Source organism: Rhamphochromis longiceps, linkage group LG19 (assembly GCF_057381845.1).
Source record: "Rhamphochromis longiceps isolate RC_006_pf linkage group LG19, R_longiceps_female_GT1.1, whole genome shotgun sequence".
Taxonomy (NCBI): Eukaryota; Metazoa; Chordata; class Actinopteri; order Cichliformes; family Cichlidae; genus Rhamphochromis; species Rhamphochromis longiceps.
The window spans coordinates 7879416-8115813 of NC_140575.1; the positions used below are offsets into that span (position 1 = coordinate 7879416).

Below are 236398 nucleotides of genomic sequence, written 5' to 3' on the forward strand. Positions count from 1 at the left end.
TTTTGAGGTTGCTGCGGGTTGGTGGGCGTTTCAGACGTTATCCAACAGAAAAACACCTCAACAGCATGTCTGCTGCATGCTGTTGCACAATGTTATGCAAACATGTCATTAAGATAGAAACTTTATACTGTTTTCAGGTCTGAACACGACCTGGGTTTTTACTCCAGCCACCTTTAGTTGTTGCTCTTTGTGGATCTGTCTGCCTTCAGGTTTGACTGCAGTGAGTTAAAGGCATGCATGCTGTATGTTTTGGGTCATTCATTTGAACAATGAAGCTCTCACTGTTTCTGAAGTTTAGAGATCACTTTATTCATAGCATCAATAAATACTGGAAATGAAAGCACGCAGATCACAGTTATTCTATGTTTGGCAGATGATGTGGTGTACTGTGGATCATGAACTACTCCTTCATCACACGTTGGTGCAAGTTCATTTTGATTTCATCTGTCCAAAGAAGCTTGTTCCATCATTGCACAAGACTCTTTTAAAATGTATTTTCTAGCAGTCTTATCTTTCTGGAGATCAGATTTTTGCATCTTGAGGTAAGCCGTGTTTTGTGGACATTCAAAACATTTGCTTCACTTCAACTGTATGTACTGTATGCATATGTTCTCACAAACATTTATTAATTTCAACGCAAATTTTTGGATTATACCATAGAGTTTTATTTCCTAAGTTTGTCATGAAATAATGACAAAATTACAAACACATTTTTCCATGAATGTGTTCATCAAACATTAGTCCAGATACGTTTGAGCCTGTGAAAACCAGCTCTAATTTTAAGTGGTTAGTGAAATATTTTGTTCATTCCTTTAATTTAAAAGGCTGAAAGACAAATCCATTGTAGTGTAGAAAGGCAAAATGACAAAAATAATGACTGTATTATGGAGGGAACACAGTGGACTCAAAGAACATCTCAGGACAGAAACAGCAGATGCGATGTGGAGAAAGCATTTACATCGTCACTTGACATTTCTCAAAAACCAGACAAAAAAACAAAACAAAAAACATTTTTGGATACATTTAGTGCATTTTTACTGCAGCAGTAAAGGTACACAACATTAGGCAGATGTAACATGAAGACTCAGCAGCAGCAGCAATCAGTCAGGGTGAACCAGGATGCATCATTACATACTGTTATGTGGATACAGTGAAAAGGCCACAGTCTGCTTCACTCATCATTTCAACACAAAATTCATTAAAAAAAAAAACAAAAAAAAACAGACGTCACTCTGGCTGAACTCCCTTATTCATTTGGAAAATATAATCTTGCAGAAATACCTCTGTAGTCTGCAACAGGAATAAGGAATACAAGGAAAATCAGATGATACCATCTCATGCGTTAATTATAGATAACCAAATAAATCAATAAATAATTAAGACAAGTACAAACCAAATCGACAGCAAAATCAAAACAAATCCAAATATTGTATTCCTTTAACCAACTCCATTTTAAATTAAAATGACATCCTTACTCGCACATAACCCATAACCTAGCTCAAACATATTGAAGGCAACGTGTATGTAATACTGGGTTTAAGCAGACAGCACGCGTCTGTCTGCTAAATCGATAAGGCATTCAGAAAACCGATGTTAGCTGGCAAATACTGATGATTGATCTCACGCTACCTGCTTGTTTTTCCAAGGATGCTATAGTTGAGAGGAAGTGACGCGCGGTCAAGTGTTAAGAATTCAAAGTGTAGCTTTAAGCAGACTAGGTTATGCAGTGATCCGTTTATTTTTGCTGTGTTATAACATCTGAGGGACTCATTTGTGAACATTCATCCATTCAACATCACCGCTGCTTTGGTATTTGCAGGTCAGGAGAAACACACTTTTCAAACTGGGCTCAGTTTAGGTAAAGTAGTTACAACTTTTTATAACGGGTCTACATTCACGACTGTTGTTCCAGCAGCATTTAAAGTTACCACCAAACACCTCAAGATTAACTCAGAGGTTTGATGCCCATATCCTGACAGGTAGAGTGGTTTTGGTAGGCCCTGGAAGTTAGTGGTTTAATGCTCTGACTGGTCTTTACAATGCATTCAAGCGTAGACTAGCTGTCCTTCTACTGCAGTTAATGTATCCACGAATCTGTTCACTGTACTATCAGCCGAACTGACTGAAGTCAAGGACGTCCAGTTTCACTGTCAGGCAAAACAAGCAAGCAAGTGCTGGCAAGTGTCTACCAGCTTACAAATCAGAAGAACCTTTTGACTTCATTGATTCATTTGATTCATTTACAAGTTGCTGCAGGTCCTCTGCTTTAGCCCAAATATCTAAGCCAGTTCTTACTGGAAGCACAACCCTTGATTGCGCAGTGTGAGCACTACAGTCTGCCAGTGTCCTGCACTGATAAATACATATGCACCACTCACTTCCACCTAACCATCTCTGGTAGCATTCAGTAAGTATGTCTTCCCAGGTCAGTCCAGCTGGGACACCAAATGGAATGAGGAGCTTAATTATTATTTATTCGCACACATTTATTCCTGATGGGAATTTCCCATTCAGCTCGCCATTACAGCTTCCACCATCTGTAGCTGCAGCCACTTAGTGTCCCGTAGTAAACATTTGATTCTTTTGGGAATTCAAAACTGTCCACACTAGTTGAGGATAGCAACCGAGAGGGACTGCCGCTAGAATCCATCGTCGTAATCTCCGTCACAGCCGTAATCTGGAGGGTGGGGGAGAAATAGAGGGTTTAGATACACTGAATGAAGAATGATGACTTGGTGTTGAAATCTGCGGTACGCACTCTGAAAATCACATAAAATGTGTCAGTGGAGACAAGTTGGTAAGATTTTAATGAAGACGTATAAAGGAACTTTATTTGGACCGTATATTTTGCATAACAACAGGGAATCCTTCCCTTCCTTTCTTATCCTAATGGCCTGGAGCCAAAATGGATTTCTGAGATGCAAGTAAATAAAATGTTCTCAGATCTCTGGGAAACTGCAGTCAGCTGGTGGTATCTCTAGTCAGAATGAAATGATTGAACTTCTGCAGCAGCCTCCGAGATGCATGCTCATCCATAAAGACTTCCTGGTGTGTGCCGAAACTCTGCGAACAGCCAAGTTTTAATTTCTTCTACTGCTAATGCTACTCTTCCGGCAACACTGCTCTGGCAAAAATACAACTTTTATGACAGTTTGAACTTTAACACTGAGGTTGCAACCTCATTTTTTGTCCAACCCATTCAGATTAGAGACATAAGTTTCAGCGTAAAAAGGTAAGTGGAAGTAAAAGATCAAGAAAAAGTTTGGTAACAAAAATTGCAGTTCCTCTAATGACCACTTGAGGCTGGCTCTAAAAGAAGGCATTCTCTAGTGACTTCTACATCAAAATGTAAAAATCAACATTAGGGCTGCTCAATTAATCGAATTTTAATCACGATTACGATCTGGGCTTTCAACGATCATTAAAAATGACTGAGCCGATTATCCGCGACACCTTAAAGGCCGGTCCGTGAAAATATTGTCGGGCATAAACCGGTCGTGGCGCAAAAAAGGTTGGAGACCGCTGATTAAGAGGGCCCGAGGGAAGCTCGGAAAGCTAAGCAGAAGTTATTTGGAGAGGAGAGTGACTGCCGTTGGTTGAAAAGAGAGGTTAAAAAAAAAAAACTTCAGTGGTGTTGCACACTATTTTATATTATTTTTTAAAGTCATTGTTAACCCTTTAAAGCCGGTCAGAGCAGCATGCTCCGTTTTGTGTAACTATTTTTAAATCCCTGTAGAACCGGAACCGCGTAAGCTAGCGCAATAATTTGTTTTGCATATGAAACCGGAGGAGTTGTACTTACATCTGATGCCATCAGCTTGTCCTCGGTCACGGTTTCCTTCCACAAAAAGCTTTGCAAAAATTGCATAAAAAGCGCTTGCAGGAACAAAAGCATAATATTCCAGAAACACGCTTCGCCGATCAGCTGTTCTTAACACTTCCCACCGTGAAACAGACGTCAGCGCGAACTATCACATGTCCGCCATTTCCTGGCCGAAACCGGAAGTGACGTCATTTTCGCGGAAATGTAGTTTTTTACTTGTAGGCCTTAAAAGCCTATACTGGTCATGTTTGACTTTTCTGAATAGTTTCTGGGATGCTTAGAACTCGAATTGCACTGCTGGAAATAGTTTATTTTGATGCTGTTTTCTTTGCAATTTGCATCATAGGATTGTTTTTTTGTTTTTCCTGCAGTATATAAAAATTGGTGTATCTCCAAAATAAAACTATGAACACACTCAAAATAAATTTCCTGTTGTAAACTATTTTTTGCAACTTTTTTGTATTTAAAGTTTTGAGGGATAAACCTCTTAAATTTCTCCAAGTAATATATGTAAAAAAACAAACAAAAACTATTTTAAAATTTTTTTTGTAGTTTATTGCACTTTTTTGCAATTAATGTAGTTACTATGGACTTAATGCATACATATTATTAAAATATGGGCTATAACAGTTGTATAGCAACTTGAAATGCTCCCATAAATGGCACTACAACATGTAAAAAAATAATATAAGCTCTGGCGGACTTGGTTCTATAGTAGGTCTTAAAGGGTTAAATAAATATCGTCAAATAATCGAGATCTCAATTTCAGTGAAAATAATCGTGATTATCATTTTTGCCATAATCGAGCAGCCCTAATCAACATGTTTGAAGCCTGGAACGAAACCATTTTGGTTTCTGGTGTCATCTTCAGTGCATTCATTTGGCTCAACGTCCCCACGTTGAGCCCCCAGCCTCGTCCAGCTTCAGAGGCTGGACAAGGCTGACCCTGACCTTCTGGCCAAGAATAAACAAAGAGCCCCCCTACAGGAATCAATTAAACAGCTCTGGACTTTTTTTACTGCAGCAGAGTCAGACCTTAAAGTTTAACAGCCTGAGACATAAAGCGAAGAAATGTAATCTTACCGAGGGCTCATTAAAACGTGCCGGGAGTCCGAGCAGAAAGAGAGCCAAGACCCAGAGAGACAGATTCATTAAAAGAAAGAAAAAAACGATTCCAACTGTTTCACAGTCCAGACACATTTAGTCTTACTGAGAAGTGACAAAGCAGTCTGCCACTCAAAGTGTCAACTAGAGTCAAACGTTAAGATGAGAAATTGCACTGAGGAATTCTCACTTCCATCAGCATTTCATCATTTCCCTCCATGTTTACAGAGCCGCCTGGCTCCTGACTTTAATTCGCTTTTTATCAGTTCAGTGTGATTTCTCATTAAGTTATTCTCAACAATTAACCAAAAACATTTTTAATGTGAAAGTTATTGTTAGCATAGATGCAGCAGAGCAAACTACACAAAGTGGTTAGAGGCATGCATCTTTATTGTGACGATGTGTTGACTTAAAGCTAAAAAGCTGCAAAAAGTTACTCAGACGTAGTAAATGGAGACAACAGTAACTGAGTCATTTACTCAGACAATAGTTTTATGTGATTATAATCACTATTTCATGCCTGTGAGGTAACCAGACCTCCTTACTCCAGCCACCTGGGGTCTCCTCCCGGCTGGACGTGACTGAAACACTTCCTCTAGGAAGCATCCAGGAGGCCCAAAGCACCTTAAATGCCTGCTTTGATGCAGAGGAGTGCCAGCTCTACTCTGAGACCCTCTCGAGTGACCAAGCTCCTCCACCTATTGTTAAGGCCGAACCCCGACGGCCCGTGGGGAAAGCTCATTTCTGCCCTTTGTATTGACGATCTCATCATTCTGTCACTACCCAGCTCAGGCTATCGCCGAGGTTTTTCACTCACACCGCTTTACCTCAAAGTCCAGCAACAGCCTGTAAATCTCCGGCTCGTTTCTTCTGTCACTTGTGAATAAAACCCAGAGATACCTGAGCTCCTTAACATACTCAACGAACATATACTTAGACAAAAGCGATGTGGTACAGCATGGATTTGCTTTCATCAAGAAGCCAAATGAAATCATACTAATGCTCAAAAGATGAAACTGTTCAACCAGAAAGGTGTGCATGAAAATAAAATGTAGTTGGATTTGTTACTTTTGGATATTAAATAGGTTGTTTATGCAGAAAGCTGTAGCCTCAGTCAGCCTACACATTTCAGTCAGAAGATAGCAGACAGGTTAAACCCACCATTGCTGCCCAGCATCTCCAAGGCACTGACACAAGTCTCGTCCTCCTCATCCTCTTCCTCATCACCGGGGACGTCGTCATACACAACTGGCCCGCTCTCCACCACCACCCCGCTGGCAGGGGCTTCAACGGGCAGCGGCAGGGGGTTGGAGCTGCCGATCTGTACAAACAGGAAATATTGTTGCTTGTGAGCAGACATGCATCGTTGAGTATTTTTAATATTTTCCTCGGCAGGACACAAGTTCGCCCTCGGGAAATCTAAGCCAGATCTGATCTCGTATGCCCCACTTCCTTTAAAAATGAAAAAATAACAAACAGCGTAGTATCTGTGATGGTGTGGAGGTGTGGAGCTGCAGGGCAGGTGGAGGGTACGCGCCGTGGTGAGAGGTTTCATTTGCCGCACTTCTCCACATATGACTAAATACAGCATCGGAGCGCGACCACAACCTTATCTTACAACAAGTTATTACCTCATTTTAGATTCTGCCTTTTTTTTTTTTTTTTTAAATCTGCATAGTCTACACTGCACTCGGTATCATATGAAAGGATGAGAGATTAATCAGAGCCTCGGGGTAAAAACACCCTTCAAAGTTCATAAAAAAACAGAAGCCTGTGAAATTAAAAGTGAAGGGCTAAGGGTGAGCATGAGGGACAAAAATGTAATTAGAGTGCCCTTTCTTTTTTTTTCCACTGCTTTTCACATTGTCTGGGTTGAGCTGTCACATGTTTTGTGCATAGATGTGATAAATTCCCCTCGAGGGCAACTGCAGGTGACTCTGAACCGGCGGAGTCTTTCCAGTCGCACGCTGGGAGACAAAAACAGAGTTGTTTTTGATCAGAAATCAACCCACCTGAAACTGCAGGAAATGTAGGCAGCGTGACGGCAGCAGCAGGAGAAAGTAAACAAGTGGTATAGGTGGGGAAAAAAAGGACTCGGTGGAAGGAAAGGACTCTGAGGGGACCATTTTCCAGGTGTGGAATCGATGATGAAACAAATGTCAGCAGTACAAATGTAGAGCTGTCTGCCTTCATGACCCATCAAGCAACCCCACTCAAAAAAAGGAAAACAAATCAAACCAGAGATTAAATATGTATAAACTGTAAACTGCACTCAGCACTCCCTGACAGCAGCAGTCTCCTCCAGCAGAACAAACACTACTCAAGGTTAACCCAAGTAACACTGGGAAAAAGCCACCAGATCCTACTTCCAAGCATTCGTGGAATGCTCTAGAATAGCGGTGTCAAACCTAAGGTCTGTGGGCCAAAATTGCCCCTAAAAGGGTTCCAATATGGCCCACTGGATGTCTTTGAACAATGTGAAAGTGGGCACATTTTGGACTTCTAAGTTTGTTGTCATGTAAAATGAATTTGACATTCCTGCTCAAGATCAAGTCCCCACCTCTCAATGCAAAGGAGCCATTCTGCTGCCAACATTGTCCTGCTATACTGGGATGCAGACACGCCCAGAGGTATGACAGGGAGCTGCACAGTGTTAGGCAGGTAATGGTTGATCAGTGCATTTATGGAGAATGGCTGTTATTGATTTTTGCTTTTTGTGCATGAGGCAAGAGTTAAAAAACAACTTTTTAAGCTTCCTGTTGTAGCTGGATAAGCAGAACTGCAGTTTATGGTGGCTTTTCAAGCTTCAACAAGCAGCACTTGCAAACAGATGAAACTCAAGCAAAACCAACCAAACTGAAAACAAAGCTGCAGCATTTAGGAAAATAAGAAAAGTTACGAGCAGAAAACACAACTGGATATTAAAACGTGCTGACCACGGTCCAGCAGGGGAACCTCTGCTTCGTCCATCCATACCTAATAAGCCACCAACCACTGGAAGTTAAGTGATGACTTGGTCCAGATGTTTGGTATACAGCTTCATGTCGCTGATGTCAGTGTGTCAAAATGACCCTACGGTAGTAGAAACAAATTAAACTCCGGTACCCATACTACGCTCCGTGTCGATATATTCAACCCTGTAAGACAAAGAAAATTTCCCCTTGGAAAACACTGGAGTACCTCCAGTCTCATTCTGAACAATCACATCTTCACTCCAATCTGAGTTTTATTTATTTTGCTTAGTGATGAAAAGTACAGATATCAAACAGACTATTGCACCAGGGAGGCCAGATGTGCATGGGTATTATATTTTTTTCTGCTTTCCAGCCTGCCATAACCTAGACAATAATACAACGTCTAAACTCAAGTCTCGCTTTTTTGCTGCAAATGTCTTTAAAATAAAAAAAATGTTGTTTAGAGGGAACTCATGCAGTTGTATAACTGCAGCTACAAGGGAACCTACACATTATTGCCTTCCTTTGAGCCAGGGCTAATTATAAAGCTGGAGCAGAGGCCGGTGGAGGGTCCACAGTGTGACGGAGAGATATTTCTTTTCTCCTCGGCTAAAACCTGTAGGAGTTCCTGCTGGGCCTTTCATTCCTGCCTTCTTTCTCCCCCTTCAATTTTCATTTCCTCCTCCATCCTTCCTTGCTTTCCTCCCACCTTTCTTTTATTTCACATCTCGTCTGTTTTGCTTCATTTAAAATAATAATAATAATAATTCTACCCACATCCTTTCTCGCTTTTTCCATCTCTCCGATTGTTCCTTTATGCACTGCTTCTTCTCTTGGCTTAGACTTGTGCTTTTTCCATCCTCAGATTTGGATAAATACCAAATGATTGTACAATAAATTAAAAAATAAATAAATCCAGTGCAAAAACATTCTGCTATCCCTTCCTTTCCCTTCTCTGCTTCTCTTTTGTTTCCTCTTATTCCTCACAGTGGAAACCAGCTGGCTTTAACCTCACCAGCTCATTAGCTGCCGCTGAACAGCAGTCATAATGTGGGGGAAATAAAAAAATAATTAAAAAGAAAACATAACGACATAAAAACGGTGCTCCAGACTAATTAGGAGGTGAGAGCTGTTAAATGGGTCAGGATGAGAGGAGAGGAAGCTGTGGCGAGGGACAGACACGAAGTTTCTTTGTGTTGGTGTGAACTATTCAGCACTGCTGCTCATAATTACACAGAGATAATGTTCCACTACAAATATCATGTTGCATGTTCAAAGCAAGCTCTCCAGCGGTCGAATATCTACTATTTTAGCTTACTTTAAGCTTCAGCCCTCTAACAAGGGAATTGGTTGTTAGGAGCGAGAAAGCAACCGGGGAATTCGAGCGCTCAGAAGGTTTTATTGGTGTGAAGATGTAGACATCTGATAGCCTGGAGTTACTCATGCACAAGACAGCAGGAAAAAAAAGAGTTAAAGGGAACAAACCACAGTGTGGAATAAGAGTTCTGGATAATGCCAGCCACTACATCTACATCCCCGTTTCCAAAATAGTAGCGAAGCTTTCGAAAAAGTAACCAAAAATCAATTCCATGACTTGCAAATTCTGTAACTGAATTTAATCAAGTTGCAGACATTTAGTCAGAGCTATTTAATTATTTTTAGAAAAATGGACACATTTCAAAGTTGGGCCGGGACCACAAAGAAAGAAAGAGAAGGAAAAAGCTGAGAACAGATGGAGAAAACATGGAACATCTTACGAATAATTCCACCAATTAGTAACATGCTTGAATTTAAAAAGAGCGTTTGAGACACGCTCAGTTGTTCTGAAGTAAAGAAGGTGTTAAGGTTCAAAATTGAGGAGGGAGAGTACAAACCACTCTTGGTCCAGAAGCTCTTTGGTCAAACAATGATTTTAATGAACACACGTGTGGGAAGACACTCTGTACGCAGACAGCCAGTAGTCCTCGACTTAATCAAAGCATGAACAGATATTTTATAGCATCAGGGTTTGTTTACTGACGCCCCTTCATGCGTCACCGGTACATTTTATACATAGATCAGATCAACATCATCATGACTTTTCACCCAGAAAATCATCTTCTATTTTCATGGCTTGGTACTTTCCGTTCTTATCTTAAAATGAATTGTTCCTCTTTCTTGCCGAGACAACAAGGACGGTTCCTCTAAATAAATTTAACTAATGTGTGTGTATGTGTTGACCTCACATGCTCTTTGTGTCACCTCTTCACCTACTGTCTGTGTCTCGTCCTCAAATGCTCCTCAAAATAACCTGCACTTAGACTCTGCTTTCCGTTTCAGTTCTGCAAAAGGCACACTCTGCAAACCTGCAACTTCCTGTCAGCCTGCAACTTAGTCTCTCTGAAAGACACACACTGTTTAAACATCTGAATGCAATATAAACTCCAGATTATATTATTAATGCAATGGTAATGATGACAATTATTTAACAATAGCAGTAAAATAATTTCCCTGCTCCACAAAGGGCAGGAGTTTACCGCTCCTTGATGAACTGCATGTGCAGATTCTTCAGATTATTATTGTACAATCAATTTGCAGATTTCATCATTAACAGATTCCGAGATTCTAGAGAAATTCATGTATGCAAGGGACAAAACAAAAAAACATTCCTTGGTCCAGCCATGGACAATGGATACAATCATGACTTTGTAGTGGAAATCACTTCATGTGTGGAGTGGACTGAGGTCTATAAAAATGTGAAACTTTTAACGATACTTAGTTCAAAAGTTACCTCGTATTAATGCTTGTTTTTGTGTAAAGGTGCATTAGTGCACATGGCATGGAGAATGTGTAACACTACACTGATCAGGCCTAACATTATGACCAGCTGCCTAATAATCTGTTGGTCCTGGTCTGCAGCTATGCAGCCCCACATACAACAAACTGCAATCCACTCTGTATTCTGACGACTTCCTGTCACTACCAGCATTAACATTATTGGTAATTTGAGCTACAGTGGCTCATCAGCTGGATCGGATCACACAGCAAGATCCTACAAACAATCAGTCGCTCAACAATCAAAACTTTATAATTGTTTGTTAGACTGAGAGTATCCAGGTTAATGACATTTAATAGACCACTTAAATTTGTTTGCATTATTAGCATCCATGTGTGTGGGTGGGTAAAGGAAGGGTAAATGGACGGATACTTTTATAGTCCTATTTACTCTGAGCACTTAAAGCTCTTTTTACTACAAGTCTCATTCACCCAATCAAATTGGGGTTCACTATCATGCCCAACGATACTTCAACACACAGACTGAAGTAACCATTGATCTTCTCATTGGTAGACAGCTCGCTCTGAGCCACAACCATGCCGATCAAGCAGAGGTTTTGCATATTTTCATCTTTCTGCATCAATTTTATCACAGTAAAGGTGTTTTCCTGGGGTGAGGGAGCAGGTCGCTGTGTTTCTGCAGGATGAGCTAAAATTGGTGCACATCATGAACTTTATCGCTGTCCGGAAAGCTTCATTGAGAATACTTCAAATACATTCGGCCATCACTTGCCAAAATTATTGCTTGCATAAGCAGGCTATATCTGCAACACCAGCGAGGCTGTGCACAGCTCAAAGCCCTTCCTCCTGTGACCTCATCACCCTTTTGAGATTTCTAAGCTTCTTTGAAAATCCCCACATCTCTTAACTGCGCTGCCTTCTGCCTCCTCCAGCCTGATGCTCAGCCTAAACATGAGTAGACAAATAGGGGAAAGGGCAGAGAAGAACAGCTGCGCCAGTTTCAAGTTCTCTGTAGTAAACTGATCATTTCCTCCCTCGACTGGCTTTAAAAAAAGGAAAAACTGTACAGACTAATTGCTGGGTCGCTGGAGAGGGTGATGGAAATTGGTTACTGTAAGGCAACGAACAGAAACAGAACAGGTTGGCAAGTAGAGCTCAAAGAACACATCGCTTTTCAATCTGGCCCTGTTGCTGGAATCAAATGCCAACATTACATAACATGAGCTGCGAGCTATGAGCAGCCGCAGCCAATGGCGACGGCCGTTTGCTTCCAGTTCCCAAGGGAAGGTGAGGGGGGGTTGCTAAGTAACAAGCCTTGTTGACCCAGCCCCTTGTGGCAATGTTTTCTTCCTAGCTGACAGAGCCTGAGCTCCCTGAGCTACTCTATTCAGGGCTGCCAGCAGCACATGATGGCGAGGGAGACAAAGGCTGTGAGGAGGAGAGGAGAGGGGGGAGACGAAGGGATTGGAAGGAATGTGGAGGAAAGAGAGGAAATATGAAAAGAAGAGCGATGGGAAAAAAGAGGACAGCAGCAGAGTGAGGCAATAACGGGAAGAGATGAGGAAAGAGAAAGCAGGCAGAGATTTGCAGGACTTGGGGGGGAAAAGAAAAGTTGGGAGATTTTAAAAAGCAGATGATTCGCTGGCATGTTTTTCACCAAGTTTTAACGGCAACTTACAGTTTCAGTGATATCGTTAATTCCCCTCAACTTAGTTGTTTTTAACATCATTAACACCACAAGAGCCACAAATATGACAAATTCACTCAAAAGCTTTTTGGGTTGTTTTTTCCCCCACATTAAATAACTTCACTTTATTTCTATAAAGTCTTCAAATATGGGACACAAACCAGCATGCACTCTCTCAACAGCATGTGTGACTGTGTTTACTGCTGGTTTCTTAACAGAAGTGTTTTATTTAACATCAATCTCAATAACATGTTTGCTAAATAATCTTAAAAGTTGGACAAAAATAATAATAGTGTTTCTTTTTTTTCAGCCAAAAATATTACAGAGCTTTTTATACAGTTACAAGTATTTGACCCCCTGCTGAATTTATAAGTTTGCTCACTTCCAAACAAATGAACAGTTTCTAGCTTTGATTGTAGTTTTATGTTAATGGACACAGAATATCAACCAAAAAATAAATTAAAAAATACAAAACACACATTACATAAAAGTTACAAAGTGATTTGCGTGACTTTGAGTGAAATACGTGAATACCAGGAAGAATTCTGACACTACCATGTGACGACTACCATCTATCAATTAATGCAACGAGCAACGAGCTGAGATCAGGAGTACCTGATCTCAGCTCGTTGCATGTATAAAGCACACTTGTCCAAAGAAACAGTTTATCCATCCCAGTTCCATCCCAAAAGGACGTCAGGGACAAGATCGTCGGCCTGAACGATGCCTGAACGGCATGGAAATGGAAGAAATATAAAAATGACCATCAGCCCCCCTCGCTCTGGAGCTCCATGCATGATCTTGATGTGAGGATGATCATGAGAAAGGTGGTGGATCAGCACAGAACTACACGGTTGGAGCTTGTTAATGACCTGAAGGCAGTTGGGACCACAGTCACTAAGAACACCACTGGTAACACACACTGCTAAGTGTACAGGATGGCTGCACCGCATAGATTGGCCAAGGCGCGGGGCCACGTACCATAAAGTCTTGAACGAGAGCCACCTTCCCTCAGCCAGAACACTGAAGATGGGTCATGGACGGGTCTTCCAGCATGATGATGACCCAAAATATAATGCAAAGGCAAAAAAGAAGTGGCTAAAGAAGCACATTAAGGTTATGGAGTGGCCTAGCATGTCTCCAGACTCGGTACTATACAGTGGGGCAAAAAAGTATTTAGTCAGCCACCGATTGTGCAAGTTCCCCCACCTAAAATGATGACAGAGGTCAGTAATTTGCACCAGAGGTACACTTCAACTGTGAGAGACAGAATGTGAAAAAAAAATCCATGATTCCACATGGTAGGATTTGTAAAGAATTTATTCGTAAATTAGGGTGGAAAATAAGTATTTGGTCACCTCAAACAAGGAAAATCTCTGGCTCTCACAGACCTGTAACGTCTTCTGTAAGAAGCTTTTCTGTCCCCCACTCGTTACCTGTATGAATGGCACCTGTTTGAACTCATCATCTGTATAAAAGACACCTGTCCACAGCCTCAAACAGTCAGACTCCAAACTCCGCCATGGCCAAGACCAAAGAGCTTTCGAAGGACACCAGGAAAAGTATTGTAGACCTGCACCAGACTGGGAAGAGTGAATCTACAATAGGCAAGCAGCTTGGTGTGAAAAAATCAACTGTGGGAGCAATCATCAGAAAATGGAAGACATACAAGACCACTGATAATCTCCCTCGATCTGGGGCTCCACGCAAGACCTCATCCCGTGGGGTCAAAATGATCATGAGAACGGTGAGCAAAGATCCCAGAACCACACGGGGGGACCTGGTGAATGACCTGCAGAGAGCTGGGACCAAAGTAACAAAGGTCACCATCAGTAACACACTACAACGGCAGGGAATCAAATCCCGCAGTGCCAGACGTGTTCCGCTGCTGAAGCCAGTGCATGTCCAGGCCCGTCTGAAGTTTGCCAGAGAGCACATGGATGATACAGCAGAGGATTGGGAGAATGTCATGTGGTCAGATGAAACCAAAGTAGAACTTTTTGGTATAAACTCAACTTGTCGTGTTTGGAGGAAGAAGAATACTGAGTTGCATCCCAAGAACACCATACCTACTGTGAAGCATGGGGGTGGAAACATCATGCTATGGGGCTGTTTTTCTGCCAAGGGGACAGGACGACTGATCCGTGTTAAGGACAGAATGAATGGGGCCATGTATCGTGAGATTTTGAGCCAAAACCTCCTTCCATCAGTGAGAACTTTGAAGATGAAACGAGGCTGGGTCTTCCAACATGACAATGATCCAAAACACACCGCCCGGGCAACAAAGGAGTGGCTCCGTAAGAAGCATTTGAAAGTCCTGGAGTGGCCTAGCCAGTCTCCAGACCTCAACCCCATAGAAAATCTGTGGCGGGAGTTGAAAGTCCGTGTTGCTCGGCGACAGCCCCAAAACATCACTGCTCTCGAGAAGATCTGCATGGAGGAATGGGCCAAAATACCAGCTACTGTGTGTGCAAACCTGGTAAAGACCTATAGTAAACGTTTGACCTCTGTTATTGCCAACAAAGGTTATGTTACAAAGTATTGAGTTGTATTTTTGTTATTGACCAAATACTTATTTTCCACCCTGATTTACGAATGAATTCTTTACAAATCCTACCATGTGGATTCATGGATTTTTTTTCCACATTCTGTCTCTCACAGTTGAAGTGTACCTCTGGTGCAAATTACTGACCTCTGTCATCATTTTAGGTGGGGGAACTTGTACAATCGGTGGCTGACTAAATACTTTTTTGCCCCACTGTAGATAATCTGTGGAGGGAGCTGAAACTTTGATGTGGCTAGCAGCAGCCAAGAAGCTTAAAGGACAGAGTTTCAGTAAAGAGGAGACGACCAAAATCTCTCCTGAGATGTTTGCAAACCTGGTGATCAACAACAAGAAAGCTCCTACCGCTGTGCTTGCAAACAAGGGTTTCTCCAACAAGTACCAAGTCAGTTCCTATGAGCTCATTAACTCACTACTTAAATTCTGATGTGGGTCAGTCTTTGGTGTTAAATCCCAACAACACTGTGGATCTTCTAACCCGGGATATTCCTCGGTAATTACCAATCATCAACAGTTCTGCTACTCGCAGGCCACAGCAAGGAGTGAGGAGATGGAACTGCCAGGAGCCGAGACGCGCTGCTCTAAAACCAGGTATTTTCTAATGGAGGAGCTCACATTTTATACTTATGATTCCACTGACAGAATTTCTCATCCACATAATCCTGTAAATGGTCCGACTGTCAGTCAGCTGATCTCAACTATAAAAAAAAAAAAAAAACTGACATTTTTACTTCCCAAACCCTGCACGTCAAGTCAAACTCCTGCTGCTTCTCTACAGAGTGGTTAAAAAAGAGAAACACGGAAAAAGCTGTGAAAAGAGAGAAATAAATTATATAAGAAATGAGAATGACAAGGGATTAAAAGACTGTTAGGGAAGTGTAAAATGAGATATGGAAAAAAGTAAGGAAGAAGAAGTCAAGAAAGCTACATTTAAGACTTTGAAACTAGTAACACTACCCTCGACTGAAATGAAGTCCAATTTAAATCAAATTAAAAATCAAAGCAGAAGAGACTGCCCCATTTCTGAATGGAAAGCTATGAAGCTATAAATGGTCAGAACGAGGACATTTGGAAACTAACTGTTCAAAGCCAAGAAGTCTAACTAGGTTTAGTAAAGGAGATAAGACACATTAGCGAAAGTAAACTCCTTCTGTGTAGACTGATTGGAAACTGGCCAACAAAAGCCTACTGTATCACTGCAGTGTGATAAAAAAAACCAAAAAAAAAAAACCCTGAAGCTGCTGTTTAAGACATTTTTATGTTCAAGTTTAAGGCTATATTTATTTTAAGAGTCTGTCAAAAAAATTTTTTAGAAGCAGTCAATGCCCGGGAGAAAGAAAGAGTGAAGGAGGAGTAATATAGCAAGGCCAAACAAAGACACAGAGCGGTTCACCTCTCACACGGCCCGAGAGGAGATTTATTTATTGCTGCCTGCTCTGCAGAAATCAGCAATCAGCTTTTATTGGCTGAGCAGGAGAGCTTGACACAGACTTACAATAAGTCTGCTACAGTCAAAGGTTCATGGTAGTTTGGTTATTGTCAAACAAACATAAAAAGACCAAAATCAACAATAAATGTATCCAACCAACAACAACTGCGTGGCTATGTGAAGCCTAATTTATATCACTCCTCTGATTAATTCGGGCTCTCTGCAGATTTACATCGTATTCTGTGTCACAGTGCATCTGCATCTTAATATGCACTGCTCAAACAAAAGCCAAAAAGAACAAGAACCAGATATCTATACTGATATGAACCGGGTAATGTGTTAGGAACACAAGGACGCCATGTCGTTTGATGGAAATGAAAACGATAAACCCACAGAGGACTGATTTCAAAATAAACTAGTCAAGCTAGTCCATTTTGACGATATAGTACTCGATATTCTGCTTGGCTCCCACATGCTTGTATGCATGGCTGACAACATCGGGGCATCCTCCTAATGACATGATGAGTCCAGAGCATCACTGAGCTCCTGGACACTCTGAGGGGTAACCTGGCAGCATCGGATGGAGCAAAACATAATGTCTATTGGGTTGAGTTGCGTTTCTATTGGTCAGGTGACTACCTAATGGCAGTCAGGGTTCTGTTGCCTAGTTTATAGAGGTTATGTGCCCCCTTAGCTATGGCTTCTTCAGACCCCTTCACATGTCTGTCACATGTTTAGGGTGAACTTGCTGTCACCTGTTAAAGAACAGATGGTAGACCTGCCAGTTCTGGTATTCTATGGCAAATGCAAATCAGGCACCGCGGTGCTGAGCAGTGAGCACAGGGCCAACTAGAGCAGGGGTCTCCAACTCAGTCCTTGAGCGCTACGGTCCTACAGCTTTTAGATGCACCCCCACTCCAACACAGCTGAATCAAATGAAAAGCATCTCTCGAGGACTGGAGTTGGAGACCCCTGCACTAGAGGTTGTACCGCTGGGCCCTCAGGCCACCTTCATGAAGTCTGTTCCCGATTGTTTGGTCAGAGACACTCACACCAGTGACCTGCTAGAGGTACTTTTGTAGCTCCCAGTGCTGATGCAAGCTGCTGATGGGTTAAAGGCCTTCTATGGCCCTGTCCAGCTGTCCTAGAGTAACTGCCTGTCTCCTGGCATCTAAGCCATGCTCTTCAGACTGTTCTGGGAGACAGAGTAAAACTTCTGAAAATGTCACTTATTAATGTGCCGTCATGGAGAAGTTGGACTACCTGTGGAACCTCTGTAAGGTCCAGGTATTGTCTAATGTTACCAGCAGTGACACTGACTCGAGCCAAATGCAAAACAAGTGAAAACAGTCAGAAAAGATCAGGAAGGGAAAATGTCAGTGGCCTCCACCCTTAAAACCATTCCTGTTTCGGGTTTGTCTCTTCGTTGCTCCTCTAGTGCACCTGCTGTTAATGTCATTAAAACTAAAGCAGTTAAAACCAATCAACAACCCCCTCTGCTACTTAAATGACCAGATTTTTTCACCCTCACAAGCTATGGTGATCACCTTGAATACACAAATAAGGACCAGACCTTCTGCTTCACTGAGGTTAGTGACACATTTATAAATAATCACTTATCATTATATGTAATAGGAAATTCAATTGAGAAACCAATTATGACAAACCATGTGAAAGAAGCAGGATAAATCCAGGTACTTTCTCATTCTACATCACAAATTCAATTTGTTGTCCCCCATAAACCCCCCACCAGAGCGGCCAAAGGTTCGCCATCGAGCCCCACCCTCAACAGAGCAATCGAAGTCACATTGCCCAGCCTCGCCCCCCTTAGTTCCTCTTCATGCCCTGTCTCCGCAGTCTGATGCGTGATGTGTGAAGGGTCCGGGCTGTGAGGATTATGGCAGTGATGACTTTTCCCAGGAGAAGCTGGGACCCTGTTTACTAGAAGGTTTTAAAATTTCTGTACTTTTAGGTGACAGGAGACATGTGGCCTGGTCAAAACACAGAGAGCTGCACTCTAAAAGATCTTTAAACATACCTTGTGTGCCACAGACTGCTCCCAAACACGAGGGGACAAGTAATACCTCTAAAACACTTAAGTTGGCTTTATTAAACATTAGATCTCTAGCTGGGAAAACATTTTTAATTAATGATTTAATCACTGAGCACAGCCTTGATTTTATGTTTTTAACTGAAACTTGGTTGGACCAAAGTAACAGTGGAGCTGTTCTCATCGAGACGACCCCTCCTAACTACAGTTTTATCAGTGAGGTCAGGGCGAGCAGGAGAGGAGGAGGGGTTGCTGTCTTATTTAATGAATCATTTCAATGTAAGCAGCTATCTCCTGGAAGTTTTCAGTCTTTTGAATATGTGGCTTTACAGCTGAAGGCCCCATCCAAAGTTGTGTTTCTTAATGTTTACAGGCCTCCCAAATACTGCACAGACTTTTTTAATGACCTCAGTGAACTGCTGTCTGTGATCTGTGTTGATTTTGACTGTGTAATTATTGCTGGGGATTTTAACATTCATGTGGACAACCCTCAGGACAAAGGGACTAAAGACCTGAGTAACACTCTGGGCAACTTTGGGCTGACTCAGCATGTAACAGAGGCCACACATAATAGAGGACACACTCTTGACCTACTGATCTCCAAGGGCCTGAGCATTTCAAAGGTTACTGTGTCTGATGTGGGCCTGTCTGATCATTACTGTGTTTTCTTTGAAAGTAAAATCTCAGCCCACACAAATATATCAACAACAGTGATCACAAAACGGTGTATAACTGAACACAGTAGTGCAATTTTTAACCAGGTCTTCCCATTAACACCTGACCTGCCCAGAGGGTCAGTCAATGAGCTCGTCAATAGCTTCAATGCTAACATGTTAAATGTAATGGACACTATTGCTCCCATTAAGGTGAAGGTTATCTCTGGAAGGAAAAAGTCTCCATGGAGAAACTCCACACTGGTGAAAAATGAAAAAAGAGAGTGTAGGAAAGCTGAGCGCAGATGGAGAAAAACAAACCTCCAGGTTCATTATGACATTTATAAAGAGAAACTTCACAATTATAATTTACAACTGAGGAATGCAAGGAGGTCCTACTTCTCTGACATCATCACTAAAAACAGCCATAATGCTCGGGTCTTATTTTCTACAGTTGACAGGCTAACAAACCCTCCTGTGTCAGTGGCAGCTGAACTTCATTCGACCATGGCCTGCAATGACTTTGCCAAATTCTTCACTGAAAAAATCCAAAAAATTAGACAAGCAGTTGGTACATCAACAGCAGATCCAGGATATGTACTGTGTCCACCAAAAAACTGTTTAAACACCATGAAACAGTTTCAACCTATTAACAGCAAAGACCTGGAGGACATCTTAGGTCAACTGAACTCCTCCTCTTGCTGTTTAGATGTCCTGCCAACAAGTTTTTTCAAAAAGGTCTCAAAGACTTTAGAGTCAGACCTGTTACAGATCGTCAACTTTTCTTTATTATCAGGTGTGTTTCCAGAATCACTAAAAACTGCTGTAATCAAACCTATACTGAAAAAGGACAATCTTGACAAGACACAAATGAACAACTACAGGCCGATCTCAAATCTCCCGTTTTTAAGTAAGATCATTGAAAAAGCAGTTTCTCAACAGCTCAGTTACTTCTTAAAACAGAATAATTGCTACGATGCCTTCCAGTCAGGTTTTAGACAGAACCACAGCACTGAAACCGCTCTGACCAAAGTGTTTAATGACATATGTCTGAATACAGACAGTGGAAAAATGTCAGTCCTAGTTTTACTGGATCTCAGTGCAGCATTTGATACAGTTGACCACAACATATTACTCAAACGACTGGAGAACTGGACAGGTCTTTCAGGAACTGTACTAAACTGGTTCAAAACATACGTAGAAAACAGGAAATACTTTGTATCAATAGGTAACTTCACATCTGAGCAGACAAGTATCACATGTGGAGTTCCCCAAGGTTCCATCTTGGGACCCCTTCTGTTTAACATCTACATGCTCCCACTGGCACAGATTATAAACAACAACAAAATAAACTATCACAGCTATGCAGATGACACACAAATATATATCACAATGTCACCAGGAGACCGAGGCCCTGTACAGGCTCTTGGTAAATGCATCGAGGAAATTAATGACTGGTTGTGCCACAATTTTCTCCAGCTAAACAAAAACAAAACTGAGGTAATAGTCTTTGGCGCCAAAGAAAAACGATTACAGGTCACCAGAGAACTTCAATCTATACATCTAAAAACCACAAACCAGGCGAGAAATTTGGGTGTAGTGATGGATGCAGACCTAAACTTAGAAAAACACATTAAGACAATAACAAAGTCAGCTTACTATCACCTCAAGAATATATCAAGGATAAAAGATCTGATGTCTCAACAGGACCTGGAAAAACTAGTCCATGCATTCATTTTTAGTAGGCTTGATTACTGTAACAGCATCTTTACAGGTCTACCTAAAAAATCAGTCAGACAACTACAGCTCATTCAGAACTCTGCTGCTCGAGTCCTCACTAAGACCAAAAAAGTGGACCACATCAGTCCAGCTCTGAGGTCCTTACACTGGCTGCCTGTCCGTCAGAGGATAGACTTTAAAGTTCTGATGCTGGCCTATAAAGCTCTGAATGGTTTAGGACCAAAATACATCAATGACCTCCTGACCCAGTATGAACCTTCCAGATCCCTCAGGTCATCTGGATCCGGTCTTTTATCAGTTCCCAGAGTCAGAACCAGACACGGAGAAGCTGCATTCAGCTTTTATGCTCCTTATATCTGGAACAAACTCCCAGAAAGCCTCAGATCAGCTGAAACACTCAGTTTATTTAAATCCAGGTTGAAGACTCACCTGTTCTCAGCTGCATTTGAATAAAGCACCAAATCCACACTTTAAGCTTAAATTTCAAAACTTACATTAACTACTGATTTTATCTACTGTTCTGATTTTATCTGTTTTGATTTTATATACTGTTGTTTGTTTGTTTGTTTGTTAATTAGTTAGTTAGTTTATTTGCTTGTTTTATTCAATTTTAAATCATGCTTTTTATTTGTTCTTGTTTCTAATGTCTCTGTAAAGCACTTTGAATCACCTTGTTGTTGAATTGTGCTATACAAATAAACTTGCCTTGCCTTGCCTTATAAAGCTTTCCTGCTCACTGATTTGCAGCATCACCCACAGTGCAGTACAACTCAGAGGTATTCATTTGGCAGCAGTGGTTGTCGTCCCCCCCCACCCTGTGAAAAAATGTTAAAAATTGCTCAATGTTAAGTTGCAAGCCTTATTATTGCCTAACCCGCTTCCCTGTTGGTTCACATAGACTTCACAGGAAAAGCCTTTTTTTATGAAGTAAAGCAGTGATGACAAGACTGGACCATCAATCTGGTTACTTTATCACTTTCACTGTAAGGAATATCAAGGCTGCTCTTCCCCTTGAAAATACTCTTATTCACACAGCACAGTCAAAATACAGTGAAGCAAAGGAAGACTGAACCTGAGTGAGTGTGTTAAAGTAAACGTGAGAAGTTAACCGACTGATCGACATGGTGACTGAGGTGTCGTGCATTTTAGGAGCAGCGGGGCAGCGAGTGTTGTAGTGCACAAGAGTGTCGGAGAGGAAGAGCAGATGCAGTGAAGATGAATGGAAGCTTACCTGCTCCGTGGCCAGCTTTTTGTTGGGCTGTCCGCTGATGAATGGCTGTAGCCTGCAACACAGACAGCAACATCATCACACTTAGCCTTCTTTATTTTCTTTAGCTCATTTGTTTTATTACTGTTTAACATAAGTCCTACTAATCATAGTGAGGCAGAGGAGCTAGCTTGTATTTGACACATTGCTAACATCAAACTCAAACATGAAACATTTTCTATGTATTCTAGGTTCTTTTGTGAATAAAATCGGGTTAATGATATTTGCGGTTTCACAGCATCCCAGCTTCTTTTGGAACTGGGTTGTAAACGTGCTTCTTAAGTGGAATCATTGACTCTATCTCCTTGGTGTTGTAACTAGATTATTTGATGTTATATGGCACCCCATAAACAGCAGCTTCCACAACAACCAAACCAACACATCTGGACTTCGTTCACACAGTCTGTGTGTGCAACCAGCAATATTCATCAGTACTGGACAAACACTGTCCCTGTAGGTCTTTACCTTACAATATAAAGTGCCTTAAGGTGACTGTTGTTGCGATTTAGTGCTTTATAAATAAAACTGAAATGAACTGAACAGCACAGCAGTCCTACAGTGAAGCAAACACATTGCCTACAAAGGTTACAGACTAATGGGCTCCCCTTTGTTTTAACAGTGCTGAACAGCAAACACTGAAATGACATAAAATACTTAAAATTAACCTTGATTTTTAACAGCGGCTGGGCTTTATGACCTTGAAGTTGCACGACTGTAGAAAATGAGTTCCATTACTCAAACTGAAGCACAATCTGAAATGCCAGTGAGTCTACAAGAGGATTAAATGTGCGGATTTTATGAACCCCTAAAAGCCTGAAAGTAAGATATTCATTATTTTTCCAGACATTAGAAGATAATAAAATCTTCTATTCTGAGGCCAGTTCAGATTACATTTCACTGTTAACCTCAGCAGCGAGGACACCGCCTGCCTGCTTCTGCTCAGCTTCGTTTCTTTCTTCCACCGCATTCGTGTCCTCTCTCTTTGTCCCTGATTGGCTAACAGATTCACATACCCGTTTCTCTTCAGTAAGCTCATGTTAGCAAGGTGTTACCTAAACATACCCAGTATAGTAACATTTTCCCACAAGTACAAGCTAGTGGTGAAGGGATTCGGTGTTGTTGTTGTTATTGACATTTTACAGTTTAAGCCAATGTGCTGGAGAGCATGTAAAAGCACACTGCTAGCATGACTAATAATAAAGGACCTCCTTTGTGCTCCACTAAATAATCAGGACTTTTACAGTCAATTTAAGCAGAACAGGAACAAGGGAAATCGAGCTATCACAGCAGCCTTCTGGGGATGAAATAATGGCTGATATAATCATTAATAAAAATTGTAATGACAATAGCTCCTGCTGATACCAGTTCCTGCTCATTGTTGCCATTTGGACAGATGGGACAGCAGAACATTGCTGTATGTCGGATGGCTCTTTGCAACCACTCTTACAGAAAAAAAAGCACATTTTATTTGTACTTGACGCTGATGCAGCATTTAACTCTTGACACAACACAGGTAGAGCATTGTATTATCTTAGTGCAGCTGGTCTCTGTTGGCTTCAGGGCGACTAGCTCACATTTCTAGGCAACTGCGATTAAAAAAAAGGAAAAGGAAAAAAAATGGTGTGAATGAGAAATGAGCCCAAACTGTGAGTGACAGGCAGAGCGACTGTCTGTCTCTGTGAGTGCAATCTCTTCCTAGACAGTCGCGGAGATAATCAGCAATGAACGCACCACTGGCAGTAATTCCTAAGCAGCCGTCCCACCACCCCACTGGCTGGAATTAGCATTGTTCCCGAGGCTCCCCACCCCCATTTTCTGCCCACCCGGCCCGGCGCTGAGCTCTCCCTAGAGGCTTACAGTAAAGTGCTCAAATCTCACTGATAAGACGCAGAGCGCGAGTGAGCTTTTAATTAATCTGCTTTAACCGGGGGGAAAGGGGAGGAGGGGTAAAAGTGAATGTGGCATCTTCACCCCCCAACATCATCATTCCCCCCACCTCCTCCTTTCTCAAAGCTCATTATAAAATCCCAGCCAGGCCGGCGAAATGCTCCCCGCTGAGAGAACTATTTAGGGCCCCGTATATGTGCTAGACAAGACTGGCTCCCATGAGCCCTGACCTGGACACTGTGGAAAGAGGGAGGGACGGTGGAACCATGAGAGGAAGTGATGTCGTTAGGCAACAGGCAGTGGAAGGGGGCAAAAGGGTGAGAAGAAGAAGAAGGGATAGAGGGCAAAACAGCACGGGAGCGAATGAGGAAAAAGATTGGGTGAGGGCATGGGGAGGCATGGAGGGGGAACGCGGGGGAAGCCTGAAGAGAAGGAAGGTGCTTGGATTAAGAGAACAAAGGAAAACAATATTAAAGAATAAGATCAGCTAATAGCAGAAAGAGAAAAGCAGAAAGGAAGAAAAGAGCGCACAGAAATATCAGAATGGGAAGAAGAAGAAAAAACTGAGACTCAGGAGTGTTGACTGATTATTCCAAGGTTGTTCCTCACAGAACTAAGGCAGTAGTTCCTCCAGATAAACAGTCTTAATTAGCTAACCTTTGTTGTGTTGTGCTGCTAAGTGAAACCAAACACAAATTAGCTGAATCAGCTGCAACAGTTCTACATAATGGAGTTTAATTCTACGTAGCAGCCAGTCGTGGTGCATTCGTAGCTAGTGTGCCAGCTGTTTGAAGACGAGTGTGTCGTTCTTTTCAGCAGGTTTCTCAGTCGCTCATAATCACATTTGGAAGATATGCCGTGCATACTGATAGGAAAAAGAAAAAGGAGTGAAAGGTGTGAACATTTTACCTTTGGTAATAAATTTGTAAACTAAGACAATGACAAATGTTTCCCTGATTTAAAGCCATTGTGAGTGAGTGAATGAATAAGCCAGGGTGTTAACGGGGTAACACCCTGGGGATGTTTGTCAGTGTTTTGACACTTTACATAACACATGGAATACCTTTTCATGAGCTTGATATTTTTGTAAATAGGAAAAAAAATCTAATTTTAAATCGGTGCTCTGGCTGACATCAAACCACTTCCTGTAATTGCAACAGTTAGAGCGACTGATAGCGAGTGGGGTCAAAGGTTAGAGTCACAGGGCTATGAGAACACCAATGCTCCTCGAATGAACAGATAAAGACAATTTAACTGAGGTCAATGAAGGTTAAAAGAGTCGAGTAAGTGCTGTGGAAACAGCAGTTTTAACCTCTCCAGTGCTGATACCGCTCTCAGCTCTTCCACCACTTTGACTGAGACTAAAATATCTTGTCAGTGGTTGATAGACCACCATGAAATTTATAAAGAAAACCATGTTACCCCAAGAGGCTGTCAACTTGAAACATCTCCACAGCGTTAAGACTGATTGTCACAACATGTGCTGTCAAAAAACCCCAAAGACAACACAAAGACCAAAAGCAAGATTCCCCATCAGCTGTACTTAGACTTAGTGTTTGATAATCGCCAAATGATAGAACATCCAAATATTAAACTAGGATCCCAGGAAAAAAAACAGATGTGACACTGCATCTCTGATGTAGTTTTGCATACAACTCATTTAAAATTAACACTCCAAAAACCAGAGGCTTTGATTTTGGAGCTGTAAAAATAAGTCAGTATGATAATAACTTGTGTGTTATGTAGAGTAAATATTATGTTATCAGAAATAAAAGTATGTATATTGTTCTTAATGTTTATATCAATGAAGAATCTGGATAAATATTAACTGATACGTTATGGAGAAGGAGTGGACTAAAAGTAAGTGGGCAGTTCTTTCCACTCATTTTAGACACGTAGGCTGTCTCAGGACAGGGTTAGTGAAATTGGAGTGTAGTTTTCTGTATTTTTTATAGCAGTTTTATCATTTTTCCCTAAATGACTTTGCATGCTACCTGCATAAGCAAAATAAATTTGTCCAGGTCACTTTTTTGAGTTATGACATTATTTATTTCAGCATTATGGCCTCACTTATTTCTTAAAATAGCTTATTTTAATGATCATGTATTTGTCTTTTTTAGGATATAATAAAACACATTTTGGAAATGATACCTCTGCCTGTATGTCTTTGGGTACATTTAAAAAGTAGTACTGTGCAATACTACAAGTTCTACTATTGATTTGTGCGACTGATAACAATACTTGCTAATGTAGGGGAGAGCAGTGTGTCATGACTTTGCAAATTCTGAACACATTTTAATAAAATACATTTATAATATAGTTTATAATCAGTGTTGGGCAAGTTACTTTGAAAAAGTAATTAGTTATAGTTACTAGTTACTTCTTCAAAAAAGTAACTGAGTTAATATTCTAAAAGTAATTAATTACTCAAAAAGTAACCATTGTGTTACTTTAAAAAAAGTTTAACCCTCTGGGGTCCAGGGTATAATTGGCAATTTTTAACTACTTTTGATGTTTCCTCTACATTTCACCTTTAAAAACTATTTACTTTGCCTTGTTTGGTATCATCCTTTTCAGCACAACCTCACGTGTCTGAATTTACAGTTATGTTTTCATTTTGACATACTGTATTAACACAATTGATCTAAAATCAGACAAAAAACATAAAATCAGAGTAGAAAAAGTTATATTTTTCACTGTAACAACCACTAAACATGTTTAATGAATCATATTTCATAACTTTAAATGCAAATATAAATTGTCAATTTTAAAGTCCTATGCACAAGTTTTGCAAAAAACAAACTTATTTGCATCCATTTACCTTTTACCTTGATTTTTTTAAATAACCATTTCAAACTATTTACAGAACAATCTGTTCTGCATTCAATAAGATGCCACACAAATTATTTGTGCCACTCCAAATATTTCTGTCCACTATAAAGGAGAACATCACAGCCTGATACCTGCAGGTCTGACAGCAGCAGGTGCATCACTCCTGTTTCTACCTGGAGACAGCAGTCGCCTCATTGTTCTGACACACAACATAAAACTATCCAAACTACACACTAACTACACAAGACAACATGAACTACACACTCCAAACACGCCAAACGTCACAAATCTCTCACATCTCAAAACTCTCTTTTTCTGCTGTCTCTCTCTTGCCTTCACTCCTAAAACTTCTGTTTTTGTTTGGGGTTTTTTTTGCTCATAAGCAGAGAGTGCTCGCTGCGCTGTCCTTAGACAGTAAACGTGACGAAACTATTGAGGAAAAAACGGCGCGTATATATTGTTTATCATGACTCTGGTTTTACGTGGCCTATCAACACAATTTAAAAACTGGTAAATATCACCTTGTTGCTTTATCTTTAAGTGGTCATGTGATTGGCTTACCACGACTACTTTATTCTCCCTCAGTCAAACAGCAGCACTCATGTGATTGTTTTGCCCCCTTAGCTCCAGGTGTTGTGCTAGACAGTGATCGTGATTGCCGTCCACGGGAGCGCGCAGCTGCTTAAAGCTGTAGCGTCCAGATTACTTACAGCTACTTCCGTGCAACTGATATAAGATGAGGCTGAACACAGCTTCAACTGTCTGTTTATTGAAAAATAAATGGTTCGATTACTGGCTCCTCCAGTCTGCATGCCAAATATCCTTGGGCAAGATACTAACCCCAAATTGCCCTCCGATGCGTTCATCGGAGTGTGAATGTGTGTGAATGTTTATTAGTTGCACTTGTGTTTAGCAGTGCTTGTATGAGTGTGTGTGAATGGGTGAATGAGGCATGTTGTATAGAGCGCTTTGAGTACTCCGGGAGAGTAGAAAAGCGCTATATAAGAATCATTTACCATTAGTTGTAACGATAGGAATAGTAATTAGTTCGATTACTCGTTACTGAAAAAAGTAACGCCGTTATTCCCATCACTGTTCATCAGCTTTTCATTTATTTTGAAACTTTTTTTTTTAGACCTGGAACATAAACGTGTCTGTCTCTGAAGCACTGAGGGGCAACTTCTGTTGCTTAAATGTGAAATAAAGCTATAAATAAAATAGACGTGACAGTCAACACAAATGGTTCAGGTTTTTCAGAATGCGTGTGTCACATATCCTTTTTATTTTAAGAAAACTAACTTTTAACACAATTCAGGGTTAAAAGTTACAACCACAGCATTGGTATCAATAGTATCAATATTCAGATTGATCCACCGATCTCTATCAAAAAGTAATCTATGTGGAGTGATGTGCTGGAGTGCATGTCAATGACCATGACATACACTTCATCTGACACTTTAAGCACTTGCTATTGTAACTATGCAGATAACTTCTATAACTTCTGTTGCATGTCATAATTTTTGGATTAGTAAGTTTGACGTAGTGACTGATTTTTTGTTGTTGTTGTCACAAACACTGATTATTCATGAACAGCTTTTAGTGAAAGTTTTGTCATGTATGTCGGGAGAAAATCGGACAAACTGGTCCTTTAAAAACCTTCAAATTTGCAACCGCACATGAGCTAAATAAAACTGTGCGGTTGAATTGAATCTGATTCTTCCTCTTGTACACTATTACAAATGTTTTCATTTCAAATTCATACAGAGAGTCTCAGGAGTGCCTTACACTGAGTCAGATTTCCTAATGAAACCCGTTGCTGCGAGTGTAAGATAAGATAAGATAAGATAGAACTTTATTAATCCCTCGGGTGGGTTCCTCTGGGAAATTCGACTTCCAAAAAAAGCACAGCAACGACCGAAGTTACAGTTACAGAATTGTTATATATATATATATATATATATATATATATATATATATATATATATATATATATATATATATATATATATATATATATATATATATACATACACACACACACACACACCACACACACACACACACACACACATATATATAAATACAGAGACAAATATAAATAAAATATACGAAGGGGATAAATAGAATAAATAGGAATAAAAAATAAAAATACAAGTGAATTGCACATTTCAAGTATTGAGTCTATTGCACTGTTGACTATTTACAAAAAGTATTGCACAAAAGGTATTGCACAGTGAGGTGAAGAGGCACTACAGCTTAGTTGTTCCCCCCTCCTTTGTCCTCCTGTTTCCCCTCCCTCTCCCCTCCAGAGAGGAGTTAAACAGTCTGATGGCGTGTGGGACAAAGGAGTTTTTAAGTCTGTTAGTTCTTGTCTTGGGGAGAAGCAACCTGTCACTGAACAGACTCTTCTGATTGTTTATGGTGTGTATAAAGTCAAAATACACACTCGCTCCATTACCACATTTGCTTCCCCCATGATTTCATTTTGCAATAACTCTGCTCGTCATTAGAGCTTCTAATCATTCTGCAGTATGTCGTCTCTCTTCTCGTTTCCATTGTGCGCCGGCGTTCGCGGGACATTTGTTGTTGTTTTGCTCGTTAGCATCGAGGAGGGATGTTTCTACGAGCCTCTGCTTTTTAAATCGAGATGATTGCACCTGTTTGTTTTTTTGCGTTCGGATCAACTTCCATTTCTCCGCAAATGAACTGAGGCAAAACCAATATAAGGGAATAATTTCACTATTCGTACAATAATCCAATCAATAAGATAACAAAGAGGAAGGATGGAGGCGAGGAGGGGAGATAATCTGCAAACTGGGGGTTGAATAAAATTAGTTCTGCGATGAGCGCGGATGTAAATAAAAGATGATAATAATCTGAGCTTCCAACTCGATTTTCCAGCTGGGGACTAGATCCTTGGAGACGCGCGCGCACACACACGCACACACACACACACACACGCGCACACACACACACACACACACACACACTCCTTCAGCTCTTCGGCACAATTAAATCAGGCATAATCACCCACACATATACACACACAAGAAACTGCAGTGCCCACTCATACTTTCCCAGACACACAAATACAGACGCACAATACAGCCTCACACACACTCCCCCACAAAGAGTGTGTGCCTGTGATTCGTGTCCATTCAGGCTGCAGTGCATTGTGGGCCGGTGTGCAGCTTGGCAAGAGGAGACACAGACTCAGCCAAAAGAACTGATTGTGTTTTCTTCTCTGGCCAGTCCATCCAGCACTAACCCCATTACACACACACACACACACACACACACACACACACACACACACACACACACACACACACACACACACACACACACACACACACACACACACAGTACCTGGTACTGCAGATTCAAAAGGGTGAAGGGTTATATAGATGGCTGTTTATATGCAAAGACACGAAGGAAGAAGCACAATACAATCCTGAAAATCTGCATACCGTCAAACACACAATCAGCCGCTGTAACACACAACTGCAGAATCTGTACTTCTGTACAAACAGCAGTGTGAAGTAACTCAGATATTTTCCATCAAATGTGACAAAATTGTATTTTTCCTGGAGGGCATACGAACACCAGGACCGGGTAACTGGTCTGATCTACCCTAAACTTAGGTTTAATACAGCACGTGTTTCTCTGTCTGCAAACACACTTAAGGGTCATTTACTTTGCTACAAGTTATGGATGTAACATGGTTAAACCGGACAATATGATCCACAGGAAGATACCACAGAACTATATGTTCAGAGGTCCAGTCGATACTTTCTAACTCTTCTAACGCTACTAACTCTTTCACCCATAAAACAGACATTTGACAACCTCTGCTGTGCCACTGATAATGAGTTTTGACACCTCAATATATCAACAAAGATTTGGTTTGACAAATAGAATAATTTTATGCGGGTTTTTCCAAGGGTAGCTGCTTAGGCAAAGACCACCCTCGCTAACATACCCTCGCTAACATCTGATGCACACCCAGTCACTGTCCCAATAGCAGGCCTGAAACATGAAAGAAACCGCTCAGTTCAGAAAAGAGTTTTAAGGGTCATTCTAGGCTTCAATCAGACATTCAGCTGAACTCTCTTCAGGCACAATAACGAGGAGTGCTGTAAAAGATGATCTCGCCCACAATGAGATCTGATCTCATCTTCAAGGAATCGGTCCAGGATTACAGAGGACAGTGAGGTAACCTTAGCTCTGTCCAAATATCAAACAGATCTGTAGCTCGTGAACATTACAGGCTCTAATTGAATAACGAACCATCTTGTGTGCTATCCTTCGTTCCTGCTGGTGGTTCCTTCAATCGCTCGCCTCAAAGTTGGGATTAGTTTAACTTGGGCTGAATAACAGTTGATACTGCAGGTGATAAGATACCATGTTCTGATCCTTAAATCTACAGACAAACTGTAGGAAATTCTCCAAGTTTTCAAGAACACGCTTCCAAACGACCTCAAAATTCTCAGCCAACCACTGCTGATGAAAGGCAAAGTGGGCTCATTCCACAGTAATGAGATTTTTCTTAATAACTTCATGAAGTTAATCATATGTAGGACCTAGTAATGACATTACTTTCTTCATTTCACTTTTACAATCTGACACGCTGCTGCAGCTATGTTAGATGAAACAAAGTAAAAATGTGATTGCATTTGTAAAAACATCATCAGTAACTTGGTCTATGAAACTGAAAATACTGACTTTTCAGTCTTGGTATGGTTCAAACTCCCCAAAAACACTGGACCTTTCCCATTTTATTTCCCAACATTGCTCATCTTTAACAAATGGTTGCACATCATGTCATAATTAACTTGGGAAATTAAGTTGTGCGACTGCTTTCACAACTTTGAGCCTTCTGCAAGTGAGACCTTTGATGCAAGTTTACTTTGGCTGGCTAAAGTAAAGACAAGACTATAAATGATGCAACAAAAAAAACAAACAGGCACATGAGGTCCGTACTGAAGTCTGTCATGTCAAATAACAAGCAAGGTTCAGAAGGAGCTCAACGCTTAACAGCAAGAAACAGATGAAGAACATCGTCACAGACTTTTTCGTTTGTATTGTGCATTGCAACAATGCTGCGTGGATGTTCCTGGTGAAATTAGCGCCTTCATTTTTGGGGGATTTCCATCAGTTTCTTAATGCACTTGTGAAAGCTGGTACGCACACACACAGAAACATGCACACACAGGGCCGCATTTAATAACCCACTAACCCATCCGTGGCCATTTGATGAGAGCTGTGACATTTCTCCAGATGGATGGGATTTCTGGGTCAGTTAGCACCCAGCTGCTTACTGTGGCGCTGGGCTCTTCCTTTGCAGATATTCTGGGGGAGCATGACCAGTCTTGTGAACAGAGATTAGAGATTCAGCGAGACGGGTGGCTGTTAACGGCTGTGGGCTAAACGCACACACACATATTAATGAGAGTTGTGTGACAAGAAAGCCATGCAGCCCAGCTTTTGGTGGAGGAACAAGGAAGGAGTGCGAGTAATTTTGAGTTGGCCTTTTAATGAGAATGTATTTTGATTTTCAGGCTCATGATAAATAAGTTTAAGTTTGATATTTTAGTTTGGTTTTCTTTTAAAATTATTTGCACCACAAATGTTTAATTCACACATAAAAATTAATTAAATTTTTTTATGTCGATTTTAAATTTCAACAGAAATGTAGAAAAACGTGGAAAAGTTGTATGTAGTTTTTTAATTTCTTTATTTAACCAGATAAAGGATTAAGAAAACCTCCTATATTATACCAACCTGACCACATAAACAATAGAGGTTAGACCTCAGCCAGAAACAGAAACATCTGCTCTTTTTATTGAAGTGCTCTTGAGCAATAGTTCTCCAGGCTCTTACACTCATTTTCAGTCAGTACTTAAACCTGACCATTTTCGTTTGTAAGGCCACTTAGCACTGACCTATGAATGATTCGAGCATAAATCACAAGAAGATGGGCCTCCAGTGCTGAGAAGTGAAATTTGGGTATTTTATTAGCACAAATCACATCATCACAGTAAATGGACCCAGCTTGCTAATAAATTTTGACAGCTTCACCAAGTTGTTTCTTAGCAAAACAAACAGCAGACAATGAACTTCACCAATCATACAAACAAGCTGCATACGAATGCAGGTCATCGATTAGACTTCAGACTAAAACTATGAGTTAGAATATTAAAATATTACTACTTTTGTTAACAAAATGAACTTGGAGTGTACCGTGAGGTGTCACGGTGTTATGAAGCAGGGACACTGAGTGCGTGCTTCTTCAAAGGCTGCTAGTTTGACCAGAGGGAGGATCACAGTCTTCCACGCCACTAATCACACAAATGGGGAGGATCACAAGCTATTAACCCCCATCTACTCAAACAGATCAGTCATAAGTCTGAAAGATCAAAGAGTTAACAGCAGCAACACACTCAAAGCCAGACCTTGTGGCGACAAAGTCACGCTCGTTTTCTAAAGTAAACTCTAGATGATTTTTATCCCGTGCACACTTTGGTACTTAAATTACATGATTTGACATGATGCTTAAATTACATTTCTCGCCTCACAGTCATTTCTCACGTGACTGCCGACTCTCCTGTGTGACGGTGCAGCTCGAGCAGTGAAAATGCCCTTTCACCTCCAACAGAAGAGTTCTCACTCAGATCTAAAAGATTACAGTGCAAATAAAATAAAGTCAAATCTCCAAGCCAGAAAAGCCTCTGCATAGAAAACAGATTATACCCAACTCTGCTGCACAACGTGTCATTACGTCAGCTCGGAAGTCAACTACGGTCTGTTAGAAGAAAGAAAGTATAGTGAAAGAAAACAAACAAGTGAAAGGTAGCCGAACTAATTGCAGGCTTTGATGCATCCAACTTCACAGGACGTAATTAGGGGAAAGTTGTCTAAACACTTTTCTGTTCTCTTTGAACTACAGCACAGCGCAGCTCTTTATACCACAGAAATAATGCCATGAATGTCTTTGAAAGTAAACTAAACAAACAGAGGAACCTTGATGGGATGAAACTAACTAAACTCATAAATGAAGGATGAAACTAATAAGAAACCAAAGGCAAACACAGAATATAGAGAAGATTCAAAACCGACATAAAATATTCTTAATGAAAACTGATGTAGATATATTTCCAATATTAAATATGGACAAACATCAGTGTTCTTTCACATCTATGTAGTGTTTGTGGTCGCCTCTATAAAGGATTGGCCTTCACAGATCAGTGGAGAACAACTTGACTAGCCTTGACCCCATCGACCCACCTTTGGCCGGCTTAACTGCCTGAGGTATCCCCGCAGAGGTGTGGACTCGAGTCACATGACTTGGACTCGAGTCAGACTCGAGTCATTAATTTTATGACTTTAGACTTGACTTGAAAAAATGTTCTAAGACTTGACTTGGACTTTTACACCAATGACTTGGGACTTGAATTGGACTTGAACCGGTTTACTTGAAAAGACTTGATATTTTACCCCAAATATAAAATTTAACATGCATATTATATAGAGATTGAAAATGTGACGTCATTCACGGGTAGAACCGCAAAGGATTCTGGGAACTCGTGGCAAGCGGTACTAGCGCACGCAGGCTTTCAATTAAAATCAGTTATACAGCGATAAAAAGAAACACAAAAATGTCAAGAAGCTGTTGTATTATTAACTGCAATAGCCGGTCGCATGACAGCCACGGGAAGCCGATGGGTAAAGAGATCGGTTGTTATCGGATTACGTCGCTGAGGAGAAATTGTTCGAGCCATGTTTCCGAAGTAACAAAGAGGCGACTGGATTGCAGCCATTCAAAGATCAAATATAACGTCCCAGAACACTCCAGCTCACAGGTTAGTCTGCTCCAAGCATTTACACAAAGGTCAGTCTGCTGTTGTAGTTAATGCGTCATTTTTCTTAACATAATTGGTGATATAGGTTACAAGCAAGTCTGGCGCTGAACAGAAATTGTCGCGCTATGCTCCTTTATTTATTGTGCATAAATAGTGAATTGTCCTGACACAATATTGCGTTTCGCTTCTGTTATTATGGTACATTGGCAAAAACATATAATTTTATTCACAGGATAAAACAGTTGTTTTGTATCACTAATTGTCCAGTACGATTACAGCATACAGTATTATTGTCACTGCTACATTTCTGTGATGCTACCAGAAATTATTTCCACTACTAATTAATTACCATTGAGCTCAAAGGTCCTATTAATAAACGGTTAACGAATGTGTATTTATGACGACGATTTGTGAGACTGGTAAACTTATGATACGTACGATGGTCTTTACTTTCTACACGGTGCGTTTCAAGGTCCTGCACCCATCCGTCGGTAAACTGTACCTGGGCTTGTTGCAGTGACCTGAAGTTACTAAACTTAATGAGTGTATGCACTCACTCCAAGAACCGTATGATTATAAATATGCATATAAATATGCTACGATGAGATGGCTGACTTCATCTAACTAGCAAATGTTTTCCAGGCTACGTTGGTGATGCAGTTTTTTTTTTAAATGATATTTTAAAAAAATATCATTTATTTATGTATGATATTTTTGTCATGCGATTTTAAAGCCAGTCCTACAACCGCATCCAAGAATAACATGCAGCTTATCTCAGAACTGTCGGTGAAAATTATTCTTGGAGCTAGGTTTAATTGAGCTGCATTTTAAAGAGGTGCAATTTCACAATTTGTGTATATTTTCTAAGTTCACTATTTTGTCATGTGTTGAGAAAAACACAGATTTTAAAATTACATGGTCTAATATTTACATTTAGCATATAACTGCAACATTATTTTTTCATTTTTTTTTTTAAAGACTCGAAAGGACTTGAAATTCAAAGTTTCAGACTTGTGACTTGACTCGGACTTTTACACCAGTGACTTGAGACTCGACTCTGACTTGCCTGACATTACTTGAGACTTGACTTGAGACTTGAGGATAAAGACTTGAGACTTACTTGAGACTTGCAAAACAATGACTTGGTCCCACCTCTGTATCCCCGGGGAAAAAATGTCTTGCTGGTCCCATCAATTATACCTGTCAGTTTCATCAATTCCCCGCACGCCCAGAAAGTACATGATCTGAAACGATTAAGTCTATCAATAGGTCAGCTGATCGATAAAAAAAACTGTAAAGGTACAAGCTTCTCAAATGGGATTATGACAGTTTCCAAGGTTTCAGCGACATCATCGGGATTCTGATTTACAGTTTCACTACTGTTTACGTTTACTGCCGCCAATTTGGGGTTGTTAGCATGCTACTACTTTCAGAGTAGAAAATCTGAGTTGAGGGGGCACTTAATCTTGAACACACAATTAACACCAACCATGTAGGACAATCTTACCTTTTTTCTTCTACTAATACTAAGTCAGGAAGCAGTGGTCTTAATGTAAGCTGTTCTGGGCTCTACCTCAGGTTCTCCTGGGGTATTTGATGAAACGCCCAAAAAACTAAAAATAGCTCTGTGATTCTAATCTGTGCTCGTCATCCAGTCTTTAATCTACCCACCCATGCAGAGTAAATGAACTTCAATCACTTGTATCTGCAGACTCATTCTTTCAGTCACTACCCAGAGCTCGACGTGGTCAGACTGTATACTGCATTGTCTTTCAGGTCATTCACAGACTGGTCCTAGTGTCGAACCTCTGAGTGCAAATTATAAATCTCACAGCAAGACAACAACCAAACAGATCAAATCTTCAACTCAGTTCAGACTCCTTAATCTCGAGCATCACACGTGTCCAACAAGAAGGTGAGGGGATCATCAATTATCACTTCCCCCAATCTAACTGGTTCTCGGTGGTGGGCTGGCATAGCAACAGTGGTAACAGTAGCGTGGCTCTTCCCACAAGCATCTGTTAAGTGAAGCTGCTAAAAAGAAAGTGGTAAACATCTTTTCGGGAGGCATGGAAACAAAGTGACCCTTTGGGAAAGTCAAACGAGCTGCTGTTTTCAGAGCAGCCGCATCCACATAACCAGTGCTGCGGTCATTTTGATGAGATACTTTTTTTAGTTTTTGTCTTTTGACAGCGATGTGTCCATGTTCGTTAACTAATAAGCAAATTTTAGGGCTGGTCTGAAATCACCTCCTCCTCCCAATATCATAGACAATAAATATGTTACCCATTCATAAATATTTAATTTCATTAATGAAGTTCAAATAAAGTGCTCCAGTCCCTTTCTCCACCAGTGTGTCTGTGTTTAACCTTTTCTCAGAATTTTGGAGAAATAATTGAAAGAAAACAGCAAAGTTGTCCACGGAATCGACTGCTGCATCCTGCACAGACGGGGGATTTACTGACATTTCGTTCGGAAAAACTTTTCTGAATTAGTATGCAGAAATGCCTCAACTTTATCTGAAGGAAGTGAGCATTTAAAAGTTATAATCCCTCCCTGTGGAACCAGCTTCCCACCGTCAGCAGGAAATCATATCATCTCAGTATTCAAGGACATGCTCGAGACTTTGCTTCCCTTTCTATTTCAGACCTTCGTTTTCTCTACTTTACACGCCTGCGGTCTTTTATTCGTGGATTTTCAGTTTGGGTTCCACCTGGTGCTCTCAGACACGATCGCAGGTGTGTTTACCTCTTTTTGTTTGGTCCTTCCACTAAAGTTCAGCACTTCAGTCCTGTTTCTTAGGAATAACCTTTTGTTAACATGGCGAAGGTGTAAATGATTTCCTCCAATAGCAGTTGACCTTCTCTTATTTGCTATCGCTCAGGTTACCTCTTTACCTCGATCGCAGGGCACCTGAGACTTTTCACAGCAGTGAATGTAAAGAAAAAAATGTTGGATTGCAATTGAAGTTCGTGTCAAGTTGCTGAACTACATTACAGATAAAATGTTGTACTTTATACTAAACAGGCAGCTTTAGATATAGGTTACTTTATATGTTAATATTCTTGTGGTAAAGTAGCAAAAAAAGGACTTAAGTAGAAGTCAAGACAAAATTATTAGTAACATGGGTTTGAAGCCACGTTCAAGCAAAGTTCCATCATTTTAAATGTGAGACTTTGGTGTTTGCTTTCAGCTTATGTGAATAATTAGTTTGTAAAATTTTAAATAATTAAAGATTGACTGTCAGAGGGGGTGAAAAAGAGAAGAAGAGATCTTGGTAGATGCAATTTTTCAGCAGATGAGAACGTTTCAGGATTTTGTAAATATTTCCGCTAAATTTCACGTCAATTACGTACGTCAATATCTAACATCATCTAACGTCATGATTTAATTTTCAACTTTATTGGGTTACATTATGTGGCACTTCAGGCAGTGTGCAAATCTGTGTGCAGCACAAGATATTTTAAATTCTACCGGCGGCAGAGTTTTGATTGGACGAATCAATGCTGCGATTGTGTGATGTTCAATTGCAGTTTGTTAACCCGAATGTGTGAAGTACTTGGAAACCATGCTGCTACTTCAGGGTCACAGCTAATGATAACCTTCACTACTTTTCTCTATTAGCTTATTGATTACCTTACTAAGCTGTAAGATCCCAATGGCAGCGAGGATGACACTGTTTAAATGTCTAATTTTTAAAAAAATAGAATAGAACAGAATAGCCATTTATTGTCATTGTACATGCACAATGACAATAAAGTCAATACTGTATCACGGTTTTTGTTTTTTAGGTTTGGCAGTTTAATTCTCTGGAAAATGTTCTTTATGCCAGAATGAGTAAATGTGGGGAAAATAGCTAAATGATGAATAAATGTAATAAAAGAGAAAGTTGCTGTTTTACTTTCCTCACACATCAAAAACAGAAAAAATACTTTGGTGATGACAGCGTGTAAATTTTAAATCACATGTGTTCCCAGAGGAGCTATTTACATTTTGGAGGTATGAGGTTTCTGTGTGACAGCGGCTATTAATCTGAGCTCACTGCACTCGCTTGTGGGGGTCAGAGGTCAAACGGCCATCAATAAGAGTTGGTGGCTGCGTGTGGCGATAGACTTTTCGGCAGCTCTCCTTTGCCATGGCGACCCTTTACAGCAGCGGGGAGTGGCTCCTGACACCTAGTCAGGCTTTACCGTGACAGACAGCGTGCACTTATAAATCACTCTGCCCCCCCGAGGATCACAGCGAGGCCATACGCAACGCTCTCATGGACAACCATCCGTATCCCAAAAACACAATACACAGCATATAACTGCAGCCACTGACACCTACTGTCCAAAGATCAATCGAAGACTCCATTAAAACACTCTGCAGTAGTGTAGGAATATCTGCTATAATTTGAATTATAACGCTCACAGTTTTCAGCTAATTTCCTGAGAGCAGCTCTTAAAATTCCCTTAAAATGAGTTCACATTAAGCTGAAAATTACAAAGACATTTAACGGACAAAGTCGCCATAGTTTGGCACTTATAACATTTTGATTATGAAGCACCTGTCACTGCTGAAACTAGATTCATAAAGTACTGAAACTCACTGCTTGCTAATCTGTAAATATCTGCGTAATAATGCTTGATCACAAGTTTTGGTTGAATTGCACTTCAAATGCTGAGTTTTATTTTATTGGCTCAACTGACATGATGATTAACATATGAATGTAACAAAAATTTCAGTTACTTGGATACATTTGTATCCATTTTCTACATAATTAGAAAATATTTGTATCTACAAAAAAATATATGAAATCAAACAAGCCTAAGAAGTATGCAGTGAAGCATCCTGGTCTTTTCTTTTAAACCATTACAGTTTACATTTTTTGCAGAAATGTGTTCCACCAGAAATTCCCAGATCAACCGGCCAGAGTCTGCAACTGGCTGATTTCCAGAGTTGTCGGTCCGGACGGGTGACCAGAGAGTCAGAATTACATGTGTGATCACAATCACAAGAACAAAGAAGACAAAACAAGATGAATTAACCTTCCACTGTGCTCACATACAACACCAACAGTCGTGTGAAAAGGTTTCCACCGATCTCTGAACTCTGAAAAACTAAGTAGATGATTGAACAGTGTGTACAATCCCCTTTACCTGCAGTAACTTCAATAACTGTTTTCTTTAGAACTTTATTAGTCTGCCACACTGCTTCATCTTATAGAGGTTTCTGGATATCTGTTTATGCACAGTTCTCTTAAGGCCATTTCATTCAGGTTGAGGTCTGGACACTTCAACACCTTGATTCTTTCTTTTCAGCCAGTCTGTTGTACATTTGTTGATGTGCTTGGGATCTTTGTCCTGTTGCATGAAGCAATCTAAGCCAAGCTTTGCCTCTCGGAAGACAGTGGCATCGTGTGCACTACTGTACAAACACAACAAGCAACAACCCTCAAGCAACAACAAGCACAGGCTCAGAATAAAATGAGAGTAGGGCGCATGCTGACCCCAGTCAAGCAGCCAGGATTGATTTTTCAACAGGAAACAAAAGCAGAGATGAGCAGTCAGGTTTGTACCTGTGTCTACAGGAGACTCTGGCTAGAACTGTTTATTTTAGCTGGCTGTCCAACTTTATATGGAACTGTAATTTAAGGTTTTCTAATGTTTACTGGTAATTATGTGAAAAAATATTAAAAAATTTCTATAAGTAGTAAGTGATATTGTGCAGTTTTTTTTAAAGTAACAGATAATGTAGGACACTTTTAAAGAACAATGCTGCAAAAACCTAACTGATGCCTCCAGCTTTATGTAGAGTTCAGGAGTGGATGCATGCATGGATGGAGATGCTAATGCCATACAGGACAATTCCTGTATGGCATTAGCGTCTCCATCCATGCCAATAAATGACTACAATAACTGTCATTTATATAGGATATGCCTATAACCTGTTTGTAGGGTGACTTTCTAACATATGTTCAGAGACTTCACATGACACATTCTGGGCTTTGTCCTGATAATTCTTCCCTTACAAGGGAATAAGGGAATGAATAGTTCATTTAAACAAACTATAAATATTTTTGTAACAATTACAAGACTAACAGTGGAACCCAGGAAAAAAGTGCAAATTCATTTTCTCAAAAACCAATTTACTCGATTACAGCGAGACGAGTTTTCAGTGTACCATCTGTCTCTGGAAAAAAGCAAAAATCTTCCACTGTAGGCGAGAAGCTCATTTCTTCAAAAGGAACCTCGTGTACTGAACATCCTCTTCTTGTGCTGAATCACATCTCCTCCTCCTCCTGTATTTGTTCTAATCTGCTCTTCAAGTGAGTCTGTAAATCCTCCCTGCCTCCTCAACACCTCTTTTTTCTTCCTAATAACTCATCATAATAAAAACAGGTAAATCTAGTTTTACATAATCATTGTTATACCGCTGCAGCTTGTCCTTTTAACCCCTAAATTATCCCATTTGAACAATATAAAGAGCAAGAAACAACCGCCTCATCTCGTGTCTTCGCCTGGCTTTTTCCTTTGCTTCGTCACATCCGCTCAACATGCTTCCTACTCGGCTCTTCTCCTCTTTAAACCATCTTCAAACCCATGGACCTAAAACATGCCACCATCAACATAGTCGCACCAGACCACTGCTGTATGACCCGTGAAGCTGCTGTGATGTTATCATCTGAACATAAGTAGTTTTTTCACACATTAACCGCTCACGGAGTAGCAATATTACACATGGATACTTTTTTGTATCAGGTATTCATGCTTCTGTTAGCTGTGCTACCAACCTGCAAAGGGAAATATGGGCCTGCTAGAGCTCCGCTGTGCTCACCAGCTTGCCTCTACCTCCATGTGTCTGCTGCGTCTTGCTGAGCTTGCCTCAGCCACAAGGCTTTTTTTTTTTTTAAGAGCTTTTCAACTGAAAACAGCTGCTCATTGCTGCCGCACAAAGAAATAATGAGCTGAAACTCACTGTAATGCTCGACAAGCTGCAGATTAAGATAGCTTCCTGCCTCTGAAGCACCAGCGCACTGTTTTCACATTGTCATTTAAGGGACAGATGTCCGCAGATCAATATGCATGCCCATCCACGGTCCAGTTCCCTTTTCAGTTTTAGACTGAAAACGTCTAACATAATTTATGGTATTTTTTTTTTTTAAAGCTGCGTCTTCTGCTTTGATATATTCTCCATTATGTGACCGATTGTTTCTCCAAATCTACACCAATAGAAGTGAAGAGTGCTAAGTTAACATTAACGCTAAAAACACGATAAATCCATATGGAAAGTGGACACTTAACTGACTCACTCCTTGCTCCATTTTGTTCTAAGCTTTGCTTTAATGCTTCTTTAAAGAACCTAAATGCATTGTCGTTAAGCAGAAGCATAACACATTACACCATCGTGATGTAAACTGAGAAGGAGGAGGTCAAGCTACATCATCAACAAGCGGTTTGGGGGTATTTCAATTTGTATTTTTCCTGTAAGCTCTTGAAAAGGTCAGCTTCTTCTCTCTGTGCTCTTTTCAAATAAGAGGTCACAGCTCTCCTGTTTGTCTTTGTAAACTGCAAACCGGCAACACTGCTCGTTTCTTTCTACCTGCTTCAACTTTAATCGGTCAAGGTCTCAACTGCTGCTTTGCCTCTGACACCACTTCACTTAAACGTCTAGTCTGTTTATCCATTTATCAACTTCTGCTGCTTCACTGGGATCATATGTGCTCACGGGACACTTCATTAGGTACACCCTGCAGTGACCACTCCTGCAGCTAAGAACAGGAAACTGAGTCTATACTTAGCACGGGACCAAAACTGGACAATAGGAAAACGTTTCCTGGTCAGACAAGTGTAAACAACATGAAAGCATGGATCCATCCTGCCTTATATCAAATGTTGAGGCTGCTGGTGTCAATGGTGTGTGTGATATTTTTTGGCACACTTACCAACTGAGCATTAGTTAGATGCCTTAATGCACCGTAATTCTCTAAGGTAACTCAATGCTATGAAGAATTGAGTCGTTCTAAAGGGAAAAGACTTCACATGTTTCGTGTTCAGAGATGCTCAAATGCTCAGATCAATGCTGGCTCTTCTATACAAGGTCAAACTAGCAGCTTCTCCTTCACCCTTTCTCTCTTTTTCCTCAAATGTATTCTGCAGTTTCATACAGACGTTCAAAATACAGCACGGCACAAACCCTTATGTTGCATATCTCGCCCTCCCTTCACCCTCCTCTGTCTCACTTTCTATCCCTTGACTAGCTTTCTCCCTCTTGTCTCACCCTCCTCCCCTCCCTCGCTCATCCACTCTGCAGCGACTCTCTGTTAGGCTATCACTCTCTGCCGGGCTTAGCGGCTCGTTTCTAATCAGCTTACTGCCAATGAGACTAAGCTTGAACTGAAAAGGCGATTGAGGGAGGCCGTTTAGCCACTGGCTGACAACTGGCAATAGCTGGAGGGGATGGTGTCAATAAAACTTAGCAAGTAAAAGTAATAAAATATTAAACAGAAAATAATAAATTACATTGGGTTTTAAGACAGTGAGGACCAAGTTGTGAGTGAAGATAAAGAGGGACAAAAGAAAAAGTACTTCAGTGTTAAAGTGTCCCTTCACCCTGCGCCGAGGGGGACAAGTCTTCAGTTGCTAAGCTGTGCTGTGGCCCCGTGAGGCCATGAACTACCACAATAGCATCAACTCTTATAGTGTCAACATTTTCGGTTGCTGGCTGGGCTGTTTTTTCTTTATTCTGTGGCTAAGCTGTGGATAAAAACTGGGATGTTTTCCAAATGGCCCAGTTTTAGAGCTCCCCTCAAAATTCCAGCCCTGGCTGTCCCATTAGTTACAGTGCGAGCCACGCTGGAGAACAAAGGTTTGGCCGTTGAAAGCTGTTTGGATGGAAGAGGCTGTGCAGGGAAAGCTGCTGTCGCCGCTGTGAGTAGAGCCGGATGTCCAGAATCAAAGGGATGCTCTCATTTCTTCGTGCTTCATTGAGAAATGGGTTCGTCTGCGCAGGGTGGGGAGGGGGTGCAAGGGATTAAATATCTTAACATCTCTCTGCATGAGTGTGGAAGCTAAAGACCTCAGCGTAAATGTATGTGGAATGAGCTTAATTTATCATGCAGCCAGCAGTAAACCCTTTCCACAGGCCTGTTAGCCCCTGGGATGTACTTTCATGTGTGGAATAGCACGTCATGGCATCACTAGCCTGATTATGAGGCAAACTACAATGAGTAATAGAGGGCTCATGATCAGTTTACACTTTTATCTCATCGAGCCATAACATTATGTACAACAACTGCACAGATATAAACGTCCCATTTGGCTGGAGTGACATTTTCTTCCTTAAATTTAGAAGCTGAGCTAAAGCAATTAGTGCATAATCAACGAAACAATATACAGCTCATCTTTTAACTTTTAAGCTTCACAAATAAACCGTTCTGCTGTTTTTTCTTCTGATTGAACATAACACATTTGAATCATATTGATATTTATGTGTGTAATTCCTGATCGCTCTATGATTTGGTATTTCTATTAGCCGATTAGCAATAAATATAGTAGTTTTTCTTCATCACTGGAAAAAGAAAACGACATTAAGCCATGAACAGAATGATTGAAAAGTGGTGAAATCGGCTTATTTCACATGCATCAGATGGAAAGCAACATGGTCCTTATTTTGGAGTTATCTGTGTGCAAACCTGTGAAATTCAAATCCAATATTATTTTTTCTTTAAGCTCAACTTTTGCTCTCCATCAGTTACTGAGTATCTGCCTCCTAGGCTGCAGCTATAGTTTGATTATAATTAGATAGGGGTTGCTAACTACTAGCAGCCTCAACAGTAATTTTATGCAACAATACAAAACCGGGCATCAATATCTGAATCTTAAAAGTATAGCTGGCTGTCTTTGTTCATGTAATCCCTCCCCGGTGTTATGCTAAATGCTGATCAATGTTTATTTATTTTCAAATTTGAATGAACCTCATTTTATAGTGTATTTGGAAAGTTTGCCGCACATTAGTTTTTCACATTTTCTGTTTTAGCTTCAACTTGAACTTTTCTGAGATTTTTGCAACTAAAAGAAAAAACCATAAGTAGGAAATCAGGTCTACAATGCACCGTCAACAGAAGCAGCAGCAACACGTTTTCTTGGGAATGACCTCAAAGCCTGGCACACTTGTCTTCTGACAGCTTCCTCATTCTTCAGAATAAATTAAACTCCACTGGTTAGATGAGGGAACATTAGTACAGGTCTCTTTAAAGGTGCTAGAAAGCCTTCAGGTCCTGAAACCACTCTTTTTTTTTAGTTGTGTGCTTCAGGTTTTCACCTAGAACTGCTCTATATTTTCTTCATCCACCTGTCCCTCTATGCTAACTAGTCTTCATGTCACAGTCAGAAAAACATCTGCACAGCATGATTCTACCACCACCGTGTTTGACTGCAGGGATGGTATTAATGAGGTGATTCTCAGTGCCTAGTTTCCTCTGTACATGTTTTTGGAAATAGTGGGCAGACAGTTCGATTTTTGTCTCCTCAGACCAAAAAAAGTCTCGCATCCCGTGGTCTGAAAGCCTTTTGGATGCCTTTTGGTTAACTCCAAGCAGTCATATGCCTTTTAAACAAGGAAAGCTCTTCACCACTCCATAACGGTGTGACTGGTGGAGTGCTCCAACCACGGCAGTCATATGCCTTTTAAACAAGGAAAGCTCTTCACCACTCCATAACGGTGTGACTGGTGGAGTGCTCCAACCACGGCTGTCCTTTAAAGGTCTCAACTCCAGAAAGAAACACTGGATCTAATTTACAGTGCCCACTGGGTTTATGGTTACTAGTCTGACAACCAGGGAAACCAGATCTAGGAAAACAGTTGCTCCATTTTAGGATTATGCTGGCTGCTGTTAGAGACTTTCAACACTGTGGAGATGTTCTTTTATCCCCAGATCTCACCTTGACACAGTCCTGTCTTATAGCTCTCCTCTTCATGGGCTTTTCACCGAGATATAGCTGTGAGACCTCATGGAGGCAGGTATGTGACTTTCCTAATTACATCGACTAGATTTAATTAGAGAACAGGTGCACTCTAATCAAGAAGCAGAAGTAGCTCAAGGACCACTGATATAATAAAGATGCCCTGAGTTTAATTATTTAAACAGGGTCAACTACTTCGCCCAACGGTATACTCCCCTATTCTGTTTTGAAGTCAACAACATGCTTTTTCTTTGTCACTGAAAAGTAATGTGTGTAGGTCAATGAGGAAAAAGCCAAATCGATTCAAAGATGAGTCTGAAGCACACCAAATGTGGAAAACCTAAAAGGCTGTGAAAGAACAACACTATAAATCTACCAACTGATGCCCTTAAATTTTGGAAAAGCCTCAAATTTTGCGTAAACAACCTTTTAATCTCATCGGCAGTACGTGCCACCCACATGACATGGCTTCTGGAGAGTCCCTGCGTGTACATGTGGTAGTAGTGGGGGATGTTGGGCGGACGGGGGTCTGCAAACCTCCACCAGCACCCAATAGTAATTGGTTACAGTTTGCAGGGGGGAGAGCAGGGAGATCAAATGCTTCCAGGGAGGTGCTGCAAACCACAGACAAATTATACACCCTCCCCTAACGCAGCTGGTCACTTAAGTAGGAAAACATCCTCTTCGATCGGGTGTGCTCTGCAGGAAACTATGGAAACTTTACAAATGGTAAAGTTCAGCCCGCTCTTTTCCTCTTCTCTGCGGGAGAAGATTTAACTGGAGCTGCTCCTCCTTTGTCAGCGTTTCCTGTTTCTGTTCAGTTCTTTAAATGTACTCTAGATTTTCTCACGACACCTGCTCCAGCAAGTCTCAAACCCAAAATTGGAAAGCATTTCCTTCCCCCTTGGCTGTTTCTGTCCCTCGCAGAAGCGGTGGCAGCGGCAACATCTGGCCAGAAACCTGCTGAGATTTCTAGTTTTTCTCAAGCACTGGCTAAGTCTGTGGGTCAGATTTACATTTCTGGAAAACCAACACAGACCAAAATGGTTGTCCTGGCTGCCCTCTGTGTGAGGGGGAAAAAATGCAGTGAGGAATTTATTTTCCCCCGTCTCTTTCTTTTCTTTTTCCCAAAAAAAACTTTGGAATCAGACAAGCTCTCTAAAAAGAGAAGAGAGGGAAAAAAACAACTTTGAATGCGGAAAGAACAGATGAAGGAGCAAAGAAGTGTAAAGAGCGACAGAAGAGGGAAAAAAAATATCACTGGAGGGCAATTATCTTGGCTATTTCTGGAAGACTGCTTTTCCATCCTCCAGTCGGGATGGAGGGAACAGGGAGGGTCTGTTTGGCAGCTGGCTGAAAGAGGTGGAGGGCGAAGATACAGAAGGAGGGAAGGGGAGGGAAGAGAAAGAAGGAGAAGTGAAAGAGTGCATGGTACATTTAAACCTAAAGACTGTCCAGTACACTGAGTACAGCAGGGGCCTGCTGTCCCTGAAGGGCTGAGTTAGTAGGAACACAAAGCAAGAGAAAACAAGTGGGTGGGAGTGAAGAGGGAGGAGTAAGGGGGGGGGGGGGGGGGGGGATGGGGTGACGCAAAGACAAAGACAAGATAACAGCAGGCAAGAAGCCAAGAGAGAGAGAAAAAGAGAAATCAGGCCCAACACCGCAGAGACAAGAAGTCTGTGGTGGTCATGTGAGCATCTGAATTAGTTTGTAGGCAATCGTTTGAGTAAAATAAAACCGGCACAGGATACTTCAGACTAATGTGAATTTCTGATATCTTGAGTTCACAAAGCTGCTCTGCCAGAAAAAGCTGCTCAAATTTCTGCTTCTCGAGGTCTGAAATATAAACGGTCCTATGGATTAAGTCACTCCAGCAGAGGCGAGCCAAAAGTGTTGCGGTCAAACCTTTCCAATGATTATGATTTTATGGGAAGAAGAAAAACAAAGACTGTCTTGAGCTGCATCTTTTCTGTATGTTAGGTGTAAATGCGCCGAGGTGGACCCCCAACACATTACAATATAAACCCATCAGCCATAACATTGTGAGCACTGACAGGTAAAGCAAATAACACTGATTATCTCTTCAACATGGCATCTGTTAGTGTGTCGGGGAGCATGTGAACATTTTATCCTCAAAGTTGATGTGTTGGAAGCAGGAAAATGGGCAAGAGTACGGTGTGATGGCTAGACGAGTGGATCACACCCAAACTGCATCTCTTGTGGGTTGTTCCCGTTCTGCAGTGGTCAGCATGATCAAAAGTGGTCCAAGGAAGGCACAGTGATGAACCAGACAGAAAGTTGTCATTGCAGTTTGATGCTACATAACCACAGACCAGCCAGGGTGTCTTTGATGACCCCTGTCCACAGCTGAAAGCGCCAGAAGATGGCCTAGTGTAATGAATCATGTTTTTTTATTTAGATCATGTTGATGACCAGGTGTGTCAATCACCCGGGGAACACCTGGGACCAGGATGCACTATAGGAAGGCAAGCCGGCATGCTTTGGGCAATGTTCTGCTGAAAAACCTTGGGTCCTGTCATCCATGTGAATCTTACTTTCACACATCCCACCTGTTTAAGCATTGCTCCTTTGATGGAAACAGTATTCCCTGATGGCCGTGGTCTCTTTCTGCAAGATAATGCGTCCTGCCACAAAGCAAAATGGTTCAGGAATGGTTTATGGAGCACAACAACGAGTTTGAGGAGTTTATTTGCTGTCCAAAATTCCCCAGATCTCAATCCAATCATGCATCTGTGGGATGTGCTGAACAAACGGTCCAATCTCAACTTACAGGACTTAAAGGATCTGTTGTTAACATCTTGGCATCAGATACCACAGCACACCTTCAGGGGACCAGTGGACTCCAATATGTCAGAACGGGACCCACCCAAAATGAGGCAGGTGGTCATAAAGTTATGCCTGATCGGTGTATGTGTCCTTTGAAATGCCGAACCAGAATTCTTCAGGCCTCTAAAGTTTAGAATAAGTAGTTTACAGGAAAACACAGTCTGTCAGACTGAGCACCAACAGATAATAATACAAGCATGACAGAAAAACCCCATCAGTTCATTTGACCACAAAAAATAAACTAAATAAATCGAGAAAGATGTCAACAGAGCCTCAAACCTACAACTTTGTTTACTCAAAGTGGCCTCATTAGACTCTGTCATTGCCCCACTTCCACATCTTGTTTTCATGTCGAACCATCCAGCTTGTCTGAGTGCAGTGAGGCAAATTTACACATTTTGTAAAGTGCAAACACTTCTGATCAAGAGCGAAGATGAAAGGATATAAAAAAAAAAAAAAAAAAAAAAAAAAGAGCTGAAAGAAAGACAAAGAACTCGTTAGCGAGTTGTGAGAGCCCAAAGCTAGAGAAGACCTGATGGTGTAGAGTGATTCGACAGGCCTGTAGCTGCTGCTGAGGGCTTTTAACTGCTAGCAATTCAAAAAGTAGGTGAGAGAACAGAGTGCAGGAGGAAGAAGGAGAAGCAGGTCGAGAGAGGAGAGAAAATGGATAAAAAGGGGGATGAAGTAGACAAAGTTGGAGAGGCAGAATAAAATGGGGAAGAAAGTAAGAGGAAATGGATGGGAAAGAACCAGAGAGCAATAAGGAGATGCTGAATGGAGCAGGTGAAGGAGGAGGGAAACGAGAAGGAAGGTAGAATGGAAAAAGAGGGAGGAAAGAAAGTGAGAGGTAGCTAGTAAAAGCCTTTTCTTAGAGTAGATGTGATGATGGCAACATGGTGAAGAAAATGGGTCCTTTTTGGGAGACAGAATCAGTGAAACTTTAAGCTAGAGACAGAGCTGAAGAGTCCTGAAGCTTACAGAGATAAAATACTTCTATCAGCGTACACAAATTTTATTCCGTCTCAGCAACAATTAAGACTGATTAACGTCCTGATTGTGGCATGTTGTGTACATAAGACATGAGCATATTTAACCAATCGTCATTATTCAGCACTCCAAACTCTAACTTGAGCACTGCAAACTCTGCAGAAACCCGATGACCTGGATTAACCTCACAAATAATTAGCATCCCTGAGCCTGGTCCCAGGGAGAGAGCACTTCCTGTTAAAAGGGTGTTCTTCCTTCACACTGTCACCATGAGCTTGCAGAGAGGGTCTTTACAGAGTATAATTGCCTTGAGAGACCTGCTGTATGAAGTGGTGCTAAATAAATAAATCACATTGGATTAAACTGGCTGAAGTGCCACTAGTCATCGCAGTTCCCAGTGAGGCAGCAGAGCTCTTCAAACCCTCATGATGATCTGTTTTGTCTAATTGTTAATTTTCAAAAGAGCTTAATCACATTAAAATGCTGTTTACACATGCATGGATGGATGCCCAAACAGCATTTTAATTATAATTCCTAATAGTAAGCAAAGAATGCACAAGAATCTTTAGTGAACCTGTCACCAATGACAGAGAAAGTGTCATGTGCTCCAGGGCAGGATGCCAGCGCTCATTTGCACCACATTTTGTCTGATTTGAGGACCTAGAGATGACTCTTTAATCTTTATTTTGGTCTTTGGATTCAATAAAACAGAACATAACACACAGAATATAAAATAGAGGCACGTCAAAATGAAACAAAATATAGCAAAAGAAAGAATTTATGAACAAACTACAAATAACATGTTAAATATTAGCTCAGTATCAGTATCTATGATGCAGTTCATGCATTTCGGTGGATATCAGAGCAGCTAGACAGACCTGCAAAAAGCCACAAATGATGAAAATAACATAAAGACAGAAGGAAATGAGGAAAACTCCAGGACGACACAGAGCAAGGACCTAAATCTGAGAGCAGCCCCTTCAGCGGAGCTCTGAGAGCAGCCAGGAACATGTAGGAGGAACCAGGAGAGGGAGGGGAGGCCACGGTAGCACAATGCCTCAGTGTAGCCCCTCAGCGCGGCCTCCAAACAGGGCACAATGACTGCACTGTCAGCAGGCCGTCTCCTGCACTTTCATAGGTCTCCCTGACACCAGGCCCCTCTCCTTTTTCAATAACCAGCACAACAACCTTTTCACGGGCCGAGGCAACGGTTTGCTCCTCGACCGCCGAGCTGAAAGAGACCATTCTGCGCTCAACGGCCGCTGGCTGAGATTGTTTTTTTGTCTCTGCCATTTTTTTCATTCCACGACTAACATGCTATGAGAGAATGGGAGATTATCACCATTTTGCTGCTCGCCAGCCCTCGGGGCATTTTCTCGGTGCTAATGGCTTATGGATAGAGCTACAGAAAGCCGGAAAACCGCGGGGGTTGAAAACATTATTGTGCATTCAAGGCAACAAAGTGCAGAGTTCAGCAATTTCTGCATAAATGGACGGAGCCAGCATCCATTCAGGAAAATAAAAGAAAGAAGCAAGTGTGGGATGAATGATTCAAACCAGCGATTCCGCATCAATGATTCATTGATAGCACGGGAATGTGTTTTTAAAAATTCAAACAGGTCGAACACTTTAGAAAGAAGGCATCCATTCTTAAACACACAAAGACGGGGCTTGTGCCGGTGATGCCCTCCTTCAAGGAGATCAAAGCCAAAACATGAAACTGGAGATGGGCTTTCATTCATGGAGCATGTCGGCTTTCCAAGGAAGAGATTTGCCATTCTGGCTGCAGCCATTAGCCAACTGGAGCAGCTCAGATCCAGCACTGTTGCAGCCTACTGTTGTTACTGGTTTGGTGTAACCATAGCTGCTGCTTGCAAACTTCAGTCATTGATAAATACTAGGCGTGGGGGTCAAATATGATCAGCAGCAGTGCTGTGCAGTGGATCAAAAACCATGGCTGCTCAATCTGAAATGGAAATATTACATTTCATACATTTTATTTAAAAGCAGGGTTTGTTTGTTTTTTTTATAGCTGTGTCAATGTTTTCACCAGCGCTCATTCAGTTGGGCATAGGTCAGTTTGTTTGAAGTCTGAGGTTCTGCCCGGCACAGAAACTAAAACAGTGCTGTGAACACATTAGCGGCAAACTGTGGAAGCTTGTTTCCTCCAATGGAAAAACAAATTGTGATCCATAACTCGAAATCTGGAATTATGCAACTTAAATTTCGAGAAAACAACTTGAAATGTCAAATTAATAAGTCACAATCTCGAGAAAATGCGGAAGGCACCAGCTGCCCAACAGCTCATCGTGAACAGATTGAGTCCAGACCTCTTATGTTGTTATCGTTGGCTCGAAGGCATTCAAAGCTGAAAAACCTGTGATTTTGCCATTTTGGTATTGAATTAGTTCAGGTCAAAACTAACAGACTAAAGTGACAAAAAGTAGCATCGTATAGTCACAAAACTCTGTTCCCTGACAGGTAAAAATCAGTGTTTCTACAGTGACCCTGAGAGGTCAAACCCACTGAAACTTAAGGAAGTGACAGCGAATAGAAAAATGCTGCTAAAGCTCACAGAACACAACCAAAGTCAAATAAAACAACACGTTTGCTATTCGCTGTTTACTGTTAGCTTGTTATTTTCTCCACAAAACACTTCTGTTGTGTTTTAGGGGGTTTTTTGTGTGTTTTTTTTCTATTTCCATAGTGTTTTATTCAGCTTCCACTGTGTTTTGTGTGGTTTTGCAGCATTTCTCTATATACTGATGTTTTGCAAGTTGCACTGCGTTTGACCTCTCAGGGCCACCAGTTTTCAGCAGTCATTCTTTGAAAAGAGCGATTGCTTGCCTTGGTGTATCATGTCCACAAAGCAACAAGCTTTGCTTTTCTTCTCACACATGCTATTACTACCAACTTAAAGTGTTCCTTCAACCTTGAGTGATTGTGGGGTATATGCCGTCTCACACTCCACTCTGGAGGAGAACTTTCAAAGTGATCTTCAGGTGCAAGCAAGTTGTTTGTTGAGGCACAACAACAAACTACACTGATACAAATTATAGGACTTTTTTTCTTCTGAGGTGTTATTAATATGCTCTTAAACATGAAAACATGATCCGGCCTTTATAAGCACCTTTTAGTTTGACTGAAACTGTTTACCTGACCCGGCATGACTCCAGGATATATGATGCACAGGAATGAATAGAAAAAAAAAGATCATTTCATTGTTCATTGTAACTGAAGACCCAATTCAAAAAACCTGTTTTCATTTCATCGTTCAGAGTTACTCTGTCCTTGAGCATTGTCTTTAGGATGAATGAGATACAGTGAAGTGTCCGTGTGCGTGAAGAGGCTGAAGTGTCCTCGAGCAAGACACTGAATCACTGGCAGCTTCACCATCCTGACCTCTGACCTCCCCGTGGAGGGTTGTGAGCACAAAAGCAATTTCCCCACAATGATCACTAATGCATCACATTACCATCCTATAAATGGGAAAAGCTATAATGTGTCATAATTTGTGTCATCCATCATGTTGTCAGTGAGGGAGTGGTTGCTGTTTCTGCCAGAGAGAGTGGCTGTCTATTGATTTAATCAACAACTGGAGGCTTATGTTGAGTTTTTCCTTTTTCTACTTTGTATTAAACTGTAACCTCACATTGTTATTTTCTGTCACTTTCTTTTTTTTTATTTTTATTAACCAATTGTGCTTTTTTTCCCTCCATCTATGGCTCAGGTAGTAGAGCGGGACATCTACTAATCAGAAGGTCATCGATCCTCGACTTCCCCGGTCCACATGCCGAATTATCCTCAGGTATGATACTGAAACTCAAGTTGCCCCCAATGCATTCATTGGAGAGTGTGTGTAGAAAGTGCTTAGGCATAGATAAATGTGTTTGTTTACCTGAAGCCTAACCTTGGCCAAAGTTCCACATAATTAGATCAGTGCATGTATGAGTAATCTTAACCTTCAGATCCGTTTGAGACAGTCGTCTCGACTCGGTCATTTGTAATGATGACAGCACGAGCACATATCTCTAATGTGGTCATGTCAGACAAGCAGCACTGACTGCGAGCACCGAATTCATCCGACTGATTTCAAAACCTTCTGTTTGCGTGTGCAGCCAATTAGAGGAAAGCTGTTTAGAAGGGAGGAGGAGCCAAAAAAGCACGAGCATCATTTTGAAGTGCACATCGTTCAAAGCTACACAAGTTTAATAAGAATCAGAGATGAGCATATTAGGTTCATCTTCATGTTTTTATATTTTATTTCAGTTTCATTTTTTAGTCTCTTTACATCAGATTTCAGTGTAGTTTATTCCTTATTTGCATTTTTTAATTTGTATTTTATGCTTCAGTTTTTGTCCATTATTGATGTATTCATTTATTTATTTATGCGTGTTCTGGGTTAATCCTCCGATTGTTAATAGTCAAACACGCTGCACAGAAACACATGATCGCAAAATAAAGAATAAAGTATTAAAGACAGAAGAAACCCAGGGAAATACTCCCATCTCCATATCTGCCTCCAGATTATGCTGCTGCTGCTGTTGTTGTTGTTTCCATGACCCGCTTTCCACTCGCAGGCTTTGGCCTCAAATCTTAAGAGACTGTAATGTTTTTCTTCCCCTGTTTTCATGTGTGTTTACATCCCCTGTCACTCTGTAGAGAGCAAAGTGACAAACCCATTTTGTTAAGCAGTCTTTTATAAATATATTTTATTTGACTTAAAAAAGAAACGGGCTCTGAAAGGCTCCCGACTGCAATAACCGGCATACTTATCTGAACTCCTCTGTGGGTCTGAGACCAAATGCAGCGCATTATCGCAGAGCCCAGAACAGGCTTTACCAACGCCTAGCAAACTGCAACCAGATGACTTGAGCTCACCTAACCACAGAACCTGGGAGGGGGTGACCTGTGGGGGGGTTACATCCCCTTAATCACCAAACAGCTGCCTCTATAGGAGAGCTATAAAGCTTCAAGATGGCACCTAAAACCAACATTAACTGAAAGAGTTTTAAAAACAGAGCCATAGGAAACCAATTTCCCCCACTACCAAACAAAGTGGGGGGGAAAAGCCCCTCAGCTTTTCTCCCTGTTGCAGAAAACCCATTAAATTCGTCTGAAAGGATCAGTGTGGATCAGTCCCGTGAATGCATGTCACGAAAGGAGTGGGGGGTGGTGAGCAACCGCTAAGGGACAAATCCTGGCAGACAAGGTGCATCGCTGAAGGAAAAAAAAAAAGAAAGAAAGAAATACGGTAAATCCCACAGGAGTCGAGGGGAAAAGAAAAAAAAAGGATAACAGAAGACTGAACATCTGTCCTCCTGTCGCAGGTGATTATTTTGGGGCGAGCGGAGTCGGGATGAGGCAGTTTCTCCTCCTTGTTCCAGGAAAACAAAAAGCCGAGTCTGACCTCGGTGGCAGACGAGGAGCGGCTGGTGCCGATCAGACCTGAGCAAACACTCTCCCATCCATCTCGCCTTGATTCAATCGAGCATCTGTTGTTTGCATTCCAGATTATTTAATGGTGCGAGGGAGTGAAAGAGGAGGCTGAGCAGATCCAAACAAAAGTAAATATGGATCCATGTTCTTTAGCCGTTATGACAGGTGAGAGCGTTAACGCGAGCAGGTAAAATTACAATTAATTCACTATCCACACAATGTTTTTGGAAAAGAGCCTCCCACAGATGACATAGTGGCTGGCACAACAGCTGTTCTCATCAAGAGATCTTTTTTTAGCTGCTTAATATGCTTACAAGATAATAGACACAAACACTCAAAAAAAGTAGGAATCTTATGTAAATCATTGAGAGTTCTGGGAAACGTACGACGAGCATGAAACGTGTCACTGATATGTATCAATATCATTTTTTTAAAAGACCATAATGTAGAAAAAGATGCCGGTGTAATGGTGCAGTTGTGTATTGCGTCCACGACAATGGTTCCAGCTCCAGTGTTTACACATGCACACTGCAGCACATGTAGCAGAGAAGCATCACAGCTGAGCCGGCTTTCAGAGGGACCTCTGTGGTTGGCAAACGCAGTCGTCAGAGCCTGTAAATGGCTGTTTACTGCCAGGAATCAGTGTGGTCTGTGGGCACCACATGAATCTTTTTTTTTTCAGGCAGAATCGAGTCATAGCTGGAGCATAACTGAGCGACCAAATCAGTAACCCAATCGTTTTAATCTTCACTGTGATTCTAGCATATTGGGGAAACATGAAAATGCTTTGTTACTCTGATTCTACGTGAATAAATACTCAACCATTCTACAAATGTTTGGTAAATCTGTGGGATGGATTTGTGTCATATAAAAAGGAGTCTTGTAACAGGTCGACAGAGGTCGGATCTAAACTTTCTGGAGTCAGCCTGGGAAAAGGTGAAGCAAGAGAAGACACTGACAAGCTGTAAATCTACAGAAGCAGACCTGTAGTGAGTTTTTCAAAGGCTGCCAAATCCCTTGAGAAAGAAACAGTACTGCTTAAAAGGCAAAGAGCGGGCACTATATATTAATTTGATTTAAGTTCCCTCTATGTGCACTCTGCTTTAAAAGCCAGAATCTCAGAGGTCCATTAAGAAGTGGGCAGTTTGCTGATAGGCTTCAGGAATCTTTGTTTTAATGTTTTTTGCTCACTATTAGAAACCAGGTTTTCCACCAACCTTTTTCCCAGAGTACTGAGAGGCGTGCTGAGGCTGAGCTGAGTTTGGGCGGGTCTTCGGTTGCGTCCGGCCAGCTTGGCGGCTGGCCTTTCCTTCTTTGGGGACTCAGCGTTGCGAGCTGGGCTGGCGCAGGGCTTGACGTTGAGGTCCTTAAGGACGTCGTAGTTGATCTTGGAGGAGATCCTCTTCTGCTCCAGCATCTTTTCAATGGCCTCGTCAGCCGTGTTAGCTCGGATCGGGGCGTGTTTCCTATTGGGGCCCCTTGGCTGTCGGGATTTCAAACAAAACTAAAGCTTAACATCGCCTCTCATAAAACAAGGACACTTTATAATCTGCAAAACATCTGGAAAACACATTACAGCAAAACAAAGTATTTGCTTCCAGATTAACCAGGTATGTGTGGGCTGTAATTTGGCTTAGCTACATGCTTATATGAGCAAAGTAAGACACTTATCTTATGCAGATTTAGGTTTAGCAGGAATTACTGTAATGTATTAGTATGCAAACATTGACCTGTACACACCGGACAAATAATATTTGTGTGAATATTTCGCGCATTAAAAATAACGGTGTTCAGGGGTGATAAATAATATAAAGGATGTACAAAATGTCGTCATGGTTACCAGTCAAATTGTTGTTTGATTTCCAATTAGTGCACAGGAGTGAACCAACATCGTCACCCCTAGACCTGTACTGCTGGGGTGAAAAATTCAAAGCTACAGGTTGTTGCTTAAAGGGCTCATTAGTCGTTACTCCCTCAGCAGAAACGACTTTTCCTGGAGGCCCAAATTAAAGTTTTGTCCTGGCTAGGACCGCATACATTCAAAACAAGTCCTGATCAATCAGTTCTTTGAACCAGACAAAGCTCAAATGTTATCTGAAAACAGTTTGTCTTTATATTAAAGCATTTGGGTCCCATGGAGGATTTGCCCTCTAAAGGTAAGACTAAAGAACAGCTTTTCAGGCAAATATAAAACCCAACGTGTTTCTGTACAAATGCAGTTTATCTCAATTATTGAGGTTATCACCCAGCTTCAGTTACTCTGCATTAACCTTGACCCCCTCTCTAAATTATGACATAGATCAGCAGAGATTTCCTTAAAACTTTTAAAAACACACTTTTAAACAAGTTTCTTTACACACTTGATGTGATCAGTTGAAAGCCCCTCTTCCCTATTCAGCAGCTAATCAACACAGAATATTAACGGTTACCAAATGAGAAACAAAGGATGCTCAAATCCTTTGTGCATCAACACGATGTTCTTCCTGTTGTTTATTCAGCCACTTATTTGTCAGTGATGTGACAGTTTGCTGCTGGTTGGATAAGAGCTGTCGGGAGGCTGCGTGTCTCATTAGATCTGTTCCACTGCAGTTAATCCAGCTAGTTAAAACCAGTGAACAGATGTTGGGTCTAACAAAGGGCCTGTGCTGAGCCAAAACCAGTAATGGCAAATGAGAAGAAACCAGTTCCACAGGACTTACTGCCCGTCTGTCTGTGTTTAGTCTCAGTCTGGCTCACAGTACCGCTCACTGTCCATCTCACTTTGCAGTTTTTAATGCATCGACTCTACTTCAGTCATTTATCGCTAAAGACTGACAGGTTTAAGCTCTTCACTGCTCAGAATGTGATGCTTTTGACTGGTTTAAGCACTGAAAAATTGGCTTTTGGAGTATTGGTCAGACTCTAGTGATACTTAATTACATTACCTCGGGCAGTAATATATCCCCCTTTTCTCAACTTTTGCATCTTAATGTATTTTTATTCACTGTTCCTCTTACAAGTAAAACCTACAGAAAATAATTCACAGACAAACTGCAGCTCCAGCGATATTCTTTTGAATAAATTACTGCCTGAATGATTATCTGCCTGCACAGAATCATTAAACCTGATGGGCAGGTTTAACGACTGCATGCAGATTACACACAGTACTGAGGTACTGACATATATATACACACACACACACACATATTTTATATATATATATATATATATATATATATATATATATATATATAGCTGAATCTGCAAACTTACTACACATGGGGTAAGTTTGCAGGGGTCCATCCAACTGTTTACATCTTTATCTGATCATTTCAGCGTGGCATGCAGTTGGGCATTTAGGCCTGAGAGTTTGAGGCACTTATTACAAGCCTGCAGGAGTTCTCCTGAGGTATGTGGGACACGCATTACTAAAACTTTATAGGAGACCACTTTCCTTATTTCCAGCCACACAACTTTACTACTTTTATTCCTCAACTTTACTAGAGTTTGTTTGCATGATTCACAGTTCAAAATAATCTGTATATTAATCTATAATACTCTATATAATAATCTATATAATAATAATAATAATCTGTATTTACCTTATTCTGAAAGGATAAAAGCTTCCTTCCCCCTCGATTTAAATCCCATTTTGTTCTGATTGGCTGTCCCTTGTAAACAAGCTTTATGAGGGGCAGCCAATCAGTGGGTGGGGCTTCTCAGAGCCAGAGTGTGCATATTTTGGCTAACCGTGTTCAGTGACACCACACAGATCAACAAGCCCCCTTTTTGCCTTCAGAACAACTCAACAAACCCCTACACCACCAGCAGCATGAACTGTTAATAGAAGGCAGGATGGATCTGTACTTTCATGTTGTTTAACTCTGACCAGGAAACATTTTCCTGCTGCTCATTTTTGGTTCTGTGCCAGCTGTGGACTCAGTTTCCTGTTCTCAGCTGACAGGTGTGGCACACTGCGTGCTCTTCTGCCATTGCTGCCCATCTGCTCTTCTGCATACCTTTGTTTCTGTCAGCTCAATGCAGTCTGGCCAGTCTCCTCTGACCTCTGGCATCAGCAAGAAAACTGCTGCTCACAGGATAGTTTCTCTTTTTCAACCATTGCCTGTGACCTCTGCCTGAAATACTCTGAGCAGTCTGTGTGGCATCAACAATTATGCTGCTTTTAATCGCTTTTGCTCCTAATCCGGTTGTTCAGTCTGACGTCACTAGCCGTGTCTGGGTCTAAACTCCGCTGCAGGTCCATATATCAAACGATCACTATGGCATTACTGAGAGTTGAAAAACTGTCTAAAGTCTTTCATCTTTAATAAAATGATCAGCGTTCTCCTCTACCAGGTGTAACAATTGAGTTTAACATCCAGACATCCATGAAAACGGAATTTATGACATTTAACGGAGTTAGAAGTTAGCAGGGAGTTAGCTCGCTAGCTTCTATCTAAATATAATATAGCATGTCCTGACTGCGGGGTTTTGGAAACAAATTAAAACGTACAGCTCTGTTATCACTTCCAACATAAATGAAGACAGAAAACTAAACAGCAGTGACGTTTGTAGGGTTACTGAAGTTTGGCTAGCTGGTATATAATGATGTGCTACGTGACCGCTAGCGACACAGCTATGTTAGCATAATATAAACAAGCTAACTTTTTTTCCACTCGATAAAAGTTAACGTGAGTGTTCTCGGTGGTCAGGAACAAATGTAATCACATGGCAGGATGCTGTAAAAGGACCAAACTTCAGCCAGGAGAACAACTGAGATAATCCATCCACAATACGAGGTTAGTCATTCATATACTGCTGCATGGGCTGGGCTGTAGTTACATCCTAAGGTTTTAAAAACTGAGCTTAAATAAATGATTAGCGGGAATAAAAGCCGAGGGAGGTCAACAGTGATCACTGACTGTTTTAGGAGCTTTTTGAGATCAAATAGAAGAAAATACATAACATTAAACATGTTAATAACACAAAAGCCATATTAAACGCAGACTACTTTAGGCCCGGAATTAGGATTCGTCGTGTCATCACTGAACAACCGGATCGTGATCCTGAAGTTTGAACTCCAGCAGGTCCTCTTCACCTTCCCTACATGCCAAACTGCACTGAGTTGCTTCCATATTATTGGCTTATTAGATATTTGTACTGTCAGCTGAACAGGTATACCTAATAAAGTGACCTGTGAATATGTGTGACAGGGAATATGGGTGCTTTAATGATGTTCGTTAAACAGATCCTTCTGCAAAACGAGTCAGCCAAACTAATATCTGTGGTACTTTTCAGGTGTTTTTTTCTTCTTTCGGGTCTGAAACATTTTGTCAAAAGAACAATCTGAGACATTTCAGGCACAATGAGTCTAGCGCACAGACCGATAGCCGAAGCAGAAGAATGAGCGGCTTTTTGACAGGATTGTGTAGGGTGCAGATTTCAAGTAGATAAGCGGTCAAAGTTGAGGCAGCCGCTGGTTGGACAGCTGGGAGATATGAACAGATCATGCGGCATCAGATGTGACCGGTGCTTTTACGGCTGACAAATTGTGTTACGGCCCATTTGGCCATTTTCTGTCTGACTGATCAACTCTCACCCTGCCTGACCACAAAAAAAAACAACAAATAAATAATGCTGCCTGACCATTTACCGCCTCAGACAAACTTTCTGTCATCCTGGCGAGCTCAAACAAAAATGCCCGCCCTTATCTCACAGTTTTTCAGACCGTCTGCTGTTACCTTTCTCTCTTTGTAGATCCCGAGCGCCTTCTCCTTCGCTATCTTGGCTTCCTTCTCTGAAAGAAAATAAAAGAAACAGTCTGAGCATACAAACTTATAGATAGTGCACATAAATATGACACAACCTGAACGCTCAGGTTCATTTGGAGGTTTAGCTCTGTTTGGCTGATAGAGGACTAAAAGTAGGAGGTAGATTCTGGGACAAACCAACCAATGAGCATTAACTTCACCACTGAAACACTAAGATCGTGTTGCATACTCAAAGGTACCTTTCTGCTCTTTGAGGTAGGTGGAGTTTTCTGCCATCCAGAGTGCCGTCTTGATTTTGACTTCTTTGTCACTCAGCAGATACTGCAGAGGAGCACAGGGAGAGGCAGGAGTTCACTTTACAGGGAGTTTCCCAGTTTTTTAAGGTAAAACAGCCTGCTGCTAACCTCTGCGCTTAATCATCAGTTAACCAACCTGGTTTTTACATATTTTATCAGAAAGAAGAAAGCAACATACTGAACGTTAAAAAAAAACAACACAGTTTGAGTCAAACTTCTCTTTAACGATGTGCTTCCATGTTCCCACATCCCAGCAAATAACCCTGTGAATCCAATGTTATCGTACACAACACATTAGAGCTTGCACTCTATTGACTGAGATAAACACATTACACAGCGAGGCTCACGCTTTTATTTATGTTTTTATTCATTTTGAGGCCTATTTTGTCTTCATTTTAGAAGGATTCCTATTTTCTATATAAAGAGGAAAGTTGCTGTTTGCAGGTCATTGACGTGTAGTCGAGTTTCCTACATGTGATTGAAATGTGCACGGCTGTTATAGACGTGATAAGCTTTGTAAAAATATAAATTGCAATAAGTTGCTTTTCTGGCCTCCAATCCAGCTTGTCTATTTTGCATTTAAGCAGCCAGTCAAAAACAAGCAGAGGCGGGACTTAGAAAGACAACAGCACTAACAAACAGGTTAATTCAACATTAGAGTCAGTTGTTTTTGCAACAAAAGAAGCCGTAGACGAGCACGCACAATTTGATTATGATTATTATTGATGAGTGAAGAGATAATCTGTCCAATGCAAAGATTTGTCTTGTATTTCTTGTCCCTGTAGCTGCCTTACAGTTTTAAGATTTTGTTTTTTAAAATTCTGAAAATGAACCATGTCCAAGTTTTTAGCTATTTTTTACCAAGCTAACATGCTACATGCTAACAGTTCTGCAATAGCAGAAAACATTTGATGAGATTTTAACTCTTCTACAGGAAAAGCTAACAGAATTTTCTACATTGAGAAAGATTTCAGGGCATTGAAGGCACATCGCATGTGTGAATCTGTAGTGTGTACGGCGTGACTGGAGCTGCATACGCAGCAGGTACGTACCAGCTCTATCTCACTGTCATTTATCCCACTCAAGTCGAGCTCCCCGCTGTCAGCAGCACCATCTGTCACAGAGACACACACCAGAATGGACACTCTTAGATTTGCTGTAACACACGTTTTTACTCCAGCCGTCCCATCCCAAAGGGCTGAAACAGGAAACGGCAGCTTGCAAAAACAAATAAATAAATAAATAAAATCTCTTCCTTGTGGAAGATCTGTGAAGCATCTTCTATCAGGAGGAAATCGCTAAATTAAAAAAAAGAAATAGAAAAATGCACTGTGACTTCTAATAAGACGCTAACAGGCTTAACTCACTTTAAGCCGATCTACCTTCACACGCATTCTTTTCAATTACGATACGCTTTCTAGATTTCAGCACGCTTTATTTTGAAACACTGGGATGCTGAAACAGCGATTTGCATTTTTCATAAGATGGCCGAGACACGCTCCCGCTCCTACCTGTGAAGGATGTGTCGATGAAGGAAAGCGGTATCTCAAATCTTCCGGTTGCACAAAGTCCAATTTTGGAAAAGAAATTTCAAAGAAAATCTGATTGGCTTTGATAAAAGGAAACAAAAGATGACTTTTTTCTTTCTTTGGAAGAAGCGGGAGCGTGTGCCGGCTTTGACAGGAGAAGGAAACCATCAATGGAAATTCAACAGCTTTCACTCCAAAAGATTCTCCACCTTGATTAGCTGTTTTGCAACAAAGTGCAGTGTTTCTCTGGCTGCCTGCAGACATCAGACAGGCAAAGACTGAAAGGCTCGATCTGAAGAAGCAGCAAGCAAAAGGTTTATGGGAGTCATTTAACTTCTGTCAGGCTTTCTGTGTTTGACATGTTCACAGGGGCCCTTCTTTCCTGAAGTTCAAACTCCCAGTCGGCGGCAACTTCAAAGAAGAGCCACCTGAGTCCACGGGCAGCTTCATTAAGGAGAGACAGGTGCACAGACAGGCAGGGAGCAGGCAGAGAAGAAGAAATACATTCATCCTCAGACAGTAAAGGGTGTGTTTGCTGCACCAGTGGAGAGGTTGGGGGGGGGCTAATTCTAGTCAGCTTTTTTTTTTAGTTCAGTTAGCAGATTGCAGCTTCCTTAAAAAAGAAACCGCTCCAGAGGAAGAGACAGGTCAGTCGCTATCTGTCGGGCCCAGCCCTCTAAGAACTTCCTCCCCATGAAGTGCGGGGCCGAGATAAGACAGAGACAAGCCCTGGGAGAGATCGGCAGCTCCGGGAGGCAGAGAGGCAGCGACACTGAGAGCTGATAACACCAGTCCAACCCCGCAGAGAGCAGGGGGGAGGGAGCAATTACTGAGTTATTATTCAGCCGCTGCTTTGATATATCGACACTTGCTAATTTTAATCAAACCCATAAAATTGTTCTTGGTGAGAGTGCAGGAGAATCTGTGGACCGCAGGTTGACAATTTGCCTCGGTATATCAGGAAGGTAAAGCTGAAATAAGAGACATCGGGCTCTTCGATTTCACCTTCCTGCCTATTCGTCTTTTTAATGAAGATGTGAAGGGTGCAGAGCCAACAGGCAGGGATGTCACGTGAAGTCGAGGACCAATATATAACTTTATTGCTTCCAACAAGGAGATGCACGTCTCCTCAGGTACGAGTAATCGGGACTCAGCCTGATGATAAATGCAGCATCTACAGCTAACTTCACAGTGAAGGACTACACACATACAGAGAAGACTCAAAGCACTGAGGAACTTTTAACATTCAGATTTCATCCAACTGAATATCTATTACACCCCCACTTTCATTATGGCACAAGAGTGAGCCTAAACATGTGACGTTTGAAAAAACAAAGCTGTTTACACTGTGTCGATGGTGTTAAATAATCGGTTAAGTGAGGACCTGAGGTGAAATTCTAGGTATTAGAGGAAGTCTAATAATCTGGACATACAGAGAAAGAAAACTAATAGGAGCAGGTCACTAAAGCTTTTTTGGAAAGTACTATTTTGTTGTACGAGACCACAGAACATGCACCAGCTTCTCAGATATATAATTTAAGGTCTCCTCTCTCTGGCACAAAAAGCTATGACCTGTTGAGGTACAGATACAGAACGTCAGTGTCCTGTTGGGCAGGCTGGCATTTAGACATAGGCAGTAGTTTATGCAAGTTTAGCTTCCTGGAGCCGGGGTGCACCGTCCTGCAGGAGGTGGTGCCTGAATCTAAAAACCAAGTAATGTGCAATTAATAGATTATGAACAAGGTTTTACTACCCAAATATCACAACCCACTCTGTTCAGAGTAAGCTAACAATCTTTTTATTTGGATGATGCTGCTGACTTCAGAGAAACAACAAACAAAATCCTCTTTTAAGAAACCTTGAAGCATTATGAATTTGTTCCTGGTTTCAATCGTACAACCGACTAGCTGAACTTGTCATTCAGTGTTTATTTGTGAAAACAGATCAACACTTTTTCATACAAGATAAAAATCTGATAAAACCTGAAGAATCTCAAAATGACTGAAGGAAAAAACAAAACATGTGCTTTATGTTACTTCGAAGGTCTAATGATGAATTTAGAATAAGTAGTAGGATACCATAAACGCATGATGGTCAGGCTGGGCTAAATAAGCACTAAATCCAAGCCCCTTTAATGAGATTATCTCATTATTACACAGAAGACAAAATAATTTAAGCCATCTGGCCCTCATCAGTGGAAATTCAGTGGAAACTGCTGAAGGCCAGAAACATTTTGTGTCACTATGAATAAGAAGTGGTGGATTACATCACCTCATTAGAGAGTGTGTGTGTGTGTGTGTGTGTGTGTGTGTGTGGGGGGGGGGGGGGGGGGGGGGGGGGGGGAGAGGACGACTCGCAGCACATTCACAAAACTTCCAAATCCTAAAAGAAAACAGAAATCACCTCCCTGATGACCTTGTGCATGCAGAGAAACTACTTTTCTCTTCCTGTCCAGGCTGACAGAAGCCTGAGGTCTTTTTGCAGCAGCTCAGTAGCTCAGAGATGCAGCTCTGCCTGCACATCAGTGCTGAGGAGGAAAAAGAACCAAAAAAGAAAACACACACACACACACACACACACACACACACACACACACACACACACACACACACACACACACACACACACACAATTTCCCAAACAAACCCTACTCTTGACAATGTGGTAATAAATTCTTTTAAATGGTAAAATGGTAAATGGCCTGTATTTGTATAGCGCTTTACTTAGTCCTTAAGGACCCCAAAGCGCTTTACACGTTCAGTCACCCACCCATTCACACACACATTCACACACTTTTAAGACAAAGGGGAAGCACTAATGGAGGGAAAAGCAGGGAAACAGGCAGTCATGGCTAAAATCATTCTGAGATCTGGACTTTCAGTGGCTTATATAATATTTTTATTATATAATATTTTTATATAATATTTTTTATTTGTATTTGTAACACACAGCTTACAGTGAATTGTGTCGGTATTTAAAGCAGAAAAAAAGTCAGCCCGTGAAACTAACCGCGCCTCTGAGTGCTGTTTGAGGATTGAGCTCAAACACTATTTTGACCGGTTTAGTGCTACGTAATGTCAGAGAGAACCCCACCCAGCTGCCCTTTCAACTTCTGTTTGCTAGAAGCAGCCAATCACATGAAGGTTGGCTTAAAGGGCGGGCCTTTATTTGATCAATGGATATAGACACTGTGACATCACCAGTTTTTGGATTCTGTAGCCTCATCTGGTCTTTAAGTGATTACGTTTCAAGCCCCGAAAAAAAGGCAGTGACCAGTGTCGGCCTCTCTCGGTTTTAATTACCGCTATTCATTTTAAAGCTCAGAAAAAAAGGTTAGCATTCATCCTCCAGGTTCACTGTGTTTATATTATGCTAACCATAGCTGTGTAGCTATCCACCACGTAGCACATCATTATATACCAGCTAGCCCACCTTCAGTAACCCTACAAACGTCACTGCCGTTTAGTTTTCATTTATGTTGGAAGTGATAGCAGAGCTGTACGTTTTAATTACATCACAAATCTCTCAGTCATTACATCATCTTTAGATTATATCATCTTTAGATGGAAACTAGCAAGCTAACTCCCTGCTAACTAAAATTTAAAAATTGTGTTTTCATGGATGCCTGGATGTTAAACTTAATTGTTACACCTGGTAGAGCAGCCACACTGATCATTTTAATGAAGATGAAAGAATTTAGACAGTTTTTAACTCTCAGTGATGCCGCAGTGTTTGTTTGACTTTGGCACCTGAAGCAAAGTTTGAACCTGGAACCGGCTAATGATGTCAGACTTAAAGACCGGGTACAGCCTCAGCATTTTAGCTGCAACACCCAGAGAGTTAAGTTCCAAGTTATCAGCTAAAATCAACAAGCTCGTTTAGCAAGTTGCATCCGTGAACTTGCACACATACAGAAACACAATCTGCTAATTAGTGCTAAGCTAAACGCTAACTAGACACACTGTAACGTAGAGTAGGCCCGAGAGCCATCGTTGAGAGGTCCAGACAACACCACGTGAGGATACAATCAGACCAGTGTCAACTCTGAGGTGAGTAAACTGAAGCAACTACCAGCTTCAGCAAAGGATACTGTTGATCGACATATGACATGATAAAGACACAAGAGGGTTAACTAGACATCTGGAACTTTTAAAGCCCCCTAGCAACCAACTACCATCTACAAGGCAAAGTCCTTTTATCTGGATGGATAGATGGATGGGCTTTAGTCATTCAGGTCCCAACAGTCATGCGACCTTGATAGGTGACTCCAGAACAAGAGCAGGAATGCCTCGTCTTGGCATTAAATTTCACTTCAGTATTCACTGTGCATGAACACGAGGGATGGCTCATCCCTCCATAAACAATGTGATTTAACTGGCTCCAGCCCACATATGATATATTTTACTCGCTAAGCTCCTTTATCTGGCATCACAGTAAGGACACTTATTTGCTCACAGCTGCAGGTTCGACAGCTGTCTGAGAAGATGCCAAATTCAATTTCTTTTCAGGCATACGGCTGGCCTGAAGAAAAATCAAGGAGAAAGCAAAAATCACTCACAGGAAGGTGGTGTTCAACCAGCCTAATCCACCGCAAGCTGTTAACCCTATCACCCTGTTCTCTCGTGGCCCTCACAGCCAGGTAACCTGACCCAACGTATACTCCTCAACCCCTCTCTTACTGCTTCAGAATTACCCCCTAATACTATCCCCTTCTTGGCCGTCTCCCACATATCACAGTGTCCCGGGTGGCAGCAGGCCTGTCTGATGTGGTCAGGAGAAAAAGATGCTTCACCGCAGAGGACCTCTAATACGAAAGACGAGAGAATAAAAGAACACAAAGAAACTGAGAAAATGTGCCCCGCAGGAGCGAACGCTAACAGGTGAAGTAGACAGCCTTTTGAAGATGGTGAAGGAGGCAGAGAACAAGAGATTTAAAGGGGGGTGGGGGGGGCTGGTGAGTGAGCCAAGCAGAAAAAGTAAGACATAATGCGGCCGCTGAGGATCCTTATTTTTCTTAGTGTCCACAAATCCCAGAAAAAGACCAGAACCAACAACGTGTTTAGGCTGTCTCTCAATGCTTCCTGCCTCCCTGTGCTCCCACCTCCAAAACCGCTGGATCCCACTGAAGACATAAAGCTTTAAAAACACCTCGCACATATAGAGTTTCATTTGTAAACATGCTTTACAATTTCCTGAACAAGTTAGCCCCTGTAGTTTTAGGCTAAAATAGGAGGCAATGTGCATTTACTGGGGCACATATGAAGTAAATGGAACCTGTTCCAGCTGCATCGGTTAGTAAAAACCAGCTTTTATTAATTACAGCCACTGAAATCCCACAAACGTTAAACTGAGGATTGGTTTTCAGCGTTTAACTCAATTTATAATCAATTAAAACTCGATGACTCAGTTCTGTAGCTGTGGCCACTAAAACTCGTGGCCTTCCTCCAGCTCCACACTGAGTAGAAATGTTACCTGTACATGCTAATTTGAGAGTTCCCACTGTGCGGGTGTCTTCAGGCAGGAATAATGCAGTCCCAGCCTGGTACTGAGCAGAGTTAAGCTAGATTTATGCCTGAACTGCGTGTCAGATAGCTTTGGAAACTCCCTTCCTCCACAGCTTTTAGATGTTGGATATGGCGTATCAGTGTCGCTCCTTTTATCTGCAACTTTCTGAAAGAGATGATCCCACATCCAACGCTCTGCTACTTTTCCTCCAGAGCTCTCGTTTCTTTGTTGCTCAGCCATTCGTAGCACAAATACAACCCAAACAACCCTTTGAGTTTGACCCCAGAACCAGATGAGGGAAAAAAAAGTGTGTGCATGCATCTTTCAACAATATTGTGTATCCCTCCTCCTCCTCTGCACTTCTTCATGACTTTTACCAAACACATTTGATTTCTGACCGGGCTGATCAGCATGTTTAAAGGAAAATTACCTCAGTCTGCTCTGTCCATGCCTCAGCTTATCTTCGGAAAGCACATTAACATTCAAATATTTATTTTAGCTTGTCCTCCTGTTACTTACTGAACCTATAATCTGGCACAAGTGACATTTGTCATCCCAAGCGATCAAAGCAATAATCAGGCCAGGCTCAAAAAGACAAATGCTGCGCTTTGGTCTTTGCAATTTTTTGCAATAGGGGGAGGGGTGGTGAAAAGTTTGAGATGTATTCCAAACAGGAAACCGATTAGATTGCAGCCCTACCCTTCAACACCGCGGCTCGTTCGTGATTTTAACGGGTTTTTTGGCCAATGATGAAATTACATTGTGCAGAAGTGAAAAACAAAAACAGTGGCTAACTTGAGGAATCTTTCAAATGATCAGATGTTTAACTTTTAGTTTTCCACTGTTAGAGCCAAGGGATTCCCAAAAAGTTGGGATGTTCTGTAAAAATCAAATAAAAAACAGAAAACAGTGATCTCCAAATCTGTTGTTTATAAGACATTTTCTCATCGTCGTGCTGGCTGAAAATTAAACGCAGCTTTATAACGCTTTAAATCAGGCTTGGCCAACTCCAGGCCCTAAGGGCCGGTGTCCTGGAGGTTTTAGATCTCAACCTGGGTCTACACACCTGAATCACATGATTAGTTCATTACCAGGCCTCTGGAGAACTTCAGGACACATTGAGGAAGTCATTTAGCCATTTAAATAGCCGTCCTGGATCAAGACCACATCTAAAACCTGCAGAACACCAGCCCTCGAGGCCTGGAGTTGGACACCCCTGCTTCAAACCCACGTCTTTTTCCTTCTGATGACCAGCAGGGGGCAGCAACTTTGGTCTTGCGGTATATAAATTCTACTGCAAAGTACTTTGTTTCCCTTAATTCATGACCTCAGTAAGCACTTTCCTGATGTGCTCACAGTCACACTCTTAAACTTCAACTCCTACATCGAACAGCACGTTTACTTTGTACATTATGATCTCATCGGTGTCTAGAAAAACAATAAAGAGGGTCTGCTTTTGGGTGGGGCCTACTTGTGGTTGAGAAATCAAACATTCCCCGTATTTGTGATGTCTCGTTTCAGAAAGCTAAGGTGGCAAGACCCACAAAGTCAGCGCAAGTCCTCACAAACCACTTTGTCCACATTGTCTACAAAAGACAGCAATCAGTCTGTGCTTCTGTCTCCGGTTTGGCAGCATGTGGTCGAAAGTACATTTCTCTACAAGTAGAATAAAGCATATCTAACTGACAGGTGAAGGAGTTATCGGCCCCCGTGGGGTAGAAAAATAAGTCAAATCTGGCTTTGGATAAGCATACTTGTTAGTAGGAACATCTAAATGTTGGTGTTGATTTCTGTATAGTGAGTCCAAATCATGACTCACGCACAACCATATAGTTCATTTTTCTTAAGAAAGTCAAACTATACTGATCCTAATGGAAATTTTGACAGCAGGACATTTTGGTTGATAACATTTGTTGACATTAAGAGAAACGGAAAACCCCCAGCCTTACTCTCACAAAGACATGATAAACAGCAGATGGAAAGGCCAAAGACAGCAAGAGACACTGAAGTCGTAACAAGGGGAGAAAAATGAGAAAAGCAGGGAGATAAAGACAAAAAGAGGCAGAGCAGGGGAGATTAAGAGAGAAAGAATGAGCTAGGTAGGACACAGAGACAAACAGACTGATGGAGAAAAGGCAGCAGGAGGGAGGACGAGGAGGAATGAGAGGACAGCAGCTGGGAGACCAGGCAGAGAGAAAAGACTGAAGACAGTAAAATATGAGTTAAGACGGAAAGAAAAGTTAGGATAGAGAGACAGAGAAAAGGGAGGCTTAAGAGGAGTTCAGTGATCTTTCTCTAATCCTGAGCTGTATTTCATTTAGGCCTGATCTGACAGAAATGACACAGACAGAGAAGACGAAGGGAGAGCGGGGATAAAAATGGAGGGAAAAAAAGCCACGCTGGCTGAATTAAAAGGAAGCACCAGTCTGCTGACTCCTCCACACCTCATGTCCTCTCCCCCTCCCCCCTCTACCTCCTTCCCCTTCTGGAAAAAAAAAAAAAAAAGACAAAAAAACAAAAAACAAAGACTGAGTGTGTGTGATCTAAGGGATGAATGGGGCTGTGTAGCCTCGGTGCTGCAGGATCACCCATCATCCACACTTCAAACGCAGCCCACATTATCCAGACTCTCAGCTCTTGATGTCAGCAACAATCCTGATCCACTCCTACATACCCAAACCCTTCGACCTGCGCCCAGCTCGGCCACGGGGGCCGCAGGGAGGAGACACGTGAAGGGAGATGTTTTCATTTGTCAGGTTTTCTGCTTTGAGATTAGACGGTGGCTGTTAGAGGTGAAGTGAATGAAACTGCTGCACAAAGAACGCAACCAAGCGATACTTCTACGCACTGGCTCTGGTGTGCACTGAAAAACCAGCTTAAATAATTACTCAAGCAGGAACGATCTGCTCTAAGGAGAAACTTTAGCTAGTAATCTTCTGTCCTTGTTGATTAAGACAGTACACCTTACTGCCCACTGGGGGCAGTACAGCTTTTGACAGCCCATTTGTGGCATCTAGCCAAGTTTTTAAGCATCCACCTTGACCCAGTACAACCAGCGGTCTTATTATCTGCGGTTTACATTCAGCAACCAGGTTTCTCTCGGAAACAGCGTTTCTATTCAGCAGACAGGTACCATGTTTGCACGGAGTGATGATTGCATTTAGAAACAAAGTATGACTATGACAAAGTGAGGAGGACTGCAATGATAACGTATGATAAAATCCAACAGCACAGCTGCAAACTACTGATCCCAGTCGGCGCTGGGCATGTTTTCAGCACATCCAATAGAATTGTGAGTGTAGCAGCTGAGAGGGATTTCTGGATTCAACGCTCGGATGCTTTTAGTTTAAAGAATTATTAGTTTAATAGTCCAAGCTAACAGAACTGTACGGCCAGTCATAAAAGTCTACAGCTCTTGAGATTCTGTAAATGAAACACAGGAACGAATGTCTGACAAACTATTGTTTGGATCACAGGCCACAGCAACCGGTCTGACGCAGTAATGCTGTTGTGACGATGCAGTCTTCTTCCCTGCATGTAGCATAAATCATTTGTGTGAATGCGCTTTGATTGCTAGCTGCAGTGCAGAGATGCAATTACAGAGCTTGAAATACACATTTAATAAAATGAGGAATATGATAACAGACGGGGTTTAATGTGATCGAAGTAAAGAAAAGTGCAGAGAGCAAAGCAGATTATTGATTTTTTTGAATATTTTCTTTGCAAAGAGGGCTACTTCATATGTTGCCAGTCATATTATTTATATAGAACGTCACAGATAAAAATTGCCTTTGTTTGAATTTTTTTTCTGCAAGCTGGACACTACTGCATATTTACTCTTTGCTTCTACTCATGTTAAAGCATGCCTGGACCAGACTGTTGGCTAAATGCCTCGTATGTAAAAAAAAAAAAAAGGCAGCTCTGGTGTAAAAGTCCTTCTCTGCAGTGCTATGAGGTAATAAGGCTCGATGCCAGTGCTGCCCTGAAGAAATAACCAGCCGGCCGAGGCAATAAATAGAGTGAGAGATTCTCGCTGACACGGGTGGGCTGGGCAAGCCCATTAAAACGTGACCTCCACTGACCTTGGAGGAGCTGAGGCTGAGCATACGCCCACTCAACCACCTGCTTCTTCTCCTCCTCCCCCAGACACAAAAATGGGTGTGAGTGAGTGAGTGGGGGGGGGGGGGGGGGGGGGGGGGGGAAATACCCCAGAAAGCAAAATGAAGCCAACTTGTTTATATTTGAAAAGTTTCCTCATAAATGTGGACTTTAAATTATATTTTGTTTCATTTCATCATTTTGCACAAACTCCATTAAAATCCCAAAACTATAATTAACAAAACCATAACTGATCATAATTAATAATAATGTAAAAATGAATGAGTGCACACTGCAATGTCTTTTTATTCTGTGGCACAAATTTCCCAAATACTCACTCTGGTGGCCATATGGGTCTTAATCTGCTGCTAAAAATAGTCCCTAACGAAGGTTTGATGCCTCTGGTTTGAGCGTGCATGTAGAAAAACTATAGAGTCTGACTTTTTAAAGAAATGTGTGTGCAAGAGAGCAATGTCTGAATGAACTGCTGGTCTCAGTGCTGCAGGCTCGAAAGCTTTTTTGTTGCTTTCATGACTTTTTTTTGGCAGCAACAAAAAAAACATATGATATAATAAAGTCTCTGGCGATCAAGGTATGATGGATTTATTTTTCTAATATTTATTTAAGTTTATTTATTCATTTGTTTGTTTAAATGGCCCTTTTTTATTTCAACTATAACACAAACCAGATCTGCTCCAGATCCCAATTATGTGATGTAACTTTGCAATAAATGCCACTCAAGACTCCACAGACCTTTAGCCACATGCACTAACCCTCTGAGCTCTGTCAGCTGCTGTGCTTCCATCCAAATGAGCAAATGATCAAGTGACATTCTACAAAGTCTGTCAAATAAAAATGCTAATTTTCCTTTTTATCGGCTACTGTTATGGAGATGTACTCAGCAGGACGTGACGAAATGAGATGATTAAACGGGTATCAGCAAATGCGCTTGCTGCCTCACACCTGCATTAAAAGATATTTAAAGAACGACTTTGTCATCGCTGTTCAAACACTAGCATTTGAATTTGGCAGAGTGACATTCAAATAATGTCTCTGCTGGATTCCTCAGGCCACACTGCTATTGGTCCTCATCCACAGGGGCACAAGCTGGACAAAGCTGCTCTTTTTCTAAGTCAAAACTTGATCTGGTTTTGAAAAGGAGACAGCAAAATAGGTTTCGAGGGCTTCGCTCTCAGACTGTGGGCTCCGAGAGTTTCTGAAAGTGGAGTGGGAGGAAGCTATCAGGCCCCTCTCCTGTGGAAGCAGGCTTCAATTTGGATTCAGGAGACAGACGCCCTCTCTAGTTTAGGATTAGGCTTTGAACTTTCCTTTTTGATAAGGCTTATACTTCGAGCTGGATGGTGTAACCATGGATCCTCCCTTAGTGTATCACAGGAGGTCCTGCAGGAGTCTGAGCCGCTTGCAGTAAAACTGAGTGTGTTCGCCTTTCTCTCCCCCAGAATCCACAAACAAGCACAAGAAAAACACTTTTTATAACTCAAAGAATGCAAAAAGGAGTAAAAATCATCTCATTTCAGACAGATGATGAAAAATTTATGCAGGCTCGCTCTCTTTTTTTCCTTTCATAAGAGTTGGATCTGATGCCTGGACTGGACAACAAAGCGCCTGTCACGATTTGAAGCATTCGACCAAACAACAAATGATCTGCTAAGGACTGCATGTAATAAATGCTGTAGCGTGTGTGCTCCCCTTCTCCAGAACAGAACATTATCTTTATTGATACTGGTGCCAGTAAAGATTTATTCAAACCAAAACAGTCATCTAGTAGAAATCTCCTAAACAGTAGCAAGCAAACAGGCCTAAACACCGGACCAGCCGACACTGCGTCACTTTTGTTTCCACTGTTATGAACAATCTCAAACGGTCCGTGATGTTTAGCGTCCGCCTCCCTCTGCCTACACTGTGCTCTCTCATAAACACAACAGATGTTCGCATTGAAAGCGACGGGCCCTTTCAACAGTGCGCGCGCCATGTTTTCCATATTTTGAATAAATATCTTTGATCAAAGAGATGTTCTGTCAATTTTGACCCCGCTTCGATATTTTCCAAAACAGTCTGCAATTTTACATCACAAGAGCAGGATGAATAAATCATCCACACTGAGTGAATCCACACTGTCAGAATATCCCCACATGAACTGCGCGACTCTTTGATGGATGAGGAGGAGCGCGCTCGTGGCCGGCCGCGGCTGTCTCAGCAGCACAGCTGAGGAGAAAAAGAAAGAAGTAAAATATTGGAGAATGTATGTTAGAAACTGAGCGATGCTTCGTGTGCGTATTGGTTTGGATGAGTATCAAACATCCTAAATGTCAGATTACAGCCACTGGAATGTTTAGCCAAGTGTTGCTGTTGCCACACCGATGAATCAGCCTTCTGTGTTTTACATGTACCCAAACCGTCTGCTCATCTGGTGGGAAACATTTATAAACTTTCTATGGATGTAATCAGAGACCGAGACACCAAATCAAAGGTGGGGCTGGTGGGGAATCCCTGCTCGGATCCCTTTCTGCTTTTGTGCGTCGTCAGTCTGAGATGTTCAAAGAACTTTAACTTCTGACATGCAGTTCAGCTTCTTGTTTTCATGTTCTGTGAGGAAAAATTTCAATCGCATCCCCGATTCAGAACAACAATGAAAACTCTTACGGCTGAAACACGTTGGGATTTGTTATCAGGAACTCCTGTTTTCTTAGAGATGATGCCCTTTTTTCTGCACATCTGTGAACGCTCCAAACTCACACCCACAGTCAGCTTAACCTGTTTATTATGAACACAAAGATCTTCGGGTTGACTTTTCTTGCTTCTGTATTACAGGTTTGTGTGCTTACTGTTAACAGAACACATCCAACTGCAGTGATGTTTAAAAATAAACAGCAGGACTGCAGGTGGTGTTAATGAGGCTGTAGTTTGGGTTGAAGATATGGAACCAAGCAGCTAGAAATGCTTTGGCTTTGCTCCAATTTAAGGCTCATATGTGAAGCTTCATGAGGACATCACTGCATCTAAAAGAGATTATGTGAAAACAACTGAGAGAAAACAAGAAGACACACTGTTTTAGCACTAAGCACCTATACCAACCCTAAAAAATGTAATTGAAGAGGAATTAAAGGTAGAAACTTTAATTCTGACAGCCTTCAATTCCATACTCCCATCTGTTGAGGACGATCATGTTACATTTTCCAAAAAACCTGTGAAGAACGGACATTTGTGAACGCAGAGCTGCAGAAACAGCAACCTCCGAGCTGCTGGCCTGCTCCTCTAAGAAACAATCCTTCCATCTGCTGCCTCCAGCAAGGGGGAAACACCTCATCTGCACCTCGTCTTGACAACATTAGAACATTACCTTTGATTTAGACACCAGAGCCGCCGCTCCGCTCTTTCCACTTTGACTCAAGACTTTGCCAGAAATGCAATTTGAATTGACCCAAGACTGAGGAAGTCTGTTGCTTTTGAGAAATTATATCAAAGTAAATCATATTTATTGTAAAAGTGACCTGGAAGGCAAGTCCCAGGGTTTGGTCTTTTGCAATGACTGTTTAGTTGGTTTAGTTATTCAATGAAAAGTTAAATTCCACAGTCTCATAAGAGTAATTCTTAGTTGGATTTGAAGGTGATGGTGTTAATTAATCAAGGCCTCAGACTAAAGTAGCACCTAAAATGTTATTTAATGAATGTCAGTGCCACAAGAACCTGATGAATAACAGTAAAACGCAGTTGTTTTGCTTGGTGTTTTTCCCCTGGTGTTGTTATTCTCTGTTATTGTGTCTATGGCGTATACTCTCATTTTTTTTTTTATTAAAGTCAGCATCTGTTTTGTACAAGAGACAAAGATTTTGTGTAAGATGATCTGTATGCCCATCACTACATCAAAACCTCTTCCCTAAAACGTTGAAATGCTCACATATTTAAAGCATTATCTTCAAACTGCATTTCAAATCATGGAATTGTGATTACCAGAAACAAAAACTGTGCGTGTGGTGTCAGTTCCAGACACGCCTGGTCTGGGTGGGACTCTTGCTAAAACTCCAGTGACACAGCATTAAAGGTCGAGGAAGGGAGGAGGTTGAGACAGTGAAATGACGTAACAGCCAGAGGCGAGCACCACGTTCTGCCTTTGCCTGCCTGCTAAACGGTAGCTGTCATCTCCTGTCAGGCTGGCGGCGGCAGACGAGACGGCTTCCCTTTGCCTCCTCGGGCCAGAAGACGCACATCATCTCCGATCACAGCTGGCTGCTGTGACGGGCTGCTGCCGCAGCCATCTCACCAGAGAGACTGACTGCTAACTGCTGCTGCTCACACACGCACACGCGCTGCCTGATTTCATATTCTGCACCACACTGCTGCTGCTGAGGTAGCTTAGCTTGTACTGACTCACCGAAAGCATATGATGGGCTGTCCACGGAGAACACTGAGGGCCTGAAATAAACATTACACTGTTTGCTTCGTCCTCTTGTGCCTCTGTGTTTCACTGATGCCCGTCTCCCTGCACTGCCATCGCCTGTCTGTCTGTCTGTCTGTCTGCCAGCCATCCAATTGTGTCCTCCCCTCCTCTGAGGGCCTGTGTCCATCCAGCCATATGTCCGTCAAGCTCTACTGTACCGCCCCAGGCACTGCAAACACTCAGGCCTGACTAGCTGTCATGGCAGCAGAGAGGAAAACGTTCACAGTGAGCCAATGGGACGAGTTTGTGAATGGATTATCTGCATATATTAGCAATAAGCCATCATTAATTAAAGGGACAACTCGCTTCATTCTTGCTGATCAGCAGCAGATGATGGCCACAGGTTTGCACTGCTGCTGACTGAACAATAGCCTTCCATTAAATATATTCAGCAGGTGCTGAGATTAAAATACTCCACCTCATCTCCCCTCCTACACTTTATATGGAAGACCCACATGTTAAAGCCATTTAACATTTTTGTTAAATGATGCAATCAGACTGTGTGCTGACATCATCTATAACAAAGTGAGGTTTTAAATTCCTACTTCTGTTCATCCAGATGTTAATATTGCCACTTTGTTTTGTGCAACTTCACACACACATCAACTCTTTAACTAAACAACTGACGCTGTGGCTTGTTTGCAGGGGAACATTATCTGCACTTATCTGCCTACTTTCTGTAATTAGATTGGTCTCTCCATTGATCCCCCCCCCATGTTGTGCTTTTTAATAGGTGATCACAGCAGTGCTGCATTTAGGTTTTTGTTGATTATCAGCAGTCATATTAAGCCCTGGCTTGGAATACCTGATTCAAATTTCCCTGCAGGGCTAACTCTTTTTTTCTATTGATCACTGAGCACCGTCTATCTACCATTGCGATACTGTGATATCGGCCATGATTTTGGACTTTGCATGTCTTTTTGTTGGTTGTTTTCTGGAGGAGGGGGGGAACTTGTTCAGACTACGTTTGGTCAAGAGTATGGCTAGCAACCTTCAATGAAAGAATGCACAGGTGCAAGAAACTACATCCCTGCTAATTAGTGTTAGGTAACAAACTAATAAAATAAAAATCTAGCAAACTATAAAACGACTAATGTGCCTGAGCTTTTGTGCAGTTCTTTGTTTCTCAGCTGTAACTGTTGTTTTTACCTGCTCAGTGATGAATGGTACAAGCAAGTAACCAGTATCGACTGATAGGGTATCCAGGCAGACTGGTAATTGGGGCTCATACTAAATAGTAGGGCTGCACGATTTCGCATAAAATGAGAATCACGATTTTTTTGGCTTAGAATTGAGATCACGATTCTCTCACGATTTTCTTTTCCAGTATAAATATTTATTGCACTTATTAACTGCACATCAACTTCGTAACAGTTGAGACTGAACATAAAAACAATAAATAAACATAAAAACAACAAATGTCTCACGTTTTGTTGTCGCCGCTAAATGTTGTACTGCTTGAAATTCCGTCTCCACCGTTGCTCGACACTGCGTGTATAGAGCAGGTAGTGCAACAATAGAAAAATAGTTGCGGGACGGCACTGTGTAGCGTTTGTCTAGGGTGTTGATCATTTTCCTAAATCCCTCGTTTTGCACAGTGTTGATGGGAGCCATATCTTTGGTCAGGTGATAAGTGATAGCCTCCGTAATTTCTTTGTGCCTGCGGGAGTTCGACGGGTATAGGGAAGCGCTGTATAAGGTTCCCGTTATTGATGTTTGGGTGGTTGACCGGAACGGATTTTCTCCTGTCACTTTCTCGTCATCCCTGACGTGCTCTCCGTTGTTTTTTCCCTGCTAATGTTAGCATCACACGGCACAGCTTCTGTATCACGTGGTATAAAGCTCCGCCCTTGTCATTTGTTGAGCAGGAAGAGTGAGCGCTTGTTTTCATGCAGAATACGTCCCGGATCAAAATGCGGTACAATCGTCGTCGTCTTTTTTTTTTTTTTAAATCGTTGTCATTTGGAAATGAGATCGCACATAAGTATGAATCGAGATCGCGATTTTCTAACGATTAATCGTGCAGCCCTACTAAATAGCCAGACTCACTCTTACTCTGTTTGTCATACCTCTCTATCTGAGAAAAGAAAAAAAAAACAGTGCTGTCATGTTTTAATTGTGAGATAAATCAATCATTACTTGGGTTGTTAGAAGGTCGTGTGTGTGTGTGTGTGTGTGTGTGTGTGTGTGTGTGTGTGTGTGTGTGTGTGTGTGTGTGTGTGTGTGTGTGTGTGTCAGCTTTTCCAACAACTCGCTTTAACTACTGAGATCTGTCCTTCACAAGACATTTGGTCACAGATTCATCTTTCCACACTTTGTCTTCTTTCAAAGTTTGACCCATTTTCAGCAAATGTGGTGCGAATCCTTCCAGTATCCAAACGCAGTTTCCTTTGTTTCGCAAATTCTGGTTTCAAAATCTTTGATAATACAGAAAAGGTGCATAAATGTTTTTAGGAAATGTTCTTTTCATTCCTAACCAGAAACAGTTAGAGGGAAAAACACTTAAGATGAAGCTCTCTCGATCGACGTTGGGAACACTTGTAGCTGCTGGGATCAAACCGGCGACCTCGTGGTTTGAAGGGCTGCCTCTCTGCTCATTAGCACAGCAACAACACAACACAAAGGAGCTTGCAGAGCTTTTTTCCACTTTACCACCTCAGCAGTCAGATGTGAAAGCATGGTGATGCTGAAACTGATGAGACTTTGCATTTCCTTTCATCCCTGAACAACTCCTCTGTGGACGGGGAAGAGATGAGACAGATGCTGCTCATTTAAAAGACTGTAATTGACTCAGCAGAGCTGCTGTCAGAGCAGAGATCTGTCGGAGAGCTTCGACTGCGCCCTGGAGTGCTCAGAGCCACGATTTACTGCAGCGATTGCTATTAGTGCAGACGATGGATGCAAGAAAATGTTTCAGGAGAACAAGTTCTTATCTGGGGAGCGATGTTGGTTTCCTTAAACAGCCTAACATCCCAAAAATGGGCTGTGAAATAAAGTTAGGTCTTTGAAATGAAATGGATTCTTAAAAGTGCAAAAGGCCCTGCTAAAATCTAGAGTTTCGCTCACTTCAAACAGCTCTCTCCCCAGACGTTTGCAGGCAATAAAAACAGCAGAGTGGTTTGACAAGAGCTGTTCTCACCGAGGTAGTTAAGGTCAGGGCACACGTCATTGATTGAACTAAGTGCTCCGCTGAAAACAGTGTGCCTCAATCAATGCTGCCTCTAATGGTGCAGGTCAGAGTTCCCCGAAGACCTCGACTACGGGCGAATGTGACAAAGTCATCGGGGGGTGCTGGAGTCACGTTCCTTCTTCCGGCGCATTTGCTGGTCAGCCAGGCTGCTCTCGGGCTCACTTTGTCCTCTGATAGCACAAGTTAATGAAAATGCCATAACTCCGACAGGCTGTCAGTGACGGAGAGGAGTGAAACGAGGAGAGGCAGAATGGAGTTTAACTAGGAAGGCTGCCACCTCCCTTTCAGTAACACAAATGGATGGAGCACTCATACTCTCTCAGAAGGAAAGTCTTCTGTTGTTTGCACGAGCTCATGATTGCACATGGTTAATGAGAACTTTTACATCAGGGAGTTTAAACATACTTCTATAGTGAATCTTTTTACTTTTACTTGAGTAACGGGCCCAAACACTTGTTTCATCGCTTTGAAAAACAGTTATTCCACACAAACCCATTTGCAGGCTCTTGTGCTGTGCTACTGTTCATGTAATAAAGTACATCAGTAAGGCACAGCGCCAATTTTCCACACAATTCATTTCTGCCAATTATTATGATGTCCTGCTGTTCCCGCTGCCAAACCACTGAAAGAAAAAGTCCTGGAAACTCCCCTGAGGTCAGGCACTCGTAAGGTTCTTTAGGAGAGGCTCCGACTTTGTCCTTTATTCTCACCCCCCCGGAGAGCTCTACCGCACTGGCCTGTAGGTTAAATACCCAATAATAAGAATTGTAGCCTGTATTGTATTTGTGTGGATAGATCAGAGCAAGACAGTTTAGCCAGCTGAAGATTTATTTTTCTACTTTTTCATTCTTTGAGATGTCTGGGAAAAGCTTAAAAACCTCAGATTTCTTTCTTAGGGTTTGACAAAACTCTGAATAAATTTTCTCTGTAAGTAGGCTGGCTTTTTTGCTATTTTTTTAAAAGTGACCTATGATGATAACTTCCAGCTCTCCGTTTTCATGGTACGGTTTTTACAAGAGTAGTTTTACAAAATAATCCTATAATAAGACAGATTATCTCAAAAAAAAAAAAAAAAAAAAAAAAGCCATTTCAGCTTCTCTCTCCCTTTAAGCCATTTTTCTTTTGACTGGCCGCCACGCCAAACACAAACGGTAGGTGGGCGGGGCTTCTGTGCCAACAGCCAGAGCTGTATGGCTGAGATGACCCCTCTGACATCATACAGTAGCAGAATATTTAGAGCCTCAGCTTTTGGTTTATGCTGTGAGTTACACACTGTCAATATACTGAATCACTGACAACCAAAGTGGGATTCTAAAAACTAACAAGGAAAAAAAAAAAAAATGCCAATGCGGGTAAGTACACAATCAAACCCAAGTGTGCTCTGTATCTCCATCTACCTTAAAACTAAAAAGATCAACTGGTGACTTTGTTCCAGACCATCTGCGTTTTCTTTTTACTTCGTTTCCTTTGCCGTTTCCCTTTTCCCGAGTGAATCCAAAATTACACCCTTTCACTTCCTCCAGTGCCCTGCCCTCCACTAACAATGTCCACAAAACCTACACACATACACACTGGAGTGTGCAGATGAAAGGCTCGGTCCTAATGACAAGGTACCCTGTCCACTTAATACTTCAAAGATTGAGGTTCTGCAGCAGAGGGAGGGGGAAGGGGGTCCACAACGCTCATGCAGCCCCTCCTGTATCCACCCCAATTAGCCAAAGCCTCAGATGAACCAGGACCAGCCTGCATTCACTAAACCTCTGTGTGTGTCCACCTCCAAGTAACAGGCCTCCAAACAAAAAACAAAGAGCTACATGATGGAGAGCTTTCGGCTAACACAGTAATTACGTCACATTTGTGTATGTAAGTCTACACGCAGCAGTCACACATACATCTACACCGTGTCAAACATTGGCAAACACCCGAAACCCAGAAATCAGGATGTTTTTTCCCCTCCCTTTCGCTGTATCTCAATGGCATCACAAAATTATACTAATTAGACTAATTACAGAGTAAAAGCATGACAGGTCGCTTTCAGGCAGTATTTTTAAATCCAACAGCAGCACAGTAAACATGGTGGAGGTTAAGTTTATTTTGTTTTTGCAAATCACGTGATTAAATAAGGTCAACTGTGGAAGCAGAAACGGGGACAGAAAACGCACAAACAGCACAGATTTTGGTGTGGATCTTGTGTAAGAGTCAAATCAAGTCTGAAAACCACTGCCACAAATGACGGTTTGTAACACTGTTAAAGTATTTAAACCTCCAGAGTAACCCGAAAGAAGGACACAGACCCCAGGGACTGAACGCCTCCCCTGTAATCACACAGCTCCCCGCTGCCAACTCCACCACTCCCACCAGCCAACCATTAAACCCTTCAATCATGCCCCATTTTTCATTTTTAATGGCAACTTTGTCATTCATGGCCACATCCGATGAGCCTCGCGACAATAATCGAGTAAGATGACTCAAACTAACGTCACTCCATAACAAAGCCAATAAAGACGGAGACACATTTACAATTAACATAAGCGCTTATGATTCAGAGCGCTGTAATTCACTGCAGTTGTGGCTTTTCTCACTCTGAACCTCACCACGGTCGCAGATTTCCCCACGATAGGATGACATCAGTGGGATTATTGGGGACGTCTTCATCAGGTTAATGGCTGGTTTGACCCAAGCTATGGAGACCTTCTCATGGACCACAAATATTCAGATTGTGTTCATGTGTTTAAGGTGATAATCTTCATGTATCACAGCCACAGGCACTTCATTTACATTTTAGACATGTAGTGGAGTCTTCTCCACATTTCTGAAAATGGGCCATGTTTCACAAAAGCTTGTGGAACCAACCGTGGACGAAATTCTTAGAAAATGTTCATCTTTTTGTTAATTAATCTTCTCCATTAACCATGAAAAAGCCTGAACCATGAAATAGCTGCCAGAAAATTATATTTTCATGATAATAGAGTTCATGCCCTGAACCTTCTGAAAAGTCACAAGAATTAAATATATTTTTCTTACATGAACTTTAATTTGTAACATATTTGCTACCATCAAGCATTCTTCCACTTTTTTGCAATTTATTGCTTAAAGAATGTATTGTGAAATAATAAAAATGGAGAATCTTACTGATGTAGAAGTCTCAAAACAGGGTAATGAAAAGTGTTGACATTATTTTGTTCAAGCTGAGATATTAGCTCTCTAAAGTTACTTATATCTACCAACACAGAGAACTGCTGACTGTACAATAAGCCTACTCTTCAGTCTAACAGTACAGATGGTGTTGATGCTCCGTCAATGCTCCAATTAAGCCCAGATGGAAAAACATCTGAAAAACATGAGTTTTGTGCAGATGTTCATCCGTCAGATATCTCAAACTTCCGACCTGAATGCTATCGTGGTAGCATGATTAGCTTTTAAAGTGGCAGACGTGCGATCTTCATGAATCTTGCACGTTAACTTGCATCCTGTGATTTAATGGCTACTTAAGTGGAGTTTGCACTGAATAAAAATGTAACACGTTCCAAATCATTATTCATGAATAATCATAATTATTCAGTTCATTTGTCCAAGATGAGTGTGTCCTAAGAGAGAGGAAGACAGTGTTACTGACAGACTAAGAGATAAGCACATCCACCATGAAATTGGTTCTAAATGCAGCATTTTGCGCTTTAGCCACCACGTTAGTTTCACTGGAGGCAGAATTAATCAAATTTGGTTGAGTGTAGAGTGCTAACTTATCTGCTAATGCTAGCAACCTTGCTCTTCAATCCACTTTCTCACTCAGTATGTGTTAACAGACCTCTCTGCACTGAATCGTACTTGTTATTAATCTCTGGCTCTCTTCCACAGCATGTCTTTTATCCTGTCTTCCTTCTCTCACCCCAACCGGTCGGAGCAGATGGCCCCGCCCCTCCCTGAGCCTGGTTCTGCTGGAGGTTTCTTCCTGTTAAAAGGGAGTTTTTCCTTCCCACTCTTGCCAAAGTGCTTGCTCATAGGGGGTCATATGATTGTTCGGTTTTTCTCTGTGTTTATTATTGTAGGGCCTACCTTACAATATAAAACGCCTGACACTCACATTTGTAAATTAGTGCTAAAACTTAAAATAAAAGAATTCACTACCCAAAACTGGAGTGCAAAGTTCGATACAAGAATAATTCAAGAAGATATTTCTAACCTATAGCACACACATGTCAGAGGTCCAGTTCAGTGACTCCAGAGTTGCAGTGGCAGCCAGCTCAATGTACATGTACAACTAAATTATCCAGTAACCAGATGATGATTTATAAAAAGTAAATCATGTTCTGCATGGTTATTAATGGTTGTTATGACACAAGAAACTATCCATAGAGGCCAACCAACTCTTCAGAGCTGTAAAGTTGGGTATTTTAACTCTAAGGACTGACTGTCTCAAGTGTGAGTTAGTGGAGCTGCAGTTTTTGGCACTTCATTTGTTCGGCCGTGGAGGTTCCCACTTGGTGTTCCCATCTTTACAATCTAAAACTGTATTTGCCCTGCTGACTTTAATGTTTCATTTAAAAGGAAAGTCCACTGTGAAATTTAACACTCCCTTTTGCCCGAGAAGCTTTTTATCCAGCTAGATTGTTTCGTGCCGAGTTGTCCAGTTTTGGAGAAAAGCACAACAAGCCTCTCTCATGCCGATTGTAGTTTGGTAGTAAGAAACTACACAAAAATACACAAGGTTTATGGATTTTTCCCCAACAGGGTTGAAATTTCTGGAAAGACTTATAGTGCTTCTGAGTTCTTAGTGCCTCAAGGCAAAGACCATTTAGTTTCATTATATTTGAGAGAAGATCGACATGTCATTATCTCCCAAACCAGCAAAAAACAGTCTAGATGGACAATTTGGGCCAAGTAGTTCAAGTCAAGTAAGTTTTGTTTTGTTTCTTTTTTAAGAGCAGTATCTGATTCCCTTAACTATTATATTAAGTATTATAGCCAACCGCATTCTTTTTTACCGTTTTGAGTTTTCACAGTACTTTTGGCTGCTCCTTTAATTCCTCCTCATCAGGATGGATCTGTTGATTGGGTACAGATTTTACACTGGATGGCATTCCTAATGTAACCCTCCCATTTATCCAGGCCAGACAGATACTAGGAGTGCAATAGTTTGTGATTCATGAGGCTGGGTTTGTGTCCCGTCCCACTCTTGAATCGGGGCTCTGTTACACCCAAGGTGAATTTACCTGCTACTCCATCACTGAGCCAAGTTTTAAGTTTTCAAAATAAAACATAATTTACACATTTATTTTGCTTTTCCTACTATATCAAGCCACTGTTCCAAAACAGAGGTGAATATAAAGCCATGATTTTTTAATGTGTTACAACCCTTTGGTCAATCCCTATTCTTAACAATATGAATCACAGACAGTTGGCTATCCTCTTTGGCCCCACCAAAACTTGACATTTAAAGGGTACTTGGTCTTAAGTGCTGTTCAGGGAAATAAATGTAAAAATTTAAGAGCATTTGTCGAGAAAAAGTCTCAGAAATGACTTTTAAAGGGGACCTAGGTCAATATTTATGGTCACAAAAAAGCTTCTGCTGAGATTCAAACCTTCTGACCTTTAAGGTGCATGATGTTCTCTGAACATAAAGCCACATCATAACCTCTCCTACCCCCCCAATCAATCAAAACACTTCACCTTCCACTCTTAGCCTCTCATGACTCCCCCGTCCTCCCATTCAGAGCTGTAAAAACAGGCTTTTACATCAGAACAGATGCAGCATCATGGCACCATTACACTGCATCCATCAACACCTCTGTGCACCCAGCTAAGAAGGGGTGGGGGTGCAGTGCATCCTGCTCGTGTAATTAAGTAATTACACACAATGTATGATGGATTCCTGTAATGGTTTATTTTTGAAACTGTTAATAAGTCAAATTGACTGAGGGTGTAATCAGATGTATGATCTGTTGGCTCTTTTTTCATGAATACTGGAGAACACTCGAGTAGTTTAGTTTTAATTCTATTTAATTTTATTTATATAGCATTAGATCACAACAACAGTTGCAACAAGGTTTATATTGTAAAATAAAGACGCTGCAATGATCGAGAGAAAAACCCCAGCAATCAAATGATCCTCTTTGAAGAAGCACTTTGGCAAGAGTGGGAAGGAAAAACTCCCTTTTAACAGGAAGAGACCTCCAGCAGAACCAGGCTTTTACATGTGAAAGACTTTATAACACAGACAAGTTTTATAAAGACTTTATAATTTCTAAACAGAAGCTGCAAAAATAAACTGGCTGAAATTATTTCAGCAACAGATTCAAGTATTCATGCTGAACTAAAGGTGGAAAAGTGTTCGTGTCACCGACAAAAAGTTCAGTTTGGAGTACACATGCTTCATTTTTATGTCCTTTAGGTTTTCTACGTTCATTTCTATTATGCCTAGGTTGCCATTATAATTCTTTGTTATTAGATCCCCCTTGTGTATTCAACCCCTGTGTTAAGTCTCCCTCACCTTCATGTGTTTCATGTCTGCGTGTCTTGTGTTGTCAAGTTCTTGTTGTCATGTCATTATGTTTCCTGTTTTATTTTGAAGAGGTCTTGTGTTCCTTTGTTCAGCGTGTTTGGTTTTACTCCCCCCCCCCGGTGGCGTCGTTATGTTCATTCTTATCAGCCGTTTCCCCGGGTGTTTCCACTTCCTCTGATCACCTCATGTTTGCATTTAGTCTGTGTGTTTCCAGTCATTCGTGTTCAGGTCGTCTGCTAAGTTCACGTCATGTTTCCAGGTATTCACGTATTCTTGTCAGGTTTTCCATTCTTCCAGGTTTCCTCCCAGTTTAGGGTTTAGTTTAGCGTTATCATTGATTTTGTCTTTTGTTTTGTACTTATTCATCATCCACTATAAATATATCGCTTTCTGTTAAAAGTTATCGCTTTGCGTGTCTGCACTTGGGTCCCCTTCCTCACTCCATACAGTCTGCCTCAGCCAGACTGTGACAATGCAGATGATGACTAGAAGTGTCAGAAAAGACCAGGAGACTAACTTGGCTCAATATCACTTCTAAAAAAAATAAACAAATAAGAAAAAAAAATAAAAATAACAGGCACGGCTCAAAAATGAAAATCGGGAGTGCAAAATTATCCAAATAAACATGTTTAAATGTCGTTTCTGGAGAGAAATGGTTCAAAGTCCCTCAAATAAACAAAACACTACAACAACATGAACATTTTTGATCTCCAGTGTCCTCGAGGGTTCAGACATATAGCAAACACATCCTCCCACACATTCGAAAAGAAAAGGTAACGCAGAACAGGAGACATTTCAAACACAGCACTGCCTATTTCATTCATAGAGCCCAGTTAATTACTGCAATTAAACCTGAGAGAGCATCCTTTAACATGATTATGGATTATTATGGTGATACTGAACGTACGAGACACAGTCAAGGATGAATGATATCACTGCAGCACTCTGAATCAGATCATTCTCAAGGGTACACCTGCTTTTATAAAGACGTTTGCTGAGGCAGACGATATAATGCCTGACGTCTCGTCTTAAACGCACCGCCGTCTTCAAATTGCTTTTTAAACTACTGTTTGCACAGTCAGGGTTTATTAAGCTTCTACTTGTCTTGGATCATTTTTATGGCACATTAAATGCAGTGTAACAAGGCAGGAACAAATAAGGTTAAAGAAAATAAATCTAAAATGTTGGTCGCATACGAAACTTGACACGACAAACAAATGAGATTATAACAGAAATCAGCAATAATCTCATGTCCGATGTTGCAAATAAATAAAGAAAAAGGATGGAGCTATTCCAAGATGATAAATAACTTGTACTTACCGTTCTCCTTCTCGTCTGTGACACAGCTGCTGATGGACTCTGAGAGGCCCAGTGTGGCTGATGAGGGCATCGATCCCAGGAGGAACGCCAGCGATGGGGCTTTTCTCTGTGGGAAGTCCCCGTCGTCCTCTTGCTCCTGGTTCCCCTCCTCGTCTTCTGGTCTCTTCTGCTCCAGTTTTATCAGAGCCTCCAGTGTGAGCTCGTTAAGGTCTTTGCCAAAGTGCTTGGCCACAGCTCGAAGCTCATCTTCGTCTTCTGGTTCCTCGTCGTCCACCAGCTTCGATGACATGGAGAGAATGTTGTTTTTGTCATCATTTTCCAAATCTGTGGAGCAGGACAAACGTGGGGATGTGTCATTCATTTACCACTTTGTGTGCAAAGTCTTTATGCTAAGCTATTTAGATAATTGGACCATAAACAACACGCTGAAAGCTTTTAACTTTTGTCACCATGTTTATTAAAATGTAAACACACAAACGTGTCTGGACAAGGCGACTGAAACAACCATTCATGTGTGTCAGCTTAACAGCATATAGGGATGCAGTTATAATGCTATAATAACCGGCAGGTGACTTGTTTAATTCTCAGACTCACAATAAAATAAAATAAAACATCTGTCCTTGAAAAAATTCCCACTTTTACTTTGCTTCATTTTATGTAGTTCGTAACTCCTGAGTATTCCCTGAAGATTAATAAGACTGCATAATTGTACACCATAGTTAGAGTTTTCAAATTAAACATAATTTAGTGGAAAAAAACAAACCCACATTTTCCAGCACACTGAAAGCAGCCACAGCAGTTAAAGGGTCAAGATACTGATCTAAAATCCCACAAGTGCAGGGAATTTATTCGGCTTCCCGAGTCGCAGAAAATGGAATGGTGATAAATATTCATATTCTGACAAAGTAATTGGGATCATAGTTGTGGCTGTCCTGCTACCTAATTAAAATGTGTCCTTTAATCAGCCATAATTAAAATGTCCCCTCACAGGCTCGAGACCTCAAATCGGGAAATCAACTCGGTCTGAGAAGAAACGAACTGCTGCCGGATTTGAAAGCGTCACGGCAGCTGGAAGAACAACATGCCTGAAATCAGTGACAGACCTGCGACCCCCCCCACTGCGTAGAAACAGAGGGATACCGGGGCTTGTTTGTGTGCGAGGAAGAAAGACAGACTGAGGCTGAGATAAAGAGCCAAAGGTAGAAAGAGATAAAGGGTGAGAGCAACAGGGAGTGCAGTCTGCTGTGTCTTATTTTTCCTGGGTGGGCCTGTGTGGGCCTTTCACAAACAGCAGCTCAGAGTTCTCGTCCTGCCCGAGTGAGCGACAGAAAGACAAATAAAAGCGTCATCCCGCATTAACGCAGCGGTGTTTCCCCTCTGATATCTGGATTTGGGCGTCCCACTCAACCTAATCAGCAGCAGCTTCTATTATTGCTGCTGCATTCACTCGCTGACACGTCGGCTCGGTGTTCAGAATTCACGCTACGAGATGTTCGCTTGCAAATCGGTAGCCGCACTAGCAGCTAAACGCTCAAACACTGTTTAACAGACAAAATGCCGAGAGACAGCTTTTCTATCCTTAGCTCCAGACCGGTCATGGTGCCATTTTTAAATGGTTATTTTATTATAATCCAAGGTCAATGGTTTTATCTTCAATACAGAATGTAGTGCCTTCATAGTTGGCTTTTCAGGCCTGCGTCACTCAAATATCACGTTTAACCTTAATACTGCACCACAAACTCAACTCATGCACCTTAAACATGAGTTTAAGGTCTATACAAAGAATATAATATGAATAAATAAATAAATAAATAAAACCCTCTTTAACTAGGGCCCCTGGCAATAAATCCACTGTGGTCTGCTCACCATCATACAACAATGAGACGCCAATAAAGAACTAAATAAACTTATAGAATGGTAACAAGTTATGAGTGGGAACATAAATATAAATAAACGTAGCACAGAAAGAAAAGACATTTGTGTCTGCTCAGTTATTTCTTTGTTGTAACAATGCTACACTCACAGCTGCTGACCAGTATGATCAGGTGGTACCAGGCTGCTGTGGCAGTGTACGGTTCCTCCACATGCTACTGAGGTCCCAGCTTGTTAAACGCCCGTATGTCTCGTTTCTTCGGACTTCAATCATCCAATCCAACAAACAAACCCAACAAATAGCAGAATAAACTGTTTGGCAAGTGTTTCATGGTCACAACCCACATACTCAACCTTGCTGAACAATGGATTTTACTTACAAATGTGGCACCGTTTAAGGCTTTCCAGCAGTATAAGATATTATTTCCTATTAAGATATTTCCTTAGAGGTCAAATTCAAACTGTCCCTGTGAAAATTGGGATTTGCATTTTTTACCACAGAGCCAAAGCTCCAGAGCAAACCTGTCTCCTGACATACCAGAGTACAACCTCGGAAGAATATGGACAGCAAATCAGACTTTAGTTGGTCACACTGTCTGGATTCTCAGGCTTTTAAAAAACACTCCATACATACAGTGCTGCTGCAAAAAAAATATGCATTAGCCAACATAAGCAAGCAGCAGTGTTCAGTCACTGAAAGGTCCACCACTAAAAACCTCCCAAACCTCCAGAAAACCCTGCGTGGAGCAGAGCAAGGTCTTGTTTACCCCAGCACATAAACAGCTGAGGACATGAGAAGGGTTTCTGAAATCACTCACCTCCCTTAGCATAGGCAGCGTACACTCCTCTTAGTTTGGGTCTGCTGCTCTCCAGCTCTGCATCTATTTCTTCCTGGTATTCCTGAATTTCACCTGTTGAAGGTGTAAAAAAATGTCAAAGGAACTCTTCCATAAAGACTTAGATTGCGTGATTCTCTAGGGCTTTCTAGGCTAACCCATTCAATTATATTTCTCATAGTCCCATAATTACAGCACAATATGTTAGCAGTGTAACATAATGCAAGGTTAATTACAAGTTGTACGGAGCCTAAATCATGTCCTCTATTTATGTTTTCTTTGCTTTAACCACATCCAACACTGATCTGCTTTTAGTCGAGGTCAACAAACACCAACAAGAAAACAACAACAACATGTAACCAAATGTCCATCTTTAACACACAAACTTTTCTGAAAACTTAACAAAATAAAAGAAACTTGAGCCAGGACTTTGTGTCTGTGGTGGCAAACAGACAGCGACGAGACATTCATACCTTCGACGTCATCCATTTTTTTCTTGATCTCAATCTCCAGCTACAGCGAGGGAGAGAAAAGAGAGGGTTTGGATGAGACAATGAAAGTAGCTTCCTCTCTAATAGTGGCTACAGGGTGAAACGATCGCTGAATAAAACCTCTTAGAATAAAAGAAGGTTATAACACGAGGGCTCTGGGGTGGTTGACGGCAGCACCCTTTGCTCTCAGAGTGCTTTTTCCTCCCCGGTGTATAACGTGCGTGAGTTTGATTTGATGTTGCTGGTGTGAGACTCGACTAAAGAACAGCACTCTGTGAGTACTTTCACAAAGCTTTTACATTAACTCCAATGTTTCCTCTTTTTTACATTATGGCATGAGAAAGGTCAGCTCATTACTGGGCAAAAGCTCCACCAGTAAAGTCAGATCAGTAAAAAAAAATTACCACTTTTTAACTTTTGGCCACATCTCACAGCTTTTGTTTGTTAAAGCCGGGTGAAAAACAAGTACGCTCCGACTCTCTGAAGCCCATCTGTCAGTTTCCACAAAGAAAAACCCAAGATCTTGAGAATTTGCTGCTGTCAGGCTACAGTTTACAGTTTTTGTGGCCAAGAATGAACAAACTGCTGTAAACGTCTCCAGAAAGCAACGACTCTTTTTAATGATACCTAATTTTTAACAGAAATCGCCACCGCATTCATCAAACATCAACAATATTGATATGGAGAATACTCAGATTTCATTTTTCAAATCATGATTATGATAAATCCTAGTACGAAGTGTCACCTGAACCTGGGTTAATGCAGTAACAGCCTTTCAAGTAATAAAGCCTTTTTCATCTCTGATTAACGAGCTGGTCGTCTTCAATCATGAGCCCAATACGACACCTTCACATGTTAACTTCATTTCATCGGCCTTTTTTAAAGTAACATTTTCCAGCCTTACAATCACATTGTATTTAATTAAATGGCAGGCTGGCCAGACGTCACGCTGTGGAAATGTCCCAAGAGTGAGGTGATTCCTCTTGAAGGCTGGCATTAGACAGAAAAATGAAGACGTTAACCTCTGCAATGAGTAATCATCACGCCATGTATGATGAATGGGAGTCGCATGCAGTTAGCTCAAGTTTCATTAGCTCTGCTTGCAGGTCAGTCCATTTTTTGTTGTGCAAAATCCCTTTAGAATACTAGAAGGAATAAAGCAAAGTAAAACTTCTATTGTGAAATACTTTTTACTCAAATAATGGTGAGTGGGGAAAAAAGGACTTTTAAACCCCCAAAACCACTGAAGTACAGAAGCTATATGGAATTTAAGACCTGAAAATTAGGCACCAGATATATTCTACACGCACTCACCCCTAAATCATCAGGCATGTCTCCTGTTATCTGTTAAAGCAACAAGTATGTGGGACAATGCCTTAAAAAGAGCACGATGGCCTTTTACAGAGCCCACAAAGTGTGAGGACACCGACAACACTGATGCTGTTAGTTTAGAGGTTAATACCCTTCATCCATTATTGGGGAAAGCCTGAGGGCTGTATGTCACCATCAAGATAATAAAGGATGAAATTTTAATATTCCCTGTGGAGGGATGAATGGGTCATTTCATGAGTAATTGAGTTGACCAGAATTGATGCGCATGTGCGTTTCTAATGCTATGGCACATTAATTGGGGTGAATTGAAGGCTGAGGTTTGTGTGGAAAAACACCTGCTGGGCTTTCTTCTTCTTTAGTCCGGCTGTGTAGCAGGGCGGGTCACACTCTTGGTCCAGATCCACCTTCATGAACTCCTCGATGGTGAGCTGGCTGGTCGGCGTGTCCTCAAACTCTGTCAGTCTAACGCAAAGTGGCGTTACAAGGCAAAAGATAAGTTAGGTAATTAAGATCCAACTAAACATCTGGGCTGATCATCTGGACCAGCAGAACTTTTAAAGAAGGAACTTCTGCTGCTCATTTTGGCAAAAACAGACAAATCCCATAAACTTCGAGCCTCCACAGCCAGGATTTTCTACCAAATCACAAACTTTGATCGCCCACCTTTTTCTCAGCGTGGATTCGCACACTTTGACGATGTTGACTATTTCTTTGACAGTGCGCCGAAAGTCATGTAGTCGAGCAGCTACAAGAAGGGCTGGAAACAAACAAGCAAACACACACAGGGATGAGATTTAACCAGAATCTGCACAGAAGCAATAACAAAACGTGTGTCCGTGTATGATTAGAGAAAAGGCCGAGATGTGACTAAACACTAAAAAAAAAAAAAGTTATGCGCTTATGGTTTTAGGCACTTTTAGATGTGCACCTTAAACAGTGAAGAGGAGCCAACAAGACGGGGGCACCTCAGAGCCAACAAATCCACCCCCACATTAAAAAAAAGGAGAAACAACAACGCTAATATTATGCAATGAATTGCAGTGTGAGCCTTGAAGGGGAACAGTTATGTAACTGTCATTAGACTTGCCTCGCTCAAGAGCCTGTTAAAAGATAGATGCGTGCTTCCACTTCCACATGCACACTTCTAACAGCCTTGAGGAGTGAAGTGGTGGCTTTTTAGCTCCGCTGAGGACTTTCTCAAACATTTTTCATCGCCATTACCTTAAAAACCACACGACTTCAGATTTGCAAGTTTTCCTTGCTGAATACATTCGTCGCTTCGCATTCACAAGCTCTTTGCCCTTGAAATCACAAGAAGCAACTTATAAACTCGTCTCTCCTGGCACAAACTTTTTTTTGCATATGTTTAAAACCGTCAACAGTGATATTTGCATCATATTTAGGAACAAACTTTTCCTTCTTCCATTTGAGTGTTTCCTTCTCAAAGATTTATGATGAGTAATTAAATATTAAGGTAATCCAGCAGAGTAACAGAGAAAGATGAAAACTGAAACCATGGGAGTAAACATGCAGGGAGCAGCAGAAGGCGGCGATTCGATTTCAGGACGTCTTAGCAGGTAATGCACAAAGCCTCAATGTACTGGGCTTTGTAGCAATCACAACACAATAAGGAAGGAAGGCCTTTGAGTTCAGCTGTTTAATATAAACTGCACCACCAAAGTCCCGTAAAGACGATGACGTACCTGGTGGGAAACCAAAACCTCACACGCTGCAGCCAGCTTAGACAGGTGCTGGCAGGATCGGCTTTCCCACAGGTTTCACTGGCAGGTGACCAAAAGATCCACAGTAGGAACACTCAGCAAGGCTGCAAACACTGCGAGAGGTGCAGCTGACTGTTAGCGTGCAGCACCCGTGAATAAACGATGCTCGTCTTTGGTTAATATAATCTAATGTTCTCATTTTATAAGACTGCACCTATGGTGTCAATCTGAAAATCATCGGTGACTTTGCACTTGAGTCATTGCAATCAACTCCAGAAGCTTCTCAGATAAGGCGTGAAACATCTTCATGAACTTAAAGAGGTTCAGTCGCTTTTCTTTTCAAGCTCCATTGAAAACTTAGAGTTTTCAGAAAACCTGACCTCTAACCTTGACCTTGAGGTCAGGGTCACCAAGACTCGACCAAGTTATCGTGTCCACACCCGGCGGGGTGATTACACTACCCCCATCAGCATTTAGAGCTGAAAGATAAAAACTGGACTTTTAAAAACTTAAAACTAACTGAAATGACTTTGTGAACTTAGAAAAGTAACTGAATCATGTATCATTTATTAACTGTCCAGCACCGTTCTGATATTTGGACCAGGTATCAGTCCAATAGTGCCTCAAAAGCTAGATGGGGTATCCAGAGCGGATCGACGCACTTCAGGTCTACATTGCTCTGTGTACTGTGCTGCATGTCAGCAGGAGTGCAGCAGCTGCTAAGGGGAGAAGTAGACTAGCGCAGAGTTAGCCAACAGCAAAGACTCAGAAGTTGGAGGCATTTCCCTCCTGCTACAACAACACGTTCTTCATGCTTCAGGCAACAGAGCTCCAACAACAGAGCTCTCTTTATCTCCCACTTTTCGTCTGTACTGTTGGAGCTCACACTTGTTTGGAAGTTTTCATCCCAGTGCACTAACACAACTGTTATCCTTTGTCACCAGCGTCAAATCTCCTCCACTACTCACGTGTGACGAGTACACCGACAGTAAAATCAAGAGCAGAGAGAGGAGAAACCAGCTCGAACGCAAACGACAGCAAAGACTCTCACATTAAGCTGAAATGAAACAAGTGCAAATAAAACAAGAAGCGGTCAGAGAGCACAAACCTGCACTAACTCTCTGGGCAGTATTTACTTTTAAGGGAAGACTATTGTAATTTGTATATATTCATTTATTTTTCTTTGTTTTTTAAAAACATACCTTAAGAAGTTTGTAGTGCAGTAAAAATCAGATAAAGGCAACATGACAGATTTACTTTTCATGGGTAATAGCTATTGATTTGTAAATAACTAGACATGAATAACCTTATTAGATAATATTATACTACAGTATATTAATAACTATACAGGCAGCTCATTCTGCTTCTCTTAACAATACTTTATAGATATAAAACATTTTGGGATCGAATTTAAAAAGGTTGACCTGGAAGATGTTGGTGGATGTGAGCCAAATGTTAATGGGTTGGTAACATGACCCCACTCTACACCCCTACAAAGCTTTATGAGAATTCATTCAAAACCTTTTGAGTTATCGTGTTAGACACTACCAAAAATCTTCTAATATGTTAAAAGCGCTGTGGGAAGATTTGACACTTTCCAAACACATCACTCTGGACAGGTTTTACAGCTCTCTTTGGAGAGTTAACAGACAGGTATCACATTTGCAACCAAAAATCTTCATGTAGTTGGAAGAGTGGGATGCTAAGACATAAAGCTTATACAGAGACGTTCTCAGCATTTAGAAAAACATGCTGAAAACCACTAAAACTGGCAGGAAGACAAGTTTCTATGAAACAACTCGTGCTGACAGGCATCTTTCAGCTCAGGCTGCCTAACCTGGGAATCATGTCGTGATAACACGATAACCCAGACAGCGGGAGAAATAAACTGTTTGTGTGTGAGTCTCCAAGCATCAAAGGCCTCCTGGCCTTTGATGCTTGGAGGCTTAAGTGCTTAAGTGCACTTAAGTGCACGGAACAAATCTCATGGTAAAAATTAGTCATAATTAGTAGTGTAAGCATGCACAGTGTGAACCTGGGAACCACTGCTTTCTGTCAAAATATAGCAGTCAGATACATCCTTGTGTTAGAGCTCTGAAGGTGCATGCAGCCCTTCTTACACTGATCTATAGCTGCCCCATGAGTGCATCTGCTTACATTCACTTCCTTATCACACTGATCAAGTCACCAGGAAAATGTGGCAAAATTAAAATTTCTTTTATTATTCCCTGTCAGAGAGAATGAGCCTCTTGTACTGCACTAAAACATGTAACAAAGCGTTCCGGTCACTGATCGGCTCTCTGAGAAACTGAGGTTAAAGCATCTTGATTAAGGGCACCTTGACTTTCCAGCAGAGAGCATTAATCACTTTCTTTCCTCAGATTTTCAGTCCCGCTGCTCAGAGCCTCGGGGCTGCTACCAGCACCCCTCCTGCGAATTGAAGAAGATACCCAGTGCTGCTTCAGCTTGTAGTTACCTGCTCCACAGAGTCCCGACGGCCTTCGCCCCGTGTGCATCCAGTCCCTCTTCATCCTCTGCACCAGACGCAGCGCCGTCATGGAGACCTCGCGGGTCTTATCGCCAAATTCCAGCATTTGGGCAAAACGGGGAATATAAAGGCACGGGTCTGGTGGCAAAAGGAAAGTTTTTTTTTTTCCCCCAAGTTAATCACAAGGACAGCCTTAAAAATGTACAACAATGCCTCTGTACTCCCCCCACTGTACTTTTCTTTGGTACAGCCGAGTTCTCAAAGTCAACATAATAATGCAACACTGTGGACGCTATACATCCACAGTTCATAGTATAGCATCAAGGAACCATTCAGGTTTTCTATGCCCTCATCTCCATTCATAATATGCCAAAGTAAAAACATAGATAAACAATTAAAATGACAAAGTTCTTGTTTCTACTATAATTTCTGATTTTTACAGTGAAACAAAAAACGATATTCTGTTAGTGAACAAAACGTTTCCTTTTTGTGATTCATTTTGTTTATACACCACATTCATTCATTATTTATAATCTCTGACTCTGTTCCACAGTGTGTCTCTCGTCCTGTCTCCCTCCCCCCTCAGACGGTCATGGCAGATGGCCGCCCCTCCCTGCGCCTGGTTCTCCTGGAGGCTTATTCCTGTTAGAAGGGAGTTTTTCCTTCTCACTGTCGCCAAGTGCTTGTTCATAAGGTGTCATCTGATTGGTGGGATTTTCTCTATATTATGCAGGGAGGTTACCTTACAACACAGCTAACAGTAAAACTTTACATTCAGACATTTATTTTAAATTCATTTCAAGCTTCTGTGTGCACCACTTTAAAAATATATAACCGTTTGAAAAAGATTCTTTTTGATACGGCCTTTATAAAGCCCCTTGAGGTGATTTTTGCTGTGATTTGAAGCTATATTAATAAAACTAAAATTGAACTGAAGTGAATATTTTAGATGAGCCTAATCTGAAGCTGTAGGCCAATCAAAGAGAAGACTTTTTCTCACACTGGGTGGAACGCACAAAAGACTTCAGGGTTGTTTGACTGTTTGACGTCAAGGAGCTAATTTTGAAGGTTGTGAACTAAATGTGCTCATGCCTGATGATCATGCGCAGCTCTGTGAGGAGATGCCACCATCCTGTTTCATGCTTCATCGTCATCTATGATGCCCTTCACCTTTGCCTCCTAACCGGACATCATTGTTGTTGTTGATACCTCAGCTGCTATTTTTCAAAGGTGATTTGATGATACTGCCCATCACCTTTCTGAGGAATGAGCAGCTCCTGTATGTAATCTAAAGCAACTGCAGCACGCTACACAGTTTATGAGTGTAAGTATCCTATTTAACATTTGTTTCGTGTTTGACTGATTGGAGAAGATAAACTGCGGGAAAGTCAAGGCCACTGTGCTCAAGTTTAATTCAGCTTCTCTCCAACCATGGAGCCAGAGGCCTCTCCTGATGGCACTTTAGCCAGAGCTCTGTCCAATAAACTGCTGCTCGCGTGCCCATGGATTTTTGTTTACAAGCCCTGGTTTGTGTGAACAGTAAACAGACCAAAATGCCAGAGCGAGTACACTTTTCCTCTCTTAGGCCAAAAGAAAAAAAAAGAAAAGGGAAAAAAAATGACCAAAATCCAGCCTGAAACACATCCAGATCTCAACTTACTACCACCTGTGAGCTTCCCACTAAAACCAGTTTCTGACTGCTGGCTGCTAATTAGCTCCACTGGAGGACTGGAGGATTAGCATTTAGCTTGAGTGCACCTCGAAGCAGCCTGTTTCTCATTCAGCGACTCCATCCACATTTTCTCAGCTGGCGAAAGGATTTGGATGGGCAATCATCCAATCGCAAGCTCACTCCTTAAACTTTCTGCTCGCTTCTTCTGTCTCTGAGAGACTTGTACAGTTTTGTATGTCATAAACTTTATGCGAAATACTTTTTAAAAACATCACGACCACCTGCTTTTACCATGAAACTGCCTGGCAGGTGGCCCGTTTGCCTTTAGTCGCTTTTTATTGTGAAAAATGATTTTACCATGCTCTGAAATCCAGTTTAAAACTCAAATGAGGAGGAATCCGGTTCCCACTGTAGCCTGAAGACTAAAAGTCGAGTTTTGTGCCCCGACTGTGTCAAATACCTTTTGAAGTCAGAGGCTCTGTTTAAAGAGCAGCCCAGTGGAAAGCTGGTAGAGCCAGCTGGTAATAAGATCCAGGCTGATCCCTTCCCCCCTCTGCACCGTGTAATGATACGTGTGCAGAGCTGGCCATCACTGCTCCAACTTTTTACTCGGTGTCTGTAAACTCAAAACCAGGCTGTTAAAATAGGTTGTTTAAGAAAGAAAAAAAAAAAACAGCCCAAATCCTCTTTCACCGTTGAATATAATCAATCTGTGATGCTCAAACAGCCCAGGAGTCTTTCTGTGATGGAGTGCTGTAGTTTACCTTTTTCGTGTAGCCACTTTACCTCAACCTGCCTCGCCTCTATTCCCCCAAATTACTTCGACCACCCCCAGAGAAGGGCCGCGAACTTGCTCCTTTCAATCAAATGTGGGAGCAGGGCTTCATGAATAGCATTAAAGTGTTATCATTCAGTCATGGGGAAGCTGCACCCTTCCCTCAACCCCCAAAACTGCAATGGCTCTCTATTCTAGTTTGTGTTACTCTGGGTACAGGACTCCGTCTCTCTAATAAATCCTTCTGTGTGTGATTGATGAACGGCAGTACAAGACGGCAGCACTACAGTGCGACCTAAAGCCTAATAAAATTTCATAAATCATTTTCTGGTCTTCAACTCCACTGAAGCTAAATCGCCGTACATGATATCGTGCTGTTGGTTTGATCACTTACTTCACAAATGACCAGAATTAGACGTCAAGCAGCTTTTAGGAATTTACAATGTAGCAAACAAACAGAAAGTTTTGCTAATACTGTTACATTTATACTAGTTTGTTAGACACTTTATATTGATATACTGCAAGGCACTGTTAATTTTGATTTTGTTGCAGGCATAATTTAGGCATCTAATTTTTTTGTTTTAGTTGACTATAGTAGACTAAAACTAAAGTTGAGTCAGTTAAATAATATAAAGTGTTAAAGTTTTTTCCTTGAAATCAAATGTGAAACGTGTGCATCGTTCTTTTCCTCTGAAACGCTGACATTTTGCTTCATTTTCATGAGAAACGGGGAGGATGGAAGCTAATTGTACCGTTTCCCGGGGGCCAGATCAAATGTGCGTGACTAACCTTACTGCACAAGGTTATTACTTCTGATTGGAACACTTCCAAACCCATCCCGCCTACCTACACAACTTCATTAGTTCTAATTAGATCTCATCTACAATATTTTCATCTCGTTTCCTTTTGTTGACGAATGTTTAAATCCATTTCATCATCGTTGTTGCCCTCGTGCATTAGTTTTTAATTACTTACTGCTTGATTTTGTCAGAAAAGGATAACTGAATAAACACTGATGCAGGGTAAGTAATGGTTTTATTTATCACTGTACTTACAATGTTATTAATGTAACTAAACAGAATTAATTAAGCAATTACTAAAAAAAGAAATACAGATAATACAGTCACTGTTATCACTGTCAGTTTGACAGGCATAAAAATAGTATTTTTGCACCAACAAGGTGTTTCCCAAAGAGCTGTTAGCCAAAAACGTGCCATATCTGGCATATGTAGAATAGTTTGAAGTGTATCCTTAAAAATTTGGAAGAAATTGAACAACGAGGACAAAAGTGTTTGTAAAATGAACAATAGGTGAATGATGGGGGTATCAATAGCATTGATAGCAAGGCTGTATTGGTATCAGATCATTACCAGCGAGGTAGGATCGATACCTTGTTTCTATCCTCTGAGTTCAGTGTGTAGCCCACTGAATTGTGTAAAATAAATATTTTTTAGAAATGAAAATTTAACTAAATGTACTACTGTACTACATTCTGACACTCTACGGATTCAGCGGTCATTAAAATGTGTTCAGAATTTGCCAATTGATGATGATTCATCTTATTAATCATGACACGCCGCTCTCCCCTACATAAACTGCCTTTATGAGTTAAAAGTATCAGCAATACTGGCCCTGCATTTACTCTGTATAGGATAAACACCAAAATCTGCAGTACTGCACAACACTCAAGCAAGTTAATCTAAAATGTGACCACTGTCCTATGAGGAGCAATTCTTGTTAACTGTGCAGAGGAACAAACAACTTGTCAGCCTACAGGTTTAATGCATGATCTTCAGACAAAAAATGACCACAGAGAGAAAACAACCAAAGAAATATAAAATGAAATCAACACTGGCAAATGGGACGCACAAAAAAAATTTAAAACTATAAATATATACAAAATGTCTAATAAAAGATGTTTTAAAAATGACCAAAGACTTATACAAATGGGATGCAAAACTGACAAAAAAAAGCGCACAAAGACAAAAGTCCCAGGACTGCCACAGAGTGACTCCAATGGCATCAAACAAATTTTAAGTCACTTATTAACCACACGGGAACACAAAGACACATCTGTAGGGGTCGTCCTAAACAGAAGTGTGTGTCTGCATAGGTGGGGGGTTGGGGGGGGGTTACTTATGTTGTCCCCCTGGTGTGTATTGTCTTTCACTCCAGCCCTGCTCCTCCTCTGAGGAGGAGAGATCAGAGCGTCTGTCCTGTGACGCACTCTGCGGAGCTAGTGAGGGAGGGGCCTCTTTGGCCTCACGTCAGCGCGGTGAGTGATTGTTATTGGTCCTCGGCGGGCCCTGGGCGTTCATGGAGAGTCGACCAAAAATAAGGAGGAGGGGGAGGCGGGGAGGAGTAAAAAAAAAAAAAATGAGAGAGGGGGGGGCGAAAAAACCGAGCGGAGCTTAAAAACTCCCGACAAATGATTATTTACCTCGGCAGCAGCGGAACATCGTAGCTGGCTTCGTGTCGGTCTACAGCCGATTCGGAGAAAAAGGGGGAAAACAAATCGGGAGAGAAATGTGCGTGAGGATTAACGCAGAGGCGGGGTGGGAATAAAATAGGCTGGATTTGACTACCAGCTGCGACTATCCGGATTACCCACTCGCTGGAAAAGGGAGAAAACAAGCGAAGCTTCGCGGACATTTGTGCGCTCGGAGAGGATGAGCTGACCGCCGAGGAACGGGGAAAAAAAACAAGTGTTTGAGGTCGAAAGTTGCGAGTGGATGTGGAAACGGACAGCAGTGGGCCTGGGGGGATATTTAGATGCTGTCGCGTAAACTTCGCTGTCGGTGCCGTTTGAAACCGGCGTTGTAGGAACCGGACCGCACAGGAAAGAGAAAAAAAGAAAAATACTCAATCCACCGCAGCGACAAGCTTCATGTCGAGCCCGACAGCAGTTTATTGCACCGGGTATTAAAGAGACAGCGAGAGAGAGAGGGAGGAGGAAAAAACCCAGAAGATCGGCTGCTCGTGCAGATGCCAACGGCAGACTGCAGGTTGCTCCATCATGGCCGGATCATGAGGTGTTTGACTTATTTGCTGCTACTTCCAGAAACACTGAAAAAGTCCAAGAAGGTAACCAAGCTGCCGGGCCGGCTGCCGCTATGTTATGAGATCCTGACTCTGTCCCTGTCGAGCAAGAAAAAGCAGCAGGAGAAGAAGATGGCTGCGGAGTTGTACCCCGCTAACAACACCAACAACACCAACCTGGCCAACGGCACTACGGTGGCTGACGCGGAGAAGACCAAGGAGCTGCAGGTGTGCCAGGCCAGCGGGAGCAGCGCCGGCGGCGGAGGGAGCGCGGCGACCACCCCGACCACCCAGCAAAACATCAACAACAACAACGTAGACCCACCCAGCTGGCAGTGCAGCCACCCCACGCTCCGAGAGAGGTAACTCCAGAAACACAGAGGACAATTATCCGCCTGATCTGTGCGCAAAAAGCCCGATCGCAGTGCGAAAGAGTCGCTGTCAGAGTAATGACAGCCGCTTTGACTCGGTGTATTAACACGGAAGCTGGCAGCAGCAAAGTGCACGAAAATCTCTGCTGTGAGAATCGCTCATGCTCGCTTTACTTTTACTTTGGAGCACACTTTGACAAGTTTCTAGAAAACTGATTTACTGTTGGAGCGTCTATCTAAACCAACATGAGCTTTTGTTTGTTTTACTTATTTGCTCCTACCGTTCTTTAATCTCTTTAATTTATTCTGGCAGTAAACAAATCCCACTTGAGTTTGAACTGTTGATCTGCCAAAACAAGACATTTTAAAAATGTCACCAAGCACTCTGGGGAACTTTCCATAGATCCCAATGAGCTGACATTTTCGAGGCTGAGGGATAAAGTGAGAAAACAACAAGAGGGTAGTCCTCTTTTTTCCCCTGCATCCTCCCTAAATCTATGAAAATAACCAGTGTCTCTAGGCAAAAGCAGTGTGGGAGGACTTGATGTTATACAATAGTTGAGGCTTACTTGTGAAACCTGCTCTGTTTTTAGGAACGCCTTGATGTTTAACAATGAGCTGATGGCTGATGTCCACTTCATTGTCGGGCCCTTGGGGGCCTCGCAGAAGCTTCCCGCACACAAGGTAAGGAGCGCATCTCGGAAAAATCGCTGCAAACCAGAGAAAGACGGGAAGCTTACGCACTAACTTAACTAATGTTGATATTTGAGCTTTAAATTTAAATACGAGCTCCGAGGACAATGCAAGGTAATATATCGGCTCTAGTGTTGAACTTGTGAAAGACGAGCTCCTCTGGTTTCTCTGACGCATCCGTCTCCTCCCCTCCCAGTACGTGCTGGCCGTGGGAAGCTCCGTCTTCTGTGCCATGTTTTACAGCGATCTGGCGGAGGAGGAGTCTGAGATCCATATTCCAGATGTGGAACCTGCTGCTTTTCTAATTCTGCTGAAGTAAGCCACTCACCATCCCTTCGCACAGCCAACCAGAAGCTGAGATGACAAGCACAGTCAGTGTCACTTCAAAGCCTATTATTACTCATCCAAAGCTAAGCAGAGGCGAATGCCAAAATGCTGGGAGCACCAGAGAGCCGTGGCAGCGGCGCGGTGCTCTGTAATTGCTGGTTTTCTCAGTGCTCTTTGTTCGACTGGCAACATTCCCCCCCCTTCTTTTCCTCATCCTGACAGTTTGCCTTTATGCACACTAGTAGTTATAAATAACATGCCTTTGTTGCTCATTCAGTAGCGCTGGCTAAAAGCGTAGCACAGATTGTTGCTCTGCAGACTTTCTGGAAAACGGTAGGATTATGTATAATGGTGTTATATAATCTTCTTTGGGAAGGAAAAGAATTCCCTTTTTTGTTTGCCGAGTCTCTTGATACAGTAGGAAGAAGAAGAAACGTGGAGCCAGAGTCACTTAAATGTGTTCATCGCTGTATCTTCTTAGTCAGCATATCATCTGTCAGCCAGTCTGATTTCTGTACATTTAAGGCTCTTTTCTTTCTCCCAGGTACTTGTACAGCGATGAGATCGACCTGGAGGCAGACACGGTGCTGGCCACCCTGTATGCTGCCAAAAAGTACATCGTCCCTGCACTGGCCAAGGCCTGCGTCACCTTCCTGGAGACCAGCCTGGAGGCCAAGAATGCCTGTGTGCTGCTCTCTCAGAGCCGCCTGTTTGAGGAGCCCGAGCTGACGCAGCGCTGCTGGGAAGTAATCGACGCGCAGGCCGAGCTCGCGCTGTGCTCGGAGGGCTTCTGTGAGATCGACCTGCAGACGCTGGACATCATCTTGCGGCGGGAGACCCTCAACACCAAAGAAGTGGTGGTGTTTGAGGCGGTCATGAACTGGGCCACGGCAGAATGCAAGAGACAGGGTTTGGGGCCAACCACTCGCAACAAAAGAGAGGTACTGGGTAAGGCGCTGTTCTTGGTGCGCATCCCCACCATGAGCCTGGACGAATTTGCAAACGGTGCTGCGCAGTCGGACATCCTGACACTGGAGGAGACGCACAATGTCTTCCTGTGGTACACTGCGGCTAAAAAGCCCCAACTAGACTTCCCTCTGAATCCCAGGAAGGGCTTGGCTCCTCAGAGGTGCCACCGCTTCCAGTCCTCGGCCTACCGGAGCAACCAGTGGCGCTACCGCGGCCGGTGCGACAGCATCCAGTTTGCTGTGGACAAGCGGATCTTTATTGCCGGTTTGGGCCTGTACGGGTCGAGCGGCGGCAAAGCCGAGTACAGCGTCAAAATCGAGCTTAAGAGACAGGGGGTGATCCTGGCGCAGAACCTGACAAAGTTTGTGTCGGACGGCTCGAGCAGCACGTTCCCGGTGTGGTTCGAGCATCCCGTTCAGGTGGAGCAGGACGCGTTCTACACAGTGAGCGCCGTCCTGGACGGGAATGAGCTGAGCTACTTCGGCCAGGAGGGCATGACGGAGGTGCAGTGCGGGAAGGTCACGTTTCAGTTCCAGTGCTCCTCCGACAGCACCAACGGGACTGGAGTACAGGGAGGACAGATCCCCGAGCTTGTGTTCTATGCATAAGCTGCTCTGGACTGCTGATGGGAAATTGGGTCTATCGCTGCCTCCCAACCTTCAAAGTAATGTAGCATTAAAAGACACTTGAGTAATGTCACACTAAATGGCCTGGTTAGTTCTATAAGAGACTATTTTAAAAGCGACGGAGCTGTTTTATCTTATTTAATTTAATGTTATTTTTTTATTTAAATGCTGATTTAACGTTATTTGCTCAGAAGCTTGTGTTTTTCAAGGGCTGCGGCTGCTGTAGGAACAACATTAATACAGTGACCTGTGGTTATGTAATCAAGCTGAGCTCCAGAACTGGAACAAGTAGGGTCTGCTTCAAATTGTGTAATTGCAAGTCTATATACAATGTTGTTACTATAGTCCAGGCAGCAATATCACCTGAGGAGCAAACTTTATGTAGTGTTCGATTCTAATGCAGAAAAAAAAAAAAAAAGTAGAAATCGTGTCAAGAACAGAGTCGTTTTGCACTTCAGAGGACGGCCTCAGAAACGTTGTGTCTTTTTGTAAAATACAATTTATCTGTTAACAGCTTGATGCTGTTGATGAGCAGATGTGTTCTGTACAAGAATGCTTATACACCTGCCGAAATATAAAGGTTATAATGTGAGAAAGCCGCACATGTGACATCTTATGGGATCTGGGTGAGGGAGTGGGGGATTTGAGGGGCAGCAGCGCCCTCTGGTAACTAAAGTGGGAACTACACATTAGGTTTCTACCTCACTTGCATGGAGTCTGGCAGGCACAGATTTGAGGACTGATAAGGGTTCTGCCTCTTTTTCCAAGTGAGGATTTGGATTCATTTCCTACTAAATAAACTGCACAGTGCATTTAACAGACAGCACAGTTACATTAACGCTGGCAAAACACTATAATGGAAATGCAAAGCTATGCACGAGGAAAGCAAAGCCTAAACCAGTGATTTTCTTTGACAGTTTCCCAAAATATTTCGTACATTATAGTTAATATTAATGCACTTCTGCTTTGGCAGGACGGCTCGTCGTGTTCAATTTAAGGACATCAGAGCTCATAATCTTCCAGGTAGCTGCAGACCAGACCAGCCTTACAAAAATCAAAGGTGGTCACATTTGAGTTTTTGTAAATGTAGAAAAGTCAAACTCTTGAGTTTAATAGGCTAATAATATGCCGTACTTCACAAAAAGTACAGGCTGCTCTCAGAAACAATAACAAGGACCATTTTTATTTATTAGATAATTTGAACAAAGTGCAGAGAACAGAAAAATTAGAATAAAACATTTTGGTGTGACTGCCCTCCACCTCGTCACAGTTTTTCCCCAGTTCTGGAAGTTTCAATCTCTGGAGGAGCTTTCAACAGTGTGAAGAAATAACTCACTCTTATGGCCACTTGACAAATAATATTTTTACAGAAAGGTGTAATATACACTCGCCACTTTATCTTCTAGTTCTGGGCTGGACCCTCTCCATGCATGTCTGCAAAGATTCAACAAAGTTGGTGCAAACATTCCTCACAGAGCTTGGTCCATATTGAGCAGTTGTTGTCATGCAGTTGCTGTCAGCTCCACACCCATGAGGATAACCTCTCATTACATTACACCACTGCCAGCCTGATCCGCTGATACAAATCAGTCCCCGCTTTCATGTTCTTTATACCAAATTCCGACTCTACCATCCAAATGTCGCAGCACAAATCAAACCTGAGCAGACTGGGCCGTTTTCCTGACCTTCTATGGTCTAATTTTGTTGAGCCTGTGTGAATTACAGCCTCAGTTTCCAGTTCTTAACCCACAGATGTGACACCTGGTGTGGTCTGCTGCTGTGAAGTCCATATGCTACAAGGTTTGACATGTTGTACTCCAGAGATGCTCTTCCCTGGCTGTAATGAGTGGTTATTTGAGTTTCTGTTGCCCTTCTATCAGCGTGAAGAAGTCTAGCTGTCCTTTTTGACATCAACGAGGCATTTTTGCCCAGAGATCTGCTGCTATCTAGACATTTTCCTACGTTTGGACCATTCTGTGAATCTGAGCTGCCTAACATAAATGCAGCGAGTTGCTGTTATATGATTGGCTATGATTGCCATGCGCTACAGAGAAGTTCAACAGGTATACTGCATGAAGGGATAAATGAGTGTATACAGCTTTTCATTTGAGGGGATTTAAACTTCTTTAATAATTTACCAGCAGACATCCTCCAGCTTCTTTTCCCTGTTATTAAATCTATAGTGAACATTTCTGGTTTTTACAATATGTGAAAGGTATGACACACCTGATTCAGCATTTTTATAACACGGCTCACAGTAAACAGAGTAAAGTGGAGCTCAAATACCTATAGCAGGAGCGTTGATGCAAAGTTCTCTGGCCAGAACGAGAAACGTTCTTCCCAACACGTAGACGTTCACCTGTGGATGAGACAACCCAGGATGAGTAAACGATGTTATTCAGCAGACGTAAAGTACCTCGCACTGCCAGGAAAAGTGTATCTATTGAGTCCAGGAGCCATTAAATCCATTCAAAGCCACTTAAAGAATTATAGTAGAGTGCGATTAAGCACACTATCAGGATATGAAATAAGGCCGTTGCATCACCGGCGGGACAAGTGTTCTGGTTACATAATTGACCTGAAGGTTGCAGAACATCACGCTTCAATATGTCTGTGATTTGGAACTGTAGACTCATCTCTAATGAAAACACCTGCAGCTGCACTCGCTGTGCCCGCATGTTTTGGTTTCTCTGCTCGGTCCGGACAGTCCTGACTTTTCCTCACTCTGAACAGCCCAGAAAATAGTGGCGCTTTAGCTTGTTGTGATGAACTCATCGAATTTTAAAAGCAACTTAAATATCTTCGTCACTGATGATTAAGAAAGCCCCTTAGAGACTTCTAGATTTACAAATAAAGCACAACAACTGAATAATCTGACTGGTTCATGTTAAAGTGAAGGCAACTGCTGGTAGCAGACTTGTTTTAGCTTCTCAAATGTGACGATTTGCTGTTCATCTTTGTTTTAAATGACAGTAAATTGACCATCTTTGGCATCTGAACTGATTGGCAGCCAAAATAAATCATGTGAAGATAAAAATTTTACCTTTTTTTGCATCAAAACTGACACGATTCCATAAATAATTTGTATAAACCCTAATCTAGTGAATTTTGTAATTTTATTCTGGCCAACTTTTATTTTTTAAGGCTGCATCACTTGTGTCACTTTGAAAAGTTGTGTTTGCATGTTTCTCTGCAGCACTGTGTGAAAGCAGACCTGCGTAGATGAGCACAAGCATACGATGCAGAACTTAGAGTGTGCGTATAAGTACTTTAACATGATTCGCAGCAGTGGAGGACAACACAACACAAAGTCCGACCAGTCATTTCCCGTCCCCAAACAATTCTCACGAGACAACAGTTGCCTCACAATGCTGTGTATTGTAAGGTAGAAACCCGATAACACAGCAAAAACACCAACAAACAACCTCTGTGAGCAAGCAGTTGGTGACAGTGGGAAGGAAAAACTCCCTTTCAATAGGAAGAAACATCCTGCAGAACCAGGCTCAGGCTGGAGTGTCTGCTGCAACCAGTTGTGGGTGAGGGGAGGAAAACTCCAGGGATTTGTGTCTCCTCCTGGGATCTTTACACATTCACCTAACAAGTGAAAGTCATAAAATATGAAGTATATCTTACTTGTTAAAACCATACAACTAGTTTTGTGTCAATTGCGTTCTACGTTATTGAATAAGTAAACTTGCCGGTCACTGGACTGCAAAAATCAGTGCTTGATGCTTGATAAACTGGGGCTGATGCATTTTCCTATTCAAACTTTCTGGAAGAGGATCTGATAAGAAATCCCTTGTGCGGTTAAAACTAGGCTGAGCAGCAAACTAGAAACCAGGTTTGTCAAAGGAAGAGAGGTAACAGGAGGTGAATGGTGCTGTGTGTCATCAGGGTTATCTCACAGGAACCTCCCATCACAGATGTTTCATTGTGTTTGACCCCACAACATCTCCAGAAGGCTCAGCAGTTAAAAAAAAAGGGGGTTGGGGGTGCCCCCACCCACCCCCTACTTTATCTGAAAGGATCTGATGATGGATACTGTTGCATAACAAAGCCACGAGGCTGCACATCTATCATCTCTTAACGAATTAACAGCACTGCAGCCTGGAATTAAATTCTGCTCTGGCTGAAATTTGAAGGAGGCGGCAGTGAAAGCTGCAGGATCAGGTCGTGAACTCGGGTCACTTCTCTGTCATTCCTTCAGACCAACTCTCCCGAGAACACGGGGAGGGGGGAGTAAAACGAGGAGGTTTTAGGAACAGACAGACGGACTCTTGCTCAAGGCCTCCCCTGGTGTCGAGCAGGGGCAGATGCTGCTTTGCTATTCTGGGAAGTTGATTCCAGCGAGGAATTTCTACATGAAAGCAGAAATAGAGGAGCAGGAGGAAGTGGAACAAGTGCAGTCACCACTGTGTGACTGATAAAACGCCATCTTCGCCATCATTAATACTACGATATACAGAGTCACACCGACTCCTCAGAGTAATCTGCACAAGAATATGAAACAGTAAGGAGCCAACCTCATTTCAATGATGACATAAACAGCACAAAAACACAGTGTGCTTGATCTGCCCAGCACCAAACACCAATCAGAGTTAGAGAAGAGCTGGTGAAGCTTTAGCACCTTAAGAACAGGCGTTTTTCTCCGGAGCTGGAAAACATTAAAACCGGAGCTAACAGAGTGTCAATATAAGGATGTATCTTCATCAAATATTGTTTTTCTACTGGATACAGAAAAACTACAAATAACCAGCTGTTTGCAAGCTCAATACATCATTGCTATTTCTTGTTGTGATTGACAAAAGCTCACAAGTTTATATTTTATATCTGGGTCCTGTTTTTGTGCATGTAATAACACCGTGCCGAACAGGTCATTTTTAGAAGCAAAAATGGAAACTCGTGACCCAAACTGCCCGCTGTACACATCTATCACAGTTTTCAGACCCCCGTCCCCTGATTGGAGCTGTGCACCGTGTTCCTGTGCAGAGAGATTTATTACCGGAGGCACTCTCAATTTCAGCTGGACTCATAAAGTAGTTTGTTTTTGCCTATTTATACTTGCTTGCTGGATTTGCCACTTTATTAAAACTTTTAATTAATCAGAAGTCTCGAGGTGGCTGAAAAGCACACAATTATTTTTACAATGTGTACACGCTGCACTGTAAGACAGGAACCGAGAGTCACACTGTTTCTATAATCTGTTGAAGAATGAAAAAGAACGAAGAGATTGCAAACATTTCACGCAATTTTGGAAACTTTGTTCTGTATGATGCACAAGATGCAGATATATCCTAAAAATAAGTGTTAGAACTGTCAATCGTCTATTACGCAGAACATCGTGATGTAAACAGTCATCACAGACAAGTGACATTCACTCATGTGGTCTGAACGTTACATTCGAGTCACGCCTGAGACTTTAAAGTTCAGCAGTGGCTGAACCTGAGAACCTGAGGAGTAAACAATCTCCTCTCCATCGAAGCGTTAAATCAAACTTTCCACGGTCAAAGTTCAACCCCCAGCACCCCACAATCAAAACTACTGCGTGGTTACCTGATACGTCACAGTTCAACAGGTGGACACAGTGATTGGGGCTTTAGAGGGGAACAGCTTTCAATTAAAGAGCTCCTGATGTGGTTCGTATGACTGAAGGCAGCTCCTCTGACAAGCCTGAGGATAAACAGCTCTTTGATAAAGTTGAAAGCTACAAAGGCAAACAGCTGCTGTCAGCAGGTCTGCATGTCTTTATACCACAAACAATGGAACTGGGCAAATGGCAAGTTTGCTTAATGATCCCAAACCGATTGTTAACCAGGATCCCAGACTGAAATCTTAGCACAAAGTTTAGCAGCTGAAACCAATCAAACATAACATTTTGAGCACTCACAGGTAAAGTGAATAACACGGATTATCTCTTCATTATGCCACCTGTTAGTCAGTGGGATATATTAGGGGGGGAGTTAGTCCTCAGAAGCAGGAAAAATAGGGAAGCGTAAGGATTTAAGCGAGTTTGACGAGGCGGCTGGGTCAGAGCATCTCAAAAACTGCAGCTGGGGGTTCCCAGTCTGCAGAGGTCAGTATCTATCAATAAGCGATCCAAGGAAGGAACAGTGGTGACCCTGGACATGTGAGGCTCGCACCTTCAGGGGTCCAGTGGAGTCCATGTCTTGATGGTTCAGGACTGTTTTGGCAGCAAAATGTGGGCCAACATAATATTACGCAAGTGTACAGAATGTTCTGCCTGATTGGTCTATAAGACAATAAATATATGACAACCCACAGCATCCTAAAAAGCACTCAAAGGATCATCTTTGTCTGCGTCCCTGTAGCCCTGAGGGCCAAAAGCCAGACTAGCAACTCAAATGCATTTGTTCATGAAGAACAACACTCACTGGGATCAGGAATGATTCAATTTCATGTTACCACCAACTGGCAAACATCTGGTGTGGTGACACTCCCCCAAAGACTGACGAAGCATCCAAATAGTGCGGAGGTCACCACCCAAAGCACCTGTTGCACAAAACTCTGCATGTGTGCAAAGATATAGCTCTCACATGAAAGAAACATCTGAACCACTCAATTAATGACCAACATGCTAAACTGCCATAACGTCAGCTGGATGCAAAGGCAGCTGGTATCGATCCGACCCTCAGCAATGGAGTCTCTCCGTTTAAGCAGCTTTGAGAAAACAGCCTAAGACAGACAAAGCTGACCATTCACCCAAACAATGCTAGGAAGACCAAGTGGTCTGGGTGTGGATCCATAAAAAGTGATTGGTAGAGTAGAACACACCCCACCGCCCCAGCAGCAGCAGCTACAGCCACATTTCTCAGCATTAATAACCCCACAACCCCACCCACCTAAAATCCAATACAAATCCATTCCCAACCCCCAAATGCCAGGGTGGTGCTGGTGGTGGGGGAGGGGTGGACGGCTCCTCCAGGACAGCTGGGTGTATAAAAATAAAAGCCCCCGACCAGCTGTGACTGTGAGAAATGTCCCATCCTCACCAACACCACACCCCTGACTCACTGTGAATTAAATACGCAGACAAATGGAGGGCTTACTAAATTTATACACATGCAGACGAGAAAGATTTAATCACACGAGGGAAAGCGTGAGTGCAGGAGCAGCTAGGGAGACCTGCACTATGGGAGGAGTGGTAGAAGGTAGTGTGTTTAATTGGTTTGCTTGAACAGGGTTGGGCCTTAAGACGCATCAAAGTGAGAAAGACATTTTTATCCAAGTTATTTCATTCTAACAGTTTTTAATAGGGATTTACAGCAGATTTCATGAAAGAATACAAGAAATATGGTCTAATATAAACAGTCTAATCAACTCAGAGTTTAAATCGAACTGATGTGGACATTTTTACCCTATTTTGTTCTAAAGACCAAAGAATTCACTGATAATATGAAAAAAAACAAAAACAAATCAATCAATCATCCAATATAGACGTAGTAAAACTTACCTGCAGAATATCACTGAGGTCCAAGAGCATGTCTGAGAAAAACCAGGTCAAGGACACTAAATGTTCAGGTCATGATTTGTATTTTTCCAAACAGTCAAACAGAAGAAGAGCCAGGCTGTCATCGTTTTTAGGTGATCTTGAACAACAGTTCTCCAGGTTCTCTGAAGGTCTTTACTTTTGACGTCGGCTGTTTTTCCCACTCATTTTCACTCAAGTCCTTGTACATTACATTTCAAAATGTTTGTTAAGCAACTTAAAAGATTGACCTCTGAGTCATTCAAGCATAAAACAAACAAACAAAAAGTTATGTACTCAGTGGATGAGCCAGAGTTTTATCTACATATAACAGCATATTTAGCAAAGAGCTGAGGTTAAATGACACTTTGTTACTGTTTCTTTGGTAAACACCAACATGTTAGTATTTTCTGCAGTCCTAAAAATCTCTTTAGGGCAGATAAACAGTATTTGAAATCATGTCATATCCTGACAGATGCATTTGGCCTTTCAGTTGATTCATCTACCGTTTGCTGAAGCCTCATCAGAAAGGGTCTCAGTAAAAGGATGGCTGTCAAAGTAATTCGTAAAGAAAGAAATGAAGCAATCAAAATTACACAAGAACTGGAATGAAAATCTGTGGCAAAAATGTCCAATTTGTGATGAACAAAAATGAGATGTTTTGCTTCAAATTAACTTCAATATACATGAAGGAAAGAGACAGGACAGCCATCAGCAGGCTACAGCCATCTGTAAAACACGGTAGAAGCTCTGTCATGGTTTGGGTCTATATTTCAGTCTGGTGCTGGAGCTCATGACAAAACTTCTGTAATTATTAATGCAGAAGAGATCCATCAGATACCATCTAATAGCATCTGAATGACAACTTTGTTTTTCAGGATGACAATGATCCCAAACCAGTGCTAATGCACTGAAAGCCAACCTGGATAGAACAAAATAACACAGCAAAACTCACCAGAGCCCAGAGCCCAACATCACTGTGGCAGTGTGGAATCATTTTAATAGAACAAATAAAAAGGTAGCCAGCACCCTCTAGGAAGCCCGAAGAACCATTTTCATGATTTTCAAGCTTGTCTGAATTACAGAAACTCTATTTTTGTCTTATAAATGTGTATTTTTGAGCTTTTTAACTACACCTAGTCCCCATCCTCCTGAAATGTAAAGAAATGATGGGTGGTTCAAGAGTTTTGCACAGTACTATGAATATAAAGACAGTTTTATAGATCCCCCCCCCTACCCACCCACGAAACTAAGCGCAGGTAGATTTCCTGATTGTATGACTTTGCACATGCTCAGAGGGCACCAGCATAACCTTAACGACCAAATTAAAATTCAGTGAACACAAATCAAATGACACCTAAGTGTCACTTTTAACCAGGCGACTCTTCAACAACAATAATAAGGGATTGCATTTATATAGCGCTTTTCGAGACCCTTAAAGCACTTTTACAATTTCACTATTCATTCATTCATTCACACACTGGTGGATGCAGCTACAGTTGTAGCCACAGCTGCCCTGGGGCAGACTGACAGAGGCGAGGCTGCCATATCGCGCCATCGGCCCCTCTGGCCATCACCAGTAGGCGGTAGGTGAAGTGTCAACGACCGAGACTGTCCAAGCCGGGGCTCGACCTGCCAACCTTCTGATTACAAGACGAACTGCCAACTCTTGAGCCACGATCGCCCAATAGGCCTGACAAAAAGACACAACATGCCTGACCAGGGTCTGGATAGCTTGTCCTCCCAGTGCCCGACCAGCTTGAACACACTGGTCTCTATGGCGACAGGTGCACCTGTCTCCAGGCTGCCTATGTGGATTAGCGGGGCTCCTCTGAAAAAGACCGCACAATGGAATTAGCAGCAGTGCAGATGAAATGCAAAAAGATAATCCCGGCACATCCCGTCTGGAAAGTGCAGATGATTCCATTAATCAGGAAAATAAAGAGCAGCAGGTCCTTCAACACATCTGGACCGTGGGGTGAGGGGGCTACTTAGATCTTATACAACAGCAGGAGATATTTAATCCTCTGATCTCCCCCCTCCTCCCCCGTTACACATCTTAGTGGCTCTTATAATATTTCACATCAGTCACAAGTCCGTACTTATATTAAACAGCATTTGATTGCAGCAGCCATTCCTGTTAATGCTGGTCAATAATTCTTCTTAATGCATTTTGCCTCTAAATTTGCAGCCCTCAGACCTGATGTTTAACTATGAAATTGAGAAGTTGAGATACCTTGGGTTGGGGTGGGGGACATAAACCCTGGCCGATCAATTCAGTGTTATTTTTAAACTCAACAACGACACCAAAGCTTAAAGACAGGTCCATAAAGAAAAGATTTTCCCACTTTGCCCTGACCTCAATCAATCAGCACCTTTGGGATGAACTGGAGCACAAGCTGTGAGTCAGACCTCATCAGCCAACATCACTGTTGGACCCCATTATTGCCCCTGTGGCTGAATGGGAGCAAATCTCAGCTACAAAAACCTGCTGAAAGCCTGAAACACCAAGAGAGTGGAGGAGCAACAGATTAATGCGCGTGGTTTGGACATGAGATGCCCTGCAAAACCAAAAGAACTGAGTAGACTGCTGTGCAAAATAAAACAGGTAAAGGCTGTTGTTGTTGTTTCACACCAGACGCTTTATGGAAATGACCGCCCGTTTGTGTGTCTCTAACTGTAATTATCTGGCAAAAAAATGATCACACCAGGTACCATTTCCAAAAATAACAGTCCGAGCAGTTTTGAGGACAGACCGCCTTAAAAGAGGTAAAAAGACCCAAAGTTTCTGGAGCAAGATCAGAGAGGCGGTGTGATGCAGCCAGGAGGCGGCTGTGGCTGCAGAGTAATTGCCCTACTTTCTGAGTGTGGCCACTCTCAGAAGGACACACTCAGAGGTCCATCAACATGTAAGAAGAGACTGTATTCAGCTGCAGTGAAAGAAGTTAATGATGGTAAAAGGCTTAAATAAATTCTGTATAATTTTATCATTTAAAACCTTGTTTTTGTTTTATTTCAGTAAAAACCTGGTCCTTAGTGCAAGACTCCAGTTCATCCACCGTCAGAAGCAAGCCATTTTAATGCCAACCGTATGTAAGGCCATCCTCCCTTAAAGTAGCTTTCTTCTACTCGCAGATCGCTCTGTTAGGCACGTCCCTTCTCAGTGACATCATACAGAACCAAGAGACAAGGCTAAAGATCCAAGGTCAAGATGGATTGGACACATGCAGAGGAGGGACAGTGGATATAACTGGACAAAAGATGTCAAAGATGGATCTTACAGGCAGGAGGAAAAGTAGAAGACAGAGAAGGGTCATGGATATACTGAGAGCACAACAGGATGCTAAGCATAGGATGAGATGGAGGCAGATGATTCACCACAGTGAAGAAGAAGCATAACATAAACAAGAAGTTTATGGGAAACTACAGAATTATGAGACAGCAGGAAAACTGAAAATAGAAAGAATGTATTGAAGGAAGATCAGAAAGACAAATAGAAAATTCACAACACATGAACGATCGGTGAGCGTCTGAAAATGGATGAATGATCCCAACAGTGTGGCCGCTCCTCGTAAATTAAACCCCAGGTTTGACGGATGTTTCCCTTTTTTACCCCACTCTCCTTCTCCTTCCGTCTTTGTCCTCATCCTCCCCTGCGACAACATTACAGAATCACCCAGCTGTGGAAAAGGAAGCGAGCGGAGCTATTTTTACCCCAGTGACACTCTTCAAAACATGCACAAACAGACAGGCCTGCGCCAACACGCGCGCACACACACAAACACAAAAGCCCAGCAAACAATGCAGCAGGAATGCATTACACCCTGCTCGCCTCTTTTCATTAGGCAAACCTATCGCGGCCGTTCTGTGCAGCAGTTACATAACGCAATCACCCTCGGAGGTGAAGTGAGTCAGGAGTGAACCCACACTGAGAGCAGAAAATAAATAAATAAAGAGCTTCTGTGCTTATGAAAAAAGGATGAACCAAAAAGTCCCATTATCCCGATGATGACACATCACTCTCGACTTCAATAAGCTGCCGTTAGCGCTGTATGAAACATTTAGAAAGGCGGTGACAGGCGGCCCGGCCTCCGCAGGCTCACATCAAAAGCAACCTGCTGGCTTTATTGTGCCACCCTCCATCGGTATAAAAGGCGGGTTTGCAAATTTAACTTGCAACTTTGTCTCAGCTAATACTGAACATCTGCTCAACCGCTGCAGGAGGAGCGCAATAGAAAGGAAAGGGTTCCCTGGTGCATGCAGGAAAAGCAGCTCGGTTATGGAGGAAACTTCTTTGATCAGGCTTCCCCTCAGAGAGCATTCTTCATTACATTCATTTAAACCAACACACACAGGCAGATGGCTAACTTGCCAGCTTGACACACTTCAAATTTATCATTCTAGTTCAACTCAGCCTGATGTAGTTCCCATTAATCTCTCAATTTTGGCTCTCGGAGTCATGCTAATTTGCATTCCTTGACCCTACACATCAGACAGACACACTTACAGTCTAGAAAGTCAGCTAGCAAACAAAACTACAAAGCTGATGTTTAAGGCAGATGGTGTATTGAGTGGTGAGACCGAGAACTATTTTCTGTTGCGAAAGAGGGACACATATCTGTTTGCCATGAGACAATCGCTTAAAAGATGCCAGATATATGGCACCGCGGACACGTAACACAAGCAGTAAGAGGCATGCAGAACAATATGTTTTGTGTGTTTCTTCTAAGAAGGGACAGAGCTGTGAAGGCAAGCTTCATCCATAAAACAGGATGAAGCACAGCATCGCCATGGTAGGCCATTCAGAGGGTGACTTTCATATAAACACGGGCAAAGACCTTCAATTTGCTGATACTTAATCATTATTTTGCTCTTATATCCAGATGTATTTTCTTTGCAAATGCTCCATAAAAACATTTAGACAAGTGAAATAATGCAGTCGAGCAGGATATGTAAAAGGAACCTATGCTGGACATTTTATCTTATTATTCTGAGCAGAAAGGATACGCGGCGTTCCCTCGGTTCGGCAGACCATGTAGATGCAGGCGGCGATGACGTGGGAGGCTTTGCGGCCACGGGTCAGGTGTTTGATGAGTGCCATCTTGTAGAAGTTCAAAGCTGTGTCCATATGGTGCTGGTTCATCTGTAGCTGGTTCCCCACGATGTTGATGTGCTGTTTCGCTGGGGACACAAACAGACAGACATCAGCTCACAGAAACAAAGAAAAGTACAAGAGTTCTGCAACCTGCAGACTTTTAGGATCGATACAGAAAAGAAGAAAAACAAGTTTCAGGGGAGAGCTCAGCGTGTGACTGCAAGGTTTGTCTCCTGCCTGCATGAGTGCGCCCAGAAGCTGTCATGGAAAATAATTCTTGCATATTGGAAGCTTTGACCTGATGATGACGACATGTGATTCAATAAATTTACAGGGAGAATTTCATGGAAGTCCAAGTGATTTTTTCCAAAGAAATCTGACATATATCATCTATGACTATCCAAGAAGATTTAGTTGAAATGTAAGTGAGAGATGGACACGTGGAGAGTTAGTTTCTTTTCTGTGGATGTGTTTAAGAAGCAAACCATCACATCCAAAGAAAAACATGCCCTCCATACTCGCCTCATTTTAGGTTTATTATGACAGCAAAAATCGCTTCGGCGTCTTCTGGAAAAAAAATTCAGAAAGCTGTTACAATTAAGGGCATCATCCAAAAACAGTAACACACTCCAGCATCCATTCAACCAAAAACAATAAAGTATACCAATCAGACCCAGTTTAAAGTCGGATATAACTCCCAGATCTAAAAAGTAAAGACAACAATGGTGCCCAAACCTTCCATTCTTTTACAGGAGACTATGGGCAAAAAGTCCATCGGCTCCATTCCTGATGATTTTAAAGGCTCACTCACTCATTTAATCATATTTAACAGAACATTATGTTCATTTTTTTACATTTTGGTCATTCTAAAGTGGCGTACACACAGAAAGCTATTCATCTGTCATGCATCATTCTGTGGCTGATGCTCATACCAAGCTCCTATTGCCTCAGTACCTCTCTAATGAATATACCATGCTGGAATATGTCAATCAGTGATACACTGAGCCCATAAACCCTTCAGTCACTTGCCTCAACAACTAGAAAAGTTTAATTCAGAATTTACCCACTGTGCATCACCAGGAGTTATTTTGCCCACAGTTGCTTAAGCTCAGCAACTGTCATCAACTTTCTCTAGCAACTCAACATGGGCCTGAATTCCATGGTCATTTGGGCTTTTCATGATTTCTCTGGACTTTTATTTTACCAGGATGGAATAATTGCACGACATACATCTTTGATGCCTTTAAATATATACTGTACATACATTCACTTAAATATTTTAAGCGGTGTTCAAGGTTCTACGGTTTCTTATCTTAATGAGGCTCAGTGTTAACTTTGTGTTACCTTTTGATCATAATTGTGATTGTAATTGACAACAACTGGTAGTTTATCTTCACCAGAATGAATCAGATTTGTTTGACAGCATTCACTGGACCAATGCAGGGAACAATGAAAAAGTCCAAGGAACTCAATCAAGATCTAAGAAAGCGAACTGTAGATTTACACAAAGATCTCTCGAGCCATTTCTAAACAACTTCAGATTCCTAGATCAGTTTAAACAACTGTATATAAGTGCAAGTTACTCAGATGTGTCACCACTTTGCCAACGTCTGGATGAACCCAAACTGCCAGCCTCAGATTAGAGGAAGTTGTTTATAATGTTCAGGGAAAAACCCAGAAATTCCATGGACTGAAAGTGCCGGCCAAGAAAGAAGCTCCAAAATCAACTCTTTCAAACTCGACCTAAATTTGCAGCTGTCCATATGGACGACCTTTGCGACAAGCATTTTAAGGACATCCAGGATATAAAAAAAATTTTTTTTTTGAAAAACATGGCAAGAGAAAAAATGCTCAGCTCAAGGCTCCATAACAGGACTTTGCAAATCAATGGGTGACGTCACAGACGCTAGATCCATCCACTATACCGTATATGATAAATCCAAGCAGAACCCTATATGGCAATAATAATCCTTTAGGGAACAGCCTCCCCCAGTAGTACAAGGTGTTGTTTGTTCCGTCTTCCTCACATCAGCCCCAAGCGCTTGGGGCAGATGGCTGACCTGAGCCTGGCTCTGATGAAGGTTTCTTCCTGTTTTAATCCTACTGTCGCCAAGTTCTTGCTCAAAGGGGATCATCTGATTCTCTCTATTATTGTAGCGTTTTTTAAGTTTAAAGCATCTTGAGATGACTGTTATGATTTGGTGCTATATAAATAAAATTGAATTGAATTGAATTACCTCCTATAGGAAAACTAAACAACCCATCAGACAGTAAAACAACAGTCCATGTTCAGAGCAATAAAAAAAGCATTCTGTTAGCAGTTTGCTACATCAGTATGGTGGTAATTACACAAGCATCACTTTATGCCCAGCATCATCTACAAGCATGTCGGGGCACACACACCTGTAGAGAGGCAGACGGATTTCATTATACACACGTGTGCAAATGTAAATGGGCACACAAAGACCTGCATAACCACATCTTTACACGCAAATAACAGAAAAAACACGTTTTCCACAGCTCACTGCACGGACCAGTACAGGTGTAGCCACAGGTGGAGGCTCCAGAGAGACTTTATAATTACAGTGCTGCAATGCATTTCTGTGAGTTCGTGACCTTAGATAAACTCCACATGTCAAACATTCTCATGCACGCAACCAGATGTGTGTAACCTACTAAACTGAGTTGGGTGTCTGGGAATGTGAGAGACTCGGCTCATCGTGTCTCATCGTACTGCTCCAGCCTATGTCAACACGAGCTCGTCAGACATACGCATACCCCATCGCCGTCAGCCTAAACCACGTCTGGATGAGTGTTTGTGGTCTTGATCTCTTGCGTCACCAGCTCTAATAAAACTGTACGTGCTAGTTTGGCAGCAGAGAATTTTATGCACAAAATTGATTGTTGTGGCCTTAGTAAATCCGGTAGAATGAATAATCCTGGGTTATACGTCTTCTCCTATTATTTGACTAATCCTCCTACAATTCATGTGCAATAAATGCAGTATGTTTGTCTCTATGTGAGCTCCTGGATTAAGACGCTCACATGTAACTGCAACAGCTCTGCTTAGAGGCCTGACAGAGACGTTTGTTTCATTTCATTACAGTGTTATAGAACTGTGGCGGGAAAAAGGGTCAAATTTTGATCACCAAGTTTCTTATTTTACATAATTAAATGATGTTTAAATGTTTACTTTACAACATGGAGAGAACTGTAACGTTACTGTCAGGACAAAGTTTTCTACAAGATAAATGCGACAGCCGGGGTGGGAGGAAGTCTTTTACTACATCGCCAAAGCACCATCCTATTGTTAAGATGCCAATTGTTGTCCACAGAATAGATAATCGGGTGTAGGTAGCTGCTCTCTAAAGCTGTGTTTGCACAGATGTGGAGAGCCCTGTTTATTCACAGATAGAGGGCAAGTATGAGGAGAAAGGTTAGACCAACCGCTGAGCGCTGAGTCACAGTTAACCGTGTTCACATACAGGAACGGATGATTAACGCCACAGTAAGTAATTAGTGGACATAAGTGGACAGACAGCCAAAACAGGTAAAACAGCTTCTCCGACTATGATGGTTCATTTTACATCTAATTAAAGGTAACAGTAGAGTTATAGGATAGTTAGCCTAAGTTATTTAACAGTGAAAAAAGTACTCAAAAATATACAGTGATTAGTGCAATTACACATCAATTTGTTGGAAGACAAATTCACACATTCTCATGAACTTCGAAATAATCGAGTGAGCACCAGTTTGTGAAAGTCACCATGTTGCCCCGACATACATAAAACATGTTACATATGTGGTTAGAAACAAATCACAGTCACAAATCGCTCTTTCAAACTGTGACCATTTAACATTTGCCGTTTTCTCTCCTCTCTCAGTTGCACCTCTTCCTCCTGACCTAAAGCCTCACCTCCTGAACTTGTCAGGGCTCTAACACAAGTTCAAGTGGCAGGTTGCCCTGCAGTGGAATGAACCTGCCCCCCCGACCATATACACACACACACACACACACACACACACACACACACACACACAACACAGACATCACATGGGGATACAAGTCAGAGAACGGTTGCATTACAGAAAAAAAAAACACTGAAATGTACACTACAATGGGAAAGTGCAAGAGGAAAAAAAGAGACCTCTGCTCATGCTGGGCTATAGAGGACAGCATGAGAACAGGAAACAAAAACTCTGCACAGAAAGCAGATAAATGTCCACAGTACAACATTATGTTTACACCTGAAAACATGCATAAACATGTTTATTTATTCCTGATATTGTCGCAATCACTTATCATCAGCAGATCAGACATGCAATCCTCCAGTCTCTGGACACCTGAAAAGCAACAACAGCAGCTTGTTATTAGCTAACATTAGGCCCGAGTGTCCTCAAAATCCCACAATCCCTGTGATAAACAGTTTGGAACCAAAATATTTTTAAAATGGGGGCTGCCCCCCAATACAAGGTTTTAAAAAAGGGAAGAATAAGGCACTGAAGTTGTTGCATCCTTTGCGAAAATGTTCACTGCCATCCTCTCCAACCAAGTTTGCGTCACAGATAAGTAGGACAGAGTCTCAGGATGCAGCTTTAATTAGAGCTCTTCCTCACAGGTTAAAGTTAGATTACTGGCCTTTACCTCACTCTTCAGCTCAAACCCCCAAACACTCCGTAATCGGAGGCTCTAAATAAAAAAAATAAACACCACCTTATAACATTCACACCGACACAAACTGGGACACCCTGAAGGAGAGTGGCATTTACACATACATCTGATGGAACCATCCAGGGAGCTATAAATGCACTCCAGTCTGTTTTTCTTTTTAAAGAGGTAAGATAAGGACAGCAAAGACGAACATGTACACCGCTCAACAAAGTGAAGGAGATATAGGCCAGTTAAATCTTTCAGTGTCTCACTGACAGCCGTATTAAACCAAACACGGTGTTTGCAGTAAAGGAAGAAGAAGGCAGAAAATGTGACTGGACGTGCGATGCTGAAGTACAGACAGTCTGAATGAATGAAGAGTTCATTAATGGCAGATTGACTTTTTTAGAACTGGCCTGCATCGTTGTTACAATCAGACACGAAAGGTTCAAGAATATAACAACAAGGGATCTGATCCATCTAATCGCCCTTTTCTAGTTTTCTAAATCTCTTTTTTTGCTAGTTTTTCTCCTGTTGATTGGCTGTATGGAGGTTTCTCACGTGACACCATCCTCACATTGCTCAAGAGTTGTGAAGTGATACAACTACCAGTTGCACAAGGAAAATGTATTCCCACACATGCTGGTCAGTGGTTACTGGCTGTCATTGGAGGAAATTGGTTCCAAAGAGGGTGCTGCACCAAAAACCTTCTTGTGATTGCTTTTTGTTGCTAGCAGATTAGCGCTGCCACATGTAGTTTGCATGGAAGGCACCACTCAGTAACTACAAGCTAACTAGTGGAAAAAAGTGACGAGGTGTGACTCAAACTGGAAATAAAGAATATTCACATAAAAGCCAACTTGGTGTGCTGAAGCCAAAACATGAAAACAAACCCAAACACACTTGCAACACAGTAAAAGAGTATTTACATAGAAAAACACACATTTGGAACACTATCACTATCAGCCTCCGCAGTGTGGGAACATCTTGACAGCGAACAAAACAAAAGGCAGCCAACATCCAAAGAAGAGCTCTGAATTCCTTCAAGAAGCCTGACAGCTGAAGACTACTCAGAAAAATATCAAGCTGCTGTAGAGAGCTCAGAATGTGCTGAAGAATAAAGGTGATCATCCCAACTAATGTCCACACTATGTCTTTGTCCCGTCTTCCTTCCCTAACAGTCACAGCAGATGGCCCCGCCCCTCCTAGAGCCTAGTTCTGCCGGAGGTTTCTTCCTGTTAAAAGGGTGTTCTTCCTTCCCACTGTCATCAAGTGCTGCTAACAGGGGGTCATCTGATTGTTGGGGTTTTCAGTTTCTCTATATTATGGCAGGGTCTTCACCTTATAATATAAAGGACTCTAAATAACTTAAAATCAAACATATATAGATAATTGACCAATATCATATTTCTTAAACCATTAATCATTAGTATTATCTTATAAACCCTATAACTATTGAGCTTTCCTATATAATGTATTTCCATGCTTTTCTAAATGTTTCAACAAATCACTGTACCCATTTCTCATTTTCTTGGTAAAATAAAAAGAAATGAAGGATGGCTCAAGACTTAGTACAGCATTGTATTGCTACATCATAACTTCATATTGAGCTCAAGCGTGTTTTCACACTAAAATTTTCGCCTGAAGCGGTCTTTAAATCTACATTCCAGTCATCACGCCTACACTGCGGCACACCGTGGACCAATACACGAGGGGCTGGTGATACATTATTGCCCAACACAAATACAGGAGGAGGTGGGGTCTCCGCTGCCAGACATGATTCAGTCGGTGGGGAGACAGCGAAGGCGCAGACGGCCACTGGGGAGCCTTTCCAGAAGAAAGTAGGAGGAAGAGAAAGAAAGAAGAAGAGTTGTTTCTCTCTCAGAGACGCCTGCACACTCAAACAGCCACAGACGCCCATAAATCTGCCCACACGTGTATACACCATCACCAGCTCACTGCTACTGGCAAACACAAGCCACCAACACAACACAGCATCCCACACACAAAACCAGTGCTCAGCTACTAGGAAATATTTAAGAAGATCAATGTTACTCTCAACCCTGCATAGTAGAACTGAAGCATGCACAAGCATGGTTAGCGTAGCATACAGACTAAAGACAAAAACTTGATCTACTGGCATTACTAATAACCAATACACGAGGACAACACCGTCCCTCACTTGTTTCTTTTTAAGTCATTTTCCATTATTTCAGCATATAAACCTGTGAAAAAAAAGTTGGAAGCACAGTCGCTGTATAAAAAGATGGACAGCATGACAGCTCCGCAAAAAAGAAGCCAGAACGTCTCGACCATCCCCTGGTGGTCAGCTGCAGTACAGGTCATAAATCCTGTTGCCCTCCAAATGCTAATTTTTGCTGCTCCCTTATAGGCCAGCAACTGCATTTGTGTGCGTATGCATTTCCCTTTGGACAGCCTACCACTGCAAACATGCTCGTATGCATTCCTCCAATACCTCAAATGTATGTTATGGATGTGGAGGATGCTGTGCATCAGTCAAACCTGATTGGTTGACAAGGGAACTGAAATAGGTAAGCGTGCGAGAGGGGAGTTCTCCGGGACTAAGAGAACCCCCCACCCCTCCCCCAAAAAAGACTAAAAAATACACAATGAAAAACAGCTCTTCAGCTCTTTGTATACTTCTCTGGTCCACACACCAACAACCGCACAAGCAAGAAAGCCCACTGAGTAGTTGTACCACATATTCATTGACAACAGATGCTGTGTGTTCCCCTGAATAACCCAGAGGAGGTGGCTGAGGAGAGGGAGGTCTGGGCCATGGTGTTTTTATGTTTGTCTCATATCAATATAATGATTAATATTAGCATTAGAACTGAATTGTGAATAGGAAAATAAATCAATAGTTTTCATTAACAAGGTTAATTTAAAATACAACACCAGTATTTAAAGAGCCTCGAGTATCTTAAGAATAAACATCACATTCATTTACTACATGGTGTGAAATATGGAGGTCTGAGAGGCTGACTAAACACTGTTTAGCATCCTGTGGAATAATTTAACCCACTGTTGGAGATTTCAACAGGAGTTTGGTTTGACTCTCCCAAAATTGATCCTGGCATGTATGATTTGTTTTACTTTAAATACATAAATAATATAAATAGTTGCAGTAAAATTGAAAACTTCACTGGGAACTAAGGACATCAAATGTCATACATTAAAAATCATCCCCTTCATGACTCAAATTAAACTTGGACTCATTATTTTACTTAAAATAACTGATATTACGGCTATTATGGCTTGCTCTATCAACAAAGTTTATACGTGGAGGTGAGTGAAACTCTAGGATATCTTTTCATTCATTTTCAACATTCAACCATTCACACAGAAAGTCATGCAAGTACTTTTTCCTACATTTAACTGCTTTTAATCCAACAATCTCATACGCAAGCAACGTGGCATCTTTGGCTATCTGCCTGTTCATGAATGAATGTGCACGACTTCCATGCAAAGGGTTTATTATTATATAAACATCATTAGTTAAAGCCTTGATTATACTTCACTGTGGACACACACACACACACACACACACACACACACACACACACACACACACACACACACACACACACACACACACACACACACACACAGCTGGAAATCTGATGACCAAGTAGTCATTCCTGCTATACTTCCAAGTCCACTTGAAGTCTTCCACCATGTGTAGTTGGTGCACTGTGGACCACATGGTCTGCACGGTCACCAACATGAGGACAGGTACTATTTTGACATGCACTCTCGCACTCACTGTGATGATCAAATGAACGTGATTCATACCGAGCGGACCTCAGTGGACTCGCACAGTGAGGTCACTCAGTAATCAAGGCTTTATGTATGAAAACTAATCTTGACCTCAGCTGGGGACCGGGCAGCTCCTGCTTCCTCTCCACCACATGATGATGTTCAGTGTAAAAACATGGACGAGGCTGCCCTCCGTAGCGTCAGGGTATTTAATGTAAACCCAAGTTGTTTGACAACAGAGCGAGGTGTTTTTATACTCTTATGTTGTTCCCAGTTATATCCACACTGTATCTCCTTGCTGATGAGCATGTATAAGCTGCAAACTTATCCTTTCCTAAAAGTTCAAACCATCCTTCAGACTCCATGTGACAGCAGAATAAAGCCCCCCACACATACACAAACAGCATGGTAGAAATATCCTACATACAAGCCTCCATCCTCACCCAGTTACAAAACACACACGCAGCATTTAACAGCAGTATTCCTCAATCCACACCCTCCTATCGCTCCCTGCTAATCCCCTGCATCCATGCGCACACTGCCGTTACTCAGCGCCTGCTGCAGTCTGACAGCCCTGTGACTCCGTGGCTCTGTCGCATTAAACATCATCAGCTGAGCAGACGGTCGTCGCTGCGGTAACCAGCTGCTGGCAGTCGACGTCTGGGCTCTCTGTCCGGCTGCCAGCAGCCAAGCGGTTGCTCGTTTGTGTCTGCAAGTTGTTGATGCGTTTTTAGACTAAAGTCCCGTGTCAGCAAGAGCTCCAGGGACACCCACCAAGACCCCTCGAGGTTCCCACAGGGGCCCCCAGCACTTCAATTTAGAGCATGACAGGTTGATAATATCAGCTGACAGCAGCTTATCCTACACACAAAGAAAATCCAAAAGAGGAAAAAGAAAAAAAAAAATCCATTCTGGGAGGACACTGGAGTCAAAGTGAATACTGATTTTCCCATTTGGAACAACTCTCACACCACCTCGGATGAAGAGAGCATGCTCAAATGTACTAGAAACACTCTGCTTTCAGAAAGGTGAGCTTTTACGTCACTTGGTTAAGTGACAGAAAATGTGCAGCTCCTCAAAGCTTTACAGCACATGATGGTGACTTTAAATTCACTGTTAAGACTGTTTTGGCTCACCATTGCTGCTCTCTCAGTGGTGTTTTCACCACAACACTCAGCTGTTTTCACAGAAAACACTAAAACAAAAATCTTGCTGGGTACTACCAAAAAAGGCATAACACCAAAACAGTAAGCACACACAAAAACTAGAAGTTGGGGTGCTTTCACAGCTGTGGCGTTTAGTCTTTTTAATCCCAGCTGTGGTTCTTTCTTCCACCCCGACACATCTGGCCAATAAGGGGACTGAACATCCTCACGTGGTTTGTAGTGATGCCGTTTGGTTTAATTGGATTTTTCTCTGTGTGAAAACAAACCAAGCTACAAAACAAAAGCTACAAGTTTACAAACTCACCAACTGATTCGGACCAGAATAAACGAACTACAAGTGAAAAAACGCCTTTAAAATACTAGCAAATTTAGCAGCTGAAGAGTCAGGCTTCCCCTCACCCACAGCTGATGGCAGCCCCTCCCTGAGCCTGCTTCTGCTTGAAGTTTCTTGCTGTTAAAACTTTATTTGCCTCAATACATTTTTATGTAAAATGACCTTTTAAAACACTTCTAACCCAACATTAGCTGGGATAGCTCCAGCCCCCTCCCACAACCTCATATTGGATAGATGAGGATTTTCAACTAAATAAAAGCAGCTTCCGTACAGAAATAACCGTCACTTACACCAAGCCTGACAACACACAATCACATGAGCATGCATGTGCTGGTCTAAATGACAAGCTGAGGTTGAGTCACACGATGTGGTACGACATATCATAGATGGATACAAGTGATTGATAAAAACCCACACTGGAGTCTGCAAACAGAGCCTCACAGTTTTCCCTTAAAAGGCAAAAACTCCATAAGAGACTTGTTCTAAATGACAGTTTATTATTATTCACAACTTTTACAAACTTAAAGCTTTATCACGTAAAAAGCTTGACCACACACACTGCTTATTGGGACTATCTTTTGGGGTTTACAGTGTTCTTGTGAACTCTCCTGGTACATAACCCTGCTGAGTGCTGGGTGTAATGAACAAACACTATAATAGTTTCATACTGTTATAGATCGAAAGCAAGCTGCTGCTGTGGCTCAAAGCTGCACTTCCGAGAGGAGGGCTTTGAGCAAACAGCATAAAATGATTCAAAGTAAACCTCCTCTGAAAATATAAAGACTTTAATCACTCGAGTGAAGTCAAAGACACCAACGTGTTGCAACGGAGCTGCTTTCAGAGGAGAAGTTTACACTCGACATGAAATAAGATTAAATGAATTATTGATGCCCGTGCAAAAGACCTAAAGTCGTCTCCTCCTTCATTTATTGCCCAAGCTGCATTTTGCATGAACACACAAAAACGCAACCTCGGATCACGTGTTGAAGGGTGATCCCGACACTAAAGAAGCAAATGAAGAAAACAAAGTTTGCAGTATGCAGCAATACCACGTGCAATGTAAATACAAACAGAATGCATTGACTTGCAAATCTCAAACCTATATTTCATAAACAATAGAGCATACAGATGTTTCAACAACTATTTAAAGCGCCTCCGTACTATCACAGATGCAGGCTTTTGAACTGAGGGCTGATTTAAATTCAGCTTCCATTTTCCTCAGTCGTGAACTTTGGCCCAGAGAAGGCAGCGTGTGCACATGTGGCCTCTTCGCTGCATGACAGAACTTCAATCTGCATTTATGGTTGGCACGGGGATTTGTGTTTGAGTTCTTGAGACAATCCGCTGATTTGCATGAGAGAATTATGCGTGTTATTAAAGCAGTCCCACAAGCACACAACATCCAATCCATCTAATACACAGATTTCTCCAGCATCTCTCAGTCTTTGCATGATATTATGAGACATGACAATTTTACACTAAGGAACATTATTTTGAAATTGCTCTACTATTTGTAAATGTGTGAATGTGGAGGTCCTCTGTCTCTGTAAGATGCTATTTTTATGTCCAGTCATGTTACTGATTTGCTGCCAGCGCACAATGCTCCAGCTCTTTCTTTGGAGTGCCTACGTTTTCAGCTTTTTGTTGTTAAGTAGTAAAGTCTCAGTTTTCTGTGTTCTATTGTAAAATTAAATGTGTGTTTATGAGATCTGCAAACAAACCATTATGTTTTTATTTATATTTCACACAGCATCGCAACTGCTTTTGACTTGAGGTTACACCATGCACCTTAAACTCCCGTAGGCTTTTAAGGTGGAGTGTGGTGCCATCTAATGGCCACTCACCTCTCTGCAGCGTCTGAGCTCGGGATGCCTTGCCCATCCCTGAGAAGTGCCCGTCACCAAAGGATGGATGTCTGGCTCCATCTGAAGGACAGAAGATGCACAGAAACAGATTTTCAGCAAAACACTCAAAAAGTGTTTCTCTCTTCTTTTTTCTTTATTTAGTTATTTAGAAACAAGAACTTTGCCGTTATTCCTGGAAATAGATGGCCAAATTTCCTGTCTTAGCATTATCATCTTCATTGTTTGATATTTAAAAATGTATACAATGTCCCACCAAGCACAGAGTTTACTCAGACATTTCATTAACTAACATGAAAAAATAAAGCAGAAAGCTTCCATGTTTCACAGTCACACACAAAGGCAGAAAACCACAATCATCTATAATCAAAACAGCTTTTGCAGTCCATTTTTAGCTCGCTGCTGCAGCTTTAAAACAAAAAGTAAATCCTACAGTTTCATTTCTTTACACTTAAGAAGCCATCGCCAGATCCTCCTATAACCAGGGCCATCACAGGTGACCCTCTGCACCCGCCCGCCGCCTGTTTGACCCGCTGCCCTCTGGTCAGCGCCTCAGGTCAATCAGGTCCCACACCTCGACACTCACAAACAGCTTGTCCCCCCAACCAAAAGTAAACACTCCGTTATAGCTTATTTTACTCCAGTGTAACCATATTTTAAAAATTAAACATCACATTGTATTAAATAAGACACAAACCCAGCAATTAAGACCATAAGCTCATTGGGAAAGTTTACTGAGGACATACAGAGTGAGAGTGAACAGTAAGGCTCTTTCTTTCTCACACTTTCATTTGACCAAATCTCTTGTGGAAACCACAGAGATCGCCATCTACTGGCCATGAAAAAGAATGTAGGTTCTGATGCCACTTTTCAGACCTTGGTAGCAAAGTCCATCTTTTTTTATGCAGTCTATGCTTCTTTGATGTCAGCAGTTGAATTTGTCCAGTTTTCTTGTAGTCAGACTGTGTAAACAGTAAAATCATTAGACACAAACCCAAAGCCATCAGTATTTTATTTATACCAGCAGTGGAGCATTTTGATCCACATGATCACCTTCAGCCACAAGCAGCATTTAGAACAGAGATTTCATTTGGCACTAATTGCACACTCTTTGTTACTCTTTAGTCCAAAGTGACAATGCTGCAGATTAGAGCTTTTAGAGTGCATTTTGGTCTGACATTGTTCCATTATAAATGTTATCATGTTTCTTTTTAGCCAAATCAGGCAATTCTGCCTCCTGGTAGCTAGCAGGAGGCAGAATTGCAAATATACAGGACAGCGACGAGCACCTGGGTATCCCACAGGCCCATGGCAACCATAATAACGATGCACAAAAGTCAGCCACAGCCAGTTTCTATGCAACTTTCCTATGCTCATTCGGGGGGTTTCCCCCCATGCTTCCCCATTTAGAAAAAATGTTTTTTGTTTCTAAAGCTAAAACTCTTTTATGAGAACTGAGTGTAATTCGTCTAAACAACTCTTATAGTGGTGTCAACTATGCATCTTGGGACGAGAACCAGCACACCAAAGCTTCCAGTCCAGCCCTCTATACAACTTTGCAAAATAGATGCAGTTAAGTCTCAAATTTCTCTCCATCACTGCAGCTGTCACATTTTACAGTTGTTTTTTTTAACCAACGAAGCCAATACATACCTGAAGTAATTACATTTTTATTGTTAATATTCCATGAAATAACAGAAAAGTTCCAGTTTTTCACTCATTTATAAGAGAATTGTTTATTTACTTTTTATTGACAACAGGTGCACAGTAAAGTTCGGGTGAAAGGTGAGTGCTGACTAGGCTGCGCTCTGCTTTAGCTTTGTTAAATCGAGTAACTGAACTGAACATCGTGAGCATGTGTGTGCTGTTGGTGCCTTGGAGCTCTAAATCACTGTCTGGTTGAACCGATCACAACTTTCAGACATGTGTACAGCATGTGAGGAGGTGTCTAATCTTTGCGCCCAATCTGTAAGCAAATGATGACTCTGGGCACTTTTTCTTTTTGAGCTTGCATTTACTTTACATGGCTGTGTCTTTTGTCCCATCTCCTTCCCCTCAACCCCAACAGTCTTGGCAGATGGCTGCCCCTCCCTGAGCCTGGCTCTATCACACATTTCTTCCAGTTAAAAGAGAGTTTTTGCTTCCCACTGCAGCCAAGTGTTTGCTCATACAGGGTCATCTGATTGTTGGGGGTTTCTCTTGATTATTGTAGCCTCTTTACCTTACAATATAAAAGCACCTTGAGGCCCTTTAAGAGCGCAGTTCTTCTTTCTGATTGGCTGACGCTGGTAAACAAAGCTTATAGTAGTGAGAAGGCTGAGCTTTCAGCTCTCGGGAATTATTTGCACACATTTTGACTTATGTACAGTGGATATATAATTCGAGTACACATGTACACAATAGAAAACCCTATTTTCATGCAAACTGTCCAGTCAGTGAGTCCACTAGTCTGTCCTTCATGTATTGGTTCAGCTCAAACCCACACAGGAAAGAAATCCACAGTAGATCTAGAGAAACAGCAGAGCAACAGGCAGCAAATGTCCTGTCTTTCTCACCTTCTGCAGAGACAAACTGTCCAACAGCCAGCGACCCTCCACCTCCCGTCTCCACAAACTCCACTTCAGACACAATGATGTTGTCCTCCAGCACAGAGCCGCAGCCCATGCATACCGCATCGCCGCGTGCATGGTCGACATCAATGTCCGAACTGCCACAGTTCTTACACACCTTGGAGCTCATGGTGTCGTTCCTCAAGTCTCAAAGCCTGATGGGAAAAGATAAGGCCAGTAAATACAGGAAGTAGCTTAAGTACATAACTGGCTCCCTACATAGAAAGAGGAAAGGAGCCACCTTGTGTCTCTGTAGTCGGTATGCGTTTCATTGTGGTCTACTGACATCTTTTGTTTTTTGTACCTTTGATTATACATGTGTGCAGTTATGCTGCCTCTCTTTTTGGGCAGTTTGCAAAATTTTATAATCACTTTGGGTCTTTGGATTTACATTCTGTTAAGAAATGTTACCAGTTATGTCACAGGGACCATGTGATTAGCACTGTCTACTGTAGTGTAATAGGGATCTGGACGAGCATGTAACAAACTAGCTGTGTTTAGGCACTTCCAGGATGAGGTTTGCTTTCTTAAAATCACCACGTATAATAACTGACGAGTCCAAGTTTGTCTGCTTTGCACACAGTATCGGATCATCAAGTGTATGCATGTTTTGATGCTAAAACTTATATTATATTACACTTTCAAATTCCCGGAGCTCCTCCCTGTTCAGTAATCCAAGCATGAGGTCAGCAGGGCGCAACACAACACAGGTGGTCTCTAACTTGTGGCCCCCTGGGAGGGTAATCCCTCGAATACCGGAGGCTATTGCATGTAAAAGAGAATTGTACCCCGCCGTATCAGTACTTTTACTCGGATTACAGAGGTCTATAGGGTAGTGCTTCTCCCACTGGCAGTCCATCTTGTTGGTTTCATGATGCAGCCTCCTGCAGCGGTTGTGAACAACTTGCTCGCGGCTCTCCTCCCATTAGCCGGCCAGCTACGTGGCACTGGTCAGCAGCCGCCGGCTAACTCGGGTTTTTCTAACTTTTCTTGCCTAAAAGCGAGACCTATTCAATGCACAAGCTGACTCACTAGTCCCTGAATTGTCTCGCCTCTTTGTGTCCTTTTGATTAGATTAATTGATACTGTTGTTAGCCGAATGAGCAGCACACTGTTCACATGGGGCTGTTAACAACAAGGAACGAGAAGCTAGCCCAGCGCTGCTACCGGCAAACTCGCTGCAACGATCACTCATGCTAATACCAACACGAAGTCATGCGTATCCGAAATAAAGAAGCGTCACGAAAGGCTACACAAACACACACATATAATGTGTGCTGACAGCATTCATACCTCTAGTCTGGTGAAGTCAGCGGCAGCATGCAGCCACGAGTCAGCCTCCTCGGCTCTAGTGTTTTCGACAGACGCTGATTTGAAAGTATTTCTCATTGACTGTGGTGCTTCACTGTTTGTAACTGTAGTCTCTGGAGAGCAAACAGAAGCGTGACAACAAACAGATATTTCAGAAATGCTGTTAATGCTGGAACAATCCTTAACACAACACACCCGACGTGAAAACATGTGCGTTTGATGCCCAGGGAACTCGGGCGAGACCAACTCTGCCGTGAGGGGTGTTACTATGTCAACATTATGGTAAATGGTAAATGGCCTGTATTTATATAGCGCTTAACATTATATTTATTTCAAATCATGGTCGCGCAGAGGATTAAGTTTTAGAACCTTTTTGATATTCATTTTGAGTGAACTATATGTTGTGTGACGAAAGATTATCAGTAATTGAAATATATTTCATACAAAAAGTTTATACCATAGATATGATCACCGAGGTTATTTGTATTATGGTACGTCCCCTGTCGCCGGTTTCCAAACTAACAGGAAATATAATAAAATAAAAGTGTCCCATATCCGTTTCGTTTTTCCTTCATGTGTTTTTTTTTTTCACATCAAACTTTTCTGTTGCATTTGGGCGTACTTAAAAATCTTAAACCCACAATTAGGCTAAACAATAGCAACAGCCTATGTGTATTTAAAAAAAGAGCAATAAGCTAAATTTATTGTTATATAGGGTGGATAGAATATTTTCATTATCCAATGAGCAATCGAAAAGTTTAAATTAGTGTAAATTAAAGTTTATAGACTAGACTGGAACCAGAACGAGAGAATTTTTAACAATACAAATATTAAGATTTGGTAATAGATGTGAACGTAAATCTCAATATGAAAATGTGAAAATGAATAAATATATAAATATGACAAAATGTGGTCATTAAAAAAATATAAGAAACATTTCATTAGGTGTTAGGGGTTCGTATTTTCTTTAACCCACGTAATTAAACATTTTAGTTACATAAAACATGTGAATTTTTATTTTATGTACTGTATACTGTAATAAATAAGTATTTAGTCCAACAAGTATAACATCCAGAAAGCTACACAACATGAGGTGGTTCATGTCTAACCTCAGTTTCTGACAGTATTCATCCTTGCTGAGGCTCCACTGGACCACAGCTGTGCACATACAGATGTACTGTATCTGTAAACTTCAATAATGTGGTCAGGATATTCTCTGAATGTTCCAAGAACCAGTAAACACAAAATATAAAAAGTTTGAATTGTCCCTCATCTTCCAAGGTGGAGTGGCACATTCCCTCTTGACATCTGATTTCCCTGCAACCATGACCGTTTCCTTTTGGCTGGTTAAACCCTTAACATTGCTACATGGATATGAATGCACAATGTAAGGAACATACAAGCAGGACTAAGTAGATACAATTTTCATATGAAAAACATTGGGCCTCACTCAGTATGTGTATGGAAACATTCTTATCTCGTGTAAAAAACAAAACAAAAAAACAAATGCACACACAAAAATACAGAAAACCTGTACAAATTTAGTTTTTGTGTTTGTTAGTGGATCTGAATCATCCATATACTGCCATGCCTCTACTTCTCTTTGATTTGGTTCACATTGTTGAAATGTTTCTGTTCATAGTTTTTTAACAGAACTTCTACGTGCATACATTGATGTGAAAAAGTGTTTCAGATCATTAAACAAATTTAAATATTAGACAAAGATAAAAAAAAAAAAAAAAAAGTAAACACAAAATGCAGTTTCTCAATCAAAGTGTTTATTATTTATGTTAAGGTGCGTGGTGAGAATGGGGCCCAAATGCAGGACTTTCCAATCCTGCAGGATTGTGCTGGTGGTCCAGGTGTGACAGGAAAACAACTCCAACACTCGACATTTACAAACACTTCGCTCCTGTGACACACAAGACAAGGTACAGAGATCAGAGCGGTGAACTCAGAGAAACACACGTACAGACTATTTCCACTCAGAGCTGGGACTTCACTTACTTGGTAACTCAACAATCCAGCGTTGACTGAAGCTCAGTCAAACAGTTAAGTAGTGGCCAATCTAGACGGCAGACAGGTGTGGCGGCTTCAACACGGGAAACACCTTCCGGCCTGATGGCGCCCATAAACTGGCACGCTAGAATACACACACACACTTAAAGGAAGAAGCAGGGGACTGGGAGGGGAGCCAAAACAAAACATAAACAAACATACATACAGGCAGGTCGAACATAGGAGACTCCCAGACCATCACAATTTAGCAGGGAAAACTCAAACCTACATCATATTTAGAGAAAATAAAGTAAAATGAATATTTTAGAGAGAGGGACTGAGAGAGACACAGAGAGAGAGAAATAAAACCCTTTTGCAGCACTTATGTCACAGTAAGGCAGATATAAAAGGTACAAGACCAGTTCTAGGTTTGCAGCTAAGAAGGTCACACTTAACCCTCCACAGTTCAAGATAGTTTTAGTTAAACAAACTTTGTTCCAAATTACAAACCTAGATTATTCTTTAAGATTTACTTCTTAATTTAGGAATCAGATTTAATCTAAAACCTTCAGTTTCAGATTCTACTTATTTAAGAGAATCAAAGAGTCTAAGACCGATCTGTTCTGTGCAGGGCTGATAAAGCCAACGTAGTGCTATGAGCTCATTTAACTTTAATCCCTCTGAGCAGTTTGTGTCTTTCCTTGCATGAGAAAAAAAACTCTTATCAAAACTCAATTTGGTGCATTGAGCCTTTAACACAGAGTTCCTATAGAAATTTAGTTTGACTCAAAACAAGAAAATAACATCAGCATATAAAATCACTCAATAGTCAGGGAGGATAAATCACAGGTTCTGACTCCAGCTTATTGGTCAGAAGAACAATCTGTCACCTATAAAATTCCATTTCTCCTCGTTATAGTTGTTTCTACTTTCAGATCAAAAATGCAGATGAAGAGAAAAGATGGGTTTTAGCTGTTAAAATGAAGTCGATTTGATTTAGTTATTAAATATAAATCAAACCAAAAGCAATAATGTATTCAATACAGTTAATATCTGAATGGGCCCTGGGGCACTTTGTAGTGGAAAAGTTGGGGCCTGAGGTCAAAAGAAGGTTAAGAACCCCTGCTTTAAACCACTGCATCTGACGCGTTGCATTGCACTGGACGCAGCTGCTCAGCCATGGAAACTCGGTCCTTGAAGCGCTCTGTTCTTGATCTGTTATTTGCCTCAGCTTATGCTATAACCTCGTCGTGTGATTTTATAAAACCTACCGCTTCTTGGCTGTTGCTGTCATTCCCATTTGCTTCTACCACTCACAGTTGAGTTTGGAATATTTAGTAGGTAAGACATTTCATGACTGGACTTGTTGCACAGATGGTCAACCTATCATGGTACCAAGCTGGAATTCACTGAGCTCCCATTCTTTCACAAATGTTTGTAGAAGTCTGCATGCCTAGGTGCTTGGTTTTATACACCTGTGGCCATGGAAGTGATTGGAACACCTGAATTCAATGTTTCAGATGGGTGAGCGAATACTTCTGGCAATGCAGCATTAACGGAGGAAAAATAATAATCCCAGTATCTACCTCCAGGGATTAAGCAGGTAAACCAAACGTATGAATTTTACGAAGATTGGAAACTATTTTGAATGTTGGGTCAATGTAGAATGATGGCCTTGAAATCTTCTACCAGGTCAGCATTTCTTCGCCTCATACAGGAATCCCATTTTCAAATAACAACAGCACAGCAGATTTAAAAACACTGGACTTTATTAAAAGAAAAATCCATCGAAGGGATGCAGTTTAGCATTTTGAGCAAAATAAAAGATTTGATAGGGAAAAAGTGGCCATAAAGTGCAGATACAAACACTGGCTGACTTGGTGATTTTAAATGTAGTGCGAACTTAAAATAAAATCATTACATTTTAAAAGAAAGAGCTGCACACTGAGCCAACGATACAAAAGTCTGTATTTGCGTTTGTTTTCAACTGATTAAACTTGAACCAATTAGTTTCAGTTCAGAGTGTTACTGAGATTTAAAAAAAATAAAATAAAATTAACACAGGAGTAAAAATAATATCCCATTAGTGTGCAACATGCGGTACTGGGGGGGGAATGCATGACTAAAGATCATTTTTGTTGTAGACTGTGCAGTCATTAACACCCGTTTTCATCACCAGCAACTGTTGAATGGGAAAACTTTACACCCTGTCAATGTACAACAATACTTCAAAGCAGGAACACACAAATGTCTCAAACAAACACTTCACTATCGTCTCTTCGAAGAACATGAAACCAAATAACAGCAACATTAATTCTCAGGTGAGTATAAAAATAACCTTTGTCACAAAGGGGTGTGTGTTGGGGTGGAGAACATTTTTTTTCACTGCGATTTTCACAAGCGGTAAAGTGGGGGGGGGAGTCAGACATTTCACCAAATGTTAGCCCGTTCTGTGCTCTATTAAACCATTAATTTCTTTCCTCAAGCTTGGGGAAAAAGGAAGACACGCAGATGCCTGTAAAACTGCACCAAACTGTACTACAACATTAACAGCTGACGAGCTGCTGTGCGTTTAACGGACACGTTAACTCAGATGTAGAATGAAGTACACAGTTTATTTAAAAAAAGAGAACCTAAAAGTTAATTTTACTGACTATTTCCAGGGTTTTCCTCCTGACAGGAAGTTCATTTATTTGCCATCCAGTATATACGCCGCCTACAGTATGACGACCTGTTATTATTATATGCTCAAAGTTTGACAGTAAGTATCTGCCGCTGTGCTGAAGACCATGACATACACCTGAAAATGTGACTTTGTGTCACAATGCTCACGCTTATTACTTAATAAATGTTTTTAAGACAATGATTTTTATACAGCTTCATCCAAAGTTCCCCAAACTACCCCCATTTTAAACTGTTTTAACAGTAAAAACTGGGCTTCTATGAACACTAAAGCCACATACTAAACAGCCTTTAGTTTCACCTTCTTTCAGTTTCTTCTTCTTTAAAAATAGAGTACTTTAGCATATAAATTTGTCTGCAAAGCAAATGAAAATTATAGTTTTCTTGTGCTCAACACTTTAACCATCATGTCTTTGATTAGAATAACTAAGTAACAACCTGCTAACTGAAAGACCCGTCAATTCAACATGGCTGATGGATAGCTGAGATCTGACATCCTGTTTGTTGGTCTGCACAATAATGACAAAAATAAAGATTAAAAAAAATGTTTGGGGGCTTTAGAGTAATGGCAAAAAGGAATATACAAGTATTACAAAAACTAGAGTCATATGTTCAGCTTTAAAAATTATGCAAATACATACACAGCTTGTGCTAAAGTAGGAGTATTCAGCAATATATTTTGTACAAAACTTTAATGCATGAAACTATATTTAAAGCATTTATGTATTTGTGTGTATACTTCACTAGAATCAGTGAAAAGTTGAAGTTTTTAGACAAAAAGGCCTAAAGATGTACGACTGTGAATATTTGAAGCAGCTAATAACTGAAAAAGAAGATTTCACCTAAACTTTCAACATTTAAACGGAACTGTCACTGAAGGAAAAATCCACCATGTAATGTTACTTTCATATAAATTGGATGCAAGTCTGTGATGTTATTGGCATTTCAGGAACAACTGTGTTTGTTCACACCTTTTCTTATTATGAGATTACCAGAAATGCAGCACAGCTGAATCCTGAAGTGCCGGTAGCATCACAGAAAGCTGCTTTTCTGTCTGCGATAAAGGATTTCAGGGTGGATTTGTCCTTCAAACTACTTGTGATGACGCTCTGTGTGGAAGATCTGGCTACTGCGGACAGTTCAATGACCAAGTCCCTGCTTGGCTCTGTTAAGGTGACCTAGTAAACCTGCAAGGACACACTTCATCACTTCTCCTGTAGCAGCATAACAAAGTTATAATGTCACCATAATTCAACCATGGAAGGTGGTTTATAAAAAAGGTGCGATGCCTCATTTTGTGACATGTTTAATGTTTTAAAAAATTAAATTAAAATCTAATGAATTCTATAAATAATTTTAAATTGGCAAAAAAGAACAAACCTTCTTCTTCTTGTTATATTTTTTGAGTCGAAACATTAATGCTGCATGCCCTGATTTATGAATTAAAACAAAAGAGGATTAAATGAAGTCAACGTCAAATAAATTCTTTTAAAAAAAAAATTAAAGTTTAAAAATAGGTCCAAGCAGCGTACTTGTGGTAAACATTATGTACAAAGTACTGGTTATAGAGGTAATAAAAGTCATTTTTCATACAAACATTTGCAAAAATTACCATGAATGGAACTGGTATCAAGAACCAATGAGGAATCGGACAGATAAGCAGAAGAGGAAGTGGCGTTAATAATATCCAAAGGGTACCAAACCCGACCGAGATGGGTACAAAACACTTGGGTGTGTGCTGCCTGGAGCTTCGCTTCTGGTCCTCACTGGTCTCGAGCTTCGTACAGCAGTTTGGCTGCCTGTTGGAAAGAACAGGCAGAGAAAAAGTTAGTTTCATAGTTTTGGAAATAAAAACGCTCTTGATTTCTTATTGCTTTGTCTCAACAAGCACGCTACAGACCACATTCAGCTACAGTGCTGTGTGAGACTGATGGCTTTTTTAGCCAAAAAATAAAATAAAATGTAAAAACATGTAAAATAAATAAAAGTGCAAGCTCTGGCCTGATGGGGGCGCCACTGGACAGGTTATGATACTACATCCACCTTTCCAGACTTTGCTCCACAGCACTATAATCAGCCTGAGCTGTCCTTTGTTCTGCCTTTTGATCTGTTATTTAGCACGCCACCATGTTTTTATCAAATGTTTGCAATAAGGCTGACTGACCATATTAATGAGAAGCATTTCAATGACACCATGAAACAGAAAAACATCAAGAAAACATGAAGAGGTGCTTATTCAGAGCCATATTATTCTCTGCAACCCAAAAATGTAGAAAAATGTGTAACTAATTAAACTCATAGCTGAATATTAGATGCAGAAACTTCTCTGCATGACTGACAAACCAAAACATTCAGCTTACAGTAATACATTCAAAACTTCACTTCTGATAAGCTTACATTTGAGGCGATTATCTGTGGGACTACAACTTGATGCATGAATCAAAACTCTGTTTTGATTGTTTTACTTATTATTTAGATGGTAAATGGCCTGTATTTGTATAGCGCTTTACTAGTCCTTAAGGACCCCAAAGCGCTTTAGACATTCAGTCATCCACCCATTCACACACTGGTGATGGCAAGGACCAGTGTGTGAATAAAGGACATAAAGCAGTGTCTGTTGTAGGGAGGGACTCTTTTGTGTCCCTGACCTGATTTTATGCTAGCACAATTCTTTATTTCCAGCATAATAAATCATTTTCACTCCTCTCCAACCATTTTTAGGCACTTTAAGTGGGCTGGGCAACTGTTACCTATCTGCACTGCATGGACCGTCTTAGGTGTGCTGCTTATTTTTTTACCTTGTGCATTGCAGACAACCATAATGAAGCCACCTTCTTATCATCTGCTGCCTCCATGCGGAGCTGCTGGACATCCTGAGAGCCCATCGGCTTGTAATGGAGTAGCATTCCACTGGCTCTCGACCCTCCTACACACACGCACGCACACACACACACATATATATATACACACACACACACACATATATATACACACACACACACACACACACACATATATACACACACACACACACACACACACACATATACATACACACACACACACACACACACACACACACACATACATACACACACACACACACACACACACACACATATACACACACATATATATATTTATTTAAAAAAAATGACTGAAAGACATCCTCTGTCTGTTAAGTAAACTGTATTCTTTGAGTCAAACAACAAAAAAAGCAACTTTAAAAAAGGTCATTTTAGTTTTTTTCATGCAAACATCAAGTTGTACACATAGTCTGACACACAAATTAAGTCACTACATATCCCTTTTCCCCATGAAATCACAGTTCTACTGAGCCTTGGACCCTTTCAAATGAGATTTAACATATGTCAGAAACTAGAAGAGTGTAAACTCAGGACAGAAACAGACGACGGTTTTAAAACAATATAAGGCAAACACTAATGGAAATGCACGTGACGACACTGATGATGAAATGATTTCATGTCAGGAAACATGCAACAGTCGAGGTTCAGTGTCCCAAAAGCATCGAACTCATCTCTCTAATGGAAATCATGTTTATGAGCATTGTAGCATTCATCAACTCATTCAGCTGAGGGGATTTTTCTATTAATGAGTGAAAACTCAAATTCTCTGGGTGCTTTCATAGTATGTTTTGGGCTGCTGTGCACCTGTTCTGTTAAGAGCTGTTAGGACACCAAGTCAAGCTATACACTTCCTATACCTCACAGGCCTTTATCAATGCATTTTTACAGTCTTTCTAATTGGCTTGCACCTTCTGCTGAAACTTTGCCCACATGATTTGTCCTTGTAATACACTTGAATCCTGACATGCCCATTGACCATTTGATGGAGCATTATGCAAAAGTTTCTTTACCATGGAAACGATCCTGTGATCATTCGCCGCTCACCAGTGTGTGGATTTGTTTTGCAGCATGAAATCAACTCGGAAGCTTTTCCTGCCCAGTTTGTAAAGAAATGATAAAGAAATAGCCCACATGTATCCCTGAAAGACCTTCAGAGTGAACCGTCTGATTATTTTGGCGACTGATGAATGACTACTCATCAACTGAATTTCTGCCAAATGAATCGGTTAATCAGGCTGCTTAGGATATTAATCATGATCAGAGTAACAAACTGAAATGTTTGGCATTTCAGTTTCCTCTGAGATGCTTCGGGGACCCAGTGATAAAAAAAAGGAACCGCAGATGTATCAGACGCTCCATTTTCAGGCAGCTTCCTTGAAAAGAAAGAAAGCTGATGTGGGAAACATGCAGAAATGCAGCGACATCGATGAGGAACTGTTGACAGACGGACACTGTAAAGCAAATGAAAGCTAACCTTCAGAGATAAAGTGACTGTCCAGTAGACTGGTGTAAGTGTGAATGTCATTCTCTGAGCCCGGAGGAAGAAGCACCGGGCGGCCAAAGCAGCAGAGAAAAGAACTTTTGTTAGTTTAGAAAAAACAGAAATTTATCAGTTAGTGACAACATCTCGAGGAGGAAACGGGAGAAAGAAACAGAGAGAAAGGTGCTCAAAAAATTAAACACACACACGCATATATATGCTTACTTGTAACACAATTTTATTTCACACACTCACCTCCTGGACTTGTCCCATCTGTCAAAATCTGCATGCTGGAGATCCGAGACAGCTCAACCTCAAAGTGGCTTTCACCATCGAGGAACAGATATCTGACGTTCAGGTCAGAGACAGACAGCTTACCAAAAACTGGTGCAAATAAAACTGTTTGTTTTTTTTAATATTAATTATAAGTATTCTCGTTATTTTATGAGCTAATGTAAGATCTGAATCTATGCTATCCACTCTTCTTTATAACAAAAACATTCAAATGCATTCCCCTTTCCCCCCCTCGAGGACAACTGTTAAAACTGAAGTACTTATTTGTTGTGTACAGATTAGAGATGGACCGATCCGATATTACGTATCAGTATCGGTCCGATACTGACCTAAATTACTGGATCGGATATCGGAGAAAAATAAAAAATGTAATCCGATCCATTAAATATCACGAAAGCACCTCACAAAACTTGCAACACGCCGTAACTCGCCTCAGAACGTTAGCACGTCGGAGCAGTATGCATCACGTGATAGAGCGGCTGTGGCATGCGGGACCTGTCGGTGGTCTGGATAGCATGTGGAGCTTCGCTAGCAACCTGGCATTTCATCTCCGACAAAGTTATCCCCGAGAGAAGTAAAGCAAGTGTGTAAGTCCATCTCTGAATGTTTGTAAAGCATTCCCACGTTAAGCTTAACGAGTGACTGCCTCTTCTCGCTGCTACTTCAATCGTGAAACTGCTTAATGATCAGCTGATCGGCTTTTCTGTCGCGAGTCTGTCTGTCTTGTTTGTTTTTGGCCCACTTTGCACCAGAAAGAGCAAACCAGCGGCTGAACAACAGCAGCAAGTTTAAGCTTGATCAGCTGTTGTTAGAATTTATTTAATATTACTTTCTACACCAGGATCTTTTTCTACGTAGCTGACGCTGGTAACTGTGCAGGGGCGGATCTAGCAAAGTTTAGCCAGGGGGGCCGATAGGGCATTAACTGGGAAAAGGGGGCACAAAGACATACTTTTCTTTCTTATTCTCATTTAAAATGTTGAGCTTTTAATAAATAATTATTTGACACCCAAAGTTTTAATTTGATGTAAAATGAATAGAAGTCAATTACTGTATATAGTGACTATTAAGTCTAATATATATACCCTAGTAAGCTATAGTACTTTTTACTTTGGGAAGGTACCATCTGTGCAGTCTGCAATTTTGTTGAAGAAAGATGTTGAATCTATTTAATATTTCTTGAAAAATAATTGATTTCTGTGCATTTTTTTCACACTGCATCAAATTAAGGTTGATTACGTCGATTAAGCATCATGAGGTGGAGCGTGAGGGGTGGTTCCCTATTTTTTATTTATTTATTTTTGTTGTTGCTGGGAGTTGGAACCCTATTAGTTAGGTTGCTTAATATTTATGCTAAGTACTCTTTAAAATACCAGAATAGTGAGGATGGTGTAGGTTTAAGTTTATTAGATTGATCAGTATTGCTGAACTATGAAATATTTTTTTTGTATACAGGTATAACAGAATAGCTTTAGTGTAGTTGTTGTTTTAAACTTGAGTATGAACTTGCAGACTTGCAAAATGCAGCAAGATATTTTAAAAAACAGTTTTGTTGATTAAAAAACACTATATCGGATTCATATCGGTATCGGCAGATATCCAAATTTATGATATCGGTATCGGTATCGGACATAAAAAAGTGGTATCGTGCCATCTCTAGTACAGATGTTATTTATGTTTCCTAAGACTGCAGCGGACATATTTGATCCTGTTCAGCTGGCAGCCTAATTTGCAGACGGAGACATTTCATAGAAGGGAAAAAAACAACATGGCCAGATGTGACAGGTAGCTTTTTGTAATTCAGGTAAAGTAAATATTTGGTATGTCAAGTATGTGCGGACTTAAAGAAGAGCTAACCTGTGATTGTTGGAGAGGCGACACGTCATGGTTTCAGACTTCTCCGACGTTCCCAAAGTGACAACAAAGGTGCCTCCTGTTACGGCGGACATAAACACATTTCAGACACTAACAAAGGCATCACGAGAGTGGAGAGTGAAAACCTGAGGACTGTTTCCAAGTCAGTGGCTCATTTGTCAAACAGGAGGAGAAAACAAAGTATGGCAGTGTTTGCTGCTCGAGCTCTTCATCTTTATTTCTTTCTTTCCTTCATACTGAGCCTTTGATACAAACACACAAACTCCAAACGTGCAGCCGGCTGTTCCTCTACACTCCAGGCTGCTGATGGATTCTTGATAAGGAGCCACACTGTTGCTGTGTATTTATAGCTGCACACTGTCCCACAATCAACAGGATTACCAGGAAGGGACTGATAAGATTAATTCAGAAATTACTTTGATCATATTCCGGCTTTCTGCATGGAGTCAATGTGTCGAAGCATGATTACAGGAAAACAAAACCCAGGCAGACGCTCTGGATCTAAGCCTTTTTTAAAAGTATGAGAGTCCTCACCTCCCAGAAGCACTTTGAGCTGCTTGTCGTAAAACTCCATCTCTTTCTGGGAGACCAGGCTGCACTCGGCGCACTGCCGCACCGGATCAACAAAACACATGCGTTGCAGCGGCACTTTCTTACTGCAGCATTTATCACAGAAACACCGGCCGCACCGCCGGCAGTGGTGCTGTGGGAGACAACACAAGACAGTCTGATTGCCTGGCCGATTGTCAGGGTTAGGATGTCTGTGTTAGGCACTTCAGACGTTCTCAGGAAATCTCAAAACAATCTGGCTGAGATACAGCACCGTTTCCAACCAATCAGAACTCCTATTACACCCCCAACTGTGTGCCTGACTCACTCTCAGTCACAGTATGTCCTACAGCTTACAGTAGAGTATACAATTTAAACAAAACAAGTAGATATGATTTCATTTCTGATGAGGACACAGCACTTCTCCTACTTTTTTATATGGAAACAAAAGACATTATCTGCAAATTACTAAACATGATAATAGGGACAACTTCTTTTATGTAACGTTAAACAACTATGGAGGATATCCTTATACTCTAAAGTTTTTAGCATAAAATGTGTTTAAGGGTTTCAAATAACAGTTTCTAAACAATATAGAAGAGTCCACTTTCCTTGTTTTATTCCAGTTTGACTGCAGTCGAACACATTCGCTCCTGTATTAATTTGTACGGTAACAGATCCCACTACTAATTAATAAAGTTTATTATAACATGTATAATGGATATTGTGCAGACTTTGGAGGTACAAAGTTGTTACGTCTATTTTTTTCTATTATCAGAGCAATTTCCAGTAAATTTCCACATCACTGATTTTGGTGAGTCATGAGTTACATTAGTTCCCAAATTTTTTGGCTTGCCTACATCGAATGTTGAGACCTCTGAGGCCTGGATAACAAATAAATAGAAGCCCTTGATTTCCTGGGGGATCCACCTCTGTGCTGGTGGGTTTCTGTTGCACTCTGATTGAGTAAGTGTGTCAGTTTTGGACAGAATGTGTTTTTTTAATCAGAGACTTTGAGCTGATGAAGAAACACTTCTCAACAAGAGTACAAGAGACTGAGGCAAAGCAAAACCACATCTGCTTCACTGCACTTTTAAAGAATCGGGAAGCTTAAAAATATCAAAACTGTGCTAAAACCTCAAGATAACCAAGACGTGAGGGATGCCGAGTACAGGACGTGTGTAATTCAACACCTAGAAACTGACTTCAGTCAGCAGTCTAGAGCTGGCTCTGATAATGGCAAAAGAGGCAAATATTGAAGACACTTGTAAGGGTGATTATTTTAACTCGACAGATGTAAAATGAAATGGTGGCAGGAGGCTTACAGCGTTATGTCGGTGGACACTGGCAGGAAATATCAACACACGGCTCTGACTAAATGATCCAAGAAGGAGTAACTCATCCAAGCATTCGCAACACAAACGAAAGCCTCACATTTTTTAACAAAACATTTATACTAAACGCTGGTTTGTCCACCATATGTTTGTCCAGTCTGACAGGAAGTCGAGATTTTCTGCAGAGTTCGCATTGTCAGAAACAAAACAGACCTTTCTTTTGATGAAGTCGAACTTGGTGTCGCACTGCATACATCTGGGGCACTGAAAGACAGGAAGAGTGGAAAAAACAGGACGTTACACAACATGCTGAGCTGGACAGCTTTCAGTTAAAGTACTGCTTTAAAGTTTTGCACAAGTATCAGCAGCTAGCCAAGCCACAATAGATCTGCAGCTGTATGTGTAAATAATAACGGTATAAAAATAGTATGTGTCAATGGCTCTTGTGTCTTATGGTCATTACTGACAAGTGGTAACTGTTCATTAAACCATCAAACTTATGATTTATCACTGGCAGATCAGAAGATATGGGTTTGTAATTAGTGCCAGGCTTGTTTTTAATTCCTGCTCCTCTTATTAAAGAACTGAAGGCTGAGGTCAGCAAATAGTAAATGATTAACTTTGCCAGTCTGGTCAAAGTGTCCCTGTGTGCAGCCAGAGTTTACATTTTCACAGCCAGACAGTCTTTGTGTGTCCTGCTGTAGTTTTACTGCACTGTAAAACTACAGCCTTCGAGGCACGAAGGGCTAGCTCCTACTGCTGGTTAGCTAACCTACGTGCTGGTAGTCAAACACGCACACAACCAGAGGGGTCTCGTCATTGTGACGCGGACAAACGCTACAATTAAGTTTGCCGCTAGTTGTAGCTGTTAACTAGCTAACAAGCTCCGTTTGCTGCCAGGCTGGCCGTGACAGCCTGCAACGCCCAGTCCAGCGGCCAACTGCGATGTCCGGAGCGCCGTCAAGCTCGCCGCAGTCAGCAGGATGTAAGCCGGATGTAGAGCCGTTTCACTACAAAAAATAAAAGCCTATCACAGCGCACGACCGAAAGACTAGAGTTTGAATTTAGAGTCGAGCTGTAGTTTTTAGGTGTGATAGTATAACCCACCCAGTCACGACTTTTAAACCAAACAATTAACCAATGGCTGAGCAAAGAAACATTTAGAAATATTACAGCAACAGATAAGAAGATGTGTTGTTTTTAATAATTTAATAGACATATTTAGTAGGGGTGCAACGATATTCGTATCGATATTGAACCGTTCGATACAGTGCTTTCGGTTCGGTACGCATATGTATCGAACAATACAACATTTGTAATTTATTTTATCAATTTTCCTTCTGACGATGCTGTCTGTGTGGAGCGCTCAGTGAATCTGTGTTCGACTACTCCGCCTAGGCTGCACTGTCGAGCGCAGATCCACTGAGCGCTCCACGCAGACAGCATAGTCAGGAGGAAGAGCGCAGGGCAAGCTAGCGAGACAGAAGTTAAGCTCTCCTTGCAACAGGCAAATTGACCCTCATTCAGATCTGGCGTTTGGAATTATTTTGGTTTTCATGTGACGTATGACCCTGAAGGTAAGCGAGTCATGGACTAAAGTAAAACAGTATGTTGGATGTGCCATGCAATGCTCAATTACATTGGTGTGAACTAGTGTGTTAGCGCAGTTAGCTCGTTAACGTGTTGGCCGTCTAGCCCCATGCACGGAGCGATCGGCGGTAGCTCGTTAATGGAGATTTGCCGTGTTGTGGCGCTAACGTCATTTCAACGAGATTAACCCGAAAGCACTAGTGGGAACACAACGAATATGACTGCACATTTACACCGACATCATCCTAGTGCAAAGACAAAAACAACAAGCATGCTACTAACTTTAGCCGAGTCATTTAGACAGCTGTTAGCACATGATTCTCCTTATGCTGCTGAGAATATAGCCCAGAAGAAGCGGATAGTATAGCTTTTATTTTGGAAAGAGACATTTCTCTGTAATAAACTCTCTTTTCCAAAGATGAGTGATTCCTCAATCAGATACAGGGCTTGCAATATCGCTAGCCCGACGTCCCGGAGCTAGCGATTTTTTCAGTCGGGCTACCAAAATCTATCTCTGCCCTGCCCGTCGGGCTATTGTAGGAAAAATATATGTCAATGCTTTTGCATTCTTTCAGAAATGTAGCTGGGTAATTATGTCATTGGCATCGGTGAGCCACTGTCAATATGTGACATATTGAAGTCGCGTTTGAATTTGCGCTTGTTTTTTTGCTTTCACTTTGCAATCGTGCGAACTGTGTATAGAGAGCGACAGCACTGATCTGTGAGTGATGATAATTTGTGCACCAATTCCTCTGACATCGTCTTATTAATCGTTAGCTTACTATGCAAACATGACAAGTGAAATCTCCCGCAGCAAGCTTAAACATGTGAGAGGTTGATCGCGCAGAGAATCGCTGAGCTTATGTGAGTGCCTGTGTAAAAGCAGCAGGAGAAGTTATGACAAATGAGACTATAAGGCAAAAAGAAAGTGCAGCTTTATGGTTTCATGGACAAAATAATTTCTGTGGCTGCAATATGATGAGCTAAATAACCAGGGCTGCACATAAGTGGTCCGCAGGTGCGCATTCGCTGTCAAAATAAAAAACACGCACAAGGGTTAGGGTTAAATTTAAAAACTGTACTTTTGAGTTAAAATATATATTTATAATTTTAATAAATGACAAATTAAAAATGCATGAACATTTTTTTTGTATCGAAAAAATATCGAACCGTGACACCAAAGTATCAAACCGAACCGAACCGTGAATTTTGTGTATCGTTGCACCCCTAATATTTAGACCTACTGTTCTAAAAACTGACTTATTAAAGTTAACAACATTAAAGGATCGGATAGATGCATCTTAGATTATTATCATCAACTGTGCATTTATTATTTTTAAATATTTCTATTTTGAATCTGTCATTATACTGTTACTGTATTTTTCAAGATGGATAGGATCATCATATAGTGACCATCTGTACTGAATGTACTCAGAATAAATACGCAAATTAATCTGAAAAGCACTGATTGTATGAAATAACAATAAAAAACAAATTAAAAAGAAATATTTACTACGCCCACACGCTTTGATAAATATATCTGGTCCTTGAACTATCGTTCAAATAAAAGCAGCTATTTAAACACCATGTGATTATCACTGATAAGTTGAAACAGGGTCTTACATTTTAAAGGCCCAAACAATCACTATTCTAATGTAAAATGTAAACATTTGTTAATTTTGAATGTTTCCTTGTATTTTCCTTTTGAAAATAGTCCAGTGACTTTTGCTGTCAGGATTATAAAAACAAAAAACAGCGCACAAATTTTTTTTTCTCAAGTTGTACTACAATGAATAAAATACAACATCATCAAAACTACAGCTAAAGCTACCACTAGACTCTTACTTTACAATTTTATTCCCACTAGTTTAACAGAGAGGTGATTTTATTTTGGAAACTACAACCGGAAAGCCTTAGTTAAGCTTCTCGTGTTTGCACGGCTGTGATCGCTTGTCGCTGTCAAACCAAATCCGACGCTTGTCTCACCTCTTTGTCCGGGACCCACTGCGGCTCGTCCAGCGAGAAAGGACTGCTAAAGGCGCCGTTTTCCGGAACCATGCGAAGGCCGCTGGGACTACGGATGAGTTTCTTCCCGTCAGGAACTGAAGACATTTTCCTTCAGCGTGTGTTTCTCCTCTGTGTTCAGCGGAGTCTCCTTCGACCACAAAACTCTCATCTGGACACACCTTTCAGGATGATTGACAGGCTGTTTAGCGAATCAGAGCACAGATATGAGATCACGTGTTTCTCGGCAAAGTTGAGTGTTTTGGTTTCTGCAGCCCCTCCCATTAAAAATAAAGTAAACACATTAGCTGGTCATGGAAGAAGAAGTAAACATGCGGGGTTGTTAAAACTAGCACTAAATTTAGTACATGAAAGGTAGATAATGATTTGTGAAAAAAATTATAGATATGTATAGTTTACTTTGGACAACCATAATTTGAGCGGACATAAAAGACGATCTGGCAGATCTAAAAAGTAAAAAACACCAACAGGTTTCTGCATAACTTGGTGAGCTGTGCTGAACAACAGTACCCGTTCCCTCATCAGTTTCTGTTCTGTTACACATTATTACTCTCTAACGATACTGTAATTAAGATGATTACCAGCTTAGCAGAAGACTACAGGTAAGCTTTGGTTACAGGAGCATTTACTTTATACAGAAGACACAGAGCACAGTAGTTTTTCAAATTAAACAACGACCTGGGCAGAGTTTACAGAGCTATTATGTGTGCTTAAAATAATTTCATGCTCCATTTAAAAACATGTGTTTTTAAGTCTTGTGATTTAGAAAAGGGACTACACTTTGGATGCACTTTGTTGTGGACTGGTGCAGGAAGATGGGGCTACATCCATTATATCACCGACATTATTTAGCTCACGCTGTGTCAATGTACAAGCGATGTGCACACTTTCCTCCCTCAGTTTATGTTTAAGTAGTCTTAAAATATATTAGTCCTTACTTGTGTTTTCACAGCAGTCCTTTCTCTAGCAGTTGTCCGTTTTTCTCCCCAAACTCCCTGTTCTTGATCACAGTTTTCAGTTACTTCACTCTGGGCAAAGTCATCTACCTAAAACAAGCCGCCATGACTCTTCTACTGATTGGCTGCCCCTTGCAAATAGAAGGTTTGAACAGCAGGTGGGTGGGGCTCCTGTGCTCACAGCGAGATATCGCTCTTATACTACACCAAGCGAAGAGTGGGGGCTGGCCTCATTATATGAACCTTTTGCTTGATGTTTAATATTAGCATCCACTATTATAACTGTATGTTACCAAATAAGGTTTCAGTTTCCTATACTGACATTTTAATATGAACTCAAAGAAATGATCAAATGATGATATAAAATTTTAAGTTGCTTGAATTTAAAGTAATTTTGAAAATAAAACCACATCTTGCACAAAGCTTAATGCCCGACTTTTAACGAAAGTGACTTGATTGCACAACAAATTCCAGTGGGTTGATCTTTACTGTTTTAATTGAGCATAGCCAAAGTATAATAAAAAATCAGGTCGCATTTATTTTTAAATTGCTGAATTTAAAATGTTAAAATATTAAAATAAGTCAAATAATTTCAATAACTCCACATTCTGAGATTTTCACAATTATTGTATTTAGTTCAAGTTATTCTTGAACCTCTGTATTCAACATCTTTGCATTGTATCTGTGTACACTCCATTCAAAACGTTTTTCTTTGTGTTGCATATTTCATCAAAACCACTGAAGATTCATTTGGGAAATTGGAACAAATAATTAAAAAAAAAAAAGGCAAATACAGTATAATGGTTTGAGACACCTTCATGTGAATGAATTCGTCAGGTGTCGATTTTTATTGAAGTTAAAGGTCTGATCTGTGAGATGTAAAGAGGGCTTCCCCCCCAACAAATTAGAGAAATGAAAACAGAACCATATTGCACAACCCTGCCAAAAAAAAAAAAAGTAAGATTCAGGAAACACAACAGAGACAACGCACAATGCAGCAAATGCATGAGTCACACATCAGTACAATAATCAATGCAGCTTAAGGTGGGAGATCATCATTATTACTTTACGTCAGTCTGATGCTTCCAGTGCAAATCCTTCTCAACTAGATGTTCATGCCAAAGATTTACAAATGTGCTAGGGTTGTTTGGAGATGGACGGTTAAACCCGATTATGGTTGATCTGTGGAGACTTCTCTATCATTAGTGCATTTATTAAACAGACCACTGTGGTCATTCCTAGGCTGATATGGAGGCTTTATTCTATTTTTTTGTGCTGTTTCATCTGTTTGAGCTTTTCTCATCAATCCTTTGTGTGCGCATCTTTGTATATATGTTACTGTAACGCCTTCGTCTAGATCACATTGTACTGAATTTGTCCAATGTGAAGTTCATTGTGTTTAATTTAATCTTAAATGTTAATGTTAAAAGCTGGCTCAGGATCTCTCACCAAATTTCTAATCTTCTAATCTAGTCTGTATAATCTTTGCTCGAATCTAATTTAAAGACTTTAAATTCAAAGACATGCACACAAAGGTCGTGCAGTTGGTAAGGCTGTTTAGGTGCGTTTAGACAAAATTCTAACATTTCAGAACAGGCTTCTGTGTTCCTGTGAAAATATACATCTATAATGTATCTATATGCCTGAGGCAGTATAAACAAAAGGACTCAGCTGCAGACTACCATTGCATGTGCACTCTAATAATTTTTGATTTTCATTATTTCTATAACTTCAATCTATATAGAAAATATATTTTGTAGCAGCGTACTTCTCCATAAATGGACATCATGTGCATTCATGTGTGTCTGAAATGAAAAGAAATGTAAATACACAGCCCAGCTCAAACAGAAGAAACTCTCCACACAAAATATCCCATCTCTGGGATTTCTTAAACAAGGCACCTCATCATCATTTAACCTGTTGTATGTTCTTTCAGTTCAAGCTTGCCACCAGTAAAGGACATTAAATATGTTAAATATTATGTAGCTTCCTTTTAAAGAAGTGAGCATGTACACATAGTTACCTTCATTTAACATAAAGTTATCAAAAGGGCAGTAAAAGGAAAAGTTTAATCTCGAGATGAACTCTTAGAACAATCACAAATCAACTCGTACATTTAGAAACAGAAATTGTTTAAATGTTTTTTAATGATAAGTCCTTTAGTATTCATACCAGGATTATGTTGGATATCTCTAGATTTAACTGGAAATTTAAACCACTTCAAAAAATGTACATTAAAAATCGTTAAAAACTTTTCCACTTTTTGGTTCAACTTCACTCACATGGCAAAGTTTTGTCTCGTCATTGAAAGTCCTGCAAACATTTCTCGTCATTACTTAAAAAGTCTGGAGTGACATTAAGTTTGTAGTCAGTGTGGAAGTACAGCCTCAGTCCTGAGAGTGTGCGGGCCAGCCTTCGTGTGCTAGTCAATTCACGGATCCTGCTCTCAAGGCTTATTACAGAACGATATAAAAAGAAACAGCGCAAAGACAGAAACAAATAAAAACATAATTTACAAACCCCAAATCATGTAAACATGGAACTTCATACATCAAAAGCTAAATATTCAATCAATCAACACAGGACGGATCATTTTTAGGAAGAGGCAGCTGAAAGATCCCTGGACAGGTTTCCATGTTTTTGTGAACTACAGCTGCTGAGATTCATACACATCAGGAGATTTTCTCAACTAATCTACACCCTGTGCACAACTTCATTTGGAAATCTGCAGAACAAAGAGTGAAGAGTCTTAGGAAGTAGAACTGTTCTTATTGGCAGAGTTAGAATTCAGCACACAACCAAATATAAAGAAAATGGTGTCAAATCATCAACACTGGCCAAAAACTGTGATTCATGAGCTAAATCGTAGCTCTTTGTCGTTTTAATGATCGGTACCAGTGAAGACAAACATGGTTTCTTTAGTCATGTTTCAGCAGAGCAGCAAATTAATGAAGCATCTGAAAGCTTTTAGCAAAATAAAGTGAAATTCAGTGCAGCTTTATCTAAAAGATGAACATAGCGATAGTGATTTAAACGACTGGTTTGCTGACTATGGCTGTGAAGCCTCGGGTTCAGCATTCTGTCCTTCACAATCTTCTATTTTCCTTTTTCAAAACATACTTGGATGAAAAACGGCACACCTGGAAAATGATCAGATAAAGCTAGAGAGCTGGCTAGTGGTCACTTCAAAAGAGATGCTAGCAAAAACAGGCTCAAACAAAACAACTTTAAATAAGATTCAATTGTATCCACTTTTAAATCTTTTTGGGGTTTTTTTTTGCTATGCATAGGTTTAAAGCTTAGAAAGAGTGAACAGGTAACTTTTATATATATAGAAAACATGCACTCTTTGAAGCTGCATGCAGATAGAGATGATCTATAAAGACCAAAACACGCTTGTCTCTGCTGTGAAGCTGGGCTTTTCATAAAATGGGTGGTTATGGAGATTTACTTGATTTGGATGATGAATTGTGGGTTTTTGGTCCCTCACTGACCCTTTCCAGGTCCAGAGGTTGCAGTTTACTCCTACCATAGCAGCAAATTTAGCAGTAGCGATATTTAAATCACTGTTATAGTTATTGTTAGGGTATAGCTAAAGAATGACTGAGCTCCTCTCTGTCATTTAAGACTGCCTACTGGCTTCATCCACTGCAGTTTTTAGCCTCACATTAGAAGTGATTTTAAAATTAAAACTCCACTCTGCGCCTGCTTTTACCACCACTAGTATAGGAAAAACCAAAAAAAATTAAACTGTAATCTGAGAGAGTAGCCACTCACAACAGCACACACTTACATACAGTACATGCACATAGAATTAGACTGGAACAAGGAAACATACAGCAGCCCACCCCCTCCTGATATGTACTGATATAATTACATACCACAAATTACCATCTGAGATCATAAACCTTCAAGAGTGCAATGAAAGACTAAAATCTGTATAGTTAGCACATGATGGGATGATGCTGAAGTAGAATACGGGAGATGTCAAGCTTTCACAAACAGCTATTTACATCGAGGATGGTCAGAAGTTCAGTTCAGTTCTCTGTGACCTTTCACCTCCTCAGAGTGAAAAACCTTCAACGCGCCAGGTTAGTGTGGCTGGCACTCAGGTCACGGCTTTTTCTCAGACAATTATTTCGTTCCTAGAGGAAATTAAACAAGCAGAAATCAGATGGAGAACACAGGAAAGTGAATGTTTTCCATTATAGTTAGAGCAAAAAATTGGGTCCCGTACATTTTTTTTTTTTTTGATATAATCAAAAACTTTCAGAAATACATAAAGCTTTCAACAGATCATAAAACAACAAGAGTTATTATCTGAAATTATAATAGGGCAAGGCTGTACTTTCTTATGATACTAAGTAATTAAAAACACATTCCTTCTTACAATTGCAGTCTAAAGGAAATTATGGATACAATGTACCACTTTTTCACTGTTAAAATAAAGAATTGAAGTTGTAAAAACAATGTGTAAAAAAATAACAAACTTACTAAAAATTTGATTGAACATCAAACACTGTTAGTGAAACAGACAATGATGTTAGCCATGTCAGATTTATCACTATTTACAGTGAATGATAAGAGCCTTGGGGAGGGTTTGATAATAACAGTTTATAAAGACATGACAAATCAGAATATGAAATAAAAGACTTGAGTCAAAAAGTATCTGCCAATGGTTCTGATCATTTAAGAGACTGGTTTTTCCTACAACATAATAACATAAATCTGTGGTCACATCTTTGGATATTTGTTCATTTACTGTCATCTGTGGGCTTATTTTGTCTTGAAATAGTAATGCACAATTTCCAAATGAGGGAAGATTGATGAAATTTTAAAAAGTCAAATATGTATTAAAATTACTCCCTGGAAGACCGAAAGCAGATTAACCGAACCCAGATTAACTGTTTTCTAAAGAAAAAGCCTCCTTGAGATATTTCTTATCATTTCTAAGAATTTGTTTAGGGATCCAGCTGCAGTCCTTTGATTGCGGTTTTGCCCCTGGCCTGCAGCAGGACTAAAAACCCTCTGCAGATACTTTTGCACTCGTGTCTTGTTGCTTACTTGGTAGTGGTCATTCGCAGCCTTGTCCGCCACGTTAAGTATCCCCATAGAGCTGGCTCGCTTCATGCTGCACCCACATGCAGGGAGGTGGGGTTAAGGGTCAGAAGTGAGGGGGAGGGGGTGGAGATTCAGTTGTGAGGATTTGAGCTCAGTGTATGTGTTGGTTAATGACATTTGTAGTATTTTCACACTCTGATTAGTTTCACAGAAACGTTCATGTCACATGTATTGTGTTTTCTCTTCCCGTTCATGAATGTTAGAAGGCTGAGTGTAAAATCTGTTACCACTTTCTCCAAAGTTCACCTGAGTAATGTTACAGCTAATTTGCTGTTCATTTGTTACAGTAATAGTAATTAGTAACATTCTTAAATGTTATTGCATGCTTTATCGAAATATAACTTATTTATTAACTTTAATTTATGCTTCAACCTCAACTTAAAAATACATTATGAAGTTTGATGGCTGGATAAACTCTGCTGTCAGAGAAGTCTTTAAATCTGGCAACTGAAACTTAAATTCAATATTTCTTTATATGTGATCTACACCGTACAAATTCTTTAGACAGCCTTCCCCTATAAGAAACTGGTAACATATTTTAAGGATATAGTCTAACAGTCTTTTAATTGATGAGTGGTGTAGACTGAAATTTACACTCAATAAAGTCCGTGCACACACACACACACACACACACAAACAACCTGGTTTCAGTACAGTGACACTGCAGAAAAGAATCCATCCTGATGAGAAATGTAATAAGATCAGCACATGGTTGATCATAAAACAGTGAGATACTGGATCCATAAACTAGTTAATGGGAATTTATGGGAAATGGAAGGCGGGAAATAAAAAATTTAGTCAGCGCAGAAGCTTTTAAATAAGTAAAATTGCCAGAACACTAAAACAAGCTCAGACAAAGTGTGTGTAAAGTGTGGGTTGTTGTGTGTGCGTACGTGTGCCAGTGGGTGCTGAATGTATTTTGCCTATTATTTCTATGCAATATCCTTAACTCACCAGTATGAGCTCCTTCACTTTGTTGCCAGTCATACCAATTTCTCCCACCCCTTGTTTCCGGTCTTTATTTAAGCTGCCATTGTCAAAACTTCGTTTAGGTCAAAATACACAAAATGTGTTACTCTCAAGATCTTCTACACCTCTACAGTAGGACTGGCAGAGAGAAAACTTCACTTTTATGAGAAATATACTGGGAATGAACAGAATACTGGTCAAAGCATCTATGAAGCACTTGAGTTCTGATAACCTTCATTTTGTCTGAATACACTGATGATGTGCATTTAATGCTAATACATCTGTTTTCTGACTGTATGCTAGTGCTGGTTGTGAGCACAGCTGTACCTGCTTTGCCTGACTGACTGGAGCTCGCTGTGTTGCAGGGTGACGGTGCTGCAGAAACGCTCGGCTGTAAGTCTGTCTGAATTTGCAACACTTCTATGACAGATGTGTAACAGCTGGAATTGTGAGAACCAAAGCACAGCCATAACTACTGCTGCAGTGTAACATGTGTCATCTCAAGTCAGCAGTCATTGTATGTTTCAACAGATAGCTATACATCTAGTCTAGTCTAGCTTTCCTGCACTAGTATGGACAGAGCCCGAGGAGCAGCTGACCTTCATAAAGATATGACCAGCTGCAGGCATAACACATTATACTGTTTCTCAAGGTTTCCCTATGCAAGGTAGCAAGTCATAGCACAACAGAAAATACCCCACTGTGAACCTGCAGATACTCTCTCGATGAATATCATGAAATTGCAACATCCTCAGTTTTGTCTTTTGCTCCATTTTTTTGTACAAACTAAAAACTTGCAATTGTTTTTAAATAATTTAGTTAAACACTGTACAGCAGTTAGCATGGACATTTCTGCAGTGATTTACTGAGAACCTATCAGTCATAGTGATGATGGACATGACGGTTGTCATGTCCATCATCCTCATGAGCCACAGAGAAGAGCAGCACCAAAAGAAAAAAAAGGAAAAAAGAGCACACAGATGAAGCATGCAAGTAGGCATTTGAATGGAAGGAAAAAACATTTATTCATAAATAAAATAAAATCAACATGGTACTCTACACAGGAAGAGCCATGCAGACAGGTTGCTTTTCAAAATAAAATTCAAAGAAAGTGAAGAAAATAAAATTCCAAAGCTACATGAAACTCAAACGTATTTCAGTTGAGAAAAAAAAGAAAACAATCCAGAGCCACAAAATGCAATAAATAGGTGTAACTATTAGTGGTTAAAACAAACAAACAAACAAACAAACAAACAAACAAACAAATCCCACCAGCAAAACAAGCATAAAGGCAGTTCAAAAGCAGACATTAGTAGTTTCATTGCAAATGCTCTTTCACATGTCCTGTCATAGCATGTGAATGCCAGTATTATTTTCCCATTTCATCAGTTAGTTCCCTTTGGTTCTCTCGTTTAACAAAGTTCAGGTTTGGTCAGGACAACAGAGGTGTTCTAAAAGCATCATTCAGAGATTCAAATTCAGAAAGAAAAAGTGCAACTTTTATACTCTGTTATACATTCGACATTTAAATGTCTGAAGTTATTCATGTCATCACCTTGTTGTTCTGAATGCAGTAATAAAATATACGTAAACCCATTCTGACCTTCACCTCCAGTCGCTTTCAAATTCCACATAATTTTGAAGTTTCCTGTCACGTGAAGTAAACAGACCGTAAACTCCACTTTTCAGTGGGGGAGTAAATAAGCGGTGGTGGTTTTTGCAAGCTAGTGTTGAACTAAGTTGATGTTTGAAAGTAAAATCACTTCCTGACAGTGGAAGTCGTTCAGATGAAGAACTGTTTATGTGAAGGTTTAACAGAATACATTTTAACCCCAGCAGCAAGTACACATGTGAATAACTGTGGTCCACAGCCAGACTTTAGACTCCACTGTGCCAGACAACAGTCAGGTGTGTGTATTCCAACTCCTTCCGCCAAAAATGGAAGCCGTTGTTTACACCTGTGCAAGTACGCAAATATTCAGTTGTCATGAAGCCTGCGTGAGATGTCAGGCACAAATCACCAATGTAAATGTTTGGCTGGATTGTATTTGGACATGTGGCGAGTATAAAAACATGTATGTTGTTGTAACTATTTGTTGTAAATATTAGACCATTTTATGACATAAATTTTTTTCTTAACATATTAATACTTTTCCTGTATCTCTTAACGCAGAACATTAAAACTTTTTTTTTTATAAAAATACATTTTTCACAAGATATATTTTTTCCTCTTAATATTAAATTTTTTTTTTAAATACATACCTTTTCCGTAATTTGGATTTCTCCCCATGAAATAACACTTGTGTTTTAAAATTTTAAAAATATAAATCATACACTTACTATAATTCTGCATTTTCTTAAAATACTGTCTCTTTTTTATGTAATATTTCCTTACATAAAGGAAACAAAGCGCCTACTGTTGCCAATGACCAAACCATGAACTAAAGAAAAGGTTGAATGCATCGCAGTGCAAACAAATGCAATGGGAAAAAAAGCTGATGCGTATGTGCCAGAAAAAGCTCCTCCATCGCTCCATGTGCAAACACAGCTTTCCACCACTTCACCACCAGCAAAGTACAGTGAATCCCTTCTTTGTTTTTGGTTAGTACACCAACTGCCGTGCTGCATGATGGAGGGCCGGCTTGATCCTCCAGGCCTCCAGTGCAAAGGGTGAGTCAACCTGTAGCGGGGTGGGGCAGGTGTCTGGGTGGAGTTGATAGTTACCCGGGGTTTTTGGGCTCGCTGTCTCGGGACGAGCCGCCGCCTTTCAGCTTGCGAACGAGTTTCTCGCTGCTGCGGCGGATTGACGCTCGTAGTTTACTGAAGGATCCGCTCCTCTTCAGAGAGCCGGAGCCATCCTGGTGGGACACGTCACAGAGTCACTCATACACACCACTATCCAACATATTTAGAAGAGTGCAGACACAGAATGTAGATTAGCATCAAACCAGCGTACACTCTCATTACTGCTTCAAACACATTTTCTGCTACTGTGCTTTAATCGAGAGAAGTCTGTGCATCTTACTACTGACATGACTTAATAATTAAAACTGTCCAAATCTAGGCTACACATACTCACACCCTATCTGCACACTGGTATATGCTAATATATTCACACAAACACTCAGTAGATCACTGTGTGATTTAAAGGAGTCCAATAGAACAGCTCTGCTACATTTAGTTTTACACACCTTGTAATCATTAGTCTGTTTGTATTACAATTAGCATCTTGAGCTGCTGTACTGGACTGCATTTGCTTGTCTCGTGCAAAATTTCATGTGCTTACATGATGCAGTAAAGCAGCACACTCATTACAAACCAGCAGAGATGCTTAATGCGTCATGTGTGGCTTGTACTTCAAAAATAATGCTCCGTGCACTAAACAAGACTGTATTTATTTTGTTACACTGCATCTCATTCTGAGAGACTTCTACCCCTAAACTGTGGCACCATCAGCTGGTGTATTCTGTTATACATTATTCTCATCTTTTCAAATGTGAAAGGCTACACAGAGTGGCTCTGGAGAAGTCACACTGCATAATTTAGTGGCACCATTTTTAAGGTGTCAGCTATATGCCTATAGATGGCCCCAAAATCAAAAATGACATTACATGAAGAGCTCTTTAGTGTGAGAAATATAACACCTCTGACATTTCATCTTCATTTAGTCCAGGGGTGGGCAAGTCCAGGCCTCGAGGGCCAGTGGCCTGCAGGTTTTAGATCTCACCTTGGGTCAACACACCTGAATCACATGATTAGTTTGTTACCAGGCCTCTGGAGAACTTCAGGACATGTTGAGGAGCTAATTTAGCCATTTAAATCAGCTGTTGGATCAAGGACACATCTAAAACCTGCAGGGACACCGGCCCTCGAGGCCTGGACTTGCCCACCCCTGATTTAGTCTCAGCACAGCTTTGATCTCTGACTGTTAAACTCGATGCACTTTATTGGACCTGCTAGTTTCTCACCTGCACCACTTCCTTTCAACATGTGTTGTTGAATAATAATAATAATAATAATGAATCAGAAGTTTGACTGAGGAATAGGGCAGCGTCTTGTGTGGGAGAGAGCGACTCAAAAGGCTATACATAGATTTTTAAAAAAAACATAATTTCATATTTTTTCCAACTTGGATGCCTTAAATGTTTCCATTAACCATTGTCATCATATCCAGCAACATGGTAGGATCAGAGTGGTGAAGCCAAAATAGGTCAGTTACTTCCTAGTCCTGGCAGAACTCCATTTATTTTTGTAAAAATGTAGAAATAAATTACAATAATAATTGAAAAACTGATCCAAAATATGAATTAACTAGTTCCAATGATTTTTAATGTTTGCTTAAACTTTTGATCGGTTGTTTTTTTTTTTATTAAAGAAAAGTATGTCAAAGTTTAAAAGCTGTTACTGCCATGAGTTGTCAAAGTAGTCATGGAGAACCAATTCATACTCTAAATAAACTGAATTTTTCACATCAACGTGACTTTTACCTTTAAAAACTAGAGCACACCTAAAAGATGGGGGGAAAAAGTTGATCTGTAACTAGCTAGAGAGACAGTTAAGCATCACCCAAACATACCTCAGAAATCAAATGAAGAATATAATATGCTATTGATTTCTGACATAAACCTACCCTCTGAGCTTCTGGGAGATTAAATTTAAATATGCATTTTTTCAGAATTGAGTTTTCAAATCTGCAGAACATCCATTATCTGATTTAAACAGTGACATAAAAGATTCAATTTACTGGACTGCGGATATGGTGATTGTTCTTCCTTCCACTGCTGCTGTATCTGAGCAGGACAGGTTTAGAGCTCACTCAGTTATGATGACACACACACGGAAAAGAGAAGGAACACACAAAGAGGCGACAGGCACAGGTTCAGGTGAGCAAAGAGTTTAAGTTTTATTAGAAGTTAAGAAAGATGCACAAACAGGACAGCACACGCAGAAGATTAGTAGCAGGAGGTGAGATCAGACTGAAAAGGAGACTAATTAAATTCCTAAACTTTCAGCAAATGCAACAATAATGCTTTTATACAGCAAATTCTCTGTAACCCCCCCCCCACACCAAACCCTGACAACTATATACACAGATATACAGAAGGTAAACAGAGAGAACACACAAGGTTTAGGCTCTGTATCGGCCAAAAGCTTCACTTTTTTCAAGACCCAACCTGACAAGTGGAAAACTTGAACTGTTGCAGCGTTTCTCCCCGAGACTTAACCATGTAAGCCCACTGCACATTAACTCCAATCACCTTTATGTGTCCTCTTATTGACATCACAACATGTTTTTGTCTGATATCAGTGCAAATGATGAGACAGCAGAGTGACACAGCAAAGACTAAACTCTAAACAGGAGCACAAACCTACAGAGCCACAATCAGCGGTGCTCCTGATCATGCTGACGAGTAAAGTCGATGTTTTTTACAGCGTGTTACGTGACTACCACATGAGACGTTTTCAGTTATCACTACGGATTCTAAAAGCTAATGTTGAATTAAATTGCACGGATGATAAAAGAGAGATGAGAAGCTTCTAACCTCTACAGAGGGAGAGAGAGAGAGGAGGAAGGAGGCTTTAACATGGACCTCAAGCCTTCTCAGACCTTTTTTGTTGTTGTTTTTGGCTCATCTGACCACGACATCAACAAAATGTCATCACTTTTGCTCCTGTGAATGCCTTTGCCAGTATTGTAGTGCTGAAATGTTTTAATTTTTTTAGCCTAATGAAGTTTGAGGTTTAAATCAATCATTTGCACCTGGGTTGAACACAGGATGTCATGTTCACACAGCAGGAAGTTGTTGTTTTTCCTGTGTTTTTTAAACCACAATCTGTCATTTTTAGACCTCAAACACAGTTTACAATTTGTTGCACAGCGGCACTGCTACTGCTTTTTCCCCTGTTTTGCTGTTTAGTTTGGTTCACTGTTTAAGATAAAGATCCACTGGATACAAACACGCACATTCTTGTTGCATTTTGCAGTCATTCTGCGTGACCCTGGCCTTTAAAATCGATGGACCTGTTCAGCAACACTTCATTGATCTCTTTTTAATCACAAAGAAAAGTTCTGACCAAAATTTTGCTCCACTTTAAAACTAAATATAGCACATATTTGGTCATCTCTTTTGGTCATCCACTTTTTGCTTTGATTTTAATGACATGAAATTTTAATGATGAAACTTTAATTGATCTTGTGGTCAGATTTGTACCAAATAAGAAAGTTCATAATTTTAGTTAAAGAAGAGTTCAGTTCAGGAACTTTGTGTCAAACACCCCTCAAAATTCCTCCAAAAACAAGTCTACAAGCAAAACGAAAGCATATTTTAAAGATAGGAGAGTGACAGAAAGAGAGGAAGCAGAGGAGCAGAGTTAAAGGACAAGGAGAAATATCAAGGTATGAAGCACAAGTTTACTGTTGCCATAAAGAAAAATCACCCCAGTCCTCTCCCACCCGCAGCAGATACACATTCTAGCGCAGTGCTTTAGCACAAGTAGAAAGCAGAGGGTTGGATTCGGACACACAAGCTGTCTCCGTATTTCTGCCAGAACCATTTTCACACAGTTCCTGTTCCCAAAAACAACTGAGATTGGGGTGTAAAAGCAACATTATCGCTGTGGTTGAACCCGGTGTGAAGAATCCCGCCACAGAAAAGAGCTGAAGGAAAACTGCAAAGCTGAAGGGGCTGAGGCGAGGTGAGGCGAGGCATCCGTCATGCAGAAGACAATTTTTAGAACCACTACAAGGCATCTGGAGTTACGCCTGCCGGTCAGACAGAGCAGATTGAAGAGAGAAAGACGCAAATGCAAACAGTAAAAGAGAGGGGAAAAGACAGTAAGATGAGATATGGATACAGAGGAGCAATTAAAGAAGGGTGAAGAAAGGAGGGAAGCATACAGGACAAAGACTGAGAGGTTAACAGACAAACCAGACACAGCGTCTCTCCACCCGCCAGTGCAACACATGGAAGACAGAGATCAATAAATGATTATACAACAAAACCCAACACTGTACTGGACAGCCAACACAGTATGGGTGGGCTTTAAGTTACAGTCATTACAGTGACATAATTTGATCAGAAGCAATTATTTTAATATTCTGATTTGGGAAAAGAGCTCAAAAAACCTGTTAAAAACATCTTCAGGAGATCTGTGTCTCACATGAGCGTGATTGGTAACCACTAGTGTTTGCGTCACTAACCTCTGTGTTATAGAGATTCTCATAAAAGCAGCAATAAAAAAAATTTTATGTGCAGTTTTATTTTCACAACAATCCAACTTTACATGGGGAAATCCTGGGAAACCCTGGATGTTGTCTATTGCTCTAAGTAGCTATTTTCAAATGAAATCTGTTCTTTCCAAATCACAGGACTCACAGCAGGAGATAAAAATTAAGAGATAAATAATAATACTTCTGTATTTTCACAAATATGAGGTAGGATAAGATCATTTTAACAGAATAATGGTTGTGCAGTCGGGGGACTGAACTACAATAACACTTCTGTTCCAGCCTCCTCTAGTTTGTGGGAGAACAAAACCATCCAGACCGCATTATATTCCTTCTCCAAGACCATCAGCCATTTTCCACAGCTTGTTCCAGATGGCCTCGGGTCTCGTCCACTCTCAGGCCCAAACCTCTAAAACTCAACAAACTAAACTAAATTAAGGCAGCAGACAGATAATGTCAGGGTGGACTCTTAAATGCCTGAATGCTCTGTGTGGTTATTAGGATGATTTATAATTTTACCATGAAATTACCTGTTTGTAAATGTAACTCACAACTGTGTAACCATTTGGTAGCGACCCTGGCCTTTTCTTTTGGCAGCTATTTTGAAGAATTATGTAAATTAACTTTAATGTCAGCAGTCACATGGCATAAAAAAAAAAAAAAAAAAACTACATTTATAAGACAGGAATATTCACACGTCTGGTTTCAGGAGGTGAGCTGCAGAGGCCACACCACCAGGTTCAATTATATTTTTAATTAAAAAATTATATGCGCTAAAGGCAGGCTGAAACATCGAGCTTGTGCGAGAATCTGAAGAAAAGAAAAAAAAGAAAGCAGAGAGGCCAAGCTTCAAACTTTCTAAGGTTTGTGTTTTGTGTGAATTTACACGAAGAAACAAACAAACAAAAACACGGTTGTGGAATCATATCTCATGTATTCCAGAAGTATTATGAATGGACACCTAAACCTATCACAGCTGTGAGAGTGCAGGACAACTGGCAGGCTCTGCCACTAGGTGGAGCACTTACACAGCTCAATCAGGTGGAGAGAGACGCTGTGTCTGGAACATAGCTCATCAATACATATCAGTAAAGTTAAACCTTGTTAGGTGACCACAAAATAAACAGAGGGGTGCAGGTAAAGAGACATGTGAGAGTAGCCAGAAAGATCAACTTTTTTGTAACAGAACTAAATGTTTAGTTTTGTGTTTTTTATCTTCATCCCAGAAAATGAACTAAAATAGCTGGGAGCAGCAACACAAGTCAACTTAATGATAATCAGAATTGATCATTTATTCGGTCTGAACTCTCCCATCTTCTCTGGCAGCTAACAAGGAACAAATGGAAAAGAACAAAAGGCTGGGAAAGTCACACTTTACATTCTCTGGCAGCAGATCACCACACGTATGCAACGATCAGAAACATAAACAAGTACACACATGCAGATCACCAACATCAACAAAGAAGGAGTACAGTACAGAGCCCATGTTGAGTCAGAACAGACTGATGAGTCACAGACTCATTTGTATTAAGTGAGAAGAGAGAGGTTTTCACAGCTGCCTGTGGAGAGAGCTGAAGTGGGAGTGATGATTTGTTTGACAGGATGAAAAACAAAATGTACTCTGACAACTGCAGGGAAGCAGTGGAGGATAAACATCCCCAGACATATCTGTTTTTATCCATCTAATATTAGAAATATGAGCCAATTGCAACTGATAGTATACAAGTGCAATACAAAATTACAGAATTTTAAAGATTGATATTTTCAGTATGCTGCAGAATGATGTTGCTATTGTAGAGATTTGAAAAGAAGATAAGTGCATGCTAATAATACACAAATAGTGTATGAAAATAACTGGATACACCCAGTATTTCCAAAATAATACTTCTACTGGAATCTTGCATAGTGCTTTTGCAAATTCTAGTTCTTTATATATTTAAGTTCCATTTACTTTTGTAAATCCTCTCTAACTCGTAGGCTGTGGAATTGTGCTGGTGTAGAAGCTGTGAAAGCTCCCTCTTGGGATCAATAAAGTGTGTCTTCAAATCCAATTAAAGGCCGATAGTTGATTGATTGATTGATCGTTGTATTTATACTGACTTCATTTACTGTTTGATCAAAGAAGATTTAAGGACAAAACAAAAGCTCCTTGTCAGATTTTCCTTCCAGCTAAAGTTCTTTCCAGATGAGTCCGGCTCCTTTCCTGATATAAATAGGTCCAGAGATCTGCAGGCGATCGTCTGCTGTGTGCTAATAATCCATTGACAGGCTACAGTTTATAGGCACAGCTATGTGTCACACCATACCGCCTGCAAGGACTACAACTAGAGGTGCAATAGGAGATGCTGATTGGTTGTTCTGGGCTCTATGACTACTGTTGCTATGCGAGCAGGCCAGCTCTAAGCAACAGCAGGAGCAGCATTTTAGAAATAAGGTGGTGAGCAGCCTACAGCGACCCTATAACTACATATTCTGCCATTGCAGTGAGGACAGGCTGAGAAAATTCTGCATATTCTGAAATGTACCAGCTGATTGAGAACAGTCGGTCTGCAGCTGAGGCAGCGAGGTGGCATCAATGTGTGTGACCAGAGGGGTTTTTAAAGCTTTTTAGACATTAGTTGGAAAAGCTGTACAATAAAAGAGAGTTTAGTGAAAAATACTATACTATACTAAACTATACAAAGAGCTACGACTCAACGACTGCCAACGACTTAAGCTCCAGCCAAGTGAATGCTCCAGCAGAGCATTTTTTCACTTGATCTCATTAATCAAAGTCAGGGTAACAGCGACGCACAAGCAGGAAGAAGAAGCGGGAGAGCAGAGTAACTGCGACTGTCAGTCAGGATTATCAGTGTAGCATTGTACAGTTTGATCCTTTTGAGCTAGTCGGACAAGATTTAAGTCCTCATTCAAACATTTTAGTCATAGATGAAGAAACAACCTCACTGTATCTTTCATGACCGAAGCCACTAATTGAAGAGATAATCCCCTCACTGGCCTCCAGTGGCCCCTCATTCTCACTATAACTTTATAGGGAACCATCAGTTGGCTTGATTGACAGCAAATAAAATAATCCAATCCAAGCCAGCTCAATGTGACCAAACTTTAGCATTTACATTAACAACTGTGTTTATTATAGTTTCTGTGCTGAGGAAACTTTAACAAGTAAAATGACTTTGTGGATGACGTCAGTCCAGAAAGATAGAGGAGTTATTTCAAGTCGACATGTCTGTGTCCCTGGTTTGAGAACTCTCAGTAATGTGCCGAGGGCTGTGTACTGTACTTACCCCGTTCCATTCCACGCTCATACTCACTTCCTCGCCGCCGTCTGGCCCGCTCTCATACTTCACCGTGTCAGAATTCAGGCTCTCGCGGCTTCGCTGCTTCTCTCGGGCCTCCGGCTCGCTCAGCACCTCAGCCACGCGCTGCTTGTGCACATTGTCCAGACCCTGATGTGTGCACACAACAATAAATAAATGCCAGTTCAACAAATCCAATTAAGCATAAGCTAAACCCATGTACTAGTCGGACCTCCAGCACAGCCTCACCTACACAGATACACTGTACAGCTGTCAGCAACAAGTGCTAATTCATCCAATCCAATTAATACTAAATCTATAGACTTCTACTGCCTGCTGCTCTAAACCCAGCACCTGGGATTTGCTGATTAGCAGTCAGAATAAACCTGGCAGAGGACAGAAAATGAAAAAAAAAATCCAACTAATTATTGGTAAATTAGCTTGCTGACCACTAGAAATTCAGTTAAACCATTTTTGAAAAAGCACACTTTCAATATGGAGCTAGAGGAAAGCACCTACCTAAGAAGTCACTGCCCATTCTGAAATCTCAGAATGTCATTTTTGACTATCTTTACTGCTGTTTTGATATTTACAGAAATCTTAAAGACTTTAAACGTTCAGTTTGGTGGAAAAAACAATTTTGCAACCATGTGATTAAAAGAACATACATGTAAGCATCTAATATAGTGAAACTTGAACAGCAAACCCATGGTGCCAGTGCAGCTAAATTAGCTTTTCTGTTAGCTGGTGACTTCCAGTGCTACCTTGCGTAATTAAAGCTGGCCAACAATACGGTTACACCACAGTACAAAGTACTTTCTGTGACTCTGCCTGAGCGTTTAATTATTCAAGGAGGGAAAAACAAACACGGGACGTTACACTGCCAAACAATCATGCTGGCAGAGTCTGGTCGCTTATTTTATTTCTACTAAAACCTTCTCCACTTGTATTATCTAAATGCTGATTAAAGGTTACATTCATATCGGGATCGAATCTTTCCTCAAGCAAAAAATGACAACGCTCCAAATATATCAAAGGAAGTTTGTGGTGTTAAAACGAGGCCCCAAAGCAGATCCGACTAGTTATAATGGAATTATTGTAATAATTACCAAAATGTTATTTTAGTTTCTACAGCTGTAATTTCAGCAAGACAATGGGGAATTTTATCTTAATAACATGTGTGTCTGTTACTGAATAACTCAATGTTTACATGTTGATGGAAAACCTAATTCAGGATAAAAGCTGCAGGACTTAGACTCCATTAAGTCTCATAAGTAACACCATCAGGGGCAGCTAAAAACAACACCAAAGAAACCAAACTACGCTCCAGGATTCTGAGTGCATTGCATTTTTCCAATTTCACAGCAGCTCACACATTTTCTGCCTTTTAATGTGACGCAAATGCTCAACGGACCCGTTTCATCTGAGCACCGATAACAAGTCATCTGCTTCTATATCTACAGTCCTGTGTTGTTAGTCACATTATCCAGAGGCCACACCTGCTTTCTGGAACGCATCGCAGCTTCCTCCAGGGTCCCAGCTGCCTCTAGCTTGCCCTGCCGCCTGTAGAGGGCACCAAGGTTTTTCAGGGTGGTGGTAACTGTGGGGCTGAAACGACAACCGGTGGAAATTTAATGTCACAGAAAATCGTTTTGGCGAAAGACAATAAAACAACAAGAACAACACGACTGTCTTATAGATGGTTGGCCACAGCTGGTTTAATTGCTTACTACATTTTGTTATGTGTAAACATTTATATATATATATATATATATATATATATATATATATATATATATATATATATATATATATATATATATATATATATATCATGTATCAGTTTGCTTCCTGTGCTGAGAGTATCACCCATATTTACTCCGTGGAAAAACACTGACCTGTCGACTTTACAGGCTTTGTACCAGCCTCCATACTCTCCAAATGGTGAACCGTCTTTCTGCTTCCCCTGTGAAACACCAATTTGGTTTAGATTTAAGAAATCTGCATATATGATATAATAAATCAGACATTTAAGGATGGAAACCAACCCGCTTACATTGTATGTAGTCAGTTTACATGGAGAAGTGTTAGCAGTGGGATTATAATTGGATCAGTACTTCTTCCCCAGAACATCTAAACCTATTAAACCATGAAATGAACTCTTAGATGGGAGAGTGAAGGACTCGGACCATCATCATCAGTTTTTACTGAGACTTAATATCCTAATCCAATCTTTGTAAAGTCAGTCTTTCTTATTTCCATGTTAAATAAGGTAAAAGAATTCAGAGAAGTTTAATGCAGAAGGTTTTTTTTTTTAAACTTGGTGTGTTTTGATCCTGTGCAATTATAAGGTTTTGTCTTTAACACTGAAACCCAAAATTAAGAAAGCACAACAGAAATTACAATTATACTTGTATATATGTTTCAGGCTCTCACCTTGCTTTGCTCCTCTCTCTCCTCAGCATGCATCCAGATTGGTTTGTTCTCATCTGCAAAGAAACATACACACAATCAGTCCTGACAAACTCAGATAAGCAGCTAGAGACACCTTTGAAAAGTCACTCTGACTCTGAAGTGCTGTTTTCTGTTTCTTTTCGGCTCCATCCTTCACTAAAATAACAGCAGCCTGAACATATTAACCTTTACTTCAAAGGAGAGACTTATAAAGTTGTTCATGCATGCAAGTTACTCTAAGTTTAAGCTACTATCTGCAATGTCTGAAATATAAAAAGTGTGTGAGCACTTTGTACCATCAACAGAGCCAAACTCCCGTTCATGAGCGCGGGTTAGGATTTCTTTATACAGGGTCTCTGCCTGCTTGAACTTGCCCTGCTTCAGGTAACAGGATGCCTGAAAAACACAAACAATAAGAACAACATGACACTGCGAATGAGCAAAGTCAGAGCTCGCTCTTCAGCAGTTAGCAGTAAGGTCCAGCAATGGGATGTCAGCAACATACAAGAAGCTTCACAGGACTGGGAGAAGCTGAATTAGTTTTTTCTTCTTCCTTTTTTTTTTTTTTTTTAAAATAAAATTTAAAAAGAGTTGTCATTTTCATGCCACTTGTCATCTGCAGATATTGATTTTTATTCCGCAAATTGACAAATACTTCCATCCTTCTCACCAAGTTGTTCTTGGTCTTGGCCACGTTGGGGTCATCTGGGCCCAGTTTGGTCTGGTAGATCTCCAGGGCTCTCATGTAGTAGTACTCCACCTCCTCATACTTGCCCTGGTTCTGACACAGCAGGGCCAGGTTGTTTAGTTGCTTGGCCACATCTGGGTGGTCCTTGCCCAACACCTGGGACAAAAGAGGAAGAGATATGAACTTTAAACAACCCATTTCTGCCATGTGCTATTTGGTCAGTAACACTTAGCCAACATGAGAAATGCTGGTCAGACGGATTTAGCGCCTTCTACTGAGTTTCACTAGTGTAAACATTCAAATGTGCAACCTAGTTTAAATCCTCAGGTCCAATGTTGTAAATTTGGATTTCCAGGAAGACCGGAAGGGTGTTTGTCAATACGTTGGAAATGTTTGTTTCATCTCCTGCCAAGCTGCTTTGACTTGCTGCACTCTGTTTGTAGTGCCGCTGATTACACTACACGTATGTTTGGAGCAGTGTGCACAGAAGATGTCACATGTGTAAATTTGGTCTAGAGTACTGGGGATCAAGCCTGTAGCCTTTGCTACATACAGTACATGCCTCCGTAGGAATTTTGGCCTTTTGTGGATTAATAGGCTACTAACCTGCTTTAATAAATAAAAAAATAAATAAAGCTGTAAAACAAAACAAAAACAACACCCAAACCCCCCCCCCCCAAAAAAAAACCCACTTCTGGATTAAGAAACAGCCTTTAAGCACTGCAACCTCTTCCTGTGAGCTAAGAAGAGTAAAGGTCATTAGAGTAGAGTGCAGCAAGACTAAAAGACATGTATTGGGGCTAGATGCTAAATGACCCCCCCCCCCCCCTCTCTCTCACTCACACACACACACACACACACACACACACACACACACACACACACACACACACACACACACACACACACACACACACACACACACACACACACACACACACACACACACACACACACACACACACACACACACACACACACGCAATAATATTTTTTCTTATTATATGATTCTAACTGCCCAGTAAAGATGTAGCAATCATAGGTGGATGAAAGGAAAGAAAACAGAGAAGAAAATGAAAAGGATGTGCACGGGTGGAATCAGTGAACACACATGGGTGGCTGGTGTTGTTGGGAAAGGGATCTGATCAGTTAAAAAGAAACCACCCTGAGTGTCACGTTTATGGTTGTAAATGAAAACAAGTGAACAATTAGTTTGTTTTGATTTCTAGTTTCAGTTTACTGCTCGGTAAGTTTGTGTGAGGTCTTAGAACTGCAGGATGATCCCCCCCTCCCTCCCTCCCCCCCCGCTGGAGACCGACAGCGTCTTTGATCCACAGGATGGTGCAGAGCTGTGTGAGCGGAGATACCTACAGTATTCACTCAGGCCTGGCCTCAATCGCCTCCTCCTGCACCACATAACACATCTGAACGCTTTCCTGTAAACAGCATTAGCTAGAAAACAGATTGCCATCAGCACCACAAAACTGCTGAGGATCTGATCATGCCTACTGATGCCTTCAACCACCAAATGTTCTGCAAAAATTCTGTGGCTTATTGAAAGCTTTCAGGCAAAGTAAACACACTACATACATGTTCTGGTCGCCCTTTTCTAATTAAAAATTAGTTACTTAAACCTTGGAATTTGAACCTTAAAATTCTGGTTTGGTACTGAAAATGTCAGATATGAGGAAAAGAGGAAAGGCTGCAAGTTCTTGCAGGTAGCAGATCTGCTAAGTTATCTATAATTGCAGATATTCGAGTACTGGAGTAACTATAGCATAGACTAAATGTTTGAAAAAACACAATCAAGCAAAAAAGATTTCATCACTGTTTTCATTTTTGCAATCACCGTCTTTGTGTTTTGAAACCAGATGTGATGTATGCATGACTGAGAAACCAACACACTGCGTGCTCATGTGGTAGCAACTAGGTGATTACAAGGCAGACCCAGCCTAAAGCATATCCTCCTTTATACTTGTTGTTTTACCATAATGGGGACCAATTTTCAAAATGAATATAATGGTATATACACTAAAATTGAAACTAGTGATCAGCTTATAAACTTGTCAGGTAAAGTGTTTCCTTACTCACTTATGAAGGAGGCCAAGGACACTTTTCTCATAGACTAGAATTTTTTATGCAACCAGAGGATTCATACTGCTGACCATTACAAAGACAACATATTTAAGACACTTGTATACTGGCTTCACTTTACATAGCAGACCCTACATCCATTGTTTAAATGCAGTCTGTCATCTGCAAGTTTCTATTATCTTGAATCTTTTACAAGAATAACGCTGCTGGCATTCCACATTTTTGCTGTTGCCATGAACTCAAATAATTCTAAAGGCTAAAAGCAAGAAGTATTAACACTTTCTCAATACTTCACAAGGGAAACTTTAAGATGAGTCATATTTCCTTTTTCTCAACAACTTTCTTCAACAGATACAGACTGCAATTTACTTTGCCCTGACAGATTAGTGAGGGCAAAGTGAAAAGGATATGACACACACACACACACACACACACACACACACACACACACACACACACACACACACTGAATTTTCCAGAGTTTCTACAAAAAGGCGGAATGACGAGAGGGGGAAAAAAACATCCTTCTGATTCAGCAGTTCTGCTGCAGTCACTTTGCAATGCCCTGGATGTGCAAAACCACTCCGGCTTAAGCAAGTGCATTATCATCTCAGTTTAAGAAGCATGAAGAAAAAAAAAAAAAAAAAAAAAAATTAAATGCCTCGGCTTAACCAAAGCTGACGTTGCATTCTCAAGGAGACGAAGGAGAAGTGGGTTTGTTCAAAGGCAAGAGCTGAGCATAAACAACAGAAAGTGTCTCCTGCGGCTCGTTTATAAGTATCAAATTAATACAGGCAAAACAGTAGCGTTCGCTCAGGATAAAGAGCCTGCCCTGTGACGAAGGCTGAATACTGATAAAAAAAAGAAAAGAAAAAAAAAAAAAAAGAGGAGAAATTACATAAAGGAGGTTGACTACAGTTTATTTCTTATGCAAGCAGTGAGGAAAAAACAAAACAAAAAAAAAACAGACTTTATGAGTTTTATGTAGTTTTTGTAGATGTGTGAATGTGTGTGTGAATGGGTGGATGACTGAATGTAGTGTGAAGCGCTTTGGGGTCCTTAGGGACTAGAAAAGCGCTATACAAATGCAGGCCATTTACCATTTACCATGTACTTTCTAATATATATATATATATTAAAACACTTTTTGGAAAGAACAAAGACTCACTGCTGCTTTTCTTTTTTTAATTCCAGATTTTGGCCAACTGCTGTTTTACTCTGAGGCCTCAGTCGTTGGTGATACCCCAACCTGAAATCTATTATATCACAACATATCAATTTTGTTTTTTTTAATCCTTCTTAACAAGTATAGTTGACTTTTTTTTTTGGGGGGGGGGGGGGGGGGGACACACATGCCAACTCAAACAGCCGTAGCCGATCACTGTGTGCAAGGCCCGACTTCTGCCAGCTACAGCTGAACTACAAATTAGCTGTCCAAGAAGTTTATGTTCAGTTTTATATGAGTATAATCAAGTATTTATTGCACTCATCAAGCAAGTTATCTGTGTATGTTAAACACGGTTAAATGCAGCTTGCTAACCAAGCTTGCTAGTGTTAGCTAATAACATAAATGGTAAATGGCCTGTATTTGTATAGCGCTTTACTTAGTCCCTAAGGACCCCAAAGCGCTTTACACTACATTCAGTCATTCACCCATTCACACACACATTCACACACTTAGCACTTCACCATCTCATAAACATGGTCACCACCCCCAAATAAAACACAGTGGTATCTAAAAACTAATGATGAGGCCTCGAAATGTGTCACATAGTGTCCATAGTTTGTTAAATCCAACAATAAACACAAGTGACTGCCACTAGACATGAAAAGCTAATACTGTTGTTAATTATGTGCAAAACTTAAAATTTAGATATTCTAAACAAGTTAATCTGTTGCAGTTATAGTAAATATCTGCTGTGTTGAAATGAAAAGCTGAAGGGACAAGTGGTCAGTTGCTGAGTGCTGTCTGAATATTTTAATTCCTACTATTCATTCTGCTGCCTCCAAATGAAATATTCTGAGTGAAGTCTGAAGTGTTTCAGTACAGGGGCACAAAGTCTGTCTATAAGTGAAAGTACTCGCTAGTGCATCGACTCATCACAGTGTTTGATGACCTCGTACCCACCTTTTCTCTGATCTCCAGCGCTCTCTTGCACAGAGGCTCTGCTTCCTTGTACTTCCCTCTCTTCCCATACAGGACAGCCAGGTTATTGAGAGTTGCAGCAACCTGATAGGGACACAAACACATTTATTATCCCACAATGCTCTATTCTTCCTGGCCTCATAGACATGTTCACTCATTTGCACAATGTGTGGAACCGCAAGAGTCTACAACAGCAGAGTGGTGTCATTGGTCTGATGAGTGAGAAATTGACAAGGAATAAGAGGATGTGGGGAAACAGGAAGTGATTATGCCGGGCTGTAATTTGATCCAAATCAGCTGAGTGATGAATCTCCAACATGTGCACACAGGACGAGTGAGGGGAGAGGGGAGCTGAGGTGAGCACTGATCTCTGATTCACACCAAGTTCTGGCAGCCATGTGAGCAGAGTGGGAGGAAACGAGAGGAAGGGCAGAGGGTTGAAGTGATGGGAGGAACGGGAGCTTATTCAGGAAGATGGGAGGAAGAGAGGGACAAAACTCCTACAGTTTGAGAACACTTTTTTCTGCTCTTTAAGACTTAATTTGTCCTCATGTCACAATCTCAAAAATGGTGAAAATATAAAAAAGAACATTTAGAGAACTTTTTTTTTTTTAAAGCAAAGGAGCTACAGATTATATAGTCTGATCACAAACCTGTCGATGATTAACCTAAAGCCTTCAAATCTTACAGACAAATTCACAGTTTCACATCCATGTTTTTTAAATCTTGTGTTTGTATTAAGAGTCATAAAGTCAGACACATACTTACATAATTATTTTAATTATAATTAGATTCAGAAAGCATTACGACACACAGACTTGACGACTAAATTTAGCATTATATCCACAGAAAGCAGAACACTACTGCGATTCAGATCATAGTGCTCATGTCTCCTGAACATCCCTGTCAGACTCAGCCAGATCCATGTAGAGCCAAAGTAGCAGCGTCAACGGGAATCTCAGGGACTGGACACTTCAGTTGGTGGGGTTTTGACCTCAAAATCAAGGTGTTTGTGTCTCTTTACAGTCGAAACCACAACTCCGCCTTTTTCAATTACCTCAGCAGATTGTCGCCTTTCTTTTTAGTGGCAAACCAAGAGCCAGTTTTCATAGTCCAAGTCCACTTTGACCTATGTATGTGTGTCGGTACATGATTTACCCAGAAGTTCACGACTGATTAGGAAAGAGAACATGACCTCAACATATTGTTTGCCCGTCAGGCTAAAGTTAGAAGTGGCTTACAATACCGCACATTGAAAACAGAAAGAAGAGAAAAGAAATTCTATAAAAATGATATGATTAAGAGGAAGAAAAATCACTATACTTAATCACATATCAGGTAATGTGTCAGATTTCGTCTGGGTGATGGATCACTGGGGTGAAAAAAATAAATTAAAAAAAAATCACTTTCTTCTTTGGAAAAAAGGGGAAGACGTGGAGAGGGCTAACCTCTGTTTCACACAGTGAAGAGAGACGAAGGTCCGAACAGTGGAGACACAGGCCTGCTGGGGTTAACCTGCTGCATGCGTACAGTCACGTTGACAGAGAGAGGTTAAAGAATCTGAGAACAGGCCGGGGTAAATTATTAATGACACCCACGCTGCTTGTCACAGCCTTGGACAAACACATGCTACGGTATCATTTTAAATGTATGAGGTAGGTTGCTATGCTTTTTGTGAGATATTTGTGTGATATGAAGTAAACAGATGTGCTCTACAATAAATAATATAAAGACTGTAATAAAGTGCACTGGGCCAACCATATTTTCTATGAACCAGAAAAACGGTCTGAAGCTCCACAGTATAGTAGTTAACATATTCACCTAACGCAAAAAAAATCTTGGTTTAAGACTGTGAGGATACACAGCTTCTTGGGTTTCATCAGGAAGGGCCTCCAGGATTTATGGCTGCATGTGCTGAAGGGAAACTCATCAACTGGCCCAGATCACATTAAAGTACTGCAATAGAATAAACTCTATAGTGCTGTTTATATATTTTCCCCCAAATGCAAGTAAAATGTCTGCAAAGTTACAAAACCTGAAATCCATAGGGAGTTTTTCTCTCCAACAGAAAGTAATGCTCCTGAACTGCCCACAGTCCTGTGACTCATCTGTCACAATGTAACATTTGCATAATTGTTCCAAGCACCTAGTCTGGCACATACTCAAAATTTTCAGAAGATATTTTTATAGCTAGAGCTAAAGCAGCTTCTCTGAGCTAAGCTAAGTGCAAAGACGAGAGTATTCCTGAATTCTGAAGAACCAAAGACCTAGCAAATTTGTCTTGTTGTTGACAGCAACCACTTACTTGGTGGAGAACTTGATGGTCCTAAGCCGTTTCAGAAATGATAATGCCATTGCATGAAAGCACTGAGCTCTTTCTACAGCAGAGAATGCTACCCTGTGTGGTTTTCCAACCTGTTGGTCCAATTACCTTTCACTCATGGTGCTAAGCTCTCAAAGAAGGGAAATCAATACATCCAACTATACCTACAATACTGTTGATGTGGCCTGAATGTCTTAACAAATGACTATATTTGTCTTCATGTTTCACCACCGCTGACTGTAAGAACAACCTCCATTTGGAAATAATTCATGCTGTGAAACAGTGCAACACATCTATCCCCATTAATATCAACGGGATTACACCGAAACAACAAAGAACATCATTCACCTGTCTAAAGCAAGAAATACAGAGCACAACAGAAGACCTACATGCAATGTATCAACAAATACACTCACAGCTGGATGGTCCCTGCCAAGTGTCTTCTCCCTGATGGCCAGAGCGTCATTCAGCAGGTTGGCGGCCTCCTTATATTTGTTCTGATCCCTGAGAGACCAAAGCAGACAGAGTTAGACTGAAATACAGACACAGAGATGGGCAGAATAACAGACAAGCACACATGAACACAAACATAAACTATGCTGACAAGTTCAACTAATGGGCCACCATCTTCAGTGGTTCCCACAGCCAGTGCACAAGAGTACTGACAACAAGTCACCCCAGACTCTCATTGTTTTAGGTAACTAAATCAAAAGCCCAAGCTGATTGTTCAGTGGCTTAGATTTATGTAAATGGAAAAACATGGCAACAATCCTGTGCGACATTTGTCCAGGTTTTAGGCGTCATTCCTTTGCTCCTGTCTAGTTGGGCTGGAAAATTAACTTCCGTTACTGTCCTATAAATCTTTGTCAGGCTACGTTTGGCTTGTTCTGACAAAAGCATCCAGCTCTGATTAAGAAGCCAGTCACACAACACTTAAAGAATCCCTGCCAAAGGTTTCAAGAGACATGTCACAGTGTTGTGAGGGTGACAAAGTGTGCTGTTATTATCTCAATGTTAAAATCTTAGCTTTTTATGATATCTTCCAAACACAAGAATTCATTAAAAGCTGTTTAAGTCTAAGAGGATTTTGGAGTTTATGAAACAATGCAGACTACAAACAAAACTTTTTTTGAGCATGAAATTCATTCATTATATAGACCACCTCGCTTCAGTTAGCAACATGATCTCTTTAAAAACAGGACATCACCGGCTTTCATTAGAAAAAGATAAATACATAAAAATGCATGTGCATATTATTAGATGTTGCAGGAGTTTACCTGTAAACAAGGGCTAAGATATTAAGCATTGTGGCCACATCTGGGTGGTCGTGTCCTGAAGTCTTTTCCAGGTCTTCCAGAGCCTGTTTGCAGAGAGGCACAGCCACCTCATACCTGCCCTGAGACGCATACTGGATCACCAGGTTGTGGAGGGTCCTCAGTCGAGCAGGAATCTCGTATCCTCCCTGCTGAGCAGCAGCTGCTGCAGCGCTGCTGTGGGCTGGCTGGACTACAGACAAAAAAATACGAAAGTAAATGAATTATTAATTAGGAAAAACCCATCACTGCACTGTATAGAAAATGATTGTTAAGTACAACCTGGTATTTTGTATCTGACCTATTTAGAGTAATGTGATATACTGTACACGGGGCTGTGAAAAGGTATGGAAAAAAAAGTTGAACACATTTTCCTCTTTCCTGATTTCTTATTATTTTACATATTTGTCACACTTTCATGTTTCAGATCAAACAACAACAAAAAAATTGTCCCATCCTGTTAAATCATGAATGAATTATTTTTAACCCTGTTTTTCAGAAAGCTGAATCGAATTTCAGCAACCACACCGAGCCCTGATTACTGCCACACCTGTAATCACTTAACAGAACCTGTGTGACAAAGTTATCTCAAAAAGCAACACGTCACACCACAATCTAAAGAAATACCTGAGAAACAAAGTCACTGACATCTATCAGTTTGAAAAGTATTACAAAGCCCATATTCATCAATAAAACAAAAAAAGTCTGAGCAAAAAAGCCATCCATGGGAGAGTTCTGACTCCTGACCAAAAAAAAACACCACAAAGACTCGTCTCACATTAGCCAAAAAAATATCCTGATGATCCCCAAGACTTGGGGAAAATATCCTGTGGGCTGACGAGACAAAAGGTGAACTTTTTGGAAGGTGCGAGTCCTGTTACATCTGGCATAAAACTAACATCAGTTTGCACCCAAGCTTAAGTGTTCTTTGGTTATGCAGCAGGACAATGATCCAAAACACACTAGCAAGTCCACCTCTAAAGGGCTATATATATTGATATTTATTATTCAAGTTGTGCTGATTCAGTAAAAGGATGTTACAGATGTTACAATCCCTGATAATGAATTGCTTCAAATGAAAAGAAACTCTATTCCAACCAGCTGAGCAGCAAAAGGCTTTGTGAGCTGTTTTGTAAAAATAAACAGTGTCGATCAGACCTCACCAGCCGCTAATAGACACTTCGGCTAGTCACAGAGAGACAGATAACCATTCTCGCATTCACGACCAATTTAGAGTCACCAATTAAACTAACCCCACTCACCCCATGTCTGTAGACTGTGGGAGGAAGCCGAAGTTCCCGGAGAGAACCCACACAGACACGTGGAGATCATGCAAATTCCACACAGAAGGCCAGATGGCAATTGTGTAATTTTGTGAAACTGCTTTTTCCAGTTCACAACATTACACAATTAGGCAAATTTGATATCCCATCACATGGAATAAAATAAATATTAATCATTCATAAATAGCAATACTGTAAACTGCAGTTCATTCATTTCATTAATATGGCTCAGATGGCTGAATCTTTATAACCTGAATGAGTCTGTGACTATGGATGACAGAAGAACAAAGGTTTATTAATAACAGGAGTTTAATAGAAGTTTTCTATAGGAGATGACGTGTGAAAAGAAAGCTGATAGGCTGGTTATGTGACAGTTTTCCTCTAAAATGAAAGAAGTATTTGAAACCAGTGGGTGTCTAAGATGATATAAAAGGGTCAATGCTGACTAGAGCAAACACAAACTGGCTGCCTTTTAACATATGTGCAACACAAACAAGCTTATTCACCCATAAACAATGTCCTCTTTTTCCCCATTACGCACAGCTCAAGTACCAGCTCCTGAGTGCTACATTTAACTGGGCCAGAAGGACATGACTGGAATGTCTCTTGTGATAAATAGTCTGTTTGTCTGTCTTTCTGTCTCTATATGCGAGTGTCTAAGAATGCATGAATGTGTGAGAGGTCAGGAAACCACTTGATGGGGTTTCTTATTAAAGGCAAGCAGTTCTGTATTTACTCTGAAGGAAAGCCAGTAAGGTTTTGAGTAGGAGCCGCCCACTGCAGTAATAACAATGACCACAGAGAAATGTCCGGGCACGAAGTGATTCCAGGTGTTCTGAAGTGCTGGCAAACCACAGCCTGCCTTTGCTGCTGTTCACAGGAAAGTAACGCAGTGACAGCAGAACAGAAACGGACAAAAACAGCAGGTATGTAGTCAACTCACACATCTTCACTATGAGTCAACTGATGTCTACAAATAAACGCATCAAATCCTCAAAACTTAGAAACTGGAACCAGCCAACGTCTGAATAATGACCGAAAACACAACTTCATCATCAAAACACGACAAACCCTTGCTGGAAGAAGGAAGCAGAAGCGAGACTCCATCAATGTAAATGATTCTCAGCTACAAGTGAAGCGTGAGCAGTGAATTGTGTTACATGTGGACGTGTTACTGTTGACCCAGTTTGTTGGTATTCTTTACCGATTCTGACTTTGATTTTAAGATTTATTATTCACATGATTTTTGTGCACTTCTGTAAATATGTGGATGATGCTTAGCGCTTTGATTGACAAGGCAGTCATTTTCCATGCTTGTTAAGAGTACTCCCACCCGATTTACATAACCCCTAGCACTGTGTTGGAGAGTACTTGTTACCAAAGGGGGGAAAAAAAAAGTCACTGTGTCGCACTATGAAAAGTGCAGGATGCTCTATTTTTGGAGCCGGACCTCTGCTTTGCATGATTCTAGTTAAAATCTGCCCCAAACATTCACAAATATGCTGGAATATGTTTCAGGCTGTGACACTCATTTAGTGTCAACGCTAAGTGAGTTAAATGTAAATATTAGCACAGAAAAACATTGCATAAGACCCTGAGTGGTTTAAAAAAAAAGCAGGAATGTCATCACCATTGTCTTCTTCCTGCTGACAGCAATTTACCAAAACCCCACAAGCTTTTCAGGCAGTCTGAATCAGCTTGGAAAGGAAAGACATCTAATCTACTCCAGCACTAACCCAGTATCCACTGAGCTCATGCAGAGCCTCAGGCAGCTCAGTTTCATACAGAGAGAGGATTAATGCCAGTGCAAAAGGCATTCGATGAAGCACTGCGTCTCTGCGAGTTCAGTTCTGTCTCAGTCCTTTACCAGCTCACACCTGAAAGACTCTGGTTACTTCTTAAGAGTATTGTCTAGTCTTCATTTGATTCGATACAGTATGGGAGGTCATTTCTTTTCTGTAGCAGTTAAAGCTGCTGCTTCTCTAAGCTCCAGTCTTCTGCACATCTGGCACTTCATTTTCTCTTCATTTTAAATGTATATACATTGTCATCAAATGTAGCTACCTGACAGTATTTACTGTAAGCACTGATGTGGGCAGAAGCAGGAATTTGTGTATGTGTGGGTGTGTATACACAACATTTATGTGTTGACATGTGAATGGGTGCAGGTGTACTGCAATAACTGCATGCTCCTTGACCAACTCAATATAGACCCTTTACAGTGTCATTTGTATCTCACCATCTCCAAAGAGAAACACATTATTTAATAATTATGGAGTATTGATCTCAACATACATTTTTATTAAGCTTTATGATGCATAAAGTCTGTCTGGTATTACCCTTGTCCTTGTTCTCCAACCAATTTCTCGCTCACAGCTACATGCCATTAAACTCTCCTGTCTCATCATAATTCATTTAGTGGTGCTCACAGCAAGTGCTCTATCACCACCCTCCCAAGGGCAATACGCAAAACCACAATAATGAAGTGAGCGATCCATGTAAAGGAAATGCTTTTACTGTAAAAGATTTCATTAAATTAAATAGAATATGAATGCAGCGTAAATATCTGTAGTCTAGCTTAAGCGGTGGATTACAGCAGTTACACAGCACAAGAGGCAAACCGTTTACAGCCCAGTCTGTCAGCAAATTAGACTGGCTGATAAACTGATACCACACAGGATGAGGCAAATGGGGCAATAAAGGGGAAAAAAAATGGAAAATAAAACCTTTGGGAGCAAAAAACAAATGTTTTTCATTAATCTTAAAACTGTCCCTGAAGTGGGGTCTCTTTAACCAGTGTTTTGGAAACTGTGCATTCAAATGCATTTTTTGGAGATCATCTCATTAATATTAATAAAAAAATTTGAGTCAGTACAGCAATTTAGGCAATATGACATGTAGGGATAGGAGTGGAGAACCAGTTCCTGTCAGTCTAATTTCTTGGAATTGTCACTCTCGTTTATCGGTTCCATTTGCACCCACACTAGCTGATTTCAGTTCATGTGCAGGAGGAGGAAAATACTGGCTCTGAATCCAGGACAGAAACAGCTGCATAATGCTGCTAACATAACTTCGGCTCTTTGCAAGCATCTGCAGAGGCAGCATGCTAACACTAAGCTTGCCAAGAAGCCAGAGTGATGCTGAAGCTGAGTGAATGCCGACCTCAGCCCAGGTAACAAAGTGATGAGCAATCAGGCTGTATCCTCCAATTCCACCTGTTCATGTTTCTACAGTAGAATCACAGTGGCGATAATTTTAAAGTCGTTTTGAAGTCATCTTTACTTTGTGTTGTTGGCTTTGTCTTCTACTGAGAGAGGCTTTGTGTAATGCTAAGTATTCTGTGTGTCATTATTAGGATAGAGATTTGTGTTGGTGTGTTGGCTACAGGTTTATATTTTTAAAGGGTAATTACTAAAAGATCCCTTTCAGGTCATTTTACAGAAGAACATGAAAGTGACATAATGAGTAGTACAACAAATTTCTTTCTCCCAGGAGTAATTAAGTAATGTAGTGCATCACTTTTAAGAAAAGTGTTCTTTGTGAAAATTACTTCTTTGAGTAACGAGAACATCCACAAACGTCAGAGTCACTAAATTCTTATCAATTCCCATTCCTATTTTTTTTAACTACCTCTTGACATTTATTTAGTCCAAATAATTAATCTGGAAAATAACTATCCATCCATCTTCTGCTTATCCAGTTCAGGGTTGCTGAAGCCTATCACTAGCCCCGGACAGAGAGCAGAGCTAACACAGACAATGACTTTCACCTCACATTCACACTTATGACCCATTTAGAATTACCAGTTAAAATTGCCAACACAATCATCCCAGTAACTACTTATCTTTGGACTGTGGGCGGAAGCCGGAGTACCTAGAGACATCCTACACAGACACAGGGACAACATGCAAACTCCACATGAAAGGCTCTGGCCAGATAATGGATTCAAACCTCTTGCTCTGAGGCAACATTGCTAAGCACTGCGCCACCAAACTCCCCTGGAAATTGACTATAATAATGTAATATAAGATACATAACATGTTACCAAATAATGGATGAGAAGTTCTTATGGGTTCCTCTTTTTACCATGATATAACAAACATTTACATTTTAAGTCCTTTCTTGATATCCAGAGCCACAACTTCACTGGCTCAACTAGGTCCTGACTAATGGGGCTTTACAGCCATAAAGCTTTGTGGTCTTACATCATGAGCTACTGAAAAGACCAGCCCATCTAACAGTGAGCAAAAGGCTGGTAACAAACAATGGCAGCAATAAAAAACTGGCGCATACATGTTTGAAAGAGAGTGGTACTTGGACACACAAACATGCTCACCACCAGAACTTGTCATCATGTATTACACAATTTATCTGACTCTGGAAACATCCACTGATTCAGCTTCAGTAAATTACAAGACAGCTGCTGATGCAAAGCTCTGTTCCCATGGCGATCTTAATTTTACAGCGGTAAAACTGTAGAGTCTATCAGGGATTAAAAAACTAAAACTACATGTCACAGCATTCAGATGCCACTTTTTAATATGGTGGAAACAGTAGTTTACTTACAGCTCTCACAGCTCTCTCTTTCTATAGTTGCAAAAGTATTTAGGAGTTAATAAAGAGTGTGCCACTGAAATCTACATCCCAAGCCCAAAAACTATATTTCATATTTGGGTCCAAGGACAAGAAATTGAGTGAAAGTCTCTCAAAGCAGAAAGAGGATGAAGAAGTACAGCACTTACTGCCTGGGGCTTGATCATCCTGATCATCTGGGAAGAGATCATCCAAAGTCTCTTTGGTAGAGTCTGAATCCTTTTCTTCCTGAAAGGGGAGAGAGGAAGAGAGCAAGCAGGATGATCAGTGAAGGGAGAGAGGACCAAAAGCAAAAAGGAGGAGATATTGCTCATGAAATAGCTGAATGTTTCTAAATGACGAGAGAAACACTGCCAATCTATTAGCAGATAGAGTCATTTTGTAGTTTGGGTCTAGATCACACATACTTAAAACATGTGAGATGGTGTATACTGACATCTTTTGATTGTATCTGCTTTTGATAAGGTGCTTGGGGGGAAAACCCCCCAAAATATTGGTTCCAATGATAAGATGGTCACGCATATTTTAGATAAAAGCATCGCAACACATTCTTAAGCCCTGAGCACTCACAGAGGGGGACAAGTCCTCGTCGTACTTCTTCAGCTGGTTCATAAACTCCAAGTGCTTCTTTTCCTCCTCCAGCTGAGCCACGCTCTGCTCGCTCTTCTGCAGTTTCTGCTGTGTCCCGGCCAGCTCGTCCCTTAGCCACTGGTTCTCCTGGCAGAGTCGCCGTACCTGTACCCTCAGCTTCTGCTTCTCAGACTCAACTGAGCTCAGGTGGTTTGAAAGCGCCATCATCACCTGCAAAGAGGTGGCGGTTATGTTGCAATGTCTGCAATCATACAGACCCTTTTGTATTTACAGTTGGGTTTATCCTCTCATAACAACATTTACACTAATATATGTAGTAGAAGGTTGTCTACTAAAACAATTCCACCAAAGCCATGTGGATGGTAGATAGTAAAGCTATCTAGGGGTAAGTGTGCACTTGCCATCACAACTACATGTGTGTCCACTAATGTTAGAGTGAGGCACTTTGGGTAAAAGCATACAGTCTAAGGTGAAAGGCTCGGAGGGCTGTAATTAGATGAGGGGTGTTTGAGCAGGAAAATTACACTTTACCACAACTCCAAGCAAAAATGCTGGAGGTAGAAAATTCAGTCTGTGGGGTGTGTGCACGGTGTATTGTATATTTATTAGACAAAGCTTGCTGGGAGATGGCGATGAAAGGCTAAAGCATCAACAATGAATCAGCGCTGACTCATTCACTGCTTGTGAAATGAAATGTGAAGTGAAATGACGAGAGCAAATATTCTGCATAATTTCAAGGCTTTAAAGCTTCTATATGTTCTTTTCCCCAATCGACCAAACAAAAAGTAGAATTACAAGCTAGAGAGAAACACTCCCGTGTCAAGAGAATTCTAATGATCTAATCCACTATGGACTTGAATATATTTTTACCTTTTACTGTGTCTATTGCAAGGAAAGATGGTGTTCAGTAAAGGCAAGATTCTTGCTGTTTTCACTGAACTTGTGATATTAATTATCCAGGTGAAAACCACCTGCTGTCCTCTGCTGTCCTTTCTACACAGTAGAAAGTAGAAAGAAGAGAACCTACTATCCTTAAACTTAAAAAGGGAAGATTTAAATGTGTAACCACTCACAAACAGCTTGCCTTCTTATTATGTTTTGTTAAAAGACATGTAGATTAAATTGCTTGTTGCCTGAATCTCCTGCCCAGACCAACCTAAATGAATAACAGAACAGTCTAACATCCATAGTGATATTAACCAATCACTGAAGCTCTACACACATACTTGAGCCTCGCTGAGCCCAAGTTCCAGCATCTCCAGGGACTTGCGGATCATGTGCGATTTTTCCTCCACGAGAACGCCCTCCTCATCCTGCTTCAGGCAGCGCAACGTGCCCAGAAGGCCCTCCAGGATGGAGTGGTGCTCTTGCTTCAGGGCCTCCAATCCTTGAATCACCTGCTTGGTCCGGGAAATGATCTCATCCTGGGACAGCTTCTCCCCAGGATCCTCCTCCTCCTTCACACACACCATGGTGGACATGTCCTCACGCATCCTGCAGAGAAAGCGAATAAATTAACATAACAGGAAAAAAGGTTGCATTAAAATATTTTGTCTTGGAAGTCCTCATAACACAAGATTCCTTACAGGCTCTAATGAGGGAGGGAAAGGAATTTTCTACGGACACTAAAAACAGCGTGTTGTCATGTAAAGATGGTATCCACTTGTCTTATGACTGTCACAGATGTTTAACATGGTAAAAAACTAACAGCAGACCATGAAAACAGGATTCAGCAGAAATGTGACATAGTGGTTAAAGGACAAACAGGTAACCTTTTTCTTCAAAGTCACAATCCTCTGACCTTTTCTTGTCTCATGGCCAAATAAACAGCCTTTCATGACGATGACTCATCTCATAAAATCAATTATGCTGCAAGTGAGAAACGGCTCTGGTTTATGAAAAGGTCAGACAATGTGTTTCTGACTGGACGGCTACTGGGACAGGGGTGTAGGAAGCTCACTTTGAGGGAATTGGTAGGAAAAGTCTGTGCTTCTTCAGCTCTACACACAAAGGTGCCTTGAAAAGAGGCCCTGACTGAAGCACCTGTTTTGAAAAGCTCGTGAAAGCAGCATCAGCAGAGGTTTGTAGTAGAAGACGGAGCATGATTGAAGATTACCACTTGTAAAGTGTTCTAAAAACAAAACAAAAAAACAAACTTAAGAATCACCATTTAAGATTGTTTAATAAAAAGCAGGTCTTAGGTTCAGCTGTCATTAAAAGTTTAAACCAAACCAAAGAAGTTAAATGTTGTGCCTGTTTGACAGTAAAACCCGGATCTGAGGTTTGTGGTCTGTGAGTGGTTTACAGATAACAGATTAGAGGGGACAGACAGGAAAACTCAGAGGAACTTGTAGACATTTTCTGCTGCACAACAAACTCACTTTGACCACTTTAAACAAATGTTGGCCGTCACATTTTCTTTTATGATAGTCATCTATTAACTGCACTCGTATCTAGTCAGCTGACAATCTACTATGATCCAAGTTCAGAAAAATCTACTATAAAATGTAAACAACTATTATTCCCAGAAGCTGCAAAATACAGTCATACAGACCCCAGACTCATTCATGAGTCGCCCATAACAATAGTGCTGCTATTGCCTCTCTCAACACACTATGCACTCCTTCCTGACTTTATCTGCTATATATTCATCTCACACACACACACACACACACACACACACACATAAGAGGATTATGACTGAGCGCTTTGGCAGCAGTTGTAGCGAGCTGCCTAATAAATCTCTGCAAGCACACACGACTGAAACGGCACGGTCTCAGCTGAATAATTACAGAAACACTGAATAAAGTTACATTTTAAAGTATGTTCCATTGAAAAATACAGAAAGAAAACCCGTGGGTGTGAATGAGCCAACATTGGTCTTATCTTTGACGGTGCAGTGACACAGTGAGTTGAACCGACCGAGCCTACCTCAGTAGAAAAGCCGCTATGATGTCAAAGGGAGACTGCAGACTTGCCCTGAGCAGATTTCACATTTTACTTAAAGAAGAGGAAACAACGAGGTAAAAAAATACGTTGAGACGAGACAGACCGAGGAAGGGCAGCAGCTCTGATCGCTCCATGTGACTCAGCAACCGGCCCTGCAGCCTATCAGCTGAGCAGGAAGCAGGAAGCTGCTTGCAGAAGGAGGTGGAAAAGAGCAGCTCCAGGCAAAAAGAACGGTGAAGTATGGGTTGCATTTGAAATGATCTTGGCAAATACAGGAAAAGCTTTCAAATGCGTTATTAGCAAGATCCATAAAAAGCCAGACTTTCAGGGATTTTTCCTTGTACTGAAAACTGTATTACTATTAGTTACAAAAAAAAACCTGTATTTCAGAGAAAATGAAACAGAAAAAGCTCTTTCAACTGAATTAAATCTTTTTAAAGAAGGAAAAAAGTAAGAAATGTACAGAAAGGATTTACTGAAATTTCAACTACTGTTTTAGGCACAAGAAGAACTCTGAATATTCAAACTTGAGCTTTGGGAAGTTAAATGGGCATTTCTCATTTTTTATTCTCTTAACCCTTTATCGAAAACCGGGCCACTGCTTATATGTCAGTCATTTTATCAGAAAAAAAAATTCCCAGAACCTTCAATCCATTCATTTTCTGCAACTTCTGAGTCACAGAGGCGGCACTCTAAACCAAGAGTGCCCTGACCTCCCACCCTGCATACAGAGGAGTCTGGATAGACATAATCTCTCCACCACTTCCTCCCAGTTTGACACAGCACAAAAGCCTCACCTAAAAGCCATTTAGGTGTTCCAATTAGATGTGCAAACCACCTTAACTGGTTCCTTTCAGAGAAGACAAGCAGCTCTATTCTGAACCACTCCCAAATGACCGAGATCCTCACCAGATCTATAAAAGTGAGCTTGAATGACCTTAAGAATTAACTCGTTTTGCACCATTTTTAATCCACAAATTCCTCCTTTCAGCTGTTTGGAAAGTGAGCCATGGCCTCAGATTTCATCCCAGCCAATTCACCCTCAGCTGCAAAACACCCTGATGCTCAATGAGGTCAATGGGATCACATCATCTGGAAAAAGCACAGACATGACCCGGAGACCACCAAAATCAGTGACAAAAGCCCAGCCCTGGGCAAAGTCTGAAACCCACTTCGACACTAGCTAATAACCTGCAATGTAAACCAAGGTCTCACTATGGTTGCGCCAAAGCAACCTGCAACAACAGACCAATAATTCCCAAACTACTTCCCAGCTTTCTCCAACTCCACAAAATACATTTAAGGTAAAATATTTACATGGCTTTTTCCCCTAGTCAAATATACAGTGGGGCAAAAAAGTATTTAGTCAGCCACCGATTGTGCAAGTTCCCCCACCTAAAATGATGACAGAGGTCAGTAATTTGCACCAGAGGTACACTTCAACTATGAGAGACAGAATGTGAAAAAAAAAAAAATAAAAAAATATAAAAAAAAAAAATCCATGAATCCACATGGTAGGATTTGTAAAGAATTCATTCGTAAATCAGGGTGGAAAATAAGTATTTGGTCAATAACAAAAATACAACTCAATACTTTGTAACATAACCTTTGTTGGCAATAACAGAGGTCAAACGTTTACTATAGGTCTTTACCAGGTTTGCACATACAGTAGCTGGTATTTTGGCCCATTCCTCCATGCAGATCTTCTCGAGAGCAGTGATGTTTTGGGGCTGTCGCCGAGCAACACGGACTTTCAACTCCCGCCACAGATTTTCTATGGGGTTGAGGTCTGGAGACTGGCTAGGCCACTCCAGGACTTTCAAATGCTTCTTACTCCTTTGTTGCCCGGGCGGTGTGTTTTGGATCATTGTCATGTTGGAAGACCCAGCCTCGTTTCATCTTCAAAGTTCTCACTGATGGAAGGAGGTTTTGGCTCAAAATCTCACGATACATGGCCCCATTCATTCTGGCCTTAACACGGATCAGTCGTCCTGTCCCCTTGGCAGAAAAACAGCCCCATAGCATGATGTTTCCACCCCCATGCTTCACAGTAGGTATGGTGTTCTTGGGATGCAACTCAGTATTCTTCTTCCTCCAAACACGACAAGTTGAGTTTATACCAAAAAGTTCTACTTTGGTTTCATCTGACCACATGACATTCTCCCAATCCTCTGCTGTATCATCCATGTGCTCTCTGGCAAACTTCAGACGGGCCTGGACATGCACTGGCTTCAGCAGCGGAACACGTCTGGCACTGCGGGATTTGATTCCCTGCCGTTGTAGTGTTACTGATGGTGACCTTTGTTACTTTGGTCTAGGGCTGCCACAAACGATTATTTTGATAGTCGACTAGTCACCGATTATTTTTGCGATTAGTCGACTAATCAGATCATCATCCATTGGACGTACAGCGTACAGCTTATTGCACCAGCAGCATCTGGTCTTATATAACTATCATTAGCTTACAGCTTGAAGTGTTTGTGCTAACTAAAAATAAAGACAAGATGGTAGTTTATTAATTTTTAATGAAATTTGCAGATTGTTTCGGTGAAGTTTAATAAACTCCTTGCTTTCTAAAATATAACAGGACACCGGAGTATATTCTCCAGCGTCTCACACTTCTGATAATCAGCTGTCTGCTTGACAGTTTTAGCTGTGCAAAAACTATAACTTTAATCTCAGCCAAACCGATTTACTCAGGAACAAATAAAATACTAAAGAAAGCCAAACAATAACATTTTTAAGTTATCTAAGTGATAGATAGATAGATATATATATATATATATATATATCTATCTATATATATTTTTTTTTTTTTAACCTGACTAGCGAAAGACGGCGTGGGTTTGAAAACGATTTGCCGGGAGTCCAGTGTTCTCACGGCTCTAGTTAGCCTTGCCCCCGCCTAGCTAACGAGCTAGTGGGTAACAGACGTCTCCGAAAACGTCGAAGCGCTTTTGAAAATACGTGGTGTCTTGATAAACTGAGCAGATATTTGAGGTTTACACAGCTACATTCTCGCCTGAAAATATGTTAAACGTTTATTTTGTGACCCAGAAAGAATAATAAGAGTAAAGTTAAAACTAACTAGCTGCCGCCATTGTTGACAACTGCGCTGGGCTGCGCTATGAATTCTGGGACACAGCTTCTTCTTCTTCGGGGTTTAACGGCAGCTGGCATCCTTGTACATGCAGTGCTGCCATCTTCTGTTTCAGTCCGTTATTACACTCTTAAATCCTACTATTATTATTCCTGCGTCCTTTGTGATCTTACAAAGCTTCAAACGATGCGTCGACTATTAAATTAGTCGTCGACGATTTTAATAGTCGACATAATCGTGACTAGTCGACTAATCGTGGCAGCCCTACTTTGGTCCCAGCTCTCTGCAGGTCATTCACCAGGTCCCCCCGTGTGGTTCTGGGATCTTTGCTCACCGTTCTCATGATCATTTTGACCCCACGGGATGAGATCTTGCGTGGAGCCCCAGATCGAGGGAGATTATCAGTGGTCTTGTATGTCTTCCATTTTCTGATGATTGCTCCCACAGTTGATTTTTTTCACACCAAGCTGCTTGCCTATTGTAGATTCACTCTTCCCAGTCTGGTGCAGGTCTACAATACTTTTCCTGGTGTCCTTCGAAAGCTCTTTGGTCTTGGCCATGGCAGAGTTTGGAGTCTGACTGTTTGAAGCTGTGGACAGGTGTCTTTTATACAGATGATGAGTTCAAACAGGTGCCATTCATACAGGTAACGAGTGGGGGACAGAAAAGCTTCTTACAGAAGACGTTACAGGTCTGTGAGAGCCAGAGATTTTCCTTGTTTGAGGTGACCAAATACTTATTTGCCACCCTGATTTACGAATAAATTCTTTACAAATCCTACCATGTGAATTCATGGATTTTTTTTTCACATTCTGTCTCTCACAGTTGAAGTGTACCTCTGGTGCAAATTACTGACCTCTGTCATCATTTTAAGTGGGGGAACTTGCACAATCGGTGGCTGACTAAATACTTTTTTGCCCCACTGTATTTAGGTGCCATCATATTTGAAAAATCTAAGAAACTAATCTTCACATTTAATCTTTGCATAAATAGCAGAAACCCAAACCACAAAGAACTACAGAGGCGACCGTTACCACTACAGGCCATGTAATACAGAAGTGAGAGTGACAGCATAAGCATTGTTTTCCTGTTCAGATCCAACAGTCTTTTATCTCTGGGATTAGATCAGTCTCCACACATAAAGCACCACAGGAGGAAGGCAGGGAAAACTATTTTCAAAGTCAACTTTTGAAATGTAAATAGCTTGCTTGAAGCGCAGCACCCGGAGACGCTGCAGTTCTTTATGTAAGCATGCTAAGGCGGTTATCTGAGGTGATGGGGATGCTGAAGACAAACGTGGTGGCAGTGGATAGAGGGGGAAAAAAATGAGGAAGGAGTTATGGTTGGGACCGATGGAGAAGTGAAATAGAAAGTAAGTGTAGGTTTTTATGCATGAGGATGGAGCCGGCGGCAGAAAAGCAGCACTCAAAGAACAGTCTTAGTCAGCAAAGTGTGGGCACAGCTGCTTTATTTAATAAAAAAAGAAGAACAAAGAGCCTCTAAAAGTTTCTTTTACTGAACTATTTTACTGAAGCTTTGTTTGTTTGACTGCTCAACCCACAATTTAAATAATACAGCATTTCTTCTACTTGTTCCCTGTAAATAAAGGAGAGAAAAAACAAAACAACATTTACTGTTTAGAACCTCGTACCAGTCTGTCTGGTACAAATAGCTCAAAGAACTGGATAGGGTAGTTAATAACAGCAGCTCAATACTTTTCCCTGGCTGAAGACAAAGGAAAGCACAACACACCACAAATCTGTCCCACCCAGTCTGAATACATTTACTAGCTCTGAGTATAAGCACTCATTTACAGCCGAATGCCAAGTAGTCTCGTCTTTATTCCCGTCTTACTTCTATCTATCTTTTCGCTGTTAAGCTTTTTTATTTCCCCACCAGCTCTAATTGTTTGGAGAACAGGTAGTGCTTATCTGCCTGCTGTGGACAAAAAACAAAACACCCACGATAATCACTGTAAAGTCAGGATTCAACTTTTGACAAAGCAAAAACAATAAGCTAATGGGCACCCTTCATCCAAATCGATGACTCTTTTCACATTAAAATAGACGCATCAATTAAAGCTTCTGTAACAATAGTCTGTTGTATATATTGTGCTGTATCCCTGTGTTTTATGTGGCCTCAATTCTACAAAACATCACTAGCTATTAGCTAAGTGTGAATCTTAGCTCATTTGGTTAGTTTCAGAGACCAAAAAAGGGTTTAAGAAATCGGAAAGTCACAACATGACATTGTACCGGTGAGAAACAGGAAATGACCTGTGTGACTGGTGTTAACAATGAACAAATTTAGTCCTGGGTGCAGATTAGGACAACAAAGAGAGTGTGGTGTTCTAAATGAACCCAACAGAAAACCTTGCTGTCTAAAAAAACAAAACAAATCATCGTGTGAATTCACTTGCTGCAGTCTTAACGTGTTAAACTGTGTCATCACCATTTCTTACTTCTGATAAGAACTCCAGTGACAAGAGCGCCAAATTACTTTTGCATGTGCAAGCTCTGAGCAAGAGATAAAATGTATCATTCAAATAAGTGAAGCAGTTTAAGATGCTGTGATCCAAAGAGCCGGCAGTGGTACCGCTTCTTACTCCAGCAACCCAAAGGATTAATGATTCAGAAAGACACTCGCTGATTTTATTATATGACTTTCTGCAGACTCTCCGTGGATTAAAGTTTTAAATTCTAAGTCTGTAATATTTGAGGTCAGCTGAGTTTAGAATGGGAAACTTCCTCCCAGGCTTCTCAATAAACCTGTCAGTGTTGATATGTGAACATCTCCTTGACATAAATCTTAAAAGATTAGGAAGTTTAAAATTAGGAATTTTAGGACCACTTAGAGAAAAATCAAAGACTATCCAATTCAGTGAGATTGCTGCTAATAAAATGCTAAAACCTTCTTAATAATTATCTGGCCGTCATGATGTTATTTACCATAGCCCATAAGCTAACTTCATATCAAAGGCCTGTGAGGAATATCACTCACTTTTCACTACAGTATATTAGGTGAATTAGTGCTCTTGGTTTTCTGTTCTTTTCTTGCAGCAAAAGGTTGCAACCTTAACATGGTGCTACCCAGTGTTATCCTACTAGAGTCACTAATGTTTCACAAAAACAGACAGCCCCTGGTCTTAAAATAGATGAAAAAAAAGGAAGTGCCAGTTTCATAGAGGTTGGTTTAAGGAAATGACAGTCACTTTTACTAACAAATAAAGATCTTTAGATCCACTGAAACCCTACTTGATTAAGACAGACAGAGAGAGAGAGAGAGAGAGAGAGAGAGAGAGAGAGAGAGAGAGAGAGAGAGAGATGTGTGGGCACCATTCATAAAATTGATGTTGTGCAAAGAAAGGGAAAAAAGCTTGAAAAAAATATCCATTATGGTTTGCATTTATGTAAAATATTGGCCATAGATCATTATTGATGCCAAAAAACAAAAAAGAAAGAAAAACAAGTATTGCTTGTGTAGTAATTCAGCTATTAATGCACAATTTACACCACAGTAAGCAACAGTAGATGTGAATGCAGGTGTGTAAGATTTTAGTGAGGTCATGTTATTTGTATGCTCATTCACATCTCGTTTTGTGCTAATAACCAGTCAATTCTTCTATTAGTTCATCAACAGAAAACCACCTGATTTCTGGCTGGGGGGATTTTAAGACCTCACCATTAACCAGCTCTGGGAACCTGGAAATAATAACAAAGTTGTACTCATTGCTGTGCTCATCTGCAGAAGTGAAGTAAAACCTGCAGCCATTAAAATCAAATCTGCTGCAGCCACACAAAACTGTCATTGCTACCCAGCAGCACTCAACCCACTCATCTGGGCCGACAACAAGCTGCCTCAGGTGTAGCAAAGGGGGTGTTTAGCCCTTAGGGAGGGGCCCTGCAGGTTGTCATGAGTGCACCTTTGGGTGTATTAAACGTTAAACATGGCAGGGCAGAGAAGAATGCTTGTGTATTTCCGTGCAGACTGAAAATGTGTAACTACATACCCCCAAACTGCCCCAAATCTCAAAATATCCATAGATGCTTCTCAGTCTTTTTGGTTTCCCAGCTGTGGGTACCACAGTGAGATCCACTGTCCCCCTAAAGCTGTCTGCGCAACACAGGCAGCTTTCACAGCTCTGACTCCCCTCTGAATATCAATGAAAGGATACAGCTAACTATCACATGACAAATGGTCATCATCAAGATTTAATCCCACCGCAGTAGCCGACAGAAGCTCGTTTCCACAGGCTGACAGGCGTGTTTTAGTCGGGTCCGTGTCGCTGTAAGTTTGTGCTGCTTTGTCCGAGCTATATAGCGTACAAATGATTAAACCTGAAGAACCAGTTAAACCATACTTTCTTGTAACACAGACCAAACCTCGGGGCCAACTCCGACCTAGCCCTCTAAATGAGTTAATGTGCTTGCGATGTCTAATTCCTGCAACTAACGTAAACACCGACCACAGAACAAGCAGACAATTCCATAAAAAATGGTTACAAAGACTACATAACGTTAGTAGTATACATACCTATGTTTTGGTAAATGACACTTTAAGAAACGCGTGATAAGAGAAGCAAGTGGCTTATTAGCTATTAACAGCATTCCAAGTAATACACGGAGCCATTCTTACCGTTCTCTGGGACATCCGTTGCCAATGTAGCTCGACTTCAATGTTCCTCTTCCCCTTTTAAATCACGTCTTTTCTAAATGGGATTTTTTCTTTTGGCCGACAGCCCGTGTAGAGTGTAAAAGAAGCGTAAGAAATATACTAAGTTAAAAAAAACAATTTTCACACTGTCTTTGTCTGCTAGGATGTGTTTTGCCTTCTGACGCCGGGCTTCACTGCATCAACCTCGTTAATGTTGACCAGCTAGCTACATAGCTAATCACCTAGCTATCTGTCAAAACAGCGATTTCAGTCAGCCGTTCAAGAGAAGCGAGTATTTTCCGCTGCTTCCATGACAGGAACTGCTCTGTCAAACTAGCCTGACAAGGGCTTCATGGGGCGGAATAAAAAGTTCATTAGTCCCCCATGGAGATGACAGCTCCTCAGTGCTGTAGCTGGCTGAATGACTAACCGCACAGTACGCGAAAATGGCGTTACCCGGCACCCCCCTGCTCCTCTGGCAGCACTGATGTCATCCAGGCCAGATTAAAGGGAAAGCTGTGGTGCGAGTTCAGGCTCCATATTTATTACCGGAAAAACAAGAAGCACAAAGTGCATGGTGCACAATACTCCAATATATCTACTTAAATAAAAGTAGCCTATGCCTATAATGGTAAAATTGTTAAATTGGAGGTTCATTAGATATTTTATGGTAGAGGTTAGAGGTAGGCGGATCGATCCAAATATTTGAATTGTGTCGAATAATTATTTTATTTATTTGGAAATAAAAAGAAAAACATCAAACATGTACTATGAAATGTTTGTCCCTTTTTGTGTTAACTGTCACTAGTTTTTTGTAGCCTACAATACAGTTAACCCAAAGTGCTTTAGAGACAGACACATTTACATTCCAGGTCTCAAAAATATTTAGACCAAATGATTCATCTGGAAAATAACTGTCCATCCATCTTCTGTTAAGGGGTTGCAGGAGGCTGGAGCCTTTCCCAGCTAACATAGGGCTAAAGGCGGGGTACACCCTGGACAGGTCGTGGTCTGTCCCAGGTCTTATAAAGAGAGAGAGACAGATAACCATTTACACTCACATTCTTTAATTTCTTGTATTTATCGTAGGTGGTCAGCACCGATCTCACTGAGAGGATATCACAGGTTGTCTTTGTTTTGACACAAACTGGGTGTAACAGTTGAATCTGCTTTATAATGTATCTATAACCCCTGCACCAAGAAAAAAAACAAAAACCCTCTTGACCAAAGAGACCATGACATAACAATCCATACTTTAAACTATTAAAACATGATGAAAACTATTAATTAAAAAGAAATACCTCACATGTTTTGCTTTGCTTTATTTTTTCCAGAATAATTTACAGTCATTTGCAGAGTCTGAATAAACATGAAGCAGTAACAGAAGTGACAAAAATATAGCCAAGGCATTTGATATTTTGACAGGAGGGTGGGGGTGTGTGTATTTTCTTTGCTATCAGCTGGTAGGAGTGCCGTTTTTCTTGCTGCTCTGTCTTTCCGTAACTGTCCTCCACATACTGTTTAGGGTGACTCGAGCCAAGAGCAAGGTGATGGTAAAGTTACGTCTGTACCATTCCCTGGATACACAAAAAACAGAATGTTTCACTTTGCACAGTGTAATAAATATGCTGATATAAAGATTCAAACGGGCAAATGCACAATAACACCCGAAGGAAGAAAAGGGGAACATTTGTGCTTTGATGGAGTTTAAATTGAAACGACAATAAATATAACAATCAAAAGTCAGAGATTAAATCCCACACATGCTGCTGAGGTGATGTGTGTGGGCGGAAAGCTTTGCCAACATGAAGACAAGTCAGCCACTTTGCATTGCTAATTCACACAAAACTTCTTCATAGCCTGTGAGGTTTGTTGTTCTTTGCCGATCAGTTAATGCAGTGCAGTTAAAGCTCACAGCTGCTGCAGAGGGACATTGAACAACCCAACCACCCACCCACCCACTCACTTACTCACCCACCCAGTAGCATCATGGGAGACAAAACAACTCACTTGTTGTAATTTGCATGTCGTACTCTGTTTTTGTCCAGGAAGCTTTTGTAAAACGTGGCCATCTCTTCGCTGTTCAGGGACCGCCGTCGTCCTGAGGGAAGACACAGCAGACTGCGTTATATTCTCATTAGGATACATCTCCCCTGCAATTCACCAGCTGTTAGAAAAACAAACTGCTGTTTACTGTGCCTCCTGAGGGGTAGGTTACGAAGCAAGTTCGACAAAGCCAGGGTTTCTTTGTGTTGGCTGACTTGACCAAAAAAACCTCAGTCAGCGATAGTAGGCATCACACCAGTGGTTATTAACTCTCTCTGGTAACCCCGGTTTTCTGTGCTCACATAAAAAGGGCTGTCTGATGTGTTTTTTGACACTTCAGACGGCACCGGATGGGTCAACTGAGCACCACTTACTCCAATCAGAGACATTATCACATGAATGGGGGATAGAGGTCTATTAACAATGTTAAATAAATGCAGTAAAATGCAACCCTGGTGCTGCAAGTATGAGTAATGCTGCAGAAAATTGTTAATTTAGTGTTTTGATCATCACAAGAGCTGAAAGCTTAGCTTCAATGTTTATCTCTGATGTCACAGCCACACATCGGTGCTCTCGCTGTGTTCAGCTCTGACAATTCACCCACAGCCTAACGAAGGAGACGTGGGATTACTTTAGTTTACTAATGATAAACTGCAACTCTAGCATTGATTTTTTTTAAGGCTTGGTAGCCAATGAAAAAAAAAAAAAAAAAAACCAACAAAAAACTAAACATTTTCTGCATCGTCATCCAAATATGAATATTTGGAAAGTCCAGTGATAATATGATGTAGTTTGAATTATCTGTAACCTCACAGCTGAGCTTCATTCTGCAGTCTTAAGCTCTACAGACTGCAAATATTTGTATTCATTTAGCAGAGACTCAATATTGTGTTTGTAAGACACTGTAACTAAAAGAATTTGTGAAAACTTTAAATCGAAACTCTAAAAATAAACTGGTACAAACCAGGGATGTGGTCAGCATAAGTTACCATGGTGATGTAGCCAGGTATAAAGGCGGCCCCTTCACTTACATCAAGGTCGACTTACATCACTCACCCAGTAATCTTGTTTCATAGTACACCCATCTGAGCTGGTTAAATACTGTCTAAGTGCAAACCCAACCAACAATGTGAAATATTCAGAAAAGGCTGCATGTCCTCACCGTCCTGATCACGCAGAGTCAAGCCTTTTGCCTTCAGCTGTGAAATGATAAAAGCTTCTTTTTCCTGCAGACAGTGTAAAACAAACAAACAACAAACAAACCTTTTAAGATTTAACTGTAACTTTAAATTAGGTCAGTCTTAAAGTTAATTAAAAGGTCGTTAAATCAGATTTGGACTGGGGTCCACATAAAACCTACAGTCAATTATTCCTCACTGTAACCTCTTACATAGCTGGGCCCTAACAGAACACATTTGTTATGCAATGCTGCCCTCTACTGGTGAAATGATTTTACACACATACGAGCTCAGCACACAGAGATTAATTACATCCACTGCTATTACAGTCTCCATTAATAATGATGGAAATTACAGCATGATTCTAATACAAGTAGGAAGTTGGCAGGGAAGATAATGCGGTTAGTGGACTTCATCGTGTTTAATTTAATTTCCATTTTATTTTTAAGAAAAGTGAACTAACAAGCCGACAGGGATCGCTCACCTGGTTTGGTTTTGTAACAGCTACAGATGAATTTTCTTCTAATATCAATTTGATTCATTGGATTTAAGCGGCAGTACGGCATGGCTGCATATGAAATAAATAGCAGCAGTAGCAGGACAATATGAATCATCATGGGGCGATCGTGGCTCAAGAGTTGGCAGTTCGTCTTGTAATCGGAAGGTTGCCGGTTCGAGCAGTCCGACAGTCTCGGCCGTTGTGTCCTTGGGCAAGACACTTGACCCGTTGCCTACTGGTGATGGTCAGAGGGCCTGCCAGCGCCAGTGTTCGGCAGCCTCGCCTCTGTCAGTGCGCCCTAGGGCAGCTGTGGCAACAATGTAGCTTGCCATCACCAGTGTGTGAATGTGTGTGTGAATGGGTGAATGACTGAATGTAGTGTAAAGCGCTTTGGGGTCCTTAGGAACTAAGTAAAGTGCTATACAAATACAGGCCAACAATTACCATCATAAATATATATTAACTGTAATAAATTGGAAGACATCATCTTTATGCTCTCAGGACAATATCACAAACAATTTAGGAATTTAATTTAGGAGTAACTTTCAGTTTCTCTGCAAAGACTAAAGACTCCACTTCCTCTGTGATTAAAGGTTTTCTTGGAGCACATCAACTTCCCACTCTTATTCATACTCTGAAATCACCTGCCCCACAATGAACCAACAACCGCTTCTATGCCTGCTTTACACCACCCACCACCTTTCAGCTTATTTTCAGAAGGGCAGAACAGCCAGCACAGTCTTAACTGATGATCTAACTAGCCTTAAATGAATTTTATTCTCTTCCAAACTACATGTCATGTGCTCAGATGACTTAAAAGAACCAATTTTATCACAACTTTCTAGTTTTCTATGAAAATATTGACATCTCAGGAGGGATGTCGACTCACTTGAGTGTTTTGTTTTTGGGATTTGGGAATATTCTGTCTCCCTTCATTAAAATGAAGCTACCATAAAACGCGAGAAAACGTATAAATAAAGCAGGGGATCGAACAATTAATTCCCCCATGGTATCTTTGTTAGTTTCCATCTCAACAGTTAAAAGCAGCACTATGCGTGCTTCTCTCTCTACACTGTGCTCCCTATTTTTAGACAATACCCCCCTTACCCTCCATAGGGACTGGCTTTTCACCCCACCTACAAATGAGACTTCCAAAAACTAGACAAACTAGTTTTCAGAGGCCAGTCCCTGACCCCAGAGAAACACTTTTTAAAAAGTATTTCAGTAACCTTGCTGAAGGTGATGTTCTGCTTGGCCCAGAAATTGTGGTTCCAGTCCTCTGTGTCCTGCCTCAGGTTTCTCAGCCGTTTCTCCAGCTCTGTTTCATTCTCCGGGATGTGGTAAATAATTGGCCGTATGTTGGAGAGCGAGTTTGGTGGACCGACCCAGTCATGTGTGGAGCTGGGTTCTGGTCTATATGTAGATCTCTATGTAAAAAAAGAAGACACTACAGTAACGATGGGTTCAGACAACACAGTATCAGCACAAAAATAACTTAACGGGAAAGATACAGGGTGCTAACACAAAAGTTGAGCGTAGAATTGCAGGTGACAACAGTCAGAAGGCTGAAGATGTCCCAAATTTCACCTATGCAAACCCCATATGACAACGATGAGCTCATCAGACACAAATACCATGTAGTTTGAACTCCACATGCAAAGTTAGCATCACCAACACAGCCACATCTGTACTAATGAAAAATGCAGATATCATCTGGAACTCAGGTTTAAAGACAGTCTGCTAAAGACTGACACTCCACACAGCAGATGCACATCACGTGGCTTTAAATGGGCAGTGACCTCCACCAGACAGCTTATCATTACCGAGCAGACTTCAAGATGGAAAGAGCAGCGAGGAATAAAAAACGCTCCAGGGCCAAGAGACGAAAAGAGAGGTAAAACAATCCAGATGCAAAACACTGGGTCAGCAAATTCAGTCTGATTACTGACAGGCATATCAATGCACGCTTATATGTAAAGTAGATGTATTTACATTTTTAAAGAAATACTGTATTATTAAACAGTCATTAAACATCTGCAGTTACAAACTCCAACAAATGCATGTGATTTTGAAAGGGTAAAAAAAAGTGAAATCTAAGAAGATGTATTGCTGGACACTTTAGGTCTTAAAATATAACTTTAAACCATAATATTTTAAATTGTTCTCAATTATTTTCCTACAAATACTTATACTACAACTGTATCATTAAAACAGACGTTGTAACACCGATTTAACCCTAATAAAGTCTAAAGCACTGCAATATATTTTTGTCAATAACACTTTATTTCCTGCAACGTTTAAAATTTATTTTTAAAAAACAGCTTATTTCGTACACACGTCTTTAATGTGGGCATAAAAAAATGGCGCCACACGTGATCGTCAACAACAACAACCCAGCCGTCTATAGCTAACAAATGGCAGCCCTTTAAACGGTGTATAAATGTAATAAATTGTCATTATACAAACATTTACTGGCTTGTCCTTCTGGGTTGCCTGTTTGGAGCTGCAGAGCCGACTGCTACCTGCAGATAAGCGGAGACTGGAAGGACAGAAGCTCCTCCATGTCGACCGTCTCGCAGCTGCAGCTGTCCTGGCGGCCATTTTTGCAAGCCGACTCTAAAAAAGCGACTTAAATAAAACAAATCACGCCAAAAACCACTAAACAGCACAAGACTGAGCTCGAGGACACAACCAAACTTTCACTGAGCTCGTGCCCTTCTCTGTACAACTGCCTGCCATTTGGTCACGTGAGCCCAACAAGGAGCATGGATGCGCTCGGCAATCTCACCGGTAAATCCCGGATTCACTTAAAAAACGACAACAGAAAAAAGGTTTCTTGTCAGTTTAGGATATTCTTTAAATGTAAGACTACAGAAAGAGCCAAAACAGAAAGTAATGTGGGGAATAAATATATGTCTATGTTATCTATTTGTTTATTTATTTAAGCTTAAGTCACATTTTTTCCTTATTAAAAAATAAACGAATTGAAAAAAACGGCTGTAGGGGTAAAAGAAAAAAAAAAGAGGTCAACCAGATTAGATGTTAGGAATATACATATGTAGTCACTATGAAGCAAAAATCCCCACTATATTTATTTTTCCTTTGCTGCAGCCCTTCCTATGTATTGTATTATTATCATCATCATCATTATTATTATTATTATTATTATTATTATTATTATTATTATTATTATTATTTTGTATACTACTTCTAATACTATATTTCTAATACTATATTTATATACTATATTTCTTCTAATAACTATATTTCAGTGGTAAATGTTGCATTTTGTACAGCAGAGTCAGGTTGAGAGGGGAGCTGAGCTAAGGATAACAGGCTGAGGAGGAGGAGGAGGTTTGTCTGGATCCTGCTTGGAGCAGACGAAGTTGAGCAGGGCTCAACGTAGCTTGATAAATATCATTATTGTCGAATTAAACTTGAAAACCACATGGATTATCTGTGTAGGTTTCGCTATTAGTACTTTTACTCTCACAAAGTATCTAAATGCCTATTTCGTTCTGTTATTGAATTGTTGGAGATGCTAGATTGTTAGTTAGTTTTTTGTTTTTTTTTACTACACAATAAATAATGCTCGTCAAACTTTTTTGTTAACTAAGTTAAATAGACTAAAGTAAAAGTTAAACAGTAGCAAAGTCAGGGTTTATCTTAGCACCGTTAAACGACGCGGAGTCATGACCAAATGAAGCGCGCCTATTGTTGGTCGACCAAAATTTGCACAAGGTTAAAAATAGTAAAGCTGTTTATCCGAATATTAACAGGATTATGCGATTTATTTTACATCCGCATATACGTGTCGTGCGGTAACTAAACATCGACTTGTATTTCTTATTTGTTAACATCAATAAAACAGTGATGTAATGGCGTCTCTTCAATATTAGCGAGGAAACACAAACTCCGTGTTAGTTCATATCCTCACGAACTGTAAAGTAAGTACTCGAAGGTAGCTAGGTAGGCTAATGTTTAGCTTTAGTCACAGGAGGTGCGCACTTTTCCGCAACAGTTCCGATGGCTGTACGCTGGCTATGCAGGTAAGAGCGAAACTGTTAAAGAGAGGTGGCGGTGTTGATGTATTTACGCTGAAAAGCCAGAGTTATTTGGCTGAGGTGGGGCTGTGTCAGGTGATCATCAGTAGCTAGCTTAACACACTAACAATGGCATTCACAGGGGAGTGTCTGCTGTAAACCGGTTTTTGTAATGGCTGTTTCCATTTAAGCGTTTCATGAGTCCTTGGTAGCATATTTATTTTTAAATTAAGTTGTTTTAAAGGGCAGCGGAGGAAGGAATCTGGTGGTAGAGGCTGTGGGAGGGGCGACAGCAGCCCGACCGCAGTCAGTCAGTCACAGTCAGTCGCTGGATACTGAAGCTGACCGCAGGAGCATCGAGATCTCCCGGATTTCGGCTTTATCCCTTTGGATGCATCTTTCCTGCACGAGCCGCCCAGCATTTGGCTGATGGAAACAGACATCCGTGAAAATGTGCGCGAATGTGTTCGGGGTTTTGAAAAGGTGAGAGGAATGCTGCTCTGTGTGTGTGTGTGTGTGTGTGTGTGTGTGTGTGTGTGTGTGTGTATATATCTATCTGTCTGTGTATGTGTGCGTGTGTGCACGAGAGAGAAAGGATGCAGCTGACAGCATCTGGAGATGCTTTGAGCCGTTTTGTCGAGATCTGGAGGTGTGGTATCTGTGCTTCTTGTAGCGCAGCTCCGGCAACATACATGGGCTCTCAGAGGTAGATGCGTTCGCACGCAGGCGGCAGGACGGGATTTTCTGCGGTGACATAATGCGCAAAGCCGTGCAGAAGGACCGGCAAGCATGCAGGCAGCCGGGGATGGAGCTCGAAGCCTTTATCTGGGAGATAAGCAGGAGGTGTTGCATGCGTGTCACCTGCAGCTCGGTCACCCTTCATGCAGCGAGACTCATGGGAATGGAGGACTGATTCCCTCCCACGAGGGAGGCAAACCTGCCCTTAGCTTTGAAACCACCACATCAGCCTTGTCTGTCTTGGCTCAGACAAGGCAGGCTGTGGATTTTGCTGAGATTATCCTAATAAATACTCAGATTTGTAAGCTCTGGCCCGACATGTGCTCATCCACTCTTGTGGAAATGCCCATCCCCTCGCCCTGTTATGTAAAAGTACTTTAGGCAACATTGATACATAATCCTATCTATTGCTAATAAGCCTAATTGATGCTTTGGATAACAAAACATCATACTGGCGGCTACTGTATTTACATGTAATAATCATGCTGGCAGAGCTTTCCTTTCATGTCTGTGTGCTCTGGTGTTTAGCATAACACCGAGACCTGGCTTGGACAGTCTCGGTTGTTGTGTCATTGGGCAAGACACTTGACCCATTGCCTACTGGTGGTGGTCAGAGGGCCCGGTGGCGCCAGTGTCCGGCAGCTTCGCCTCTGTCAGTGCGCCCCAGGTGAATGGGTGGATGACTGGATGTGTAAAGCGCTTTGGGGTCCTTAGGGACTAGTAAATACAAATACAGGCCATTTACCATAACATCATAGCAGGGGGGTTAAATGGGGGATCGTCTATAGCAGAAAGCAATTTTTGAACAGTTCAGTTTGTCCTTAAAAAAAAGAAAAAAAACCCCAAAGAAAACTGAGAGACACAAATGCCTATAAGGTGAAACAAAACTGCTACAAAGAGATGACATTTGGTACAGAGTGGCTAGAAAGACTCCAAGATTTCACAAATAAATGCAAAACATCTGCAGAGATATGAAGATGCTATAAAGAGACACAGATCCAAAATCCTGAACAGGGCTGAAATCAAACAGTTCATGCCTGTGATGGATTTGTACATAGCCGCTGTCAAGGCTTTGCTTTTGTGTACTCCATTACTTGCAGGACCCCCGGGAACTGATCGATGACGTGCAGATGATCTGAAATGACGACAACTACTGAGATGCACAGAATGACTTTTAAGGGCCACAAAATGACAGTAGAGCAACTCAAAATTATTGCAAGAGAAAGCAAGAGTATAAAAATACACAACTACCAGAAAAAGAAAGGAAAAGGAACCACAGAACACGCTAAATGAGCAAAAGAACAAGCAAAACTGTGTGGATGTGCACACAGGTGTTGCAGATTGACTCAGAAGGTCTAAAATATACACATTCATGGGATAAAAAGTACAAAATGACCTTAAAGACGTGCACACGTGCACAACTGCAACAAGACAGTAAAATGATTACAGAAAGAAGAGGCAGCAAAGAGGGCTGAAACACGTCATCATCTGTTGCTCTTTCTGTCTTTAATGTGGCTGCTTTTTTCACGTAATTTCACCTTTTCAATTTTGTGTTGTCATCAGATACGCAACCAAACCACAAATGATCTATTTAGAGGGACGAAAAGCCGCAGATCTTCACATTGGAGTTTGGCAAAGCTTCTTTTTTTTTTTAAACGCAAAAGATGATTTAATCTTTTCAGCCCTCACGAGAGCCGTGTTATTAATCCTAAACTAAAAGGCAGATGCTTCTATCTTAATGGCATTTTTCTAAATGTCTAACTGGGAATATATTCCAGAGCTCAAGGCACCTGTGACACATTTAATGAGGCCGTCTGACCGAATCTTCCTGTGTGGAGATTCATTCTGGAGGCGCTATGAACCGTTTCAAATTTTTTGGGTGTTGGTCAGCTGCGTTTATTTTCTGCTCGGTATTAAAAAGCTCGATGGGCAGTCGCACTGCAAAGGAATCTGGATCCCGTCTTTTAACGCGGATTAGAGCTTTATCACGATCACGTCAGGCAATATATCTCATAGAAACGCGCTGCAGTGCTCCCAGTGGTTGTCATGTGGGTGTTTGTCTTGTCGAGACTAAATGTAGGTTAACCTCATTTGTTTTCTTGCAGTTGTAAGGGCAGAATTTTGTGTGAGTATATTATGTGGGAAGTTGTTCTTGTCTATAGCTGCGCTGTCATTGGCCTGAACAGGGATTGTGCTTCTTAACATAAAGAAGTCTTTGATTAAATATAGGGGATTTTGGATGATGTCATCAGTTTGGGGTTTTTTTTATTGTCATGTCCTGGCAAAATAAGGTTACTACTGAACGTTAAAGATGTATAGACACAGTCTTTGAGCTCTTTAACACGATGTCTTTGCTCGTTCAGGAGAGCAACCTTGATGTTCATTTGATTTATATTTGGCCAGCCTCCCTTTCTGGATCATCCTCTCAGGCCCTTCTGGTCTGTTTATGTTGGCTGATGTTTTTAGATTGCTCTCTCGTTCTGACCGCTTGTGTTGTTTGCTCTGAGTTTTCCTCCAGTGAGGAAACAGGAACTTCTAAAATGACCTGACTTTCATGTGAAGGATCATTGCTGGTGCTGAGAGCTGGGGCTCTGGTTACAGTAGAAGAGGCCATATTCTCCAATCCTGAGGGGTCTGAGGGATGAAATGACCAACACTGTGGTCAGGCCCTCGTGCAGTCGTCTGCAGGTTTAGAGCAGAGTTTCTTGGACAAACCGAAACTCGTCACTTCGCTCATCACTTGCCATACTTCGACGCCTCTGTCCACTTTTTAAAAAAAATGAAAGTGGAGTTGAAGCATTGCTGTTTAGAGAAACTGTAGGAACTCCAGCGTGCATCGTAGAGGCACAAATGCAAGGGGACATGATAAAATTTCCACAGAGCAGTGTAAAAATGGCCAGTGGTCTGAACATGTGGATGAATATGATCAGAAAAATGTAAATTGTAAGCTTTATTCATTTGTTTTCTATTTTTATGGGCCTATTTCTGGAACCTTTTGGTTATAAGTTGCCTTCTACTGAGACCCTTTCTGTTGAGGCTTCAGTGGATGACTCAGTTGAATGGCCAGATGTCAGGTCCTGTTTCAGGTCTTTGCTTGATTTTTTTTTTTCCTGTTTCTTGAGGATTTGAGTTTCAGATGCTGCTGATAATTTTTTAGGCCTGCGACTTCATCGTTGTCCTCCAGTTGTCTCCATTTTGGCTTATAGCCCTTTAAAAATCACCATGTCAGTGCAAAAATACTATTTTATGTTTGTCAAACTGTGTTGTCTGTAACATTTTTATAGACTCAAGAAAAAAACAGGACCGATGTGTTTTTGTGACAGGCTGCTAAAAACAAAGTGTTTAAAGATACTATTTAAAATGGGCTCTTTGCCACGATTTCTATTATGTGTAGGCACATCACTGGTTCATTCTTTGGGTTAGATGCCTTTTGTATGCTTGAGTGATTCATAGATCAGTATTAAGGAGCTTAAACATTCCTCTGAAAATGGTCAGGTACAAGTACTCCACTGAAAATGAGTAAACAAAAAGCCAATTTCCAAAGAAAAACTTTGAAAGACCATCAGAAAGCCTGAAGAACTGTTACTCAAGAACGCTTTTTTAAAATGACAAGAAAGTCTGGCACCTTGGAAGCAAAATATAAAAAAATGAGGGGTGTGCAAAGACGTTTGCACAGTAATGTATCTAAAAAACCAATCGCCACACAGTACTATTTTTTTTTAAAACTCATTTAGTTTAATGAATCCTTTCAAATGTGTTTTTATGGCATCGTGTCAGACGACATCGGCTGTGAAAAATCTTCAGAGAGTTACAGTTTGACTGAAACGCTGCAAGAAATTAGGAACAAATGGAGTGTTTTTTGCAAACTGGTCCTGCAGGCTCAGTTTTCACAGTGAAGTTTTACAAAAATGAGGCAGCACATTGTCAGGATTGCTGATGCTAAACATAGTGTCATCCCGTTTAATGACTTTTGCCACCAGGCGGAATTTTCTGACATATAAACAGAAATGTGTCTGCAAATTTGCCAAGCAACAATAAATCCTTTTTTGTTTTTGTGAGCCAGTGGGAGTTAGTCTCCAGTGATTCATAACAGCCTTCCTGGCTGTGTCAGAAGGTCAATCCTACTGCAGGCGTGTGCTTGTTTCCATAGAGCAAAACTCAAATGCTACATTATTTACATGCTAATTAGTGTGACAACAGGACCAGTGGCATTTATGCTACGTTGTTCTAAATTCTTCTTGATTTCTTCAAGATTTCAGCCTCTGGATGTGGTTACAGAGTTTGTGTTGGCTTGTTGATACGGTCTGCTGAGGCTCTGTTTGTTCCAGTTGCTCATTGTTCTGACTTCCCTTTCCTGCTTCATTTTTTTCAGCCTGTTTGGGAAGCCCTTTGATGGCGGGAAGAGGATGGACCATGGTGGTCCACAGCAGCAGCAACAACATCCAATGGAGCAGCAGCAGCCGGCATATCATCCGCAGCACCCTGCCATGATGCGGCTGTACGAGATACAGAAGGAGGTGGCGTCTCTGGGGCCGCAGGTGTGCACCTTCAGCGGCCTTCAGAACGATCGGGACTACAAGCGTCTGGAGCGAGAGCTGACCCGCCTGCTGCTGGATGTGGACCAGGTGGACACAGAGGGCAAGCCGGAGCTGCAGGGAGCGCGAAAAAGAGCGGCTCAGGAGGTGGAGGGACTCCTGCGTTATCTAGAAGAGAACGCCACCCATCCTTCCCGGCTGGCCATCGAACAGCTAAGCTATGAGGCGCGGCAGCTGGTGGACGAGCGCGTCGTGGCTCCGCAGCGAGCAGGCGGGGTGACAGAGATCAACGACGAGTTGGTGGACGCTCTGCAGCAGCTCGTGCTGAGGCTCACTCAGGTCAAGACCGAAGGGAGGGTGCCGCTCCGCAAAGCACGCTACCGGGCGCTAACGCGCCTCTGCGCTGTACAGGATGTGATCGAAGGGCGCACGCAGCAGCAGACCCTCTCCCTGCCGCTGTCGGGAGACACCCACGAGGCCGTGAACTGCATCAACCAGGTGATGGTAAAGGTGAGCGTGGCCCGCAGCCAGCTGGTGGCGCTGCTGATGGGTCTGAGCGGGAGGGACAGCTGTGCCCACCTGTCACGCATCCTGACAGAGATGCAGGTGGAGCTGGACGCTCTGGATGTTTCGGGGAACGCGGTGATCAGAAATTACAGGAAACAGGTGGTGGAGGAGATAAACGGGCTGCTGAAACATCTGGACCTGGAGGGGGAAGGAGACGACACACGCAGGTAGGCGTCACTCATAAAGGATGAAGCTGCAGATGAGTGCTGCACCGAATTGATTATTTTTAATTGATCGTTCATTGATGAATTGATGACAAACTGAACAAATATTGCTCCAATAAAGTCACATTTTACCCATCCAAGATCCATGGGTGGGTACGTGTTCAGGAAATTATATGTAAAAGACTTTTGAACATGAGCTACATGGTTTTCATTCAGTTAGTTTTTTTGTTTTCATAAATACAGTGGGGCAAAAAAGTATTTAGTCAGCCACCGATTGTGCAAGTTCCCCCACCTAAAATGATGACAGAGGTCAGTAATTTGCACCAGAGGTACACTTCAACTGTGAGAGACAGAATGTGGAAAAAAAATCCATGAATCCACATGGTAGGATTTGTAAAGAATTTATTCGTAAATCAGGGTGGAAAATAAGTATTTGGTCAATAACAAAAATACAACTCAATACTTTGTAACATAACCTTTGTTGGCAATAACAGAGGTCAAACGTTTACTATAGGTCTTTACCAGGTTTGCACACACAGTAGCTGGTATTTTGGCCCATTCCTCCATGCAGATCTTCTCGAGAGCAGTGATGTTTTGGGGCTGTCGCCGAGCAACACGGACTTTCAACTCCCGCCACAGATTTTCTATGGGGTTGAGGTCTGGAGACTGGCTAGGCCACTCCAGGACTTTCAAATGCTTCTTACGGAGCCACTCCTTTGTTGCCCGGGCGGTGTGTTTTGGATCATTGTCATGTTGGAAGACCCAGCCTCGTTTCATCTTCAAAGTTCTCACTGATGGAAGGAGGTTTTGGCTCAAAATCTCACGATACATGGCCCCATTCATTCTGTCCTTAACACGGATCAGTCGTCCTGTCCCCTTGGCAGAAAAACAGCCCCATAGCATGATGTTTCCACCCCCATGCTTCACAGTAGGTATGGTGTTCTTGGGATGCAACTCAGTATTCTTCTTCCTCCAAACACGACGAGTTGAGTTTATACCAAAAAGTTCTACTTTGGTTTCATCTGACCACATGACATTCTCCCAATCCTCTGCTGTATCATCCATGTGCTCTCTGGCAAACTTCAGACGGGCCTGGACATGCACTGGCTTCAGCAGCGGAACACGTCTGGCACTGCGGGATTTGATTCCCTGCCGTTGTAGTGTGTTACTGATGGTGACCTTTGTTACTTTGGTCCCAGCTCTCTGCAGGTCATTCACCAGGTCCCCCCGTGTGGTTCTGGGATCTTTGCTCACCGTTCTCATGATCATTTTGACCCCACGGGATGAGATCTTGCGTGGAGCCCCAGATCGAGGGAGATTATCAGTGGTCTTGTATGTCTTCCATTTTCTGATGATTGCTCCCACAGTTGATTTTTTTCACACCAAGCTGCTTGCCTATTGTAGATTCACTCTTCCCAGTCTGGTGCAGGTCTACAATACTTTTCCTGGTGTCCTTCGAAAGCTCTTTGGTCTTGGCCATGGCAGAGTTTGGAGTCTGACTGTTTGAGGCTGTGGACAGGTGTCTTTTATACAGATGATGAGTTCAAACAGGTGCCATTCATACAGGTAACGAGTGGGGGACAGAAAAGCTTCTTACAGAAGACGTTACAGGTCTGTGAGAGCCAGAGATTTTCCTTGTTTGAGGTGACCAAATACTTATTTTTCCACCCTGATTTACGAATAAATTCTTTACAAATCCTACCATGTGGATTCATGGATTTTTTTTTTCACATTCTGTCTCTCACAGTTGAAGTGTACCTCTGGTGCAAATTACTGACCTCTGTCATCATTTTAAGTGGGGGAACTTGCACAATCGGTGGCTGACTAAATACTTTTTTTGCCCCACTGTAGATCTTGTACTTTAACACTGGTTTTCAGTGTTTGTTTACCAAAGAAGAAGCTAATTTTGTGGTTGTAGCTTCTAAAACGATGCCTACTCACAGTTACAATATCAAGATTGATTGACTATCCGGCAAGTCATTCATTCTGCAGATTTGATCATGAGAAGCACTGACTCTGCCCCCACCCTCACAGGTATGACTTGGCGCAGAACAACTCCATCCGAGAGATCGAGGACGTGCGAGCTCACATCTCGCACCTGCGAGAGGGTGTCCTACGACACTGTGTGATGGGTGACCTCAGCTTCAGACCCAAAGCTGAGCTGCAGGGTCTTCTCACCCAACTGGACCAGGTGGACACGGCGAAGAACCCGTGCATAAGAGAAGCCCGTCGCCGTGCTGTGGTGGAAGTCCAGGCGGTCATCACGTTCCTGGACCTACGCGAGGCTCTAGCACGCCGCCAGCCAGGCCCCAATGAGCACCCATCACATCGAGCTGTGTGGCAAGTCCTGGGGAGCCTGTCAGAGCTCCAGGCTCAGGTCCTGGGCTTCGACGGCAAGCGGGTCGACAAGAGCTACATGATCTTGGAGGAGCTGCTTACCAAACAGCTGCTGGCGCTGGACGCCGTTGACCCGCAAGGCGACGAGACAACCAAGGTGGCACGCAAGCAGGCGGTGAAGTTTGCCCAGAACATTCTCAACTACCTGGACATGAAGACAGATGAGTGGGAGTATTAATTAATTCCAAAACACGATGGGATGCTGCAGGAACAAAAGGAGCTGATAATGTGTGTAAAATAAAAAAAATAAGGAAATAAACTGGTACATTATCATTCCACGGGCTGTAAATATGAATTCAGATCCCTAGAATGCACTGCAGCAGCGCTTTTTCTTTCATCACTTCGTGGTTGTCATGGCCGACCCTGCAGATAAACACAGAACTACTTTTGTCAAACACTTTGAAAATTCTCTTTGTGCTATTTGGAGATATCTTTTAAAATCTCCCATGTATGTGTGTACCTGTGTGTGCGTGTGAGTGTATGCGCGCAAATTGTTATTTGTTGTCTTTGCATTTGGCGTGTGGCTGTCGAAGCCAAAGCACTAAATAATGCCTGTAAAAGTGGTCACATCCTCTAGACTGCACTTGATGTTGATAAATTATCCCAGTGTGATGGATTGCTTAGCAGTGGTTTCCCTGATTAATCAGAGTGTCAGTTGCTAATGGAGACAGCCGATGCACGTGTTGAATACCGTGACCTAATTAGGAAAAGTTGTCTATGGCTACCCTAAGAGCTGGGCTTGGTCCAGAGAGTGATACCTGCTGATATAGGGTGAGAAAAGACACCCCACCCCCCCTTCCTTTTAAAAAAAAAAAAAAAAAAAAATTAAGGTAGTTGAATTTGGTCGATTCCTTTTTTTTTTGTTTGTTTGTTTCACTCAGAAATTGTAATCACGAAAAGTGAACAGCAGTGTCTATTTAATCTGAGGTGATGTGCTTTTGAAGGTGAAACGTGACAAATGTTCACAAGCCAGAGAGTGTGCGTTTAAACAGATGTAATTAGAGAGGGAACGGTGAGAGTTTACACCGTCCATGTTAAGTGACTCTCCACCCCTGTGTGACCTCGTTGATCCCTCAGCATGTGTTTCAAGTCTCTGGCAGCTCCCCGAAAACACAAAATCGGACAGCAAACAAAACGTCAGTGTTGATGCGGTATCCCCTCGGCTGTGAATGAAGAGATGAAAGTTACTCCTCCACCTCCTCGCCGCTTGCGTAGCTGTTCATCTGTAACGGGTTTCGCGTTTGCTCTGATTCCTGTATGATCGTTTCAGGCTATTAATGAATCAGGGCTAAATCCAGAGATAGAGGGGCAGAGGAGAAATTTTGTCACCGCTGCTGCTGTTTGAGTTGTTTTCTGTTTGTTTGTTTCTACCTACTGCTCTCTCCGGATGGAGGAGAGACTGTGAGAGGTCCCTGGGGAGAGGAGGAAGAAAGGGAGGAGGGCGAGCAAAGATATCCACTGGATTAACACATCAAGGCTGAAGCGCACAGGGCCGACAGTCGGGTACTGTTAGGTAGAGGATTGACGGTGATGGCAGTCGACAGAGCCTTCTAGAAACTTCTCTAAGCTGCTTCTGCTGCAGACAGCAGGAGGGAGGGAAAGGACTAGTAGAGAAGTCTGTGTGCCTTGATTTTGACCCTTCCTTATGACCCGGTTTATGTAAAAGCAGCCTTGTAGTGCAGCAGCTGATTAAAGAGCTAAAGAGCAAGCTCTTTTTATTTTCTTTCTTTTTTTAAATATAAAAGTGCACAATGAGGAAACTAAAGCGCCGAATGTGTTTATGGAGAACACCTTGGTCATTATAACCATCAGAAATATGCACTAGTTGTCAGAAACGCTTTTTAAGCATTCAGCATGTATTCCTGAAAATGCTCCGGCCAGTCATTTGTAGTAACACAGCGATGACGCTCCTTTTTTACCAGGCAAAGCGACATGAGTCATGGTTTCACGCTGCAAAACAGCCACGCTTCTGGAGCAGCTCTCGTGCTCTGACAGCACGTAGGCGACATTAGCAGGAAAATCAACAGAGAAAAACCGAACGACCGGTCTCACCTTCCTGCTTAACCCCCTTCATCAGCTGACGAGGAGACGATGGTGGAGGTGTTCCTGAGCGGGAGGAAAAGGCAGCTAATGAAAGAATCGCTCCTCAGCTCGTAGCAAGCGTTTTTAGGCATACGTCGTGATCTTTGACAGCAGAAATCCACAACTTGCTTGCTGCTACTTCGCTATTTCTCTTCACAGTGTGTGCGTGTGTGTGCGCATCAGTCAGTGTAAAATTCTGATCATTTAGGTGGTCCTCTGCCTTACGGTGACACCTGAGGTGGAAGACGCATCTGCCAGCTCATTAAAAATACCTCAGCAGAGAGCAGAGAAAGAGGAAGTCTTTTTGAAGTTTATCCGATTGGTGGTTGAATAAGACTAAAGCAGTCTCCAGAATTTCTTGGCTCACAAGACTTCTCGTCAACTGAGAGTCTCTGATCTCTGTGTGATTGTGTTTGAACACACACACACTAAGAGGTCAGATGTTTCCCCTGCAACAAGTTGCTCACAGTGATTAAAGTCTTTAGGGCGTTGTTGTTCATCCCAGCTGCAGGAAATGTGGTCCAGCATGTTTCGGGGAAGCTTCACCAGCCCTTCTAACTCTTTGAAGCTACTACTGGAAGCAGTTTTCTGGCACAAAGCCTGCAGCTCGGCCTCCTGGGTAGTGAGCTGACTCATGCGGGGGGAAATTAGCTTAAACAGTGTTCATTAAACGTAGCCAGTCTGCCTGGCTGTTGTTGCAACAGATGCTTTCTCACGGCGAACCTTATGCTCTCTCAGACCAAACCGACCCAGACACACCTTATGCTCACGTTTTTTTTTTTGTACGCAGTAACACACAGATGTATGTCTGTTCCTCGCAGGACACTGCATCAGTGTATTATACACGTTTCTTTGAATAGTTTATCCAAAGTTTTACGCTGTTAACAGAAGTATTTAAATCATTCCTGTCTCATTGTCTCAGAGTGTTTGGAAGCCATACACGTTTATATAGTGGTCCTGAAGTCCAGGATTTTGTTGCGATGGATGTTGTTCCCCGGCTCCAAATATCGCTCTCACACTTCTAAAACTGCTTTTTTTTTGTATATGTACAATGGCTCTACTAGATTTAGGTATTACAAATTGATCATTGTGAAATTAGTTGTCGCATTAAAGTCGAGGTGCCTGCGCCTCAGCGTTTTTGTTTACACGAACAAAAGGAGAAAATCCATTTTATAGGTTTAAAAGATTGATGAGGAACCAAATATGTACAAGGGTTCACGTGTTTTAGGCTATCGTGATGTTGCATGAGTGTGAATGTTTTGTTGAGGTTACATGGCAGGGCTTTGAAGGATAAAGCTGGAGAGATTTTTATTTACATTTTTTCTTGATTGTCAACAAAACCAATAATGTTGTGCATCTTGGTGGCCCTCAGCTCCGCTTTAGTTGGTTCATAATCTGATACATTTAACGAGGCTCATTAAATGTATCTAATTTCCTCAAAAACACATGGGCATTGTAGTTTTTTACCAAACAATTAGAAGGTTCATGTGTGGGGACTAGTTTATGCAGTGGATGTTGTGGCTGTTTGTATGTTTTTTTTTCCATCTAAGAGTGCATGTGGGAAAATACAAAATACACAGTGTCTTTGTCTGAGATCATAAAAATTACACATTTACTGGGATAGTTTATATTTTTTTTTTCATATGATTTGTTGACAAAAACACAGAATATGAAGGAATTCTTACTTTAAAACAGAGACATATTCTTGCTAATATCAAAACCAGCACCATAAAGCCTGTTTTGCTTTTGTGCAAATACATTGCTACGTTTCATGAATTGCTTGTTGGATTGTTAAAAAGTGAAATGGGTCATGCTTTAGTTATAATTAGAATGTATTTACAAGCAGAGGCAGAGTGTAGTTTGCTATTAACATGGTATTTATATGCAAAAGCATTTAAATATACATAGAAGTTGTTGACCAATGCTTAAAAATACATTACATGCTGCTGCTAAAAGCTAAATAGTGCTACGCCGATTATTTGTGCGTCATTCCTTTTGTCATGTTTAACTGGGAATCTTTCACATTTCAGTAGTATATGTTCCGACACGCTACTCGGCTTGTAGGATGTCACTTCCTGAGAGCCATGTTGCCATGGTAACCCAACCTCATCTGAGTTAAGCCGAGCACAAATAAATTTATCCTTGGCAAACTGAAAACTTTTTAAATTTAAACACTTAAATTGAAGCATTTTTGATATCAGATCTCAGTGCGTTGCATAATAGGACATTTATGCCCGGTGTGGAGTCCTGCGACACATCCTCTAATGTTCCCTCAGAAACATGCAACTAGTGTATTTCAGTACATTCGTTGGTTTCGGCACGCTAAAAAACGACTTCAGTATGTAAATTTGGATGCGATTCTAATCGTGCTTTTTGTAAGTTGTTTTTCGTTCCCAAGTTCAAAACAGAAAGTGACTTTTGACTTGTAATTTGGATGACCAGCTAGCTACAGACTTTTCTGTGTAAACCTTTACAAGAAGTTAAAGGTATAATGTCGAACGTCACTATGAGCTCATTTTATATTTTGAAAATTGAAGTTTTGTACTGGATCACTGCAATGATGCTACAGAAATAATGAAATGTTACAAATTCCACATCACGTCTGTTGCACATGTAATTCTAAGAAAAATACCGGATCAAAATCAGGGAGGGAAGTGTGTATTAAGATATTTTAATTAAAACTAGTTCCTTTTTCCATTACATAAATGTGGCTTAAAAGCAAAGCCTAATTTCAACATGTAAACTGTGAATGCAAAAGGTGAACTTTTGCATTAAAGCTTCCTGGTCAGACAGATCATATGTCAAAATCTTGTTTCCAGTCTTTTCTTTTTTACGTGACTTGTAAAATCTAAATTACAAAGTATTATTTTTTGCAATTAATATATAAACAGCACTTTTTTTAATGTTATTATTTGGGATCTTTAGTTGAATATAGAAAATATGAATGAGACATGGACTGCTTGAATTAAATGAATTTGAACCAGGGCTCTGTTATGTTTCACCCCAACACACTGCTGGACTGCTAAAAGCAGCTCAGGGTCATCCAGAGCATCTGAACTTGGAGTCCATTAGACAGGAGTTTAAAAGATTCAGCTCCAGTGGGTATTCAGAGGCAGTCCCTTTACAGGACAGTGCATTTACACCAAACAGCAAACGGGCTGACTTACTCGCAGATGCAAGTTTGCAAGGTTTGAATTTCCTAAGGTGAATGTAGTCATGTTCTGTATTTCATAGTACTAAAGTTTGTTTTACTAAGGACATATCAAGTGGAAATGGGTAATGTTTAATAAGATGGGATCGGAAACATAAAAAAGCATCAGCCAAAAATGTTTTCATTATGTTACAGCTTTTAAGGTCAGCAGAAATTTACACCAGCAAGTTTGAGACTTAAGGCAACTACATTTCACTGAAACCTGTAACCAAACATACTGATTTATTTATTTTTTGATCAATACAAGTCAGCTACAAGTCAATAATCGATCATTTTAACTTGATGCCACAAAAGGACACCAGCTAAAATCAGCATTTACACTTTCAGATTAAAGAAACGAGAAGGGATGGGTAACCTTTAATCCACTAATGTGATGGTGTTCTGTCATTCTGACGTTATATTAATGTGCTCCCAGTGGCAGAGACACCTTCCTCCCCAGTGTGTAGAGATACTGCTGCGGTGGTGGGAGTGCATCTCCTTCTGCAGGGCCGTTTGAGTGGCCCATTCCTGCCATCCTCCTTTGCCTCTTTAAACCTTGTGCTTGCATTCCTCCCGGTCCTGCCTGTGCTTTTTCATGTTGACCAAAAGCCTGTGCAAGTCATCAGTGTGCTGATGCCTCTGTTTTGTTTAGTTTCCCCCCTAATTTCAGTGGTTGTAATCATGTGAGTGCCCATCTGTAGATTACACTGAGATTAAAGGGGAGGATGTGCTTGTCTGAAATGGGCTTTCGTGACTTTTAAAGGTGCTGATGGAGGTTATACCTTTGGACTGAACCTGTAAATTATTAGGCTCTAATTTAAAATACTTACAGAGCCCACTCTTCAGATAAAAGTCAGGTAAATGTGTATTAAATAACCAAAAAAAGTAGTCCTCCATCAAGGCTCATGTCCCATCCACATCAAAATTTAATAGGTTCTTCCTTTACACATTCCTCTCCATCTCCTGACCTTCGCCTTCTACTCTACTAAAAGCATCACTGAAAAAAAACAGAAACAATTTTAGCTGTTGAGCAGATTGACATTTTGATGGTAAACATGAAGCTTCACAAGCAGCAGTACATAGCAGGCTGATGAATCTTCGGCTGATCGTTTAAGTGAAATGTGAAAACGACAGAATCCCACCGAAAGTAAAAACAAGGTTCCTTCCTGAGCTTTTGCAAAACTTATATTTAAGGACAGTTATTATTAAAAGTTCATCAGTCATGTGTGTTCATTACTGCTTTGCCTTTCTTATGACAGGAATGTGTTTAAGTGGTGAAAATGGGACTGCGTTTTGTTCATTTTTTCCAAATGTGTGTCTCATGAAGTCGCCTTTAACTGCATTGATTGTGACAGGCTTCTGATGTCTCTCCTCCAAAATGCGCTTGTACAAAAAGCACACTGACTGGAAAAAAACAACAAAAACCCCATTGTGTGAATGCTCCATGGATGGTTGTGTTCCAAGTTTGTATTCCCACTGCAAAAATAAAGACAGTGTGTCTTGTTTAGTGTTCTGTTCGTGTTTTTTCCCCCCTCCTAGCATCTGGCAGCTTCCTTTAAAGCGATTGCAAACTTTTAAAATGCTTACTCAGGGTTATTTTAAGAATACATACAGTATTGCCAAGGGAGACTGGATAAAAAGACACCTCACGCAATGAAAACTCACTCCCTGCTGTCAATGTGCATTAAATTTTTAGCTTCCGTACAGAGCCGGTTGTTAGATTCGGTGCCTTCTCATGAGGGAACAGGACAGGACACGTGGCAGATGCAGGGATGTTATTGCAGTGTGTGCAAAAATGAACTCTGATTCTCAAAGTTTACAGTTTAAACTTCATTATCCTTCTATAGTTTAAAAAAGCGAGAAAATACACAGTGAGCAAGTGATGTGCTTGTTGGATAGCCAGACTGCTTGTAGCTGATAGGAATGCACCAGCGACTCAAATGACCACTTGTTACAAACTGGGTATGAAGAAGAGCATCAAAAAACACAAAAAAAACTGGAAGCAGATGGGCTACAGCAGCAGAAGACCACACCGGGTGTCACTCCTGTCAGCTAAGCACAAAAGAGGCTCCAGTCCAATGTTATAATAATCTAGTGGCTGGTGAGTCTTATAGTAATGCTGCAGGGATTTAAAAAATAAGCTTCAAATTCTCTGCTTGTAAATTGCATTGCACTTTTAAGTAGATATTACCCCAAAGAACAAATATGGAAATTTGCAGCTGAAAATGCACATACCAGTCTAGTTATACATATTAGGTTCTCAACTGATCCTTCAATTCAAACTATCATTAAATCAGTCTTTCAGAGAAAGACTGGAGCCACATTAGTCACATGTTTTTGGTCACCAGGTAAGATAAATTATAAGAGTTAGTTATTTACTGTTGCTCTCTTTTTGGTCTCCATCAGCTCCTGGAGAAATATCTATCCTTTTAGCAGCTACGTTCTCCACTATCATTAGCAGATTTCTAGCTTTTTGCTCTTGGGTGTTTTTAAATTTTTGCGAGTTAGCCAAAAGATGTTTAACAATTAGCTGGTTACACATTATAAAGCTCTGTAACACTGCAAGGTTAACATAATACTTATCACCATGAGTGACACCTTATGCAGGTCACAGGGCGGCCCTTAGCAGCTGGAATCACAGTGAGATGGACCAAGGCAACAAAAAGTATTTATTTAGTATACAGCTTCTTACAAACAATCCACTTCCCAGCTAATGACAACTGGCAGCCTTAAATACCTTCAGCTGTCACAGACTAAACCATTATTCCATTCACAGGTAAGTTCTTAAATCCATACCTTCCGCCATAGTATACAACACATCAACTTGAATAAATAAATATATAAATATATTTCACATTAATAAATATTTTACACTTTAATCTTACACCAAACCCATTATTATAAAAACCCCAAAACCCAAGCACAAAATATTCCCCACACTCCCTTAAACCATGGTCTCTCCCGGAAGCTTTAAATGGTGTCTGGACCGCTGGGGAAGCATTTGCCCAAACACCTTGAAGAGGACACAGGAAAGAAAGGTGAATGCTCACATCTTACAATCCCTTCTTTGCACCCCTTTAATTCTAGACCTGCACACACACATTTGCATTAGTTGTCCTTACTGGTAAACCTTATAAATATTCCCCAATAAATATTCAATAAATAATTAAACTTCTGTGCAAATCCATGCTTAAAGTGCAATGCTAAATAAAGTGCTTGATAAGGTGCTTTTAATAAAGTGGAAAGGTGCTCTTAAAGTGCTATACAGATTATAATATAAAACGTAGTAAGGGAGTCCTCTTCCTTACAGTCAGGTTATTTTCATACATTTGATACATTATTATAATAAAAACTACGGATAAAGGGGACTTTAAGACACTCAAACACTATTCAGTGTTCAGGCTTATTATTATTGTGCTGTTTTCAGCAGTTCACAGAAGGTCATTACACTTTCCCTCATTTTCTTTTCCATTTACTCTCACAGTAGGAGGAGGATGCTGAGATTAAATAATGAAGAAATAATGAGGTCAACTCATGCACAAAAAGTCACTATAATCAAAAAAGCTTTTTGAAACGCAGTTCAAGGAGAGGTCTTTTGGTACAGTTGAACATGACTTATTGTAATATAGAAGTGAACGAATCTAATCTATTTATTAAACTCCTATGATCCATCATGGCAGATCCGAATCCCAGCGGTGATAGGAATTAGGACAGAGTCTAGATGTTGGTGGGGGCCTGGATGGGTCTGAGTGACCATGGTGAGGTGGGTTACATGAAAAGTCTGAAAGACATAATGACAGAAGAGCACTAAGAATTAAACTGGATGCTGAAGTTGGGCAAGAATAGAGTAGTGTTGTCAATATTTAGTCTGTCAGCGTGGGAAAGTGGAAGTCATGTATAGACCAGAGTAGCAGATGTACACCCAGGAAGCAGGCAGACAAATTCCAACCTTCCTTACTGGACTTGTGCATAAGCTTTGTTATATGGAAGCAAGTTTACTATTTACAAACTCTTCTTTCAGACAGAAGATGAACAGATGGTCTGCACCCAAAGCCCAGTATAACATAAGTAAGCATAATTTTGAACTGTGACTCATGCAAAGCAACCCTAGCAGAGTTAAAGAACAAAATTATGGACCTAAAAATAAGCGGCCTTATTGAACCAACATAGTGGCCGCTTTAGAGATTTCTAGCAGTTTTCAAGTGATGATGAAATTGGGGCGATGACAAGACCACAAGCACGTTTTCTAGTCTCCCCAGAGGCAGCCTGGTGGACAAAAAGACTCCCCATGTGGGGGATCAGTTGACCTTTCACACTGAGTCACTCCCAGCTCAAGCTCACGTCCGCCCTCAATCAGCAGCCAATAGAGACTGAGTGACTCTGAGGTTGGCTGCATTTACATTGGATTTAGCAGTTGTTTTCACTCACAAGAAGATTCATCCCTAACCCTAAACTGCCCGCTGAAGGGATATATACAGCTGTAGATTGGTTTCAGTCTCCTTTAATTTTGTTAAAGTCAGATTTGCATAGCTAAAACTGATGGACATGACCAAAATGTGAGCAAATGGACTCAGCAGTTTGTTTGTTTTTTGACACAACTACAGTTAACACCAAAAATATGATGTGAACTTACTAAACATAGCTTTGAAAATATGTGGCTATTTCTTAAATGTTTATAACTGCAGTTTTTAGTTTGCCCTTATTAATATATTTAAGAATTCAGTGGCATCAGGCAGTTCTGAATCAAACTTGATAAACTACAACTATAATTTTTAAAGCACAAAGCCTTTGAGTCACTGACAGTTACTGTTGTGCATTTTGGAGTATGTTAAATGCAATTATAGGACAAATGTAACAGCTAGCTGCATGGCTAATTGTACTAAGAGACCATTTGAGGAATTTGTTCTCAGTTTTGGTTAGTATTTGGTATATTAAAACTATACAGTCTACAGATGCAGCTCAGCTAACCTAGTTTGCTTTTTCACCTTACAACTTAGTACTCCACCATTTGTGTAATTACCATCACAACCATTAACTATCACAACTATGGATAGTTTTCGTTTCACAAAAATGATACTGGGGGAATTTAATTATATTTCCATTTGAATATTAGAGTTGGGGGTGTGAGTTTTAACTAGGGTTGCCAACCGTCCCTTAAAATACGGAATCGTCCCGTATTTCGAAACAAAAGTACACGTCCCGTATTGAGCTAATAAGGGACGCACACTGTCCCGTAATATAGTGAGAATCAAAAGTAGTCTATAAATGTTAATGGAATTAACGCTTTGTTTGAAAACATAATTCCCAGCCCCTCTCCTGCATTGTGACCAATGAGCTGACAGCACACTTATGACAATTCGAGTATGACAATTCAGATTATCTCATTGGTCGAGGAAAGGTCGCTTACAGAGAAAATACCGGAAGACAACAGATGACCACAACAAGAAGCATGGCCAACAGGGAAACAAACGCCGACACTGCGGTGCAAGTCTCGGATGACAGTACACCTAAAGCTGGGCAAACACTGTGCGATTTTCAAACTGCACGATTGACTCGCAGGGGTTAGAAGTTGGTAGGTCACGATGCAGGTCTCACACTATACCACCCGATGCTCTGATGCGACCTGAGTGCTCACACTGTGCCTCCATAACACGAAGGTTATAACAGAAAATCTGTCGCTCGCTCTCTCTGTCTTTCACTCACACAGACACACACACCACCACCATCAACTTTGCTAAATTGCTAATGAAAAACAGTGATCAGGCAGCTGTGATTAAGCAGCATGTAGATCCAACTATTTTCACGGTTGTTGTGGTCGTGATCATTTTGTGATGCCACATGGAAAAGGCTCGGATGAGCTTTCTAAAGTTCTACAAGTTGTGCCTCCATCGCTTGTGTCCAGATCACACGCTGCACAGCTGTGCTGCTCCGTCTTTTTCACCGACGTTTACGTGTTTGCGCGTGCGCAGTGTGAGCAGCTGCGGTGACACCCTCACGAGCGATTGATGATCGGGAGCTGGTCGTGAGGTGTTAATCGCTTCTCGTTACCCCACGTATACTACACGACGCACGATGAAGGCCAAAATCGGGCTGATCACCAAATCCGTCGCACGACTCAGAAATCGTCTCAAAATGGGCCAAAAATCGCACAGTGTGAGCCCAGCATTAGAGCAGCAATGTTTGTTCGCTCAGAGAAAGAAAAATAGGCTGCAAAAGCACAGGGAGGAATGGGAAAAGGAAAACACCTGGCTGGAAAAAGTTAATATGGGCATGTGCAGTGAATATCAGCGCTATGTGGCCAGAAGTGTGATAATATAACTTATTTTGTGTAATAAACATCTGTAAGGATAGATGATTACAACAAATAGATGACTAATACATAAAAGTAATACATAGATGAATAATGATGATGAGTTATGATGCGTAATCATGGGAACAAGCGGGTTTACAAACAGGAGCAGCTGATTAGCTTTAGAAAAGCTGAAATAATACCTCAACTGAAGCCAATTGTACTAAATGCACTATATGTGCACAGTTACAAGAATATTTTTCGTTCTATTGCTTTCTATTAATTTATATAATTTTAAGTTAAGCAGGACAGAGTTCTTTTAAAGGAAGATTTACTTATATTCTCAAAAGTTAAGCATGACAGGCTTCTGTTTAAGAAGGAGACCTGTTTTATTGTGTTAATGTTGTCATTTTGAGCTAAAAATAAATGGCTAAATGATCATTTGTTTCCCATGTGTTCATATCACAAAGAATATGCATCTGCTTAAATCAACTTCAAGTCAAATGGTTAAAAAAATAATTTCACACACAAAAAAGAGCTACCACACTGGGAAGCATAGCTGGACTGGCCATCGGGCATACCGGGCATTTGCCCGGTGGGCCGCTGGCGATTTTTTGTTTTTATGGGCCGATGGATTTTTTTTTTTTTTTTTTTTTTTTTTTTTTTTAGGAAGGGTATATATAATGAAAGGTGTTGGATTGGCCAATTGGTCATGATCGACTCTGGGCTGGACCAATTACAGCCGAATAGGCTGGATGCACCCTCCCCCTTGTTTAGCAATCACGTGATTTTCGCGCATTGCATGCCGGGAACTCGTGGCAAAACAATCCAAGTACCGCATCAAATGCAAACATTTGCAGCACCGCAAAACGTTCATTCTCCGGTTCCAATACCTTCTTTTTTTTCTTTGCCGCACAAAAAAGGAATGTACAAAACAAAAGGAGAACAATGCCGGTCCGTACAAAGACAGACTCGACGAAAAGACAAAGAAAAGATACGAGGAAAAAATCAAAGGAGTGAAAGAGTGGACAAAAGACGTCAGCGTGCTGCCCAACTTTCACCACGCTCAGATTTATAATTATACGCTTCTTGGAGTGAGTGCATACACTCATGAAGTTTAGTAACTTCAGGTCACTGCAACAAGCCCAGGTACAGTTTACCGACGGATGGGTGCAGGACCTTGAAACGCACCGTGTAGAACGAAAGACTATTGTACATATCATAAGTTTACCAGTCTCACAAATCGTCTTCATAAATACACATTCATTAACAGTTTATTAATAGGACCTTTGAGCTCAACGGTAATTAATTAGTAGTGGAAATAATTTCTGGTAGTGTAACAGTGTTTATGTGGTATTATTCCACTTGCCACAAATATCAGTGTAATGGGGAAACAGCGCCCCCTCTCGGTGTGGCTGGCTGCAGTAATCGCTGCCAGTCTGCCGTAGCCATACGAGAGGTGAGTTGTATTGTTCCGCACACAATATAGCTAAGTAGTACAGACACATAAAACATGTTTGATTAGCTGAAGAGCACCGAGTGTAATAAGTGCTTAGTGGACACATGTCCAACACCAGTTTTATGTACTTTTCATTTGTTTATTAATGTGTGAAACTGTATGCTAAAGCGGAATGCTAATGAGATGTTCTGCCGTAGTGTGCTGTGCGGAGTGGTGTGTGGCGAGCCTGTGCACTGATAATACACCGTTGTTTCCATTCAGGTACATCATTTGTTGTTGCTGTTATTTTATTGTATATTAGAAATTGTAATATTGCTGCAGTAATCGCTGCCAGTCTGCCGTAGCCATACGAGAGTGTGCTGTGCGGAGTGGTGTATGGCGAGCCTGTGCACTGATAATACACCGTTGTTTCCATTCAGGAAATAAAGTGGCAACGATCGATCAGAGACTCCTTGTCTTTTTAAAAACACTACACAACGCAGAGTCGAGGAGTCTGTTTGGGCCGAACTGTTGCAGCGGGATGAAGCAGAAACCGGTTACAGTAGCATTACAGAAATGTAGCAGTGACAATAATATTGTATGTTGTAATCGCAATGGACAATTAGTGATACAAAACAACTGTTTTATCTTGTGAATAAAAGTATATGGTTTTGTCAGTGTACCATGGTTATAACAGAAGCGAAACGCAATATTGTGTCAGGACAATTCACTATTTATGCACAATAAACAAAGGAGCATAGCGCGACAATTTCTGTTCAGCGCCAGACTTGCTTGTAATCTATATCACCAATTATGTTAAGAAAAATGACGCATTAACTACTACAAAACTCTGACCTTTGTGGGAATGCTTGGATCAGACTAACATGTGAGCTGGAGTGTTCTGAGATGTTATATTTGGTATATCCAGACCAGAGATGGGCAGTAACGCGTTATTTGTAACGCGTTACTGTAATCCGATTACTTTTTTCAAGTAACGAGTAAAGTAAGGGATTACTATTGCAAAAACGGTAATTAGATTACCTTTACTTTCCCGTAGGAACGCTGCGTTACTGCGTTACTAAAACCGTGAATCTTTTGCGAGAATGTCTCACGGCAGTGACGTAAGTGACAACAGCTGTGTGCAGATCAACAGTGGATCACATATCGAGTGCAGAGAGAGTATGAGCGTGCAGCGTTTAAAGTGTGGAAGTACTGACCTTACTTTGAGTTTGATTCCATAAAAAGTGACAAAAACATTAGTGTCCGCTGTGCGTGGGAAGAAAACTTCTTTTTACAGCGAAAAAAACCCTAAACTTCCAAGCAAGCACCGAGTAGCTACGATGTAATGGGAAACTCACAGAACTGCCATATCCTTCCACTGACCGCAGCACACCTGCACCAGGGTAAACCTCCGCCTACCTAACTCCTGCTTTACAGGTGAAAATAGAGCAACAGGACCGCTGAGTCTTTGACTTTATTTATTTTCTGCTGTGTTTTACTTGCATCTATTTGAAAGACTGAGTGTAAACACACAAAATATTTTATTTTATGTGCTGGAATGTGCAGAAAATAGGTTTAAATGTTAAACTAATTTCTTCCAGTCAGAGAATGTTGCATATAAAGATTAAAACTAATAAAACAAGTTAAAAAGAGACTTTTCCATTTGATTACATTTTGTATGATGGATTATGTAGAAAAAGTAGAACTGGGCTGAAAGCTCTATCGCTTTATCACCTCTTCAGGTTGTAAATCGTGTTTTTAAAAAGTAACTAAGTAACTAAGTAATTAATAACTTTTGAAAATAAGTAATCAGTAAGTAACGGGATTACTTTTTGGGGGAGGTAATCAGCAATTAGTTACTGATTACTTTTTTCAAGTAACTTGACCAACACTGATCCAGACCATCCGTCGGCTCTTACTTCGGAAACATGGCTTAAAAATTTTCACTTCAACGACGTAATCCGATAAAAAAAAAACGATCTCTTTACCCGTCGGCTTCCCGTGGCTGTCATGCGACCGGCTATTGCAGTTAATAATACAACAGCTTCTTGCCATTTTTTGGGTTTCTTTTTATCGCTGTGTAACTGAGTTCAATTGAAAGCCTGCGTGCGCTAGTACCTCTTGCCACAAGTTCCCAGAATCCTTTGCGGTTTTATCCCTGAATGACGTCACATTTCAATCTTTATCCTGGTGGGCCGGTCTCTAGTCAAAATGCCCGGGCCGATTTTTTGTCCCAGTCCAGCCTTGCTGGGAAGGGTGAAGACAACTGGGTTGCCCGGCCCTGGCCACGAGGTGTCCCTTATTTATTTTTCAGGGAGTTGGCAACCCTAGTTTTAACTAACAGGTGTGCTAACACAGGCAGCTGTAGCTAATCGCTATCTGTTAGCACCATTTTTCGCTAACTGGAATCACCAAACTAGACCTTCTCATAGTTTTCATGCTTGTTTTGCCTCTTTTTCTTTTTTTGTGCAGCTAGCTGACAGTCATTATAGCTTGCTGTGTGGTACAACTTATTCAAATAAGCGGTGGTTTAAATGTTAGTTTGTTACTTAACAGAAATTAGCACATATATGTGTCTATGCTTTCATCCATATAGCTTTTATTTAGCCAATAAGTGAGCACAGCAACTTCATGTCCAAATAAGGAAACTACAGATTGCAAAAACTAACATGGTGATCATCACCATCCTGAAGATAAGATTAATTTTCAAGTTAGTTCGCTAGAACTCTCAATATAATGAAATGGCAGCGCAAGTGGCCACTCTCTCTGCTTAGATTCAGCCACATGATGCAAAACTGATCGCACAGCGCTTACATTGAAAATGGATAATGACCCAAAGCATACTGCAAAACTACCAGAGAGTTTCTCACAGCAAAGAAATGGGAATCTACAATGAACGAGTCACCTGATCTCAGTCACTGAAGACAAAACTGAATGCAGAGAGACCCATAAATAAGCAGCAGCTGAAGGTGGCTGCACGAAAGGTCTGGTGGGCATCTTTTCCAGCCTAAACTGTCATATACAACAAACACTACAACCTACAAGGTTCATCCTAAAGGTTAGCCCATATACAGCTCTCAAGATTCACCCATGTCAACATGAATGTGTTGTATTAAGAACAAAAACCTATAATTTACTCAAATCCAAGGCCTGATCTCACCCTGAAGTTTATTTTGGGCAGAGCAGCTTGTCAGTGTGTCACGGTGTAATACATCTTCCTCTGGGGAAACCTGCAATTTTCCTGCAAACAAAAAGATAATAATAGAGCTTATTTTGTTGCACGAGGCAGTGCTGCTTAAGTCAGGGTCAGGACTCCTCAATAGGTCCAAAAGCACAAATACTTAGGTTATCTTATGTTTAAGAAGAAAACCAAGGGGGGGAGAATGACTGTTTCAATGAACAGATCACAGTTCATGTCCATACTGTGGGAATAATCTGTGATGAGGGGTCAATTGTTATTGCTTCAATAATTGTGTGCAAATTTTATGCAGTTATTTGTGGTGCTGGGTAGCAAAGGCTGTGACCACTGCGGACACGAGTACATGCAGAGCATTGTTAGACAGCTAGGCTATGGCTTTCTGAAAGGAACAGAGCATATGTAGAAACATAATTTCCATTACATGTACAGATTATGTCACAATGGGCCCACACAATAAGACGTCCTACACAGGGATTTACAAATACAGAGGATAAAAACAGAGCTTGTTTGGTTTTTGGAAGCAAAATCCAAAATCATATTATCACGCTTGCTAAAAATTGTTGATTTCCCTGATCTGTGCACAGTTAGATGTATTTAAAAACATTTAAACAACAAAGATTTTAAATCATGCTCATAAAGAGAAGCATAAATCAGCTGTCAAGCAGTCGTGTATGAAGGACATTTCTCTCAACAAGTCCTCTCTCCAACTCTGCATTTACAATAGCAATACATTGGACAAGAATGCCAGATGCAACACAAAATGACACAATTCAAACTCATATTGATTCATGACACTATAATGACACTAGGTGTTTGTGTGTTCAAAAGCTTGACAAAGGGATATTTTATATTAAAAAAAACAACATATATCTTCACTGTCACTCATCATAATGACCAGTACAGTCAAATGAACAGAGCAATCGCAACAGAAACGTATTCAGCTCTGTGGGGTTTTTTAAACAATAATTGTTCATATTATTGTGGTCAGTTTGTTGGATTTTGTCTCACTTTGTCGCCAATTTGAACGTCTTAATGGTTCATTTGTATCTCTTTGTGGTTACTTTCTCATTTGCAATTGTTTTATTTGTGATTTTTGTTTTTGTTTTTTACATCTCGGTGTAATTTTCAGGTCTTTGGGTGTCTGTGTGTGTCACTTTTTGGTCATTTCATGTCCCTTTGTGTCAATCTGGTGCGTCTTTCTGGGAGTTTTGTGGCTTGTGCCGATCCCACTTTCTGACCACTAGAGGACGCCACACACTCGGCTGTGAAGGCAGCGTTATGGCCTGAGTTGGGCGAGGCTGCAGTCACACACAGTGCTGATGACAGTAGGCAGTGAGATGCTGTGGCTCTGTCAGGCTGTGCTGATTGCATAATCTCTAGCACGGGGGTGATAAACACTCAAAATGCTTCACTGCATCAGCAGCTTGAATCACCACAGCAACACTCCCAAGGCTGTAATGATCCTTAAAGGCCACTCAGGCTTTATAAACAGCAGTTCAGTGCTGTATTAATTATTTCAGGGTGATTTAAACAGCATCGTTTAACATCTATGAAATACGCCGAGATGACTGAGCCCTTGTTTAAGAGTAAAAGGTGTAATTATGTCTACGCCTTAAAATTTTTTATACAAGTGAGACCTTTGTGTAGTAACTAAATAGCACTGTAGGGAGTTTGTGTTGAAAAAAGCTGAATGTCACAGGCTACAATTTCAGTTATCAGTAACTGCAGAGCAGGCAGGGCTGAAATAACAGTTCAGTTTAGTTAATTATACAGTAGTGTGGCTCACTGCAGTAATACATGTGTGCTGATTTCTATATCTTTGGTCACTCGTGGCTGGTGGAAATAAACAAATACAATGTTAATATGAAAACGCAGTATACACATTTAATCATCTAAGCACGTGGCAGCAGCATTTAGTCATGTAGACATGGTCAAGACGACCTGCTGAAGTTCAAACTGAGCATTAGATGGGAGAAGAAAGATGATTTAAGTGACTTTTAAGGTGGCATTGGTTGTTGGAGCCAGACAGGCTGGTCTGAGTGTTTTGGAAGCTGCAGGTCTTTGGGGACTTTTCCTCACAATCATCTGTAGAGTTTGCAGAGGATGGGCTGAAATGCCTTGTTGATGCCAGAGCTCAGAGGAGAATTGCTTGAAGACTGCTTCAACCTGGTAGGAGGCATCAGTAACTCAAATAACCACTCAAATAACCTGGTTATGCAGAAGAGCATCTCTGAAGTTGGAACACATAAAACCATGTTGTTTCCAGCATCACTCACAACAAATACCTTAAACTTAGTTTGAAGTTTGATATACTTTTCCTTTTGTCCACGCGTATACGGTGTTTCAGGTCACTGAAAGCAGACCTTGGACAAAGAAAATTAAGATCTTACACTTTTGTCTCCTGCATTGGTGTTTGTAGACCTCTGATTGGCCAGCATTTCTTTATTAGGGTGGTATTGCCACTTGCTTCACTGACATGACTTGATGGTGTTTGATGTGAATTTAGATGTTTTTGAACACAAAAGCAGATTTGAAAAACACACCTCTGTATACGTGGATTCAGTTTTAGCTTTACAGCTATGCTGATATCAGCCTAGTTCCCCCATAACAAAAAATGCAACTGAGAGCATCCAGAGGAGGAAGCATAAATAAAAGTAGAGATAAGGGCAGGTCCGTGTGTTTTCTGTAGAGTGAAGAGTAGATCAAGAAAACATAAAGTCCAAAACAGATGAAACCAAAAACAGGGTGAGTCAGAAAAAGCCTACACACAAGAAGCCTGAGAAATGTAAGCCATCCAGAAGATGGTGAAGAGCCTGATGATGAACACTAGATTCCTATTAATAAACTGAGCGGCTGCGTGCTTTTTTCCATATTAAAACAGTCCAACTTTGAACAAGGAGGGAGGCGGGGAGCTGCAGAGAGCTGCAGAGAGCGCCTGTGGGGGTAAAATGGAGATGAAAACAGAGACACAGCAATGAAGGAGGACAGCATGGAGAGTTATGTCATGCAGTATGCAGCAGGGTTCCTGGTGCCGTCAGCTGTGCAGCGGCGCAGAAACAGAGTAGGAGTGTTATGTAATACTCCCAGAGCCTCTTTATGGGCGAAAGAAGCCCAGATTAATTAGCGTAAAATATGATAACACTCGGTGGAGAGGGTTAAAATAAAATGGTTTGTAATCTGTTGGCCCTGTGTGGCAGATGCACGAATTACCAGCAGCTGGAGACAGAATAAAATTACCGCTAAATATTTAGTCTAACACTGGTGACTACACAGTGATCCTAAAGGTTTTTGAAGATCTGCAGGGTTTAACGATAAGGCATGATAATCCATCTACAAAACATAGAGAAAACCTGCATTTGTTTTGTTATTTTGGTGCACGCAGCTGAAGCATCTCAGTTAAAAGCACAGCGCTGTGAGAAATTAATTGCTGGAGTTTTCAGTGTAATCACCTGATGTGATAAAGCTCGGGTTAATGTCACCCTTTTTCCAACACTTTGATAACAGCAAATACCTGACCACAGGATGACCAATAAGGTTTATTCTGCATTTAGTGCCAATTACAAAACGTTCTGTGGCAATACAATGAAGTGTGCTGGTAATCTTTATACCTGCTGAACATCAGTATGGTAACATTTATTCTTCAGTTCTTCAGTGGTGTAATAAAAAAATGACTGAAATCTAACTGTTTGCATATCCTTACAGTTTATATACTAAATTCTGCTCTCCTAACCACAGCAGGGCAGAACATGCTGTTCAGTGTTGTGGATTGAGAGCACACTGTATGTTTGAACCTGCAAAAATAGCTGCACACAGTGTCCATCATTGGAAAAAAAAGGCCTCATGTTTTCCGTTGTTATCACTTCATGGTATTCTTATCAGGCATCTCAGTTTTCACTTGGACTTACCTGCTTTGTCTAACGACACAAGTTACCACTCAAAAAAAGCAACTCAAAGCTTCAAAGCGCTTGTTAATATTTTTATTTTAAGTGTGTGACAAGGAAGGATGAAGCATCTGTTGATGACTGAAAAAACACTGAAGGAACAAGTCTGTTTTAGTCATCAAAGATGATTAAATGTTTGCAACATTAACAAATCCAGCTGGCATGAAGAAACGGCACCTCATTATTGCAAATTAATTAAATCATTAAAAACACAATCTAATCTAGCATGAAAATAAATAACTATTATAAACCACCATTCTCTTAATAGGTACGTTACTCACTTTAACTATGTTAAATGTCAACTTTTCTCCCCACACCAACTAAGTTATTTAGATCATTAACCCACTGAAGGCTAAGATGTCATCTGTGACAACCCCAAACCTAACCTAACTCTAACCTGGGTATTCATAATACGTCATTTTTAATAATTCATAGGACGAATAGTTAAAAGTGACCGTGTTTGCACTCGGGGGTGTCCTGTCAACAGTGGGACATACTGCAGCCTTCACTGCAATATCACACGTGACCACTGGGATAAACTGTTACCAAAGTGAAGTGGCATTAAATGATCTTCAAATATGTGGCTATGGTCTGCAGAGCCTCTGACGGTGTCGGAGGAGAAATGGAAAAAACATTACAGCTTCGTCTCCTCAACAGACTGGAAATACTGGCTCAAGTCCGAAGCCCATCTGCCTCCTGCAGGGCTGGTTATGTGTTTCTGTTGGAAACCTCATCAGATAAACACTCAGCTCCGGTTCAGGACAACAGCTGGGACTCTTTTTTTTTTTCTTCCTCTGATTCGTCCCTTGGTTAGCATAATTTATGTTCGGTCACGGTTTGGTTCTTTATATGTAAAAGCTCAATGATTACATCTCTGTGGCTGTAATGCTGGCACCTGACAGGACAGTGATGCGAAAAGGGCCACATTTGGCTAGTTGCCACAGCAACAGCAGGAATTACTCACTCACTCCAGCGCAGCTGCCCCGTATTTGGCTCGCGGTTATTATTGTGTGTCTCCACTCCCACGTAATACATCTGCAAGCCAATCTGAGCCAGATCTGCAATTCAAGGAAGAGGCACTGGCGGTGTCCGAAATTGCAGCGCGATGGGGATTTGCAGGAAGGCCGAGAATCAGTGTCATAAATGTCCGTTTTAGAGACCATTGCGGGTATTGAGCTGTGCCATTACCAAGATAAAAACAGACGTGGCTATTTACCCCAAGCCCCATCAAGAATACACAACCTTTCTCTTCTGCAGAGCATTGATTGCACTAAAAAAATCTGTCCTTGTGTGCAAAAAGGCCCTTTCACAGCATTTTCCATGTTTTTTCACATGCACAGATAAAAATAGCATAAGTGGGTTTGAGAGATGCCATGTTTTATGCAGATGCATGAGCTAATGTAAAGTGCTGTTTGATGTGATGGAGAGCCGGGAAAGCAGTCCCCACCTAGAGATCTTCAAGGTACTGTTAACGGCATGAAGCAGGCACGCCTCGGTCCAAGCTGCAGGGGGCAGCCGATCATTGTGCTTCACGAATTTGCGTGTCATCCTTGCGCAGGGGCCATGCTAATCTTCTCTGTATCGTATCCAATTTAGCGTACGCGCTTGCCGAAGCAAGCATTTGTGCCACATCCCCTCACCTTTAACAGGACTTCTGCATTTGCCATTCTAGCACACACTGTTCCCTTACATCCAGCACTGACATTAATGCTTTATCGTTTCATAAGATGCTGCAGGGGAGACTTGCCTTTTGCAGCTGGAGCTGTTTGTTCTGTATTTAAATACTGTCAGTGAGCTGAGAATGGAAAAGGAGGAAGTAAAACTAAAATACACCATCATCGTTTTGGCTAATGATTGCTGGGAATATGTATCAGGTGACCTACAATATCAATAAAACCGATTTTATAACACTGTAGAAAAAACAGGACAAAGCTTCTACACAGCTTCTGTCATCAGGTGTGGGATTGTCTTGTGACTGAAATGTGATATTAAAGCTCTTCCAGCGAACGTTTTTGTGGGTACACAAACTCACACACTGTGAGACGAGGCTGAAATAAACGGCTTTAAAGGGAGGTCTCGTTAAAATAAGGCTGATGTTTTTCCTCTGAGGAGAAAAAAGAATCAATAAAGGGAAGAGTGGTAGGCGGGGCAGCAACGACTAAATGGGTATGGCACGTGACTGGATTAAGCGTACATGTGTATTGAGGTCAAACAGCGCATAAATAGGGTGTGCCTGAGGAAGCAAAGGCAAAGGAGAAGGAAAGATTTTTTGCTAAGAGGGAAATGCATATCTTAAACAATTTCTAATTAGAGATTTATGGGAGAATGTCATTTTCCCAGAAATCAATGTTCTTCTTTGCAAAGCCAAACCTGGCCAAGTAATCAAAGAAAATGCTAACTAGATGGCAGCAAAGTAGCAAGACATGACGTCATGGAGGACTTGCTGTACAGCCAAACTGCACTACTGCCCCATTCATTATATTCAATTCCATCCAATTTTATTTATATAGCACTAAATTACAGCAGCAGTCGCCTTGAGGCGCTTTATATTATACACTACAATATTGCAGAGAAAACCCCAACAGTAAAACAACCCGCTATAAGCAAGCACTTGGTGACAGTGGGAAGGAAAAACTCCAGGAAGAAACATTCAGCAGAACCAGGCTCAAGGAGGGGGAGTATTTGCTGGGGGGTGAGGGGAGAGGGGGATGCATCACACTGACAGTCAATAGGAAAAAAAATAATCAGCATTAAAGCAACAAATACATTCATGCAAAAGAAGCCAACAGGAACCTGACAAATATGTACCAAGAAACTATCAAAAAGGATTGTAAATAAGACATTAATTTGTGATCAGCTTTCATGTCTATGGTCTGTATGAGGCTGACTGTGTGTGTGTGTGTGTGTGTGTGTGGGGGGGTTACATTAAGAAGCATTAAGCACACAATAGGGATTGTTGTGAGGCTGAGAATCCAGTTAATCCCACAAACTACAGAACACTATCATGTTTACTGACCACTAAACAAAAGTCCTCAAGTCAAGGACATAAAGTTTCATTTAGCCCTCTGTTGTCTTTGTTCACACTGCACAATGCAAACTAATGATGGCCTTTATGCATCTCCTCTTTTTGTTGTTGCTGTCTCAAAATCAAGCTTGATGTGTGTTTTTCTTACAGAACACTTTATATGACATGCACATTGTCCCCAACAGGGCCACGTAGCCAGGAGGAGATGAATCTGCAGGTAGTAGCATGAATAAAAGGACGAAACCTATACATATTAGATCAGTAAATTATAATTCACATGCAGCAAGTGCTGACTAATCAGGTTGTTGTGTAGTACTAATGAATCAGCTTTACCTGGTCAGACTTCTGGATTTAATGGCACATTTACTGGTAATCATCTTTAAAGGACACTCCCACTAAAAGCTCCATCTATTAACTGCATCAGTATTGATTCATAATTGAACCTTGTGGAGCTGAGGTGGGTATAAACATCTAGATGTAATGTTTCATGGTTTTACTGCTTAGCTTCTGCAGTACTGCCTTTTTGCCACTCTCCACTCTGTGATGCTAGGTCTGTAAAAAACTTGTCATTCTGTGTGTGACAAAGCACCACTGTCGACCTATGCAATCACAAAACAAGATCTTTGGTGATGGTGTTATTTTTAGCCATGGTAGCCCAACTTTATTTCAGACTAAAATGTATCAACAAGTTCATCATAGACAGTGTTGTTTTATAGACAGTCTCAAACACGGGTGTAGCTTCAGAGAAAACTGTGGCCAGTGCGGACATGCCTGATACCCGCATCAGGCAGTAGGAAAACAGCCTTCAGATGTGACGCTGTAAACAGTTTCCTGCTGAGTTTATGGGCTTATTGATTCAATTTTGATTAATTTTACATAAAAAATCAGGACTATTTTGAAAATTTTGGATTATCTGTGGTATGAAATCAAAGGTATACTGGCTAATGACTTGTCAATTGCAAGTTGTAAGCCAGTGAGTGCTCAGTTTCAGTCAGGCCTGTCCCTCCTTGTCGTATCTGGATTTTTTTTCTGTTATTGTACTTTTTTATTTATTGCAATTAAGATGGCGGCAGCATTAATATTTATCTTGAGGGGTAACAGTTCAGTAGCCAGAGAGTGATGTCATGGTAGCTATATCCACTTTTACACTTTTGTGGTTTGTAATTTGTATTCAGTGCTAACTGTTAGGACATGAACAGAACTGGTGGCAGAAGAGGATGACAGCCATAGGGTGAAATATTGGTAGATAATCTGCTGTAGCGACCCCTAAAGGGACGAGCTAAAAGAAGAAGAAGACAATGAATAGCAACCATTATCATGCTAACAAGCTAACTTAAATAGTTAGCTTATCTAAACATTAGCTCTGTGTTACCAGGTGCTTGTAAAAGTACAACTGAAGTGTTGAGGGAAACTTCCAAGGTGTTTGGTGTATTCTCTGGGCAGATGAAAGATTACAATGTGACTTAGTGCTGGAATTCATCGCTAACCTCTTCAAAGGAGGTTAGCAATGAAAAAGCAGGAAAGTCAGGGAGACGAGGAAAGCAGACAGGAGTACTGGAAGCTAGGCATACAGGAAGGAGAGAGGTGGCAAATGTGAGGCCTGAACAGAGAGATGG

At 41.1% G+C, this 236398-nt stretch overlaps 6 protein-coding genes and 1 non-coding gene across 17 annotated transcripts; 2 read left to right on the plus strand and 5 right to left on the minus strand.

Moving 5' to 3' along the window:
* Nucleotides 1-811: 811 nt before the first annotated feature.
* Nucleotides 812-133245, minus strand: brf1a (BRF1 general transcription factor IIIB subunit a). Its single transcript, XM_085392262.1, has 19 exons — nucleotides 132980-133245; nucleotides 131633-131841; nucleotides 129060-129140; nucleotides 117197-117370; nucleotides 112175-112206; nucleotides 106990-107062; nucleotides 96220-96369; nucleotides 92686-92779; nucleotides 92358-92484; nucleotides 90673-90712; nucleotides 90182-90274; nucleotides 87492-87815; nucleotides 61944-62005; nucleotides 60835-60916; nucleotides 60566-60621; nucleotides 56063-56328; nucleotides 22010-22061; nucleotides 6089-6248; nucleotides 812-2677 (listed from the first exon to the last, which is right to left on the minus strand). The coding sequence occupies exons 2-19, from the start codon at nucleotides 131814-131816 to the stop codon at nucleotides 2640-2642; spliced, it is 2088 nt and encodes a 695-aa protein (XP_085248388.1). The 5' UTR covers nucleotides 131817-131841; nucleotides 132980-133245; the 3' UTR covers nucleotides 812-2639.
* LOC146646112 (BTB/POZ domain-containing protein 6-B-like) lies at nucleotides 101061-105170 on the plus strand. The gene is made up of 4 exons (XM_085392269.1): nucleotides 101061-102079; nucleotides 102682-102772; nucleotides 102978-103096; nucleotides 103653-105170. The coding sequence occupies exons 1-4, from the start codon at nucleotides 101664-101666 to the stop codon at nucleotides 104683-104685; spliced, it is 1659 nt and encodes a 552-aa protein (XP_085248395.1). The 5' UTR covers nucleotides 101061-101663; the 3' UTR covers nucleotides 104686-105170.
* A 3499-nt stretch (nucleotides 133246-136744) lies between the features above and the next one.
* On the minus strand, nucleotides 136745-149862 carry zfyve21 (zinc finger, FYVE domain containing 21). 5 transcript variants are annotated; one of them, XM_085392274.1, is made up of 8 exons: nucleotides 149653-149862; nucleotides 146290-146340; nucleotides 144728-144896; nucleotides 144176-144251; nucleotides 142280-142371; nucleotides 142019-142122; nucleotides 140476-140603; nucleotides 136745-139476 (listed from the first exon to the last, which is right to left on the minus strand). In XM_085392274.1, exons 1-8 carry the CDS (start codon nucleotides 149776-149778, stop codon nucleotides 139185-139187), a joined length of 1038 nt encoding a protein of 345 aa, XP_085248400.1. In that variant the 5' UTR covers nucleotides 149779-149862; the 3' UTR covers nucleotides 136745-139184. The 5 variants fall into 5 exon arrangements, with proteins under 5 accessions (XP_085248400.1, XP_085248401.1, XP_085248402.1 ...); XM_085392275.1 differs by having other exon boundaries at nucleotides 139299-139476; nucleotides 142019-142072; XM_085392276.1 differs by lacking the exon at nucleotides 142019-142122 and having other exon boundaries at nucleotides 139299-139476; nucleotides 149653-149861.
* Nucleotides 149863-153644: 3782 nt separating this feature from the next.
* klc1a (kinesin light chain 1a) lies at nucleotides 153645-209831 on the minus strand. Of its 5 annotated transcripts, none has more exons than XM_085392266.1 (16): nucleotides 209744-209831; nucleotides 185976-186243; nucleotides 184729-184959; nucleotides 184308-184386; nucleotides 178247-178475; nucleotides 177386-177473; nucleotides 174629-174730; nucleotides 170389-170562; nucleotides 170015-170114; nucleotides 169701-169753; nucleotides 169163-169230; nucleotides 168764-168872; nucleotides 167253-167414; nucleotides 159462-159595; nucleotides 155712-155778; nucleotides 153645-154792 (listed from the first exon to the last, which is right to left on the minus strand). In XM_085392266.1, the coding sequence occupies exons 2-16, from the start codon at nucleotides 186240-186242 to the stop codon at nucleotides 154727-154729; spliced, it is 1929 nt and encodes a 642-aa protein (XP_085248392.1). In that variant the 5' UTR covers nucleotide 186243; nucleotides 209744-209831; the 3' UTR covers nucleotides 153645-154726. The 5 variants fall into 5 exon arrangements, with proteins under 5 accessions (XP_085248392.1, XP_085248389.1, XP_085248390.1 ...); XM_085392263.1 differs by lacking the exon at nucleotides 209744-209831 and adding an exon at nucleotides 195434-195912; XM_085392264.1 differs by lacking the exon at nucleotides 209744-209831 and adding an exon at nucleotides 187681-187818.
* coa8 (cytochrome c oxidase assembly factor 8) lies at nucleotides 196757-201946 on the minus strand. The gene is made up of 5 exons (XM_085392279.1): nucleotides 201641-201946; nucleotides 200404-200601; nucleotides 198660-198723; nucleotides 197462-197552; nucleotides 196757-197028 (listed from the first exon to the last, which is right to left on the minus strand). The coding sequence occupies exons 1-5, from the start codon at nucleotides 201773-201775 to the stop codon at nucleotides 196908-196910; spliced, it is 609 nt and encodes a 202-aa protein (XP_085248405.1). The 5' UTR covers nucleotides 201776-201946; the 3' UTR covers nucleotides 196757-196907.
* Nucleotides 200610-214485, plus strand: bag5 (BCL2 associated athanogene 5). 3 transcript variants are annotated; one of them, XM_085392272.1, is made up of 4 exons: nucleotides 203097-203223; nucleotides 203462-203700; nucleotides 208328-209224; nucleotides 211256-214485. In XM_085392272.1, the coding sequence occupies exons 2-4, from the start codon at nucleotides 203669-203671 to the stop codon at nucleotides 211794-211796; spliced, it is 1470 nt and encodes a 489-aa protein (XP_085248398.1). In that variant the 5' UTR covers nucleotides 203097-203223; nucleotides 203462-203668; the 3' UTR covers nucleotides 211797-214485. The 3 variants fall into 3 exon arrangements, with proteins under 3 accessions (XP_085248397.1, XP_085248399.1, XP_085248398.1); XM_085392271.1 differs by lacking the exons at nucleotides 203097-203223; nucleotides 203462-203700 and adding an exon at nucleotides 200610-201068; XM_085392273.1 differs by lacking the exon at nucleotides 203462-203700 and having other exon boundaries at nucleotides 203057-203223.
* An 18785-nt stretch (nucleotides 214486-233270) lies between these two features.
* Nucleotides 233271-233376, minus strand: LOC146646117 (U6 spliceosomal RNA). Its single transcript, XR_014908946.1, has one exon. It is a non-coding gene; the product is annotated as a U6 spliceosomal RNA (small nuclear RNA).
* Between the last annotated feature and the right edge of the window lie 3022 nt (nucleotides 233377-236398).

What these genes read in the sequence shown, in the direction of transcription:
- LOC146646112 (XM_085392269.1), top strand. Translation starts at nt 101,664, where the DNA reads ATGCCAACGGCAGACTGCAGGTTGCTCCATCATGGCCGGATCATGAGG. An exon ending in AGAAGCTTCCCGCACACAAG is followed by an intron (nt 102,773 to 102,977) that starts GTAAGGAGCGCA and finishes CTCCCCTCCCAG; the next exon opens with TACGTGCTGGCCGTGGGAAG. An exon ending in GCTTTTCTAATTCTGCTGAA is followed by an intron (nt 103,097 to 103,652) that starts GTAAGCCACTCA and finishes TCTTTCTCCCAG; the next exon opens with GTACTTGTACAGCGATGAGA.
- brf1a (XM_085392262.1), bottom strand. Translation starts at nt 131,816, where the DNA reads ATGAGCTCCAAGGTGTGTAAGAACTGTGGCAGTTCGGACATTGATGTC. An exon ending in CACAGACGAGAAGGAGAACG is followed by an intron (nt 62,006 to 87,491) that starts GTAAGTACAAGT and finishes TCTCTGTGACAG; the next exon opens with ATGGTGCTGCTGACAGCGGG. An exon ending in AAAAGCTGGCCACGGAGCAG is followed by an intron (nt 6,249 to 22,009) that starts GTAAGCTTCCAT and finishes CTGTTTGTACAG; the next exon opens with ATCGGCAGCTCCAACCCCCT.
- zfyve21 (XM_085392274.1), bottom strand. Translation starts at nt 149,778, where the DNA reads ATGTCTTCAGTTCCTGACGGGAAGAAACTCATCCGTAGTCCCAGCGGC. An exon ending in AGTGGGTCCCGGACAAAGAG is followed by an intron (nt 146,341 to 149,652) that starts GTGAGACAAGCG and finishes CCTGTCTTTCAG; the next exon opens with TGCCCCAGATGTATGCAGTG. An exon ending in GCTCAAAGTGCTTCTGGGAG is followed by an intron (nt 144,252 to 144,727) that starts GTGAGGACTCTC and finishes CCGCCGTAACAG; the next exon opens with GAGGCACCTTTGTTGTCACT.
- klc1a (XM_085392266.1), bottom strand. Translation starts at nt 186,242, where the DNA reads ATGCGTGAGGACATGTCCACCATGGTGTGTGTGAAGGAGGAGGAGGAT. An exon ending in GGAGTTTGGCTCTGTTGATG is followed by an intron (nt 169,754 to 170,014) that starts GTACAAAGTGCT and finishes GTTTCTTTGCAG; the next exon opens with ATGAGAACAAACCAATCTGG. An exon ending in AGAGAGAGGAGCAAAGCAAG is followed by an intron (nt 169,231 to 169,700) that starts GTGAGAGCCTGA and finishes GGTGTTTCACAG; the next exon opens with GGGAAGCAGAAAGACGGTTC.
- bag5 (XM_085392271.1), top strand. Translation starts at nt 200,962, where the DNA reads ATGGGCAGTGACCTCCACCAGACAGCTTATCATTACCGAGCAGACTTC. An exon ending in GCCAAGAGACGAAAAGAGAG is followed by an intron (nt 201,069 to 208,327) that starts GTAAAACAATCC and finishes CATTTTTTTCAG; the next exon opens with CCTGTTTGGGAAGCCCTTTG. An exon ending in GAAGGAGACGACACACGCAG is followed by an intron (nt 209,225 to 211,255) that starts GTAGGCGTCACT and finishes CCACCCTCACAG; the next exon opens with GTATGACTTGGCGCAGAACA.
- coa8 (XM_085392279.1), bottom strand. Translation starts at nt 201,775, where the DNA reads ATGGCCGCCAGGACAGCTGCAGCTGCGAGACGGTCGACATGGAGGAGC. An exon ending in AGAAGGACAAGCCAGTAAAT is followed by an intron (nt 200,602 to 201,640) that starts GTTTGTATAATG and finishes TTTTTTACATAG; the next exon opens with AGATCTACATATAGACCAGA. An exon ending in AGAACATCACCTTCAGCAAG is followed by an intron (nt 198,724 to 200,403) that starts GTTACTGAAATA and finishes CACTGTCTGCAG; the next exon opens with GAAAAAGAAGCTTTTATCAT.